Here is a 288,358-nt window from a genome sequence, read left to right as displayed (position 1 = left end):
ATGAAAGTGGCCAAAAAGGTGTCATGGTACTTTTTGATCAGGAAAAAGCTTTTGACAGATTGGAGCAGAACTATATACAAAAAGTGCTAGAGAAATTTGGTTTTGGAAACAATTTCCAGAAATGGACTAAAATCCTGTGTAATAAAATAACCTCAAGAGTACAGGTAAATGGAACAAAGACAGGTAAATGTGACATCAAAAGATCGGTGAGGCAAGGTTGCCCACTATCTATGCTATTATACGTAATATCAATTGAAATTCTAAGTATAAGCATAAAACTTAACAAAGACATAGAAGGTATAAAAGTTCCAAACATAAAAGAAGAGGTAAAAATGCTGCAACATGCTGATGATTGCACCAACTTTATAAGGGATCCCAATTCCTTTAAACACCTGATCAAGGAATTCGAAAAATTTGGAAAAGCGTCAGGTTCCCAAATCAACCATGACAAAACTGAAATCCTAAAAATAGGGAACTGTCGGGAAAATCACTCAGGATTACCCCCACATCTAATCAGAGAAAAGGTCAAAGCATTAGGTATCTATTTTGGAGTAGGGGATAAGAAGGAAAACTATAAAAAAAAATGGAAGAGGAAATTGAAAAAAAGTGAAGATCTTGGCACTAACGCCGTTATGCCTCATGGAACGAGCCCAAGTGGCCAAAACGTATATGTATCCGAATATAAATTATATTTAAAAATCTACAGATATTAGTAATGCTACACTAAATACAATTGATAATAAAATAATAGACTACATTTGGGATTTTAAAACGCGTTACATTATTAAAGAAACTCTATATAAGGCCAGGGAAAAGGGGGGGGGGGCTAGCATTCCCTAGTCCCATACTACTAAAATGTTCTACTATTTTAAACAGATTTTAAAAAATACAAGCAGAACCCAAGTCACCGTGGGAAGGAATTTATATATATTGGTATGGGTTTACGATAAGAAATAGATTAGACATATATAAAAATAACAAACTCACTAAGAAATTAGAAGTACCCCGAAAATTTAGGAATATTAAGGAACTATTGCTAAAATCAGAGATAAAAAAGATTTATGGGACCTAGATGATAAATTAACATATTAATGGGTAAGGGAGGATATTACAAAGAAAATAAAAAGTAAAGTAGAAAAAGAAAATATACATGTAAATTGGAACAGAGCATGGGGGCACTGGGCCAAACTAAGCTCCCTAAAAATTCAAAGCCTCTGCTTCAAATACATGCATGATGCATGGTTGACAGGAGAGGCTGCAGTGAGACGGCATATGGTCAGAGTACCGCCTAAATGTCCACTGTGTAAAAACGGGCCCTTCAGCAAAGTACATACAATGACACAGTGTGATAAATCTAAAGATAATTGAATAAGACTATAGCAGAAATATGCAAAAATGAAAATTATAGGAAAGAGAACATATTATATTTAGATGGTAATTTTAATTAAAAAAACACTGTACGCGATTTCGGGATATATAATTACAACAATGAGGGCCTGTGACCAAATAATAGTTATAGGCAAATAAATGAGGGTACAGTGAGAAAAAGAGGGAGGGGTGGAGGCAATGAGACTACCCTTAGGGGTTAGTTACCCAAAAGGGACATACCCCCCCCCCCCCGGCTAGTTAATTATTTATTTATTTTTACCAATAAATAGGAAATTTAATACAACTACCATTTAAGAAATATAAATTTAATATGTTATGAAATAAAAGTTTCATAATTATACTAGATAAATACGTTTGTAATCTATGTCTGTATGTCTAAACAGGGGGGTCAGGGACCACCTATGGGGAAAAATACAAGACAAGGACGCCATGGGGCTACGTCACACTGCGCCACGCGAAGTGAACAGGCCCATGGAAGAATCTAAGAAAATAACCCCATGGTTGTATTCACTACACACAAAACAAAGAAACAAGGAGTCTCTCTCTCTCTCTCTCTCTATAATACTAACCCCAGTACAGCTCCTGGACTGTACAACATAAGTAGTGAAGGGGGATACTATACGTACAATGGGAATTAGCATTACAGACCCCCTTGGGAACATATACGTACAAGGGAAATTTAACATGGTGAAAAATCGTGGGAACATATACGTACAAGGGGAATTTAACATGGGAATAAATCGTGGGTTAATATACGTACAAGGGGAATTTAACATGGGAATAAATCGTGGGTCAATATACGTACAAGGGGAATTTAACATGGGATTTTTTTTTTTTTAAATTTTAAAAAAAAGGGGTAGGCAATCGAAAGGCTATCTCTTTTCGAGAAATATGGCTGGCCCTGAAAAGGGCCTTTTGGTTTTCTTCTTCTTCTGCTTCTAATTTCTTCTTTTCCTCCACCAACTTCTTATTTTCTCACCTACACTCTTTTTCTTCTTTTTTTCTCCTCCTCTTCTTTCTTCTCTTCCTCCTCCTCTTCTTTCTTCCTCTTCTCATTTTCTTCTTCTTTTTCAATTTTTTCATTCCATGCTCTCATCCTTATCCTTTCCTCTTCATCCTCCTTCTCCTCCTTTATTTCTTTCAACAGATCACTGATGATTACCTTCATTTTTCGTAAATTGTTTATCTCCATCTTCACTCGATGGGGACTATAAGAATAGTGATCCTCGTTTAGGTCAACCAACATTTGCTCAAACATTCCTAAATTGTCCAGGACGTTTTGCAATTTTTCCATTTTGTTAAGGTGGTTCGAAGCCATCTTCTTTTTTATTCTTTGCAGAATGGTTTGAACGACGAATACTGTGGGTTCTTATACGAAAAGCGCGGACGTGATGGAAAACATCCCCTTAAGACATAAAATTGATCTTACCTAGATCATGACCAAACATCGCGCGGACGTGAAGGAAAACATCCCCCACTTTTCTCATTTCATATAATCAAACCCGAACTATACTCTCCACATGCACTAAGAAACTACTATTCACACAAACATACCTGAGCTCTTACAAACACAAACACACAAACACATACCCTCACATTTTTTAATAAAGAGTTAGTGTTTATTTTCACACTACTCTACCTACACACATTGGCAAATCGATCGTTATTTCTTTTCTAGAGCATTGGGTAGCCCTGAAAAGGGCTGGGTTTTTTTTGTTTTTTGAACTCCAGATGCACCTATCTAATGGTTGCACCTTCCTGGCCTGACGCCACACACGCATCTTCTTCCCCAGTCTTCTTTCACCTTTCTTCTTGGGAGTGCAGAGGCAGGATATGTGTCTTCAGAATCCCAATTTTCGGTTTCTGGGATTCTGAAATTTCTTCTTCTCTCCTTTTCATCCTCCTCCTCCTCTTCTTTGTTTCTTCTCTCCTCCTCTTCTTTTCTTCTTCTTTCCTCCTCCTCCTCTTTCATTCTTGCTTCTTCGACAATGGCCTCCGCGGCCAGTTCATTTAGTATGCGCCTGGCATATTCCAGGTGCATCTGGAGTTCTAACAGTTTCACTAATCTGGTGTTCATTCTTCTGGTGTTGATCAATCAACAAGGGTAGCTAGACTGACGAGCGAGTTTCAATTTATACTGAAAGCGCGGACGTGATGGAAAACATCCCCCTAAAAACATAAAATTGATCTTACCTAGATTATAACCCAAAACAACAACGCGCGGACCTAAAAGAAACACTCATTCACTTTTTTATGCTACCCATCACTATTTTAAAATTTTTTATAAATCACTTCAATAGACTATCCACATACGCAAAGCAATCCAATCTAACTCCAAATATACACCTCAAACACCAAAAAAAGACATCATTTTAATCTACTATCCATACCAACTTACTTAACCACTTACAAACACAAACACACAAACACATACCCTCACATTTTTTAATAAAGAGTTAGTGTTTATATTCACACTACTCTACCTACACACATTGGCAAATCGATCGTTATTTCTTTTCTAGAGTATTGGGTAGCCCTGAAAAGGGCTGTTTTTTTGTTTGCTATGGCATTCTTTTTTAGTTTCTAAGAATGCGATGTCCTCTGAGGATAGACTTTCTGGCGATAGGTCTGCTTCTTCGGAAAGAGAAGAAGAACTCTTTGGTGTCGATACGACAATCGACAAAGCCTCTGTCAGGTTCAGGTTGTTGCTGCTGTTGCTGCTGTCTCTGAAGTCTGTACTTCTCTGTCCATTCTTCTTTTTCCCTGTTCATTTCTTCTCTGAAGAGCTCTTCTATCAGGTCTTCAGTGATTTTTAACATTCTCACATTTTCTATTTCTTCTGGCTTTGGTATCAGACTGTGTCTGACCCTATGCAAATTCACGTAGGCTTCGTTGAGCTTAGCTAGTTTGGAGCACATCTTCGTAGGAGGATGAGTCGACAATGGATGGTTAGACTGGAAACAACCCGGTTCTTAAAGTCAAAGCGCGGACGTGAAGGAAAACATCCCCCACACGGTTTTCGAGTCGCAACGTTCAATGAGTGTTATGAGAGAGATAGTAAGAAATGAAAGAGCATCAATCCAACATTCTTATACATAAACAAAAGACGAAGGCATTTTTTCAAAACACAACATTTTTTATTCAAAAATCACTTAACACTAACCAACAACAACTCTAACATATTTTTAACAATAATCCAAAATGATAACATCAAACATTTTTTCTTCAAATACAATCTACTTTAAACAGGGCTGACAACGTTGTGAATGAAATTGTGATTTCCACTGTTTTAAATCATTAGGCCATTGATGGACACTACGTTTCCTAGCTTGAGACAAAAGATAAGCATAATGGTCACAAAACTATTTATCTACTTTCACATCGTTTCTAGTAGAAGAACGAGGATCAAAATGAGTCACTAAATGTTCTAAGGAATAACCTAGGCTGCGATGATGCAGAAAATACACACAGTACTGTCCACACACCAAGGAATCTGTGCCTTGTAATTTCACATTATTGAATCGGGTGGTTTGAGCATTTCTTCTCATAAAGTCAATGATATCGTCTTCCAAAGGGGGCAATCCGTACGAATCGAAATATTCCACACATCCTTCTTGAGGAAAGTAAACGGCTACCCAGTGGGTTCCTGGGAGATGACTGTCGTCCGTGTTGATCACGTAAGCTTGATGGTCTTGAGGTTTGCGATGAGGGAGTTCATCTTTAGCACAGACGACAGGATTCCAAGAAGCCGTATACGAACTGTGGTTCAAAAGGTAATAAAGTTCCCAGGTATCCATTGTTTTGCGTGTGTTGTTTTCTTCTTCACAGGTAATAATAAGTCGTCAATTCTATCCTGACTTTTTGCTTGAAAATGTCTGACGAATAAACGGTTATTCGTTCTGTTTCCTCACTCTGATTCAGGAGAGCTTCGATACGATGGATCTCTTGAGTGGTTAATGGTGGACAAGAATGTTCACGCAAGTCTTTATACCACTGGTGCAACACGTCTTTGTTCGAGATAAGACTCCAAGCTTCGTCCAGATACTCGTCCAATTTTTCTTCTTGACTCAACATCAGGCATTTATCGTGTTGAATTTGACTGGGATGATCGTTTTGACATCCATAGCAATTTTTCTTGATCAATTCCGTCATTTTATCGACCAAAAATGTTTGGCAAAACAGGAGACTAAATGGGCTTCTTGTTCTGGCCATCTCGACTTCATCATGACAACTTCTTCGTCTTTGTCTTGAGATTCTTCTCCTTCCACGGTCTCCTCACATTCCATGTCCAAAGTTTCTCCACTAGGTAAAGAGGGATAACAGTCTTCCATGGCTTCTAGTAATCTAGAATGACTTCTCTCAAACTGTTGATTTCTATGGTATTATCGAATTCTGCATACAGGATGACGTTCACTGTTGCTGGTAGTTCTTTTGCAAACTGAAGTTCCACACGAATCTGGCCGGATTTTATAAGTGGAAATGTCCCTCGTCGCTGCCTTGGTCTGGAGTGAAATCGAAAGCCCACAAAGCATAGCCTCCTGCATAATCGTCGTACTCAATGCCGTGACTGGTGTTGGTTCCTAACTGTCCAGTGGCTTCGTACAGGGACAAGTACGATCTCAAGTAATTCATTTTTTTGGGATCAAAGTCAGGTTCGAAAGGTCGGGTACACAAGGTCTTGCCATCGCGACTGACTTCGATTTTCTTCACGTTGAAATGTTGAAAGTTGAAAGGATTTTCAGCGAAGGCTCCGTTGAAGGCTGAATTCAGGACCATACCAAGGATTAAACGCTTGGGTAACTGTCCTTGAAACAGATGATCTTCGATCATGGAATGCTGTCCAGCAGGAATGGTGAATGTTTTCACTTCCACACGTCGTATGGGATACTTGGCGGTCGTTCTGCTCAACGTTTGACTGATGTCGTTTCCCACTTTGGGTAACACTTCTACGCGTCGTACGTAGAGTTTGGCCTCCTCGATTTTGATTTTAGGATTGCCAGTCTTAGTAGCATCCTCATCAGCCAACAAATGGAAAGCGTCACTACTACGATTCAGTCTCAGGCGGACATTGACACCGTTTAGCAAATATTTCTCTTGCAACCACATGTCCAAATGTAAACGATCCATCAGTTCTAAACTCTTTCCATCTTTGATTCTGCTTCGTCTTTCCCCAAAGCCGTCATTGGCATCTGCGTCACCTATCTTAAACTTGCCCGCTTCGTCAGGTTCCCACAGCACACAAGCATTGACATGAGTGTTCTTGGCATCTATTCCGTACGTCAAGAGATTTTCCAGGTAGGCACGATAAGGGTAAGTATCCATGCTACTGCTGACTAGTTTGTTATTCAAGTACAAGTCCATTAAGCTGAACAAGGAATGCATGAAATTGTTGACGGGAGCTATATTCTCAGTGTCTTCTACTGTTTTATTTTCCTTATCTACAACTTTGACTTTCAGGTACAAGTAACTGCTATTCAGATCGATGTAATCTTCGGGCTGTCCTTTGATTTCAAACTCGATGGGAGCGGAATCGGCCAATGAGGAGACGGGATGAAATTCCACCCATTGGGATTCTTGCATGGTCATCATGGTGGGGGACATGGCAAACAGGTCCAGTTCCGTCTTGGAACAAGCGCAAGATTCTCGGTGCATCATTTTTTTGTTCTGTTCTTTCTCAATAATCGAAAACGTGTAAGTCTCGAACGGTTCTTCTTCTTTTGGCCGTTCTCGCTTGAAGTCTGGTGAAAGGGTATTTTCTTCGTCGTCTCTTTCTGCCTTGTCCTTGCTGAATGCCTGACTCGGTAGCGTGCAGGGCATTTATAGGTGTGTCTCTTCGGCCTAAAATGTCTTTGCCCGTTTGCAGCAAGACATTTTTGCCAGCCCTCATGAAGGCTTCTTTAGGGTTTTGTTTGTCGATGATGACATTTTGGAGAAATTCTTTGCCTTGTGTCAGTGCCGCATCTTTCAAAGCGTGCAATCAGCGTGTCACCATCGGTTTCAACACCGGGGCCACCGAACGAGAGGCCGATTTTAACATATCTCCTAAACCGTGTCCTCGCTGTCGAGCAACCCCTCGGTACACTGGATACATGACTTACGAGTCGTGAGAGAACCGTTTTCGAAAATGGAGTTTCACCGTGACTTTTCCTTTGGTGAATGGAATATTTTGTCCCAAATCTCCTTTTATAGCAATGTTGACCGTGTCCAAATACGACTTGCTGACAGGCAAATAGTGAGGATGGACAAATTCGCGGTGGACGTGGTAAGTGTTTCCACCTTCCTCGTCAGTGGCCATGGCAGAATTTACTTTGAAAGGAATGACACGCAGTAACGGCACAGAGGTGTGTCCCACCACGTTGTACTCCACCACATCGGAGTACACAAACATCAAATTCAGTCCCTGGTTCAGTTCTACCGGGTAACGAAAATACCATGCAAAATGCCCGTTGTTGTCAATCTCTGCGATGTGAATCCTTTTGGTCTGCTTATCCGTGACCAAATTGAGGTCTCCACCCAAAATGTCATACAATTGAGAGCAAAATTTAATACGTATTCTTCTATCCTCACTTTCAAATCTGATGAGTAGACGGTGAGACAGTTTGTGGTACTCGATGGTGACACGTTTTTTTGCATTGGTCAGAACTTTGTCAAAGGTTGCATAGAATTTGTCAGCGATGGCCTCCACCAGATGTTGACCACTAAAATAATGGCCTGAATTAATTTTAAAGTGATAAACGTAAAGAGGAGGAGAAGGGTCACTGCTGTGAGGTATTGGGTCCTTCGCAAGATGTGATCTATGTTGAGAAGTGGCCGTCATGGCTTGCTGCAGTGCTGTGTCCAGAATTTCGACGTCAAAAGTGTTTTGAGTTTCAGTGATGTTTTTGATTTGTGTTGGGTGAATCATTTCTACCAAAGCCACTTCCCAATGGGCTTCGTGATCTAAGGGGATGGCCTGAGGTAATTTGGCCGTGTAACAGCATAACGTGTTGTGGGGAAACACCTCCATGGAACTGTCACTGGGTAAGGTTAAGTAAAATTGGTTTTCGTGACTCATAACTCCAGAGTTCTGTGCCTGTCCGAGGGGTTATTACTGGACGTCAGAGGCGTGTCTCCGCTCAAAATGGGGTTCTGGTTGTGGTAACTGGCACTGGCACTGGACACAAGGTTCCCGTGGTTCCCGTTGGAAGAGAATTTCAGGGAGGGATTAGGAAGCAGGTAACCGATGCAACTGCTCAATAAAATGGTCCACAATTGTTTGTCTCCTTGTTGCAAACTCAAATTGGCAATGGCTGCCCCGATGACACAATACACCACGAAGATTTGGCAGAAAAAGACGATTTGCGTTTTAGGCACACGTTCTCCACACCACACCCACAAGGGTTGTTTTTGTAAATCTTGCACAGAAGAACTAGGTGAAGGAGGAGTGGTCGACGTAGCTGCGTCTGTGTGAAAGGGCATGATGGTCACTTCTTTTTATAGTCGATGACTTGCGAAGCGTCGATCCAAGAATCGAAACTGGGTGGATATCCTTTCCAACGTACTTTGACTTCTTTGACACGTCGTTTGCCCACTTTACGGGTTCTGCGTTCGAGAATGCTTTCGATGTCGTACACGTCGTCTTCTTTTTTGGTGACACGTTGTAACTCGGGCAAATTAAACGTTCCTTTGAGCACTTCTCCGTTCATGTCTTCCAATTTATAGACGGCAGGATGACGGCCATGCACTCGTCCAGTGACGCGAAACAATTCGGTCGTCCAGTTAGGTAAGTAACCTTTGTCGAAAGTGCGTTTGGTTTTGCCAATGCGCACCCAATCTCCTACGGCCAACATTCCACTTTTCTTGGGGACAGCACTCGTCGGGGACGTACCAAACAGGCGCTCAAACACCAACACTTTGTTGTCGGGAGTCACGTCTTGCGGGGCACGTCCGATGCTTCGATGGTAAGATTGGTTGTACGCTTGCACCAGGTGCGGTAAGATGTCGATGTACTTCAGAGTGTGGTGATGCGTAAAATATTTCCACATGCGTTCTTTCAAAGTGCGTTGAAAACGTTCCACGATGCTGGCTTTGGTTTCGGGATTCTCTGTGGTAAAAAAATGAATGTCACGTTTCTTTAATTCTTTTTGGAAAGCTTGGTTCAGAAATTCGGTGCCTTTGTCCGTTTGCCATCGAAGAGGGTGACGACCGCTTTGTTTCAACACCCGTTGCAGGGCTCGCACTAACTCGCTGATGGATTTGGAAGTCAAGGGCACGACCCAGGCAAATTTGGAAAAGACGTCGATGACACAAAACAAATATTTGTAGCCACAATTGTAGCTAGCCAAATGAGAGACATCGGCTAAATCGGCTTGCCATTGATGATCGATGCCAACTACTTTTGTGCGACTTCTGGCAAACTTGCGTCGAATGGGTTTGTGTTAAGTGTAGGTAGCTTGTTCTTGTAACCATCGTTGCACTTGAGGTAAACGGAGACTTTTCAGTCGCGTTTTGGCAGCACGATACAATTTTTGAACTCCTGCGTAACCTGCAGGATGCGAGGGATCGTAGTAAATGCTGGCTAAGACTTTTTCCATTTTTTTGTGTTTGTGTGTTAATAAGGCACCCACTCTTGGAAGACGCTACTCTTTTTCTCTTGGGGTATTTTCTTGGATTGCAAGGCTTTGCGTGTGCGACCGGCAATAGGTGTTGAATAGGAGGAGGATGTCTGAGCGGGGGATATCGGTTCTTGTTTCACTTCTGTCTTCACTTCTGTCTTCACTTTCTTTTTCTCTTGTGATGAAGAAGGGGTGGCCATCATCTTTTTAATCCATTCAATTCTGGAGGTAGGTGGTGTTGTTAACTTGCGTACTTTTTCTGGTGGAGTTTGAAACCCTTCTTCTTCTCCTTCTTTTCCTTTTTCTGTCTTGGTCACTGGTACTGGTGGTACTGGTACTGGTACTGGTGATGGTGCTGGACTTTTCATCAAGGTCTTAAAATCTTTCAAAGTGGGTAGAGCTGTTTCGTCTAAAGCTTTCTGGTGAAAGAGTTGCAGTTGTTGCAAGAGTTGACCGTACTTTTGCGATTTTTCTGTTTCGGACAAATCTTGGCGATCCATCAAGGACTGCAGTTCGTGTTGTAACTGGGACATTTCGCTCAAATTGGGATTGGGAGGTAAATGCGGTGTGCGTTGTTCTTGCCACCGATGGTATTCCATCCATCGTTTGTAAGGCACTAAAGCTAGTTTTCGTCCTTCCATGGGGTTGTCAGGGGTCGATTCTGAGATCTTGGGACTTCCGAAGGCCTTTTTATCTTGCTCCCAACAGTCCTCCTAACATGGTTCCCAAGACCCCTTTCAGTATGGGGCCTAACAAGAGAGGCAAAATGCCTCCACGTTGGACTAACATCTTCTTTTTTTGACATCTTTGAGTCTTCAGCACCAAAAAACACTGATACCCTACTTGGTCACATGCCTTTTTTATACTGGAACGCGTCGCCACTGATTGTCTTTACGTCGTATTAGTTTGAGGACAGGCATGACACGTCGTGCAGGGGTACGTAACGGACTAAATCGAGCCAGTTCTTGCTTGGACAAATCCAGTAAACTTTGTAACATGCCCGATCTTTCATGGACTTTGATTTTGGGAGAAGGTACTTTGTGAGCTGCAGCCACTGCCACTAAATTCGAGGGTCCTGCCACTGGGGAAGTTCTTTTGGGGGTCATCAACGGAGATGTTCTTGGTGTAATCAACGTCTCCAAGTACTCTTCAGTTCTTGGTGTCATCAACGGAGAAGTGGACAAACGTGAGGCTGCCGGAGACACAGTCACCGACGTGGCAGGTCGTGGTTTGCGAGTGTAAGGTTGCGTCCTGGCCGATGTGCCTCTCTTGCGACTAGTTTTCTTCTGTGGACTTTTCTTTTTCTGGGCACTTTTTCTCTGTTTCTTTTTCTGAGGGCTTCTTTTCTTTTTCCGGGGTGGTGTCTGGTAAGAGAAGGGTCCCGCCACTGGAGAAGTTCTCCTTGGGGACTTGGTCTTTTTCTTCTTGGGGCTTCGTTGGACTTTTTTCTTGGGGAGAAGTTTGGGGGCATTAGGATCCCATCTTAAGAGTGAGCGAATGATGACGCCTCCTAGAGTACCGCTCCCTCCAGGTTTCAAAATGATTTGTTTTTTGGTTTGAGTGTCGATGTGGGGATCGGCCAGTTGGACCAAAGCGACTTTGTTTCGATCGAAAAAGCGTTTGGTTTGATGAGGAATCTGAATGATTCCTTGGAGTAATTGACGTGCCGTCACCGTGAACCATCGTAAGACTTCTTTGAGACTAGCTTCTAAGACACGAGCTCGTGTTTGTGGATTTTTTTCTCGACTGATGCCATACAAGGCACGAATCAATTTGACGGGAAGATGCGACTGAAGGGACGTCATGTTCACACTGTGTGAGACAGACGAAAAGGGTCTGAGGTTTTTATAGATTTTTTTATGGGGAGTGAAATGAAGTCGAGGACGGAGACGTGTACAGGACAGGCCCTCCGTCTTGGCACCAGTGGTGAAACAAGTGGGTACGAAATCGCAAATCCTCGGGGGTCGTAGGTTTCAAATCGACGAGTAAATAGGCGTGTGGCGTTTGAGTGGCATCGTCGTACGCCTGCGTCAGCCAAGGCGTTCCTAACTGTTTGGCTAAGACTTGCACTTGCGATTTATCTCGAGGGCTTTTAAACAAGACCACGTAATGCGCATTGAGACTGATGGTGCGATGGGCTTTACTTTGTTGAAACAAATGTTGGGTGATGTAAACGACACTGGCATTACGATGATGCCCTTTGCGCGTGAACCACAGTTTAATTTCTTCTTCGTCTTCTCCTAACATGTCGTCGAAAATGACCAAATGGGTTTGACGGGAGTCAGAGTCGATACCGTCGTCTTCTTTAGGAATGCCTTCCACAAACACGATGGAATCGCCTTGACTTTCTCGCAAGAGGTTGTACGCCGATTGCCACTCTTTGTAACACCACACGATCCGTTGAGGTGGCCGATCGATCAAATGATGTTTATGTTCGATCAAACGTTTGACGAATTCGGTTTTGCCTGAACCGCTAGGTCCAGCAATGAGAATGTTAAAGGGATGGCGAAGATACAAAGCCTCCCAACTGGCACAATCTAAGTGTTCGTCGATGACTTTGACAGTAGAGGAAGAGGCAGCAGAGACAGCAGAGGTAGCCATGGTGTGAGAAATGTCACTTGTGACACGAAAACAAACAAGACAAGAGTTTATATACTTTTTTTCAGAACACGTTTATTGAATGTTTTTTTTTCAAACATGAATACGAAAGACAAAAATAAATAAAAGCCAAAGGCTTAAGTACAAGGATAAAAGGCACATGATAACTATTAACGTGGAATAAACACAAGTGTCTGTACAACAACATGTTTTGGGTAATGTTCTAACCAGTTCTATAGTAGGGGTAAGGTCACACAAGTGTCCTCCCGAAAGGGTCCTTCAGGTCTGTCCACGACAGTCCTGTCCTGAGTGACGGGTTCTTCTGGCACCGTCACTAACACGGGTTGAAAAGTAACTTTTTTCCTTGAACAACTCTCGTGCATACTGGGCCACTTCTTGGGTCCAAGCCTCAAAACCCCATTCTTTCCAGGCACGGACATCTGTCCAATGGGGATGTAAGTCACAAGCTACACACATATCGTCATACACGTCTTGGGTCGCTAAAAGTTGACGAATCTTTTTTTCCTGTTGAGGTCGAGAAGTATCCAGATGAAAACGCAAGGCTTTGAGCAAAAGGAGTTTTTCGTGACCATTTAAGGCCATTGAGGTGGTAAGTACTGATCGTAAAGAGTCCACAAGGAATCGGCTGGTAAACGAAATCCCAGAAAACAAGTCACTAAGACACACACCACTTGTCGTCCAAAATTGAATGGATACAGTTCTTGTAATAATTGATGGTAATGATCCACGGTTTGAATATGGTCATTGAGTACCTTCCACGGAATCTGTTGGATTACATGCGATAAAAGTCGTGGCATGGCAGCCTGTTTTTATAGTCTCTTTGTTTCGGAAACAATGCACGTACTTTCTTGCCAGACATCTTCGTTCTCCAGTAGGGAATTTAAATGTTGGATACTGTAACCGAAACGTCAGACTTCGTTTAGAAGTTTCCTCTTCCGCTAAGTAGATTCCACGTAAACTATGTCTGTAATCCTTTACCTTGTCTTCCTCAATGTGTTGTACTAGGTGAATCTCGAAGTAACCAAAATGATCAACACGTGGATCATCGGGGGCCTGGAAGTATTGAACAAGGTCTGACCACTGAAACAATTTCTGACGAATCAGTTCTCTTATACCATTCAGGTACCAGTGCTTAAAAATCTGGTGACGTAACGGATGCAATTGTTCTTTACGTTTGACTTGTATTTTCACCAGCTCTCGGTAAATCCTTTCTCTCAACTCCACAGGCAAAGCACGAATGTTCTCTTGTAAAGTATTCATGAATAAGTCAGTCCGTACAATTCACAATCTTCTCATAGAGAGCAAAAGTAATCCACATAGTGAGTAATTTCTGACCACTCCCATTCAGGGTAACGTCCAAGAATGTCACTGAACTCTTTTGATGTAAACGGTCTAAAACGATATAATAGGATGAATGCACCCTTGACCCAAAGAAATCTAACACACTGGTTGACTTTTTATCTTTCCTCTTATGAATTTCTCGACACAAAAGTTCTACAGTGACCCATTGAGATTTCACTCTGGCAAACCCCTGCCAAACTTCTTTGTAAATCTTCTCTTGCAGTTCTTTAGGTAATGATTCAATATCATTTTTGAAATGCAGTTTAAATACTGGTCTCGGTGATGTCCAACATTTGACTCCTAACCAATCTGGTTTCTTCGTCAACGACATGGTAAGTTCCTTCAATGTCTCGGTCCCACTAAGGGTAAGTAATAAAAATTCGGTGACCATCGAGCATGTTCTACGTAGGCCGAATCTTGCGGTTCCCAGTGGTGAAGTGACACACCGCAACTGAAGCACTTGACTTTATCTCCTTCGCCCAAGTAGAAAAATCCAGCTCTGGCTAATTCTTCGGGGGTGGGTCCTCCCAGATACTTAGGCCATTTTCCTTTGAACGATTGAAGACGATTTTCAAAGTCGCAGTATTCCGACAAACGCACAGGAAACGAATATTCGTCTTTCACAGGTTCATTTCGTTGAGGGTTGGGTGACATGAACAGGAGTTTGCTCCGGGCTGGATGACATCCGTAGGGGGCTAGACGTGAAGGTGAACATTCCCCTTTAAACCCGGTAAAATGTCTAAGAGCACGAGCGGCATCGCTTTCACATCCCTCAGGTTTGACACGCACAGCATCCCTTTCCATGATAGGGGTAGGGACACTAAAGTTCCCATGATGCTTTACGGCATCGCTCAGGTCACAACGTACAACATCGTACCCATCGCAAGGCTCACAATCGCATTCCACTTCCGAAGCCTCACACTTGAATTGTGCCTTTCTAAACAACTTGTTCTGTGTTTCTCTGAAAGTATTCATCTTGTTCGCTCGGTCTTGGTAGTCACAATGAACTATCGATCTTGACCATAGCCCCTTTTTTATACTAGTCGCAATGCAGTCTCCAGCTTGTACATCTTTCCTTTTTTACGTTTTTTATGTCCTGTTCTGGAAGGTACCGTCTCTAAGGTACCGTCAACATTGTACCGTAGTGTGATGGGTGGAAAGGCCATAGAAAGGTAAGGGCAGTGCGGAGACCATCGAGTATGTTCCAGAATAGCTGAATCTTTATAGATACATAGATCCATTCGTAACTTCAGTCCGCAAGCGAAACACTGTACCTCGTATCCCAGTCCTGACTCAGGCCCCAAGTAGACAAATCCTGTTCTAGCTAAAACATGAGAAGAAGGTAATCCTTCCCTATCCGTAGGCCATTTCTGAAACGTGTCCAATCGACGGGCACAATCACAATAGTCAGGTAAGAAGACTGGAAAATGGTAGGGTTTGAACTTGGAGTTCTCATCGGGTTTCTCACTCGATTCTTGCTGTGGCGAAGTCATCTTTCTGGTGTGGTAACTATCCTCTTACAACCAGTGTTTTATACCAACGTGTCCATACGGTAAGGTGAAATGATTGGGAAGTCTCACTCGCTTCTGGTACACGATTTGATAGACTTTTTCCAAGGGCCGACTGACGATGTGGTGAGTGGGTAAACGTACAATCTTGTTCGGTTGATAGGTGGTCACTTTAAAGTTTCCATTATTTCCCGATTGCAAGGCTTCTTTCAATACCCCAAAGCTGACCACTCGACTGGTACGATAATTCAGAGTCAGTCCTTTCACTTTGCACGTCGTGTGCACTTCTCCTTGTTTGTCCCGGTATTCGTAGCCATAATTTTTGGGACCGCCACTGACGAAACTTAGAATCGTGTCGTCGGGATGCTCGTCTGTCCAGGCTCCTAAACGGTCTCCTTCGATGTCAGGGTGATGTTGACTCGGGTGATGGATGTAAATGCAACTGTCCGTGTCAAAGTACAGGACGCGTTCTTCTAACAGTTCTAAAGCTTCGTACAATTTTAAGCGAGCATGAGCTGTCACGTAAGCCGCAATGATGACATTTCCAAAAGGGTCGTCTTGTACAAAGTCCAGATCTTCTTCGTAATTGACCAAGATCAAATTCTCTCGAACGACGTCCACGTGTTTCATGTATTTGGTTTTGTCGTGAATCATCTGGAAGTAGCGGGAAGGTTCTGTCAAATATTCCGTCTTGGGTAAACACGGTCGTTGTGCCATTTTACCCCACAAGCAATTTAACATCACTTTGGCAAACGATCGCCTGCCTTCGTTTTTTTCGATGTGGTCTAAAGAGATACCTTCTTGTTCGTAGTATTTATCTTTGAATTGTATTTGGTCTTCGGGAGGGTGACACCAGGAAGGATAGCCGTTGGCTTCTTGTTTCAGTTTCAAAAAGGCATCCACATAGTCGGCGAAAATGCCTTTCTGAGTAGGGTCACCCTTGTGGTACTGTTGTGTCTTGGGAAAGTGGCAAATTTCGTACACTTCTAACAGTTGGTATCCCATGTCCAGAGCTTTGAACAATTCTACGCTGACCCAGGTTCCCGTCAAGGCACGTTCTTCCTGGCTGTGCTGACAAGGTTGGTCTTGGTTGCACGTTTCGGCACAAGTACGGCACAATGGAAACATCAGTTTGCCTTGACAATGGTGAGGTAAGACGGGATGGTATAGGTTCGTGGGAGGCAAAACTTTACACTTGATCAAGCCTTCGTATTGTCGAATGTTTTTCAGGTCGATGTGTTCCGTTAACAATTGCGGGTGCCCTACAGGAAAGCGACAATATTTGCACACGTAGGGATACAGCGAACACACGTCCAAGTATTTGATTTCTTCTCCTTTCTCTTCGTCGGCTTGGTACAGCAAACAGGTGGCATTGGTCCTTCCTCCGTACAAACTATCCCTCGGGTTGAGGGGTCCATGAACTGGTAACTTTCCACCAGGCGTTTAAACTCGGGATCGGTTTTCATACGGTGATCGTACTCGTGTTCCCACATTTCCACCACTTGGTATCCTTCCGTTCCAACTTTAGGCGCCGCTGACAAGTGTCCTGGTACAAGTCTTCCATGGTTCGTTGTAAAAACTGATTTTTAGTGCTACGATCAGGGTAACAGACGGGACATCCGTGAAATAAGCAACCGTTAAACTCGTACACGATCTTGGGGTTTTCTAAGTCCCAGCCATCGACCGAATACGTTCCTATGGTCTTTTCGCCCCCTCCGTTGCGGTCATGCTGAATCCATGTGTCTTCCTTGTCGCACAAGTAATGTAACCAACGTAGGGCTTTGACCGAGTATTGACGCTTGACATAGTGGGTCGTTTGAGGACTGATGACAGCTACGGTGTTTTCAGACATGAATCGTTGCCGGTACACTAAGGAACACGCTTTGGCAATGGTGCAAGCTTCTTTCAAAGGATCGACCCCTCCGTGTTCCATGAACAGTTCTCGAAATTTTCCACAGCAACGTCGTATAATGTCCACGTCGGAACGACAATACTTTAACATTTCTTCCTGAAAGTCGAAAGGGTCGGAGGCGTGAGCCTGGTACCAAGCGTAGAAAGCTTCTCGTTGTTCGGTACGCATGTTGTCGGGGTCGTAATAGTGAGCCTCTGGCAAATGGGGTAGAACGGCGTGTTGATTGGCTTCCGTATTGAAAAAGTGTGGAAAGTACCCTTTAGCCATTTCTGTCATTCCAAACGTTTTAGGCATTCGACTCAAAGGCATGGCCAAATAGCTCATCGAATCTTTAAACTGTACTTGTCCCACTTGCATGAAAATGATTTTGGCTCCGTTCAAAGTCACTTTAGGACGTTCGGTGCCATGTTCCGTATAGTACCTCAAAAGAAACTGTCCATCGTATCCGGAGAAATTGTGAGCCATCACCGTGACATGACGATGACAATCTCGGTAAAGTTCGATGTCCTCTTTGCTCCACGTCTTGTTGATGGGGTCTAACACCCATTGGGCAAAATCGGCTAACGTGTTCGGTCCCCGAAAGATTTTTTCACGTCCTCCAGGAATTTTACTGCAGTGAGGGCAATAACTGAAGATAGGTTCTTGAATGCACTTCTCGCACGCTCGATGAGCCACGCAGAAATTAGGAATGTGAATGCCGGTCTCTTGCATGCATTCGAAATCGAAAAAGATGAAATTGCCTTTCTTCTTGTGACCGTCCTCTTTCTCTGGTGGGGGTTGGTATTTTTGCACGTAACATTCGTGTTCCAAGTCCACGATGTGGTGACAAATGTGACATTTTTTCTTTCCTGAACATACGTGTGCCTTGGCCTTATTGGTACGTATGACTTGTTCACACGTAGAGCACAATCTCAGGAGTTGACAAGCGCATTTCTTCTGTGAACCTTGCGTCTTCAAATGTTGTTGGTAACAGGTAGGGCTGACAAACGTGCGCAGACAAGTTGAACAAGGCACTGGTTCTTCGCTCAGACAGGGTGAAGAGGCCAAACATCCTGAGCATTTCAATCCACAATGCTTGTGTTGCTCTCGATTATTATAACCATGGTCACATTTCTCACAGTAATAACCGTATCCCAGGAATCCGGTGATACTGGTAATGGTATCGAAATGGTCATCGTGATGATAAACGTGAATATATTTTCCGTCCTTAAAATCTTGCCCTCGAAACAACAGAGGCCCGCGCATTTCTTGAGGGTGCACTTTCAAGGTGTACCGTGGAGCTAGGGCATCTTGCAATTTTTGCATCTCAGGAATGCCACAGGGTGTGTCCTTGGACAGGCCAGCTTGTTGCAACAGGAGTTCTGCTTCGTTTCGTTGCTTGGCTCGATCTGATCGTTGAATAGTGTTCCAGGTTCTTTTCCACTCTACCGTGTCGTTCTTGTTGGCATAGGTTCGTCCCACCACGATGGCTCGAGCTAAACACATCTGGTCTTGAGGATTGTGAATTTGGACAAGGCTACGCTTAATGCTGCGAAGCTCGTTCACCAATAACATCTTTTTGCGTCCGGTCCCTTGAGGAGGAGAGACGTGGGTCATGTCCAATGTGGCTTTTCCATCGGTGATGTCAAACTGGTCATTAGATTGTTGCACGTGTTGAATCTTGTCCATGACTTTGGAAGCGGTCAATTCTGCAGGGGTGCTAAACTCGATCCAAACAGGCGATTTCAAACCGTCGTGTTGTATGGAAAGTCTCAAGCGATCGTCTTCTTTGGGTTGACATTGTCGCTTGAGTGCGGTGACCAAAGAATCCCACACCCCGGTGATTAACCCTTCTGCTTTCTCTAACGGTACTTCGGACTTGAAATCTTTAAACTTCACCGTGTATTTGTAAGCCGTGGTTCTAAATTTTCTACAGGAGCGCTTTTCCGTCTCTCGAATGGAATAGTATTTTTCAGGGTTGACTAAGGGTGGCGAACTTGGTTTAGAGGGTTTGGATTCTGGTTCACTCATGTCCTCTTCAAAATCACTGGCATGAATTTGTGCCAAGATTTCAGCCCTGGTACGAGGCGATAGATCACGTTTCTGCCTCTTAGTTTCTTCTTCTTCTTCTTTCTTCTCGAATGAATGGGATCGTTTCATCTTGAGTGCAAAACGTCAAATGACTCAAGTTTAAACACCATAGACTAATTTATAGTCATTGCAGACTAGCGTATATAAAAGGGTGTGTGTCTTGTCGTTTCACTATTCATTTCACTCTCAAGCCGAACACAACGATGGAAGAGACTAACCAAATCGGACGTTTCGTCAGAGCTTTGCGAGGGGTCATTAGAAAATTCTCTTCAGACCAGCCCACGGACTACTCTCCTTCCTTTCGAGATAAAAGTCAAGATACTTGCTATATCTGTCAGAAGAAAGGGCATTGGTCTTCAGAGTGTCCAGACCGTCAAAAAAGAACAAAAACAGGGGCTAAAAAAGACAAAAGTCAAGATACCTGTTATTATTGTAAAGAAAAAGGACATTGGTCTCCAGATTGCCCATAAAAGAAACAAGAGGAATCAGAAGAAAAGAGGAATTCTTCAGAAGAAGAGAGGGATTCATCAGAGGAAGAGAGGGATTCTTCTGAGGAAGAAAGAAGACAGGTGAAGAAAAAGAAAGAGGAGAAAAAAAGAAGAAGGGAAGAAAGAGAGGAGGAGGAAGAAGAAGAGGAAAAGAGTGTGACGGTGAAGAAATTTAAAAAACAGAGAGACTAAACAAGGAGACAGAAGAAATCAATGAACTTTAAATTAAAGTGTTGTGTTATGAATTGTGAATTGGATTGTAAAAAAATGGAGAAAAGAATAAATGAATGATACAAGGTAAGTGTCTTTGAGTTATGATTTTAAAATAAGAAGCTACACTCACGCACTCATATACAGACACGTACTATAAGGGTAAAATGGGTGGGGGTTTTTTTTGAGTTATTGGCAAATTGAAATTGTATTTCTTTTCGAGAAATGTTGAGTGGCCCTGAAAAGAGCCTTTTTTCTTTATGGTGTAGGGGTGAGTTTAAGCAATCAACTTTAACTGTCTTAAGCCTTTGCCACGGCCAAGGCCTACCTCTGGACTGCGTAATGTTGATAATGATGATGATTGGGTTGAAATCACTAAGGGTGGTACGGTAGGCTTAGTCACAGGGTTGACGTGTTTAGCTCGGGAAGGTCGTATTCTCTTCGGTCGTAATAAAGAAGTCTGATACATTTGTTTCAGACTTCTTAACTCCGCTAAAATGTCCAACAGTACCGTGACCGTTTGATTTTCACCCTCTTGTTTCTTTGCTGCTACTTCTTCTTCTTGCTGTTGCTGCTGTTGTTTTTTTCTTACCTCTTCTTCTTGCTGCTGTTGCTGTAGGAGAAAAGCTTGTTCCGCTTCCTTTTGTCGTTGTATAAATTTCTCCAATTCTTCTTTCTGTCTCTGTCTAAAATCCTCCACTTGCGGTAATGAAGAAGGTAACGAAGGTTCCGGAACAAATTCTTGCGAGGAGAGAAAATCCACAAAATCCCAATTTACCTCTTCTGAAAGTAAGTCCGGGTTCCCTTGGGTGGTCTCCACTGCTGGTGCACCCCAATGGATCGTTTTCTGAGTTTCTGTCATGTTGAATCACTGTCGCATAGATTGACTGCACACAAACACTAGCGAATCTATACAGACCACGTGACGTCACAGACTGCTCTCTTCGGATTGGATGAGGGCTGACTGAATTTTGTAACGCGTGTTCGGATTGGTGAATGAACTCAATCCGTTTCAATCCTTCCTCTGCCTATAAATAAGCGCAGTTCACTGCATTGATTCACCTGTTCTCTGCGCCTCAACATGTGGACCGATGTGCACTCTTCAACGCTTGTGTCAACGATGATGTTCAGGACGGACATGCTCATGTATGTCCGATCGAAGTGTACCATTGTCCACAGGACAAACACCAGCCTGTGGATACGTAGGATCTACGTTGAAAGACAAGGATGCCTGAAAAGAGTGCTAATTTACGGACCAACAGTGAGACGCAGCCTAAGGACAAGAAAAAGACCAATGCGGTGCCATTTATGTTAATGAATACATTAACATAAACCCAAAGGCCCTTTTCAGGGCCAGCCATATTTCTCGAAAAGAGATAGCCTTTCGATTGCCTACCCCTTTTTTTTAAAATTTAAAAAAAAAAAAAAATCCCATGTTAAATTCCCCTTGTACGTATATTGACCCACGATTTATTCCCATGTTAAATTCCCCTTGTACGTATATTAACCCACGATTTATTCCCATGTCAAATTCCCCTTGTACGTATATGTTCCCACGATTTTTCACCATGTTAAATTTCCCTTGTACGTATATGTTCCCAAGGGGGTCTGTAATGCTAATTCCCATTGTACGTATAGTATCCCCCTTCACTACTAACATATCCCCTTAGTGGGAATCTAAAACAATTTCGGAAAGATTTTTGGCAATTAAATAATAAATAAATAAACGCAGCCAAATTCGAGGTGGGTGAAGTATAATAAATAAAGGAAGTATGGAGCCCACTCGAACACAGCTGACCCTATCTAATAAATATTCGAGCGAAGAACGACACAAATATAGCAGACACCAATACAATAAGATTTTTTTTTTCTATTAAAACCATTATCATACCGTTACTTCGCCAAAATTCAAAAACAACAAAAATTATTTAATCACATTAAATAAAAATCAGATCGGATCCAATAATAAGGATCATAGGACAACTGGGAAAGAATTTGAAATAGAAGGCTATCCCCACATGAAAACATATATAGCATTCACAACATAGCACACACATAAATAGCACACATGGGATATAGGAGACCTCTAGCCAAGATCAAAGAAAAATTAGGAAAGGAATTCCGAGCAAGGTGATAAAAACCTAATCGGATGAACAATCGTATAGATAACATTAGGGACTCTAAATACCCCGTCAAAAATTCAATGAAAATTTTTGAACGAAATTTTGTTTATAAACTTACAAACAAACAACACATCAGGGGGACACAAAAGCACATAAAAACACTTTTTACTGGGGGGGGGCATCTGTCTGGTGCCCCCCAAAAAATAAATAAATAATAAGACATTTAATGACAGGCAAAGTCGGTACTGATAACTGCGCAGTTATTTCCTTACATTAGAGAACATATCACCTCTTGTAACTTGTAAGCTCAATTAAATACATGTAAACAGACTGGAGGCACTGGGCCAACTTCGGCTCACCCATGATTCAAAGTATGATATTCAAATACTTACATAACGCATTGTTAACTGGAGAAGTCGCACAACGAAGAAGAATGATTAGAACAATTGTTAAATGCCCCATGTGCAAAAAAGCAAATTTTACGAAATATCATTTTATAGCACAGTGCGAAGAAAGGAAAAATGAAAGAATTTAATTGATAATGGAAATCTATAAGAAGGAGAAATACCGAAGAAATCAAATCCTATATTTAGACGGCAACTTCGATACAAATTTAATAAGGAAGATTACGGATTATATAACTAAAACAATGATGGCATGTGGCCAAGTCATAACAATTAAAAAATAATAAATTATAATAACTAAATTAATTTTCATTTAAAGATTTTTGGGGCCTATGGACTGGGGGTGAGTAGAAGGGGGGCGGGAGGAGGCGCTTCGGAGGGCACCCCTTATGGATGTCACCTTGAAACGGACCGGAGATCCCAATCTCGCTCCCTGACTCTGAGGCTCTCTGGGCCGTGAGACAACAGGAATCTCTAGATGTGTTTTAAATTATAATAAATGTAACAATTCTAATAATAAATCAAAAATTTAATTTAAACATAGACACTGTGTGTACCTTAAAAACTTTCTTTTTAGATTAGGGAAAGTTTTAAATATAAACAGGGAGGGACAGGGATCTTTAATGGGGAAAGTACGAGATAAGGACGTCATGGGGCTATGTCACATGGCGCCACGCGAAATGAACAGGCCTATGAAAGAGTTTTGGAAAACTACCCCAGGTAGGAAAACTTACATGCATAACATAAAAACAAAGACTCTCGTGCAATTTTCTCTTCTATTTCTTTCCTTCAACTGTACAGCTCCCGTACTGTACAGTTAATCCCCTTTGTGTGGGAAAATTAAATCCTCTTGGAACTTTGGCAATAATCCAATAAATAATTAGAGGCGGCATAACTCGAGTTGAGAGAAATACAAAGGAATAAAGAAAGAATGCGTGGACCCCAACTCGAGCACAGCTGACCTCAATCAATAAATCAGTTATGCGAAGAACAACACAGATTAACACTCACATCAAACAATAGGGAAATTTTTTTCTTTCTTCAATCAAACCAGTATTACACCGTTACTTTGCCAAAATTCAAAATTAAAATGAATTAATACAAAAGTAAAGTTTTGATCCAATTATCATCTGGATCGCAAGACAACTGGGGACGATTTGACAATAACTGGCTATCCCTACACAAAAACTATATATATATATATATATATATATATATATATATATATATATATATATATATATATATATATATATATATATATCACACATACAATACAGCATATACTCATATAGCACACACGGGATATAGGCGACCTTTAGCCAAGGTCTGCTTGGAATCTAGGGAAGGGATTTCGAGTTAGGTGATAGAAACCCACTCGGAAAAACAACCCTATAGATAAAACTATGGATTTTAAAAAAATACCCCGTAAAAAATTTAATCTAAATAAATTTTTGATCTAAATTCTATCTTAAAATAAAACAAACAACATATCTGTGGGGGTAACACTTACACATAAAACACCCTTTATCTTTTGGGGATAAGTAGCGGGGGGGGGATCTGTCTGGTGCCCCCCCCCCCCGCCAAAAAAAAAGTAAACAGACTGGACATGCGGCAAAAGACTGTACTAATCAGTCTGCAGCAACAACCTATGCTTCAAAGGCGGGAAAAAAATATTAAACTTGAATGTAGAAGAAAATGAAGAACTACAAACACAGATAGGAAATCTCCTAACAGCCATACGACAAGAAACACCTCAAACAACCCAAACACCCCAACCACCTCAAACAATTAGCAATGGTACAAAAGATACAGAGACAAACATACAGAAAACGCAGGAAAGTAAGGTACAAGTACAAGAAAACGAAATGACGGAAGATGCCTCATGACAAAATATGAGATGGGAGAACTTCCCCACTCCGAATAAGACTGGGAGGGCGGAACATTCTCAAAATGAAAATCAAGGAAATCTACTAGGAGACAAATCCTTACTACCTCCTTCAACACGAGACAGGAGAAGAAAGAAGCAATTCAGGAGATACAGAAATAACTCCAGTGGATGAGGGACAAATAGACCTAATGGGTCTGAAACCCCTTACTTCCACAATAATTAATCTGAAACCCTTCACCAGAACACCAATCCCAAAAGTGAGGATCAAAAAGAGGAAAAAGGTAGAATCCACCTCTAGTCCTTCCCTTGGGGAGGAAGACTCAGTTTTCGGAGAGGACCAAACCTCCACTACTGAAAATACACCAGAGAAAAAAGAAACACTGATTGTTTAAAAGAAAATAAAGAAAACCGAACAAACTGGACCGCCACCACACCTAGTAAAAAAGAGGGTAAAAGCACTAGGAGTTTACTCTGGAAAAAATGATGGTGAAGAAAACTATAAGAGGAAAATAAAGGAAAATATAAACATCTGGGCAGAAACACCATTAGGCATAATGGAGCGGGCCCAAGTGGCCAAAACATACTTCTACTCGAATATGAACTACATCATGAAATCAGTAGATATAGAAAAAAAAGTATTAAATAAAATAGATAATGAAATAATAAACTTTATATGGGCTTTAAAACACTATATAACAAAGGCAAATCTGTATAGATCAAACAGAAGAGGGGGTTTAGCACTATCAAGCCCACTACTACTAAAATGCGCAAATATACTGAACAGATTCAAAACGATAAATGTAGAACCGAAGATTCCATGGGAAGCCCTATATATATATATATATATATATATATATATATATATATATATATATATATATATATATATATACTGGTTTGGTTTTAGCCTAAACAAACAGACCAGATATATACAAAAATAATCAATTAATGAAAAAACTGGAGGTACCCAGAAATTTAAGAATATTAAAGATCTAATTAAATTTAGAGAATAAAAGGATTTGTGGAATAAAAAGAAAGAGGAAACATATAACTGGATAAGGGAGGAAATCACTAAAAACATTAGATGTAAAATATAACAAAAAACTGGGTGGGGGGTAATTGGCCAAGAGTGTCGGGGCACTGGTCCCAATTCAAATCACTAAAATTACAAAGCCTAATTTTTAAATACCTTCACAATGCATGGCTGGGATGTTGCATTAAGGAGACATATGATAAAATCAATACCAAATTTCCCTTTCTGCAAAAGAACTTATTTTACTAAAAACCATGTAATCACACAATGCGACTAAAGGAAAGACCAAATAATACAATTAATTATAGAGATCTGCAAAAGAGACCGGTACCAGAAGAATAACATACTCTTCCTAGATGGAGGTTTTGACAAAAGCACAATTTTTAAGGTCATTGAATACATAATTGAGATCATGATGGCATGTGGGCAAATAATACAAATAAACAAGAAGGCTTAATAAATATATGTATAACTTATTCGGGGGGGGGGGAATGAAAAACAATGAGGAGTGGGTGGGAGGGGGAGCTTTGGTTTGCTATCCATTAGGGGTGTGCTACTGCCAGTGTGCGGGCCAGAGCCCCCACCTCATCCCTCAACTCAGACATGTGTATTCTCACTCTCTTTTAAACATTCAAATGGTCAAATTAACAGGCAATTTAAATCCCGTCCGTAATATCTCAAATTTTAAAATTACTGAAATAAAGAAAAGGAATGGGAGGGGGATAGGAGGGGAGCTTCGGTTTGCTACCCATTAGGGGTGTACCACCGCCAGTGTGCGGGCTGGAGCCCACACCCCATCCTCTAACCCGGACCTAAATTAAAATGTACTTAAGTTTTATTAGGGTTAAGAAAAAGAAACCAATGGATGGGACAGGGAATCTATGTGGGGGAAAGTACGAAGCAAAGACGTCATGTGGCTACGTCACATGGCACTACGCGAAGTGAACAGGCCCATGAAATAGTCTGGGAAAAACACCCCACGTAGAAAACTAGCAGACCATAGAGAAAAAACAGGGGAATAGGCTAGTTGGCAACTAATAATCTTCTGTAACTTTCCTATCTAACTATACAGCTCCCTTACTGTATAGTTCTTTTCCCTCCTATGGAAATTACTTTAAACCCTCTTGGATCTTTTGGTTAATAGGTTAAATAATACAGAGGCGGCCAAACTCGAGTCGGAAGAAATACAATTAAATAAAGAAAGTGTGGACCCCGACTCGATCACAGCCGGCATCATTCTAGAATTTAACTAATGCGAGGAACGACACATACAAACACGCATATAAAACAATAGGTTTATTTTTTTTAATGACAAACCTGTAGTACACCGTTCACTCGCCGGCATTCAAAAATATTATTTAAAATTTTAAATAAATAAATTTTATCAAAATTATCAAATGGATCTGTGATATCCAAATAAAAATATATATTAAGACAACTGGGATGAATTGAAAACGTCGTGTTGTCCCTACACGAAAATTATATAGCACACACAATATAGCATATATACACATAACACACAGCCAAGGTCAACTAGGAACTCAGGGGAGGGATTTCGAGTAAGGTGATATAAACCAAACTCGGATGAACAACCCTGTAAATAACACTAGGACATAAATACCCCATCAAAAATTTCTGTAAAATGTATTTTTGATCACAATTCTTTTAAAAAATAAATAAACAAACAACATACCTGGTGGAAACAACAACACAAAACACATTTTCTCTTTTTGGATACTTGTGGGGGGGGGGGGGGCATCTGTCTGGTGTCCCCCCTCCAAAAAAAAAAAATTAAATACACGTATCTTGGTATCGTACTACTAGTGCTAATAAATATAATCTGAAATAATAATGGGGCTACAAATAATAATAATAATAATAATAGTGATAATGCTATTCGGTTCATAATACCTAAATGTGTGGCTGCTGTATACAGGTTTCACTATGCATCGAATATAGGTCGGGACCTTAATTCTTCAAATAAAGTGATCCATGACCTGTATCATTTTCGCTAGTTTATTTTGCAGCTTTTTGAATAAACCTTATTTTGATATTGCATGATAAGTCAATAATAAGTGGTTATACAGGCCAACACATATTTGTTATAGAAGATAAGCAGGCTGTTCATTTTTATTTCATTTGTATAATTTGTTGACTTTCCTTAATGATAATATGTTATGCATAATTGTATTTTGTAATTGACCTTAGTCCAAAATCTGATTCAATGTGTATCTGACCAGGGATACTTATTTTGTAAACAATATAATGCATAGCTAATAATTCTTTATGAATATAAATTAAATATTATGATCATTTTCTGTGGTGGTAACCATGATTTTCTTAATCTGACTCCATGAAGTTGAAATTATCTGGTGTGACAATCTGGTGGTTGCCATGTTCTTAATGATAATTCTAGAAATAGGCCTGATCCTGTTGGCAACTTAGAATGTTCTAGAAATAAACATTCGACCATCGTCCTGGTTCTTCTTTTGTGCCTTAGCTTTTTATATAATGCTGTTTACTTGAGAAATTGCTCATTCTTCCCTTAACATCTTGAAGCAGTATCAATGATTCTGCTGTTCTTAGATTTTCTTTTGAGTGTAACTATTAATGAAATTATTCGCTTGAGATACAAAAGTTTCCATCTATAGCATAATTGGACATGAACATTAATTTGGAATTTTAGTGAACAAGGACATTTTTGGATTATATTATTGTGATACACCAAAGATTCTAGTTCATCGCCATTATCAAGGCTATTGGCACATTTCGCGACTATAAGCATATCAACACATTCGACATCGGAAAATATTTGGGATACCACTGGAATTCAGCTGCAATTATGTACATTAGGAAGTGTGATAAAGCCTCGAGGACCTTTTGCGATTTAATTTACAATATTTTAAGTTCTTTTTAAATTTCACTTTGTGTTCTAGGGAAATAAATTATTTGTTGAATTTTACAAAACTTGTTGGTTTTCGCTCCTTCCTGTTACCTGGCTTACCACCGTATATTCGTAGCTAAGCAGGAACCACTCCCACTTAAGTTCCAGTTTTGATGTTACCAGAAATAATAAGTTAGTACCCCCTTTTAGGGAAAGAGAATATTTTCCGCGTTTTGAAAAACAGAACTGACAACGTACAATGCCATATAGAGCACTGGACTTTGTTATTACAAAGTGTAATTATTGGCAAATGAATTTACATAAGTAATTTTTTAAAAAAATACAATAATTCAAAATCTTTAAACACCTTTCGTGAAAGAAAAGCGTTCAGTATAACGGTGCTCTTGTATAGAAAAAATTACTGAAAGTCTTTAAAATATGCCTCTATGCATATAATTCGAAGTTATTCCCAGGTTGAAATCCAAAATTCAAATTGCAGTTTTAAAGACTTTCTATTGATCTATTCGTGCCTACATTATGTGCCTTAGTACGTCCCTTCTCTTCAAACTCGTTTATAATTGCTTCTTTTATTGCATTCTGGGTTCCCCAAGCTATAGCGTGTTACTATATGCGTTTCAGTGTTGTAATATTAGTATCATACAGCCGAATTGTACGCATGTCTAAACGATTAGTAGATTTAATTCAAAATGTTTGTTATGACACATGCGTCCTTTTGGCAACTGTTGCTTTATCAGTTTGATATGTACTTCATTTGTGGCCGAGTACGTGTATTGTAAAGTGCCATGTGTAATATATGAACTGTACATATTGAACATAATAAACAGCTTCAAAGCAGATCAGGTAGTAGTGAATAGGGGCACTAGAGCGACAATGGGAATTAGCATTAAAATCACCCCTGGGCAAATATAGCGAAAATGGAAATTTAACATGGAGAAAAATCGTGGGCAAATATAGCGACAAGGGAAATTAACATGGAGAAAAAAATCGTGGGCCACTCTAGCGACAAGGGGAATTGAACATCGGGGGAATAAAGTGAGGGTCTATCTAGGGACAAGGGGGAATTGAATATGGGATTTTTTTTTATTTTTTTTTTAAATTTTTAAATTTAAAAAAGGGGTAGGCAATGGAAAGTCATTCTCTTTTCGAGAAATATGGGTGGCCCTGAAAAGGGCCTTTGGGTTTATGTTAATGTATCCATTAATATAAAGGGCATCTGCGGCATCTTCTTGTCCTCAAGCTGCGTCTTACTCGAGGGCCATAAATCAGTGTCCTCTTGAGGCAACCTTGTCTTTCTACATACACTCTTCGTATCCACAGACTGGTGTCTGACTTGTCGACAACGGTCCACTTGGACCGGACATACATGAGCATGTCCGTCCTAAACATCATTGAAGACACAAGGGTGGATGATTCGACTGTGGTCCACATCTTGAAGCGACGAGAACAGGTGAATCAATGCAGTGAACTGCGCTTATTTATAGGTAGAGGAAGGATTGAAACGGATTGAGTTTGTTGACCAATCCAAACACGCGTTACAAAATTCAGTCAGCCCGCATCCAATCTGAAGAGAGCAGTCTGTGACGTCACGTAGTCTATATAGATTCGCTAGCGCTTGTGTGCAGTCAATCTATGCGACAGTGATTCAACATGACGGAAACTCAGAAAACGATTCATTGGGGTGAACCAGTAGTGGAGACCACCCAAGGGAACCCGGACTTACTTTCAGAAGAGGTAAATTGGGATTTTGTGGATTTTCTTACCTCGCAAGAATTTGTTCCGGAACCTTCGTTACCTTCTTCATTACCGCAAGTGGAGAATTTTAGACAGAGACAGAAAGAAGAATTGGAGAAATTTATACAACGACAAAAGGAAGCGGAACAAGCTTTTCTCCTACAGCAGCAGCAAGAAGAAGATGTAAGAAAAAAACAACAGCAACAACAGCAAGAAGAAGTAGCAGCAAAGAAACAAGAGGGTGAAAATCAAACGGTCACGGTACTGTTGGACATTTTAGCGGAGTTAAGAAGTCTGAAACAAATGTATCAGACTTCTTTATTACGACCGAAGAGAATACGACCTTCCCGAGCTAAACACGTTAACCCTGTGACTAAGCCTGTCGTACCACCCTTAGTGATTTCAACCCAATCATGATCATCAACATTACGCAGTCCAGAAGTAGACCTTGGCCGTGGCAAAGGCTTAAGGCAGTTAAAGTTAATTGCTTAAACTCACCCCTACACCAAAAAAGGCCCTTTTCAGGGCCACCCACATTTCTCGAGAAGAGATAGCCTTTCAATTTGCCAATAAGTAAAAAAAAACAAAACATTTTACCCCTATAGTACGTGTCTTTTGTATGAGTGTGTGAGTGTACGTTCTTATTTTAAAATCAAAACTCAAAGACACTTACCTTATATCATTTATTTATTCTTTTATCAATTGTTACAATCCAATTCACAATTCACAACATAACACTTTAATTAAAAGTTCATTGACTTCTTCTTTCTCCTTGTTTAGTCTCTCTGTTTTTTGAATTTCTTCACCGTCTTTTCCTCTTCTTTCTCCTCATTTTCTTCCCTTCTTCTTTTCTTCTCCTGTTTCTTTGCCTCTTTTAAATAGAATTGTCTTCTTTCTTCCTCTTCTTCCTCTGAAGAATCCCTCTCTTCCTCTGAAGAATCCCTTTCTTCTTCTGAAGAATTCCTTTTTTCTTCTGACTCCTCTTGTTTCTTTTTTGGGCAATCTGGAGACCAATGTCCTTTTTCATGACAATAATAACAGGTATCTTGACTTCTGTCTTTTTTAGCCCCTGTTTTTCTTTTCTGACGTTCTGGACACTCTGAAGACCAATGCCCTTTCTTCTGACAGATATAGCAAGTATCTTGACTTTTATCTCGAAAGGAAGGAGAGTAGTCCGTGGGCTGGTCTGAAGAGAATTTTCTAATGACCCCTCGCAAAGATCTGACGAAAGGTTCGATTTGGCTAGTCTCTTCCATCGTTGTGCTCGGCTTGAGAGCGAAATGAATAGTGAAAGGACAAGACACACACCCTTTTATATACGCTGGTCTGCCATGACCATAAATTAGTCTATGGTGTTTAAACTTGAGTCATTTGACGTTTTTCACTCAAGATGAAACGATCCTAGTCATTCGAGTAGAAAGAAGAAGAAGAAAGTAAGAGGCAGAAACGTGATCTATCGCCTCGTACCAGGGCTGAAATCTTGGCACAAATTCATGCCAGTGATTTTGAAGAGGACATGAGTGAACCAGAATCCAAACCCTCTAAACCAAGTTCACCACCCTTAGTCAACCCTGAAAAATACTATTCCATTCGAGAGACAGAAAAGCGCTCCTCTAGAAAATTTAGAACCACGGCTTACAAATACACAGTGAAGTTTAAAGACTTCAAGGCTGAAGTTCCGTTAGAGGAAGCAGAAGTGTTCATCACTGGGGTGTGGGATTCTTTGCTCACCGCACTCAAGCGACAATGTCAACCCAAAGAAGACGATCGCTTGAGACTTTCCATACAACACGACGGTTTGAAATCCCCTGTTTGGATCGAGTTTAGCACCCCTGCAGAATTGACCGCTTCCAAAGTCATGGACAAGATTCAACACGTGCAACAATCTAATGACCAGTTTGACATCACCGATGGAAAAGCCACATTGGACATGACCCACGTCTCTCCTCCTCAAGGGACTGGACGCAAAAAGATGTTATTGGTGAACGAGCTTCGCAGCATTAAGCGTAGCCTTGTCCAAATTCACAATCCTCAAGACCAGATGTGTTTAGCTCGAGCCATCGTGGTGGGACGAACCTATGCCAACAAGAACGACACGGCAGAATGGAAAAGAGCCTTGAAAACTATTTAACGATCAGATCGAGCCAAACAGTGAAACGAAGCAGAACTCCTGTTACAACAAGCCGGACTGTCCAAAGACACACCCTGTAGCATTCCTGAGATGCAAAAATTGCATGATGTCCTAGCTCCACGATACACCTTGAAAGTGCACCCTCAAGAAGTGCGCGGACGTCTGTTGTTTCGAGGCCAAGACTTTAAGGACGGAAAATACATTCATGTCTATTATCACGATGAACATTTCGATACCATTACCAGTATCACCGGATTCCTGGGATACAGTTATTACTGTGAGAAATGTGACCATGGTTATGATAATCGAGAGCAACACAAGCATTGTGGATTGAAATGCTCAGGATGTTTGGCCTCTTCACCCTGTCTGAGCGAAGGAACAGTGCCTTGTTCAACTTGTCTGCGCACGTTTTCAGTCCTACCTGTTACCAACAACATCTTAAGACGCAAGGTTCACAGCAGAAATGTGCTTGTCAACTCCTGAGATTGTGCCCTACGTGTGGACAAGGCATATGTACCAATGCTGCCAAGGCACACGTATGTCGAGGAAAGAAAAAATGTCACATTTGTCACCACATCGTGGACTTGGAACACCAATGCTACGTGCAAAAATACCAACCCCCACCAGAGAAAGAGGACGGTCGCAAGAAGAAAGGCAATTTCATCTTTTTTTATTTCGAATGCATGCAAGAGACCGGCATTCACATTCCTAATTTCTGCGTGGCTCATCGAGCGTGCGAGAAGTGCATTCAAGAACCTATCTTCAGTAATTGCCCTCACTGCAGCAAGATTCCTGGAGGGCGTGAAAAAATCTTTCCGGGACCGAACACGTTAGCCGATTTTGCCCAATGGGTTTTAGACCCCGTCGACAAGACGTGGAGCCAAGAGGACATCGAACGTTACGGAGATTGTCATCGTCATGCCACGGTGATGGCTCACAATTTCTCCGGATACGATGGACAGTTTCTTTTGAGATACTATACGGAGCAAGGCACCGAACATCCTAAAGTGACTTTGAACGGAGCCAAAATCATTTTCATGCAAGTGGGACAAGTACAGTTTAAAGATTCGATGAGCTATTTGGCCATGCCTTTGAGTCGAATGCCTAAAACGTTTGGAATGACAGAAATAGCTAAAGGGTACTTTCCACACTTTTTCAATACGGAAGCCAATCAACACGCCGTTCTACCCCATTTACCTGAGGCTCACTATTACGACCCCGACAACATGCGTACCGAACAACGAGAAGCTTTCTACGCTTGGTACCAGGCTCACGCCTCCGACCCTTTCGACTTTCAGGAAGAAATGCTAAAGTATTGTCGTTCCGACGTGGACATTTTACGGCGTTGCTGTGGAAAATTTCGAGAACTGTTCATGGAACACGGAGGGGTCGATCCTTTGAAAGAAGCTTGCACCATTGCCAAAGCGTGTTCCTTAGTGTATCGACAACGATTCATGCTTGAAAACACCGTAGCTGTCATCAGTCCCCAAACGACCCACTATGTCAAACGTCAATACTCGGTCAAAGCCCTACGTTGGTTACATTACTTGTGCGACAAGGAAGACACGTGGATTCAGCATGCCCGCAACGGAGGGGGTGAAAAGACCATCGGAACGTATTCGGTCGAAGGCTGCGACTTAGAAAACCCCAAGATCGTGTACGAGTTTAACGGTTGCTTATTTCACGGATGTCCCGTCTGTTACCCTGATCGTAGAACTAAAAATCAGTTTTTGCAACGAACCATGGAAGACTTGTACCAGGACACTTGACAGCGACGCCTAATGTTAGAACAGGAAGGATACCAAGTGGCAGAAATGTGGGAACACGAGTACGATCACCGTATGAAAACCGATCCCGAGTTTAAACACCTGGTGGAAAGTTACCAGTTCATGGACCCACTGAACCCGAGGGATAGTTTGTACGGAGGAAGGACCAATGCCACCTGTTTGCTGTACCAAGCCGACGAAGAGAAAGGAGAGGAAATCAAATACTTGGACGTGTGTTCGCTGTATCCCTACGTGTGCAAATATTGTCGCTTTCCTGTAGGGCACCCGCAATTGTTAAAGGAACACATCGACCTGAAAAACATTCGACAATACGAAGGCTTGATCAAGTGTAAAGTTTTGCCTCCCACGAACCTATACCATCCCGTCTTACCTCACCATTGTCAAGGCAAACTGATGTTTCCATTGTGCCGTACTTGTGCCGAAACGTGCAACCAAGACCAACCTTGTCAGCACACCCAAGAAGAACGTGCCTTGACGGGAACCTGGGTCAGCGTAGAATTGTTCAAAGCTCTGGACATGGGATACCAACTGTTAGAAGTGTACGAAATTTGCCACTTTCCCAAGACACAACAATAACACAAGGGTGATCCCAGTCAGAAAGGCATTTTCGCCGACTACGTGGATGCCTTTTTGAAACTGAAACAAGAAGCCAGCGGCTATCCGTCCTGGTGTCACACTTCCGAAGACCAAAAGACATTCAAACAGAAATACTATGAACAAGAAGGCATCACTTTAGACCACATCGAGAAAAACGAAGGCAGGCGATCGTTTGCCAAAGTGATGTTAAATTGCTTGTGGGGTAAAATGGCACAACGACCGTGTTTACCCAAGACGGAATATTTGACAGAACCTTCCCGCTACTTCCAGATGATTCACGACAAAACCAAATACATGAAACACGTGGACGTCGTTCGAGAGAATTTGATCTTGGTCAATTACGAAGAAGATCTGGACTTTGTACAAGACGACCCTTTTGGAAATGTCATCATTGCGGCTTACGTGACAGCCCATGCTCGCTTATAATTGTACGAAGCTTTAGAACTGTTAGGGGAACGCGTCATGTACTTTGACACGGACAGTTGCATTTACAGCCATCACCCGAGTAAACAGCACCCTAACATCGAAGGAGACCGTTCAGGAGCCTGGACAGACGAGCATCCCGACGACAAGATTCTAAGTTTCGTCAGTGGCGGTCCTAAAAATTACGGCTACGAATGCCGTGACAAACAAGGAGAAGTGCACACGACGTCCAAAGTGAAAGGACTGACTCTGAATTATCGTACCAGTCGAGTGGTCAACTTTGGGGTATTGAAAGAAGCCTTGCAATCGGGAGAGGATGGAAACTTTAAAGTGACCACTCACCAACCGAACAAGATTGTACGTTTACCCACTCACCACATTGTCAGTCGGCCCTTGGAAAAAGTCTATCAAATCGTGTACCAGAAGCGAGTTCGACTTCCCAATCAGTTCACCTTACCGTATGGACACGTTGGTATAAAACATTGGTTGTAAGAGGATAGTCACACGCTAGAAGGATGACTTCGCCACAGCAAGAATTGAGTGAGAAACCCGATGAGAACTCCAAGTTCAAACCCTACCATTTTCCAGTCTTCTTACCTGACTATTGTGATTGTGCCCGTCGATTGGACACGTTTCAGAAATGGCCTACGGATAGGGAAGGATTACCTTCTTCGCATGTTTTAGCTAGAACAGGATTTGTCTACTTGGGACCTGAGTCAGGATTGGGATACGAGGTACAGTGTTTCGCTTGCGGACTGAAGTTACGAATGGATCTATGTATCTATAAAGATTCAGCTATTCTGGAACATACTCGATGGTCTCCGCACTGCCCTTACCTTTCTATGGCCTTTCCACCCATCACACTACGGTACAATTATGACGGTACCTTAGAGACGGTACCTTCCAAAACAAGACATAAAAAACATAAAAAAGGAAAGATGTACAAGTTGGAGACTGCATTGCGACTAGTATAAAAAGGGGCTATGGTCAAGATCGATAGTTCATTGTGACTACCAAGACCGAGCGAACAAGATGAATACTTTCAAAGAAACACAAAACAAGTTGTTTAGAAAGGCACAATTCAAGTGTGAGGCTTCTGAAGTGGAATGCGATTGTGAGCCTTGCGATGGGTACGATGCTGTACGTTGTGACCTTAGCGATGCCGTAAAGCATCATGGGAACTTTAGTGCCACTACCCCTATCATGGAAAGTGATGCTGTGCGTGTCAAACCTGAGGGATGCGAAAGTGATGCCGCTCGTCCTCTTGGACATTTTACTGGGTTTCGTTTTAAAGGGGAATGTTCACCTTCACGTCTACCCCCTTACGGATGTCATCCAGCCCTGAGCAAACTCCTGTTCATGTCACTCAACCCTCATCGAAACGAACCTGTGAAAGCCGAATATTCGTTCCCTGTGCGTTTGGCGGAATACTGCGACTTTGAAAATCGTCTTCAATCGTTCAAAGGAAAATGGCCTAAGTATCTGAGAGGACCGACCCCCGAAGAATTAGCCAGAGCCGGATTTTTCTACTTGGGCGAAGGAGATAAAGTCAAGTGCTTCAGTTGCGGTGTGTCACTTCACCACTCGGAACCGCAAGATTCGGCCTACGTAGAACATGCTCGATGGTCACCGAATTGTCATTACTTACCCTTAGTGGGACCGAGACATTGAAGTAACTTACCATAATATGTTCATGGATACTTTACAAGAGAACATTCGTGCTTTGCCTGTGGAGTTGAGAGAACACATTTACCGAGAACTGGTCAAAATACAAGTGAAGCGTAAAGAACAATTGCATCCGTTACGTCACCGGTGTTTGAACCATTGGTACCTGAAGGCTATACAAGGACTGATTCAATTGAAAGTGTTCCATTGGACAGACATTGATCAACGATCCCCTAGTTTTAAAAAGGATCGGTTTGTTATGGACGATTCTATCTACTACATCATTGTAAACTTACTGCATCGAATTCCAGAGGAAGAGTTAACGAATTACCAACATCTTGAACACAATGTCAACTTAGTGAAAGAGGAAACTTCTGAACGAATTGTAATGTGTAGATTAGTGACTAAACGATTTAAATTCGACACTGAAGTAAAACTATGTTTGTGCAAAGAGTACATTTCTTGTGTCAGACCAAAGAGGATTTAGTATGATCTATTCATGGATACTTTGCTAAAGAACATTCGTGCCTTGCCTGTGGAGTTGAGAGAACGCATTTACCGAGAACTGATCAAAATACAAGTGAAACGCAAACGCAAAGTTATTGAGCCGTTTTTAAATCATTCTCTGTTCCAAAGTATAAGAAGACTGATTATGAGTGGATATTACATCAGGCACAAAGGTAAACGAGGCTATTGGCCACCACCCAAGGATTCCAAAAACAGTGTATATACTTATGGATACTTTACAAGAGAACATTTTGGGCTTGCCTGAGGAGTTGAGAGAAAGGATTTACCGAGAACTGGTCAAAATACAAGTGAAACGTAAAGAACAATTGCATCCGTTACGTAACCAGATCTTTAACCACTGGTACCTGAATGGTAAAAGAGGACTGATTTGTCAGAAATTTTTTCAGTGGTCAGACCTTGTTGAACATTTTCAGTTTGTGAATGATGATGAACTAGACGTTCGTAATTTTGGTCACTTCGAGATTCACTTACTGCAACGTATTGAGGAAGACGAGTTAAAGGATTACCAACATTTGTTACATGGAATCTGCTTAGAGAAAGACGAAACATCTAGACAAACTCTGACGTTTCAGTTACAGTATGTAACATTTAAATTCCCTACTGCAGAACAAACATGTCTAGTTAGAAATTACCTTTATTGCTTCCGAAACAAAGACACTATAAAATCAAGTTGCCATGCCACGGATTATGTCACATATTATTGAACAGATTCCGTGGAAGGAACTCAATGACCATATTCAAACCGTGGATCATTACCATCGATTATTACAAGAACTGTATCCATTCAATTTGGGACGACAAGTGATGTGTGTCTTAGTGACTTGTTTTCTGGGATTTCGTTTACCAGCCGATTCCTTGTGGACTCTTTACGATCAGTACTTACCACCTCAATGGCCTTAAATGGTCACGAAAAACTCCTTTTGCTCAAAGCCTTGCGGTTTCATCTGGATACTTCTCGACCTCTACGGGAAAAAAAGATTCGTCAACTTTTAGCTACCCAAGACGTGTATGACGATGTGTGTGTAGCTTGAGACTTACACCCCCATTGGACAGATGTCCGTGCCTGGAAAGAATGGGATTTTGAGGCTTGGACCCAAGAAGTGGCCCAGTATGCACGAGAGTTGTTCAAGGAAAAAAGTTACTTTTCAACCTGTGGTAGTGACGGTGCCAGAAGAACCCGTCACCCAGGACGGGACTGTCGTGGACAGGCCTGAAAGACCCTTTCGGGAGGACACTTGTGTGACCTTACCCCCTACTATAGAACTGGTTAGAACATTACCCAAAACATGTTGTTGTACAGACACTTGTGTTTATTCCACGTTAATGGTTATCATGTGCCTTTTATCCTTGTACTTAAGCCTTTGGCTTTTATGTATTTTTGTCTTTCGTATTCATGTTTGAAAACATTCAATAAACGTGTTCTGAAAAAAGTATATAAACTCTTGTCTTGTTTGTTTTCGTGTCACAAGTGACATTTCTCACACAATGGCTACCTCTGCTGTCTCTGCTCCCTCTTCCTCTACTGTCAAAGTCATCGACGAACACTTAGATCGTGCCAGTTGGGAGACTTTGTATCTTCGCCATCCCTTTAACATGCTCATTGCTGGACCTAGCGGTTCAGGCAAAACCGAATTCGTCAAACGTTTGATCGAGTATAAACATCATTTGATCGATCGTCCACCTCAGCGGATCGTGTGGTGTTACAAAGAGTGGCAATCGGCGTACAGCCTCTTGCGAGAAAGTCAAGGCGATTCCATCGTGTTTGTGGAAGGCATTCCAAAAGAAGACGACATCATCGTCTCTGACTCCCGTCAAACCCATTTGGTCATTTTCGACGACATGTTAGGAGAAGACGAGGAAGAAATTAAACTGTGGTTCACGCGCAAAGGGCATCACCGTAATGCCAGTGTCGTTTACATCACCCAAAATTTGTTTCAACAAAGTAAAGCCCATCGCACCATCAGTCTCAATGCGCATTACGTGGTCTTGTTTAAAAGCCCTCGAGATAAATCGCAAGTGCAAGTCTTAGCCAAACAGTTAGGAACGCCTTGGCTGACTCAGGCGTACGACGATGCCACTCAAACTCCACACGCCTATTTACTCGTCGATTTGAAACCTACAGCCCCCGAGGATTTGCGATTTCGTACCCACTTGTTTCACCACTGGTGCCAAGACGGAGGGCCTGTCCTGTACAAGTCTCCGTCCTCGACTTAATTTCACTCCACATAAAAAATCTATAAAAACCTCAGACCCTTTGTCGTCTGTCTCACACAACGTCAACATGACGTCCCTTCAGTCGCATCTTCCCGTCAAATTGATTCGTGCCTTGTATGGCATCAGTCGAGAAAAAAATCCACAAATACGAGCTCGTGTCTTAGAAGCTAGTCTCAAAGAAGTCTTACGATGGTTCACAGTGACGGCACGTCAAATACTCCAAGGAATCATTCAGATTCCTCATCAAACCAAACGCTTTTAAGATCGAAACAAAGTCGCTTTGGTCCAACTGGCCAATCCCCGCATCGACACTCAAACCAAAAAACAAATCATTTTGAAACCTGGAGGGAGCGGTACTCTAGGAGGGGTCATCATTCGCTCTCTCTTAAGATGGGATCCTAACGCCCCCAAAGTTATACACAAGAAAAAAGTCCAACGAAGCCCCAAGAAGAAAAAGAAAAAGACCAGGTCCCCAAGAAGAACTTCTCCAGTGGCAGGAACCTCCTCTTACCAGACACCACCCCGGAAAAAGAAAAGAAGCCCTCAGAAAAAGAAACAGAGAAAAGTCCCCAGAAAAAGAAAAGCCCACAGAAGAAAACTAGTCGCAAGAGAGGCACTTCGGCCAGGACGCAACCTTACACTCGCAAACCAGTGAGTGCGTCTCCGGCATCCTCAGGTTCATCCACTTCTCCGTTGATGACACCAAGAACTGAAGAGTACTTGGAGACGTTGATTACACCAAGAACTTCTCCGTTGATGACCCCAAAAAGAACTTCTAAAGTGGCAGGACCCTCCAATTTAGCGGCAGTGGCTGCTGCTCACAAAGTACCTTCTCGCAAAATCAGAGTCCAAGAAAGATCGGGCATGTTACAAAGTTTACTTGATTTTTCCAAGCAAGAACTGGCTCGATTTAGTCCGTTACGTACCCCTGCACGACGTGTCATGCCTGTCCTCAAACTAATAGGACGTAAAGACAATCAGTGGCGACGCGTTCCAGTATAAAAAAGGCCTGTGACCAAGTCGGGGTATCAGTGTTTTTGGTGCTCCTGAAGACTCAAAGATGTCACCCTCCAGAAAACCCCAAGCAAAGAAAAGGAAAGGACTACCACCACGTTTAGTCAAACATGGGGACATGTTATCTGTCCTGTCCAAAGCTTCTCCACCTCTACGAAAAAAACTCATTCAATCGGCCTCCAAAGAGGGCAGCGATACCGTGTGCGAATGTTGTTTGAACGTCTTGAAAGGCACGATCCCTTTGTCCAAACACCAGAAACAATGCTTAGGCAAACATCGTCACGTTCTGCGCCAAATGGTTCAAAAGAAAATTCCCATTCGTCAAAAAAAGATGTTGGTCCAACGTGGAGGTATTTTACCCCTCTTGTTAGGTCTCATACTAAAAGAAGTCTTGGGAACCATGTTGGGAGGACTGGTGGGAGCAAGATAAAAAGGCCTCGGAAGTCCCAAGATCTCAGATCGACCCCTGACAACCCCATGGAAGGACGAAAACTGGCTTTAGTGCCTTACAAACGATGGATGGAATACCATCGGTGGCAAGAACAACGCACCCCGCATTTACCTCCCAATCCCAATTTGAGCGAGATGTCCCAGTTACAACACGAATTGCAGTCCTTGATGGATCGCCAAGATTTGTCCGAAACAGAAAAATCGCAAAAGTACAGTCAACTCTTGCAACGACTGCAACTCTTTCACCAGAAAGCTTTATACGAAACAGCTCTAGCAACTCTGAAAGATTTTAAGACCTTGATGAAAAGTCCAGCACCATCACCAGTACCAGTACCAGTACCACCACTACCAGTGACCAAGACAGAAAAAGGAGAAGAAGAAGAAGAAGAAGGGTTTCAAACTCCACCAGAAAAAGTACGCAAGTTAACAACACCACCTACCTCCAGAATTGGATGGATTAAAAAGATGATGGCCACCCCTTCTTCATCACAAGAGAAAAAGAAAGTGAAGACAGAAGTGAAGACAGAAGTGAAACAAGAACCGATATCACCCGCTCAGACATTCTCTCTTCAACACTTATTGCCGGTCGCACATGCAAAGCATTGCAATCCAAGAAAATACCCCAAGATAAAAAGAGTAGCATCCTCCAAGAGTGGGTGTCTTATTAACACACCAACCAACACAAAAAAAAATAAAAAATGGAAAAAGTCTTAGCCAGTATTTACTACGATCCCTCGCATCCTGCAGGTTACGCAGGAGTTCAAAAATTGTATCGTGCTGCCAAAACTCGACTGAAAAGTCTCCGTTTACCTCAAGTGCAACGATGGTTACAAGAACAAGCTACCTACACTTTACACAAACCCATTCGACGCAAGTTTGCCAGAAGTCGCACCCGAGTGGAAGGCATCGATCATCAATGGCAAGCCGATTTAGCCGATGTCTCTCATTTGGCCAGCTACAATCGTGGCTACAAATATTTGTTTTGTGTCATCGACGTCTTTTCCAAATTTGCCTGGGTCGTGCCCTTGACTTCCAAATCGAGCAGCGAGTTAGTGCGAGCCCTGCAACGGGTGTTGAAACAAAGTGGTCGTCACCCTCTTCGATGGCAAACGGACAAAGGCACCGAATTTCTGAACCAAGCTTTCCAAAAAGAATTAAAGAAACGTGACATTCATTTTTTTACCACCGAGAATCCCGAAACCAAAGCCAGCATCGTGGAACGTTTTCAACACACTTTGAAAGAACGCATGTGGAAATATTTTACGCATCACCACACTCTGAAGTACATCGACATCTTACCGCACCTGGTGCAAGCGTACAACCAATCTTACCATCGAAGCATCGGACGTGCCCCGCAAGACCTGACTCCCGAGAACGAAGTGTTGGTGTTGGAGCGCATGTTTGGTACGTCCCCGACGAGGGCTGTCCCCAAGAAAAGTGGAATGTTGGCCGTAGGAGATTGGGTGCGCATTGGCAAAACCAAACCCACTTTCGACAAAGGTCACTTACCTAACTGGACGACCTAATTGTTTCGCGTCACTGGATGAGTGCATGGCCGTCATCCTATCGTCTATAAATTGGAAGACATGAACGGAGAAGTGCTCAAAGGAACGTTTTATTTGCCCGAGTTACAACCTGTCACCAAAAAAGAAGACGACGTGTACGACATCGAAAGCATTCTCGAACGCAGAACCCGTAAAGTGGGCAAACGACGTGTCAAAGAAGTCAAAGTACGTTGGAAAGGATATCCACCCAGTTTTGATTCTTGGATCGACGCTTCGCACGTCATCGACTATAAAAAGAAGTGACCATCATGCCCTTTCACACAGGCGCAGCTACGTCGACCACTCCTCCTTCACCTAGTTCTTCTGTGCAAGATTTACAAAAACAACCCTTGTGGGTTTGGTGTGGAGAACGTGTGCCTAAAACGCAAATCGTCCTTTTCTGCCAAATCTTCGTGGTGTATTGTGTCATCGGGGCAGCCATTGCCAATTTGAGTTTGCAACAAAGAGACAAACAATTGTGGACCATTTTATTGAGCAGTTGCATCGGTTACCTGCTTCCCAATCCCTCCCTGAAATTCTTCTCGAACGGGAACCACGGGAACCTTGTGTCCAGTGCCAGTGCCAGTCACCACTCCAACCACAATCACAACCAGAACCCCATTTTGGGCGGAGACACGCCTCTGACGTCCAGTAACCCCTCGGACAGCCACAAAACTCTGGAATTATGAGTCACCAAAACCAATTTTACTTAACCTTACCCAGTGACAGTTCCATGGAGGTGTTTCCCCACAACACGTTGTGCTGTTACACAGCCAAATTACCTCAGGCCATCCCCTTAGATCACGAAGCCCATTGGGAAGTGGCTTTAATGGAAATCATTCACCCGACCCAAGTCCTCAATGTCCTTCCCAATCAAAATAAATTTGATGTGGAAGTTCATGACGACCAAATGCAACAATGGTTGGATGGCAATGTCAAATATGACAAGAAAACCCGTTCACAAAATCAAACGTCGACTATCTATCACTTCTTCATTCCCCCAGGCTATTATTTTAGCGGTCAACATTTGGTCAGCACCATAGCCACCAGGTTTAATGGCGTGTTTCTGAAAGCTTTGGAGTATTTCAAAAAAAGTGTCACCCTGGAATACCACAAAACAGCTCGTCGCTTCCTGATGAAATTTCCTGACGGGGGTAAAATCATGTCTTTCTTATTTTGTCCAGAATTGTTTGACATGTTGGGTGGAGACATAAACATGAGAATGACCATGATGAAGAAAAACGAATTACCCATCGTTTACGACAACGAGTCTTTTAGCAAGTTATTTCGTACCCCAGTAGAACTGAATCAAGGACTGAATTTGATGTTCGTGTATTCCGATGTGGTGGAGTACAACGTGGTGGGACACACCTCCGTACCGTTACTCCGTGTCATTCCTTTCAAAGTGGATTCTGCCACGAACGCTGACGAGGAAGGTGGAAACACTTACCACGTCCACCGCGAATTTGTACATCCTCACTATTTGCCTGTCAGCAAGTCGCATTTGGACACGGTCAACATTACTATAAAAGGAGATTTGGGACAAAATATTCAATTCACCAAAGGAAAAGTCACGGTGAAACTTCATTTTCGAAAACGATTCTCTCACGACTCGTAAGTCATGTATCCAGTGTACCGAGGGGTTGCTTTCGTTCGGTGGCCCCGGTGTTGAAACCGATGGTGACACGCGGATTGCACGCCTTGAAAGATGCGGCACTGACGCAACGCAAAGAATTTCTCCAAAATGTCATCATCGACAAACAAAACCCTAAAGAAGCCTTCATGAGGGCTGGCAAAAATGTCTTGCTGCAAACGGGCAAAGACATTTTGGGTCGCCGAGAAACACCTATAAATGCCCTGCACGCTACCGAGTCAGGCATTCAGCAAGGACAAGGCAGAAAGAGACGATGCAGAAAACACCCTTTCACCAGACTTCACACGTCTAAAGCTAAAAAGGCCAAGAAAAGAAGAACCGTTCGAGACTTAGACGTTTTCGATTCTTGAGACACAGAGAAAAAAATGATGCACCGAGAGTCTTGCGCTTGTTCCAAGTCGGAACTGGATCTGTATTGCCATGCCCCCCACGATGATGACGATGCAAGAATCCCAGTGGGTGGAATTTCACCCCGTCTCCTCATCGACAGCCTCAGCTCCCATCGAGTTTGAAATCAAAGGACAGCCCGAAGATTACATCGATCTGAATAGCAGTTACTTGTACTTGAAAGTCAAAGTTGTCAATGAGGACAATTCGCCCCTAGATGGCGATGAGGTAATAGCTCCCGTCAACAATTTCATGCATTCCTTGTTCAGTGGAGTGGACCTGTACTTGAATAACAAACTAGTCACTAGCAGAATGGATACTTACCCTTATCGCGCCTACCTGGAAAATCTCTTGACGTACGGAATAGATGCCAAGCACACTCATCTCAATGCCTGTGTGCTATGGGAAGCTGACGAAGCTGAAAAGTTTGAAACATTCGAAACTAGTACAACCAAAGACAACAATGATGGATTTGTAGAACGAAGAAACAGAATCATGGGACCCAACAAAAGTTTAGAACTGATGGATCGTTTGCATTTGGACATGTGGTTGCAAGAGAAATATTTGCTAATCGGGGTGAATGTTCGCCTGAGACTGAATCGTAGCAGTGCCACTTTCCATTTGATAGGTACTAATGCTTGCAAAACTGTCATCGAGGAAGCCAGGCTCTACGTACGACGCGTAGAAGTGTTACCTAAAGTGGGAAACGACATCAGTCAGACGTTGAGCAGAACGACCGCCAAGTATCCGATACTACGCGTGGAAGTGAAAACCTTCACCATTCCCAAGGGACAGCAATCCATGATCGAAGATCATCTGTTCCAAGGACAGTTACCCAAACGTTTAATCCTTGGTATGGTCGAGAATGCAGCCTTCAACGGAGTTGCCGATAAAAATCCTTTCAACTTTAAACACTTTGACGTATCCAAGATCGAAGTCAGTCGCGATGGCAAAACCTTGTGTACCCGACCTTTCGAACCTGACTTTCAGAAGAAGAATTACTTGAGATCGTACTTGTCCCTGTACGAAGCCACTGGACAATTAGGGACCAACACCAGTCACGGCATTACGTACGACGATTATGACGGAGGTTATGCTTTGTGGGCTTTCGATTTCTCTCCAGACCAAGGCAGCGACGAGGGACATTTCCACCCTATAAAATCTGGCCAAATTCGTGTGGAACTTCAATTTACTAATGCTCTACCAGAGACGGTGAACGTCATCCTGTATGCAGAATTCGATAATACAATAGAAATCAACAGTTTGAGAGAAGTTTTTTTAGATTACTAGAAGCCATGGAAGACTGTTATCCCTCTTTACCTAGTGGAGAAACTTTGGAGACGGAATGTGAGGAGATCGTGGAAGAAGAATCCCAAGACAAAGACGAAGAAGTTATCATGATGAAGTCAAGATGGCCAGAACAAGAAGCCCATTTAGTCTCCTGTTTTGCCAAACACTTGGTCGAAAAAATGACGGAATTGATCAAGAAAAATTGCTATGGATGTCAAAACGATCATCCCAGTCAAATTCAACACGATAAATGCCTGATGCTGAGTCAAGAAGAAAAATTGGACGAGTATCTGGACGAAGCTTGGAGTCTCATCTCGGACGAAGTCGTGTTGCACCAGTGGTATAAAGACTTGCGTGAACATTCTTGTCCACCATTAACCACTCAAGAGATCGATCGCATCGAAGCTCTCCTGAATCAGAGTGAGGAGACGAAACGAAGAAACCGTTATTTGTCAGACATTTTCAAGCAAAAAGTCAGGATCGAATTGATCACTTATTATTACCTGTGAAGAAGAAAACAACACAAATGGATACCTGGGAACTTTATTACCTTTTGAACCACAGTTCGTATACGGCTTCTTGGAATCCTGTCGTCTGTGCTAAAGATGAACTCCTTCATCGCAAACCTCAAGACCATCAAGCTTACGTGATCAACACGGACGACAGTCATCTCCCAGGAACCCACTGGGTAGCCATTTACTTTCCTCAAGAAGGATGTGTGGAATATTTCGATTCGTACGGATTGCCCCCTTTGGAAGACGATATCATCGACTTTATGAGAAGAAATGCTCAGACCACCCGATTCAATAATGTGAAATTACAAGGCACAGATTCCTTGGTGTGTGAACAATATTGTGTGTATTTTCTGCATCATCGGAGCCTGGGCTATTCCTTAGAACATTTAGTGACTCATTTTGATCCTCGTTCTTCTTCAAGAAACGATGTGAAAGTAGATCGATGGTTTTGTGACCATTATGCTTATCTTTTGTCTCAAGCTAGGAAACGTAGTGTCCATCAATGGCCTAATGACTTCCAACAGTGGAAATCACAATTTCATTCACAACGTTGTCAGCCCTGTTTAAAGTAGATTGTGAATTGAGAAAAAAATATTTGTCATTAGAAAAAATGTTTGATGTTATAATGTTGGATTATTGTTAAAAATGTTAGAGTTGTTGTTGGTTAGTGTTAAGTGATTTTTTGAATAAAAATGTTGTGTTGTGAAAAACAAATGCCTTTGTCTTTTGTTTGGCTATAAGAATGTTTGATTCATGCTCTTTGACTTCTTACTATCCCTCTCATGACACTCATTGAACGTTGCGACTCGAAAACCGTGTGGGGGATGTTTTCCTTCACGTCCGCGCTTTGACTTTAAGAACCGGGGTAGTTTCCAGTCTAACCATCCATTGTCGACTCATCCTCCTACGAAGATGTGCTCCAAACTAGCTAAGCTAAACGAAGCCTACGTAAATTTGCATAGGGTCAGACACAGTCTGATACCGAAGCCAGAAGAGATAGAGAATGTGAGAATGTTAAAAGTCACTGAAGACCTGATAGAAGAGCTCTTCAGAGAAGAAGTAAACAGGGAGAAAGAAGAATGGACAGAGAAGTACAGACTTCAGAGACAGCAACAGCAACAGCAACAACAACAACAACAACAGCAACCTGAACCTGACAGAGGCTTTGTCGATTGTCGTATCGACACCAAAGAGTTCTTCTTCTCTTTCCTAAGAAGCAGACCTATTGCCAGAAAGTCCATCCTCAGAGGACATCGCATTCTTAGAAACTAAAAGATTGCCATAGCAAACAAAAAAACAGCCCTTTTCAGGGCTACCCCCCCCCCAATACTCTAGAAAAGAAATAACCATCAATTTGCCAATGTGTGTAGGTAGAGTAGTGTGAATATAAACACTAACTCTTTTTTTAATAGTGTGAGTGTATGAGTTTGTGTGTTTGTGTGTTTGTGTTTGTAACCGCTCACGTACGTTGGTGTGGATAGTAGATTAATATGATGTTTGTTTGGGTTTTTTTTGGCTGTTTGAAGTGTGGGGAGAGTATATTTGGGGGTTGGATTGGATTGCTTTGCGTATGTGTATAGTCTATTGAAGTGATTAATGAAAACAAATTTTTAGAATAGGAATGGGTAGCATAAAAATGTGAGTGAGTGTTTCTTTTAGGTCCGCGCGTTTTTTTTTTGGTCATGATCTAGGTAAGATCAATTTTATGTTTTTAGGGGATGTTTTCCTTCACGTCCGCGCTTTCACTATAAATTGAAACTCGCTGGACAGTCTAGCTACCCTTGTTGATTGATCAACAGTAAAAAATGAGTAGAATGAGCAGCAGACTGACTAAATTGATGGAACTTCAGATGCATCTGGAGTATGCCAGATACCTACTGAACGAGCTGACTGCGGAGGCCCTTGTGGAAGAAGTGAGAATAGAACAGGAGGAGGAGGAGGGAAAAATGAAAGAAGAGAATGAAAGAAAGAAAGAGATCAGGTGTCACCCTATGATGAACCCTGTGTACAAGGTGACACCTGAGGAAAGGACATCTCGCTAGCCTGTAGCTGAACCACAATCACAACGAAGACAAAGACAAAGAAGACACAGGGAAGAAGAAGTGTTCACTATTCCGCAAACGGAGGAGTGGGATAGTGAAGCCACTCACGCCCCGTCTGCTCTTCAAACGAGTCATGTGAATTGGACTAATGATTGGAGTAGACGTTGTGTCTGTGGTGCCAGACCCGGAAGGTGCCACCATTAACCAGGGGCCTCTGAAGTTAAAAACAAACAGCCCTTTTCAGGGCTACCCCAATACTCTAGAAAAGAAATAACCATCAATTTGCCAATGTGTGTAGGTAGAGTAGTGTGAATATAAACACTGACTCTTTTTTTCATAGTGTGAGGGTATGTGTTTGTGTGTTAGTGTTTGTAAGAGCTCAGGTATGTTTGTGTGAATAGTAGATTATGGGTTTCTTAGCGTATGTGGAGAGTATAGTTTGGGTTTTATTATATGAAATGAGAAAGTAGGGGGATGTTTTCCTTCACGTCCGCGCGTTGTTTGGTCATGATCTAGGTAAGATCAATTTTTATGTCTTAGGGGGATATTTTCCATCACGTCCGCGCTTTTCGTATAAGAACCCACAGTATTCGTCGTTCAAACCATTCTACAGAGAAGATGGCTTCAAACCACCTCGATAAATTGCAAACATTACAAGACGTCCTTGACAATTTGGGCATGATGGAACAAATGCTAGTGAGACTAAATGAAGACCACTATTCTTATAGTCCGCACAGAGTAAAGATGGAGATTAACAACTTAAGAAAAGTAAAGGACATGATAAGTGGTGTGATGAAAGAAATAAAGGAGGAGAAGGAGGATGAAGAGGAAAGGATAAGGATAAGAGCATGGAACGAAAAAATTGAAAAAGAAGAAGAAAATGAGAAGAGGAAGAAAGAAGAGGAGGAGAAGAAAGAAGAGGAGGAGAAAAAAAGAAGAGAAAGAGTGTAGGAGAGAAAATAAGAAGTTGGTGGAGAAAAAGAAGAAATTAGAAGCGGAAGAAGAAGAAAAACCAAAGGCCCTTTTCAGGGCCACCCATATTTCTCGAAAAGAGAATGACTTTCCATTGCCTACCCCTTTTTTAAATTTAAATTCTTTTAAAAAAAAAAAATCCCATATTCAATTCCCCCTTGTCCCTAGATAGACCCACACTTTATTCCCCCCATGTTCAATTCCCCTTGTCGCTAGAGTGGCCCACGATTTTTTTCTCCATGTTAATTTCCCTTGTCGCTATATTTGCCCACGATTTTTCTCCATGTTAAATTTCCATTGTCGCTATATTTGCCCAGGGGTGTTTTTAATGCTAATTCCCATTGTCGCTCTAGTGCCCTTATTCACTACTTCAGGTTCTATATAAGCATTGGAGTAAATAGTTAACATTAAAGAAGATATTATTATTATTATTATTATTATTATTATTATTATTATTATTATTAACTTTATGATTTAGTTTCAGTCAATAAATAACATTTTGTAGGGACACATTAAACACTATACATATGTGAACGAGAAGAAAAGTATATTGTTCTAACTATGAGAGGTAGCAGCACTGATCTGTGTAGAGTAATAACATTTCTTATCGAAATCCTTTGAACGCGAATCATGGAAATAAAGTTGTATTATATCATTTTTTGTTTTAGTTACCATCTAGATGTACTAACAGCTGCCTCGCTAGACGCTCACCATTAATAAGTTAGTGTTAAGACTGGTCGGCCTGGTGTTAGGTTAATGTGACTCGGTGGGACATCATGCTACATGTCTGCGGCATGATGCTCCGGTGCTAGATATCGCTATAAACAGCCACACGGCAGATATCGTAGCAATATGACTGAAACGTTGTTAAAGTTACGTTAAAACTCCATCACACACACACACACACACACACACACACACACCATCTGGATGATTTGCTAAGTCATGACAACCTGAAACATGCGCATTGTTTCATACAAATTACTCGAACTTTAAAGTGACTGGCCAGATCTTTGAATGCTGATTGGTAGGATTTGTATGAATCTGAAAAGCCTTTACGCCACGACGCTTTCTGTTGAAAAAGAAAAAATCTGACAGGTGGTTTCTGAGAAGATTAAAATTTTTATATATCCAAACACTTTCGTTATTTTGTTGCTACGGTTCTAGGTGTTTTAATTGCATTGTGAGATGGCGGATTAACATGATTTCAACAAAACTTAAGAGTCCTTATCCAGATGCATTTGTCAAATCTTGGTGAAATTATCTTTTACTCTTTCTTCTGTGTTTTGTAGATTTTTCTATGCGTAGTAATGGTATCCATATTTAATAGCATTATTGCATCATTTACATATTAAGATGCCCTTTTTGTCAAATTCTCTGTCTAGTGTTTATGAGAAAATGTCATTTAAAAGTTTTTTCTATTTTAGTAAGGGGGGGGGGCGCATCTAAAGCCTCTCTAAATGAGATAATCATCATATGAGCTAATTTGCATGTTGCATTCACCTATATGAATTGTACTTAACTGATGCATACTAATTTTCCAGTAATGAATACTAATTTTCCACTGATGCTTACTAATGTTCCACTGATTCATACTCATTTTCCATTAATACATACTAATTTTCATCTGATGCATACTAATTTTCCACTAAAACATACTAATTTTCCACTGATGCATACTAATTTTCCATGAGACATACGGCATTAGAAAAACTGTTTATATGTAAAATTCGTCGAGAATAATGAGAGTGCAAGTTAAATCAAAGTTATCCCTTTGCTGTTGTTTATCACCCGTAAAGATATATTCTTACAAAGCAGTTAGCTGGGAATATGCATCTTTGTTACTAAAAATTATATACTTTTCTAACATCATCAAGTAAATTAATATTACAATAATTCTTGTCTAACACTAAGCACTGCTTGTGGAACTTCTGGCGTCTGTCTGATAAAACTCGAAACGATTTACCTCACAATTTTTTGTAGTTTATACCATCTCCCTACGCCCAACTCCATTTCTATCTAAAGTTCATACAAAAACCTGTGAAAAGGGATATAAATAAACTCAAGCAGAAATAAACAAACAAGAAAACAATGATCTATATACGCAAATGAAACAATGATCTACCTACGCAAATGATGAGATGGGCTCCTGCTTAAATAATCAGCATTAGTTTCGATGTGCTCGGTCGGAACACCACCGACTTGAATATAAAATATTGCGATATGAAAGTTTTCAATCAAAGAATAACAAATTTATATGTCTTTTTATGCGACTTGATTCAAATACCAATTGCAAATTAATGCCACTTGATGAATGTCCCATGATACTCACAGACCGATATATCTCCATCATGCAATGTTCCAAAATAATCATGGTCACAAACTAACCGGATATAGTTTCAAAACTCATCGTGCTCAGTAAAGTGTAAAATACAAATCTATGCACACAAAACTATGGCTATGATTTATCTGATATTCATTTATGGTTGCTTTTGAGTGAGCTGAAAAACGTATAATTTTACTGAAGCAAATTGAACTGACTAAAAGGCAAAGAAAATGTTAATTTCCTTATTTCGAAAGACTTAAATCATATGCATAGATCTTTTTCTTTGAACACATGATAGATGTATTGTTGTTGTTGCGAGGACTTTTCACACAGAACCCTGAGGCTGAATATTTGTTCTGTTATGCTTCTTCCACTCCGGAACCCGGCCTGTTCTTCAGCGATTATTTCTTCTGCTTGTGGTTTCAGTCTGTTCAAGATGATATTCAGCATCACCTTACTAGCATGGCTGATCAAACTGATAGTTCTGTAATTTTGGCACAGCTGGAGATTGCCTTTTTGTGGAGTGTTATAATCAGTGACTGGGTCCACTGTGTTGGCCATGCATCTGTCTGCCAGATCTTGTTGCAGATTTTTGTTAGTAGCTCTATCACTGATCTCTCCCCCCCCCCCATTCTTGATAAGTTCAGCTGGGATGTTGTCTACTCCAGCTGCCTTCCCATTCTTCAGTGCTCTTATTGCTGACTCCACCTCTTCTTTGAGAATGGGGAAATCATCATCATTTGAGGGGTCTGGAACTTCAAGCACCTCTGGGTCTCCTGTGCGCTGTTATGTTGTAGAGTTCTTTGCAATACTCAGTCCATCTTTCTGCAATGTCACTCGCGTCTGTGAGGCATATTCCATTTTCGTCTTGAATGGTAATGACTCTTGGTTGCTTCTGTCCGGTGAGGTCTTTCACAATTTGGAATGCCTTTTTGCTGTTAAAAAGCTATTTACAGAGTGTGGCATGAAGTATTGTGGGCCACAATGACGAAGTACAACATGGGCCAAACGTTGACCAATACCATCAAGCAGCTGTACGCCAAGGTTACCAGTGCAGTAATTGCCTAAGGTTCTATGGGGGACTGGTTTCAGACAACAGCCGTGGTACGTCAAGGCTGTCTCCTGTCACCCACGCTTTTCAACATCTACCTAGAGCGCATCATGAGCGAAGCCCTCTAAAACCACTGTGGGACAGTCGGCATTGGAGGGCGTAACATCACCAACCTCTGCATTGCAGACGACATTGATGGGCTTGCAGGCAGTGAAGACGAGCTTGCCACATTAGTGAAGAACCTGGATGAAACATCTTTCAGATTTGACATGGAGTTAAGCGCTGAGAAGACAAAGCTGATGACAAATAGTGGCAAACAAATCTCAGCCAAGATTAAAGTCAGAGGACACGAACTGGAAACAGCGAGCCAGTTCAAATATCTTGGTTCCATAATCACCGAAGAGGGATCAAAAGCAGACATTTTGTCAAGAGCAGCACAAACAATGGCAGCTATGTTAAAGCTAAGACCCATCTGGAGAGACAAGAATATCTGTCTGAAAACTAAAATCAGACTATTGCGAGCACTAGTCATCTCAGTCTTTTTGTATTCATGTGGGGCCTGGACCCTGACTGCAAAATTACAATGAAGAATCCAGGCACTTGAAATGAGATGCTACAGAACCATCCTTGGCACCTCTTACATGGACCACATCACAAATGAAGAAGTGCGTAACACCATCAGACACAAAGTAGGTCAATATGAAGACCTCCTCACCACGGTCAAAAAGAAAAAGCTGAAATGGTATGGCCATGTCACTAGAGCCAACAGTCTATCCACAACAGTCCTGCAGGGCAGCGTCCAGGGTGGCAGAATGAGAGGTAGACAGAGAAAAAAGTGTACTGACAACATCACAGAATAGACCAGGAAAAGTTTTGCGGAGACACAGGCATTGGCATATGATGGAGACAAGTATCGGGAACTGGTCAGATGTTCAGCAGCACAGCGCCTCGACGACTACACTAGTGTCAAGAGACTGATGATGATGATGATGATGATGATGATGCATAGATCTGAACAGTAATGACCGAAGCAGTCTTGATATTATCGTGATATCCATTCGATCAGCAATAACAATACTGACCTTCGTGTTCTCTATAAACTTCTTTAGCTCTTTGATCAACCCATATTCTTTGCTAACAATACAACAAATGCAATTTAGATGGCATTTAAATCAGATAACACAAATATTGTTCACTGTCTTTACAACTTGGTAACTTGAAAAACCAAGCGCACAATAATGAAATTCGTTTTACCATCGCTGATCACATGGACAACGCTGATCACATGAACGTGATTTTGATCTTATATAGGATACAAGGAAGTTATTTGAATAGCGCAGAGAGGTAAATATATCATAATAATGACATATTTTACTGATGGATCAATACAAAGATATGGGTGTCAAAGGATTATATTGATTAATTGGAAATTGGAAATTACATAATAAAATTTTAATTTTAAAACAGTAAAACTCCATACAATACATGACTTCAGTCATGATGCAAGAAAAAATTTGGAAAACTGTTTATGAATTATTAGCAAAAGTATGTTCAAAATATCAGTGTGGAGCAAGATAGTGTTTGGTGTCTAAAACTAAAATCTCTACAAAGTTTACTAATGGGATTTGTACATTCTGCTGCTTTTGCATACAATTTAGCCTGAGGGCAACTGCCTGTAAAGAAAATGAGCTGCAATCATTCACCAAGGCTTCATTTTATTCATACCTGTGACCTATTCAACGTAAACAAAAAGACTAAAAGTAGCAATTTTTCTCTTGATTGTCATTAAACACTTTGATATAATAGTCTGTTTCATTTTCATTTTGCTATATGACATTGGGTTTCTAAGACACATACGTGTTGACCATTTTGTGCAAATAATGTTTTATTAATAAAAGAATCCTTTTACATATAGTGCATAGTAATTTAAGCAGATTTTCCCTTTCCGATTTTATTCAGTAAAGACGGATCAATTTGTTACGACTCAATGGTCTTAAATTATGTGACGGAAAGAAATGAACCCAACAATTTAAGAAAAATGAACCAACAATTTATTACCCCAGAATACAAGGTGAAAGTCAAAAGCCACTTACAGTATTGCAAATTAAATCCTAAATAATACTTAAAAATGTCCTATCAAAAGTCAAAGTGTAAATAATGCTCCAAATTAATTACAATAATCTTGAATGTGCTGATGTGGCAATAGTTTTGCTCGTACTGATGTATTAATGACATAATCTAGAACATAATTATTGAGCACGTGTTAGTTGAATGAATAATTTAAATAAATTATTACTCTATAATTACAACTGAAAACAAAACAAATATGATTCCACAGACTTATCTTAAGATTGAAAAGACGACTTTGTGTACAACCCCTATTTATAAGCCGAATGTCATCTGTCCGACGAAGCAACAGAATGACCTCGCTGTGAGTCATTCCTAATTGGAAAAAGATCCAAAATATTGTCAATAAGTTTGCTTCTATGGTCAAAATCAAGGCTAGGTCTTGAAATCAAGTTCAATTAAAATTCTTCAAAAATATGGCAATAGTTAGGTAGGCCAAAAGTCTACCGTCAGTCAACGACAAAGGTCAAGCACACATTAATAAATTAAATATCCATAAAACATTTCATCATAAAGAAAAAGAAATATTAACACAATAAAGCTTTATTTTACATAATAGTCAAAATCAATATACATATGATGCTAAAGTAATTGAAATTACATCAGAATGTTTCTTATTAATGATCAAAAATGCACTTCTGTACGTTGATGATCCATTTTTATTTCGTATTGATATGCCTCGTGTCAATGTTGTACCAAACCTTATCTCAGAAATATCTGATTTTGATTTTCATTTTGTCAATGAACGTGAAGATTTTCCAGGTACCATTGTAATCGATGCAGGCGTAACATATATCTAAACCAGATGTTATACTGTTGACTGGAATCTTTCATACCAAATGGGATCCCTTTATATGGATAAAGTCCGTGCCGATTTATTAGATTTGTCTGCGGACGAACAAAGAATGCTGCTTTATCCATTTGACAGTACAGATAATAAAGTTGAGTATGTGGATCAGATGAATTATTTACAAAAAAACTTTTAACCACGCAAACGACTGAATGTGATATCCGCTTGATGACACACGACGACTGTATGACAAACTTGAGACACGCAATAATAAAAATACCCTACAAAAATACCGTTTTGATAAATTAAAGACTTATTTAGCAGAAATGTTCATAACGATTAACAAATCGAATTGTTCAGACTATGAACCGCACTCTCTAGAGTCTATAAAAGATTAGCACAGAAAGGCAGCTTAAGCTCGTGACCCCCCCCCCCTCTCTCCCATCTACGTCCCATTTTACAAGACTGTCTATACACTAAATTCTAAGCAAAAATGCAACTATCGAATGATTTGGTAGAAACGCAAGAGTATCAGAGTTAATGATTCAAGTTGACGAAGAAGACTTATTTTCTGCTTTCGAAATGGACTCTCTCGCCGAAGCTGCTTTGCAATTTTCCCTGTTTCAACTTTTGTTTTCACAAATGTTCGGATTTACAGTACAATTCATTTTTGCGTAGACCCAAATCAGAGTTCATTTCGAAACGAATGACTGAGCAAATGCTACTCTATCAAGTTCAAAGGTCAATGCTCATGAATAATGTTACTGTGCAGCATAACCTCGATTACATTGCTTTTTGTAGTGCGTTCTACTTATTATTCAGCCTTGGGTAGCATATAGTTAAAAGGTTACTACATGTCTAGATAAAAATATGAACTCGTTTTCTGAACTACAAGTCATTCCTAACGTCGTGCAGTATAGCTCAGAAAAACTTGTTGAGTTTCCCCATGCAATGCAGAAACCTAAAATTGCTTGTGTATTTCTATATTAATTATAGAAAATCCCTGGTTTTGTATCTTCCATGGTTAGATTATGCACTGTTATGTATATTTAATTTGCATTGTTTTTTTAGATATTTTTCTTTATTTATTATTTTTTCATGATATGTTTGGACTATATAAAGTTATATTTTGTACCTGACCTTGTCCAAGATCAAGTTCATTGTGTACCTGACCTAAATCACGGATCTTTTTAATTCTGTAAACAACTAATATATAGATAATATTTTCTCTATCAGTATAGATTTAATGTTAGGATCATTATTGATGGAAGTAAATATATTTATCGCAGTCTGAGTTAGGGACATCAGGTTTTCAATGTTCTTTATTATAATGTTAATAACAAACATTCTAATAATAACTATAATAATCTAATAAACATTTGGAACCTTCCAGAATGAAATTTGCCATTAGGTAATAGTTTGTTTTAGGAAATGCTAATTGAGACTTTATAAAATTGTTACTGGAAAATATTTTTATTCGTGATTTGAGATCTGAGCAGTTTCAGTTGTATTATTGTTGTGTTCATTATTTCATTTGAGCTGGAATTTATTTATTCAAATTATTTAATTCCAGTTGTTTTTCTCTGTGCATAGAAAGTGCTCAAATATAACATTCTTGAAAATATAGACTTGGATTTATAGTAAAATTTCAACTAAGGATATATTCTTGGATTGTATGATTGTAATTCAATAAAAGAATGTTGGCACATCACGACGATCACAAGCACATCAACACTTCAAGCGATGGATTTATTTTTGATCGCCACTAACGTTTGTTCAGAACGTTCATCATTATCACTTGTGTTCTAAGATCTTTTTACATTTTTCACTTTTGTATTCTTGGCACATATATTATTATTGTTGAATTTTACAAAGCTTGTTCTTTCTCACTCTTTGCTATTACTTATTTTAATACCTCAGAATCTTAGCATCACAAACAAATTTAACAGCTTAGCTTCAATTGTTCAAGTCATGGATTCAAACTAAAGATACAGTTCTATGAGAGAAACATATTTATCAATTAAAGTAAATATTTTACATAACAAATACCAGAATACCTTCACAATTTCGACATACACTTTGTAGAATTAAGTGAGTCAAATTGATATATTCCTATTAAAATCGGCATTCTTCAAATCAAAACAGAGTAACATAATTTTTTTCAAAACACGAAGTCAATACTTAAGTTAGTTTTCTGTTTTTTGGCAGTCACATGAGGAAATTAAACAGATGCTTGTTTCCTTAAACTGTATGGGTCATCTGATAACTGATAATTCTACTCAGTGCACATTATATAATGTTTTCCCTTGAATACATTATAGAAAGTTTTCCCTTGAATACATTATAGACTGTTTTCCCTTGAATACATCATGGAATGTTTTCCCTTGAATACATTATAGAATGTTTTCCCTTGAATACATTATAGAATTTTTTCCCTTGAATACATTATAGAATGTTTTCCCTTGAATACATTATGGTTTTTGCGTCCTGTATAAATCATGTCTTCGTCATTCACCTTAATAATAATACAGTCCAAGAATTGTTCAGTAAGTTTTAATTGGCTTATATATCTCAAACATATGGGCATTTAAGATATAAAAAGTTATATAAGCTATGGACAATGGAAATCATACATCGGTATGCTAACCACATTTCAAAAGTATGATGCGACACTGCCGTACATATATCCCAAATGTATTTCAAAATAAAGATCGGAGACTACAGAATACAACAGTTCTACACTATCACTATTCCAATAATTCGGTTACATATTTCAAACATATGGTTATTGTTCGTTCAAGCAGGACCACAAATATATATCACTGTTGTCTGTGCTAATCAGTTTTGGTGTTGTTCATTTCTTTTTTTTAAACAGTTTTTGTATTTGCTTGAATTTGCTTCCAAGTTAATTACATTAATTTGTTTGCTTACAACCTTGTTAGGTTTAAGTTTTCCTGGGATTTTATCCGACAACATTTGGATATCATGCTTCAGGTCCTGCTTCCATTTCAGCTCTCTTTCCTCGTATGCTTCCTTCCATTTCCGATCTTCTTTTAATATTTGCTCCATCTTGGTCATTTTGTCATTCAATGCTGACATTTCCTGTTTCCTTTCTTCCCGAAATTGCCGCAGCATCCGTATCTCAGTTGTTAGCTGAATTTCCTTAAATTTTAATTCCATATTGTCATTGGTAAGTGATGCGTATTCATGTTGTAATTTCTTTAATTGCTCTTGAAGTGTTTGTATTTCTTCATTCACTTTACGCAGTTGTTCTGCTGTCGTGTTGTGCTCTTTCTGTAGTCGTTGGTACTCTATCCTTGATACAAAAGGAGAGGACGTTTTCCCCTCAGCCTCCTCGCCTCCACAGGCTCCTTCCTCAACCTTCAATAAATTTAAATTGATTCAAACGTCTATATGCTTACTGTACTTTTCATCGCATATACATCTAGTAAGAGCAGCATCGTCTCTCCAAATACCCATGCAATGAATTCACTCCAGATATATTGATACGTATATCCATCTATCCGTTTGTTTGTACATTTATTCGCATGTACGCTTAAATGAAAGTCGTTCTGTTTGTTTCTATATATAATGCCTTTTTAATGGGTCTGTCTCTTCCAAGATATTTAAGATACCTTATGACTTTTTAAGGTCTGAGTGCATCTACATATAAGCATAGATAAACATCGAGCAGCTATGTTTTCTGTCACGACTAATTGTAGAGAATACAATCTTAATGTTTTAAGCAATCACATCCGCCATGTATGTGTGTGTGTATCGTTGTTTGCTGCTTGTATAAATATCTTGTGAGATTCATTTTTAAAGTTCATATAGAAGTGTAATACGTAACATTTTTTTAAACAAGTGGGAACAAGTAATAAACTTTTTTCTTTGTCATACGAGTACAATTTCAAGATTAAATGTAAACATGATGGAAAATACTTTGAAAATTAATTTAAAAACAAAGACCATAAAAAATATTGAATATTCTCTCATACTTTTTATGGAATAGTTTCTTTTTCCTTGAAATCTGATGTTTCAGAATTATAATCCGGTCGCGGAAAAGGATATTGACGTGAGAATGCAAGATAAAGGAGAATATATTCCTATATGTCGAAACTGAGTATGTGGCATGACATATGAAATACGTGTTTCTCATATAATGCAGAGTTTAAATTAAATGTCAACTATTTTTCAGATATCTTGCACTGGTTTATATATCAAACATTCTTGCTTCTGCTATATATTAGGTGTTTATTTTAATATTATATTCTTTATATTAAAAAATTCGTGGGTGTATGGTTGGACGATATCTAGCGAATTGGCCGGATCGTTATCAAATTATCGGATTTCACCCACCGTTGGTGACCAATTTTGTTTATATTTGACACAGAAGAACAATTTGTTTTTCCACTGTATTCACTGGGAACGATAGCAATAAAGATGAACGCAAAGTTCATTTTGAACTCGCCTTGATCCACAATAAAAAAAGTCTTTAGTCTCATTTGCTTATACATACAAACACGGCTCAGAAAATTTGTAATTCCAAATATTCGCCTGCTTGATATATGCTAATTGTTATTGTTCAACATATAATATGGTTAGTGATTCGGAAAATTGGCTAGTTCTCAATAGATCTTCGAAGTTTTCTTCCTTGAACGTTCTTACATCAGCAGATCTGGAGCGCCCTCTACCCAAGGGAAAGGTATTAACTAAATTCAATGCAGCGCCATTACAAAAGAAATTTTAAAATGTACCTAACATTTCCTAGATTTTTCGTTTAGTTTTATGTAAGGATAGTGAACATGCAAGAATATGTCTAAGGTCAACGTTCACCCAACCCATCAGATGTGTTAAAAGCACCGCCAATCCTATTCAGGCTTCAACGTACCCCACGTAATTCAGCAAGCGTTGATACAAGAAAAAAGCATATGTGAGATCTCTCTCTCTCTCTCTCCATATATATATATATATATATATATATATATATATATATATATATATATATATATATATATATATATATATATAGATATATATATATATATATATATATATATATATCTTTAAAACTGCACTTCTAGCTTTATTTTACAGCTATTTGGGTGGCAAACACGGACATTTCAGATCCAAATGTAAGAGATTTTGATTATGCAGTCAGAACATAAGTGTCGTTGAGGAGATCTCCTTATCAGGATTTGGTTTGGTGGCTGGCCCTAATAATTACCTTATTTCTTTCCATTCCCATGGGCAGGCACAGCTTGCATATTGTTCAGTAAGATAATTACTTGATACATAATAGTCGTATATAATGTTTTGGCTATATAACAACGTGCAGTGAATGAGTAATGGTTAAACGCTACGTATCTCACGCCGTGTTTGAAATAAATTAAATATATAACTCAATCTACTTGGTCAAAAACAGTTTACGCGTGGCATATGGTGCCAATATTAACTAGTCATACAAGGTGGTTTACAAACTCTGCTATTAAGATCGAAAACTAATTCTAACTTATTAAATCTTTTGTTTCACTGTTGCTTTTTTTACATAATTTATATTAATCTGGAATGTATACCCTACCTTTTAAAAAACGATAATCATGGTGTCCAAATGTGCAGATAACATCAGAAATTCAGGAAATGAAGGTTAGTGAGAGAAGCGGGGAAAAGAGAAATTCATTTCCGGTTTTACGAAATATGGTCCAAAAATTGTCTGGCCATACTAGGTGGTTTACAGGCTCTGCCATTAAAAACGCAAAATAACTCAACTAATCAATTGTTTCACTGTTGCAGCTTTTAAATCTTCTCGCTATAATTGTTCAATCTGAAATGAATAACTAATCTTTTAATGAAAGATAATCATGGCGTCGCAATGTGCGGCTCAGATAAGTAGTTTAGGAAAAGTAGGTCACAGAGAGAAACGGAAAAAGAGAAATATCATTCCTGCTCTTATATTCTATCTCATAAGAGACCATATTATGGTCTTACCGTGGAGCTGCTTACTGGCATTGCTGATTCCTCACCAGAGGCATAACCTGCAAGAAATATAAAGGCATCAGATGTGGCAGCAGACTACAATTATTTCCTTTTTATGTTATATATATAAAGATAGATTATTTTAAATCTCATACCATAACTATCAAAATTTGGTAAATGACTGCAAAGTCTATCTCGCCTTAGTGCTTGAAATCCCGAATGTTTCATCGCGTTTGACTGACATGTATAGTTGTAATAATGCTATAAATATAATGACGGTTTTAACATTCTGCAGAGCTTGTAAACATCGAACTTTGCGTATTTATTATCAACATACGATGTAACGTTAGAAGTGAAGTTAGATGTAAAACACATCACTGAACTTGATACAGTTGTTTTCGTACGATATTCCTGTTATGGGTAACGTAATAAGGAACTAACTTGTAATAGACGGTTCTGTCTAGAATGAGAACCAGTCATTAGTGACTGACAATGATTTGTCAGATCTGCTCAGTTTCCTGGCTTTAGCTTAGAAGTGGTTCAATAAATGTGAGGTGTGTGTGTGTGTGCGTGTGTGTGTGTGTATGTGAGAGAGAGATAGACATACATACAGACAGTGTGTGTGCGTGTGTGTGTGAGAGAGAGAGAGAGAGAATCATTGAAACATATTCCGCAATATTCTACTCAGTATCACTAAGGATGATACGGTAGCTATAACATCCATTGTCGTCAACGCCGTTTGTTCAAGGGAACATATTTTATTTCCGTAATATTATTGAAGACTTCTAATACTTAGTATGATGTTTTTCAGTGATAAATAAAACAGTGTGAGTAACTCTTTTCTTTAAGATTTTCCATTGAATTTAGAGTGCAGAGTACAGAAACGATGACAACAGCCTGCTCTAAATTTCTAGTTCGACTACGTCTAGTAGGAGTTTAGCGATCTATTTTCACAAATACATCATCTGCCTGGAGTCGCTGCTTAAACATTTGTCAAACAGGTATGTAGGTTTCTGTCACTGCTTGAAGATGTCGCTAAAAAGATCTGTAGTTTTCTATGTTGGATAGCAATAAATCACGCAAACGGATAACGTTTCATCATCGTGTGCGTCAGCCTGAGTTATGGAATCAAGAACAATAAGCCAGGTGGTTATTATGAGGTGTTTGTGTTCTTTGAAGGCAAAAGGAAAACAAAAAAGTTCGTTGAACCTAAAGAACAGCATTCAGAAGAGTTAACAAACAAGATGGCACATATTCAAGGTATGGTCTCTACGGGATAGCTAAGCGAAGCTGTTTAGCATTAAACACTGCTGATATTTTTCCTTAACTGATAAATGACGGAAGAAACGATCTGGAAAAACAGACGTAAAAATCTGAAGATGTGGAGTGATTATTCTATTTTCAAAACAATCTACCATATCATTTCCAGTGTTCATTTAGGATTTGTAGAAAAACTATTTAATAGCTTTTATGTACTATTATTAGTTTAGGTAAAAGTTCGGTTTACGATTTAATACGTGAATATATGCCATTTCAATTAATTACATGGAGACGTGTTAATCGCATTGGCTTGCTTGTATGGTACTCTAGCCAATGTTTAATGCAGCCACTGTATTATCCAAAGAACTGTTATAAATACGCATAGTGAAACAATGCGGCAATTGCTATTCTCTCAGTCTCGAATTTCGGTTCAATTGCTTATGAAATGCCTCTCAGAATGAATCATTATTAAAGCTTAGATCAAGATAGATTTTGCCCTGTTAATCGTAGTTAAAAGAATCATATACCCAATTCGACGAAGTATTTTACCTATCAATAACATTATATTGGCGGGGCGTCCGTGTAGCATCGATCGATTGATCAATCGAGAGAGAGAGAGAGACAGAGAGAGAGATAATTATAAATATACAATAAACAGAACGGAAAATGCCATCCCTGGATTCTGTACAAGAATGCCTGATAATAGAATGTATAATTATTTTTTGGTGATGTGTGCTTAGTCGTGAGGGAATAAGGGCACTTGTGTGCAGGCAAGGCGATGGGTTCCGTTTACCCGCAGTTTCTTTCTGTTTTTGTTTTCAGATATATGCATCCTCGCGTTTTAAGCTGACACGATTAAATGACGTGCATTCAGGTACAAGCTGAATTAGTCAAAATTCCTCTCCTCAGATAATTTCGAAAGAATAAATATACCTATATGACCTGTTTGGTGTGTGGACCCCATCCAAAAACTTACGGTCCTTTTCCTACATTCGCACTTGCATTGTACCCACTGTTAAAACTAAGTCATATGGACGACGTACTTTTGTTTAGCAGGGCCCAGCTATGTGGAACTAATTGCCCACAAATCTTAGGCACATTGACTTAACTTCTTCCAGTTTTGTCCGCATGTTTCTGTTTTGTAGTTTCATAGTGTTTGTTTTGTAATCTGGTTGTTGAATATATTTTTTTATGTATTATATAATATTGTCAAGCGCTTAGAACTTCTAAAGACTTTTTGCGTTATTATTATTATTATTATTATTATTATTAATTTTTTTATTATCAACGATTCAAGGGCAATAAATCCAAATAGATGTTTAAACATAATTTTGGAACTTTGATTAATATCTCGATACGTTTAATCTCTTTCACATTCAAAAAGACAAACGATTCATTGTAACGCTTTCGATTGGCTCTTTGAGCAAAAGTTTTGAAGCGCATAAACCAATCTTAAAAAAAGTAACACGCGATGTGGGTCTTAATTGCATCTATATAGTTTTATTATTTTCTTTCTTGTTCAGTCATAAAATGGTCAGACTGCGAAACTTCATACGATAGCATATTTCAGAAAGGTCGTTGGACATGGTTAATGGCATCATGTTTAAATCTGGAAAAATATTGTCAGCATCTTTAATTAACCACTGTCGTACAAGACTGATTTGATGGCCATGCATTTGCAGATGGAGAATAACGTTCAGCTTATGTGGTACGATCTACATCGTTGTAGAGTCTTAACTGCATTTTTCATTAGTGGGTAAAGATGCATCTATAACTGTTTTATATTTATAATTAAATGGCAATAACCTGATATGGCAAAAACTAATTTTATGCTGGTTTTAGTTTGCAAATATTTCTTCCCTTGTCAACGAAGATATAATTCTTTCATTATCATCAATTCCGTAAAATTTCGGGTTATACGGGTGGGTAAGAGATGGAAAGATAACTCACTACATGAAAGATGACACTAAAAATGGGTGAATGAGTATATCCCAATTAGTTTCTTTTGGTGAGCTTCACAGAACATAGGAGTTCAGAATGCTAAAAATAACATCACGCGTGTAAGTCAAATCTTCTACTTCAATTTCTTTCTTTATATTTAGCACAATATCATAATATGTACTCCTCGCCAAGCTTGTGAATGTGTAATATGTTTGCGGTAGCTTATCTAGAATCGTATCAAACAGTTTGTCAGTATTTTCCTTCGTTGTGTAAGAGGAATATCTGTATGTATGAAATCAAGCTAAATATAGAAATATTTTACAAATAAATTAGTATACATAATAGTTCGTGGTGAATCTGGTGAGTTTTCAAGATTGAAATAGTGGGTTTCGGTCTTCTTTTCTTACGCATATGATTGTTTTGGAATAGGGCAAGTTACAAATTCACCTTTAGCTATAAATATAATTTATCCACAAGACATAATGTGCATTTTATAATGCAGATTACAAATAAAAAGTCATTGTTTCGATCAATGATTGTGTGCCATTCCATCAAAAACCTATAAAGGGCAGTTAGACTATAAAGAAATGCATTCATCTTTAGTATAGTGAGCTTTTTGCACGTAATATAGGACGGTAGACTAAATTACTGAAATAAGGACTATACATTTACTTCCATTTCCGCTTATAGGAGATGACATTGTAACCTACCATTCAGTTGTATAACTGAGTTACGTTCTGTTAGGCTGTAAGGTAATTTCTCACTGGTAATATCGTCCTACTCCACCTGTTGCAACTTAGGGACATGTCACAATGTTTATCCGTAGGGTCTGAGACACTGCAAATGTGGGTATGTTGTTAGAAACGAGGTCATTACGATTGGCGTCACATTTATGTGATTCGTAACTAGTTCTATTCTAGCGTCTACTTCAACGGCTTCTTTATTATTTCTTTCGGGTTGAATAGTCACCTCAACTTGCTGTTATCCGTACTTTATTTGACTGTACATTATACCAGTACTCAGCATTATAAATCAATTTAAATATGATGCTGAGTGACGGTCTGTGACGGGTTCACATTGCAGGAGTTTTGGTCATGCTATGAAGTCAGTATCTGTCGGTTGGTATTTTATGTATTTGTGGCTCTTTCTTCTATTTACACCGAACGAATGATTCAATAATACATCTCTCTTTCGTTTTCGTAATTGTTTTACGTAAACGTTATATTCATGAAATCGACTTATCTCCAGCAACGTTTTTGACCAAGGCGTAAGGTGAAATGTATGTTAATTTAGCGTCTCGGTTTGAATGGAGAATATTTTGTGAAAATATTGGAATCAGTGTATGTCTCGGACGAGCGCTCGATGAAAGCGTAGTTCGAATGATTCTAACGTTCTTTGCCTAATAATCAGAACTATTAGCAATATTGCTATGCGCTTTACATATTTTTCATGAGATCCTACTAGTAAATTAATTTTCTTATTCGTCATTTCAAAACCCTCTAAATATTTTATTCCTTTCACAAGATGGAATACCTGCCCAAATCCGTCCAATTACATACTCTTTATCCTAAAATTCATTCCAAGCAACGGTTACAATATATTAGATACATAGATAGATAACGTATAACATACGCTGTTCAAACTTGTACTTACCCTGAGAGATATCCATATCACTTAGATTTTGATCCTAGCAGATTAAAAACAGAGATTCTTGGATCGTCTCTATCTACCTGAATGATCAAAACATAAAGAATACTTCTTATAAATAAACATCTAGGAAGTTTAATTCAGAGGTGGCGACATGTACTGGGTCGTATAGCACCGTAAAATTAAGCGGTTTACATACATACATACATACATACATACGATATTCTAAAACTTTACTTAATTTTTGTTAAACATATGACTAGAAAGATATGGCGTAGAGTTTGCAAACAAAACATAAAACGAAAACACTTTAATAGATTTATATCAACTTGAATGTACTAGAGTGATAACGTCAAGTCAAAATCTACTAAATGATCAGCAAGGAGCTCCTATTCAAATATGATGACACCTATCTTGTCTTTTGGCACAGTACACCTGGGTTATTGCCACAGATGACAACAGACTGACGAAACGGCCTTTTGTATTTGATCTCGACAATATAATCAATTGAAACAATGAACTTAAATAATTGCTAGTCTGGTTCTTATGGAACAATTTCAAAGTTAAAACAGCTATAGTTTTGATTACAAGAGTATGTCGTGCATGATACCCAGTCGCAATGCATATGGGGCAATACATCTAACAAAACTCATGAGAGCAATATGATTTGTTATTAGCTTATCTTTAAAGTAATGAACATAAGATGCAAGCCAGGTTTTTTTTTTTAAAAAAAAATTATGTCTGAATATTTAGAGGTTTACTATGACAACATTTTATATAGTGATGCTTTGCAATGTTGTACCTTATCTTTTATTGAGTTTACGTTTAATAAAAGTAATATTTCAAATTATGTTGATTTCAATATACATGGGATTGTCTAGTTTTAAAGAGATTGAAAAATATTGAACAATTGGGAGGAGGGGATGCATTGACATAAAAGGTAATGACGCTCATTCCCTCATATGGTTTCCAAGGCGATCATTTTGAAAATAGTGTTCAACATAGTATGTCCCAAGCTATCATATGTATCAAAGTACTGCACAAGAGACATTAGGCTTTCTTACTGGCACAGCAGGCGTTTTAAATGGTCATCTAGGCAAATTATACCTATTTTATATTAGAGTTTAAAAAATGGATCTCTACCGGTTTCTTTGTTCCGAAAGTAGCTTTCCTCGATATCTTCCCACTTGTGTAGGCACCTTTGATGGTCTCAGTTGCTTATGCCACTAGAGGATTAGTGGACAACTGCTCTGTGTGTGTGTGTGTGTGTGTGTGTGTGCGTGTGTGTGTGTGTGTGTGTGTTATTTTGATTTTTAAGGTGTCATTAACAATTCCAGTCATATATCTGCGATGTCTACAGAGTAGAAGTTTAAAATGATGACTAGGACTGAGTATCATACCACATATATAATACATTATGACTCACCAAGTAACATTGCCTTGAAACCAAGCCAACCTGTCCTAACACAAACCTCTTAATGCTGAGCGTCAATCAAGGCAGCTGCAATGAACATTGTTGTAAGTCTTTGGTATGACTCAGCCAGGGTTCGTTCCCGTGACCTGCCGCATCAAAGGCGGACGTTCTAACCACTTAGGCCATCGGAGCCGTACAACATGTTTATAAATTACATGCTTCGATCCTGTTGATATCCTACTAACTCCACAGTAAACTGTTTTCTGAGCTAGTTGGACACGTTGCCCGTCTCATTAAGCTCATTTTTCAATAGTGGCAATAAACCCTTCTGACACTACGGAGATTGTCAGCTCCTAGTCACAAAAACTTAACGGATTGGACCACGGACATTTAATGAGGCGTACACTCTTTTGGACATCTTATATTTTTCAATTCCGTATGAATTTTATTATTCCTGGTGTGAAAGTAAAGTTTGGGTCGGAGAAACATGCCACTGAACACTTCACAATTCATCATTAGTGTGAATTATTTTACAGGTAATAATAGTTATCTATAATACACAGTATTGCGTCCTAATTTTAAACCTAATGCAAAATGTGTTATTGGCTGCTTTACAGCGTATAGTGAGAGAGACGGAGACAAATTTAAAATTTTGACCTTTAAAATGTTTTAAGTCACTTAAAGAGAGAAAGACTGAAAGAGCGAAGAGATGAAAATATAAAGAAAACAAAATGAAGTGGCACTCTGAGCAATCTTTTATAATTAAGACGTGTGGAAAATGTTTTTCAATTTGACATTTTACTGCACGGATTCTGACGGTCATTTGACGGATTTTAAAGGGAACGCCAGTGTTCCTACCCGAGTGAAATTCCCAGACTACTGTCAAAAATGTGCATATAAGTCAGGATTATATTAACAGCATGCGTTTTAGTTTATAAGTTCATAGATACAGTGATGGGATCTATATTACAAGCACTAAAGAGACTGGAAGGGTAAAAACGTTTAGAATGTTAGTAAATGTAAATGATATCAAAAATAATCTTGGCGTACTATATAATATCCCCTTGCTTCAACACTTCCTAAATTGTACTGACAATGCCTTCGTTATTTAGTCATCTCCGTATTTTTTCAACACCTTCAAATCGACTCCCTAAATTTGTGCACTGATTCCCAAGATCCAAAATGCGGCCATCATTCCGCTGCGCCACCTTTTCTGCATGAAATATTTTATCTCTTCTTCAATTGATTGTTTAAGTTCATCCATGATAGATAACGTCAGTGTTTTACGTTTCTTTATAATTGGAATCTTGTCTTGGAAGAAGTCTTTTTTTAAAAAAAACAACTTCGGTTGGTAAATTTGCTGTGCTATTTTTCGCCTCTTCTATCTCGTCTATAATTTGCGACATCCTGGGTCTTTGCCTTTACTGACTAATTTTCCCGAAGGGCTCCTTGATTGCTTCTCAGCACTATAGTTTATGATGAATGCAGAGGGTCAGGTGGCCATATCGCAATATTCAACACGTACGTAATTGTATTAATTTATTTGTGTATCTTCTAATTACATATCCATTTTAGAATTTAAATATCTAACTATATCAGAGAACGTTTCTATAACAATGATAAATTAATTGGACGATAATACTTTTCCTTGCCATAAGCATACGCTTCTATACCCTTATTTCTCCAATTTTCCAAACTGCAAAAGAAAATATCTAGGATACCGTTTTTAGAAACACCAAGTGTATCGATTCAAGGGATTTTCTTAATCAATATTAAGCACTATATAAAAAATTACAACACAATGAATCATTTATATGGTAATTTAGAAACAGAAAGCCATGAAGCTTTGCAGCTGACCAGTATATAAAACATACTACGGAGATGGACTCAGAGATATTGATCAGGGTCTATTTAGAAAGATGGCTCCAAAAGCAATACCGATTGCAAAGCAAATGAGAATAAAATGCTATCGATTTTATTCGTGAGAATGGTATTGGTGCTGTTGCTAGTAATTCATTCTCGGCAACCGAGGACAGACTTGCACGATTAATACGACGAACACCACAACCAGTAAAATTACCTAGCACTGAAGTGATGCCTGCAAATGTCAATAAAATAATCAATCAGGCTACAAATCAAACACTAGCAGAGTTGGCTGGTGAAGCAGAAAAATATAACTGCTAGTCTGATAGCAGCATGTGGTTTTCGTGTTAGACGATAATACTTATAATAAAACGTTCAAGTGTATGCCAGATACAGCATTTGACATGGATGCGCCAGTTCTCTGGGATGATTCTGTGCGCGATTATCAGTATTAGTCTTAGTACTCACGGTAACCAAATCAGCGTGGGCGAATTGAGCTGCAAGTTTATGATACAAGTAGATAATTTCTACCCGCTGAAGCATTTACTGAAGTAGAAGGTGAAATTCTGAAAACAGATAATACTGAATATGGAGCTAACGATAGTGGTGGTTTTGTTAATAATGGTATTATGGCGTTGTTCGACATGGGTACATATATCATCATGTTGCACGTGCATGTTATCTTTTGATGTCATACTTGGGACGTGATCAAAATGTTGACACTGGTTTACAGATATCACAACTAGATTTTATAAATTTATATCCGATCTATTACCTTTCGCTGGAACATATAGATTTATTTCGACAATCTATCGTTGATATAAACTTTCAAGCTCATGTGGCAAGAGCAGCTATAGATAATTACAGAGCAATCGCTATTATACAATGTTACTTAAAGGTGTCGCTGGACGAATGAGACTTATTCATGCCCCAGTAGGAAATATGTAATTAAATCGCTGATGATATTTATAATGATATATCATCATGTTAGTGTCAGTCTGACTCCTAGTCAGATTATAAAGCTACAATCAGTATCAAAAAATAATTATGGGACAAAAATAACACTAAAAAGGATCAGATCGCATGTGGTCAAAATAAACTATCACTGACTGAAAGTCAACTCAAGCACTCCAATAACGCCAAACGGTCTAATACTGGTGTTAGATTTGATCTTTCTACTGATGCCATTAAAAACGCAGTTAAAACATGTGGTATATTTCGACTTCTTGCAGCTATACCAACTTTAATATCCGCAACCGCTCCACCTGTTGCAAAAGCTGCTGCTGCTGCTGGTGCTATTGGAACGAATACTGGAATGGCATTGAAGAAAGTCACAAGAAAAGTGATCAGGACTTCCCAAAGAAGCGAAGGGGTCCAAGATTACCAAGAACCCCTCATTGGTACGGAAAAGGTATAAGACTTTCATGAACACTTCGATGATTCTTACTATGTCAAATTTTGATTTAACTGATGCCGCTAAAAATAAATATCATAAAAAATTGAGAGGTGTTTTATGCGTGATCAATTACCAAAACAACCAAACAATATTGAAACAGGCATTATTAATCTTGAGAAAACTTCCATTCCTAGGACAGCAATTACTTCACGTCCGCATATTAGCGGATCGTTTAGTTTTTGTGTTGGTAATGTTTAATACCAGATTGAAGTTTTTATTGTGTTTACGTAATGTAAAAATTCTTCTGGTGGAGCCAACCCATACGAATCAAAAGAAACAATTCCACGTGGATCAATGATGGGACAAAAATCGAAAATCGATACAAAACGTTTTTGGATGTCCTAAATGGCACCAGAGGATGAAAGACCTCCAGAACCTCAAAAAGATTAATTCTCTATTAACGATTTATTTTTAAATAATGAACCACAATATCGACAAGAAGAATCTCAGTTACACCCTGTTCTTAATGTTTTATATCCTGCTTGTTTAGTCATGTGGGGGGGGGGGTGCGAGGCCTGGGCCTGACGTCCCGCTTGCCAAAGGAAAGTGAAGCTCTCTCATAGCCTCTCCTTCCCAGGTGTATTCATCGTCGCAGGACCACTGTCTCGCTCTACTGGGCAGGATGTTACTTGCATATGGCCTCTCCTACACTATTGTGTACACAGCAGCACCTTCACGCGCGACCCCCTGTTTTCACAGAGCCTGCTGTGTGACGCGACCGAGTGCCCGGCGGTATAAGTGGATGGGCATACTGGGCTCGTTAGCCTTGGCAGGCAACCAGTCTAAGAGAAGGTGAACTCTGACTCCAAACACGGGCAGATGAAGCTCGTTAGCCTTGTCAGGCAGTTCGTCTAGGAGAAGGAAACTCTGATTCAAAACCCACCAAGTCCCATCCTTTGGATGATGCCTCCTCTGCCTTGTGGATATCTTCGGGAGAAGGAAAGCTACGGGAGTAAAGCCAGATAGAAAATCCGGAGTGGAGCCCCCAAGGCGGTTGGGTGTCGACTACGACTTCCTTCCGGCAGCTCCTGCATCCGAACTGGTGCCAAATGTCATGCTCAGCATTCCTTTGGACCCCACCAGCAAGGAAGAGAGGGGGATCCTGACGTCTGGGCAGCCCAGGATCTTCATACTCTACGCCCAGGCATGCGCCCTGGAAAAGACATTCCAGTCTCCCTACTGAGTGAGGAAACAACACGGAAGCTGACAGTCTACGTGTTATAAGTCCCACCCGATTGGCGTAGGGAAGGGGCGCCACGGGTCAGCTTTGACGGTGGGAGGGATCATCGTGTTCCACTGGTTGACTATCGCCCGCCTCAAGCCGGGCAGCCCCCGGTCAATAAGGTGTTGATCCGCCATTGTCTGCCTGTTCCAGTGGGTGTCTGGAGCTCAATGTGTTGCTCAGCATGACAAGCAGACGGTAATCCCACACCAGACAGAAGAAACAAGAAATCAATAAAGAAGACTACAGCTCTTCGATTTGCAAGCTGAAATGTGCGCACCATGTGTACAGGCATCTCCGCTGACCTCAATGCCAGAGTAGGTGTTGACCACGAGTCATGGCCTACCTGCCTCGGATATCATGGCACTGGAAAAACCAACGAAAACGGACACGGACTGCTGCAGCTTTGCACCTACCATGGCCTGTGCGTCACAAACACCTTCTTCAAGTGCAAACCACAACACAAAGTGTCATGGAAACACCCCAGATCTCATCACTGGCACCAACTCGACTTGGTCATCACCAGGCGCTCTGCCCTTAACAGCGTCCTCTCCACCAGAACCTACCACAGTGCAGACTGAGAATCCGAACATGCCCTCGTGAACAGCAGAGTGCGACTACAGCCACACAAACTACACTGCTTAAAACCAAAAGGACGCCCTCGCATAAACACTGCGCAGATGTCAGTCCACGCCAAGGTTGAGGGGTATGTGTCCGTCCTGGACAAGGCTCTCCAGGACCTGCTTGAGCACGATGCTAAAGCCAAGTAGAACGCCATGAAGGGTGACATCTACAGTATAGCTATGTCCACGTTTGGCAAGAAGGAACGACCAAGCCATGACTGGTTCAATGCACACCTATCAAGGATGGAACGACAAATCGAGGAGAAACGAAAAGCTTTCATAGCTTACAAAAAGTGCCCTAATGAACGGACGTTTGCTGCTGTCAGAAGTGCCCGAAGTAACACCCAACGCATCGCTAGACAGTGTGCGAACGAGTACTGGCAACAACTGTGTGAAGGGATCCAGCACAGTGCCGAGTCCGGAAATACCCAAGGTATGTACAGTGGTATGAAGAAGGCTCTAGACCCTACAGTGAAATGGGTCGCTCCCCTTAAATCTCTGATGGGAGAGAAGATCACAGACCGTGGGCAACAGATGGTCAGATGAGTGGAGCACTACTCAGAGCTATACTCCCGAGAAACGTCAGTCACCGATGCAGCCCTCAGGAGCATAAAGAATATGCCCACCATGGAAGAGCTCGACAAATTCCCAATCTTAGAGGAGCCCAGCAAAGCAATCGACTCCCTCCCAAACAACAAAGCACCAGGTAGTGACATCATCCCGCCCGAAGCTATCAAACGTGGGAAACCAGCATTGCTTAAACCACTGCATGAGCTACTTTGCCTCTGCTGGGAGGAAGGAGTAGTCCCCAAAGACATGCACGATGCCATAATTGTGACCCTTTATAAAAACAAGAGCGACCGCGGTGACTAATAATTAAAGAGGGATCTCTCTCCTGAGCATCGTTGGTAAAGTGTACGCCCGCATCATACTCAACAGGCTGCAGTTGCTGCCGGATCGTTTGTACCCGGAATTACCCGGCATCAGAGAAGGCAGGTCGACGACAGACATGATCTTCTCCCTACGACAACTCCAAAAGAAGAGTAGAGAGCAAAGTCAACCACATGTTCATCGACCTCACAAGGCCTTTGACTTGGTCAGCAGGAATGGCCTTTGTGAACTCCTCAGCATGATAATCTCTTTCCATTCAGATATGAAGGGAACAGTCCTGTATGATGGATCCTCCTCAACCTCCTTCCCAATTAATAGTGGCGTGAAGCAGGGCTGCGTGCTGACACCAACACTTTTTGGGATCTTTTTCTCCCTGCTTCTGTTCTACGCCTTCCACTCGTCCACGGATGGCATATATCTACACACCAGGTCCGACGAGAGGCTGTTCAACCTGGCACGACTGCGCTCAAAGACCAAAGTGAGAGCTGTGCTGATCAGGGAGATGCTTTTTCAGATGACGCAGCTCTTGTGACCCTTACCGAGAAAGCCCTCCAGAGACTGGGAGACCGTTTTGCTGATGCCTGCATGCAGTTTAGCCTCACCATCAGCTTGGAAAAAACAAATGTCAGCGTGCAAGATACCACCATTGCCCCTTCCATGGAAGCAGTCAACAACTTTACCTACCTGGGGTCAACCATCAGCAACACTCTCTCGCTTGATATGGAGCTGGACAGAAGGCTTGGAAAGGCAAACACCATCATGGCACGACTAACAAAGAGGGTGTGGGAAAACAACGCGCTGACAGAGCACACCAAGGTCCAAGTCTACCAGGCCTATGTTCTCATCACCCTTCCATATGGCAGTGAGACCTGGAGTACCTATATGAAGCAAGAACGCCGGCTCAACTCCTTCCATATACGGTGTCTAAAACGCATCCTGAAAATCAGCTGGCAAGACCGTGTTCCACACAGCGAGATCCTGCAGCGTGCAAGTACCCCCAGCATGTAGTACCTGCTGAGCAAACGCCGCCTTCGATGGCTGAGACACGTCCGACGCATGGAGGATGGAAGGCTGCCAAAGGACATCCTATATAGACAGCTGGCCACTGGCATGAGAAGAGTCGGACGCCACTCACTCCGTTTCAAGGATGTATGCAAGAGGGACATGAAGGCATGCAAGAATTCACCCGATGGCTGGGAAGAGCTGGCCAAGGACCGAGGCACCTGGAGACTGGCGGTAAACAATGGCACATCAGTCGCTGATGCGAGGAGAGGCCAGTTGGCGGCGGAAAAACGTGAGACAAAGAAGAACGCGGCAGCAACCACAGTAACTCTGACTTCCCAGTATGTCTGCACCAACTGCAATAGGGACTGTCACTCACGTATAGGCCTGCACATTCACAGCAGACGATGCCAACAGAGATAGACAACACCCTAAGGGCGCTATTCGCATGGTCTCTCGAGACTGAGTCGCCAATGATGATGATGAAAACGATTTATATTTTGTTCATGAAAGAATAAGTAAATCATTATCTAGTAAAATTAAAGATGATAATGCACTTATATCAGCAGCACTTGAACGGTTATTTAATAGTCATATTCTGGAGTATTCTAATGACAATCTAAAAGAGAAAAGAATACAACATTTAAATCAACTTACATCAGACCTTTAGCATATTAATAAAAAACTGTTGATATTATTAAACGTAATGCCACAATTTTAACATAACTGTTATAAAATATTGGTAACAGCAAGCGAGATAACTACTTAATTAATATTCCGGAGAGAGCTCTAGCTTGACAGAGTTATCTCACTCAAACAATACTGAAATTTAATTTTGTGTTTATACTTCCTTGAATAAGCCGATTTGGTTATATCATTTGTGATGTGTTCTACTGAAGCAAAGTAAATACTAAAATATTTGGCAACTGCATACATAGATGAAATATATAAAAAAAATCGCCAGTCACTACATCTCATGACACAACTAATCTTGCGCTCTGATCATTATAACCAACATTTCCAAATTTACAATTTTGACTTTGTTTAACAACCCGTACAATATTTAAAGAGTTGTCGAGTTTTACACCATTGATATAATCGATCACAAGACCGTCTTCGATTAATCCAGGATAACATTCATATATGAACTTATGACAGAAATACACATTTTTCCCCTGCATTGAATCTGAGATAACCAAATTTATAAACGTTACCGACTGGTTTTTTAAACGACAGAGCCTGACTACACGGGATGCTTCATAATTCTTGATGATGGGATGTTTTAGAAACTCATTGTGTTCCATTTATATAGAATATTATTTGTCTAAATGATTATTTGAAAACCTAGTGAGATAGTCTTCAGCGTTTCATATAACCTTATCAGAGTTATTATTTTATCAAATTATCTTTCAGTTATCAGCATTGTTTACCACCACATTGCAAACACAACTGCGATTTTTCTATACCTCTAACACCAATCTTTCAAACAAGCTTTCGGTCCTAAACTCCCTCTTTGTACACTTTGTAAATGATATCAGCAGAATTCATTTACGCTAGCTTTGTTACAAGGAATTGTAGAGCCTATCACAAACCATCTGTATTTATTCTTTGTTTCAATCATTATATATATATATATATATATATATATATATATATATATATATATATATATATATATATATATATATATATATATATATATATATATATATATATATATATATATATATATATATAATTATTTATAATTTAAATATATAACTATCTTAATTATAATATGGAGTTTAAAAGATTATCTGCAATTCACCCTTCAAAATCTAGATTTGGTCATGATAGAAGAACCCATGACTCACGAATATGAACTTTAGCAAGTCCGGCAAATAATAATTTAATTAAAATTATTCGTGATGCTACGGAAGAATTTTCTATAGATGGCACATCTCATATGTGTTCAACATTTAGAATTATTAACAATAACGAAGTCGTCGATGCTACAATGAACGAATAACGAGCGGCGACAATTATTAATTTTTTCCACAATCAAACATATTTTTTCAGAGTAAAATTTATTAAGAAAGTAGACGATACTTGGATTATCTGTAACAAACGTGGCACTGTTTGATTACACCACGGCGACGGAGATACTGTAAAATTAAATAAAATATTCCAAACCAGGAATGTTAACTGGCATTGATAAACCGTAGACAGCGTATCCTGTGACCGCAGTTGTTTATGCAATATATACGCTGAATGATAAACCCAGCATTCATCATCATTAAATTTTCGAAAATGAATTCTGTAGCCAAACGAGTAATGGAACATTTTACGAACGCGATACTTGGCAATAAACTAACGGATCTAAGACGTAAAAAAATAAATGATTAGATTGAATCAGTCAAGGATAAAGGAGCTACAATAGAAGATGTTCTTGCATTAGGAAAGAAATTAAAATTCCCAAGAACAATAAAAACAAGAACAAGAGAGATTTTGTACGAATCGAGACATAAATCGAAAGGAGCTCTGATAAATAGTATTGATCATAATGAGCATGCGTAGACATCTGCAGTAACAATATTTCCACGAGACAGAACTATTGAATTTTATAATGGTGATATGTTTGATTTTATTAACGAGATAAGCAAAGATGATCCTGTATCAGCAGTGTTATTTCAGAGTTCCGATGATGGAAACTATGATCAGTTTGTGCGACCTAATGGAGATATGTATCGAACATGAATGTCTACAAGAAGAAATGAAAAAAATTTCCGATGAAATATACCCATTATGATATCATGCATGAAAAGTTGCTCAGTAATTGCTTGACGATCCAACCAATCGCGGCTCATTTTGCAAAAGAGATCAATTCATGGAAACTAACTCGGTTTGATTTACTCGATGATATAATTTTGAGTTTTGTCGAATATGGATCCCGAGGATTGTAGAGTAGTAAATGTGATTATAATGATGTAATCGCGGTTGATATGGTTGCATGCTATTCAGAAAGTGCTCTTGAAATGGAAGAGTATAATATTATGAGCGATTTGGACATCCAACACACGAGATGACCAGATTATCAATAAATGGACCATTACCAGATTTTGGTCTGACTTGATTCGATTGTTTCGAGTCATGTAAGTTTGCAGAAAATCTTTTTCAGAAATAATGTGGGCACCAACAGTATTATTACGATATATGCTCGATGTAAACATATTAATAACGTTGGTTTTCAGTGAATCAATTATATCAAGCTTGGTTACCACAACAAAAGAAATATTCTGATGATGAAAACCATGATGTTACGTGTTTAGGCTCGAATAAACAGTAACATAGAAAGAGTGAAAACAACAAGCTCTTTAAAATTTAACAAATAATGTATTTTCCTGCAAAATTCTGTAAAAATGAAAAACGGCGAAGAACTTACGGTTTCAAGAATCAAATCCAAAATAATCTAAGAATAATCCACGAATTAAATTGCAAAATTCCTGGTAAAAATGTTCAAATTCGAATCCTGATGTGAAATCCAAGATGGATGACGTTGACGTTTGCTGTAGTCAGTACTGTGCTTTATCTACAGCTTCTTGTAGAAATACAAATAATGGCACTCCGGTGTTGGAAATCCAAATTAAATTTGTAAGCAATGTCTTTCCAAATTTCTGTGTGAGCACTCCTCAAAATATTTCCATAGAATAAAGAATTAACTCGTCCAAAATCCAACTGATCTGAAGAAAATGACAGCTCAGGATCTGGCTACAACAAATTAACTTGACATCAGTATGACAAAGCCAAAACTGGTAAATCTCTCTCTGTACATAACTATTATAACTAACAAATGCGTAGTTATGGAAAGACCAGAATTGCGAGATGGGGGGGGGGGGAAGCAGGTGATCATGTTTATATCACATACACAGAATATGGTCTTGATTAGACCAATGATTTTATTCCCAGAATAAAAATATAAAAAGTGTTTACTTCTTAATCCACGTATTCCTATCATGACCTTGACAACAACCAATCATTTTAAAATAAAATAGAACTTTGTTTACTAATTCTGAAACCAGGTCAGAATTTAGATCAACACCTGTTGTTTATAAACACAACAGTCAAGGTCAAACAATTTTCTGAAAAAGTATCATCTCTAGTGAATAAATGTACATTACAATAACATGTAAGAAAAAAAAATTAAAACTAACAAACAAATAATTAAATTAAAATACAAATATATTAAATCAGATATACGTAACATCTGATATGACTGATTTTAAGATAAAAATTGTAGAAGATCTTAGCAGAAAAATAATCGATAAATTTACCCAAGGAGTATCATATGATCATAAATGACATTGAACAAAATTAATTATAGATGATGATAAACTCGATTTTATAATTGCTGATACAATGAATAGAAACATATTTATAAGTCGATAAACGGTTGTCTTGTCCAATGGAACTAAATTAGGTACAATTGTGAGTTATATTGATGGTGATTCAGCGCAGTTTACTCATTTAAGATCTTCAGTGCTCGCGTATGTTTCGAGAACTGTATTATGATGCTAAATAGAGTTTCTGAGTTTGCTCTCAGAGTCGCTACAGACTTATTTTAAATCAATAAAAAATACAGGATTGCTAGAACAACTGCCTATCGGCGCTTATGCATCATGGTGTGATTGAAGAATAAAATAATAAAATATACTTAATTGTTCTGAATCCGCCGATGTTGAAATCAAATATATTTAAAACAAAAATAATCAAATATGAAAATCGTCATCAGCGCCATCGGTATATGATCATGTAGCTAGACCTAAGACTGTTTATTTTAATGGGCCTGGTTGTTCTGGTAAAACAACTCGTGTGATTGGATTATTTCGTCAGAGTTCTTCAAACCATGTTAATATGGTTGTATTGACACCTACACACAAAGAAATGAGCGAAAGAAATATTAAGCCATGCACTTATCACAAATTCTTTCGAAGGAAGTGTGATAAATGGACTCATGAACGAATGGGCGAGAAGTATATTCCAAGGAGTATTGTTTGGGATGAAACATGCAGTTTCATTAGGAACGTTAAAAATATTTCTTGATTGGTTATTGACAAATAATACTGCTGTAATAATGTTTGGCGATCATGGTCAACTAATGTAATGTTGTGGCAGTATTCAAATGATAATCCAATACAATTTACTTTAGATAGAATTAATAGTAGTCTTGGTCACACACTCGAAAATGTGATGCTGACCTGTCTTGAGAGTAATCGACGTCGAGGTGCTAGTTGACAAAAGTGAACGCGGTGGCAATTGTATGTTTCAGGAAATACTTGTAATTTTTCACGTACAAATCCACGTTGAGGAGCAGTTGAATATAATCGGTAGATTGAAGTTCTACCATGGATCTTACCACGCTAAAAATGTTATGTGTGGTCACACTCCAAATAGTATCTGTTGCTCTTTTATACCACCTTTAAGTTCACCAGGTTCATATAAATATCTTGTTATGAAACGTAATCATATAGTTGTATTGGTATATGTTTTTGTGATTGCATAAATGGGTTTCATAGAAATTGTACGAGTAATTTCATTATTTAACTCAGCTGTTACACTTGGTAATCTTGCAACCTATTCGCAAGATCTCATAACTTTCTGAATTATTTCCTTCGCATATTGATATACAAACAATCTCTCACCAAGTGTTCGATTAAATCGTTGAACAATTGCCTGATCACGATGAATTGCTTAATGTCCTCGTCTGATTTTGACGTTATGTTTGTTCATCAGGGATGATGTTGCAAAAAGAAATTGCTTGCCTGGATCAACCTATAGTAATTGTGGCTATCGCAAGGGTCCACGTTGATGAATCCGTTCAAAAGCAGATACTTCAGCTGCTGTTTAAGTTGATAGTGTTTCTGTTTCATCATATCTACTTGCAACATCAACGACAGTTAACGCGTATTTGTCTGTACGTGATTGACGTCTGCCAATTTAATAGTATCGTGCGATAAAAACAAAATACCTGCTGATGAACTCCATTGGGAGCGCTGCATTCACAATGTGCATATTGAATTTGTTTAGGTGGTGGTGAATAAATTTGCCATATTGCCTGTCGTGCTAACAATTTATCAACAACAAAATGTCTAACATATGCTGCATCAGCATGTAAACTATTTTTTAACCATGCTAGGCATCATCACTGAGTTCTTATCTCAAGTTCACTGCGAGTCGTTTTTATTTTCCCTTACTTTAAGTTTTGTTTAAATTTGCATTGCGTGACTTGTTTAAATTGAGCCCAGACTCTATATATTGTCTTTCTCCAGAGTTGTCAGATGGCCTGGGACCTTGAGATACGTTTGGTTTATCTGCGAGGATTCGAAAACAATGGCCATTCCTATCAATTTTTCTCGATCGTTTTTCACTTCTTTCTCAGCTTGTTTTTGCCTATCCCTATATTTTCTCCTCTTTTGCTTTAGAGCTTTAGAGCTTGAATATTTCCCTGTATTTTTGTTACTGTTGTGTCCTTTACTGCCCCATTTATTTCCAGATTCTGCACTTTAATATTTAGCTCAGTGACACTACATTGAAATGTAGCATTTTCATAAAGAAGCGAATTATTTTCATCACGAAGCGATTTATTTTCACCACGAAGTGATTTGTTTTCCCCAAGAAATGATTTATTTTCACTCTTCACCTCCTCATATTTGTTCTCAGTGTGAAGAAGCGATTTATTTTTATTCTTCAGAGCCCAGTATTTGTTCTCACTTTCAATTTTTACTTTATTTACTTTATACAGTTTCTCTCTGTGCGCTGCCACTTGATTCCGTGCACCATTGTAAGCATTCTGTAGTAGACTGTATTTGCCCTAAAGTCAGTCGTCTTTGTGCATTGTCTTTGCCTGTAACGACTGAGTTGGCATTTCTTCTCGACTTTTTGGAACCTCTTCTTCTTATCCACTTATGTGGTGTCCCCTCCTTAAATTATTGCAACTTGATTAAAATGTGATTCACTTTACCTATGTACCTTTCGTGACGTATGCATGTACAATGGACAAGATAGTCGTTCTGAAAATGCGTTTAAACAATATATTGTAATTCCAGCTTTCTGTCTAACTTGTTTGTCTGTATGTCTGAATCTAAGCTTACGCTCACATTGTGTGTGTGTGTGTGTGTCTGTGTCTGTGTGTGTGTGTTTGTGTGCGTGTGTGTGTGTTTAATGCCTTATTTAATCGATACTTCGATTCCAAGAAATGCAAATTAGATTACATACTTGATACTAATGCAAACGACTGTCGGATGCAATCAGTGGCTATTTTACGCTATGTTTATGACATTCGCAAATCCACTTGGCTATTTCAACCTCCTAACCTATACGTTATTTCCTTTATCGTACATTTTGTTTTAAATACATTAAAGTTCATCACAAGAACTAATCAGTTTTAATTGATACTAGTGAGACACTTTTGTAGGCCCTCATTGTATGTAGTTACAACTGACATACTGTTTAAGGCAGTATGCAATAGCATTTCTCTTTAGATCTGATTGAATGACTTCTGAAACAGGAATAACCGCCAGATATATGTTTTCTGCCACGTCTAATGGGTGAGAATAAAATATTATTTTTATAGGATACTACATCTTCGTATGTTTTTACGTGTGTGTGTGTGTGTGTGTGTGTGTGTGTGTGCCTTTGCTTTAGACTTTCTGCGTGCGTTACATTCTTTTCGAGATATGAAGCAGAAGTGGACTATTTAACTATGGTTTTTTGATGCACGTGCGAACAAATGACAAGCGTTTTGTTCTTCCATTCCTCTAATACAATAATGCTATGTTTTGCTGTGGTGATTAGAGTACATTCCAGTAAGATTTTCGTATGAATACAATTCGAATATTTAATGTAACAAATGTGAAAATTATATTAATCAAGAAAAAACTAAGACCTGAAAATGATCGAACATCCCCTTATACTCTTCATAAAACAGGTAATTTATTTTTAAAAATAGAAGCTGTATCCCTTTATGTCTGAAATGGGTAGATGACATTGCGTGTAAGCGATACGTTAATCCATCTCATACAGCGCTTGACATGACTTCAAAGAATTTTTCGTATCTTACAGTGTGTTATATATTGGACATCTTTGTTGGTATTTTAGGTGTGAACTTTTATATCACAATATATCATTCATTTCGTACGTGTGGAGCTTCGAACAAGTCAAAAGATGTTTTGATTCTTGATACGTAAATTATCGTTGAAGATAAAATTTCACAATATTTTAGTCATTCCGATGGCAAAACATAAATTTGAAAAGACTGAGACTCCACAAATAAAGGAAACATAAATTGCATTTGCTTCGTCTGAGAGTAGCTGCAAATAAAGAAAGCTTCCCCTTATCGGGATTCTGATTTACTGGATGACCTTGGTAGTTAACCTTATACCTTTCCATGCCCATTTACGTTTATATTATTCTCGAGAATACTTGCATATCGCTTCATCTCCGTCATTAACCTACGTAAAGGTAAGGAGCCATTTTTATATGCTAAGTTCTTGACAAACAGAAAACGTAACTCCATTTACTTGACCAATCACAGCTCCACGGTAACACATATGCTGCCAACACTTTCTAGCCATGCTGGCAGATTCACCACCTCATCATTTAAAGAATAAAATCATTCCATGTTATTAATTCATTAGTTTCATCACTGTAGGTTTCCATCCCCCCCCCCTCTCTCTCTCTCTCTCTCTCTCTCTCTCTCTCCACGTTATTTGAAAGTTCTGGATACTTTGAAGATCAATGTCGATTTTATGACAGTGATAACACGCACCTTTACTTTCGTATAAGTATCGGATTTCTTCTTTCTTACCTTTTTTCTTCCTTTACTTTCATTTTTTAGAATAGTGTTGAGCCTCTCCATAGTTCCAAGTTTCAGGATTTATTACCGGCATAACAGAGACTACATTGGATTAGCTGATACATCAGTGTCCAGTTGAAGATCAAGATTGTCTGCGAATTTCTAAAATTAACTTGGTACGCCTGTTAATATAACAAGTTTCAAACTCTTTAACATAGTTCAACGTGCTCAAACTTCAAAGGACGGTACTACCGGTGGCATAATAATAGCTTTTATTTTACACTGCAGGACAAAGTGTTTCCTTCATTGATGAAGATGGAATTTTATATGTTATATCATTAGTTGGTTTTTTACTTGCATTTATACCTAGTTGTAAATAAAAGAACTAGATAAGTAGGAGGTTCGTAATTTATCTAAACAAAAAAAAAACTTTAACAACAGTAACCATTTGAATACAAATTTAGTGTATGTTGTGTTTCATAATCGATACTGTTTTCTCTCTTTTAGACATTGGCAAGTTTCTTTTGAATGTACGAGTAATGGATTAAGATTATCATAATCCTTATTCTCCACGGGATATTTGTTCACTTTGTCTTTTTGTATAGTTTCTTGGCATACTGCCATAAATTGACTTTCAACAGTTGAAATACGTATCTCTCATTCCTCGGTTTTAATATTAGGGTCTGCCTCAGCTTAAACTATTTACCGGATATCTGTAAATGGTTTTTGTGTCTAACTATACTGCCTTTTCTCATCACCACGTATCTCTGTAAAAAGTGAAGACCCCCCCCAAAAAAACAAAAAAACAGAAAAGAAAAACACCCACTGTCACGACCAGAATTGAACTCCGATTTCACCCTTGAGTCTGTTGATGTACTGTTTAAATTTATGTTTTAATCTGCGTCGTAATCTTGCTGTCCTAAAATTAATTGCTTCGTTGTCTTTTATTTTGGCAGCGTCTAATACAGTATATTGAAATTACTTTACGTGTGAAAATTCAACGAAATATTTTTTCTTCCGTTTACAATATTCACTTTTAATTCTCTTTAATTTTGTTCTTCATTTTCATGTTCTCTTTTGCAATAACAGATTAATAGTTACATTAACCTTTGTAAGCCACTAACAGAAAAGTAAATGTAGAATCTCCATAACCTTGTATGTTATTCTGGTTCATTATATATCAAGCATTTGTTTTCTTGTTTGACGTGTCTTCAGAGATGACGAGTTGGAATCATAATTTATGTTACTAAATATCAGTGCTGTGAGTGTTTTTAATGCGTAGTCATCATATAAAAATATTTTACATTCATGCTACGGTTGTCACTTCTGGAAATAAACACGATTTTTATATTAATTTTACTCACTCTGAATATATTTGTCCGTTAAATACAATAAATCCTTCAATCAAATGTTACCATTCGCTGAGTCGTGTTGAACTGTGTCTTACAAAATGCGATGCAATACTGGGAACTGTATCTTCTCATAAAGCCATCACAGTCAAATTGTATTGTGTAGTTATCAAATTTGTGTTATGGTTCCTATGTAATAACGGAGATTCAATAAAGCAAATTTTGAGTTTTTAAATTCATTGTATATGCTGATATGGTGAGATCGTAGTTAAATGTATTAAACTGAGTAGCATGACATATGTAAGGAGTAGCACGTGTTAGCTTTTCAATCCGAAATCCATTTTTGTACCTTGAAATTTTAGCCTTCCTAACACAAAAAAAGAGAGTCTTGAACAAAGTTCAGTTACAAAGAAATTTGGCTATACTTTTACCAATTAGAACACTTTCTATCTTATTTAGAAGAAAAAAATTCTGGGTACATTATGACAGCCACAAATGTAAATCTGGATAGGTTTATTAATACTATTAGTACTACGCGAAATACATGCTCAGATAAGAGACATAGATTTAAATTGATGATTCGTTTTGAAACAGGTATTATTCGATTCATGTAGTTATTACCTGAGATACGTTAACATGAACAAAAAATGTGCTATATTATAGGATGGATGATGGGGTTACTTGGTACCTATAAAACACCGAAGATCTTAAGAGATTGGTTTAAATATAACTATTAGGCCAGAAATGTTGAGTAAAAGTATTAAGACTGACATTTTCTCTAAATTGTATTAAAAGTATTTTTTCATTAACTTATATTCAAACTAATTTTCCACTAAATTATATTGAGATTAAATTGATCTAATTCTGTACTACAACTAAATACTATTTTAATAAAGATCGTGCTTTACGAGCAAGTGCAAAATCCCATAAAATACATTTCTCTTGTATCCAGAGGTCAGCAATTTAGATTTGGTCGGAAGCTGCTAAACAGACAAATTACTAAGTCCCTAATGGATAAGTAAGCTAGATGATTCACGCGTTTACCGTGGGAAAGGACGAGAGTCTTGTTCTGATTAGAAATGCGCGAACACAAGCACTGTGTATAAATTACGAGCAGGCTTAAACAGATTTAATTCGTTCATCGAGAGTCAGAACATCCCTGTCTTTCCTTACAAGTAGGAATCTGTGTTCGGAAACTTCCTTAAAGAATAGGCACTTTTTAATATTTGAGATTTTAACAGTAAAGTACATATTTTTTTCAACATTTTTTGTGACTTCTTTCTGTTTCGTATTGTAATAGAATGTTTAATTGTTTCAAAGAATTTGTATTCATTTGTATTTATGGTTTGTATTTTTGGAAAAGACGAATTCGATACCAAGTTCATGTTTATATTTAATTTGGAATAAACAAATTCTTGAAGTAATAAATAATAATGTTTAGTAACCTATTCCCAGAAATTATTCTTTTTTAAATTTAGCAAAATACATTTCTTAAAAATGATTTTTGCATTAATTGCAACTATTGAATAAATCATGAAGTTAATCGAGATTTAACTATCCGTATTATATTCTAAAAGGCAGAAATTAAAAAAATGTACGAAGTTGATAAGCTCGAAGGAAAAGTGAAGTCTATGTCTATATATATATATATATATATATATATATATATATATATATATATATATATAATATATATATATATATATATATATATATATAATTTAAAATTCGTTCATCAATAGTCGGAACAGGTCTGTCTTTACTTACAGTGATTCTGTACCCCCGCCTGCCATATTCCTCCGGTATGTAGAAGTATCTACACCGTTATGAGTGGCGCCCTTTGTTAAGAGAGGTTGAACTGTTATGTGTATTTGATTTAATTATATCTCATTTGATATATATTAATTTCAATTTAATTGTTTGTTTGTCAGTTTTATTTATTAATTTCATTGCAAGCTATTGTAATGTAAATTTATTCGCTGGAGAGGATACTTTTTCCAGAAAATAGTTTCAAAGTTAGCAGTAGCCACATAAAAAATAAGTTCTATTTTTATTTTAAAATGATTGGTTGTTGTCGAGGTCATGAAGGGACTGCGTGATTTAAGAGTAAACAATTTTTTTGTATTTCTTACAATAAAATGTTTGATTTTCGTCAGGGTCATGTAAGGCGTACATGATATAACACGATCACGTGGCCACCTTTTATCGATTTTGCAACTTGGGTATTTTCGAAACTGCGTCTTAGAATACGACATAACCTATAGTTTAGAGAAATATTCTCAGTTAGTTGGGTTTTTTCTTTACACTGGAAAGTGTTGTGTCGTTTGCAGTTATTTCAAATTACTGGGATTCAAAAGGATTATTTCTTTTTTTCCCTGAAAAATACGTGTGCTCATATGAAATTCTTGAATAAATACAGCTGTTATAAAACTTTTTTTGGATTTCCAAAACCGGATTGATAATTCTTGTTTCTACAAGGTACTGCAGTCTTCAACACACTACATGTTACATCATATGTTATCGTCTTCCATCTTGGACTTGAACTTGAAATCATTAAATCATTTTATTATTAGAACTTCTAAAATGTTATTCATGGATTTTTCTTGGATTATTGAAACCGTAAGTTCATATATTTTTTTTTCATTTTTACACTATTGTTCCAGAGAAATAAATTATTATATTTTTAAAAGCTTGTTGTTTTCACTCTTTCTTGTGTTACTGTTTATTCGAGTATAAACCCTTAGTATAAGAATTGGGTAGCTCGTCCTAAGGATAATTCTGAATTTTGGCTAGAATATTTAAGAAAACTTTGGTTTTTGAAATTTGGATTCCCCTACCTTTTGAAATCTTTAGTGCAATCGGCAAGCTTTTTCTAAAATGTCATCAAAAGTTGAACTCTTTCTTTCAAATCCTACTCAGGAACAATTAGATCTTCTCAATAACGATGAGTTGATTCAACTTGCCAGAAAAAAAAAAAACCATCTTTCTGAAGTGAAGACTTCCTTAACGAAACAAGAAAAAAGAAATATTTTGCTTCAGTACTTGGTAGAAAAGAATGTTTTGGATAAAAGTGCTTTGGTTTCGATCAGTAAGACTATATTAGACTCTGAGACAAAAGTAAATAAAGTATCATTAAAATACAAGATGGAATTGGAGTTAAGGAAGCTGGAACATCAGAAAGAGGGGGGGGGGAGAGAGAGAGAGGGAGATGCAAATGCAGTTACAAGAAACAGAAATGAAGTTACAATATAAGAAAAGAAGAGAGAGAGACAGGAACAAGGGAGGAAGAAAAACATGCATTTACAAGCGGAAGAAAAAGAGAAAGAAAGAAAAATGCAATTACAAAAAGAACAAATGCAAAAGGAAGAAAAAATAAAAAGAGAGATGCAAATGCAAAGTGAGAAGTAAGAGACGGAATATCATTTTGGAATGAAAGAAATGGAACTGTCAAGTGAACAGTATATTCATACTTCAAATACAAATTTAAGTTTTGATCTTGCAAAGAATATTAGATTAGTACAACCTTTCAGAGAAAAATAAGGAGACAAATATTTTCCGTTTTTTTAAAAGGTTGCTGAAAATTCGAAATGGCCAAGGGAGCATTGGATTCATTTATTACAATGTGTAATCACTGGTAAAGCAAGTGATATTTACCGTTCATTGTTAGTTCAACAAAGTGGTAACTATGACGTGGTTAAAGAATGCATCATAAGGGGTTATGAGTTAGTCCGTGAAGCTTATTGTCAAACATCATAAACTAGAGAAAAGAAGCTGGACAAACTTATTTCGAATTTGCTAGCGAAAATGAGCAGTTATTTGATAGATGGTGCTTAGGCAAGAAAGTTAAACGAGATTATGAAAGTCTCAAACAACTTATATTACTTGAAGAGTTTCTTATAAAAAAAAAAAAAATTCCATAGTGACCTTGTTTTAACTTGACGAGCATCTGATTGAAACCCTGGAAAATGCTGTTCGAACATCTGATGAGTATTTTATAATTCATAAAGTTCCTTTTATAATTAAGACTTCTCAACAGCTGTCTGGCAGAAAAGTATATCAGCGTAATTCAAGCAATTATACAACTCATGCTGACAGAACTTCTAAAAAGCAAAGCTTCTGATAAGCTTTATTCGAAATCATACTCTCGTCCTACGCGTAATATTGCAAGAAAAAAGGACACGCTATTTCGGATTGCTACAAATTGAAAAATATGCATCGGAATCAATACAGACATATTCCAAATGCTTTTATTTCTAAGAGATCAAAGTTACGGTCATGTATTGAAGGCAATACATTTGTTGGATCTAATAAACCCAAGTCGGATTTTATTATATAGAATTACGAACCATTTATATCGAATGGTTCTATATTACTCTTGGGTGATTTGGCCAGTCCTATCCCTATTACAGTTTTAAGGGACACAGGAGCTTCGCAGAGTCGTTTATTTTCAGGTGCTTTGCCTTTTTCTGAGAAGTCTTCTTCTAATGAGTGTGTACTTATTCAGGGAGTAGAGTGCATCTTTGTTAATGTTCCTCTTCATTTTGTAAATTTGTCATCCGACTTAGCCCCAGGACCTGTGACAGTCGGAACAGTCTCTGATTTACCCGTCGAGGGCATTCATTTATTACTAGGCAACGACCTAACTGGACACAAGGTTGTGGTTAATCCACTTGTAACTGACAAGCCTTGCTTGGATCAGAAAGTCGATCCAATTGAAAAAGAATTCCCTGATTTTTCGCAGCTTGTGCAATCACCAGAGTCATGGCAAAGAAAGCTCTTGAGAATATGTTGATAAGGAAAGTATTCCTTTAGCTGACACTTGAATTGGTCAGGTTTTTGATGAGGTCACTTTCACTCCTTGTTTGGATCAATCAAAAGGTATTGATCACAATGTTCTTCTTTTAATGACTCATTCTGATTATTCAAATCAGGGTGATAAACGACAATCACTTACCGTCGAACAAACACAAAAAAGATCCTGAGATCTGTTTGTTTCAAAGGGACGTTAGTGAAACTGAATCTACTATAGTTCCTGTCTGTTATTTCATTAAACATGGAATTCTTATGAGACAATGGAGACCGCCCGAGGTATCTGATGATGACGAATGGTCAGTGAGCTATCGAACTGTAGTTCCAAAACCTTACAGACAGGAAATACTTAGTCTGGCCCATAAAACTCTGTTAGTTGGTCATGTATGGATCAATAAAACTTTTCACAAGAAAATGACTCGCTTCTTCTGGCCAAAAATCAAAAGTGACGTTCGTAAATACTGTAGATCTTGTCTTACCTGTCAAATGGTAGGAAAACCCAATCAGAAAATACCTAAGGCTCATCTACAACCTATTCTAGCCTTTGACGAACCATTTAGTAGAATTATAGTAGATTGTGTTGGTCCCTTACTTAAGACCAAATCAGGTAACCAATACCTGTTGACCAATATGTGTGCGTCAACAAGGTTTCCAGAGGCAATTCCTTTGAGGAATATTAAAACTTTGTTAAAGGTTTTACTCAGTTTGGCATTCCCAAACCTAGCCAAGGGTGTCAAAGTCAAATTAGGTATGACACTTTCCAATCTATTATGCTTGGATCTGGCAATCAGCAATTCAAATCAAAAGTGAAGTTTTGTTTTGATTGAACTTTAATGGAAAGAATTTTTGAGTCCGGTAATAATAGAGTTCTGTCTCTCTTGCTCATTCTTGAAATGTTTCTTCAGTTTAGATATAACGGCCCTCACAAAGTTAAGAAGCAAATGAATTAGTTAAATAATATTAGTGCTCCTGAGATCTAAATAATTTATAGGAGTACCAGTATATTGAAAGTATATTAAACATGCAATTAATTTAATTGTAAATGTCCCACTTAGTGAAGATTTAACCGAATGAATATCATCAGGTTATACTGATATTGGAGTGACAAATCTTACGAATTCAGAAATTATGAAATATCTGGACCAGAAACGTTCACATTTGCAAGAGCAAGAAAGAAATGAATTTAAACAGTTATCATTTGAATGCGAGCACTTATTTCCAGATGTTCCTACAAGAACCAACAAAATTGTCCATGATTCCAAACTGTGAAACAACACCCGTACAGTATGAACCCTCTCGAACAGAAATACTTGAAAATCGAAATTCAATATTTGCTGGAGAATGGTTTTATAGACCCCAGTAAAAGTGACTGGAGTTCACCATGCATATTTGTTCCAAAACCCGATAAAACTTTCCATATGGGTACTGAATATAGGAAGGTGAATAGTGTGACAAAAGCAGATGCATTGCCATTATCAAGAATCGGTGACTGTAATGATAAGATCCGGAATGCCAAGTATGTCACAAAATTTGACTTCTTAAAGGATTTTGGCAAATTCCACTAGCGGAAAGAGCAAAGGAAATTTCCGCATTCTTGACTCCAGATGGACTTTACCAATATAAAGTAATGCCGTTTGGGATGAAAGGGTCGTCAAGTAATTTCTACGTCTCATGAATATGATTACCTCTGGTCTAGACAATTGTGATGCTTACATCCATGATGTCATCATCTACAGCGTCACCTTGAAAGAACATTTAGCAACAATTCGGAAATCCTTTATAGACTCACAGATGCATGTTTGACGATAAATTTATCTAACAGTGAGTTCTGCCGTGCTAGTGTAACTTTTCTATGACATATCGTGGGACATGGACAAGTTAAACCAATAGATGCTAAGATCATGGCTATATCTTAATTTCGCGGTCCTGTAAATAAAAAGCGATCGATGCAATGTTAGGTACGGCCGGATACTATCGAAATTTTGTTCCAATTTTTCTATAATTGATGAACCCCTGATTAATTTATTGAGTAAGAAAAACAAGTTCCTTTGGACTGAAAAATGTCAGGAGGCTTTTGATAAGTTGAAAGCCATATTTAAAGGCGCGCCAGTTCTTACGGCTCCAAATTTCAGCCATTCTTTTAAATTGTCTGTTGATGCAAGTGATGTTGCCGTTGGATCAGTTTTGATTCAAGAAGATGAAAATGCTATTGATTATCCAGTATGCTATTTTTCTAAGAAATTAAATAAGCATCAAAGAAATTACTCAACAATCGAAAAGGAATATGTGGCTTTGATATTAGCATTACAACATTTTGAAGTTTACCTTAGTTCAGCTCCTTCTTCGATTATTGTGTTTAGTGACCACAACCCCCATACTTTCATCGGCAAGATGAAAATAAAAATCAAAGACTACTAAGGTGCAGTTTATTGTTACAGGGTTATAATCTTGACATCATCACATCAAGGAAAAGATAATTTAATAGCAGACGCACTTTCCCGTGTATAACAATGTATTATTTCATGTACACTGTGTATAATTTAGATGAGTTCTTTTTAACCTCATGCATAATTAGTCTGTGGTAAAAAGAAAGCTTTATCATATAAATCTTTCTTTTCTTAAGGGGGAAGTGTTATATATATATATATATATATATATATATATATATATATATATATATATATATATATATATATATATATATTTGATTTAATTATATCTGATTTAATATATAACAAAATTCAATTTAATTGTTTGTTTGTCACTTTCATTTTATTTTTCTTCTTTTCATTACATGCTATTGTAATGTATATTTATTCACTGGAGATACTACTTTGTTCAGAAAATAATTTGACCTTTACTGTTCGTTTTAGTAAATACCAGGTGTTGACCTGGATCCTAACATTGATTCAAAGTTAGTAGTAGCCACGTAAATAAGTTCTGTTTGTATTTTAAAATGATTGGTTGTTGTCGAGGTCACGATGGGACTACGTGCTTTAAGAGTAAACAATTTTTTTAAAAATTTTATTTCTTAGAGTAAAATGATTGGTTTTCTTCATGGTTATGTTAGGCTTACGTGATATAAACACGATCACGTGACCCCCTTAATTCGATTTCGCAACTTGGGGATTTGCGAAACTACGTTTTAGAATACGATATAACCTGTATTTTAGAGATATATTCTCAGTTAGTTGGGTTTTTATCTTTACACTGGAAAGTGTTGTGTCGATTGGAGTTATTTCAAATTGGATTATTTTTGGATTTGATTCTTTATGTTCATATTGTTTCCTTCATTATTAGAGTATTTTTCAAGGGAAATAAATTATTAAATTATTATATTTTTAAATCTCGTTCTTTTCACTCTTTCTTGTATTACTCTCTCTCTCTCTCTCTCTCTCTGTCCATGGGCAAATTTCTTCTCATAGCAAAAAAGGAGAAGAAGTTATGATACTGTCGCTTTCATAACATAACTCATAATGAAACTTAATATTATTTTCCTTTTTTAATTTAGTGAGGCTATGGTTAACTTCAGGATAGACATTACTTGATGTAAAGTAATATTAACAGTTTTGATCTTCTCTTTCATTATAATTTGAAATGTATATTGGTGAAATATATTGGAATCTAAAGTCTGTTAATGACCTATTAGAACTGCTGTTAGAGGTTTGACACTACATTGACAATCCTACATAAGTGTTTTCTTCCGAGTATGCGGAAAGAACTAGTTTGATACGGCTTAAGAATTTCGAGGCCCTAAGGAACAAAATATGTTCACACGCCGTATAAAGCGAGTACTTTTCCCCAACTAGAAACAAACCACTTATCTGGTTTTGTAATTAATGCATATCCCCTTTTTATTGAGATATTCCTGAAAGAAAATGCTAATGTATACTTTAAGCAAATGAATTAGGCATTAAGCATTAGACATTTGACGTTGTATGAAATATGTTGTATAACCTATACGTATGTATGTATCCGGAGCTAGGTCTAAATATCTAGTGTGGAGTTGCGTCACCGGTCTATCTGTATTGTCATTATGGTGATTTGCTTTGAAGATTTACAAATGTTGTATGGGACATATGATTGAATTTAATCTGCAGTCACAGGCAAGTCGATTTTTTTTTAACTTCTCAAATGGAATATAAGTTTTGAATCAGTAAGGGCCCCTGTACTTATACTCTGCTTACTGAATTGGAGATAAAATTTCAAGATAAAATTTCAAGCAAATTCCAGGGCAAATTTTACAAACTAACAGTAATTAAATACATAAAAATTTACACAGAAAGCTGATGTATTTACATTTAAATGCTCTGTTTTTTATGTTTCAGTTATATAGCAGAAATTTGTTTGCGTTGATATAAAAGTGATAATGAAAGCCTATACTTTAAGCATACATAATTATTATAGGGGGCGGGGGGCAAACATGTAGTGGTCTGCTATTTTTATACCGCTCAGGTGTCCTGAAGGTTAGAGTGTCCACGTCGGATGCGGGGGGTGGGTGGGGGGTGTCTCGGGTTCGAACCTTGGCCGAGTGAAACCAAAGACTTATAAAAATGGTACTAACATATGCCTCGCTAGGCGCTCAGTATTAAGAGGTTAGTGTTAGGACTGGTCAGCCTGGTGTCAGAATAATGTGACTGGGTGTGACATCATGCTATATATCTGTAGCATGATGTCCCAGTGCTAGACATCACTATAAACTGCCACACTGCAGACATCGTAGCGATATGACTTAAAAATTGTTAAAACTACGTTTAAAATCCAAATCACACACACACACACACACACACACACACACAAAGTTTTATGGCTGTAGGCCAACACATGTTCAGAGGTGAAATCCGGGGAAGGGAGGCAGGCTGCCCCGCCCCCACTTGTCCCTAAGTACGGGCGCCCCTAAAAGCATATCTTTTAAAGAAATTTAAGATTCGGTCTCTTTCTAAGATGCGGACTATTTTTGTTATTATTTTTTTATTTTTTATTTTTCGTTTGGCTATAATTAACACGTACATGCTAAACAACTTAATCATTGTTGTTTTCTTCTCTTTATTTTCTGCTTCAAACAGTCGCAAAAATATAAAAACGTAAGCATACAGTTCGTTCTGTGACCCAGGAATGAAAAAATCTCAAAGCATTGTTACAAGATGTAATTATTCTAAATTTCGTTACAGTCAAAACAGGCTGCTGCTCTCTGTGATACGCCCAAATTTAAAGGTCAATGGCGACATATATTGTACAAAAGTGTGATATTATGATAGTCACAAGAGAAACGCATTATATATATATATATATATATATATATATATATATATATATATATATATATATATATATATATATATATGACATCATAAAAATGTTTAATTTTACTCAAAAATCGGCTTTTTAAATGAAAAATAATATTCGTCAATCTCCGTAAATAACCAGTAGTTTCCGCGTGCCTAAAACGGACATGACGAAAACTTTGAAAGTAAAATAATTTCTCCGGGTTTCCTCACTGGTGATACTGGCTATTTAAAAAAAGACGTTGTATATTTTAGGTATTGTTCAAAAAATCTTTAATTTCCTTTATTTTTGCGTATGATTAATAGGTTTAATATTGGTTATAGAGTATACTTCTTGGCCTTACTCTAGATGTGCATCTTTCCAAACCTGCTAGCTCCACTTGGTGATTTTTACTTCATGAAATTCAGAGGAATATTGTAAGACAAAAAAAAAGAGTCAATAACTATTTTTATGTTAATATATTTGGTAATTCATTTATTGCACTTCAGAAGTTGGTATTGTCTAGTCTGGCAAAATTCATTTTCCCTATTTTAATAGCTGCTAAAGCAGTGTACTTTATACTAATTCAGGCTGATTTTTTTTTTTAGCACAAGGAGCAGTCATTTTACTTCGTTGTGTGCTTGGATCATGTACAATTTCCACACTTACAATATCCAAAGAAATGTCAGCAATGCAAACAACTTCACCTTACATACGTCACACTTTCTCTAAAGTACATCGTAACTGTTACCCCTTTGATATTTGATAGAAAAGTCTGAGGACTTCCGACTACTAAGTTATATGCGGCCGAAGGCATGACGATACAAGGGATTCCACGATGCGCGATAACTTCCGGTTTAAAAAAATGAAAACAGTACGACTGGTCAACGATGTTTTAACTGTTATTTCCACCACTGTGAAATGTGTTAAAAAGGTTTAAACAAGGTAATTAGTTTTGCATGTAGATGTTTCCATGATCTGCATTGATTGTTGGTCATAGGCAAAATTTCCTGACAGCGATACAACGAAGAACGCTGGGCTCTGCGTTTTGGTAGTTTCAAGTCTGCATTATAATCGATTGATCTCGAGTACACTGCTGAACATATGTGTAAAAAGCAATATAAAATTCTTCGATTGGACATTTTATTTAAAGCGGATCGTGAGGACTATCGTTATAGTCAGTCGAATCGCGTAGACTCCTTGGCCTTGGCCTGAGTTATGCATAGATTGGACCCATGGCCCTTGGGGCAGGTGTGTTGTATGAATGACAAGGACGGTAAGTGCCATTACGGTGTTCAGTACTACTGCTGTTTTTGTGCCCATTCCAGACAACTACATAAAGCTACAATATGCATAACTTATATCGCCAGAGTTTTGTCGACCATTTTTCGTTGCCAGGGAGTAACTTAAGATTATGTTCACAAAGTTGAATTCTTCCTTGCCAGCAGTGAATGTTGAACCGCTGTTCGTAAACTTGTTCCATGAAACATACACATAAGATGCACCAACAGCTAATCATCAGTTTTTCGTAAAATCAAAGAGGAAGGATATAACAACCATCACATTTATCAATGTTGTTCAAACTTAACAACCTTCCTTGGTTTAAAAAAAATTGGCAAAATACTTTTTATAACCAACTAGTCAGATTGGCTGTGGACAGACATCAGGTGTGAGGTCAATGGACATTTTATATTGATGGTCAATTCATCACTAAAAAGCAAGAATTAAACTTTCTAAAATCCTGCATAAATGTTACTTAATAGTTTGATACAAGTGATGCCCAGCAGAGCTTTCTCTATATTTTAGAACATAGTAGAGGCATGGAACACAATCCTAGCAAGATTGGTCCATTGTGATTTCTATAACAATGCCTATATATCCTTCACCTGGGGTCAAGCTAGACTTGAGTATTAGGGAGAAATAAGATCTCATTTTGGACAGTATAGGGTGAAATGAGACCTGTACAGGTGCAAGTGAGAGTATATACATGAGCACATCTGTTTTGAAAAAGAGGGATTTTCTTAATGTAACCATTTACTTTCTAGCTTTGTCACAACAATCCATTGATTGGATTGCAAATTTATGGTTTTATTATTTTTCTGTTTACTTGTTGTAATATCATGCATTAGTTAAATAGTATTTGCTCATCTGCTTTTTTAATATTTTCAAAAAAATGATTGATGTCAGAAAAGAACCTTGATCTTTTCGAATTTCACAACATAGAATTGTCCTATATGTTTCTAACTAGCATAATTACGCTTTAGGTGAAATTTTCTACCACATAATATTTAGACTTTGATTTTTATGAATTTTATACTTTTCTTAATCTGTTTGGCCTGTGGTTCACCAAAACAGACAATCTGATGAAGTGGCACATCAGGACAGAGCGATGCTTGCCACTATTACACCATGACAGGCTCACTTATGGTTTCAAATTGATCTTATAAATAATATGCACACATTGGTATGGTAACTTACGGAAATCTCTGGAGAGGGTCAGTCAGCTATTAAAACAATTGCCTGTGAATATGCACTATTGATATCAACACCAGCTATTTGATGCATGCTCTACATTTCACCTTGGGCAACAACACAACACTTGTACTACCTGGCTAAGGCGAAGGAGCATCTCCAAAGTCTTAAACTACTGTCACTCATTGTACATCAAAAAGATCACATGGCAAAGTCATTTTTGCTTTCCTAACAGAAGAAGGCAAAGTTTCTGTTTTTAGGTGCTTTTAGTTACCCACTTTACTACTAGCTTGAACCCACTTTCACATCACCACCAATCCCTTCCATTATGATTATGGCCTAAGTCCCTGTGAACAGATGTTATACAGTAGGTTATACAAAGGGTGTATTAGTGATTGTGTAGATCAATCCTGTTTCTAAAAAAACACTGTTATGAAACAATTCATTTAATGCATGATCACATATTTTTCAGATTTTACTTTGTCTTTTTTTCTTCATTAAATCCCTCCTGCCTCCTACATTCAAACAATTCTTCCCATTTATGCAAATGGAAGGTGGAATAACCCCCACCCTACATTTACAGTTTTAGAATATGTATCATTAACCATTACAAGATAAAAATGTGTTTAAAACATTTATTTGTTCATATGTACCTTATAGTAGACAGCCAACTTGATAAAAGCTATGCAGCTGTTAGAAAATTTCTATTAACTTCCTTGAATATGTTTTAGAGGCCAAATGGGAATGAAAGCCATAGTTTCAGCTGATCTTATCACTGCATCTTCCCTAGCAATGAGTTAACTACTGGTTCATTTATGTTAGGGTTTGAAAACATGCATGATTGATAGTGCTGAAATGAGCATTAATTTTTGGTAAATATTTGAATTGGAATTGGTATTTAAATATTTATTGAATCATTTAAATACCAATATTAAAGATTTTTTAAGCAGAAATTTGTTTTTTGTATCAGAAATATCATTTCTGACATTGATGTTAATTTGAGGTATTAATTTTGGGGGCTGATGGATATGTACATAGTATGTTGATATTACTATCCAAAAAAGATGGGTTACTTATAAATAAAATATAAACTTATCCTGACAAAGGTCAAAAAGAAAACATTGCTACAATGAGGAATATCAAATGGTGTAATCAAATTGTTCATAATAAAAGGACTGGATAATATCCATGTATCTGCCAATATAATTAACTGTTGCATGTATTCAGGGTTTATTGTAGGATGTATGTTAGTAAAAATTAATTAAGATTTTTTAAAAACTGCAGAAAAATTGACCAGATGTGACAGTTGTATATTATATTTTCAAATCCTACCCTCAGGTCTTCTTTATATCCTTTCTTACTTGAGAAAATTACCCCCTTTTTTTAAATTGAGGTAGGATTTTCTTCTCCTAAATTTTGAGTCCTAAAATAGACCCAGTATATTTAATGTCATACCATGAAAATGGGTATAAAGAGTCAATTATGACTTGAATGCAGATTGATTGAGACTGTAGATGACAATTACACCTTTAAGGTAGGATGATCTTTGTTTGAAAGAAACAGAACATGATGAAAGGAGTAAGTTTACATGAGACAGATTAAAATAGGGAGTTACATTTAGCCTGCATGACTTGAAAATATAACTGTCATCTCTGTAAATGTATTTGAATAGTGAATATTCAAGGGAAAGTTTTGTTTACTTTCTGCATTGATCTTGTATATTACATAACATAGAGGTCTCTGTACAAGGTGGTTTTGGAATTGAATATTGTAAAGATTCCATTTGGGGGGAAGTGGCAGCTATAGTGCATTCCCATCATAGTACATCATAGTTTTTGTTGTTTGCTTTAGATCTGACTTGTAAGGGAATATATGCACTACATGAATTGCATTATATATCATCAGCATAGTAAATAATGATCAGTTCATAATATAATTGCATTTACTATTATTATTATGTTTTTAAAGTATCACATGGTATGAAACATTTTAAAAATTTTCATGTCAAATATTAGGCATCCGCCATTGCATACTTAGCTTCTAAATCTGTGCTAACATGCTCAAAAGCTATTGATGTTCTTCTGGTAAAGAATTGTATATGCACATGTGTACTTCTTTCTTCACAGTTATGAGGACTTCAAGTAAGAGAGACTGATGCATTATTCTTCATATCTATTATGAGAGAGAGGAGATTGGAGGACAATGGATGAGGCTTTGGGAGGGGATGGGATCCATAACTCCCTGGATCTCTCCTTAGAGACAGGCACACTTTGGTGTGAGAACTGCATGGTACTAAAAAAGGTAATGTGTTTCAGAGTGAGTAAGTTTCTCATTAGGTCTTGTCTTACGGAGTAAAAGTGTTGCACCCTGAGGATTGGATCACATATTTCCCAGAAAATGTCCTGTATTTGTGCTTTTTCATCAGGAAAATTATTTTTACAATTTTGCTTTCTGCTTCCCTTAGTGCACATCTGTGTTGGTGCAAGCATTGAAAAGAGAATGCTAGCGAAGTGTTTAACCAGATATTCAACATGTTAATGTTTTCCTGGGTTAAATGAGTATTTGGTAAGGTGTTTATTACAATAATGTAAGTGTCCAATAAAAATATGTTAGTACAGTACAAACAAAGTTAACAATGATGTAAGTGTCCAAGAAAAATATGTTAGTACAGTACAGACAACAAAGTTCAGTTAGTAAACTTTTAAAGCATATATGATTATCTCATATTTGTATCGCTGCAAGTGAATTCAGTACTATCTTTTTTTTTCCTTTGTCATTCTAAAATGTTGGGAGTCCCACACATTTGGAGTAATGGGGACACAGTGATCCCTGCTCTTGGGATCTTAGGTGCAGCACTGCAGTAATTGTTTTTGGTGATATTTAAACATCTCATTCAGAGACACATTTTTCAATGTGCAGAGAATGTACTGAATTATTGGTCTAAATTTTTTGATCCACTGTGTATGAATCTATTATATATCAATTTTTAAATTTCAGGACATTGAAAGACTTGAAAATCAGCATACAAAGAGCTTCCAGACTTTGAAAGAAAAAATTATATCAACTGAGTAAGTTTACCAATTATAATTATCAGCATGCTCCACATTCATCAGAATATGTTACAATATGTAATTGTTACCATTTAGCCAGGTACTTTAATCAGCAACTGCATGGTTACATGGTATAAAGCATAGGTATTACAGTGAATTTCCATATTCTGGATGACATTGATGCCAAAACTTTGAGCCCTTCTTAGGAATGGCCAGTCTTGTACAGGGATCTGAGAATGGTTCTGTCAGGACCATGTAAACTAGTGTGTTGGTGCTTAGGCTTTATCAGGACCAAGTAGGCATGTGTATTGGAGGTGGGGCTCTATCAGGACCATGTAGGCTTGTGTGTTGGAGGGGCTCTATTAGGGCCAAGTATGCTTGTGTATTAGAGAGTAGAGATCTCGGAAACGCTTAATTACATGTATTCGGACGCCAATTTTTGATCTGGGACACAGAAAATCACTGATGTGGGAGTCCTCCGTACGCATGTAATAGGTGTGCTGCAAAATTCAAAGACTTGCCAGTCCTGCTTCAGCCACCTGCTTTGTGGGAAATGTGTTGATGAGTTAGCTGTGCTGATATTTACAATGACAGAATTCAGTGACTGAAAGACCCCTTGATGTACATACATGTTGCCATTATAAGAGTACATAAAAAAGAACATGATGCAATAGCTGGGCAGCCAGTTCAAAGGCTTTGACTAGGGGCCGGGTGGGAAAATGTACTGATATTTACAGTGATTGAATTCAGAGTCAGAAAGACCCAGAGATGTACATGTGGTCATCTATAAAAGTACATCAAATAAACAACTTTAGGTTTCGTTATTGTGTTCATTTCTGAATCTATCAGAATTAGTAGAGCATGAGAATCAAGGCATGTTGAGACTTAGACAAAATGCAATTTGTAAATTTGGATAAGTATTTTGGAGTTAAACTGCAAACGTACGAAGATTGTAACGAGATTCAGAAGAGTGCTAAAGCTGCTAGAATTGATAGTTCGGATAGGACAGTAGCTAAGTGTAAGAAAGTGTGATGCCTAGCTTATTGTTTGGAATAAATCCTTACTTGGACTGACAGCATCGCTCTGATGGACGAACAAGAGCTATTTAAGAGGTACATTGACTGACCATACTTTTTTTTAAATGCCCCTCGCCTTAGCCTGGTTAGTTCTAGTGTTTGTAGCGAAATGTATTCATCAGTAGATCATTAGCTGGGCCAAGTTTTGATATCAATTATGTCGACAAATGAACTCCTGCCCATTCACAAGCATATGTTTTGATAGCTGATTGACCATTAACCCTTTTTCGAGGAAGGTAGCAACTATTAATTTCCTGCATGATATCCTTTGATGATAAAACATACAAACATGTTTTTTTAAGATCAGAATGATCGGTGATCTGGATATATATTAACTGCCTCTTGTACACTATTTCATCATAAAATTAGTTTGAAACTGTAAGTGAACCAGTAGCCCTGACGGAAAATAATGGCGGACTTCACTAAGTCTCAGATATACCAGTTTATTAGATTGTCTGTTTTCGTAAATTATCGGGCAAATATTTTCAGAAAAATATACAAATCATTGAAAGCAAAGCCAAGGTATTATTTTATTATAAAGATTTAACTTTAAACTGCAAATTATGTAGGTCAGAAACGTAGAGGACAATGCTATGTTGTGGAATTCACGAGATGCACTTTAAGGTCTAAGCTGTTTTCTGACTTTACACATATTTGCGAAAATACGGGGAAAAAACAGCAAATCAGGTACTATTTAACCACTGCCTAAAATTACTACAAGGACGTAGACAAATAAATAAACCATAAATTTGCAATCCTGTCGATGGACTGTTGTAACGAAGCTATATTAAAGTGAGTGATTACATTGCAGAAACCTCTCCATCTAAAAATAGATGCACTCACATCTGTGTTGATTCTGTAGGAAAGAAGGGACTGCAACTTTTGAATGTGGGACTCCTATTTTTACCAAACTGGGAGTACTGTACTCCTAGTTTTAAAATTCAAGCAAGATCTCTGGAGAGGCTCTATCAGAACCAAATAGGCTTGATTTTTAAAGGAGCTCTATTAGGACCAAGTAGGCAAGCAGGCGTGTGTATTGATGAGGCTCTATCAGGACCAAGTAGACTTGTGTATTGGAGAGGCTCTATCAAGACCAAGTAGACTTGTGTATTGAAGGGGCTCTATTAGGACCAGGTAGGCTTGTGCATTGTAGGTGGGGCTCTATTAGGACCAAGTATAGGATGGGGTGTGGTGAGTTTAAACATATTTACTAACAAGATTTTGCTATATTTGCCTTGCCTGTGATATAGTAGATTTCAGCATGGAATAGTAGGTATACCCTGCCAGTTTTATGCAAAACTACTTGAACAGATTAAAAGTTCAATTTAAGACCTTGTGTAAATGAGGCCAAGTTTCAGTTAAAATCATAATTTATGGCAGACAGTAGTAGAAAGGGAAACTTCTGCACAAATTGGCCTTTTCAACAAATTATTGGGGTTAATGTTCTATGTGGTATTATATACATGACATAATATATGTGTCTCTTTTTCTTTGCAATAATTTAAATAAACATGTAGCTTTGTAGCCGGTAAAAATAACACTCATGCATAGTTTGCTGTGCGCAAATATTTACTGGAAACACAGGAAGTTTTTGATAATGGTTTGTCCTTGGGTTCAATTCCTTTTATTGAAGGTAACTTTGATCTCTTTAGTAAATATATGCTTAAGCAGGTGAGATGAGCAAGACAGGAACCGTAACATATTTTGGCATACCTTGGACATAGAGAGGGTGATAGTTTCAAAACTACATTAATAATAGTAATAATAATAATAATAATAATAATAATAATCTTTGTTTTAATGAGGATGGCATATTTAGTCATGAAAGTTTAATTATTCTGGAGCAAGTAAAGTTAATCTAAGTTTCAGATTGAAGCATAATTTAAAGTAGACAACAGAATACACTGAAATAAATGTACAAATTGCCATTTCTGCAAGTCATTGTATGTAATGTTATGCACATTATTATTGGTAAAATATTGTTCATTTTTGCAAACTTTTAATTAAAAGGTACAACAGTATACTAGTTTACCCACATTGACTTGCAAAAATGACCCACATTGACTTGGAAAACTGGCTAATTTTGTACATGAATTTCCATTTGCACTGGTATCTGCTATAAATTATGCTTCATACTGGAATAAACATTCATTTACCAGCTCAAAATATTTGAGCTTTTGTGTTTTCGTGGTTTTTACATATTGTTTATTTCTTAAAGTATTTTTTTTTTTTATACAAAAAAAATGAAAGGGTACACCTTTAAGACTGTTGAAATGGATTTTAGAAGCTAAGAAAACCGGTATCAGTTTTATGTTTGCTGCTTGATGTCTTCATTGCTGAGATCCTTCATTGAAATTTTGGAAAGTTATTGAACATATATTAATGAAGATGAGGCCAATTTTATCTGATTTTACATGTGAAATTTATTGTTGTCTGCTGTGCACAAACATTGGAATTGAACATGTTGTTGGAGGACATATTTTTATTTCTTGTTCCAAAATGCTATAATTCTAGACATTTGGCATGTACATTATATAGTTAATAATCATCAGGTGTGCAAATATTTGCTGGAACACTCAGAAAGATTTTGAAGCAGGGTTTGTCCTTGGTATAAAGTTTTATCCATGTACTGCAGAAAACTGTGTGATCTCTTATTTTATTGCATATGTTCACATAGTTTTAATCCAACTGCATGCAAGCAGCATAGTACCAAATCTGCCATCTCATAAATGCACTGCAGATCTGGATCATTGCAGTATGATTGGACTAATCTGTAGAACAGGTAATATAGTTACTGCTGTGCCAGTGCACTAAGTGATTTAAGATCAGTGTCCATGTTGTTTGCAGTTTGACCTGACTTATTTGTGAATTTTTACTGTATATCAGGGAGATGAAGAGAAGTGGGGCACATTTTCTTCAAGACCCGTGTTTCAATCCTCCTTGACTTTCCATTTTTCCAGCTGCACCAGATTACATTGTAAAAGACATTGTAATACACCACTCAAACCTGTTGCGGGAATCCTCAGGGTCCTTCCTTACACATGTGTAATGACATGATTATGCTCATTAGCATTAGGAATATTTCATCCCTCTAATAAACCACTCGTTATGCTCCTGCAAGGTGATTTGGGGAAGCTCAGCATTTCCTCCTCGTATCTATTCTGCTAATGTTAATGTGATTAAGTTATATTGGAAAGGAAACATAAATTTTGGAGTAAATATCTTTCTTTCCTGATCACATTACTATTAAGCCCTCCAACTCTTTCCTGCAATGCAAGCATCCTGCCTTTAGGATCACTCAAGTTTAAATTGGCTACATCATCACCTGCTGTGGTAAGGGGAGGTAACATGTAAGAGTTGGTTCCCTTTGACTATATGAGTTGTAAAATGAAGACTTGCTATCTATGTGTAGTGTAGATTTAATTTTGAAGGTAACAGAAAGTCATTCATAACACTATTGTGATCAGATGCACATTTTTTGAGAAACATAATTTACTACAAAAGTTTCTTTATGTATGTAAGTGTCGGTTGCTTATTCCTATTTTATTTCAATTATATATTTGTGATCTTTTATTATCCTTTTTTTCATTTCAGTCTGCTAATCAAAAAGTACAAGGCAAAATGTGATGATATCCTTTTTTTTGAGCAAAACTGTATATTTTTTTTTATCATTTTAAAATAAGGCACAGAAATCACCAGCAAGAGCTTATTGTTTGATTGTATGACAAAATAACAAGTCTTAGCTAATACTTTGGTTTTTAGATCCAGTCTGCCATTGAATATTGCAACCATTACTAAAAATATTAAACTATCTATTGACTTATTCTCATAATCTGCTGAATGGAATTTGACCAATTTTGACATGGTGGCCTTTCAGATTAATTCATTCGATACAGTAGTCCCCCTCTTGAATGGCCCCTCTGAGCAGCATGGAATATTGCAACCGTTACTAAAAATATAAAACTATCTATTGACTTATTCTCCTGAGCTGCTGAACAGAATTTGACCAATTTCGACATGAAGCCCTTTCAGATTAATTCAACTGTTACAGTAATCCCCCTCTTGAACCGCCCCCTTGACCTGCAGCCACCCACTTCTTACGGCCAGAATCCCTTGGCACTGGTGAGTTTGTGTTCAATATGCATACTTTGAAGCCGTCAGGGTGATATATATTGTTATCTCATATAAGATGAATTCTTTCTCCCAATTCAGAACAAAACATGAATGCAGTCTTTTAATTTTTGCATAATCTTTCATTTATGCTTTTTAAATCTGCTTTTGTGTTACCATGTGAAAAAATTTCAAAACAAATTCAGATTTTAAAAAGATTAAATTCATGAGAAAGTCAGTCACCAGATGTCCATGAAAACACTTAATTCCAATCTGGATTTATAGAATGAGCATCTATAAATAATGCCAGATCAGTTACTGTAACTTAAAATGGTTAATACAATTTTTATTATTTTAGCAAGGTGAAGATACATATTTAAGTAGCAACATTAATGTTTTTAATCATTTCTCTTTTAGTTCTCATGTAGAATAGGTAAGACTCTTACTGATACAGATTCAGTTTTCCTATTCAGGAGAGTTTCAGAATATGCTTATAAACGTACATAATATTTTTAAGTTACATCATTAAATAAGAGAGAAAAAACTGGTGATAGACTTGCAGATATTCTTCTAAAATTAAAGGTGAAAATTGTATATTGCCATTATATTAATTCAATACAGTGAATTTATTTTTGTGGATGTCATTTTTGATGGAGTTGTTAAAGATAACATTTTTGTCAGTACTTAAATTTCAGGATGGATCATTTTTTCATTTGAAGCAACCATAAAGTTAACAAAAATGAGTGCCATATGAATATATATAATTCACAGTATTAATTTCTGTCGTGTCTTGCCATACCTTATTTGTATTCAGGCACATTTACAAAACTATTCATAACAATCTAGGTAACATTACTTCCCAGTGTAATGCATTTATTTCCTTAACATGGGTACATTATGACAATCAGGCCAAGCAGTTAGAAGAGACTCAGAAAAAGCTACAGCATATTCAAAGGTAAGCTAACCTTGGTGGGTTTGTTTTAAATTCCTATGTCATATCCTTTGCAGCGCATAGTAAATCAAAACCTTGTTTATACAGATAATTTTTATGGTGATAATGATGAGTACAAACTTAATAATATCCCTTCCATATTAAGAATGTCATTTTAAGCATGGCTTTCGGTGGATTTTATAACAGCGTAGTCTACATCTGTTCCTTACACAAGCCAGGTAGTAAGGATGCTGAAAATGTCATCATAACTAAATGACAGTTAATCTGATTTTATGAAAATGAATCAAGAAGCAAAAGTTTACCAATGAGATCCCATTTCCATCTGTTGCATACATCTTCATATCCTTGTAGTCTGTATATCAGTAAGTTTATCTCCACTGAAAAATTTATGAGCGACTTAATGGGCTGAAATTAATTTGGTATGAGACTTTGAATTGGGAAGATGTAGGTCATGTTTATCATATTCAGTTGTCATTGTTTTGTCAGAATTTGACCAAGTTATAAACCTAGTTTTTCTTGATGAACTTTTCTATGTTTAGATAATGATGTTGTGCACTTGATGGCATAATTTTCTTTGACTTTGGAAAATTTGTTTCTATTAGGAATTTCATTTATGCTCAGTGACTTCTGAAGAATTTCATGCAGTGAAACCAAATTGGTGTATTCCCAGACAATGTTCAGTTTTCTTTTTTTCTGTCACATTGGTTATGGTCCATGTTGACTTGGATGTTTTTCTTTGCAGCATTTTTTTTCTCACTCTGTAACTTTTGACAGATTGCAGTGAATATGCCTTTATTTTGCACTACCTTATAACACACTTTATCATAATGTGGTTCCAGATATAACATGGTACCGCATTGGACAAATTATTCAATCATTGTGTACTTGTACTGGGTCTCTCAATTGTTTGACAGCATGCTTTTACAGAAAACAACCAGAAGATTAGTATTTTGATTTCTTCTTTAGATATTTCTGAGTTTCAATTAAAGGTAAAAATGCTGTTAGGTACAAAATATATATTTGTAAAAGAAAATTTAACTATTACCATACATTTCACTGGTGTGTTGTTTATTAACTCCACCCAGACATACATCCATTTATTCAAAAAAAAAAAAAATTTTTTGTTGTGACTTGTTACACAATGTGGACAGCAGTTTCGAAACCCAACTACTGTGTTAAAATGAAGAAAAGCTGAATCCAGCAAACATTAAGTTCCATGTTCAGCATTGTTGGTCAAAATTTGACAGAGTTATGGTCCCTGATTGATTGTAGCTCTTTTTTTTTTTTCTCCAGTGCATCTTGAATCAAGGTTTCTTAATTATAACATAATGCATGTGGCATTTGTTTTGATCTGATACATTCCTGGTTTTATTCTCATGCATTATAGTGATTTGGTAAAGTTGTAGAAAGATCAAAAAATATTTTTTTTAAAAATAAATATTCAAATTATCAACACACATGTCTATCTGATGTTAAATAAGGAGAAGTAAAAAGAGAATAAATGGGGAAAAAACAATTTGAAGGATGTTTTTTAAAGCTCAAGAGATTCAAAGGTAAGGGCTTTAGGAGAGGGGCAATAATGGTCTGGATGGCAGAGGGGAGGGAAATGGGAACAGTGGGTTTTACCAGCCCTCTATATATATCTAGCAGAAATACTACATTAAGGAAGAGACAATAAATATGTAGCTTTAGACCCATTATATGTTAAAATATTAGGCTGGCTGGCAGTCATATATGAAGAGTACAGCTTATTTTCAGAAAAATATTTTCTTCCAATTCATCATTATTATTATTGTTATTATTATTCCCTGACTGAAGGTGCAGGAGATATAGCAGTAGGAGTGTCCATCTCTTTGTCTAACTGTCTAGAGACAATCTGTTGTTTCTTTTCTCAAACCTCATATGTAGTTTACCCACTGGTATAAGCAGAAACCAATTAACTTATGGTATGATAGGTCCATGGTCACTGAAACTGAAAATGTGTTTTTCCTTTCTGCATGAGTGTTATTTGTTGTAATTTTCATAAACATTCAAGGACAGCTCTCTGTTGTTTCTTTGGCAAAGGTGGAAGGCCAGTGTTACAGAAAGGTGAAAGGTTAACTTAACTTTAGCCAGCATTTATTATTTTCGTTGTTTTGACTTTGGTTTCCAATCAATCCTGGATCCAATTTTCATCAGACTTCATAAGTATCAACACTTGAGCAGGGGTACCTCCTTATTAATTTTTGAGCACAGAGGTCAAGTTCACAGTAGTTGAAATTGTCATTTTGGGTTCTATATATTTCTGCTTTCCTCAAATTTCCAGTGTCCTGTTTATTTCCAAGTCATATTTGCATTCCATTTGAGAAAGGGAAGCACCATTTTGAGTTTGTGATTGATAAATCCATGGTCAGGGTCCTTGTATTTCAAAATTAAACATTATGTTAACTTTACATTTTGGATAGCTAGTCACTCAGGTTATTAGCCATTAATCAATGGCTATTTATTTAACCATGACTGATCATTGACCAGAAGAGTTTATGCAATGACCTTTCATTTGACATCCATTATCATAAGTTTATTATTGCTACTCCTAAACTATTGTGGGCCCAGGTTGGCTGAGTGGTCTGAAGCACTGACCTTTACCTGTCTCTGCCATCTCACATATGTCTGTGTTGGTTCAGGGCCTGTCCAATGTGGATATGTGAGACCAGTTAAACTGTCCGCCATGTATTGTATAAAGTGTGCTGAAAATGGCATTAAGCCCCATTCCCCAACCTAAACTACTGGGATGATTGCCATCATAAACTGTTACAGATTCAGAATGAGAATCATGTGGGTATGACAACCAGCATATTCATGATACTGTGAAAGAATTTTGGAAGCTTGATCTAATTGACTTTGGGTCATGTTGAAGGTTATTGCATGTATTTTTTTTTTCTGAGCTTATAAACACATTGACTTGTACATATACAAGCACATTTTGGCCAGACTTTGTATTAAGTTGTATTCAAATGAATTAGTCAATAGTTAGCATTCTGATGTAGATTTTACGACCCAATATCATGACTTAGATGTTTTGCTGTACTGGCTTATACTCAAGGTAGCACAAACAAGTAGGGATGGAATTTTATTGTAAAACTGGGCTTTTGGATACATATGAAGAATACCTCAAATGATGCCACATCGATAAATTTAGTCACCCCCACCCCCGAAGTAATACTTATCGAATTAAACAAACTTAGCATTCAGTTATTTTTGTTGTGGGGTTTAATGCCATTTTTTCAGCACACGATAGGCTATATATGGCGGCCAGTATTAATGGTGGAGGAGAACCCGGGAAAACCCCGGAAAGAACCACCGACCCACAAGAAGATACTGGCAAGCTTTCTTACATACCCACATTGGCTGAATCAGAGACTTGAACCCATGCAGACAGAGGTGAGATGGCAGTGATCCATAATGGAGAACGCTTTAGATCACTTGGCCACTTGGGGCCCCCTTTCAGTTATATCATGACTTGTCTGAGACAAGTTAAGTAATCTTTGATCCATTATATCAACTTTCTGGTCAAAAGCCATCATAAAAAGGTTTCTATTGCAATGATACATATTTTATTAACATGTTACCGGATATATACAAAAGTAGTTTTGTTTCCAAATGTTGAGTTTCTCAATAATGATATATTTTCACCACTCTTAAGTTAAACAGAAGAGACATACCTTTTTGGCATTCCTGTGATTTGTTTAGTTAGCAGAGTGGCAGTTCAGTTAGAGGATTGTCATTGATATTATTTCTTTTTGTTGTTCAAGTAGGCACAGGAGTAAACAATTGTGTATTAGTACTGCTCAGCAGAATCTAAATTTCACTTATTCTTGAAGGTGCAGACGATTTATAGCTTGATAATTAAATACATTTTTTCTGTTTCAGCAGAATGAAAGCATTCATTTATCCTTTGCATTGATACTCCACTGATGATTTCTTAACAGTGTGAAAAAAATGAATGTTGTTTATGTATATTTTCTGTATTTGTCTGTGTACATTTTATAGACAAGCGGAGACATTGGAAGCACAACTGAGGACATCTTTACAAGAAACTGAACCCCTAAAACAGGTAATTTGTGTAGAAGACATTGATACATAGATCACTATCTTATTTTCCTTTTATTTTCTTATGAGTACAGTGTCTGTTCATTTGTATGCCTGTCTCTTATCTATCTGTATATGTATATTTCTTTTTCTCTTTTTATTTACTCATCAAATTGTCTGTTTACTGAATAGATTCATAAATCTGTCCACCTGTGTTAAAACCTTCTAACTATCCCTCCTTAACTTAGCATAAAGAGAAGGCTAGTGTCTACATTATTCTTCAGTCAGCTTAATTGAAGGGGAAAATATGTATCATAATGTATATTAAATTGATGATAAAGATCACTATGGAACTACAGCTACAAATTTGAAAGACGTAAAAACAAATAAATACTACAACATGTTCTATACATTTGAGTATTGTCTACAAATTTTGTCATGAAAATTATTGTGGGCTTAAATATAAGCTTCAAAAATAATGCTTATATTTCTTCCACAAAAAAATAAAAATCTGACATGGACTTTTCTTGGATCCTGGAGGGAAAAAATTTTGTCCATAGAGCATCAATCCTTTGAAAGACTTGAGTTCTCCATTAAACTTATAATGATATCTTTATTAACAGCTTAAGCACAGTGCAAGTGGAAATCAATTAGAAGTGAAGTAGCATTTATTAATGATTGGAATAAGGCTTTTACTTGTGCCCAAATGTTCACTGTTAGTATTTATTTCCAGAAAAAGACAGCCCTTGAAGCAGAAAACAGACAGAAGACTTTGGAAATAGAGAGTTTGACAGACAAGATCAAGTCAGTAGAGGTAAGTAAGATGCTGGCTATGTCTTACTGAAAGTGCAATTTAATTTTTAGTATCTGTGAATTCATTTATTTTCATGGATGTAATATTGTGTGGGTTTTTGGAGAAATCGTTTTTTTCTTTGGTACTTTAATTCCTGGAATGGAGAAAGGGTCCTATTGTTTCTACACCAAGATTATTTTTCATCGAATCTTTCAGTTCGTGGTTTGTCACAATCATGAAAAGCATACAGAGTGGTACCTCATGAAAACAATGAATTTACAGTACTTTTATTAAGCACATTATTATATATTATAGATTTAACATTTTTAACACTAGAAACTGCTGATTTTCAAATTCTGAATATTTTCCGTCGCTGTTTGTCAAGAAATATACTTGTTCACTTGCACTCTTGTCACAGAGCAGAAGAGCTTATGCAACTGCATTTCATCCATCACCCATCATCATCCAGTGTGTGTTGTGTTGCATCAGTTTGTACAAGTCTGTTATTCCTCCTTCTCGGCTACTGGAAGAGTTGTCACAATAATTTATGAAGACATTTTTCCCTTGGTCTAGTTTGGACCTAAATGAAAATAGTTCCCCCAAGACATCCAATATAGCCGCAGTTAAAGCCATTTGTAAATATTGCTATCATTAATCCTTCTGCAAAGACGATTCTGTCGACATGTGGTTTTGACTAAAAGACTTCTTATAATGTTTTGTAGGTTTGAAATGGTGCCTCATTGGCATTCAATGTTATTGCAATTCCTACTGAATGGATGGTGATATTAACATGAGTTATTAACAGAAATAAATCTTATGATGTCTGGTTCATCCTAAATGAAAAATGTGCTTCTTCAGAGATTCATTTTAAAAATCTTGTTATTGCTACTTCTTCTGAGTGGATGGTCATATTGGGATGATAGTTACACTACAAGACATCTTTTGGTGTCAGGTTGCTTCAACAATGAAAATATGCTGGATAGTTTCCTCCCTTGTATTATTATATAGTACATGTATGACAAATAAATTGTAAGCGATCATACGTGTGATGATGAATAAATATAACATAAGCCTCATACTGTAATCGTTATTCTGTGTCTCATATTGGTTGATGTGGATAAGATATTGACTTAGGTTTTTTGGTTGTACTGGTTTGTAAATATGATAACATGTAACAGGTATGAATGGATGTTTATCACCTCATTTTGTGCTTTTTTTTAAAACTTAGCTTTAACCATTTTAGTCATATCGCTACGATGTTTGGAGTGTAGTGTTTATAGTGATGTCTAGCACTGGGGAATCATGCCACAGACATGTAGCATGATGTTTCACCTGGCCACATTATCCTGACATCATTCCTACCATTCCTATGGTCTTAATGCCAAGTTACAAACAAGGCAGCTGCTAGTATCACTTTTGAATGTACTGTTCGTGATACTCATGTTGAGATATAATTTCACTAGAGTTGCTGTAATGCCCCAACGTTTTTGTCGTAGAAACAAATACCACTTATAATTCATTTTAGAGTAAAGGCATTAAAAGAACATAGACTGATTCATTCTGATGGATGTACTCAACACATTAGGTGAAAGAAGTAACACTAAATGGTCCATATGTTTATATTATTATTTTGTTTGTTATTTTATTAGATAAAACAGTGGTCATGTTAGGGGGTGGTTTGAGCAAATTAATCACCCAAGTTCATGTCAATTTTGGCCGTATCCACGAGAAGATAAAGTGAAATTGACTTTACCTTTTCTTAAGTTTACATCTGGTTTGGTTTTGCTGTTGAGTACTATAGTATTCTGAATACAATAACCCTATTGTTTCCCACAGATCAGTGTAAAACAGCCACAATATAGCATTTTCATGCTTTGAAAAACTGTTTTGTCAACAACCTGGGTAAAAAATTAATAATCGGGTACCTGTTTTAAAAAAAAAAGTATTCCAAGTTCAGATTGAGACACAGAATAACAATTACAGTTTGAGGCTAGCGTCAAGTACACATTTTTTCATCATCAGTGGGGTTCGTATGGTTGCTTACAATTTACTTGTTTGTGGCCCTGGAGTGAGTATTAGCTGTTCAAATAAAATACGCTTATACCTCTCTTTGGGGTTGGCATATGTGAACTTATAACAAAGCAGTTTTGGTTCACATTTAATACAATTTCCCTTTGATCCGTTACCAGGGTAACAAATCGTTAGGATTGATGGGTGCCCAGAAGAAATTTCTCAAAATGTTGACATCTCTGTTTGTTAGTTTAATGATTATTCATCTCTGCAATTATATTTCAATCTCCTGGTACAGTCTACACAATTCCCACCAGTAATACACATATGAAGCTTAAAGAAATGATTGAAATTCCACTCTTTTGTTTCCTAATCAGGACTAAATTATTCCTCCATTGAGATTTATAGACTAATTGCTTTTAAACTTTAAAAGGATAGAGTCAACTTTTATCTCAGTGTGTCACCCATGTTTGTTAGTAACCTATTTTTGAGGTTACCTTTCTTTTCAAAACCAAAATATAATAAATTTGCTTCATCAAATTAAGGAAAAATGAATGTTTTCAGAAAGCTGGATCATTATTTCTTAATTATTATCCTATTGGGAAAAAGATATAATTAAATGGCCTTTTTATGTGACAGTTTCAACAGTCTGAATTTTGACCATTTTTTTTACTCCCTTCTCCTTTTTCCCCTGACTCTGGGGTAGGGGGATAGGGAGGAAAAGTAACTTTGCCCAAAAGCCTGGGTTCAGCTTGGTTTTTGAAAGAAACATATTTTTGGATTCTTTGGTAGCAAAATATGTTATCCTAATGTAATGTGTTGATATAAGTATTATTGAAAAAACAATTGACTAAAATATATGATTTTCCCATAAAATCCATATACTTTTTATATCAAATGCCCTACAACATTTGCATGATTTGGCAAAAATTATATCTGGGAGGCACATACATGGGCAAATGGTCCATAGCCCCTCTTATCCCCAATTCTTGCCTATCTCAAATCCTGATATCTCCTAACAGATAACGTAGACTGAGTTTCCTACATTTTATTTCAGAAAACCTGCCAGCAGTATCAGCTGCTTTCCCAAAGTAGTTCTGATCAAAATGAAAAGTATGGGGAAGAAAAACAGGTCCATCTCAAGAAAATTCAATCTCTCCAGAGCAGGTAATGTGATCTTATTCATACACAATAAAGTTACAGTTATGTGGATTATTGGCTAATCTGAACTTTAGTCATTATCTTGGATAGTTTTTTTTATTGATAATCTACCTGAATTGTGTTTTTGTTTCATTTCCAGTGGCAGTCAGCAGTGTGTATTGTTTTAAAGTTTCTGAAGGTTTTATAATTTCTACATCATTTGCACCATTGAACAGAAACATTTGTGCAATATAACTATATGCTTCAAGTGTCCTGATATGCTTGGATTTGATATCTTTTCGTCATAAGGAGAAAGTTGCTTCATTATAATGGCAGTCAGAGGTGAAATGGTGTTCCAAAAAAACCTGTCAAATTTGGCACCATGATTTCAACATTAACATAAAAGCAATGATCTCTAAGAAAGATTTCATGTATTTTATTCATGGATGAAAAAATATTTTTTAAAGAACAATAAACAATATATAAAAGTTTATATATCAATTTTATGAATTGATTGTGTACGAAAAAGTGGCCAGACAATGATAAAGATTTAGAAGTTCTACATGATCGTCAATATTAAATTCATGATCACCTGAGTTAAATGCATCATGCATTAGTACTATAATATGTGATTTCAATTTGTATATTGTATGTGTGTTGCATTAGGTAAGTTACAGAAATGGATAACTATGACATGTACACAGGTATCCCATCATCCCAACTTTGTTATACTTCATGATCCAAAAACATTTAAATCAAAATAATGTGATATTTTGAGAAACTTATTTCAAAAATGAAGCTATTATTGAGGAAGTGAAACCATCATAATTACTACACTTTGTTACAACATGAAGTTATCTTCCAGTTTAACACATCTCAGCTGTGAGAAATCTTAAATCTTAAATAATTACATTCTTCATCATTCAATGAAAGTCTGATTCTTATGTTTCTTTTATAGGTGCAGCAAAAGCATAGATCAACATTAATACATATAGAAAACTAATCTGCCAGTAGTTGTGCTAAAAGTGCCATTAAAACAAAGAAGTGTTATGGGCCTAGACAATTCATTGTACATTTTGCTTCAAATATAGGGCCCTGTGTAACTCTATTGCTCTCTCTTATTTAATAATATAATACTGAAGTTTTTAAGTTAATGCCAAAAGCAAAGATAAAAGTAAATGTGCTTGGCCGACATCATGGATACCTCTGCTAATGACTGACTTTAGAGTGAAAAAATAATGACAAATGTTTATTTTAGATCAGCCAGATGTAGATATATAAATGCAGTAATAATTAAAATACCTCCAGCATGCACAATCAACTGTCATAATTTTTGCATCCCTTGATAGCAAAATAATTCAAAAATTTGGGCTAGTTTTATGCTGTCATTTTGTTACATCATCTTCATTTTCCTTGATGCAGCTTTTTGTAATTTTAGCAAAGTTAAGAGCAACGAAATACATCAATAAACACTTATTAAAGACAAAATAGCATATAATCAAAGACTAGAAAAACACCTTTAAATTTTGCAAACTTTTAGATCTATAAATATTAGCCACGCATAAAACTTTTCCTGCCCACCAAACCTTGTACTATTTATTGTCCTGTATAATTACCACAAAGACACCAGGAAAAACAATAATAGCCAGCAGATAATAAAACGTGCTACAACCTTTTTGTTATACAGATACAGCCTGTAATCAAGGTTCATGCTTTAATTGTAATGAATTTAATGTCCACAACGTTATATGCAGAATCCATTGGTTCACATTGGGATGTTTTTTTGTGGTGCTGAAATAATTCTCTAAACAAACACAATATCTGGAGTACATGAAACTACCCTACATTTTTAAAACATGCGCAGATATTGCCATTTGACTACAGGCTCTTACACATTGTTCATGTCCGCAGAATTCCAAAGTTTTTATATGCGGAACCAAATGTGCCTATGATTAGAGGAGTGCCAATTGTGTTCACATAGCAAAAGATTCATCTGAACCAAAGATAAAATAGTTTAATTAGACCATTGGTTGTACTAATTTTAATGTTAAAATTGGTATTCTGAAGAAGAGATGTTCTTTCACTTTACATTTATGTAGGCTTGGTTGAATCTGTAAACATGGCAGATACATGGCCACCACATTTCTTGACCAACATACCGTATTACTGTTTGTACATTATAAGAACTGCATTTAATTTAGAATTTAGTAACAGATTTGGTACTTGTATTTAATGCAGAAAACTTTGTCCATGTGCAGCAATTACTGTGTTTGACTATTTCTTTTGGACTATCATTTTTGGTAATGCTAATAACTAAAACACAAAAATTCATTATCTCTCTGTTATCTAATGTTATTTGCAGATTTGTTTGACATAAATACATATTTCTCTTTCCTCATTTATTTGTTTTGCTTCTTTTTACATTTTATCTGAAGTTATGGATTTTCCAATATCACATGTAATGTTTCATTTTAATTTATTTGAACATCTATAGAGCATTTGCCATCGAAGTTGGGATTTGGTGTCCAAGTTATGTGTTGCATAAGTAGTTTTTAAATAAAATATGGTTAATTAACATATAATGTTTTTTCACATTTATACCTGACCACTGGATACTGGCAAATAGCGCAGATCAGATTTAAGAATAAAATAGTTCAGAACTTTTAAAGTAGGAAAAAGTTAATCTTGTATGTGTTCCACAGATAACAGGGTAAAATTATATATGTTCTTTATACAGTGTTTCCCTTTATGCACATTTGTGCGTCTGGGACGCACGCTGGAGAAAATTGACGCACACATTTTGTTACCGTGCGTTTTTTTGACGCAAAGGATTTTCATAATATGATCAGGATTTATTTAATACCCAATGCATTGGACAATGGATGGCATCGTACATGCTTCGCGTATAGGCATTGACTGGTTCCCTGCTTTGTTTGCTCCCTGCCTTGCGATATTCTCTATTCGTATAGCAAAGTGCAATGCAGGGAACATATAAAACAATGAACCAGACTAGCATAAGCAATGTTATGATGGAGTAGCTTCCCCTAATCTCGCGAGCTTCTCGCGATTTCCATTGAGCTCAGCAAGCTGTTCTAGATATTTAACATCAAACCTCGTTGCACTAGAAAGTGATCGCCAGATTAAAACGTCATGCACTAAAAACATTAGCGAAGAAAGTGAAAGAAGCAGAACACAAAAGAGTAACTGTGGATCTAACTTTAATGAAAAATGGAGAAAATTATTCCCTTGACTGGAATATTCATTATGATTACCGGTGTGACTTTGTGATTGCAAAGACTGCAAAAGTGAATAATCCTTTCGTGACAGGATTTTAGAATTTTTAAAAATAGGCCCTCGTTCGCCATAAGATATCTGGAGAACACATTATAACCTAAGACATTATTACACAACATAGAAATCAGTAAACTTGCAGAGGCAAATGCATTAGTTGGATTACAAAGTCAGCGGGTCATTGCAGATTTTGTTGGTTTTTAACTTTTACTGCAATAAAAGAAAGATCTTAAAGTTCAAATTTAACTTATTAGAAAGAAGATGAATCAGTATCCTCCTTGATATTTGGATAAATGTGTTCTAGGATGAAGTACAATGAAACCTATGATAGCACACATTTGATGAAAGGCAGTAAATTAACTCCCATTTGGTTAAAAAGATTTATTTGGCTTTTTGTATTGGCTTATATGTAATTTGTTGGGCTATAATATTGTTGAGGAGACTGTTAAAAGTACGACTTTAAAAGAAAAATGAACTAATAAAATTATTCTTTGAATGGACAATGCATTTGTTTGTTAATTGTGCATGTTGGTGTATTTGTACGTTTAGAGAAAGAGAGAGAGAGAGAGTATGTTGTGCAAGTTGCACTATCCTATTTCAAGCTGAAAAAATACGAGTCATATGGAAATTTGTCAGTACATTTTTGACCCCCACATTTTTTATTTGATCCCCAGTTTTGACACCTAGGTTTTTTTTGTACCCTCAATTTTACACCCCTGGGGGATACACTGTTTATATGTCAAGCTACTCCCCTCCATCAAGTTTCACAGAAATGGTCTGTTAAAAATGCTGTGAAATGAAATATTCTGTATTATTATGCTTGTTTGTGCCTATATCCACATGTAACTTGTGCAAAAAGAGGACACCAAGTTATATGCGCAACTTTTTCAATGTGTTGTTTTTCTCATCATGTTTAAATCAAAATATGAATCAGTTTTATACATATTTATAAAATGTAAGCTTAAAGACGTGCAAACCAGTGCATATAAATGTTGTTTACATGTATTCAATTTTTGGCATATATGTAACACTGTTGGGACTCTTGATCATGGCCAAGCACAAATGACAGTAACATAAAGAGAATTATAATATTTTATTTGGAGAAAAAAAAGTGTATTTTAAAGAATCAAGTCCTATCTTTAAGATGAAATTATTTTCTCTCAAAAACAATTCTGAAATTTCATCAAACACAGATACATAATTATGTTAGAGCAGAATGTTTAAAATGAACACGTTAAAAAAATATCTATAAAAAATTAACAAGTTTTAGAAACTCGTCTTTTTTAGCAATCAGAAGCAAGAGACTCAGCTTGAAAAATTGAAAGGTAAGTTGCAAATTAAAATTGTTCTCAAAATTTATGTTATTTTTGGTCAATAATTTTTCTTTTTTACAAATTATAAGTAACGTGTGTGGTTAGGGGCATACAAATTTGGATTACCAGATGCCTGTGACTAATCCCGATTCTCAGCCAGGCAAATGCCTTACAGCAAGAACTCAGTCCTAGATAGGCGTATTTATGCTTCTAAGAAGACAGTATAATAAACCAGACAAATTATTAAATATCATGAGATGGCTTTAACCACCCAGATGTGTGATGTTTTCTCAGGTTCTCTTGGTCAGACAACTGTCCTGCAGCCATTAGACAAAACATTGTACTACAGCTAAAGTTTAGTCTGACAGTTGTTATTTAAAATATTAGAATTCTGGCATGCTCTGTGTTTTGTAGCAGATTTATTGCTGTCAACACAATGTGAGATTACCTGTCTATTAAGAAATGTCAGGTTGGAAAAATATCAAAGGAAGAAGACATAGATATGGTCAGAAGTTATCAGATGAAAATTGGTGGAAAATTCATTTGTTAAATACAAACACATGAACAATTTTCAAATTTTGATAATCATTTCTTTTTCATTAAGTATCTGAGAACAAGAACATTCGCATAATAAATGGACTCTAATCAGTCCATATAGCTGTATGTAGTGAGTTATTAATCAGTCTGAATTAAATAGATAAATAATAAAACTTGTTCTAGTTGTTCCTGTTAACTTTCATTACATTAATTTTATTTTGAAATTTATTTACTTAAATGACACTTTTTCATATGGGCCGTTATAACCCCCATCTACGTTTTCTTCATGTGATATATGTTACAAGTATGAGGTGGCTTGATTTCTTTTCACATGCTGGTTGTGATGGAAAATAAATAAATATCATAGAAAATATTATGTGTATTTCTCATATTTCATGTCCCTAAACTGTCATAAATAATTGCTTGTAAGGTGCCCTTTTTTAAAAATAAGTTTGATTAGTGCAGAGTATGTTTTGTCTTATAAGAATGACATACAGTTAATAAATCATGGGGTAATGTTGGATATTCTGTTGTTTGCTATGCATAAAAATAACATCAAATCAAATATTTTATGTTTTAATGCCACTTTTCCCATTCAAAAATACACATGAACTGTCTTTGTCTGTTTCATGATGGTATTAGATGCATGATACTTGTATCTACTGTTACTTGGCTTTTAATTATTAAATTCAATACGATACATCACAAAGTGACGTATCCATCAATGTTGCTTACCATGGGTGTTTATTAACAAGGATATTGCTTCCATTTTCATACAAGTCTGAAAAACCTGAATTTGTATTAATATTTGTGTTTGCCATGTTTTAAACACTGTATTTGATGCAATAGAAGCTTTGATTGAATTTTGTATATTACTTTTCCTTAAGTTAGATTTAAGTCCCAAGTGATATTTCCTAAGTTTTCTGCCAGCACCTGTGGCCTAATAAGCCCTTGGTTTGAAGGCAGCCCTCACATTGTTTTCAAGTTGAAGGTCCTTTTGATCATTTTAATATTTGTTCAGTGCCCAGTAGAATTCTACAACTTCCAGTGCCTCTTTGATCTTAACCCCTTGAGTTGTAAAGGCAGTATCTTCTTTGTTTTCACATTTCACAACCCTTTGATCAAGCCAGAAGTTGGATACACGGATGAATTACACATACACAGATGAATTACACATAGATACATGGATGAATTACACATATATACACGGATGAAATACACATACAAACACAGATGAATTACACATACATACACAGATGAATTACACATACATACACGGATGAATTACACATACATACACAGATGAATTACACATACAAACATGATTTACACATACATACACAGATGAATTACATATACATATACAGATGAATTACACATACATACACGGATGAATTACACATACACAGATGAATTACACATTCATATACAGATGAATTACACACACATGGATGAATTACACATACATACACAGGTGAATTGCACATTCATACACAGATGAATTACACATGCATACACAGATGAATTACACAGATACACGGATGAATTACACATACATACATGGATGAATTACACATACATAGATGAATTACACATACAAACATGATTTACACATACATACACAGATGAATTACATATACATGCACAGATGAATTACACATAGATACACGGATGAATTACACATACATACACGGATGAATTACACATACATACACAGATGAATTATACATACATGGATGAATTTCACATACATAAATGAATTATACATAGATGAATTACACATACATACACGGCTGAATTACACATACATACATTGATGAATTACACATACATACACAGATGAATTACACATACATACACAGATGAATTGCACATTCATACACAGATGAATTACACATTCATACCCAGATGAATTACACATTCATACACATATGAATTACACATACAAACACACATATGAATTACACATACAAACACATATGAATATGCTCAGTGATGTTGCCTGTGACAGTTCTGAAGTCCCATCTGACTAATATACATGTGGCATTCAAAATGTTTACACATAACTCATCGTTTTATTTATTGGTTTGGTGATTCATATTGATTTCAAAGGAATACATGCTCTGGTTGGTGAGACTTCCAGTTAAACAGTTTCAAGATCTTACATATATGCAAATTTACACACAAATGCATATGCAGATTTCCTCTGAGACATTTGTTTTTTGCATTTAGCCATAGATAACACTGTAAGATCCTTGCATGATTAGTCTCATAGATTTCATTAGCTTGCCATAAAACTCTGGAAATAATTTAGTCATCATCTGAAGATGTACATGTCAACAAAATCTCTGTATTCATGCAATTTTATTGGGGTTACTGTCTTTTTTTACTTGGAGCCAGATGTACTGTAATACAGAATCTTGCGAACAGCTGGACTCAACATCTGAAGAAGATGACCATTAACTTTTATACATGACACAGCCATTATTTGAAAGTGCATGTTTATAGTCATTTTGCTCTCATGGTTTTTATCAGAGTTATGGCCCTTGTAGTTGGATTCATTGTAGGATAGAATTTTGTTGTTGTTGTTGTTGTTGTGGGGTTTAACGCCATTTTTCAGCACGATAGGCTATACATGGCGGCCAGTATTAATGGTGGAGGAAGAACCCGGAAAACCCCGGAAAGAACCACCGACCCACGAGAAGCTACTGGCAAGCTTTCTCACATGCCCACATTGGCTGAATCTTAGGCTCGAACCGCCGCAGACAGAGGTGAGATGGCAGTGATCCGTAACGAAGAGCGCTTTAGACCACTCGGCCACTCGGGGCCCCCATAGAATTTTGTAACTGCCATTCGCCTTGCATATTTGTATAGATCACTGTGAATGTTGGTACATATTATGGTATGGTCATTGCATAAAATTCGAAATTTTGAAATATCTTTATGCTCCTGTTAATTTTATCAGAGTTATTGGCTTATAACTGGACATTTAATGAATGTATTTAGTGAATGCTACTACACTTGGAGATTATACTAGATTCCTGTCGTCAGAATATACCATGCAAATCTGTCATTTTACTTGCACCATTTTTAGAGGAGTTATCTGCTGGTCATGTATTGTTTGGTGGATTGCTATTTGACTCGGTCAATATTTTGGTCATAACCTGAAGATGCACATTTGAAAAAATCACTTTGCTCTTTAAATTTTGATAAGAGTTATTGACATTTCATACTTGCATCTTAATGCAGTGTAATGTCGAATTTTGTGAATCACAACTATTTTTACAGATCTCAGTGGATCTCCATGAATCTTATGAATCACAAATAGTCTTACAGATCTCAGTGGCTCTTCATGAATCTTGTGAATCGTAATAGTCTTACAGGACTCATTGGATCTCCATCAACCCTGGAAAATGTTATATTCATCAGAAGATGCATATATCAATAAATCAATGTGCTTCAGCAATTTTTATGTGAATTATTGTCAGTTTTACTTGAAACTAAACACATTACATGACAGAACATGTGAATACATAATAATAAGAATAATAACGAGGACTTTGTATAACACCTAATCTTTAGAAGCTCTAAGCGCTTTACAACATTAGACAACACCTATAAGATAAAAAACATAATGATATGATTACAAAAACAAACACCATGAAATTAGAAAACACATCATGTCTTTCAAAATTTACTTGATCACCATGAAACTTGGGAGATGTTTTGATTATTTGAAGATGTGCATAAGAAAAACATATATGCCAAGACTAAAATAATAAAAAATCTCCCAAGCATAGGTATTTCCTGCTAAAACAACATTCATTAGACTGTTTACAACTATTGCAATCCACCAAGCAAGTTGTTATTGCCCTAACAACTGATCAAATCATGGTTCTTTACACATGCTGATGTATTTATTGTATTCACATAAGTTGTTTTACTCCTCATTATTTCAATATTGAGTATGTCTCGTGTATAAAAAATTGCAGGCAACCTGACAACTATAAAACATTTCTTGAACTATTTGAAAATATAATAATTTTGGTATGAAAAAATATGTTTGCAAGTTCAACAGTACATGGATAGATGAATTTAAATGTGCAAAGCAAATTGAAGAGGGAGAAAGCTTTGTGTACTTCACAGCTTGCAACACACATCAGAACATTTCTAGTGGGAGGATAAATGATCTTACAAGGCACTTGAGAAGTATGCAGAACAGTGCAATAGAGAAATCCTGACATAATGCGTATGAAATGATGCAGACATTTGCTCCAGTATTAGTAGACAGTGTCACTGAAGCAAGGGTTCTGTTTGCTAAGATTGTGGTGGAGCATAATTTCCCATGCTTGGTTGCTGATCATTTTAATAAGCTGTTTAAGGTTATGTTTCCTGATTCACAGAAATATTTGCTGCAAATGAACTAAGGTCACAAACATTATTAACAATGCACTTGGTCCATGTATGATAATGACGTATCTATACTATGCAAAATGTTTTCAGTGATGATGGATGAGTCTAATGCCAGAGGTGATGAAATGTGTGTAGCAGTTCTTGAAAGGGTGTTTAACAGTGACATTCACAGATTGACAACCAAATTCCTGGATATACCCACTTGTAATAAGTTCTCCAAGAATATTTCTCTTAGACTAAGGCCCAGGGCTCGTGACTTAAATAAACTCACAAGCCCTGACTGAAATTCCACAAGCCAACATTTCCCCTTTTTCAAATATTGTCCACACAACATTGCAATAGCTACAATTTGAATATAAATTAAATAGGGATGAAAGGGGTTTTGAAGGTAATGCAGAGTTCATCACTACACTTGCTAGGAACTGGATGGTCCTGGTGCTCAAACTTCTCTGCTGGATTCTCTTAGTGTATCCTGGTCAGAATTGAGTTGATGCAATGCCATGTCAGTGTGTTTGCAGTATGTGCAATTAATTAATAGCCTAACCCCATTGTCTTTCTTTTTTGTGTGGCTGGCATGGCTCACAAAGTAAAACTTTGTCAATAAAGAGTTCTGGAATTTATTTTAGTTTGGCTTTGCTGATAGCTAATTGCTTCCTAAATTGGTTAAAAATATGAATTACACTTGAACACCATTCCAACAATTGAAATGATCATGCTTTGCATTCTATATAATAGTATGCAGTAAAATATGATTTAAAAATAAACATTGTCCCAGTTCACAAACTTGTCAGATATATGATGCATATGATAAATATTCTCATTCAAGAAGACAGTGACATGTAATAACTTTTGTTCTTATACACACAGCTATCATCTCTTTGATTTACCTATAATAGGTCATTCCACTTCCTAGTCCTGCCTATGCAGATTAGCACAATGGGCTCACCCACTGCAGCCTTCAAATACATCTCACTAGCTATTGTCAATCAGTCAAGTAATATGTGAAATGATGGTTATACCTGACCTCTTTGCCTTTAATTGCTGCTATTTAAACTGCCCATCAGTTCCAATAATGACTGTTCACCATTGATACACGCTACATGTAATGGGCATACACTGAAAGTGGTTTTTTTCTTCTATTTTTGAAGATTACTGAAAATTATGTTTTCTCAAAACCTGGCTCTCTGGGTTTCAGAGCACTAAATCCTATTTTTAGCATGACATGCCATACTTCAAATGGATTAAAATCAGATCTCAGTTTCACGTTTGGATTGTCCCCACGTTATGCCAGGTGTGTTAACATTTTGAAAATACATTTAAACATTTCATCAGCATGATCAAAGTTTCTTCAGGCAAATTAGAATTTTTTTTCAGCAAGCCTAATGGTACCTCACTTAGAATACAGGATGGACCCAATCTTAAGGGGACCCAGGCATGGGGCTGTCAGATTTTTGGAGTACTGTTAATTTTGGAACTGGTGAAAACTTTCACTATCACAATTACAGTTCCATGCGTAGAGATTTACATAAGGAGTTCCTGGAGTTTACCAACACTGAGGAGCACAAGCTAGTCAAGCATTATAGCACAAGGTGGTTGTAACTCTGGAATGCATTGCACACTTCCTTCAATATGGTCATCTATTCAGTCATATTTCCAGAACCACAAAGATGCTGAGAAGATGTGGATCAGAGTGAACAGATGATCTGAGAACCTTAAAACCCCATAGATGAAACTGATTTACCACTTTATTCTATACATCATGGACCCACTAAATGATTTTAATGTTCTAGGCTGGTGATCAGATGGTTGGATACCACCATGTGGAGATGGAATGAATTATACGGAAATTCTATTGAAAGTTTGTGAAGATGAGTGCTATTACTGCATCAGCTAGCATTAGGTCAACTTTTATGTCGCCAGAAAACTAGCATGACAATTCTTTCATAGCAGTGGGTATGGAAGCCAGTAATTTTGTTTACAGCATCCCAGATAACATATCTCCATCCCAGCTGAGATGCTTCTTCAGGAGTATGAGGTCTTTCCATGAGGATGTTACAGCATAGATGATAGTTAAGTTTCCATTTCATGTCCAGACCATGAAGGTCATTGGTTACCTGAATCCTTGGAAGAAATATGAGATTTCAGTAGAAACTGTGCTTCAGCTGAGTGACAGACTAAGGTACAGAAAATGACAAACTGTGTGATCTTGAAGATGACTTCAAGCTTTCCCCTACTTCAGACCTGCCCACATTCACATATGGAGAAAGACTATTGTCTCTATTCTGGGTAGACATGAGCAGAGTTTCCACACCCTTGAAGAAATCCATATTCCCAAATCTAGTGATGCTTTCTTTGGCAACACTAAGCTTGCCAAACATTATTGCAGACCCTGATCACTGCTTTAGCATGTTGAGAAAGATTCAGACAGACCATATTGGAAATTTATGTGGAAAATCTGTATCATGATTAATATCATGAAATATAAAGATGCAGAGCATCTGTTTTGAACTCAGATCTTTTAATGATTTGTGTATTTCTACAAAACAAGCTTCTCTACAAGACTGAAAGACAACACATGTTGAAATAGATAACTAAGTTTGCTTGTGTATTTGAGGTACCAATATATTATTAGTTTTTGAAGCACAGTGACTCTTGTGAAAGTTCTCAAATTATTTTTTGTGAGATTACAAAAACAGCATATGAGAAAATTAATGAAGTCGAGCAACTAATATTCATTGTAGTGAATTTACATACTTTTGGTAAAATGTGCATTTTCACACTTAAATTTATGAAAAAATGGCTGCTATGCTAATTTCCCTGATTGTGAAGTCTGATCTCCCTGATTTGGTAACAGAAAACCTGGTATCTGTGAAAAAACATCACTGCGCTTCTGTGATGATTTCAGTGGAGTTTCTACCTGTTGTGACTTTTTGAGCCTTTTGTAATGTGTGACAGAATCTTGTGAACACAACAAGTTTGAATGTTTTCAGTGGATTGCCATTGTTTATCAGGCTTGATTATTCTAATGATAAACAAGTTTGTTAAGATTGGATTTAGTATAGCAAGTCTATGAAGAGTCTTTGTGCTAATTTTAGTGTATCTCTGTAAAACAAAGAAATGTTTATAGACATGACTGTGGTTTTGTCAGACTCTTTGGGTTCATTGCTGCACAAAAGATGGAAAAAGGTTTACAGCTGATTTTAGGAAAATCTTTTTGGTTTTTTCATTCTGCAGATTTATTATTATTATTATTATTATTATTATTATTATTAATTTTATTATTATTACCAACAGAGTAAAATCTACAGAATGGAAAAACCAATAAGATTTTACCAAAATAATAATAACAATGTGGACTTAATACAGTGCCTGATCATTAGAGCTCAAAGTGCTTTACATTATTAGATAACACATAAATACATGTACAAGATTACAAAAATAAACACTGTGAAAAACATGCTGACAGTAATCAAGGAAGTAAAGATTATTAAGCTTTTAGTCTGTTCTTATAGTCAAAATAGGTGAGTTTTAAGAGCACTCTTCAATGAAATCACAGTGTCCTTGTGCTTAAAATCAATGGGCAATATATTCCATGTAACTGGGCCCTGGTACACAAAGGTATCTTGTTCATATGACATTCCTTTAACAGTGGGAACAATGAGAACACATGTGTTGGTAGAGGAGTATAAATATCTAGAACGGGTGTACACATGGGTGGTGTCAGATAGGTGTACTTGAACTGGAGCCTCTCACTGAAATTGTAGCATAGTGAAAAGATTTTGTATTTGATTCTGGATAAAACAGGTAGCCAGTACAGAGCAGGGAAGGTGTGTTCAGTTACTCATGATAAAATGGATTTTCCAAGCAGCTGTATTTAGAAGTTTCTGTAGTAGATACTGAAAATAACCTGATAAAATGATTTTTAATAGTCCCATCTTGAAAGTACTCAAGAACACACAAGTGGTTTTTTTTTACATGTGAAAGAAAATTGTGAAAGGAGCTGATGCATCTCAGTTCCAAGCATGAAGCACTGCGTTCATTAGTACTTTCAAGACTGGACTATTGTAACTCAGTTCTGTCTGGTTCATCTCAATATCTACTCCAGAAACTTCAAAAAGTTCAAAACAAAGCTGCTTGGATCGTACTTATAGTACCACGATCAGAGCACACCTCCCTGCTGCTCTGTACCCTAACTGGCTATCCATTTGATCCAGAATCAAACACAGAATTTGTTCTGTGTGCTACGTTTCACTGTCGGACTTTAGTCCAACATACCTATCCGATCTCACCCATGTGTAAATACCAGCAAGATACTTACGCTCCTCTTCTGACAATTGTATACTTATTAATCCCACTGTGAAAACAAAGTCATATGGACAGCATTCTTTTACATACCAGGTCCCAGTAACGTGGAATGAATTGCCCACTGAACTTAGATACAAGGACACAGTGATCACATTCAAGAGGGCTCTCAAAACTCACTTATTTCGACTGCAAGAACAAACTTAAAGACCTAATAATGTTTCCTACCTGAATAATTCTCAGCATGTTTTTTATTTATTAATGTTTTTCTAATTTCATGGTGTTTGTTTTTGTAATAATATTGTTATATGTTTTTTATCTTATAGGTATTGTCTAATGTTGTAAAGCGCTTAGAGCTTTTAAAGATTAGGCGCTATACAAAGTCCTCATTATTATTATTTATTCATGGCATGTTGGTATGATGAGAGGGTACTGTGAAGACTGACACCTGACACTGACTATGTAAATTTAATATTGGCATTGCTGATGCTTTTTGTTGGAGCTAAAGGATGTGATTAAGAAAGTCTTTGCATGGTATATCTTCAGTCATTTGCTGCTTGTCCTCCATGACTTCACATCCGAAATGCACCTCTCTATGCCTTGGATGGTAGCCTCAAGTTCAGTTGGGCAGCTAGATTTGTATATTTGAGTAACATCAGTGTACAAATGGTGCGGTATCACATGTCAGTCTATGATACTTGAGAGTGGCTGAGTGTATACAATGAAAAGAACAGGCCTGAGAACATAGTTTTCCATTTACAGAAACAATCTGTGTCCTATTGACTAAGTAGAACTTTAACCATGGTAAGACTGTATTGTGAATACCAAATACATGCTGGAGACAGTGAAGTAATATGTCATGCTCTATCATGTAGAATGATACAGAAAAGACTGAGAGGGTGAGGAATTTAATCTTGCCACTATCCGAAGGCTAGAGAAAGATGTAGCTAGTCTCAGAAGGGTAGTTTAAGTACAATGGCAGGAATGATATGCCAGCTGTTTATTGCTAAAAAGACTATTTGAATTCAGATGAGATACAATTTTTGATAGAACAACTTTTTCCAAGATTTTTTACACGAATGGGTGGTCGAAACAGGATGGTAGTTCTTTAAATCTTTGTGGTCAAGTGTTGTTTTATCCAACCAAGTCTTTACAATGGCTGTTTTGAAAATGATGGCAATTCCTTCAATAAAAGAGAAGTATTGATAACAATTTAGTGAAGGCAATAATGAATTTGAGCACCCAAGCAGCAGTGATGTCAAAATCAGATCAAGTTCAGATGACTTTGGGGTTCTCTTCACCACAACTATATGTACTAAATCCATGGAGACATGTTTGAATATTGTTAAAGTTTGCCATTGCTATTTTGTATCACAACTGTATGTTGACGATGAATCAATTGAAATTGTCTTGTCAAATTTATCTCTAATGGATTGTACGCTGTCGTGAAGAAATTTGCAAAACTAGACTGGCAGAACTCACAGGATGGCCTGCTGTCTACTGTCCAATTGCAAAAGTTTATTATCACTACTTCTCCAGAACTGTTGGAAAGTTACCATGAAACTTGACACACACATTCATCCCGAACAATATTTGTTCCAAATTAAAAATAGTGTATTTTGAACATCCAGTATGGTTGCCACATTGTAACATCTTGAATTGCCACTACAGCTGAATGTAAGGTCATATCAACAATGGGTTTTCTTGAAAATGATACCTAGTTTGTCCTGAATAAAAATGAATGATGCCAATTTGACATCTAATATGGCCACCTTGAGAGCCATCTTGTTACAGTTATTCATCCTGAATGAAAAGTCATATTTACTTGGCTTTTTTTTACTGGAAGTATTCTTAGGATGTCTAGTTAATACTGAATGATAATGGTGCCAGTCTGCCCTTCAATATAGTCTCTATCTTAAAAATGTTGTTATTGCTGCTTTTTCTAAATGTAAAGTCATATCAACATCACTAGAGGACTTCTTATGATGTCTAGTTAGTTCTGAATGAAAATATCATAAGGTGTCTTTTAGTGAAAACCTTTTAAGATTTTTGAGATGACCACTGTCTAAGCAGCACCATCTCCATTTAAGACCAACTAGACCTTGGCAAGTTTCTCATAGTCCTTGAAAATTCCTTGAATTTGGGCTTGGGTCTTGGAAAACACTGATATTAGGGCTATTTTTGATTGAAAACTCCTTGAATTTGTTAGAGAACATCTTTGATTTTGTTTTAAAAACACTCAGTATAATCCTAGAATTTGTTATGTTATAAAAAAGAATGTTTTAATTGAAAGCAAATATTAAATAAGGTGGAATATTGTGAGCTTCGCTTTTTTGAAAATAAAAATGACATGCATATATATGGTGTCAGCTAAACAAGGTTATCACAAACCTATAAACTATAAACAAGAAGCAGTATGTACAATTAGAAGTGGGGCATGGAGTAAGCCTTTTTAGGGAGAGAAGTGGAAGGCCTTATGTACTTCCTGTGATTGTGTTATAGCCATTTCATGCATGGGTGAATCTGCCCTAAAGTCACTTTTAAAGGGCAAAAAACATACAATGCATACTCTTAACTCTGAGCTTTAAGGTAAATATTACCATTTATATATATATATATATATATATATATATAATATGTGCTAATATACCATACTTGTTACTGAGAAGTGAGATTTGCCAAAACCCCACCCACCTCAGAACTTACAAAGGTCACTTGAACACTGCTTTTCAAAGTATGATGTGTTGAAAGCAGGCAATACCCCACCCACCCCAGAACTTACAAAGGTCACTTGAACACTGCTTTTCAAAGTATGATGTGTTGAAAGCAGACAATACCCCACCCACCCCAGAACGTACAAAGGCCACTTGAACACTGCTTTTCAAAGTATGAGAAGTTCAAAGCAGACATACGGGTGTTATGGATATTAAAACTCATAACTTTGAATGAAAGAGGAAGAGAAAGAAAACCAAATAGGGAGAAATTATAGAAAGTTTGTGTTAAAAGAAATTGATGAGATAAAAAAGAAAAAAAGATCCAACTTCATTAGCCATTCAATACTTAAACACTACTGCAAGTCAGCTGCATGAAGAAGGCTGAGGCAAAAGGGAAAAAAATGTTTTGTAACATATGCAAACTCTCTAAAGAAAATTGCCAGGGAAAATGCCAAAGAAAAGGAAGCTTTATAGATTTTTTAATAATACAATGGATGGATTAAAGAAAGCGTAAATGTTGGTGTTTGACCCCACAAGTTATTTTAGAGACAAATGTATATAAATTATTGAAAATGAAAAATACTACAAGTGACTGAAGTTGACCATATATACAGATATGAGAAGAGCTTTATTCTTTCTTTTTAAAGTTAGTTATCAATACCATTATGAAAACAAAAACTTACACTAAATTGTGATATGTTTGAAGCGGTTTAATGATCCACACAGAACTAGAGTGTTTTACAGAACAAAAATATGTGCTAAAATCAGTACTAAAATGTTGAGGAATAACCTGCATGAAAATTTTAAAAATCCTTGAATATTTGCACCCAGGGTCGGTATGAACTTTGCGTTGCATGAATATGTCTGTAAAGTTCATGGCAATCCTCCAAGTAGTTCAAGAGAAGGAGTGATAACACATGGATAGATGGAGTAAGGATGTTTGATAATGTGGCCATTCAAGAAACTTTTCTGGTCATTGACCAGTTGAATTAAAAACAAAAAGAGTCAGTTTAATTTACTTTATGGGGAAAAAAAATTCAAGGAAATAGGAGAGTATGATTGTATTTTTTCAACAGACGTTTTTTTTCTAGCTTGACCCATGCTTGCATGGGTCAGTAGTTTGTTCTCACAACTGCATTGGTTCTAAGAATTAGTCATTTGCATTGAAGTACCAGGTTATTGTTACATTCTGTTGTAAACATATTTTAAGACAAGCAAATCATGAAATTTTCTTAAAATAAAATTTTATTTAGTAAATGTATTTTGAAAAGCATTTGTTCAGCTTTTAAGGACGCTGAGTCAAATAGAAAAAAAGGCAACCATTGTCATTTTGCCATTTTTTTTTTAAAAGTTGTGATGCTTATAAAGTTCTGATACTTGCAACCCGATTCTAACTAGTTCAATTTCCATCTTGTTTTTGTTATATAAATGATTAACTGATGATATTTACTAGCTTATGTTATAAGTTATTAGTTATAATATGCTGTACATTGTTGAACACAAGTCTGTTGCATGTTGGTAATGTCTGCCTCCAATTATGACTGGACAAAAACATGTCAGTTACTGCCAGAGCTTATCCATGACTTTATAATATGGGGATAGAACCTGTGTGTTCATTATGTCTCATTATTTCACTCAATGTAATAGTTCAGTCTGGAAAAAAAGGCATTTGACTGAATCCCCCAAAATCTTAGGTTGATCTGCCACTGCACTAATACTTTCAATGTTTTCCATATTCTTTCTTTTGCTTTTGTCGCAGAAATTTTGTCCAGACAACACAGATGAAGGAAATAACAAGAAGACCTGCATTTATACCTATCACAATCATGGCTTCATTGAAGTAGGATGGCATAACATAAATCTTTAAATGTCCTGTCCCAGTGTCATTTGTGTTTGTATTTGTACACACATAATCACCAGCATCACTCTCGGTTATGTTTTCAATAGACAAAATGCCACCATTATCCTTTACTCGACTGTCATTCATGGATGAAATAATAATATTATTTTTACTCCACTCTACATTTACAGTCGTTTCATCCGGGTTTTTACACTTAAATTCTGCACTTTCTCCTGCTTCGCTTGCAATTGATAGTGGTTTGATTGTAAGTATATTTTCGTTTTCTTTGCGAAGTCCATTATTGGTTTGCACTTGAAAGAATATTAGAAGAGTAAGAAAAGTTGTACTTTTGGAATTCATACTGACGGTGTAGTCAAAGCAATGCACATAAGCAGGATTCTAGAATGGTCTGGCTCTGAAAAAGTAGATGATTGGAATTTAAGTCATTTTGTGATTGTATGTGTCTTCTGTGAATTGAAGTATCAGATTATGTGTGCATAATGAAATATACACAAAAGAATATGAAAATATTTTTTCAAAAAAAGATAATATTCATTGATATAAAATCAGGTCTTTGTACCATATACTTGCCTTTAAGTTGAGTCCAACTGCAAACATTGCATTCCCAGATTTACCATTGCATAATGCACCAGCAGATATGGGTCAGTGCTGTTTGGATTAATCGGTAGAATAACATAGACCATAATCAGTTGGCACATTATGTAATAGCAGTTCAGGGCCTATGTTGTTTCCAGCAGAACTGAGAATATACAGTAACTCATGTACACATTTTAAGGCCAGATCAAATAGGGTTGAGGATTGAGGAATAGGTGTTGAAGCAAAACGTAACATATGAATTGTCTAAATATCTGCTCACTGTGTCAAAGGTAGTGTGTTTATTTTAGATTCTTACCTTGGAAACTTCAGGAAAGTAATTAAACTCCACAAGTGCTGGTTAATTTAAATGTAAACCTATCCAGACATGCATGCTGTATGCACACATATTAAATGATTGTGCATTACAGTTTTACAAAGTGTATATGCCTCCTGAATTACTGTTTAGTCCTCATCACTCTAAGTCACTTTTCTAGCATAAAACAGTTTTTTCTTTGGTCTTATTATGGTTTTCATGTGGGTGGTCTTTAGATGCAGAAATTAGTCTCCTTGCTTTATGTATGTTAAAGTTTTTCCATTGTAAACATTGTTTACAGCTTGCTGTTGAGGTATTTTTTTTTACCTGCAATGGGTAGTTGTTTCTTTTAACCAGACGTTCTTGCAGTTAATATTAGATATGATACGTCGACTCTGACTACAATGTTATAACTTATTTTGGACAGATATTTTTGGGTCATGTTCATATATATGTTCTGAAAAACTGTAGATTTTGTCCCACCGGTTTATCTTACCTTTCAGTCCTTTGCTGTTTGAGAAAGTATCAGAAGTGTTCAATCAGTAAAAGTAAACTCCTTCATTGGGTTTGAAACACATAATTATAGCAAATCCATGTACCCACCTGCAAACATGGACTTGGACACTTCTTTTTCTTACCTAGGTTATTTTGTCAATAATACCTGTACATACTGTGACAGTATTTCAGAAGATATATTACCTGAATTGAACTACAAGCCTATTCAAATACCTTCAACAACCAACATATGTTGACTGTAAACCAGAATGAACCAGCACATTCTTCACTTGAATGATTCCATATCAGGTTTTACCAGGCAAGTTATAAGCAGGTGAAACAAACTCTGAGAGCTGGGATATTACCCCTTCTCCTTTGTTATGTATATGAGGTTCTCTGTTGTTGTTGGAGTATTAGGATAAAAGGTATGGCTGGGTTGAATTTGTCCTCAGGCTAGAAACCTAGATGTGACTACTTAATTGACTGGTTTGAAATCTTGATTTCAGCTGTTACAATGATATGTTGGAAAACAATTTATGTTACATACCTTTTCCATTTTATAGAGAGATTCAGTATTTTTCTAATATCTGTGCCAAAAGAAACACTTACTACCCTCCTCCATTCTGATATCTTTTATGATATTTAATGACAAATATGATGTAAATGAAATGACTTGCTGTGTCAGAGCTAACCTTGATTTTCACTTTAAGTATTGAAATAGGAAAATTAAATTATTGATTTAAAATTATTAGAAAAGAATATTTCAATGCACTTAATGTACATACATGTTAATTTTATGTATGTGTGTGCATAAAAATTTTGTAACATGGTTTACAAGAAGCTATGGAGCAGTTTTTTTTATAGAAATCGAAAGTTCATTTGTTACATACCATTTTTCCAAATATATTGGTAAAATAAAGTAACCAATGCATCTTAGCATTTTTTTTCCAATAAAAGATGTTTTTTTTTCCCAATGTAAATGATGAACTATAACAGCAGTTTGGTTTGCAAAATACATATTTACAGTTAATGTCCTTCTCTGCCTCATCAAATTACTGTGCATCATTTGCGTAACACTAGGTAGAAAGTTCCAGTCTCCCACTGTTAGTCTTAGGTTTCACAGTGTTAAAGAACATCACTGACCAAAAGAAAATCTGTTTAAAAAGATGTTTTCCTTTTAAATGATATCATGGCAAACAGGTTGTGTTTCCATGATCCTGAAATAGGGACAGTCAAGTGTTTGGGTTGTCTGTGTGTGGGCTGATCTATGGACAGTTTTGGTTGAAGTTTTTATTTATTTTTTTCTTAGCATTTTTTAAATTTAGTTACCCCCTTCCTGGTTAACTTAATTGTAAAGGTCTCATAGGCTACCTTAGGTTAGGGTGGGGTGCTCCCAGAATTATCTTTAATTATTACAGAAGACCCTGGCTCGTTTTTGTTAGAAATTGAAGTAGTGATAGAGATGCAAAGCTCCAAGCCCCGAGTCAGCGATGCCGACAGTTAAATTACTGAATACACAAAAGGTGAAATTCAAATAAACAACAAATTTAATGCCATTCAATTACAGATAGTCCTTCCTCAAATGAAATTCAATATTTAGAAGCCTATCACTTGACCAAGTGACGGCCTATTTCATCATCTGATTTAGTGTTACCGATTTTCCTCCTGTCCTGTGTTTCTACTCATCTGTAGTATTTCTTGACTGGTACCCAGGATCCCTTTAGTCCAACAACCACTTCCTTCACCCTTCCACTTCCTCCACTTCCGTTCTCTCCTTTTCTTGTCTCCCAGAGACTTGGGACCAACTGTACCAGGGTATTTCCCTTCTCTGTCTGCTACAGCTCCTTCAGTCCCTAAAAGCTTCCTGTCCAAACACACACAAGGACATTAGTATATTCCTCTAGCTATCTAGTCTCACACTAAACAACAATCTATCATCAGATAAGCCATTACCTTCTTTGGTCACGCATTCGTGCACATCAAAATACCCATACATTCTGGTATGGTATACATGGTATCAACTGCTTATCATGCATATATCAATAGATTTCATCACATCGGTATATATAGATTCTCAATCTTATTATGCAGAACAATATCACATAATCAGACGCATTTCTGTACATTACACTTCTACAAATTGTACACAGAAATCCACATATCCATGCGCTGATATATCCTTACACATTATACCCCTACAAAGTATACACAAATAGTCAAATACCCCTATTAACTAATGCTGCACACTGCAACCATTATACAAAGTTATAATATAATATCACATGAATAAATATATGAGGTTTCTATGAATTAACCAAATAGTGAATTACAGTGTTAATTCTTTGCATAAACATTGCTCATATCTCAAAATATGCATGTTGTTGTTGTTGTAGTGTTTAACGCCATTTTTCAGCACACGATAGGCCATACATGGCGGCCAGTATTAATGGTAGAGGAAGAACCCGGGAAAACCCCGGAAAGAACCACCGACCCACGAGAAGCTACTGGCAAGCTTTCTCACATACCTACATTAGCCGAATCCGTGAGTCGAACCCACACAGACAGAGGTGAGATGGCTGTAGTAGGGACTTTTATATGATTTAACTGTTTTCCAATTTTCTAGTCTGGTACATAGTCATGTTGAATAGAATCCACATCTTCCAAAACAATACAAGCAGAATCTTTACAGCACACTCACCCCATGACATTATGGACATTAATCATTTGGTTTAACAGGTCTAGCTCTGTGGTCTATGTAAGTGAGAGCAGGCATTTGTGTTTATGCAAATTAATTAAATGATTATTTACAGGACATAAAATTAGTTTTAGATTTTGAAAATGCTGATGATATTAGAGACAAGATATTAGATTAAGTTTCTCTAATTAGCAAGAGTATCTCATATATAGAAAGAAATAGATATTTTATACTTGAACTCGGACAATCCTTGCCAACCTTTACACTTAAACTACATTTGTTTAACATTTGTATTTTGAGGAAGAGGTTGAAAGTGAGTGTAAGTCTGATCAGATATATTATAATTATTTATATGTTTTTAAATCAACTTCTAGACAACTCATTAGTGAGATATCAAATGTTTAGTTTAATGTAGGAAACACAGATCTGTGTACCAGAAACAATTCAAGCCAGTTACAGAAATACGATACCAGGATGTCTCCTGTGAAGTCTGCTCTAGGCTGATATATATACCAGAGGCAGAACTGGCTAGGGGAGCTTTTGAATTTGAATTAAAGAAATATGTAACATAGATGTTTGTTTGTTGGCTCTACCAGCTAATTCCCCATTGTAGCTGCCACCTACACCCCAGACAGCTACAACATGGCAGTGATCTGTAACGGAGAGCGCTTTAGACCACTAGCCCACTCGGGGCCCAAAATATGCATGTAGATCAAACACTACAAATGAATCCAACCCTACAAATGGTAATTCTATGTACTAACGATTCTAGTAATGAAGTATACATACTGCACATAATTATAGTACAATTATCTTGCCATAATAGATTGCGACAATTGAGCAAATAAGTAACTGACCTTTCCGAAGCGCCTTTGTAATTCCCAGAATAACAATGTTTCCCACGAATTTCAAATGACGTCAGAGTAGCTTATAACTTCCTTATGTAATTCCCGCAAGATGGTTTAGTAACTACTGACATTTAGTTTCAAGACATTTGATTTAAACTTGCGATTCCAATGGTGGCCACGCCTTGCTCAATTCCAAGTGGATGTTGATTCACCCATGGTCTACATAATTAGCAGACATTGCCCCATCCCCGGCAGTCTGTTAAGGGTGCATTTATGACACCCACTTGATGTTCCTTTGAGCCCAACACCGGCAATTCATGCCACTTACCTGTGATTCGCACGCAGCTAAATAAGGTGCCAGTAACAAGTTCCTATAGCCATGTTATATACAACTGGCTTCCCACCCATCCTTTTGATGTCAGCTTACACTATCGTAACATAAGCCAGCGAGTCAGCTGTGTACACATTGCTTTGACACTCATTGTTCGCAAGGCTGACACTCGCAACATTTATGAAGCAAATAATTAGCCACATGGCCTAGCATACATGTTGCAATCTGGCTTTTATTTCTTACTTATAATGTGACATTCATACATTCATATATACAACATAATGCCGTCGCATACATGTATCTGCAAGTAGAAAAAAAACCCGCTTACAACAGATTTCCAATAATGACAGAAGGAAGATATTTGGAAAATTGAATTGTTTTTAATAACTATTACAGATATCATTATAACAAAATAAACCAGAACCATTTATTCAGTATTATGAAAACAAACTCAGTCCAAAAGCACTCATATTTATATAGTTTCTGCTGCATCATCCATCTCTTACTTTTTCAGATTGATCCTTGACCAGTAATAGATGGTGCTGCAATATCTTTACTGGTCATGGATGAAAAGAATTTATGAGACATGCTGTCACTGATGCTCATCCATTCATTAAATGAAGTCTGTTATAGCTACTCCTGTTAAACTGCTTCAGGGATTGCCATAAAATTGACAAATACATTCATCCCATGGTTTGAAAGGTCCTAAATGAAAATGTTGCTGGTCAGATATTCAGCACGGCAGCTAGTACAGTCATATTTAAAACTGCATTGTCTGCTGTCCATCTGTCCATCAGCAAAAATGTCTAAGCACCACTCCTCCTGATCTGATTGGAGTATTACCATGAAACTTGACACATTCATGCCAGGCTGTAGCTAGTCCTAAATAAATAAGGTGTCGCTTCAGCATTCAGTATGGCTGCCACAGAAAGCCATCCTAAAAATGTACATGTTTGGTCATATCAACAATCTGTTTTACAAAAGACTTTTTATGATATCTAATTGGTCTGGAATGAATATGATGCTGCCTGAACATCCAATATGTCCACCATGGGAACCATTTTGACAATATTGATGTAGCTACTCCTTCTGAATGGAATGTCAAATTGACATAGTGTTTTCACTAGAAGACTTTTTATGATGTCTAGTTAGTTGTTGTTATTTTTGTTATAGGGTTTAACGCCATTTATCAGCACACGATAGACTATACATGACAGCCAGTATTAATGGTGGAGGAAGAATCAGGGGAAAAAAGCCCGGAAAGAACCACCGACCCACGAGAAGCTACCAGCAAGCTTTCTCACATATCCACATTGACCGAGCCTGAGACTCAAACCCACGCAGACAGTAGTGAGATGGCAGTGATCTGTGATTGAGAGTGCTTTCAGCCACTCAGGGCCCCTATGTCTAGTTAGTGCTAAACAACTATGGTGCCAGTCTTACTTTCAATATGGCCTGCATCTTGAAAATGCAGTTACCTGTATTGCTAGTCTACCTAAATGTAAAGTCATAGTGACAAGAGCAAACCTGACTTAACACGTCATGCTAAAAACATGATTTTTTAAAATGCCCAAACACCTTTACATGCTTGTGTTTCAAAAATATCAAAAACACAATGTTCAGTCATTTTTAAAAAAAGTACCAAAAAAAAAATACCACTCAAATAGATATTTGGAACATGTAATGTAGCATGTCTAAACAGTGAACATACCTGCTTAGAGCTCATGTAAAACTATACTGCATATTGTCATGGAGGGAATTTAATGACAAAGAGGTCAGGTATAAATGACTAAAATTTCATGTATTACTTAATAGGCTGACAATAGCTAGGGTATTCTGTTAAGTCCATTGAAGAAAGATGCAGTGGCACCATTGTGGTAATTTGCACAGGTAAAGTTCACAAAGTGGAACAACCCAATTTACCAATGTTTGTGGATGACTTGCACATTGGCTAAGAAAGAACCTGGTTGGTGTTGAGATCAAAAGGCCAAAGGTCAGGGTAACTGTGAATGAAAAGATACAAATAGTTTCTGCATCTAACTCGAGTTCTATCTTTAAGACCTGGATGAAACTTTTGTGGATCACTTTGTACTTCCAGTAAAGAAGAATCTTTTTTATTTTTGGTTAAAAGATGTCAAATTCACTGTCAAATTGAAAGAAGAAAAATGATTTTTGCATCACAGTGTGTTCTAGACTGAGAAGCTTGACCAGAGTGTGTGGAGAACTTGCACTGAAGTAATGGAAGAGGTCTGTTGGTTTTAGGGTTGAAATGTCAAAGGCTATGGTCATTGTGGCTGAGTAGCTGAGTGGTTTAAAGCGCTCTCCGTTATGGATCACTGCCATCTCACCTCTGTCTGCGTGGGTTCAAGTCTCGGATTCGGCTGATGTGGGTATGTGAGACAGCTTACTAGTAGCTTCTCGTGGGTCTGTGGTTCTTTCCGGGGTTTTCCCGGGTTCTTCCTCCACCATTAATACTGGCCACCATGTATAGCCTTTCGTGTGCTGAAAAATGGCATTAAACTCTACTACAACAACAACATTGTGGCTGAAAGTAAAATGGGTTTTGCAATATAAGTTTTATTCTTAAGCAAGTTCCTTGCCCAAATTTTGTGGGTGCCATGTACTTTCTCTAGTGAGACAATCTTAAGGTTCATGGGTTTAGAGGTCATGATAAATCTAAACAGAAAATAATGGTTTCTCTACAGTAATTTTAGTTCAGAGACTGCATATATTGAACCAATATCAAGGTTGTTGAGACCCATTAGGTAATAATCTCCTGTCAACCATGTCATAATATTCCCTACATAGAGAACTACCAGACATGGGAGGATATTTATTGTGGCATTCACTGTACTTGAATATAGAGAAAAGGCTTCAGAGGTTAGAAATTTATTATGCTTTTTGTAGAATTTGACGTGAAGATTAAATTATGTTTCATTGGTAAAATTTACTCACTCCAACAAAAATCCCAATATTTGCTGCAGAACGTAATGAAGAGTTAACATGTCTAAAAGTTACAAATAACATTATCTTCCTTGACTAAGCCATGGTTTGATGTGTTCTGTAATATCATTCATGAATGAACCAGCCATGCTAGTGTGTAGAAGTGTATTGATTGCATGGCCAATTTAAGTGAAAATGAGGGAATTAGTGCTGCATGATATGGTCACAGATTGTAATGAAAAGACCTGGAAAGGGACATTGATTTCTTTTCTTATTTTTCTCAGTCAAGAAAGATGCTAAAAATAGGTCTTAATAGAAGGAAAAAAAATCACCTGTCACACTATTGCCTCAAACTTATCCAGGATGGAATTACCCAATCAAAATTATAAAATTCCTTCTTGCAATTAAATGGAAGGTTCCACAAACTCTGACTAGACAGAACACAGATCCAGTCTGTCTCCAATATCACTGGCGAATGTGCTGTAGCTGTCCTCTTTTCATTGAATGCCATTGTTATTTGTTTTATGTTTAAATGTTCTTGGAAGAATTCACATCAACATGAATATACACACTTATTAAGGTTTTATCTATAATGAAACATGGAACATAAAGAAAAGCACAAAAAAGAATGTTTATATCATATGTCAGATTTATTAAATGTTAATGAATTCAGCATAAGATGGTCACTGTTTACTGACCAGGACAATGATGCTTACTGTCCAGCTGATCCAGATCCATACATAACTCACATAGTTGAAGGCTGGGTATCATAATTGAATCATTCACAAGTCTGATCTATTGTCTGAATAACAATCAAGATTGATTCATCATCAGTAACAAAATCAGGTCTAGACCAGTTCTCCAGAGACATGGCTGGTATACAGCATACATATGCTGGTATCACAGTACCAATTGTTTCTCCATGTACCTCAATGCTAATGTTTTGTGAAATAAATATACTTTCTATCCTAGCTCAGCATGCATATCACACACTGTCATATAGAACATTGCTAGATTGTCAATTTGACAAGGACAAAACCAGGTACTCCATTGCATTTAAGAGAGATAACTCTACCTGAACTAGACAGTTGTAAGAATTATCTAGTCAAAGCATACACATTTTCAGCCATGTGTACACATTTTTTTAACATATCATAAAAAAATACAAAATATGATCTAGATATGAATTAACATAATCTCACATGTTGCCAATAGGCTCAACCTTTTTTAAAGCCTAACAGAAAGTACAAGTCTTACATATTGCACCAATCACAGCTAGTGTTGTTGTTTATTTCTAAATACAGTGTTCCTACACCTTAAGCTCCACCCACCTGGGGTTGTTCAGTTGGTACCATTATACCTATAGCCAACCTTAATTGTTTCAATAATCTGTGATATAGCTCGGTACTGTACAAGTAACAAGTGTACTTAGTCTTGCTTGTCTAAAACAATTTTATGAGGGCATCCAAATACCTCCATATATTTATTTGGGGAATTGGAGGTAGCATGTGTCATCAGACATCACATAGATGCAGAAGTCTTTTTTATAGTCACAAACATCTTGTGAGTGCAGATTAAATGCGAGTTCTCATATCAGTTTTATTTATTTTTCACTTGGATTTTAATATTTCTTTTAATATCATAAAAAATATATAACTTATAGATGGTCTGGCTAATATTTCTTTGCACCATACCACTGTGATATTGATTGGCATCAGACCATCAGGCTGACTGCAATTTCACACGCTGCCTGTATCATCTTTTTGGGTGTTTTCTGTATATTTGGGTGAGGATTGTCTTCCCCTTCACATTCTGTAATTTCTGCTGCTCCTATCAACATATTTAAATATTTTGATAATATAATATGATGTTGCTTTGAACAATGTAAGATAATAAATATATAAGATGATCTTCAGAGGTCTCACACCATTCATCAGTTGTATCATTGTTTTGATGCCTCATACATTTCATCAGATTGTTTTTAATATAAATCAGCAACATATAGTTTTTTCTACTTAACCATTTCAGAAGTTTTTCAGCAGCAGGAATGATATAAATTTTGTAGATTGTTGTGAAAGTGGGGGCATAAGATATTTCCATAGAACACACACATATCTACCTCTTGTACACCAATTCTGTATGCACTAACAAATGTCTGTTCTGTTTTGAACCCATGAGTTTTGAAACTTAACAAAAAATTGGTTTATATAAAAGGGGAGGAAGGAACACCCTTCTTCCTCCTTTTCTTATTTTTGTCAGGAGGGTGTGGAATCCTTAAAGTTCTTTGGGTTTCCAATAAAAGAAGACTCAATCCCAGGAGGGTATGGGATCTTTATTTTTGGAGAAAATTTATAATACCCTAGGATCCCTGATGTTTGATCTGATTCAGTCGTGCCCTGGGTAATTTTCAGTCCACAGGTCTTCCCAAGGGAGCAAGTAATGAATGAGAAAAGTGCACCATTTAAGGTATGTGCAGCATTATCTCGAGGCCCTTACCCCAGTGAAGGCAAAAACAAAATGTGCCACCCTAATAGGTAATGTTCAAGTTTCATAAGATCTGAAGGAGAGTTTCTCAATCAGATTGCAAGCTTTCCATTACTAGTCACGATTCAATAGAGTTCCATTAGCAGTACAGGGACAAGGGTTGGACTGATAACTCTGCCCCCTGCCCTCCCCACTCCACTGCATCTGGCTACTGAAGGAGATCAAATTGGCATCCATACCCTTATCTAAGTTTCCTTTCAATCCCATGCATGTTGTCTTGGCCTAACAGCAGTTTAGATGTGGCGAGTTGTAGACCAACATCTTCTGATGGAGCCACACAAAAGGCTGGGGCAGACCCTCACTTTCAATATGTAGCTGAAGTACAAGGATACCCTTATTGGAGGGACAGAAAATGTTCCCAGCCTCCCAAAAATCCTGCTAACTAGGGTAGTCTCACCACTCCCCATGAGGAGTTATGCGAAGTTACCCCTACTTCAACCCCCCTCCATACACACACAAACACACTTAATATATATTAACTCTGAGTTGGAAAGGCCCAATTCCTCTGCCTGGAATGAGATCAGGACATGTGAGTTTATATAGGATGCTTTGAAGAATGTTATTCCAACTACACCCCATGGAACTTGGGCAGCAGAGAAAAAGACATTGCTGTAAAAATAAAAAGGTTTTCTAATTTCATTCTCCTGATTTTGTATCACCAGCCTTAGAGCATGGAGGAGAAGAAAATCCTCCGCAGTTCAGAGACTCTCTGAGGCTGCATCAAAACCAAATATTCTGCTGCTGAGGACCCTCACTTGACTCTGGTAAGGGAGTTTTCCCAGAGCTTTCTAAGAGCCATAAGTACATAAGGGGTATCTTTTTCCCCATTATGCTGTGACTGCTGGTTTATTCATCCTTCTGGCCCCTTAGGCACCCCCACCACCATGCCCTGATGCTTTGGTGTCATTATTTGGGTTTTCTATGGGGACCTCAGCACACCTTCCACTCAAGGCACCAAAGATGCTGGACCTTAAGACTTGTACGCTTATTGCCAAAGTCTCACATTCTGATCTTTTTCAGCCTCCTGCTTAAGTCTTCTGAAGGAGGGATCTATTTATAGTCATAATTCAGTACTTCCTGAAGACAGTTGTTGAAATCTCAAGAATATACATTGCCATTTTCCTTGGTGCTATCAGTGGAGCTGCTTCACCTCTGTAATGGTGCTGCACTGGACATTCTAAGGGTCTTACAAGAGCACAATTAAAATCTACCTTTTGCAACTCCTTTGGAGGTAGAGATTCCCTTCCAAGATCTCATTAGCACTATGGCATCCTAAGACCTGAGAGATTAACAACACTAGTCGATTGCATCTGCCCCTGGCCCATGAAAACAGGCTTGAAAGCATGTTCATCATTATCACACATTGGAGTCCTCTATGAATTTCTTTCAATGGATGAAGCTTCAGTTTAGTAAGCAATCCCAGTTCAATCCCCCCATTGACCTGTATCAAGATAGAAGAAGTGGTTAGACAATTCAAGGGAAGAAGTTAGTGGGCTTATCTCACTTTCTTCAGAAAGGAGGGCAAAATCCTAGAAACCACAATTCTCTCCTATCATGCATTCATCTTCCAGGGATTCCTATGGGTGCTCAGCTAGCCAGCTTTTGAGATGTTCAGTCAAGTGTAACAGAATAATTTTTTAAAGTCCTCTTTGTAATAAAGAATGGATACAAGCCTTGGTTCCAGGAAAATCCTTCTCTGGCCAGGAAGCCAATTCTTTTTCACTAGTCAAATCTGGTTAAGTTAAGGGAAGAGGTGTATACCCATCTGTGAAAGGGCACAGTAGAGAGATGGTGGAAAATAAAAAGTCTCTGGACTTCTATTCTTGGATTTTCCTTGTATAAAAAAAAGCAGAAAGAGTTTTTTTTTATTGACCTATCTGACTTAAACAAGTTTCTTAAGGAGGAAACATTCAACATGGAGACTACAGTCTCAATCAAGATTGTCATAAGGCCCAGTGATTATGCAGTCTCCAGTGATCTTCAGCATGTGATTTGAACAGAAACTGTTGTAATTGACCATTGCCTATGTATGTATGTATGTATGTATGTATGTCTGTATACATGTCTATATACACCGCTCCCTCGATAACTCACGCCCTGATAACTCGCGAACCCGCTTATAACGCGGTGTCCGGCGTGGATCCCGTTTCTTTTAAAGAAAATATTTTTAAAAAATGAAGAAAATCATGATCAGAACTGATGAATGAAACCTTGATATATCACCTGTTTTATCGTCGAAAATGGCGGTTAGTGCCCGAAAAGTTAGAACTAACATCGTGAAATTTTCAGGTTTTAATAAGGAATCACATATCTTTTTAGATTTTATCGGAAAAAATATTTTCTCAGTTCATTGTAAATAATAATACTGTATATGTATACGGCGAAACAGCGATCAATGAATTATAGTAAATGCTAACAGGTGGCAACACTGAATGAAATGAACACTAATTAAATATGCCTTGTCAGGGGAAATTAGTGTTTTAATCTTTTCATTGTGTTGCAGTGTAAGCAGTATAATCATTGCATGTTCTCTTCTATTCAAACATGAAAAGAGTCAATTGACTGTCACATCGATGCCCGCGAGCACATCTGTGAGAACCTAATTAAGTGCCGGCTGCGTTTTGATCGACGACTTGGGGAAGTGTTTGTTGCATTGTAAAAATCAATTAAAATAGACCTGCTTTGTTTTATCACGTTAAGTCGGTCTTTTGTGTCAAATCAGGTAAAAGACGTACAAAAATACAAAAGTTCAAAGGAATGCAAATCCTACATGCATAAACTCTTGTGGTCAATATCGTGCCTCAACATCAATCAGTTTAATTGGACCAATCGAACATGGTTTCAAATAGTACATACTTATTGTCATTAAAGTATATATTAATCAGTAATTTATCTTAATTATTTGTAAATGTGATCATGGAGATCAAGGGAATCAAGCGAAAGGCGTACTCGGTGAATGAAAAGCTTACTGTCATAGAGAGGGTTCATAATGGTGAATCAAGATCAAAAGTTTGTAGTGAACTTAAACTTGCCGAGTGGACACTCAGAGGTTGGCTCAAGGATGAGAAGAAATTTCGGGATTATTTGCATGAAGTTGATTCTCATGATAGATTTAAACGGAAACGGGCACGCACTGCAAACGACACAGAATTAGATGATGCTGTGTACACCTGGTTCACACAGCAACGTGAACAAGGTGTTCCGATTTCGGGAACAATTCTCAAGTCCCAGGCAGAGAAAATGGCCAAAACTATGGATACTGATTCAGATTTCATGGCAAGCCATGAATGGCTTTGTAGATTCCAGCGCCAACATGGAATAAAACAAAATTCGTTGTCGGGAGAGATACGCTCAGCAAATCAGGCTGCCGCATCTAGTTATCCCAACCAACTCCGAGAGATACTGACCCATGATGGATATACAGACGACCAAGTTTATAATTGTGATGAGGCTGGTCTATGCTATCGGATGATGCCAGACAAAACTCTAACTACCAGAGATGATACACACAAAAATGAGGGTTTCAGGCTGAACAAAGAGAGATTAACACTTTTGTTTTGTGTTAACAAAACTGGCACACATAAAATGAAACCATTATGTGTTGGCAAATACAAGTCTCCCCATTGTTTTCATCACATGAATATGGACACCCTTCCATTTGTATATAGAAATAGTGGAAATGCATGGATGACTGCAACAATATTTACGGAGTGGTTTTCTAAGCTGTTTGTCCCCGCCGTCAGAAACCACCTGCGATCCAGGGGCTTAGAGGAGAAAGCTCTACTGCTATTAGACAATTGCCCAGCAAATATTGTCGTATTCTCACTCTCGTATTTGTATTTAAATATTTTTATTTTTATTTTTTTTTTTACTTGTCTGACGTTTAGACCCATTAAATTCATGGTTGGTAATGGATTATCTTTGTGAATTTATTTTTTTACATTTTACTCTATCTATCTATCTATCTATCTATCTATCTATCTATCTATCTATCTATCTATCTTATCTATCTATCTAGTGATAGCAGATTTTTTTTAGAGCAACACAAGTTTCGACGTTGTCATTTTTCGATATGAATTCATTTTGAACAAACAATAAAACTAGAATGTATCCAAATCAACACAAAAAGCAGTGACGTAATACACAATGTGTTTAGCGATACACATGTTAAGAGTACTGATACCTCGTGGAATAAAGTTTGTTTTTACAATCTTTTCAAGATACTTTATCCAGAAATTAAAGGTAATTTATAAAGAAAAACGAACAACACCTTTGTAAAGAAATATTTATTCACAGTTATTTTCAGCACGATTGTAAAACGAGTATTTAACAATTGAACCCCCCCCTTCGCCTCTCTCTGTCGATCTCCATCTCTATTAGTTTTTTTTATAGGTCCCTCGGTAACTTGCGCCCTCGCTTATAGTGCGGTCGATGTTTTTGGACCCCGTTGTGCGCGAGTTATCAAGGGAGCGGTGTATGTATGTGTATATATATATATATATATATATATATATATATATATATTTAGAGAGAGAGAGTAAAAGAATGTAGTGTTTTGTTTTCATACATGTACAATTCTGTTAAATATTTTTAAAAAATTGAAACTTGTGAATATTTATCCATTATTGTCATGCAACAGCACCTAAGTGACCATTTCAAATAAAGCTTATGTTTCATATGACCAAAAAAACTCTACAATATAAATACAGATCTGGAATCAATCAAGATAATTTTGCTGAACAAGGAACTGAATGAATTTTTACAAAACTATATCCCAGCTTTAATGTCTTTTGTGACATTTATATTGCATAAATTATTATTCCAAATACTCATTGACAAAACTAAAAATTCCTGTTTTTAATAATGAAGGCCAACTTTGAAAACAAACCACAAAATGGTGAAGAAATGACATGTATTTTAAGTGCAGTTGTATACTTCACTGAGACATGTAATGGGACATAATTAAGAAAAGTAGTATTGTATTAACACCAATGATTTCCCACATAGTGAGCAGTAAGTTTGTGATGGGGATATTTGTTGAAGATGAGCTGGAGAAGATCATTTTTCATTTGATAATAAAGCAGAACATATTGTTGAGTTGGCTAATTGTTTAACTTTGAGAAAAGTATGTGTAATGCATGCAATTAAAGAGAGTGAACTTAGGTCAGCTCAGGATATTCTCAAATTCTGGTCAAGTCTTTACTTCAGTTCATGAGGATTTTCATTGCTGTAAGTTTTAGCATTCAAATGGTCAGAAACAGCATCTGTTGAAAATTGTGTTTGTTCTATACCATGATATAGACATCTTCTCCTCGCATCAGTCCTATTACAGGGGCCCCCGAGTGGTCTAAAGCGCTCTCCATTATGGATCACTGCCATCTCACCTCTGTCTGCGTGGATTCGAATCTAGGATTTGGCCAATGTGGGTATGTGAGAAAGCTTGTCAGTAGCTTCTCGTGGGTCGGTGGTTCTTCCCGGGTTCTTCCTCCACCATTAATACTGGCCGCCATGCATAGCCTATCATGTGCTTAAAAATGGCGTTAAACCCCACAACAACAACAACAACATCAGTCCTATTACAGTAGCTTGTTGCAGTGTACATTGACCTTGTATGTACATGTAGGACAAGCATATATAGATAGCCTTTCTTGGTAGACTATTGCCTGGCTTACATTTCTGGCAGTCATCATCATTGTTGATCTCAATACTGTCCCTTTGAAGATGATGTGCCATTACTTGATCCAGGTTTCCGTAGTAGACAGGAGGAATTTTCCTTGGAAGAGAAAATGTCATTTTTAGGGACTGTATTGGAATGTGGCAGTGTTAGTACAGTACAGCATGACTGAATCCACCGCGAAGTGGGTTTCCTGCCTGGGCTGATTGCTGCCTGTGCTTTCTTGGGTAAATTTGGAAGGTCCTCTTAAAATCAACTTTACATGAATAGAGGAACACATATTCATGACCCTTTGAAATCGATTCCAACCACTGAAGTTCTTGTGGGGTTTTTTCTTTCTCTTATTGAATTTTGCTTGATAATTTTCAGTTGTTTTAGATTATGGCATTTTTTTGTGTGGAGATGACTGATACTTTGAAATCTTGAAAACCTTTTATACCAAAGCCAGACCTGTATGTTTTTTAGCCACCTGAGCTCTTTAGTAACAAGTAATCCAGTCATTATTCATAAAATTCTTTAATCCTTTCTGAATTACAAAAGATCACACAAAGTATAATATATCTCAATGAACTTGTAATACAAACTAAAGTGACCATGCCAAAATAATCCAAGTAATGTTTTTCATTTTGCTTGAGCACTGTAGTAATACAACCATGATCCATTAATGTGTTTGATCTTTTCAAAATTATTACTGATCACACGTGTATAATCTAATGATTACTCTAAAGTTATTGTCTGTCAAATAAGTAATTAAATTTTCATGCTGTGTAAGCCAGTTAACAGTCACATATCACATAAATTCTTTACCACTAATATACTGCCCCTGTGAAAATATCATGAACATTTCATGAAAATTAATGGCCTATTTTTCCAAAACAATGTTCTTTACTTGTTCTAGAACATTAGTTCTTGAACAGTTCATGAACATTTAAACATGAAACGTTCATGAACTGTTCAAGAACTTATGTTGCGGAACAATTCATGCTCTATAAAGTTCTTGAAGATTTGATTAAAATATATAATTTGAATAAAAATCCAAGAATGGAAATATTGATTCACTTTGTCATTTACTGATAACCAATATAGCTCATTAGCTGTCCGATTCAGGCATCTCCTTGAATTAGATAGTAAAATATGCCATGTCTGATGAAACTGGACTGTAGACTGCTCCAGCAGCAAAACAGATAAATTTCAAAGAACTGTTGAAGAAAATGCAGATGTTTGATTTGAATGAGACGTTCGGCATCAAAACAAAATATCCTACTTCATCTGCATCAACTTCACAATCGAATTATGCATTGGTTTTCCGATATGATGCAGGTGGTAATTTTGTCCATGTCCAATCCATAAAAAAATGAGATCAGTCTAGCATCAACGTGTACAAAATTGTACACAGGTGTAAAACTACAAATAATATAGATCTGTAAATCTATAACCATGGCTGAAATATGAATACGATTAACCCAGGGTGTCCTTCAATTTATATGGTCCAATTTGTTGATAAATGGCACCAGTAATTACCTTTTAACTCCAATCATCAAAACCTCAAAGTTCTGAGGATATGCATTTAAATGTCTTTAGACATTCAATTTTATAATTGTCTAGTTTCATTTTAAATAATAATGAAAACAGTGGTGAGTTTGCAGTTATAATAAAAAGGTATGACATAGTGACTTTCACTGAGTCATGCTACATTCAGAATCAAAGAACATACATTTTATTAGTTTTCAGTTTTTTCAACTCCAGCTTGTGTGTGCTTAAAGTATTCATAATTTTTTTTCCAGCTATTATCATAATTATCTTTTAAAATTTTCATGAATTTTAACTGTTTTTGTTTTAGTTCTTTAACTATTCTAGACATGTTCACAAATTCTTTCAAGAACTATTCATTCATGAGGTTTTTTTTAAAGAGCTGTTTCAATTTGTGTTAGTAGAATAACTGTTTTTGGTATGTTCATAAATTCATTCAAGAACCATTCTTAACTCTTATAATATAGTATTGTACTTGAATGGTACTTCATTTGTTCTTGAAGTTATTCATAAACTGTTCAAGAACTGAAGTTCATGAACAGCTAAAACTACAATTTCAAGAATGATTAATGTCCTGTTCAAAAATAGTTTATAATTTTCATCAGCTGTTCATAATTTCAATAATTCAATTTCATCGCAGCATAATGGACACAGACCGCTCTAGTGGTTAGATTGTCTGCCTCGGATGTGTGAGGTTGTGTGTTCGATCCCCAGCTGAGTCATACCAAAGACTTCTAAGAATTGTACTAACAGCTGCCTCGCTTGGCGCTCAGCATTAAGAGGTTAGTGTTAGGACTGGTCGGCCTGGTGTCAGGATAATGTGACTGGGTGGGACATCATGCTACATGTCTGCAGCATGATTCCCCAGTGCTAGACATCACTATAAACTGTCACACTGCAGACAACATAGCAATATGACTGAAAAACTATTAAAGGTACGTTAAAATTCCAAATCACACACGCATAATGGACACAAGGTGTGAAAAGAAATTTTTTAATAATAATTTTGAGTATAAAGTGGAAACTTCATTGATGATAGGGATGGGAGACACCCCTCATCTTAAGAGAAAAACCCTCCTGGATTCAAGGCTCACTTATAAGTTCAGTTTGTAACCTGGCAATCTATGCCTAAATAGGTTTGATATCTGTTAATAGGACACCTTTTACATTAACATATTAAAGTGATTTCAATTTCAGCCAACATGAAAACTCAGTCATCATCCTTCATGAAGTCTGTGAATTTTTTTATTTTATTTTGTTGTACTTACCATATTATTTACTTACTAATTTTTTTAAAGATGTTGTTAAAAGTTGCTCTGTCAAAAAAATCAATACACTTACTGGTATGTAGTTCATTTATTAAACAACTAGGGTGTATTTTTAGTGGATGAGACCAAATCATGCACATCAAATGAGGTTGTCCCAGTTAGGAAGACAACATATAATTGTTGATTACATCATGAAAAATCTGCATATAGCTGCTACTGAATGTAATGAATTTTATAAAAAGAAGATTAAAATTAAGCCATTTCAGTTTAATCAGATCAGGGTCAATGTTGTTTGCAGTTGGACTCTACTTATAAGCAGGTGTAATGGTAACTCGTAAGGGACAAATGCAGAGAAAATATGAGATTGAAGTTGCACTGCAAAATCACTATTTTGGTCTTCTATGCAACAAAATGTATATTTTTCAAATGATTATTTTTTCTTTTGCAAATTGTGAAATTGGCAATTGATCAATTGACCCATGCTTGGTTTTGTTGATCTTTCTCAGAACTACTACATTGGTTCCAAGAATTTGTAGTGGTCATTTGCATCGAAGAAGTACCAGATAAGTTTTACATGGTATTTAGAACATAATTTAAGAAGATAGTTATACAAATTGTAAAAAAATATGTAATTTTATTTTATTGGCACATAATTTGAAAAGTACATGTATGAATTCATTATATAATGACAGAGGTAAATAGAAAACAAATCAAACGTTTTCTCTTTCCTGGTTTGTTACATTATCGATGCATATAAATGCTTATACTTGTCTGATACCAGTCTGTTAAATTTCTTTTTTTTCCATTACATAAATGATTAACAGATGAAATGTATTTGGTTATTTCGTGTTGGATAAACACCAGTCCCATGCAGTTGGTAATGTTTATCTCCAGTTGTGACATGACAGATATGGGGCAGTTGCTACAAAAGTAGAATCCAGGGTTTTGATTTTGGTATTTTGATTTTTAAAGTTTTAAATTTTTTTTTGAAGAACTGGTGTGTTCATTTTTCTCTTTGTTTCACTAAATGTACTAGTTTAACCTGCCTTTGGCTGAACCACAAGAATGCCTCCTGGATCTACCAGTGTACTAATATGTTTGTCTTTTTCCAAGTCTTTTCTTTTGTCTCTGGTTACGCTTTTGTCTCACAGTTGTCCAAACAGTACAGATGAGGAAAATAACAATAAGAACTACATTTATACCTATCACAATCATGGCCTCTGTGAAGTAGGATGGCATAACATAAATCTTCAAATGTCCAGTCCCAGTGATGTTCGTGTCGGTATTTGTACATATATAATCACCAGCATCACTCTCAATAATGTTTTCTATAGACAAAGTACCATTTTCATCTTTTATTCGGCTGTCATTCATGGATAAAATCGTAGTATCATTTTTACTCCACTGTAGATTTCCCTCGATTCCCTCAGGGTTTGTACACACAAATGTTGCACTTCCATCTCTTTCTCTTGCAATTACTGGTGGCATGATGGTAAGTACATCTTCATCGCTGCTGCAAAGTCCCTCGCTGATTTGTACTATCAAGAATATTAGAAGAGTAAGAAAAGTTGAACTTCTCGAATTCATACTGACAATCTAGTCTAAGCTATGCACATTGCCAGGATTTCCGAAAAGGTGGATCTGAAAAAGGAGATGATTGAATTTAAGTCATTTTGTGAAGGAAAGTCTAATCTGTGATTTTATATATTAGTAAATGTCTGCATAGTAAAATGTACACAAAATGTGATAAGATCATTTTTTTCTAAAAAAAAGGCATGTAGATGTAGAATAATGTCTTCGGTATCGTATATATTTGCTTTTAAGTGAAGTCCATCAGCAGACTGCATAGGCATGAATCTGCTGTCACATATTATGCCAGGAAATACAGGTGTTTGCAAAATGTTTGGAGTATTTAGTAGAACAATCAATGTAGACCCGGATTTGTTGGCATATTATGCAGTAGTAGATGTTTTTTGCACCTGGACGCAATTTATAACCAAATGATTATGGTAACTCATGTTGTGCTCATTTTATAACCAGAGCAAATAGGATTCAGGGTAAGTGTTGGAAGTGAAGCATAAGATAATTTGACACACAAACACACACACACACACACACACACACACACACACATATATATACTGTTCATCATACAGAGGGTATTTAATTCAGATTCTAGCCCTGGAAACAATGTAATAAAACACACTGATGCTGCTTAATTTAAAAATAGCTCTTTCCAGCTATGCACACAACTTATATGATTGTGTTTAACATTTTACCAATTGAATATATCTACCTCCTGCATTGTCATGCAGTCACATTTTAGTGCATAGCTTTTCTTTTTTAATGTTTCTCATGTGCCTTGCACACCTTCGCTGACCTGTTTTATATAACAAATTTTTCCAATGTAAACATTGTTTACAACTTGCTGTTGATGTGATTTTTATATGCAATGAATAATTGTTTGTCTTCTAACTGAAACTTCTTGAGTCAGATCAGGTTCAAAGACAATGTCAATGAAAAAGTATCTTTTCACAGTTCAGAAACTATACTTGAATATCACAGTGGGTAAATTAAATTACTTAATATTTTTAATTAGTTTTAATATATTTTTTCACTATACATTACTGAGAGTGTTTACATATACATTTTATTCATTATATGCATGCAACTTTTGCTAAATTATTTACCAATATCCATTGTGCAAATTGTACACGAAATTCAAAATTCATTATTTACACTCTATTGTTCCTAAATTGTACTTAAATGTCCTGATAAATTAATCAATACACCCTTTCATCTGTTGCCAATAAAACTAACTTTTGTTTCTTATGTTAATGATGATTAAATAGTTATATGGCAGTGTTTGCAAACTATCTACTGAAAAATGAATGACCTTCTCTGAGTTTTTTCAACAAATTAAAATACAGTGCTCTGGGTACCTCATTTGCATAAGCAGGGAGTTTAATCCAGTCCCTCAGTATAATACTAGTATGTTCAAATTGCTGAAAAATAATACCTTTAGTTGCAAGAAGCAAATATATATATATATATATATATATATATATATATATATATATATATATATATATATATATATATATATATATATATATATTAAAACCTGTCAATAAAAGACAATAGGAACTTTAAGATGTTTCTTTGATGGGCAGGTGCCCTCCATAAGGAGTAAAAAAACATAAGGAAAGAGAAGTATAAAAGCTGATATTTATGAGCAGGTTTCTGTATAGAAGTCTCCACTATGGCAGCAGGTTTCAGTATATTCCTCATCATTCTCCTTGCACTCGTAGTGTATAATGAGCCCAATGTACCCTCATGCACATCCTAGGAGGCATATTATTGAAACAGGAGTCACAAGGGTCCAGTGTACAGCATGGCAAACTCATGATGAAATGGTACTTGTTCAGATCTTCAGTTTGATCAACCTAGTCAGCTATACTGTTGTGAACCTTTGAGCAAGGCACTGTACTTTTAATTAAAATGGCTCAGCTTTGAACAACAACAAAATATTGCTGTGCTGTAAAACACAAAACCAAACCAAAGTTTTTGTTTCTTTCTTTCAATTTGGGCTCCTTGTAGGTTCGGGAATATATAATAGGTGCATTTTACCCTTTTGCATGTCATAAGAGGTAACTAATGAAGGCGGCATTTGCTTTGTACCTCTACAGCTTTATGATGGATGCCTGCCTGTGGAACATGTCAGGGCACAGTGATTGACCATCCAAATTAATTTGTTTTCTCCAGGTTTTGGGGTTTCTTTCACTACTATTGAGACCATATTACACTAACATTCAGGCTATCAAACTTGTACAGTCCAAATAAATTTTTTTTTAATAAACCATGCCATGTTAGAAAAGTCACAGATTATTAGAAAAGAAGTCAATTTTAGTTAAATATTAATAGTAAAAGTATTAAAGTTTCTTTACCTGGAAGCTTTAATATACGCAGGTTCCTAGTCACAGGACAATGTAATGAATCCTACATAACTGTATCTGTTATGTAGTTTTGGTGTTGGTAGCATTATTGAAGTTATCAGACATCAAATCATGGTTATACAAACACTGATTATGGTATCTCCAAGGACATTGGGATCACTCACCACTTCTAGGTAAGATGTTCACCAGAAAGTGCTGATAGTGATTAAGGAGTAAGACAGGTAATGAAACATCATACCAGCTTACTTTCCTCAATGTATTGCCATGTCTGTCATTTTTCATACAGTTTTTTATTATTTGTTTCAGGTGTGCCAGTAATTCTAAGTAAAATAAGTAATTATAGTTTCTTTCAAATAAAATGATGACAATATATAAATAATTATATTTTAGGAATTAATTTTATGCAAAAATTTTGAGTGTGAAAATGCACAGATGATGCTATAGCAATGTCATTTTGAACCATACACGTGAAACATTAGCTATATATGGACCGCTGCGGTGACCTAGTGGTTGGAGCGTCCGCCTCAGATGCGGGAGGTCGTGGGTTCGATCCCCGGCCGAGTCATACCAAAGACTTACAAAAACGGTACTAACAGCTGCCTTGCTTGGCGCTCAGCATTAAGAGGTTAGTGTTAGGACTGGTTGGCCCGGTGTCAGGATAATGTGACTGGGTGGGACATCATGCTACATGTCTGCGGCATGATGCCCCAGTGGTAGACATCACTATAAACTGACACATTGCAGACATCGTAGCGATATGACTGAAAAATTGTTAAAGCTACATTAAAAATCAAAATCACATCACATCACATCACACAGCTATATATGCTATACACCGGATTTTCATCTTTGCTCTTTCAACTAAGACAGTCTTTTATTCATCAAGCTGTCGTCAACATTAACACAGCAATACATTATTGAGTGAAACAATTAAATGACAGATCAGTCATTAGTTTCACCTTAAAGTTAATCTTGAAAAGTTTCAGTAAATGTATATCCCAATAATAATTGGTCCATCTTAATTTATTTGTATATCCCCCTTTAATGTCAGGGGCACATATTGTTATTCTTGTCTGTTTGTCTGTCCATTTGTGTGTCTGTCCATTTGTCAATCATACTTCAGTCAAGGTTTCTTATGAGTCATTGAAGGCACTGTTGTAGAGCATCCATGATTTGTGAGCAGATTTTGTTTGGTGTGTTTTTTCTATCACAGCATCTATGCGGGCTTTTTTTAGATCTTTAGTAACATCAAGAATTCAGAGGTTATTTGAAAAGCATGAGCATAGAATTCTAATTCAGATGTCAGAATGCCACTTAAGAGAGGTGTACTTACATTGCTACCATCTTATTCAGGCATGGCATACACTTTCCCTGGGAGTGCTTAATGTTGACTAGTTAGTAAGGCTGAAAATGTGTGCAGTTTATCATTTATCAGTAGAATATATACAAACCCAAGCTGACCTGATACTCTTTTGTAAAGTCCAAGGTTCACAGAAGATTAGGAATTCTACTGCACGTATTGATATGTGTGTGTGTGTATGTGACCTTAATTTGTAAGTCCTGTAATGATTTCAAATACATGTAGCTCAGCTACCCAAGTACAGGTCTATGTGATAAAGATTGCTTGAAAGAATAATTTGATTGATGCTAAGTATCCTTGATATAAAGTTTTGGCCTACCTGGCTTAAGGCTGTGTAAGCTTATGATATTGTCTTGTATCTGTCATGCATCTTGCTTTGTACATTCTAAGTGAATCAATAAATATAAATTTGTTTAAATCCTGCCCAATATGTCTGAGTCAGTTTTAATCAAACATTGTAGGATTGATCTTTATTATATGTCTATTTAATGCTACATGGATGATCTGGCATTTGATACATATGTACATTTCATGTTTCTATATCACACTCCCTAATGTGAACAATGTCTGTGTCTTCTTATATATGCATGCCAATGATTTTTTTACATGCTCTGAATCTAAGTTGTATAAATCCAAATTAAAAACAAAAAATTTCATACTGCAAAGTTAGACATATTTAAAAAGCTCAGAAGGTGGGGGTTGTAATAAGTATAAAACCACATTCATGTTTTTTTCTGAGTTAGTGAAAACAACTTGTTCGATATGGCTTGTGAATACATCTTGGTTAACAGCCTTGACACAACCCTATGCCGTATTAAACTCATTCTTTCTGCCAACCTAGAACAAAACACGCATATAGTTTTGTTCATTTATTTTACTTGGTTCTTTTAAACCATCCTTAGCAATGGTTCATCTCCCATAGTAATTTAAGCTTTGTAAAAGCCTGGTCTGAACAACAATTTTGATCCAGTTTTCCAGAATTCTTCTGTGTGGTATGTTCTACCAAGTTTGTGTTTTGGTGGCCTCTTCAGCAAGTGTCTGGTTTCCACAGCAACCAGGCAGAAATCTAATTATATCTTCTCCTAAACCATAATGCCAGTTTTCATTATTGTCAAAAATTCTGGTAGCTTGCAACTGTATACATCATAGGTTTAACATCTTTTCTTAAAGCACTTTGTTATTTATTCAGTCTTTGTGGAAATGTTCTCATAACAGTGTATCCCCCAGGGGTGTAAAATTGAGGGTAAAAAAAAAACCCTTGGTGTCAGAACTGGGGGTCAAATAAAAAATGTGGGGGTCAAAAATGTACTGACAAATTTTCATCTGACTTTTTCAGCTTGAAATAGAATATTGCAACTTGCATAACGTACTCTCTCTCTCTCTCTCTAAACATACAAATAAACCAACATGCATAATTAATAAACAAATGCATTGTCCATTCAAAGAATAATTTTATTAGTTCATTTTTCTTTTAAAGTCATACTTTTAACAGTCTCTTTATAATCTTTTTGAAGCAGTATTATAGACCAACGTATTACATACAAGCCAATACAAAAAACCTGATAAGTCTTTTTAACCAAATGGCAGTTAATTTACTGCCTGTCATAAAATGTGTACTATCATCGGTTTTATTATACTTTGTGCTAGAACACATTTATCCAAAAATCAAGGAGGCTAATGATTCATCTTCGTTCTAATAAGTTACACTTGAACTTTAAGATCTTTCTTTTATTACAGCAAAGATAAAAACCAACAAAATCTGCAATGACCCCCTGACTTTGTAATCCAAATAACGCATTTGTCTCCACAGGTTTACTGATTTCTTTCTTGTGAAAGAATGTCTTGGGTTATAATGTGTTCTCCAGATATCTTGTGGCGAACGAGGGCAGATTTTTAAAAATTCTTAAATCCTGTCACAAAAGGATTATTCATTTTTGCAGTCTTCGCAATTATGCGATCAGAAGTCACACTGGTAATCCTAATGGATGGATGTGCTGTATTCCAGTCAATGGAATTATTTTCTCCATTTTCATTAAAGTTAGATCCACAGTTACTCTTTTTTGTTCTGTTTCTTTCACTTTCTTCGCTAATGATTCTTAGTGCACAACGTTTTAATCTGGAGATCACTTTTTTGTGCAAAAGCATTGAAATTAAACATCTAGATGAAATCTTGCTGAGCTCGATGGAAATCGCTTGAGAGCTCGCGAGATTAGCAGAAGCTACTCCATCATAACATTGCCTATGCTAGTCTGGTTTCTTGTTTCATATGTTCCCTGCATTGCACTCTGCTATATGAATAGAGGAGCACAACGCATGGAGCAAACAAAGCGGGGGAACCAGTCAATGCCTACGCTCAAAGTATACACGATGCCATCCCTCGTCCAATGCATTGGATATTAAATAAATCCTGATCGCATTATGCGAAACCTTTGCGTCAAAAAAAGGCACGGCAGCAAAATATGTGCGTCAGTTTTCTCCAGCGTGCGTCCCTGACACACAGATGTGCATAAAGAGAAACACTGTCATAATAAATTCTGCTCAGGTCACTCTTTTGATGGGCTTCCCAGCAACCATCTGGTGACCACAGCAACTAGATAGGAATCTCATGTACTCTTCTGAGGCTTACTTGGACTCCTTGTTTTTAAACTGCATTTTTCTAATCATAAACTTACATACAGTTAAACCTGCCATAGCCCAAAAATGATTGGGGTCAGCCCACAAAACAATATCATACTTTGTACCATATGTTATAGCCAAGCAAGCCTGTTAGCTGTAGAAAATTATGCATTGGTGTCCCACACACTGTTTGTTTTTTTTTTGGTGGGGGGTAGAAAAAAGGCAGAAAATTACTTGCTTTATTTGCATAATTACCATGGTAAATCATTGTATATAGGTACATACATTTAATTGTTTACAAAATCGGCAACATAGGTCTTAATAGTTAAGAATATGTATACTCACCAGCCTAATCTGGTTGTATTTGTAATAGTAGTTACATCAAAAATTTGGACAAAGAAGGATAATTTCTTTATTAAAAAATATTTCCAAGATCATTTTCTTGCTAATACATTCACACAAACTTATGAAAGTTTTTTTTCTCCCCTCAACATTTGTATTTGCTGGGCATGTCAAGCGAGTTTGATTTCTGAAATCACAATAAAATGCATAATTCAGACATTAGGAGTTTAGACTTGAAAAGTACATGCACTTGAGCTGAAAATTCATACAGGAGGTCAAAGATATTGACCACATAATGTACTGGCATGAGAATTCTACATGTAAGCTGCCTAAACCCATTTTGGAAGTTAACCATTCCATTGTATGGATACAGAGTGAGTTCCAAGAAAACAGTTGAGTCATTTTATGAATGACATAGGAACAAATAAATAAAAGAAACCCAATAATTGTTGTGTCTTTTCTGTATAGCTATGACTTTGCTCTACTTCATAACAAAAAGCAGGGAGTGGAATGTTTTATTTTAGAAGCCATTCACAGCATCCCCACAACTTAAATTGTTCTGTTCCAATCAGTGTTCATTGTGTGTGTAAATGATCTGAAGCAAGAAAATAAAAAGGTTTCAAATATAGGGGTCAGGGTATTATTAATGTGTGTGGCAGTGACCCAAACTGTTCCAGACAATTTGGGCCATGGACTTGTTTGATTGGATGTGCATGATTGACCAGGCACTGATTGTCTATTGTTTTCCCATTAAAAGTTATGCAAATTATTTGATTTAAATTATGGGGTCAAAATTGTTTTCCCCATCACATTATATGCTTGAATGAACACCTAAATAATCTATAAGCTAACAGCATGTAACTTAGGGCTAATCATTCTCTTGAACAGTAAATTCAGATGATAATCTTTCTTCTTTTGAGTAATACTAAAGACTTAGAAAAATGGCACAAACCACTGCCTCTATGTGCTCAGCTTTACAAGGTTAATGTTAGGACTGGTCAGCCTGGTGTCAGGATAATGTGACTGGGTGGGACATCATGCTACATGTCTGTGGAATGATGTCCCAGTGCTAGACATCACTATAAACTGCCACATTGCAGACAAATTTGTAGCGATATAACTGAAAAATTGTTAAAGCTGTGTTAAATATCCAGATCACAGACACACACACACGCACACAAACACACACATTCTTCTTTTTGAGCAACAATTGTACACAAAATGCATTGAAGAAAGACACAGAGAAGACTTACTGGCTTTATGAATGGTCCAATAATAATAAGATTAGCATGTACACCTTTTCTTTAAAAAAATACAGCACATATTGCCAAATCATTAAATTGAGCTCTTTTTTTTCTTTTGGCACAAAACTTTGCAGTACTTTAAGAATTAGTAAATTTATTGTAAAGTTTGGGATCCATGCCTCAATATTTTATCTGAATTTATTTATACATAATCTTTTTCCCAAAATGATATTTAATATTTTACACATGACTTTTCGTTATTTGAAAAATAGGTTTTTTCTTGTATGAAAGAAATAATATATGAAATTTTGGGAGCCACACCTGTGATCATCTTTAAAGAAACATGATACAGAGGTGTTTTCACTGTATTTGGAAGTATTGCATCTGTAGGCATCCAGACAGTTGGTTATATTTTAGTTATACTGAACTTTATTACAGGTCTTATAAAAATTACAACATATTGGAATGTGAAGCTGATGCTTTGAATGGCTTGAAAGGATGACATGTATAACAAGACAATGATAAAATGTCCATGAAAATTCACAAGTTAATTATGAATAAATATGAAGGGAAATTTGTGAGGACAAGTAAAAGGTGATGTTTGTTTATTGAATAGCAGTTAGCATTTCCACATTGGGTAACACTAGAAGTATCTTTCAACAAAATAAACTACATTATTTGTGTCTGAATGATGAAAATGTGCAAATGTCATCAGTATCATAGCAATACCCTTGGTAATCTTCTATTTATTTATTTTGTTTAAAAATTCTTGGTAGTTGAACAAATTTCCTGTATAGATCAGCCATTTTTTGAAGTTCATGTGGCTAAATCTCAGCAAGTCATTATGAGTGTGTTGGGTATAAGGTGTTTTGTGAAAAACTTTGATGAACTGTTGTTGTTGTTGTTGGCATCCATTAGTCTTGAGAGACGATGGAACTGCGCCCATGAGAGATGTCCCGGTTGGTGGTTGTGCGTCTGCTGTGGCTAAGTAGTCCAATGCGGGAGTGGCAGTCCCTGCTGCACTTGCTGCACTTGAAGGTTGCATCAGGTGTTGGTTGGAGCTGCTTCTTCTTCCTCTGTGATCATCTTTCATAAGCTAGCAAGCGTTGCTTGTCCTCTCCGGCTTTCAGACACAGTGATCAGGACATGTCGCCGGCTTGATCTGTCTAGAGTGAGCTCTTCCCAGGTGTTGACAACGATATCAAGGGCTTTCATGTCGTCCTTACAGACATCCTTGAAGCGGAGATGTGGTCTTCCTATTGGCCTTTTGCCAGAGGCGAGTTCCGAATAAAGAATGTCTTTGGGGATCCGTCCGTCATCCATCTGACGTACATGGCCCAGCCATCTGATGCGACGTTGGCGGAGGAGTGTGATCATGCTGGGAATCTTGGCATGCTCGAGCACCTCGTTGTTTGTTACTTGATCGCTCCAGGTGATCCAGAGTATGCATCCGAGGCATCGCATGTGAAAGGCAATCAGTCTTTTCTCTTGTGAGGCGTACAGAGTCCAGGTGTCACTGGCGTACATGAGAGTGCTTAGCACGCATGCATGGTACACGGTGATCTTAGTGTTCATGGTCAGCATGCTGTTATTCCACACTCTCTGCGACAACCTGGAGAGAGTTGTTGATGCCTTTCTGATCCGCTTGTTGAGCTCAGCATCGAGCGAGAGGTTGTTGGTGATGGTAGAGCCGATGTACATGAACTGGCCCACCACCTCAGGTTCGTAGTTGTTGATGATGATGCTTGGGGGGTCTGTGTCCTGAACCATCACGTTTGTTTTCTTTAGGCTTATGGTTAACCCAAACTCATCGCATGCTTTAGCAAAGCGGGCCATCAGGTGCTGAAGCTCAGCTTCTGTGTGGGTGGCTAGAGCAGCATCGTCTGCGAAGAGCATGTCCCTGATGGTTACTTGATGCACTTTGCTCTTTGCCTTCTGTTGTGCCAGGTTGAACAGTCTGCCGTCTGATCGTGTGTGCAGGTAAATCCCTTCTGTGGACGTCCCAAAGGTGTGCTTGAGCAGGACTGTGAAGAAGATGCCGAAGAGCGTGGGGGCAAGGACACAGCCCTCAGTTTAACTCCACTGCAGATGTCAAAGGGGTTGGATGTTGAGCCATCATACTGCACTGTGCCTTTCATGTCATCGTGGTAGGACTGGATCGTGCTTAGCAGCTTTGGAGGGCAACCAGTTTTCGCTAGGATTGTGAAGAGTCCGTGTCTGCTGACCAGATCGAATGCCGTGGTGAGGTCTATAAAGGCCAGGAAGAGGGGTCTGTGTTGTTCTCTGCATTTTTCCTGCAGTTGCCTGACAGAAGATCATGTCGATTGTGGACCTCTCTGCGTGGAACCCACACTGCGACTCTGGGTAAACTCTGTCAGCAATCATCTGCAGTCTGTTCAGGATGACGTGTGCGAAAACGTGACCCATGATGCTGAGAAGTGATATGCACCTGTAGTTGTTGCAGTCGCTTCTGTCGCCCTTGTTCTTGTACAGGGTTATGATGTTAGCATCTCATGTCCTGAGGCACTGCACCCTCGTCCCAGCACTGGCAGAGGAGGTTGTGCAGGTGTGTGAGCAGCATGCTACATCCGCACTTGATGAGTTCTGCTGTGATGCCATCCTTCCCTGGGGCTTTACCTAGGGACAGTTTCTCTTAGGCCTTCTTTAGTTCGTCTACAGTAGGTTTCTCGTCCAGTTCGGCCATGAGAGGGAGGTTTTCAATGGCATTGAGGGCATCATTGGTCACGTGGTTATCTTTGGAGTACAGTTCGGAGTAGTATTCTACCCAATGCTCCATCTGCTTGCCCTTGTTGTGGATGGTATCGCCTGTGGCAGACTTCAGTGGTGCTGTCACTTTCTTCGTGGGACTCATTGCTTTCTTTATGCCATCGTACATGCCTCTGATGTTTCCAATATCTGCTGCTGACTGGATACTCTGACAGAGCTGAAGCCAGTATTCATTTGCAAACTGCCGTGCTAATCTCTGCACTTTGCTTCTGGTAGACCTGTATGCCTGTAGTGTCTTCTGGCAGGAGGATCGCTTGTATTGCATGTGAGCATGTGTGTCTGAATGATGAAAATGTGCAAATATCATCAGTGTCATAGCAATACCCTTGGCAATCATCTATTTATTTATTTTGTTTAACAATTCTTGATAGTTGAACAAATTTCCTGTATAGATCACCCATATTTTGAAGTTCATGTGGCTAAATCTCAGCAAGATTAACTATAGGTCGTGAATTATTAAAAGCATAACATTGTAACAATTTTACTGATAATGCATTGCAGAAAATTACCCACAATATCTTGAAGTAATGGTTGAGTTATACAACAATTTATGGTCTTATGTTACATGTTTAGGCTCTAATAAACAGTATCAAAAGAAGAGTGAAAACAACAAGCTTTGAAAAATTTTACAAATAATTTATTTCCCAGGAAAAATTATGTAAAAATGAAATAATAAGAACTTAGGTTTTAAAGTCAAATCCAAAAATAATCCCAGAATTTTAGAAGTCCTAGTAATAAAATGTTCTAATGAATTCAAGTTTGAGTTCCGAAAAAAAATCCAAGTTGGAAGGCGATGATGTATAATGTAGTCAGTATAGAGCTGATGTGTACAGTCCTTTGTGAACTACAGCAAACAATATTCTGGTGTTTGAATTCTGAATAAAATTTTAATAAATATCTTTGGCCAAGAATTCTGTATGAGCAATCAAATATTTCCAGAAAAAATAATTATCCTTTAGAATCCAAATAATCTGAATAAAAATTAAATAGAACTCCAAACTGTCACAGCAGATACTTTCCAGTGTCAAGTAAAAGCCCAAACTGAGAAATATCTCTATAGACATTATTATAAAATGTGACTACTGCAATTTTGGTAAACCCAGAATTGCAAAATAGAGGCTGTTTACATATAAGAAAATCACATACTCCTTGCATGACCTTGATAATACCAATCATTTTAATCGAGAATAAAATTAAAATAAAATGTTGTTTACTTGACCCTCAGTCAAGGCTAGGAACTAGGTCAGCAATAGAAACATTGTTTCTTTTATCAGGTATTTATGAAAAGATTCAGGTCAAATTGAATTTTCAGGAAAATATCAAATTCCTAGTAAACAAAATTACATTACATTGACATGTAATGAAATTAAAAAAAAAATATTTTAAAACTTACAAACAATTAAGTTAAATCAAATATAAATTAATAAGATATATGTAATAGTGGGCACTGCTGTCTACCATGACTTCTAACTGAAATTGACATTCATGGGACTTGCTCAGAATGACAGAGCTTTGATATTGTCATGGCTGCTGGTTGGTATTTTGTTAGAAAACTGGAAGAATATTCCTTTAGACCATGTTGAAATGAACTATTAGCCAAATTTAACATTGTCATTTAATATTTAAAATATACATGTACATGTATCATGTTTTTAATTATTCATAGTAGGCAAAAAATATTTTCTGTTTTCAGCTGAAAACAAGAACCTGAAAAGTGAAAACAGCAAGTATGGAGCACAGCAGAGAAAACTGGAAGCCAAACTTAAGCAAACAATGGTAAGACCTGATAGTTTATGCCATGAGTGAATTAAAATCTGTGCCAGTTTTGTTTTACTTCTTTGTGAAATCTTGACTTGAAAATACCTTGTTATTTACCAAATAACTTTCCACTTTATATATAAATTTTATTGTAGAATTGCAGGATTATAAATAGTGTTGTCTTCTAGAAATGGGTGATAAAATATGACATGGTTCCAGAAAAACAAAGATTGTGAGGAAGCATGATATGTGATCACAGTCATCTAGGTGATGATGATGACAAGAATGCCAATAGTAAAAAATGAGGATAACAACAATTTGTAATGTTAATATTAATTATTGTTTTGTTTTAATATCTGGTTAAACTGAAGAAAATTGCATTGCCAATCTGTTTATTAAAACTTTTTGCAATAAGTTGTAACATTTTTTTGTTGCAGGAGAAGATTGATCTGTATTTCAGAATTCTGAAAGAAAATGGTAAGTATCTGCAATATGACAGTACAGTAAAAGTTCTTAGTGGGTCAGCACCAGTTGCCACATGGAACAAGTTAAAAAACGCAACCAGTTACCACATGATGTTCAGCTACTCGTCATTCTTTGCAGTATTTTGCCTTATTTGCAGAGACAAAATATACCTTATAGTATATCGCAGGTTTTTTCTTCATGAAGTACTGAGGAGGTTGGCTGTAAATAATGACTGTGTAGTAACTGGTTCCATCCGTGAACTGCTGCACACCCCATACATGTCCTGATTGTCATTTATTGAATGATGACACTGTGTTTCACAGCAAGAAGAAGCTAATGGAATTAGTTAAAATAAGAGGATTGTTAATTGACATGAACAGTGACTTTATTTTTATACAAATAGGAAACATATGATAGGAACAGATTGTAGGTATTGTATTGACTGCAGAAAGACATGTACATAATAGACTGTTCCAAGTGGCCTAGTGGTTAGAGCATCTGCCTCAGATGCGGGAGGTCTTGGGTTCTATCCCCGGCCGAGTTATACCAAAGACTTATAAAAAGGCTACTAACAGCTGCCTTGCTTGGCGCTCAGTATTAAGAGGTGAGTGTTAGGACTGGTCTGCCTGGAGTCATGATAATGTGCCCCAGTGCTAGACATCACTATAAACTGTCACACTACAGACATCATAATGATATGCTGAAAAATTGTTAAAGCTATGTTAAAAATCCAAATCACACGTACATACACACACACACATGTACATAATAATACAAACCTCAGGCATAGAGAGTAATCAAATTTGTTGTCTTTTAAAAAATTGATTACCAATAAACATGTACTGCATTTGTATGTAACAAGTGTCCAATTTAAAAAAGCAAAGTCACATCTGTGCTTTCATATGATGCAGCAATGGATACAGGTTAAGATGTTTCATTATACTGATTATTTCAGGCAGATGGCATAGATGCTTTTCTGCTGGCACATTATGCATTAACAGATTTGTTTTTTAGTTGTGTTGGTTGTTTAATAGAAGTTTATCCCCACCTTAATTTCATGCAATCTTTAAATTTTGCTGTTTAAGGTAGGTGATCTTGTAAAACAGGTTTCTTTTAGAGTAGGTTTTACTGCAAATATAGTATTGATTTGAGCAGTAAGGTCCAGGCCTAGATTTAACAAAATTTCTAAAAATGTCTTTGACATTCTGTTATCTTTCTTAAGATATTTTGGTCACTATAAATATTTATGTCAGAAGTAGAAAGGATGCAAATCACTTGTAACTTCTACAGTTTAAGTTGTTGTTGTTATTGTTGTAGGGCTTAATGCCATTTTTCAGCACACAATAGGCTATACATGGCGGCCAGTATTAATGGTGGAGGAAGAACCCGGAAAACCCCGGAAAGAACCACCGACCCACGAGAAGCTACTGGCAAGCTTTCTCACATACCCACATTAGCTGAATCCAAGACTCGAACCCATGCAGACAGAGGTGAGATGGCAGTGATCTGTAACGGAGAGCGCTTTAGACCACTCGACCATTCGGGGCCCCTCTACAGTTTAAGACATGATAACATTATATATATATATATATATATATATATATATATATATATATATATATATATATATATAGGTTGAGAAATGTTAAGGCTAGGCTCCATCAAGGAATACACCAATATTTTTGGGCTTTTTTAGTGCCACATGCCTGTTGAATGTTCATTGGAAACATCATCGTTACTAACAAAGCAGTATGAAAAATATTTTTGAAAACTCAAGTTAAGGATGACATTTTGAGATGTTTATTGATACAGAAGCTAAGACTAAAGTATATACAAAAGAAACGACATATAATCCGTCTATAATCCGTGTCTGAATTAGACATGCAACTACTAGCAGTAACCATTGGTTTTAATGGCAGTAATACTTTACTTGTTGTTATTGCATTGCTTAGTGTTTTTCCGGTGCCAGCTCTTTGTCAAAGAACATTATTCCCTACACCAATTATTATTGGAGGTCAAGAATTAAAAGCATCATGATCCAGTGTGTTACCATAGTCTGCTTCCAGCAAAGTTGAATAGCTTCCTTCTTTTCTTGGAATTCGTATATTTATCCACATTTTTTGGGTGCTGAAACTTAATAAATTGAGTCATCTGTATGCATGTATACTATCAATCATACCCTTTTTTATGTTGTATTTGTTAATGTATACCCAGTCATTTACTTTTATGTACTGTATTTACTGTATATATTGGGACATCATATATGTTGGGACACCATAAATAAATAATTTTTAAAGTAATTATTTTGTGCACTGTTTTGGGACTGGTCATTTTTTCAAGTGATAAGTTGTTGTGGGACACTCTTTGAATCATTTGAAAATTGCATGCCAGAAAATGCGCTCAAAATTAAATTTTATTAAAAGAAAATATTAAAGTGTGTACTCAAGAGAAAACACTTTAATCCACTCTAGCATCTTCTCATCAACCCAACCCTTCTCCTGCACACATAAGATCCTTACTTTCGGTGCATGAATATTTTGCAGCTAACTCATGCCATGAAACATTCTCATTGAAGACAACACATCTGAAGCGTAAACTGCAGGGGCTAAAGTAAGATTTTTAAAATCTGTGCCAGTCATGCAAATTCTCACACTTGTAACCCCCTTCTTATTGACAGTCCATCCAGGAATGAGATCAGTGTACACTAGAACTTCATCCATGTTAATGTTCATATTGTTGGCGAAATCATCTTATCTTCTGGCCTTCACTGATTCATCAAATGATTTTATTTTTGTTTTCTCCCACAATCAAAATCTTCTGGAAAGTGCTGGGTCATTGATGTCAGTGCACAAAGACCTAGCCCATGTTGCTTTAAAAACTGTTCCATTGTTTCAGTCTATTTTCAAAATTTCCTATGAATATCAGTAAAAAGGAACCAAAGTTGGCTTCCTTATGTTGGCCTACATGGTATTTTTAAAAAAAAAATCAGCATGCTTAAAAGCATCCAAAGTTATCTTCTGAGGTCAGCTTGCTTTGTAATAAAATAACTTTTGTGTTTGATATCCTATTGGTAAGTTCAAACAATGAGTTTATTGCATCTCTGCCAGTTGTGTTTATTCACCACCCAAGCTTCTGTTTGCTTGCCATCATAATTGATACAAATGGGTATTAATGTTTACAGGGTAAATAGTATCTACAGCAATAACTTGTTTTAATAATACTTTTTATAACCCATGCTAGTGAAAAGATTGTCATTTGCTCTCACAGTGAATGCATTTTCAAATAATGATTTTTTTTTTTATAGATGTCATATTATTAGCCTGGACATAATCCAATCTTGGTTATTTTGCACCTTACACCGCATCATGTGTGAATAGCAGGTGCCTCCCCAGAAGGGAGTTGGGTTGATATAGTCCAGCCTTGCCTCAAGAATGAAGACAGGAGGATGAACTGTCAATTTTGTGGATGCAGATGAGCTTCTGGAAGAACCAAACCTGGTTCTTTTCATCAGCTGGTTTGCCTATTCATCTGACCCTATTGGCCAAGTTATGGGGAGGAAGATATGTGGACTTTTAATAGGGTGGCAAATGTGGTTTACCACCTACTTCCACCCAGTCTGTCAAAATACTTCTGGATATTCAGAGGTAAGATAGTCTCTGTTTGGATAGGCTGTTCCAGGGCACAGCCAAACATGGACCAACTGCGTGATGATAAGGGAGCTCATTTGGAAACTTTCCAAAGACCTAGAATGAGCCCAACAGTGAAGGGGTTGTCTTTCCTTGCTTCTTTGCTTTGACCCCTTGTCTCAGCAGGGTCCATTTAGCCACAAGGTCCATTAAGCCCCTCACCATGGATTTGGGTGCCTTCCAGATGGAGATTTCTGCACGGACATGGGGCCATCTCCCTGTCAAGGCCCTTGAGGCCTTAGAACTGAAAATGCTGATGCTATTCACTGTAGCCTTGCATGCCAGATTTTTTGTGACTGCCTCCTTCAATCTTTTTGAAAGAGCAATCTTATCTTCAGCAGCCTTACAATGACTGTTGGAGGCCATCAACAAGACAATGAAAAACATGCTTTTGATATCTATATCACTCTCTGCAGAGTTCCATGACCTCCAGTGGTATGCACCCTTTGAGATGTCAAAGGTTTTGGTGGATCACATCAAAAGCCTTGCATAGGCTGCCCCTCATGATGTAGGGATACTTATCTTCACATCCCCATCTTCCCAGCCTTCAGGAAATGTCTTAGTGGAGGTGGGGATGCACACAACGTCTTTCAGTTATGGGCTCTTCCTTGTGGTCAAGCTTCTGCTTCCAGAGCCTTCACCAGGATGATGGGTGTAAAAGCAGCTCTATGTGGGCCCTTAGGGGTCCTTAAGTTCTCAGTGGGCTCCACTATTGGGTTAGACCCACATCTTTCCATATTGATCAGGTACTTCAAGCTCCAGAGATCAGTGTCTCATGTTTTAGTGCTGAGCTGGAATCTCTTGTGTCTTCTATGGTTGCTTTCTAAATCTCCTTATGAACATTCAAGTTGAGTTTCATTTGAGAACCTTACCTATAAACAGTCTTAGTCCTCTCCAGAACATCAGGAAGGAGTAGTGAAAATCATGTTTTATTTCTTAAAAAGGGTTTTATGTTTCATTGGTAACTATAATTCTGTTTCTTTTCTTTTCCAACCAGGGCTTTTGGCCAAGAATTAGCTACCTTTGGTATCTCTCAAGCTTACTAATATTCCCAGTCTCAATGTTGAGGTTGATCAGCATATAACATTGTGTTTTGGTAGGTCAGGGTCCGTGTTGTTTGCAGTTGGACCCAACTGATTTCTATGTACAGTATATATTCAATGTACTAGTAGTAGCAATATTGATATTTTTCCCACATACCAGAAACTAACTTTTCCTTAACATAATAACAATAGTTTTATCAACATCAAATGAGGATGTAAGTAAGTAGTTAACTCAAGGTAATAACGATGAAAATATCAGATGACTGTATCTTCTTAAACACATTAGAAACGTATCAGATTCATCTATATCGCTATATATGATTACAAAATTTCTATTGGTCTCTTCAGTTTTTGTCTTTCTAAACAATAAACATGTATCAAACTTCTGGCCCCCAAAAAACCCAAAAGATATTCTGTCAGATGTGTTTTTAAGGTATCAGACTGGGATCATGTTTTTTTTTTTTTTTTCTGGACATCAAATTACAACTGGAGAAGGAATTAATGTCCATGGACTGTGGTTAAACATGAGGAAAATATATAGCAATACAATAATAGCAGCAAGTACTTTTACCACAAAAATATGGAAGGGGTGGGGGGATATCTACTGAAATACAATGATTAGTGATAGAAAATAGTTGAATTTGAATTTTTGGAAGAGAATTGTCTAAAAAAAAGTTTTTCTGATATTTGTTATTTTGGAACTGCTTATCGACTTGAAAATTAATTGTAAGTAAACTTTGTAAAATATTTCAATATAATATATTGATTCAGAACATATTCCATTTCATACAGGGTATAACCAGAGAAGAAATAGTGTTGTATTATAGACTTATGAGATTGTTGAACCAAAGCTCAAACTCAAATTCAGTTTGTTTAAAATATAGATAGTATAATCCTCAGATCAGCTAGATGGTGTCTTAAAGTTGGGAGAAGTTCTAAATAACAAGTTGAATCAACGAGTTTTGGTTGAAGAGATCTAAATTTGAATAAATTTACCCTTTGTGATATACTACTGTAATTTATAGATGTCACGGTTTATGCCACAATAAAACTCTTATAATTGTAATCATTTCTAATTTTATTAATTTGTTATTGTTATTTTGTTTTTTTTAAAGATATTTCCTGCCAGCTTTAAAGTCAGTTTAAGCATATGAATTCTTGTTGAGGCATCAGCTAGGTGGTTACTTATAGAACAGGGAATTCTCCATCTGCAATGTAATAGCTATGTCAGTATCAAACAGAATATTCTACCAATGGAATTTGATCTAAGGTTTTGAACATTCCACAGTATGGTCTTAATCTTTTATCAAAATTGATATGTTTTCTGAGTAGAAGTTCAGTATTCAAAGCAAAGGATGTGTTGTTTTGTTTGACATATGAATGACTTTTGGATTTAATGCTTTCATGAGTTCATTTTGACTTGTGAATCGTTATTGTCATACACGTGAGTAACCAATTTTCATGTCTTTAAATCTATTTTTATGTTGATTAACAGGTTAGGTTACCTACATGGACTACTTACAAATGAAATTAAGACTGTCGTTAATGGTTATAGTAGTGGGGCTCCAATAGTGCAAGACATCAACACTAACAGTTATGATGGGGGTGTAGCGAATCCCCCAAGCACCCCACATCATAACTATCAAGGTCGGCATCTTACATTGTAGGACTGTGAATCCAATTGTTATAATGTTAGTCTCTTTGAACCCCCTCTTCCCAGTCATTATATCCATGTACCTAGAGTTTTAAATTCATTTGTAATGAGTTGCAGTGAAAGTGCTGTAGCCCCAATTTTCTTGGAAGATTGTGAGTTTCTCTGCCAGCCATTTTCAAATCTAGTCAAAAAAGATTTATTTATGTTTTAAAAAAAACAGTAAAGATGTGATATTTGATTCTGTCAAGTTAATTTATTCAGTTTTCTAAACAAAATATACAAGCACCATTTTCATTTCATTTTAAAGGCATACAGTGCGTATTCCTTCCAGTTCATTGTTGACATTAGTTACTTTCCACGTGACTCTATATAAGTTAGTGAAAAGTAGTTTTCCATACAGTTTATACATAACTAACCACAGCTGGTTCTGATCACATGATTATGTTCTGACCAGTTTAAATCTGACATTCATTTATCAACTGATGCAGCTGCAATTATGAATACATAACCAAATAATCCAGTTCTACATGTATGGTTTTGTATGTGTATGTGTGTGTGTGGATAGATGTATTGATGGTGTGTGTGTGTGTGTGTGTGTTTGTGTGTGAATGAATGTGATAAGAAAAATGGTTTATGGTAGCAAATGTGCACAAAGAAATTTATGTAATGTGTAGTATCCTTTGATAGCACATTTCAGCTGTACTTAATTTTTATCTAAATATCAAGTGGAAACTGAAAAGTAGATTTAAAAGGAAAATGTGTATGACTGCTTTAAAAGTAGAAAATGTTGATGTATACTTCAAACTGGTCGAAATAATGTTTTCTGCAGGTGAGAATATACAAGATTTTTGTTTTGCTTGTTGCTTAAGCTGATATACTATATTTTAGTGTGGTTACTGCTGTTAGTTTTTGTAAACATTTGCATGGAAAAGTGTGGATCCAAATTTGCTAGACTGCATTATGCAATGGCAGAAGTGGCATAGCAACTGCTCACACAACTTGGGCAAAGCGAGATGGTAGATGGGGTGGCACATAGTCCTATGTTGGGGCCACAATTCCCTTAAGACAATATCTTTTCATTGAGAGGAGGGGCAGAATTTCTTGCTACTCTCCTGGATTGGAGATCTAGCATCGAGATCATAAAACACTTGAACTTGCAATTTACAATCAGTCATTTCAAAACAATATTACTAAAGAAAAGTCTCCAGTAGATGGATGATTGCAGAACTTGAGTTCAAATTTAAGCCTGAGAGCTTTATGCTCTCCAGGCCTGAAACTTAAAAAGTTCAGAGATTGAGTCTGAGATTGAGTTCTTACTATTAGCCAGTCAGAAATGACCTTTCAAAAGTAACAGCATCTATGATTGTTTGAAACAAAATATCAACTTCAGGCTCAAAATAGCTATGATATCCAAGCCTGCATGTATGCTGCTTGTGACTGTGCATGCATTATCATCGAATGATACATTATGTTACAGCAAGCAGGTCTTGGAATACACTATTTTAGAATTTGGCTGTGACTCAGACAGATAAATATAGTAATACTTTAACTGGTCTTATCTTGCAGGTTTACTTCCTAAGGGTGAGAAAAAATTGAAGCTTGATGCTAAATTAACATCATTCTCAACATCCGAGCCAGATTTGTTTTCCCAAGATGAAGGTAATTCTATTATACTGTAATATATATGAGATTACAAGTCACTGTTGTAGAAATGTTCTTCTCCCATGATCCCATGGTCTTCAGAGATAATATAGGAGTTGTATGATGTGAATTACTTCACTGCATATGTGTTAAATTAGTGTGATTTGTTAAATTTTTTGTGGTATCATGTTTCTTTGTTTTGCCCCGGAAAATGACATTTTCATTGGTACTATAATTCCTGAATTGGAAAAAGGTTCTATTGTTCCAAAAGAGGAATCATTATTGGGTTTTTAAGTTTGGATTTGCTGTCATCAGATTAATTTTTGGCGATTAGGAAGATCATGCAAGATGCACTGGAAGAATTTCACAGAGAGATCAACAGATGAAGAACACTGGATTAATTTCAATATGCAGGAGGACAAGCATGAGCATGGAGTTGGATTTATGGTACATTGTGTATATTGAGGACATTGTGAGTGCAATCATGGGTTGTCGACCGGTGTCAATCAGTGTGGTTACAATCCACTTGAAGGCATTTCCCTTTAACATCACCATCATAGAGGTTTATCCCCTGACACCTAAACATGATGACGAGGGAGCGGTTGAGTTCTGCAACCAGCTGCAAAATCTTTTTGACCAGATACCCCAAAAATATATTGTAGTTATTCAAGGAGACTGGAATGCCAGGGTAAGAGAATATGCAAAGACAAACTGGTGAGAAGACTGTGGTCCATGCTCTAATGAAGAAACCAGTGAGAGAAGACTCAAGCTCCTGAACTTTGCCACCTACAATAACTTAGTGCTAAGGAACACCCTTGGTCCCCACAAACTATCAAGAAGATGGACTTGGCACAGTCCAGATGAGAACACCACAACCAGATTGACTACATCATGGTGAGGAAGTGCTTTGAGTCTAGTGTTAACATGGTGATAGAACATGTTGCTTCCCAGAAGCTGACATAGCAAACGGTTATGACATGCTGATGATGACTGTCAAACTTTGCTGAGGACGACCGAGAAACCAAGACAAGTAAGGATCAGGTTTGAACATAAAGATTCTTGCAATGCACAGGCATTTAAAGCATTAATAGATGCCACAAAATTTACACAATTCACAATTCTAGGTGCTGAAGAAATAAACCCTGACTCATTGATCACCAACTTCAACACAGCAGTATTGCCAGCTAGATCCTTGCCCATCATTGTAGGATAAAAAAGGTCTGGGTCACAGCATATATCATAAAAATAGAGGGAGATTAACAACAGGATTGAGAAGAGCTTAAATAAGGTGAAGGAAATCTGGATAGAGGACCATTTTAAGTCAAGAAAAGCCTGAACCAGAATAAATGTAAAAAGACGTACTAATTGGTGAAAGATCTGACAGTAGAGAAACAGGGAGATCTATCCTGTTCTGGGACAAGGCTGGTAAGAGTTTCACAGAAGATTAAGAGATTCTTAATAAATGGACAGAATATTGTTCAGATCTTTGCAACCAGAAGACTTCTGGACACAAAGTTGTACCGAACTTCCCACTGATCATAACATAGGTTGACCAGCCAATCTTCAGGAAAGAAGTAGAGGCTGCAGTAAAGGCACTAAAGAAAGGGGAGTCAGATGGGATAGACAATATACCAGCAGAACTTGTTCAAGCAGGAGTAACCTTTATGATAGCTGTCCTCTCGACAGTCTGCAGCAAAATCTGGCAAAAATGACCCACCCCATAGACCCACTCTGTGATCATCACTTTTCCTTATAAATGGAATCTGCAGCTGTGCCAGAACTACTGAACAATCAACATCATCAGTCACCCAAACAAGGTTGTGCTTAAGATCATCGTGGAAAGGATCATGTCTGATACCTTGGAAAACCACGAGGGCAGTGTCAGCTCTGGAAGCAGAACAATCACCAACCTTTGCTTTGGCGATGATGTCATTAATTTAGCAGGAGATGAAGAAGAAAAGGAAATCTTAGTAAAATGTCTCAACCAAGCATCACTAAGGTATGTGATGGAGATCAGTGCTAAAAAGACCAAACTAATGACAAATGACTCAAGTGGCAAAAGGAAATAAGCGTGAATGGTCAGAAGCTGTGCAGTGACAAGCTTCAAGTATCTAGGTGCTATAACCTCTGATGAAGGTTCAAAAACTGAGGTTCTTAACAGGATTGTTCAGACAAGTGTTCTGGCTTGACTGAAGCCTATTTGGAAGGACAGCAACATTACACTTGGGTCCAGGATCAAGCTTATGAGCTCCTTATGTCCATATTCCTATATGTATGAGAGACATACACCCTGACAGCAGTACTAGAGAAGAATCCATGCTTGAGAGATGAGATGCTATCAAAAAATCTTTAAAATCACCTATTTAGACCACATCTCAAATTAGGTGGTGCACATTGGAATCCAAATTGCAAGTTAACCATATGAAGATCGGTCCACTACCATAAACAAATGCAAACGAAGATGGTATGGTCACATTTCATGCTGACCTGGCCTGTCAAAGACAGTCCTACAGGGCACAGTGAGAGGGGAGAGAAAACAAGTCGGACAGAAGAAGAGACTGGAAGATAACATCGAAGAGTGGACAGGCATGGACTTTGCAAATTCCCAAAGAGCATGTAGAACAAGGCAAAATGAAGAGAAATTGTTGTAAAGTCATCAGTGGCACTACTGTAACCAGCCAGGTTATGTGAGAAATTCAAAATAAAAGAAAGATCTGATTGTCATTATAAAGTGTCCAAGACTGTTCCATTATGGAGTGTCCAAGACTGTCCCATTATGGGGTGTCCAAGATTGTCCCATTATGGGGTGTCCAAGACGGTCATCTTGTTCATGTTTCAGTCCAAACTGGAGTTTCATTACTACTTATACAGTTGCCATATTTGCGTGGGCAAATTTGTGTCTTCTTCAGACAACAGATGTGACGTATTTTTCTGTCTTCAGTAAGCTCCAAATTATTCTGTAGAAACTCAGTTGATGAATTGAATGATTAAATTTTGTGCACTTTTTATATCATTGTTGTGTTTTTCTTTTAAAATTGATAGGTGGTTACAAACTGACCGGAGTGTAGGTGAATTGTATACTCCTTGTGAATAGATGGTTATATCGTCATGAGCTTTTTGCTAACAGATATTTGTATGATGCCTAGTTTTTCATAAATGAATATGATTGGTATCAAATATGGCCACCACAGCAGCTATCTTTAAAACCTTAGTATCACTACTCCTGAGCAGTAGGCCATATTGTTTTCACTAAACGATTTATTATGATGTCTAGCTGGGCTGAAAGGAACATTTTTGACCCTTGTTTATACAGTATGGCGACCACTTCTTCAGCTTTGCAGATGGTTGTATAGAGGCTGGTGTGTTTTTTAAAGACTTATATTTAGCTAATATTAAGTCAAATTGTTTTAGTAAAAAAAAACATTTATTCTTTTGAAGGTTCTTTATTGGAGGAAATTTCAAAAGAGTTGGCTGAGGGAGTTGACTCTTCCTCTGAGGAAAATAAAGATGATGATAGCATGAGTCTTGGTGGTCTCCCTTGGACCTTCAGTCCCATCTTCAGGTTGTTATCTCCCTTACCTGCCACTCCAGAATGTTTCACTCCGGTAAGCTATACTTCATTATATAGTATCATTGTCAGTTGCGTTTCTTGTACAGTGAAATATGCTTTTGTAAAGGGCACCTGTTTCTGCATCTTGTTTATTATTAGGTGCCAAAAAAATGAAGTATTTTTATGCACATATTTCTAGAGGGACCTTGAGAGACTACCTCATTAAACATCACCTGCCTTTACAAGACAAAATTTCGCAGTTTCATTTCTGTTCCTTATTCTGTAATTATACAGTTTTTTGTATAGTGTTTTCTACTTTATTCCAAGTCTTCAAGTCTTATTATGCCTACCCCAAAAGGTGGGAGGTTTATTGGTTTTGTGCTGTCCATCTGCCATCTCTCAATCCATGTCGTCTTTCCATCCATTTGTCCATCATTTTTGTTGTTGTAAACAAGACAGATCAAAAACTGTTAATGCCATTTCAGTCCAAATTTGATACTTGATACTTTGATTTTCTGAACTGCTTTAGCAAGGTGATGTATGGTATTCACTTTTCTGCCAGCAACATCATCAAAATCATCACAATCATCAACCATATTAATGTTTTGCATTAACAGTTTAAATTTGATATATCTTCTACATTGGTGTCTGAAATCAGTTGAAACTGTATGTTAATATTTCTATATTTCTTATGTTCATATGCAGATAAGCTAGGAGTTTCAGTTTGGGAGGTCACACCTGTTTAAACCTAAAACTTGCTGCATCATGGTGGACGTTATTAATATTTTTGAGTGTCATATCTTTTTTACGTATGATAACATACTATGTATCATATCTTTTTTACATATGATAACATACTATGTATCATATCTTTTTTACATATGATAACATACTATGTATCATATCTTTTTTACATATGATAACATACTATGTATCATATCTTTTTTACATATGATAACATACTATGTATCATATCTTTTTTACTTATGATAACATACTATGTATCATATCTTTTTTACATATGATAACATGCTATGTATCATATCTTGTTTACATATGATAACATACTATGCATCATATCTTTTTTACATATGATAACATACTATGAATCAGAATTTTATATATCGATATACTAGGTGTTCTGTCTTGCCTGTCTCAATTGCTTAAACCAGAAGCTTGTTTGCATTATGATGCACAATGTTTTGTCTGAAAGTTTTTGAAAATCACAAATGGTCTACTTTTGTTGCTGTATTAAATAGAAAATTTGGTATAATATTACAGTCGATCTAAAGTTTATATGCTGATATGCTAGGAATCTCTTTCTTGCTTGTTCAAGAAGAAAGCGAAAACAGTCTGATGTTTCATGTTAAAATATTTGAAAGTAACATATCTTTGGCATCAGTTGTTGTATTCAAACTGAAACTTTGGGGTAACTAGATCTAGTTTATATACTGGTATGCAGATAGTTTCAGTCTTGTATAATTTACTTGACCATTATAGTCACAGTGTTTAAGTTTTCTGTGAAAGATATGAAAGTCAGTCGTGAATGTTCTACTGACAAGCATATCAGTGCAGGTGAAACTCCAGTTTCTGCAGAACATTTGTTTCCATAAGTTTGAGCTATTTGGACTTGGACATCATTTTGAACAGCTTTGTTAGCACATTTAAGCAAAAATCACTTTTTAAGGTAGATAACTTGTATTTGTAATAACAGATGAAGGGCATAAGCTCAATTTCAGTGGAAGAGGGGACAATTTCAGTCATGGCATTGGATTTCTTGTCCACAAGGACATTGTGAACAGCATTATGGGTTGCTGCCCAGTCTCAAGCAGGCTCTTTACCATCCACCTGAGAGCAACTTCCTTCATCATCACAATCATACATGTCTATGCACCCATATCTATGTGATGACGAACTTTAGAATTTTTATGACCAACTGTAAGATGTCATTGACAACTCACCCAAGAAGGACATTCTGTTTGTACAAGGAGACAGGAATGCATAGGTGGGAGTTGATTCACAGACAAACTGTTAAAGCATCTGTGGACCCTTCTGCAATGCAGAAACGAATGAAAGAGGAATTAGGTTCCTGGAGTTTGCCACCTACAACAACATTGTGATAGCCCTCAGAAAGCATGTAGAAGATTGCCCTGGCCCAGTCCAGATGGACAACATCACAACAAAATTTACTACGACTTGGTGAAAATACAATTCTGCACAGGACTGAATATCACCAGAACACAAAGTTTTCCAGGAGCAGATATTGGAAGTGACCATGATTTATTAATGACAGAAAATGATCAAAAAGCCTAACCAGCCAAGAATCAGATTTGACCTTGAAAAATTTAACGATCCAAAAGTCACAGAAGTCTTCCAAGCCTTGATAGGTGGTAAATTGGCAACTTTGATAACCCTGGCAGCCAAGACACTGACCTAGAGTCCTTAACAACCACATTTAACACAGCGGTGACTAGCACATCTAGCAAGATCATTAGCAAATATCATCAAACAAAGAAACTTGGGTCACAACAGATGGCCTTGAAGTATGTGACAGAAGAAGACTATTGAAAAAGGAAAACAGTTATCATAAAGGAGCTAGAAAATACAGAGAGATAAACAACATGATAAGGAAAAACATGAAAAAGCAAAGGAATCCTGGATAGAAAGATAATGCTGCAAAATTGAAGACAGTCTGAGTTGTTGTTGTTGTGGGGTTTAACGTCATTTTTCAGCACGCGATAGGCTATGCATGGCGGCCAGTATTAGTGGTGGAGGAAGAACCTGGGAAAACCCCGGGAAGAACCACCTACCCAGGAGAAGTTACTGGCAAGCTTTCTCACATTGGCCAAATCCTAGACTCGAACCCATGCATACAGAAGTGAGATGGCAGTAATCCATAACGGAGAGCACTTTAGACCACTTGGCCATTTGGTGCCCCTGACAGTCTGAGAAGAAATGAAAGCAAAATGGCCTATTAGCTGGTGAAAGATCTTACAACCCATAAACAAAGAAAAAGTACAACCATCGAATACAATGCAGGATAATGCCTCACAGAAAATCACGATATCATCAAGTGATGGAAAGAGATCCAGCAGTACTAAATTGCCCTCAGGCAGAAGAAATTGATGACAAACCCATTTTTTGTGAGGAAGTAGAAATTGCAGTTAGGTCACTAAAGAAAGGAAAGTCAGCTGGCATTGACAACATACAAGCAGGGCTCATTCAAGCAGGAGGAAAAGAGATAGTCACAGTCCTAACAATAATCTGCAACAAGATATGGCAGACAGGAGAATGGCCCACCACATGGACTCAGTACTTGATCTTCGGGTTCCCCAAGAAAGGAAACCTACAACTATGCCAAAACTACAGAACCATCAGTCTGATCAGTCACCTGAGCAAAGTCATGTTGAAAATAAATCTCAACAGATTAAAGCCTCAAGCAGAGAAAATTATTGCTGAAGAGCAGGCAGGCTTCCAAGCATGAAGGAGCACCACAGAACAAATCTTCATCTCAGACTCCTTTGTGAGAAATACCTTCAGCATCAGCAGGATCTATACCATGTCTTTATAGATTTCGAAAAGGACTCTGATAGGGTATGGCATGCTGTCTTATGGGCAACTACAATGAAGTATAACATCAGCACAAACCTGGTGCAGGTTGTTGAGCACCTCTATGACAAAGCCACCAGTGCTGTCCTCATTAATGGCAGCAGAGGAGATTGGTTTCGAACAACAGTTGGAGTCAGACAGGGATGTATACTGTCACCTACACTTCAACATTTTGCTGGAAAGGATCATGGTATACTGTCACCTACACTCTTAAACATTTTCCCGGAAAGGATCATGGAGGATGCCTTGCATGACCACAAGGGCACTGTCAGCATCGGAGGTAGAACAATCACCAACCTTCGCTTTGCAGATGATATTGATGGTTTAGCAGGGGATGAAAAAGAACTGGCTGACTTGGTTGAGCACCCCAACACAACCTCCACAGCATACAGTATGGAGATTAGTGCTGAAAAAACCAAACTGATGACAAACAACACCAATGGCATCAGTGCAGAAATAAAGATTGGTGGACAGAAGCTGAAAGAGTCACAAGTTTCAAGTACATGGTATCAATTATCACAGATGAGGGCTTTAATCCAGAACAACTTTGCAGGATTGCCTAGACAAGAGCAGCAATAACAAGGTTGAGACCAATATGGAAAGATATCAACATTACTTTTGGTTCCAAAATAAGGCTGATGTGCTTATCCATATCCATCTTTCTGTATGCTTGTAAAACATGAATGCTCACATCAGATCTACAAAGAAGGATTTAAGCCTTCAAAATGAGATGCTACTGCAAGATCTTGGGCATCTCATACACTGACCATGTAACCAACAAAGAAGTCTACAGCAGGAGACAATGAGCCATTGGATCCTAGGAAGACCTCCTGACCACTGTAAAAAAGCACAAACTGAAGTGGTATGGTCATGTCTCAAGATCATCTGGGCTAGCAAAACAATCTTGCAAGGCACAGTGCGAGGGTGCAGAAGAAGAGGCAGACAGAAAAAGAGGTGGGAAGACAACATTAAGGAGTGGACAGGCATGGCATTTGGAGATTCCCAAAGGGCAGTAGAGAACAGGGAAAGATGGAGAGAATTGGTTGTAAAGTCAACTGTGGTGCCTCAATGACCTCTTGGGTTAAGGGATTGATGATGATGATGATGATGGTTATGGTGATGATGAACTTGTATTTGATAGACCTATCTGCATTATTATGTGATGGCAATTTTAGCAGTATTGTCATTTGATGCATATTTCAAAAGTTTGGCATTTAGACCAGAAACCTTATTAGCACAATTGGGCAAAACTACTTGAAGTAGGAAAATAGATTTTTGGTGGACATTTTTGTATTTTCATGTGTATATCTTAATACACATTTTTGAGTGTTTGAGCTTAGACATTTTTCACAAAATTCTTGTTAGCACAGTTGAGCAAGAAACACTTGAGGTATACATTAAGGCTGGTATGGATGTCTGTGGACATAGATGACTTGATTACATTTTCATGTCATATTGACAGTACTTTTTGGGGCATAGATATTTTGGTCATCAGTATTTTACAGAACAAATGTCTTTTTTTTGTCAAAGATTTTATCCTCCATACCTCCTTTCATGACAAACATTAAATTTCTATTCTAAATATGAACCTTTCTGTAAACTCTGGAAATTTGAAATAACTCTTTAAATTTTAAGAGAGGAAGACTTAATGCTGAACCTTAAAAATCAGGGACCTTCTGTACCATTCTTGGTACAAACTCTGTAACATTAATAGACTGATATGTTTGCTGCCAAAACAAAATCTATGTAGCTCTCAAACATTTCACAGATTCTGTATTGACAACTAGTGGTACAGTGGCATCATGGACAAAGTGATTTTATTGTTGGAGGCAAATTGCTCATAGTCTTATCTGCAATAAATAATTTTCATAGCAAGACAAATTAGGTAGTCTGTTCATTGTCTTCCTTTCTGGTCAGAAGCTGTTGTACATAATTTACATAATTTTTTCTTTTTGTGTTTGTTAATGACTTTTGTTTGCTTGCATCCTTGAATTGCCTTCAAACATTACAAAGGTTTGCTAAATATTGTTGAATTAAAGACCCCTTTTGGTCTACAGGGCACATTGCAAGGTCATAAAAGTTTTCTAAATCTCTCTGTTAGGTGTCAGTTAGATTGAATAACCTTCCCTTAATATAGGGATTTGTGCTAAATCCCATGAATACTTTACTTGCTACTTCTGCAATCCCCATACATGTGATCTCGAAGTTTCAACCTTAAAGCAGGTTGGAGGCATGTTCTCAGAAGGAAGGTATACTCCAGTTATAATTTCTAAATTTTCTTTCTTCCTTTGAAGACAAAGTTCTGTCTGTTTAGCACCATCCTTTTGCCATACTTATATACTTAGGCACCCTTGATATGTAACTGCATGGGCTGCTATTACATTCTCTCACATTGCTGTAGCTTTATTTAAATATGTGCAGGTTTGGGGTTTATTATTTAAAAAAACTCACAAAATAAAGCTGTATAATTTGTATACGTAATTACAGGTAAGTTTTCAATACTAATCTAGCCTTCACTGTTACATGCATGATTCTTTACTGATTTACCTGTATAGGGTGTCATTGGTCTTTCCTAAAGGTAACATTGTCATACAAATTGGTATTATAGCATCCACTTTGTAAGATCAATAGTGACACTTGATTGCAGTATTATATGCAGGTATTGTGTGTGTTACAGAATAAAAATTATGTTGCTGTATAGTTCTGCTTTAGTTGAATACAGGTAAGCTTCTGTACTGTTTAGTCTTTGAGTCCATTTGATAGCCACTGTATTGATGTTTCATTGATTTCACTTATATAGGCAGTCAGTTGGCCTTTCCTACAGGTTACTTTATCACAATTGATGTTTTAGCGTCCACTTTGTAGGTATTTATAGCAACAATCCAATATTGTATCTGTTTTGCCTGCAGGTAATTGTCATAGTATATAGCTCCGCACATACACTTTCTGAGTTCATAAAGTAGGATGCATGCTATGCTGCACCTGTATCTATTGTCTACTCTATTTTTGTTTTACACATTTAGACCAGGACAAGACCGAGTGTAAGTCTGGTAACATAGGAAACACAGGACTGACAACGACTATTCATGCGTTGCTTGCTCAGGCTGACGATCTACCAGTACATATCAGGATATCATATTGTGGACCAAAATAAATGGGATGCAGTGCTGGGGGTACTAAAGGGGAATGTGCAAAAGCATACTTTCAGCGATGAAGATATACTCGGTATCCACACTGACGTCATGGTGTAGAATGGTTTGCTTTTTGACATATTGCACTCTATATGGTTATCAACCATGAAGCAATCCAGTTTATCAGTCAACAACAGCCGCAACTTCTCCCTCACTACCACTTCATAATAACCTCTCTTGGCAGAACCAGTAGGCCATTTACTGCTTGGGCTAAACACCCAATTGCCTTTATCACCTACCATTGAGTTAGATCAAAACTAACCACCTCAGTTACTGTCTTGCACTTAAGATGTATGGACCAGCTATGTGAATAAAAAAAAAACATACCCTGCCCCATCTTAATGAACTGGACAACATTATGCAAATTGTAATGGCTGTTATGTCATGACCTGACTGTACCATATGAATCTGATCATAATAGGTCAATATCACAGTCAATCATCCATTGTCAGTTGTCAGATGAACAATCTTAATGAAGTTTGCTGAGCCCATGTTATGCAAGCACTCCTGAATCAGTCTAACCTGCATAATGCCACAGGGCACTCACAGCAAATGATGCCTATCTTAATGCCTCAGTACCCAAGGGAGGTTACTTCACTTTGTTATTGTCCCTTTCTCACTCAGTGGAGACCTTTACTTAGTGACCGTTTAGAAGTTACTCACCATCACACTTAACTATACATTGTAAGACTAGATGGAAGGCCTTTATTGTCTACATAGGAATGAGATTGAGATTAAAGCAAACCTGTTCAGATATTATCTCACATATCAGCTGTATGGTTTTGTGGATAGAAATCCTCCAACCCATCTTGACACAAGTAATAGCATAATTTCATGAAAGATAACATGGCACTGTTCCATCAAAACCAAACTCAGCATTATGTTTCAGATCACAACAGGTTTTTACTATAGTCGTACCGTTTAAACCAAAAGACAGAAAGTTATGTTTGCCTACTCCACCACAAGGCACTTTCATGGATCAGCCACAGGCAACTCAATACACCCAGTGCCCAGTTTAATGTCCCAGCACACACATATATGGTTTCACTGCATTTTCAGACCTTTGGCACTCAAAGGGAACACTTGCTAACTGATCAATTCTCAATCAGGATGATCTGTGAGCATAATGGGCAGTTCCTTTAGACAGTCTTCTAGTTTCATCTCAGGTTGAGCAGGAGGCATCAGTATTGCCCCATTCACCTAGGGTTGATGAGGTATGCTCACAAGCTCAATCATTTTTGTTAGATTTACTGATAAGCTACTGCTCTGGTGGCCTAGTGGTTAGAGCGTCCACCTTGGATGTGGGAAGTCATGGGTTCGATCCCTGGCCAAGTCATACCAAAGCCTTACAAAAATGGTACTAACAGCTTCCTTGCTTGGTACTCAGCATTAAGAGGTTACTGGTAAGATTGGTGTCAGGATAATGTGACTGGGTGGGACATCATGCTACATGTCTGCAACATGATGCCCCAGTACTAGACATCACTATAGACTGCCACGCAGCAAACATCATAGCGATATGACTGAAAAATTATTAAAGCTACATTAAAAATCAAAATCACACACACACTGATAAGCGAAGACTTCCTTCTGAGCATCAATGAAGGAAGTCTTTTGTTTGTTTCCATGAGAGATTTGCTCTTGTCCTCCTTATCTGTCAACAGCCTGGTACAGAGTTCCAGCATCTGTTGACACTGGATATCAACAAAGACCTAGACCTTCAGGTGTTCAACTGTTTTCACTGTTGGGTTGAGTGGCTGACTTGTATTACAGACAGGTGACAGCCATGGAAAGTGGCAAATAGAACTCTCATTTAGTTTTGAATGATCATTAAAAACTACAGGTAGAGTGGATTCAATTCAACACAAAAAGAGATAAAATAATACACAATGTGTTTAGCGATACAGATGTTGACTGTACAGAAACCATGTGGAATAATGTCTTTGATGATCTTTTCAGTATAATTTATCCTGTAATTAAAAGGTAATTTATAAAGGAAAACAAACTACACTATTAGAAAGAGATATTTATTCACAGTTAATTTCAAAATGAGTATTTGGTGATATAACCTGTCACCCTCATATGCTTTCTCCACCCTCCTTTGATTTCCATCCCTTTATTAGATTTGTATAAGTCCTTTGGTAATTCCCACCTCTTTGAAAGTGTAGTTGATGGTTGTGTGTGCATGTTATCGAGGGAACAGTGTATTCAGATTTTGTTGTTATGATTTTTGTTCCATAGTAGGCAATCAAACTATACAGTTCTCTGACAACTTATGTTACCTGTCTTATTGCACACTGAAACGACAAGAGTTTTTGTATTTTTACTACTAATTGCATATTTATAGTGGGTTTTTTTTTACATTTACAGTTTATTGACAGTGATGATGATGATGATTCCTTGTCAGACATTGCAGCTGAATTAGAGAATGAACTCATTGAGACTGAAAGTCCAGTTCATAATAAAGAATCTAAAGATGCTACAGTCCAATCTGAAGAGAAGAAGAAGAAAAGGAAACTGAAAAAGCAGTTAAAGAAGGAAATCAGTGCTGATAAGTTAGGTGATCTTGAAAATACTACTGTTGGTTATGAAAATTTACTTAGGGATGGAAATGATGCAGTGATAAATGCAAATGAGATTCTGCCTGGTCAAGACAAGTTTGATAATACAATTCCAATGGAGAATCTTTCAGACTCAGAGAGCACAGATTTAGCAGAAGATAATGAAGAAGTAGTGAGTGGTTCAGGGAAAGGAAACATTAGAAGAGAAGATACAGAGGGATTTTCGCCAGTATTGGAAAATGTTGAAACAGATAAATCTGTATCAGTGAAATGCTCATTTGATTTTGTAAAAGATGAGTTGGGTGTAAGAAATTTGGAGTCTGGAGGTGAGAGTATGCTTCTGGATAAGGAGATGGAAGTAAAACGTCATTCAGATGAAAAGGAAAACTCAACAAGAAACAATGTTTGTTGGAAAAGAGATACGGCAAATGAAGAAAAAAATACAGATACATGCATGTATGTCCATGATAGATATAAGGAAAGTGAAAGTAGTATTAATAAAGGATTACTACAAAGACAAAGAGCAGTTAGTGGGGATCTTAGTTGTTCACTTTCTGTACCTTTTCAAGTATCTGAAATCTGTGATAAAGACAACAGTTTAAAAAGTGAGGTGGAATACATTCAGTCTAGTCCTGCTCAGAAGGATGGCATCTCCAGTGAAAGTGATGCTGTATCTGCAGATGTTTCAGTCCATGCACTTGCCACTAATTCTATTGAATTTCTTACAGATATAGACTCAAGGAGAAAATCAGATATGAATGAAAACGTATTTGTTCAGGATATTACTACAACAGAGTCAGAAGGAAAAGAGTTCCCACTGTCCCATACAAAAGTTGAATTTCCTGTACTGTTAAAACAGGAAATCAAATGTTTTGTTGATGATGGTGCTTTGAAGCAGGATTCTATTTCATTTTATAATAGTTCCAAACAGTCTGATTGTAGAACTAAAAATGGGCCTGTGCATGAGATGTCAAAGCAAGATATAATCAAAGAAAGGACATTCCTAAATGAATTAGTGTCCAAGGTCCCTACAGAGTCAGCGGGCGATGGAGACTTGACTATCAGTGAAATTTCATCTGCAAACAAAAACCATGACATTTTGGTTCCATCATCAAGGAGTTTGGATAATATTGATAGAATAGACATTAAATCTGAACCATACTTGGACAAAAATATTCAAGATAGTGGTAGAAAAGAGAGTGATAATAGTTTAGAAGATACACAGAAGCAAGAAAAAGTACAAAATTCCATGGTCATAACAAAACACGAGTCTGAAGTGCTTGATAGCTTTTCATCATCAGATATATTAGGTTCAGGAAAGAACGCCTCTATAGATATTAATGACAAAGAACCAAAACAAGAAAATGTAATGTCTAGTCTTGATATTTTAAATACTTCTGATCAAGAGAATGATCATGAAAACAAGGAGAATTTAAAAATTTTATTTGAAAATAGAGATAACAGACTTACAGACTGTCAGGATTTGAAGAATTCAGGTTCTCCTCCCCCAGCTATATTGACAAGAAGTCAGTCTAAAAAACATCCACACACAGAAACAGGAAGGAGAGAGACTGTGATTGGTAATAAAAGAACTTTAAGATCAAACTTTAGCTGTGATATATCTGTACAAGACAGTGATCAGTCTGAAATTGATGTTATTAAAAAAAATAAGAGAAGTAGATTAGGGAAACCTCCCAAATCTATGTCATCTGTTAGCACTTACAATGAGGAAGAGATTGTTTCAAATGATACTAATAGTTGTAATGATGATGCTTGGCAGAATTCGTCACAAAGAATTAAGAAACAGATTAGTGAAGGTTTTGATGTCACACAGTTTGACAGTACTGAATTAAAGGAAAGTACAGAGAATGATGTTGTTTCTCGAAAATTTGTACATTTTCATACAAGCCTAAGCCCAGTACAGGAATTGTCTCGAGAAGTAGATAAATGCACTTCTGATGCAGCCAAAGATACAAAACATGTAGATATTTTTTATAAACTGAATGGAGAAGGAGATACGACTTCTGTTCCTTCAAAGAATTCAAAGGATGGAGACATCAGCATCAGTCTATGTGCCAAAGGTGATAATGAGATTCTTTATGAATATTCAAATGATCGTACATCTTCAGGAACAATCACAAATGAGATTATTTCTGGTGCTGTAGTTGAAAACATTGATAAGATGGGAAAAGAAACTGTGCAAAATGAGCACACTAGTCTCCCAAGACCTGTTCATCTCAAATTATCATATAACAAGGAAAATAATGCACTGTGTTATAATTCCACCAGTCCTAATGCATCAGTATCAAATACAAAGAATTTCAAGTCATCACTAATGGGGTTGCCATCAAGCAGCAAATATTTATCACCAGAAATTGAAAATATTACAGCATCATCAGCTTTAATGTTAAAATCACAGCCAGTCTCTACTCCTGTTAACTTAATTTCTCCTATTGCCTCAGAGAGCGGTACTCCAAGTTTCTCTGAGACTGGGAATAGTTCACCTGTACATTCCATGTCACCAGTTTCACCTTTACCTATATCTCCATTCAAATTCATCACCCCCATTTCACCACTCCCACCATCACCAGTGCATGAAAGAGAGGCACTGTCTCCACTGCCAAATTCACCTTTTGAGTCTATGCAGGTTGACACTGAGACTACTCCAAAAGCTAAATCAAATGTTGTGCAAAAACAATCTTCATTTCAGTTTTCAACACCTGTGTCTGCCATGTCTCAGGGTCATAAAACACCAATAAGCTTTACACCAGTGCCATCTTTTTTGACTCCATTACCACCAACACCAAATTCCAATGCAGTAAAACGTCCATCATCATTTAGAAAAGGAGCGTCATCAAACATCAACCCACTATGTAATTTTCATGCAGAAGTGCCATCTGGTGTTGTTACTGTTAAACCCAAACCAGTTTGCACAAGAACTCTTTTGGCATCATTCAGTGAGGAAAAGGTTGCAGAAAATGAAAATGCAACCTGTACTATAAAGACTGAAGTCGATAAGAGAACACTGTCAGCAAAGTAAGTATTCTGTATTCCTAGGCTCCTTGTATACATGTTTTTACAAGAAGGAATTGTCTTTTCTTTCTATCATTTATACATAATTATTAAGGTTGGAAAGTCCAAAAATCTCAGAATGTTAGTATTATCCCACCATCCACCCCTGTGTCAGGACCGAGATCCAAGGTTTGCTTTCAAAATGTAAATCAGTATCATAGATCTCGGAAACGATTAATTACGCATATTGGGGCACCAATTTTTGATTTGTGATGTAGAAAATCACTGAGGTGGGAGTCCTCCATACGCATGTAATAGGTGTGCGGCAAAATTCAAAGACTTGCCAGTCCTGCTTCAGCCACCTGCTTTGTGGGAAAATATGTTGATCAGTTAGCTGTGCTGATATTTAGCCCAGTTAGTTCTAGTGTTGTAGCCAAATGTATTCATCAAGGCATCAGTAGCTAGGCCTAGTTTTTATATCAGTTACATTGACAAATTCTTGCCCATTCACAAGCATTATGTTTTGATAGCTGATTGACCATTAACCCTTTTCTGAGTAAGGTAGCAACTATCAATTTCCTGCATGCTATCCTTTGATGATAAAATATACAGACTTGTGTTTTAAGATCAGAATCAGTGATCTGGATACATATTAACTGCCTCTTATACACTATTTCGTCATAAAATTAGTTTGAAACTGTAAGTGAACCAGTAGGCCTAACGGGAAATAATGGCGGAATTCACTATGTCTGGGATGTACCAGTTTATTAGATTGTCTATTTTCTTAAATCATCGGGCAAATATATTCAGAAAAAATATACAAATCATTGAAACCAAAGCCTAGTATTATTTTGTTAAAGATTTAACTTAAAAATGCAAATTATGTAGGTCAGAAACATATGAGACAATGCTATGTTGTGGAGTTCGCAAAATGCACTTTAAGGTCCAAGCTGTTTCTGACTTGACACGTATTCGCAAAAATGCGGGGAAATACAGCAAATCAAATAATAGTTTTTTGCCTAAAATTACTGTAAGTATATATAAAAATAAACAAACCATAAGTTTGCAATCCTGTCAGTGGACTGTTGTAATGAAGCTATATTATAGTGAGTGATTACAATACGGAAACATCCATCTAAAAATAGATGCACTCATGTCTGAGTTGATTCTGTAGAAAAGGGACTGCAACTTTTGATGGTGGGACTACTATTTTTACCAAAATGGGTATAGGTATATGGTTGGTGTGATGTCAGGATAATGTGACTGTTTGGGATATGATGCTACATGCCTGCAGCATGATGCCCCAGTGCTAGACATCACTAAAAACTGTCACACTGTGGACATTATAGTGATATGACTGAAAAATCTTTAAAACTAAGTTAAAAATCCAAATTTTACACATTCATTTCACGATCTGTTATGGGTCATGCATGTTCCATGAACACAATTTCTATATTGACATTAAAAATAATGTCTGAAGGATACTTAACATGCAGGACAATGCCAACCTCTTTATGCCGGTGTCCTCTAATAAGCCAATATTCAGAGAAGCTGTTTGTTTTGTTTTATGTTGCTATAAATTATGATTAACTAGTATCAGTGACTGGTAAACAATCATTGACATGAACTTCTTATGAAAATTTACAGCCCCCCACCCCAAGAAAAAACAAAATAAAAAAGTTTCTATGTGAAAATTGATTTTATGATACAATTTCTGTTATTTGGAGAAAAAATAAACATTTTAACCACACAATTGACCTCAATGAAGAAGAGCAGCTTAGTAAAGATTCACGTATGAGAAAGGGAGTGAGAGAGAAATAGTTATATTTTTAAGAGTAAACATATCATTCATTTCATGTGGGCAGGGATGCTGATCTATGCAAATGTTTGTGGTAGAAATGAATGTGTGTATATGTACATGTATATGCAAATATATTTTAGCACCAGAGTATGACAGTTTATGCATACTCGTATTTATTTTTTAGAGTTACAAATATTATCATATGATTTTGTAATGATATGTTTTCTTGAAATTAATAATGCATACTGTTTCATTTTCTATTCATTATTTTATGTCATCCTTCCCTTTTACCTTTCATCTTCGCCTTGCAAGTCTTCAGGTTTAAATAATTTACTAAGACATATGTATTACATGCATGTAGCATTTATCTCGATGCCAATTTAAAAAAAACTTATTAAAGATTCTCATTTAGATTTCTTAAATTTTTATCTGTTGATGGATGGAATGTACAGAGGTACCAATTAAGTCACTGTGTGCTAAAATTACTGCATGATTACCAGATTAATTAATACTTTGAAGATATATGCATACCTGTCAGCTCTCATGCAGGGAGAAAAAAATATCCAAAATTGTGTTGGTCATTTAGTGCCTACCTCCAGATCTCATACTATCTCCTGATTTTGCAGAGAACCCAATTATTCCTTATTTTCGTTATTATTATTCCTTATTTTAGAAAACATTTTATAATTTATGTTTGCTGTATGTTTATAATATTTTCTTATTTGTATAGTTTTCATAAGATGGCTCTATGATCATTGATCATTTTATTATAGGGATAACAAAATGTTATAAAAAGGAGGCCTTGTAATATTGGACACACAATGCAGATGCACTATTATATATATATGAATAAAAGTATAAAAGCTTGAGAAAATTTAAAATGATTGTTTTCAATACTGCAGAAAGCATCCTAACATAAATTTCCTGGTCAGCTAATCATGCATATGGTTGTTGGGCAGATGTCATCCTGATGAGCAGTCTCAGGCTCACTTGGGCTGCTTGTTTTTCATTTTGAAAAAAGACATGTTTATGGTTTTTGTGCTTTGCTACAGGACCAATGAAACTTCTAACAGATCAAGAAGAAAGAGGATTAGCCAAGACCAGACGAACAGCAATGAGAATCCAAGGAAAAGACAGGTAAGTTTAATAATGTTTCACTCATTAATGCTATTGATACATCAAAAACAAGAAAGAGACATAAATATAAAAGTTATTTTGAAGGAATTTTGAATGTTAAAGAAGATTTCTAAAGATGTCAGACCATTATTGAAAGAAAAGAATATATATACATATATATATATATATATATATATATATATATATATATATATATATATATATATATATATGTACACATCAATACATACATACAGTGTGACCTTGCTATAACACGGTAGTTGGGAGCCATAGAATCTGACTGTGTTATATACTGAACCATGTTATAAGCAACCAGGTCAGTTAGCTGAAGAAAATGATGTATGTATCCCAGAATATTTGCAGGGGTGAGGGAGGGGTTTAGGTAAGAAATGTGAGTGAAAAAATAAGTGTTTCATTGGCACAGTTATGATCTTAAATCAATGCATATTAAATGAGCAATACACCTGTAGTGAAAACAGAGAAGGCACTTATAATATTTTACTTTATTCAGAGAACCATACATTGGTACATCAATGTGTATACTGTTTACATATACATGTCTAATTTATAGTATGAATATACATTGTTATATCAAAATCGTGTACTCACCTGCAGATCTCATCACATACACTGAATCCACAATACAAGTAATTCCATCAAAAATATGTACATGCACACATTTAAAATATTCAATAATTTGTTTCACAGGTCATATAGATATAGGTCTGAACAGTAGATTCCTGTGATTCTTTCAAGTACATCAACATGTCTGATTGCATTCAGAGGAAGATTTTAGGAAGTCTGTTATTTATATATATATATATATATATATATATATATATATATATATATATATATATATATATATATATATATATATATATATATATACTTTAAAATTGAGATCTAGATCTGCCATCACATAATGTGCCAGGAGATCTGGGTCAGTGCATTATTTTCAGAGTAATCAGTTGAACAAACAAGACGGACCTTGACTGATCTGCAGGCAATAATTTTGTCACAGGTCATATAGGTCTGAAATCTGTGGAAAAAAATAGAACAATTACATAACGAATGATAACGCACATTTATTCTTCTGTACGTCCCAAGTCGGTAAAAGTTTGTTTGCATTTTAAGCTGTCATTGGTAGTATTTATAAGCAAAAGTTTTTTTCAAGCAAAATGGAAACTGTCATGGCACAGTAAATGTGTTCCAGTCACAATGGAAAATGAAACAATCCATCAGATTCCATTGCTTTTATTTTAGTTGGTTCTGACTTCCTTTGAAGAAGGTTCTTTGTTTTTATTGAAGATTGTAGTTGGTTTTCTTTGATGAAAGGTGCATGTGCTATTGTAGTCACCGCTAAAGGACAGCTTTGAAGAACCAAACAAATGCCCATTTCTTATTGTGTCAGTAGCATCAAATAATTGTATTGCATGATTGAGACTGATTTTTTTTCCATTTGCTTAGTACATTTTCAAAACAATCGGTGCTTCAGAGGTAATCTATTTTCTTTGAAATTTCAGCAAATTATTTTATCTGGGTTGATTTTTGAAAAGGAAATGGCTGTTGTTTGGTCGATTGTAGTAACTGTTTCTTCCTGCCTACTAAACAGACCAACAAGAAACATCTTTCGTTTCTTTCTTTTTTTTTTCTTCTTTTTTTTAATCTTTTTTTTTACATTTGTGGTAATGCTGCCTTCCATGCATGCATCAGAAATTTAGAAATTTAAATGGATAGAGACACAGGTGTTCTGGTCTGATGACAGTGATTACTACCAAAAATGTGAGTGTTCTGAAGGATTTAATTCTGAGTGAAAAGAAGAAGAATTATACTCAACATCCACAAACAAATGTCAGTCTATGTAAATATATTAATTACTAGTGTGCAGCAAAAAATCCAACAAAAGATAGATTATGAGATAATGCCTCATCTGGTTGATCTCTACTATAAGAAATGTCGACAACAAAAAAATGGAAGTAGATATCTCACAACATACAGTACTCATGCTAGATGATTATGAGATAACAATGCACTGTTAAGATGGTTTGTCAATATGGACAAAGAATTTGTTTATGTAACAATAGATAAATTTCAGTGCATTTTATATCAAATTTGCAGCTTTCCTTTCATGGGACCTCTGAATTGCACTGCTCAAAACCAATGGTTGCATATACAAGTTTAAACAGCCAACAATATCAACAATGTCACCAATAAAAAAAATTGACAGATTGTATATTTTGCCATAAATAAAGGAAAATAAAATCGCAATTTGTGACATTGGCAAAGCCCTGTGCGATCCTGGAATAAGCTTTTTACATGTTATTTTCCTTATGTTTAAGAAGAAAATGACTTGTTTTTTGTGTATGAGAAAAATACATATAAAATTTCAGGATCCATGCCATCATCATCATTTATTATTCATACACAATCTCTTCTCCACAATGATAATACACTTTTTGCTTGTTTTTTTGTACTTTTAAGAAAGATATTTTTCATGTACAAAAAAAACACATGTATATGAAATTTTGGGAGTCACACCATGACATGTTATATCTGAATTCATGTTATAACTGAGCATGCTCTAGTGGAGTCACACTGTATATATATTACTTACAACATAATTCCTGTTACTTGTGAAGTATGGTCATAAATCCCATTGCATTAAGTTGTAGTAAAATTATATGTATGATGTACTTGATTATAATATGGTATTATACTCTGGCTTCCATTGGTAGTGTTATAATTAGGGTCTACTGCATGCATAGAGTCTCTGTCAGGAATGATTCTTTTCATGTATTTCATTTCTTTTTTGTTTTCCAGTACAAAGAAGGAAAGTCATCCAAATCAGATGATGGTACACTACCTCCAAGTTCTATAGGTAATCTGGGGGAAAGAAAATGTTCAGATAATCTTTTCCAGTATAGTTCTTTTACAGAGACTAATATAACTTCAGTCTCTGTTTGAAAGCAAGAGAGAATATTTAATTTAAGGGCGGTTTTAATGGAGAAATAAATTTAGAACTTGCACATATTGTGTGCAAATTTTGCACATTCTATTGATTCTATCTGGTGTGTTCTTTTAAAAATTAACACAAGTCCCACAGTTACACATCTCGGGGGGGGGGGGGGGGGCGGGGCCACATGGCAGAGTGGTCGAAGGCACTCACTGTTTTGGATCACTGCCATCTTAGCTCTTTCTGCATGGGTTTGAGTCTTGGGTCTTGGGTTCGGCCAATGTGGGAATGTGAGAAAGTTTGCCAGTAGCTTCTCGTGGATCTGTGGTTCTTTCTGGGGTTTTCCTGGGTTCTTCCTCTACCATTTATACTGGCCGCCATGTATAGCCTATCTTGTGCTGTAAATTGGCATTAAATCTTACAACAACAACAAGAACAACAAAAACATGAACACATCTCAGAACAGTCAGTTCATGTTATTTATATTTTTGATTGTAATTATCAGCAAGGGTAAGCATGGTTTAAGGAAGAAATTTTATTTTTAATGGTTTTTTTTTTACTGGAAAGTCCAATAACTTAGATGTTTGTTGCCTATATGAACTGTGTTTCTTTTGCCCTTTGGAGTCATTTTGGTAGAGACATAAGTAGAATACTGTGAATGTATTATTTTTAATAATGGAGCCATTTTTATGGATTTTGTGATTGCTACAAACCATGCATTTAAAGACCAGGCTAACAGTGATTCCTTCTTCTTCAGAAATAGTATCTCTTTCTCACTTGATCCACAAAGTTAAGTTTCACTGAAAATGAAATTGTTTTAAATACAAAACCTTAGTATTGTGCTCTCCAGAGAATTGATCGCTAAGTGTAGCTTTGAAATACAGATTCATTGCAAAGGAGTGTGGGGGCCCTGAGTGGTCTAAGGCACTCTCCGTTATGGATCACTGCCATCTCACCTCTGTCTGCGTGGGTTTGAGTCTAGGATTCAGCCATTGTGGGTATGTGAGAAAGCTTGCCAGTAGCTTCTCATGGGTTGGTGGTTCTTCCCGGGTTCTTCCTCCACCATTAATACTGGCCGCCATGCATAGCCTATCGTGTGCTGAAAAATGGTGTTAAACCCCACAACAACAACAACAACAAAGGAGTGTAAGATCAGACTTGAGACTTTGTTTAGCATCTGATGCTAAATTTCTAAACCCAAGGTTGGAATTTTTGTAGCCAAAACTGATGTATGATTATGGATTCACTTTTTCCTTTTAGTTTTCATTTTGTTTTACTACATTTTACATTTGCCTGGGAAGGATTATCTTCCTCAAGTTTTTTTTTTATTGCAATTTTTTATCTATTGAATTTTAGAACTTATAATTAGCAGCATGCAACCAGTATGGTACTGACATGCTGTTAAACCATGTACATACATGCATACATACATACATACATACATACATACATACATACATACATACATACATACATACATACGTACATACATGCATGCATACATATATAATTACATTCATACATACATACATACATACATACATACATACATACATACATACATGCATGCATGCATACATACATAATTACATTCATACATACATACATACATGATAAAACTCTGAAAAAAGATAAAAACAGAAGAAGAAAAAATGCATAGTCGCAAGATATAGGTCAGAATTTATTACTCCTGACAAACAGCTACACTGTCTCAATTCTGTCATCACATTATTTAGTGACAAACCTGGGTCTCTGTAGTTTGAAGTGGAACCTGTCTTATAAACAGTTATATATGGTATGTGTTTTGAAATGGGTCTCTGTAGTTTGAAGTGGAACCTGACTTATAAACAGTTATATATGGTATGTGTTTTGAAATGGGTCTCTGTAGTTTGAAGTGGAACCTGACTTATAAACAGTTATATGTGGTATGTGTTTTGAAATGGGTCTCTGTAGTTTGAAGTGGAACCTGACTTATAAACAGTTATATATGGTATGTGTTTTGAAATGGGTCTCTGTAGTTTGAAGTGGAACCTGACTTATAAACAGTTATATATGGTATGTGTTTTGAAATGGGCCTGTTTAGTTTGAAGTGGAACCTGACTTATAAACAGTTATGTATGGTATGTGTTTTGAAATATCTGATTTCAAACGAGGGCTATATGTAACAAAGCTGGAGTTAAATTTTATATAAACTGTGTAATATATTTAAATTTTTTACTCCTGCATATACATATATAGGTACATCATGTAAAGGAAAAGATATGCCCATTATATTCCATTATTAATGTCATTTAATAAATGCATTCTTCACTTCAGATATAGCAGCAAACTTCAAGATTTATCTAAGTTCCCAACAGTCTGCAGAGGAGTTTGTGAGGGTTAACATAGAAAATGTTTCCCTTGACATGTCGATGGACAGTATCATTAAAGAAGCCATTCAGGTATTTATTGATAATAAGTCACATATCATACTTTTATTTCATGTACAGTAATGTTTTCTTGAAAAGGGCTGTGTGTTGTACCTGTTTTGAGGTTGTTGTGTCCCATATTGACCCCATTAATAAAATTTGGTCTCGAGCATATCTTAGATGATGTCCAACAGAAGCCAGCACACTTAGACCCTGTATCTGATTTAAGAAATGACAAATATTATTCACATAAACGATGAAAATTGATACCCATTGAAAATAAATGAATTGATAATATTTATTCCTTTTGTTGTATTGAATAATTTAAACGAAAATTCAAGATTGTTATATCAGACTTGCTTGTGCACATAAAATGGAAGTGTTGTCAGTGTTGATGCAGGCAAAATATGATTACCAATTGGAAATGTTGGAAGTTACCACACTTAAAAGTTGCATCATTTCCAATTAAGATCATTTGTTGACAAAAGCATATTATTGCCTCCATGCGTTGATGTTTCCATTAGTCTCAATCAATTTACACCTTTACCGGCATATATGTCATTGAATATACATGATATAAAGTTTAAAATGTACAATATGCTTATTTCCTATAAATTGCACAGAAAGTTTTGTCATCTTTTATTATTTATCAATTTAATAACCTGACACGGCTGTTTTGGTGTTTTGATATGGCTGTTTAGCCAATATTTCTACATCACACACCTTGACTAGAACTATTTAGATGTTGTTACTGATGGATGTGTAGCAGTATTCATTGACACTCCAAGTGTTTATTTTGGAATACCAATAACAGAGCCTAAATGGAATCCCGGATTGATGCAATTATGATATTACAACACTCCAGGCAACTGACAGTTATTCAGAATCAACAACTTCTAAAAATTCATGATCTACTCCTGATATGTGAAAGGTTACATTGATCTCACATTCCTGTAGATTTAAATGGGTAGAAATGATTCAATGTCATCATTTATTAATATTCATTTTAAACATAAATCAGATGGAGTCCGTATAGAAATTGTCCTTTGGCTGTAGTTATTGTTTGAAATGTACTTTATCTGGCCAATACTTAATGTAGGGGTCTTGATAAAAGCTAGGGTCTTGATTCTTTGACTGTTTTATACATTGCTCATTCATAGTAAATTGTCATCAGTTAGTGTGTGCACTACTGCTGCACTATCCAGGCTGTTCAGGTAGGTGGTAATATCTTTAGCATGTCTATCAATCTGTAACTGCATCTTCTGAATGAGTGGATGGAATTATGTATAACTTTTGGGCCTGTTCCTAATGTCCCATGAAGGAGGTCAAAGGTCAGAGATACCAAAATCACAATTACAGTCCTACCGCTTATACTGACATCTTTTATGTCAACAAGTCACCTACGTCATGGAAAATGCAAAGTTGGGGGCCCACATATACCTCTCCCTCAATAACTCGCGCACAACGTTGTCCACAAACATAAACTGTACTATAAGCGAAGCGTGAGTTACCGAGGGACCTCCAAAGATTGAAAAAAATTGCTTTGACATCAAGAAAACCATACGGGGGGGGAGGCAGCATTAGGAAACAGGGCTGTTTAATGACTGAATCCTCATTTTACAATCACATCGATAATTTTTAATAATGTGCTTTTTCTAATGAAGTTGTTCGTTATTCTGTTAAAATAACATTTTGTTCTCTCAAAATATCCAACATATGAAAGATCATTCCAACTAGTTTGAACAACCATCACGTGTACGCAAAAAATCTGTGTATTACATCACTGCTTTTTGTTTTCTTGACGAGTCTGGTTCCCGTAGTAGTATTTAATAGTATCTTGCCAAATCGGTAGTCCACAATTTGGGAACTAGACTAACTGTTGATACACCACCAAACAAGATTCCTTTTTTTTTTTTTAAAAAACACGCGACATTTATTTCGTGACACGTCTACATCAAAACTCAATTATTTTATTGTTCAGTTAGTACAGTGTTAATGTCGTGATTTCATTGGAAGTAATTATGAAATTTCTTATCATCTCTGAGGATATCTCTAAATGCCAGTTCAAGAATTCTTTGAAACTCGCTTGCCCACAATGGTACATATCTGTGAAATCAAACTCTTTATTTTACGAAGTATTCTTTTCACATTGCTGCCTTGTTATCTTTCATCTCAGTTATAAAAGAGTTGGTTAATTTAAGGTAGTTTCTGTTACATACACAATAACATTTATTATAGTGTTCATTTGATCAAATTAAGTGAGTTCACTGGACATATGACCGAGGCCGCTAGATTTTAAGTTAGTCTGATTTTTGTGCCTTTTAACTTTCCTTTTAATCCACCTCCATTTTTTTTTTTTATTCAAAAGATATAATTAACGTTATAATATAAAGGAGGCCAGCTTTTAATTCAGTGCAACAATACAACAAATACTTCCGCAAGTCAGTTATCAAAATACAGTCGACACTTAATTAGGTTTTCAGAGAAACGCTCGCGGACATAGCTGTTACTGTAGATTGGCGCATTTTACATTTAATTACAAGAGGACACATTGCATTTATGACGATTACACTTGAAAGGAACTAAAAGATGAAACTAGAACCCAGATTTCAATTGATAACAAAATTATTTAATTTGTATTTATTTATTAAAGTACTGCCTCCACTCGGCGTGACATTTTCATTGATCAAAATTTCCTTACATATCGCTAATTGCAGTGTACTAGGAATGTCATTTGGAAAGAAAATGTAAAAAATTGGATGAGTTATTTTTAAATTTGATATTTCATTGTGTTGATTAAAATTTCCAGGTCCTATCTACCGTTTTCAATGATAAAACGAGCAATACATCAAAGTTTCCATTACCAGTTTTGATCGCAATTTTCTTTAAGTTCAACAAATAGGGATAATTTTTGGGGGTGTTTTTGGGTTTATAAAATGGGATTCACACCTGACACAGTGTTATAAGTGGGTTCTCGAGTTATCAGGGCGCGAGTTATCGAGGGAGTGGTGTACTATTAGTTATCGAGGGAGTGGTGTACTATTATTACTCCCAAATTCGTCATGCTTTGGTTGATGTTGAGATAAACTATAATTCATGTCGGCAGAAGCGCTGGGTTCAAACTTGAACAAATCCTTTGTTTTCTAATCCTTTATGTCAATAGTTGTGTGACAATTAGTTGATATTGCCACCAGGCTTTAATATTGCTGTTGTATTAACAAACAGGCATCTGTTTGGTCCACCAAAGTTGTCCTTTTTAGCAGTGACTTCAATATTGTATGCATCTTTGTGTTTTATGCATTGGATATTACAGTAAGGGAGTTACTTCAATTCCTCAGACTGCACAATTTAGTGGCAGACTTGTTCTGTACCTGCTTCCTTTTGCATTTATCCTCTGCAGATGGCCTTCCCAATCTTGAGTCATTTAGATCACTAGTTTATGATCTGGAATGAAATTTGTAAAAAGTTTGTACTTTAGAATAGCAAGACAAGGAGTGGATATCTTTAAACCTGCATTCCTCACCTGTACTACCATTTTATCATGTTGGGGTCACGTTTGGTACCATGCATCTGGACAGTCAGCTTGTATGGGGAGCTGAAGCTTAATGAAACTAAAACCTACTAGCTTATCAGTTTTGCATCAGTCTTATGCAATAAAGAGTTAGGCATTGTTTCTTTGATAAGGCAATGAACTTCAGCCACAGGTTGTATTGAAAAGAGCATGAGTAATAAGTGAAAATTCAAGGACCATTTTTTTTGCAGGTTCTAAGTAAGTTGGAGGCAGATTTGCTCGAGGATGTCTACAGAAGATGTGTTAAAGAGAGTTATCAGAAGATAGACAAATACTTATTTCTTCCTGCAGTGGAACAGAAAATCTTAGCTCTTTTCAGGCAGCTATTTAAAATTCCTTGTCAGGTAAGATATTTTTATCCACAGTATATTTCATAATGAGATGGGAAATATATTAGTGGAAGATAAATATCACACATTTTCAGTACCACTTTTATCATTACAATGACATTATCACTCTAGAAACTACATCAGTTTCCCTTTTAGGAAATATATCTGCCCATACATATGTTATTCAAACCTGTATTTCCATATTTAGGCCTTCATTTTTTGCCTTCTTTTCCTATCTCGCTCTGTTACCATCAGGATGAAAAGATCCTACATTGTGTCAAGACTGTTGACCATACATTTATGTAATCATAGAGGAGGTGCCGTACTGAAATGCCTAAAACATCACATAGTAGGCTTGAGGTATTTACTTTTTTATGATTAGCTTTCCATATAAATCATGCAAATTGACAGTGAAAGATCTTACTTTACCTTTTACTATTTGATATTCTGTGTCAGCTATGCAGTGTTGTATATCCGTTACACTCTATGATAAATGGTACACACTTTAAGTAAAACTTGATTAAATGTTATAATAAAATTGTTCAAGGAACAGTTTGACTTTTGTCATAATCATGTTTAAAAACAAAGGATAAATTGAATATTGATAACAGTTGTTTGCAAGCTTGCTAAAGCCTCAGAAAAATGGTACTAACAGCTGCCTTGCCTGGTGCTTAGCATTAAGAGGTTAGTGTTAGGACTGGTCGGCCTGGTGTCAGGATAATGTGACTGGGTGGGATATCATGCTACATGTTTGTGGCATGATGCCCCAGTGGTAGACATGACTATAAACTGTCACACTGCAGACGTCATAGTGATATGACTGAAAAATTGCTAAAGCTACATTATAAATCCAAATCACATTGCATCACAGACTAAAATCCAATAATGACATATTAAATTAGTATATAAAAATGAAAGAGCCTTTATTTTTGGTATGTATAAGGATAATTAAACTTTGTATATAACTAACCTTTTCACCATTTTGAATATATTCCTGACTTTTTGCATGTTCTTGAGTCTTACAAAATTTCCATTTGATGTTTGAATTTTCATTTTGCAGGAAAGCAAGAAACCTGTATTAATGGAGGCACTTTGGAATCATATCTTCATTCGAGATATACCACAGAATCATGCAGGGAAAGCAGCTCTTTGGTAAGGCATTGAGAATCTTTTATTTAGCCATCATGTCTCAGTAACTAAACTTCAAATATTTTTTTATAAAACTAATCATAGGTCTCCATTTGCTTTAAACCCCAATTCATTGCTCCCAGCAGAAGAAAAAATTGTATGTAGGAAATAAATGCTGACTGCGATCTTTACCCATGAAACTCCAGTTTAAGTTAAAAGTCCCAAATCAGATACTTTGTGATACTAGATCAATAAAATTCAATGATTTAGGAGATGAACCAGACTTCTGTCTATCTTTCAAATTATACTGCAACACTCTCTTTCAAGTGTTTTGGGAATGTGTACATTGGTACTTTATTAGTGTAGAGATAAATGTGTTAAAGAAATCGTGAGGAATTTATGATATTGATACTACCATGATGTTAAACATTAATAAAGATGTATGCAGATATGGATTGAAGAAACAATGTTTGATGGTATAAATTAAGTAAATGTTCAATGTGAGGATGTGAGACATTTTTCACATGAGGTGTGTTCATTTGCACTGTGATAAGAAAAGAGTAATTATAATTGTTCACAGTAGTGTGTATTTTGTGACTTGGGAGTGAGTGCATATATTGGATTTGTCTCTAGGGTTGCTGGCGATATGATCGAAGGGTATTACAACTAAACTATGGTAAATTTTGTAACACACTTAGCAAGCTTTACATAAGTACATATGCTTTCCAGACCTACAGTCTAGATTGTCAGTGATTTGTTAAACAATGTTATAGGATGAGTATTTGTTTGTAAATTTGTTCAGTAATTCTGTATTAAAAATTGTCAAAGTTATTTTTGAGTTGGTAATCTGATTTTGAGTTTTTTTTAAAAAACAATTTTAAAGAGTACAGGAACACTATAGCATATTTTACTGTAAAGAGAGTGAATTTATAGATAGGGTGAGGATAAGCCATTTCTGTATTTATTATTAATAAATAAGTTAGACAAAGACCATTTTTATCTCATGGAATAAATCACCAAAAAGCAAGATAAAACATTTACACAGTTTTTTCCCCCGTAATTTTCTTTGTTAACTGCTCATAAATTTAAAATGGATTTTACTGCGATACACTATTTTTCATTGGGTATGGATATCTTTGAATACATTCCATGATCACATTAACATTTGGAAATGAAAATCCTGTTACTTCCTAAAAGATGACATGACCTCCTGAAATCCTATGAATATCTTTGTGATTTCTACCCATCTATCCGAAAAGTTGGTATATTTGTGTAAAATAGAGTACTGACTACACGTGGTATTCGTTATATTATGCTCTTGATCAATATTTGTGTGAAATTTTTCACAGTTCATTTGTGGACTTCATTTATTCTGACTTTGTGCACCAATATGTTATCAATGGCACATGTTTGTTGATTGTTATTTAGACTCATTTCATGTATATTTCCACTGGAAAATTAGGGACATGTACTTCAAAATAGTTATGATTTCCCCTCACCAAAGAGAAAATCCTGGATCAATGACCTTAATTTGCCAGGAAAATCATATTGATTGACCCCAGTGCTGTTGGAATTAGATTAACACAGATGCTGTATATTATGTTGGTTATAATGCTCAGTTCTTAGTGATCCTAATTTAAAGATGCTTTTGTATTGGGGTTGTCACACCTCTTACGAAGGCAACCCCTATGCAGTGAAATGGTGGTCACATAAGAGAAGCAGTCTCATCTGAGGAGGACAAAATGGCAACAGTGTACCAGCTTGATGCAGGCTAAGATAGTGTTTGATCAGGATTGGCCTGGCTTGAGAGGGGGCATACAAGTAAATGACCACTGTACTTAATTTGAATTTTTTTGGTTTTTTTTTTGTTTTGTTCTAATAATGAACTCAATATAATGATAAATTACATTTTAAAATCATTTGCTTGAAAAAGAATTTTTTATCTTAGACATGTTTAGCATTTTCTGAATCTGATTTTAACACAGCTGCTACGGTAAATATGAACCATTTATGCAATCATTGTTTGGGTATGATTTCTTTTATACTTGCAGTCGGATGTTTACAGCCTTGTGCATGGATACAGGTATGTTTTATGTTTCATACTTATGTTGGCTTGTTGATGGATTGAGTTTTAACCTGTAATTCAGGGTTTTTAGTTTTAAAAAATATCACTATGCAAATTTATTCTAATAGTACATCCCATTTTAAGTCCAAGACTGTCAGTATTATTCATCTTCTAATTATTGTAACTGATAGTCTTTCATGAGTGATCTACTCATGTTAGTTTTTAATGGAAATATTTTTCAAAGCGGATGAAGTTTTAAGCTTGACAACTGATTACACACTGCATGGGTAGACATGTTAAATCCTTTGAAATATCAAGTTTAATTCATGTAATTATAGACAGCTATAAAAATAATAACAAATATCCCGAAGTAAATAACATAACTTTATTTTGGCCATTGTTTATGCATGTTGTCAAAGCACCCTATAAGAGTACATGAATATTAAAGTAGTTCCTCTCTGCTGTTTTAAACTAATGATTTGAAGTTTTTGATATCACATGATTTTATCCTGTATGCTTGTTTCAAAGGTGTACAGATTTGTAGTTAATTAGAATTTAAAGAGCTATAAGTTGTATTCCGTCATTAAAATACAATAAAACATGCTAACTCAAATAAAAGCAGCCATATATAATCAGTAATTAATACAAATTCGGTTTTCTTGGATGTCAGACTTTATGGCTATATGCAAAATATTGAAATATGTGGCAATGTCTTGTCCTACGGTCTTCACTCACAGCTCATTGTTCATTTTAATCTTCAGCAGCAGCCAAAATATCTACAGTAATGAATACTGTAGAATAGATTGCAAATTGAATGTATTCATTCTGTGCATTATGCATGTCTCTTGAGACAATTCCTTTAGCATAAGTAGCAAGTTAATCTCAAGTGAAATACACCTCTCATTTTAAGTTTGTATTAGTCATGACGCAACAGATAAATATATTGTAAGTGATTACAAACCTTTCTTGTACTGTAGTTTGGTTATTAGTGCCCTGCATTGAGATGCAGGAATGCTGTAGGAATAACCTTTCCCATGCCTGCTTTGTCCATCAGTCCCGCAGTCTCTCTGTTCATCTCTCTGCCTAGCCACACTTTTGCAAACAGCATAGCTCTATAACCGCCACAAATAATTCAGTGTCATTTGGTAAGTGAATTACCAATTAATTTTAGATGTGCTTCATAAAGGTCTCATCATTTCAGGTCCAGTCATGATGGATTTATTGCTCTTTTCCCATCAGTGTTACATCTTTTCTTCAGCATATTATAGTAAACAGCATAACTCCAGAAGTAGACAACATATTCTGTTACAGACTTTGTCTCATATGTCTTTTATGGGGTTTGCCTCATCTCATCAGCTCCATTTTGATAGAGTTGTGGCCCTTGACAGTTAACTTCCTGTCTTCACAGAGGATGCTGCAGGTAGCCAGTCAAACTCTACAAGTAAAAGTCTAAAACCCTTATTCGCAACTGGATATGATTTGCTAGATAAATTGTCTGTTACTTTCAGGAGAGTTAATGCCTCCTGATTGCTCATTCTCATCACTTTGGTTTCTTCAAGATAACTTCACAAACGTTTCTTTGATTTCAACCAGATTGGGCATTTAGCTTTAGACTGATGAGACATTCAGCGGGTTTGATTTCCAGAATTCCATGATATCATTTATGAGATTTATAAACCCTGATTGACAGTCACCTGACTTTAGATACTGTAACATAATTTTGCAATTCAGCCAAATTTGACATGCAATTCTATATCGATTAGACCTTAAATATGATTTCCAGCATTCCACATCATCAAATACACAAGTTATGGTCTTTCTTCTTCATTCTCCTGAACTTGGTTTCTGTAGTATAACTTTACTAATCTTTGTTGGATTTCATCCAGTTTACAGTGTTATACTGATGGTACCTTACCTGAGTTAAATTTCAGTTGTTCTACATTATCATTGGAAGAGTTATAGCCCCTGATTTGCCAGTTCTTCTAACCTTTCATTCCATGACATAACTTTACATATGAAAATAACATTTCAGTGAGAGTTATCACAATTCATCATATTGATAAGACCATTAATTAATTAAATTTCCAATATTTTATGTCATCATTTAGAATAGTTATTGCCCTTGAATGTCCATCTTCTCCAGACTTGGCTTTCCAACAAAAATTTACAACCTAGCTGAGCAAATTTTAGAAAGTTTGGTCCTCTGCAATGCATGTTTTATTGTTGGCTGTAGGACTAGTTGTTTATTTCACAGTGATGTTATACATGTTTCAGGTAATGTCGAAGAAGTGCGAGTGATGCTTTATAACGTAATGATAGTTGGATATTTGAGCTGGGGATCTTTAGCAGTTGCCATAGCAATGATCTGGCCACAAGTCTTCCTGAAGAGCAAAGGTAAGCATTATTATAATGGACATCGCATTCACTAATTGTAACATTAAATGTACTGGCATGTCCACATGCAGGTATACAAGGAAATGAGCTGATTTTTTAAAATTAGAACAACAAAACAAGTCTTACATGACCAGTTGTAGAAACTAAGAAAAAATATTGAAGCCATCGCAAATGACCATACTCATGTATGTTTGCCATCACCTCCACTTACTCATCTCATATTGAACCACTCCAGTGGCCTAGTAGTTAGAGCATCGGCCTCAGATGTGGAAGGTCATGGGTTCAATCCCTGGCTGAGTCATACCAAAGACTTACAAAAAATAGTACTAACAGCTGCCTCACTTGGCACTCAGCATTAAGAGGTTAGTGATAGGACTGGTCAGCCTGGTGTCAGGATAATGTGACTGGGTCTGTGGCATGATGCCCCAGTGCTAGACATCACCATAAACTGCCACACTGCAGACATTGATGTGATATGACTGAAAAATTGTTAAAGCTATGTTCAAAAGTCCAAATCACACACACACACATCACATATTGGCTGTATCCAGGTTTCAAAAGCCTTTTTTGTCATCAGTTCATTCTCTTGACACATAACAGATATGACCTACCTCCATCAGTCTTTGCAGATGGAGTTCAGGTTATGATGAAGATCCTTTATTACCCATAAAATTATGATCTTTGAACCCTACCTTCTCCTTTTCTGGAGACTGCATCATGGATCCAAAACCTTCATTACCATGTACTCACCCTCCTAAAACTTCATGCCAAGTTTTATTACTCTTTCTCTCGCAATAAGTGGGGGCCCGGTTTGGTCTAAAGCACTTGCCTTTACCAATCACTGCTATCACACCATTGTCCATTTGCATTTGAGTCTCATGCTCAGCCGATGTAGGTATGTGGTAAAGCTTCCAGTAGCATTCTTTGGGTTGGTGGTTCTTATCAGGATTTTCCCAGTTCTTCCTCCACAAGCTCCACTGGATGAAATGTATAGCCTATTTTGCATTGAGAAATGGCATTAAACCCCAAAACAACAGTCTCTCAATCAGTGTAGATGGAGTAATGAACCAGTATGCTGAGCATAAAACGGTTATATTTACTACTTTTCTGTCAGAATTAGTGAGTAAAAATTGTGAACTGGTCAGTTTCTGTCAACCTTCAGAATCATAATGTGGCAGCTGGAAAATGACAACAACATTTACAAATATATATGCATTTGACACTAAAAACAGTCGGCACATGCAGATTAATTCACAGAATATGTTTCATGTCGTGAGATTGTCAATTCCTATATTAAGTCTCTGTCCGTAATTGTATCTGGTCTGGCTCGCAACCTACATGTTACCAGTCTAACACATGACCCATGCAGTTAATCTTAGTTAATTATGCTGATCATCAAATATTACAGATGTTCAAATGAATTTGAAGAAATGTGGACTATTTAGTCAGCAGTAGAATTACTGTTGTTGAACTACCATAAACTGATATGTCTACGGCTTTATTTTTTATAAACTATCATTTGAAGAAAATGATGATAGCCAGTGACCAAACGGTTCAAAGAATTATTGCTAGTTTCAGTTATTATATTGAAGCCCGTGCAGGTAAATGTCAGCCATTTACCAGGTGTTCTGACAGTATAGTTCGAACATGATATTTGCCTAACACTGTGTAGGTCATGAGAATGATTGTCACCTGCCAGTATTGCTATGTTATTACTACATCAGGCATTGTTTATTGACTGTAATGGCCTTTTATCAGTGAATTTAAGACAGTGTGTAGAGAGGTGGTTTAGAGAAATCCAGACAGCACAATTCTGTGGCTGGAATGAGTTCGAAACAGATGACGACTGTTATTATTTGTCAGACAAAACCTAGTGTACTATTTCTTGTCACTGAAAAAAAGAACCTGTGCATTTTATAATTACTCTTCGATTTGCCTTAATTAAAACTTTCACCTTACATGATAAATTCCCTACTCAATTGATTATTTCTGTCATTATCTGTTGCTACCAGACTATTCGGACATGATGACCTAATATTGGAAATGGCTACCAGAATTGTAATTGTGTCACCCAGTTTCTACTGAAATCTGATAAATATTTAAGCATGCTGAAAGAAATGTGGATGGATGCTTGCTGTTTTAAAAAAATGAACTTTATATTGCAGTAAGATTTGTCTGTTCATCTGTTTATCCATTAATTTGTGTGCCTGAGCATCCATCCATTTAACATTGCTTTGTAACCTGAACCACATTTGAGGGAGGGTCATCATATTTAGTATGATGTTTTAAAATGGTAAGAATAAAGTATGTAAAGCATTAAAACAAGCAAATTCATTGCATAAATTACTACACTGATATTGAAACCCAAGTATCTACTGACAATCATTTATGGTTGACTATCCTTAAATGTATGATTAAAAGTTTTACCTCCTTTGAAGAAGGCCCTATCTTTTGCTATGGCAAGGAATTCAAAATCATGTTAGTGTGCTAATTCCCTGACCAAAGCAGCAAATTGCACACATCAAACCATTTTACTGCCTCTTATTCCGTCTTGGGCAGTTACTGGTCTCATGACATTAATAACTATGTGCAGACAATATCATTTTGCATGCTTGCTCATTCATATGCTTGTTCATTTGTTCATTATGTTTTCATTTTGCCCTCAATATCTTGGCTCCTTTTTCACATGAGGTAATTGGTATATTGACACATCTAATGGAGAGTAACTCAGCCATACCTAATTTAGGTAACTGTCACCTATTTTTCATTTTCTGTTAGTTTCTGTATTATCATTGGGTTTATTCTCAATATCTTAGACCTAGTCTAACGTGCACTTATGGCAATGCTGATGCACATCAATGTGAATAATTGCACTTTAGACCAATGTGACGTAATTTTCTCTCTTAAATGACTTTTTGCAGTTTCAGCTATTTGTTTCTTGCATATTATTATCTTGGACCTCATTTCATATTTAGTCATGAAATTTAACATTTAGATTCATCTCTTGGAGGGTAACTCAGCCATACCCATGGTCACGGTAAAATTTCATGATTGAGTGACGTTTCACCTTTCAATTATCCATTCATTGCTCAGTCAATGTCTTTACCCTCCTTGCCCTTAGACAATTGCTTTCACTTTGGCTCTGGACTGAGTATGGTGAAATTTAGCACTTTTTGGAACAAATTATTCCTTTATTGGCAATTTGCAAACAGCACATTTGATGTGTAGTGTTTACAAAGGAAGTGAGCTTGTCAGTGTTTAATTGGTTTTAGTCTGGTACCCATTCTGATACATTTCATAGGTTATAAGATCAGGCACTAAGGCTATGAAACCATTGTTTTTTTTTCTCTCTCAGTGTGGAATTTAAAAATCATGGGATATTTGCAGGATTTCTTTATATTAAACCACTTACTGGTAAAAGGGATGAATTTGGCAGTTTTTGTATTAATATACCAGTCATGTTAAAGTGAATCTGCCCTAGAAGGATACTATTGAACACAGAATTGATGGTGGGTGGCCACAGGTACTTTCATATTTACTGAACAAAAATTTAATGAAAGGACAGGTTTATGAATTGAGTATTTGCAAAAGAAAAAGCTTCATAAACAGGGTTCCCATGCTATCGGAAAAAAGTCGGGAGAAATAATAATTTTTTTCTCAACCGTGAAAAGTTTTGGAATTTCACAAATGTTTATGAAAGTTGGGGAAAAACCCGAGAATTTTCTGCCACCACTTGAAACCCGAAAAAATCACGTAATTGAGTCGTAGCTAAATTGATCATGAGTTAAATTTATTGAGTTCTAACCAGACTATTCGGAGGGTGCCGTATGGATTATTTGATTGCTTGCCATAAACAGATATGCTGAGTCAATCGAAATGCCCAGTGGATTAGATTCATCTAGTAGACTTTTATTTTCAAAGTCAGCTAGATATCCGTATCTTTCCTTACATGGAGGGTATGAAAACCAAACTAGCATCACAAGAGGGCAGCATGGTGGTGGCAAAGCATAGCCGCTTACCGGACGGCCTAGCAATCTTTAAACGTTGCTAGATCGAATGAGGCATGCATGAGATTGACATGAAAATTACTTATTTTTCAGAAATTGTTAGTGGTAAGATGATATGTCTTTAATCTGCTGAAAGACAAGATAAAACTCTACGTCGTTGATGAAATGTGACCTTGTGCTCGCGATTTGCAAAGCTAGTTGCATGAGTACTGTACACATATCTAACAAACGACCTTTTTAAATGTTGTAGAGAAAAAAAATAAAAAAAATATTAAATGAAAGTTGTATGCTGGTTTTAATAAAAGTACAAATTAGTGAAAGAACACAAAATTCTCCATATTTATATATTCAGAGAACAACTTTTGGAGTATTGTTGTATCACATGACCAGCACATTGATATGATGTGATCTGTGCTTGATAAATCAGACTGGCCAGATTGCTGATTTTTACAAAAATTATCTGACTTTCATTTAATATAATTGAATTTCTGTACAACAACATTATAAAGGAGTTTGTTGTTGATATCACATGAATATTGGACTTCCGATGTCCTCATTTGAGATTTATGAAGTTATGTGACTAGTAATGCAAATGGCGAGTACTGGGTCATGTTTCATCTATGCCGTAGTTTCATCTTGTTTGACTGCAGATTAATGACATAATGATTAAAATACTTGCCATTTCTGAGAAAATAATGGTGAAAATAAAGGTGAATTCGCCAGATTGGATTCATGCGATGGTCGTCCAGGAGTGATGCATTGGTACGTCACTGTCTTTTCATTATATATATGTAGTTTTTCAGTCTTCTTGCGATTCTGAAGCGATTAAAGACGCGTGAGAAAAGTCAAATTGAGCGGAGGGTTGTGGTCATGCTTGCACTCTTTGTGTTCATTTATATTACCAATAAGGTGATTTCATGTTGTCAGAGATATCGCCATACTTTATTGATAAAACGTCAGACTCCTGTGCTTGAACCTGTAAAATCATACAAATAACTACATTTTATAAAAGATGGAAATGTATACCTTAAAAAAATTATGCATCTTAATCAAAGTTTCCAATTTTGCATGAAGTTGTCCCACACATACAAAATCATCTGCTGCCCAACATGTCAGCTTGCCATTAGAACTGGATTCTCACAAAATTTCCTGGTGTATAGTCTGTTTTTAAATTTTTTAGTATTTTTTCCCAATAAACAAGATGTAGTAAACACATTACACCTATTCATTGTTGTTTCTCTTCCACATAATAGCTCATTTTGTTAAATAAAATATCGAATTTTACTAATTTTTTACAAGATCGGTTTAGAAGGCTTAATGTCATTTGCCATTTATTGGTATTGTTGAGTTTTGTAAAACTAGCTATAAACCTGATCAAATTACTCAACTGAACTGCTGACAGAAACAGTCCAAAGTAATGTATTTCATTTCTATAGCCAAATGGATAAACATTATATCTTTTCAAAGCTGTGTGCAGAATTGGCCGACATGTCATCATACAAACACGTTGGTGGTATCCTGTGTGTCCAAAAGTAATATTATTTTTAACATAATATTGTGGTGACAATTGCCTGTTTTCAAATGGTATGCATTACTTATTTTATTTTCGTCAGTCGGTCAAATTCAGTATGCATTTTACCTTAGTATTGGAGACAGAAACCTTAGGTGCACAGAAATGCCCGACAGCATTGTATATATTTAAAAACGATATGAGCTCTTGTATCAATACATGTTTGTGGACTGGTTTAATGAATTACAAGAAGACAGGTGGATTTTACAGAAAATTCAGTCCTTGTTTATACAACAGTGTATAATTTTAAAGGTATTTTGTCAAACTTTAAATCAATCCTTTTGAAAATGTTTTTAAATTATGGATTTTTAACCAGATTGTCTTAAGGAGATCAGGTTGTTTGAAAAATCTATTTGGGGATTGTATTGGCACAGATAAATTCAGGGTTAAACTCTTTTCATTACAAGGCAAGATTCTGATTATTTGCATTTATATATTTTTTTTTAATGTAATAGGAAATGTTACTTTCTATGAAATGCATATATATATATATATATATATATATATATATATATATATATATATATATATATATATTGCTATAGAATTTTTTTAGAATTAAACGTTTGAAAGTAAACAAAACATAATTTATGTTCATTATGTTGTTCTCACTTAGTAACATAATGCAGTAAAATAAAGTTAGAGTTTATTGGAATATATTCAAACTTGTTTCGTGTGATACATTTTGAGGATTTTTACATGATCGTCTTTTCTGACTTTGATGTTTGTGTAGAGTCTTGAAAGAGAATCATCTTTAGATTTAGAAAATGCATGTTTTTTAGTCTAAAATGTTCTTTAGTTCCATTCAGTAATGGTCATATGTGAACCTTGAAAAAAGTAATTTCAACCTGGAAAAACCCTGGAAATGACCAGGAAATTTATCTTTAGAAAAGCATCGGAACCATGCATAAAACAGCAGCAGTAGTACAGGGTTAGTTAAAATGGTGGAAACAAAAAACAGATTGTCTTTCTTTTTACAGATTTTGGAATGGTTCATGTGGTAGAGTTTGTACTGACCCAGTCACTACAGTCCAGTCCCTCTGAAAAGAATACCAAGGTACTGTAATTATTAATGTATAATGCACATCCAGTAATAGAGTGATATACATCAAAGACCCAGAACCTGCATAGTCAAAACTTTCTAATCAAGAAACTTTTGCACAAGTCATTTGACAATATGTAACTGGAGTTAAAGTCAAAATCATAAAACTTTCAGGATCATTTTAGCCAAATTTCCAGGATGTAGATTTACTCAAAATGTCATTTGTAATTTGGAAGTGGATCATGTTCTGGAGTTTTGTGCTTAATAAGTTTGAGAATGCAAGGCCAGGATGTTTTATCAGCCATGGTAGCTAAGTTTGAGAATGCAGGGCCAGGATGTTTTATCAGCCATGGTAGCTCAGTTTGAGAATGCAATGCCAAGATGTTTTATCAGCCATGGTAGCTCAGTTTGAGAATGCAAGGCCAGGATGTTTTAGCCATGGTAGCTCAGCTGAAACAGTATCAGACCCTTAATCCAGTCAGACATATCCTCAGTACCCCTGAAGGCCCACCTGGGTCAACTGCCTTACTGTGTCCTTGTGAAAGGCATATGGCTCCCATTTCCAAGGCATATATATATAGCCAATAATGTGCAGAAAAGGCATTTAAAACTAGCACACCAAACCATAATTGCACTACTACTAATTACACATTACTCAACTACAGATGAGAGGCCTAATCTATCATGATAATGCATAGATGTTGTGTTCCGTTGTGAACACTACATACCTCTCTCTTCCATCCCATAATGTTCAAGAAGATCAGAAATTGTGCTGTTTGCATGAATTTACAAGTATATTGATCAGGGTAAACCCTTATCTACCAGCACTTTAGGCAGTGACATAAGGATGTTTTGCAACTGATGGCATAACTAGGGTATTGTATAGTCTTGAGTCTCTAAAAAACTACACTGACAAATGCTTGTTGAAAAGTCCTAATTTTGACACCCATTTACAGGCATTTACTAGCCTGTATCTTCTGACCATGGATCCATAGAAATAGGGGCCTTGAATATAATGGTTGCTTGATAACTTTAATACCAAACCATTCAGTGATATGACAACTATTTTGTTCTCTGTTCAGTGATAGTTTTCCCATACTATGTTCACCTTCCATTTAATAACAGCTTTGACATTGGAGACATCATTGGTATGGGTAGAAGTTGGTTAACAGACCATATGAGTCAGGTGATGCCCAATAATTACCTGACATAGATAAGCTAATGACCTCTGTAAGTTACTCATTTCCATTCATGACATATATAAGCTAATGACCTCTGTAAGTTACACATTTCCATTCATGACATAAATAAGCTAATGATCTCTGTAAGTTACACATTTCCATTCATGACATAAATAAGCTAATGATCTCTGTAAGTTACACATTTCCATTCATGACATAGATAAGCTAAAGACTTCTGTAAGTTACACATTTCAATTCAAGACATAAATAAGCTAAAAGACTTCTGTAAGTTACACATTTCCATTAATTATTGTTCATGAAATGCTGGTCAGCAGCTTCCACCCTGTGGACTGGTATGAAAGAATAAATAGGCTTTTCAATTCTGACTTTCTCAGTTACTATTCTCTGCAACATTTCAAGCTAACTTGAGGCTTAGGTTTCCTAAATCGAGATTTGAATTACATTGGGTAATTTTACTAGAATGCAAGCATATCATATATAAACAGTTTAAGATTTTCATCACCTACTGAACAGGATATTGATATATTTTATTCATGTTACTTAAAACTTTTCATTAATACTGTGTGATAGTAATAGTTTTAAAAATGACTAGTGTATTACGAAAATTGGTGACTTTCTTTTCATATGATCTTTATTAATTTAACTTGTTTCCTTCCTCAGTTCACGCACAAATTATTTCTGCAATTCTTTCTTGGAAGGTCAATTTTTAGAAACCAGCTATAAATGAGATTTTGTGAATTGAGTTGAATACTTGTGTTATTTGCTAAGCATAATATATGAAATGAAAGTTATTTTCATCAAAAATGGTAAGAAAGGCATACTGTTTAGCTGAAAACTTGAACATAAGCCTTCATGATAGTTGAAACCAGAATTTTTAAGTTGATGAAGAAACAAAATGGAATTACAATGCCATTTAGCTTCTTGATCTTGCTACCATCTTTAGCAGTAATTGTAAGTCTTTTTACATTATACCCAAGCTGTAACCAGCTGAAATCCGTAAATCATGTGGTATTTACAGCCTTTATTTTCATCCAAGCTTACTTTATCCACTCGTCAGTATACATAAAGTTTCTTTGAGTGATAAATCTGTATCATGGAAGCATGGAAGATGCAGTGCTGATTTCTTTTAGGGTTATATGTGTTATCAATTCATGTATGTATGTATGTATGTATATATATATATATATATATATATATATATATATATATATATATATATTAAATCTCTTTATTTATTCTAAGAACAATCTGTTTTATCTTTTTTCAGATTATAGTATGCATGCAGAAGCTATGTGGCTGGTCAGCAAACCCAGAAACAGCACAGAAATTATTGAAAACCCTCCTGGAACAGTTGCAAGCATACACTGCTGTAGACCATCCAAGTCGTGGTTAGTGCAGTGTATATCATAATAATCCAGTGTCATTAAACTAATGTATGTGTCATTAAATTAATGTATATCCTTATTTAAAAGTCAAAATCCTAATGCAGAGAATGTAATAGATCATGATCTGCCATTTCATAACGCCCTGACAGATCAGTGTGTTTTATTTGTTATATTGGTTAATTCTAGCAATCTGCATAGACATAGATCTGCTCATGTATAATGCCCTGGCAGATCAGTGTATTTTATTGTGTATATTGATTAATTCTAGCAATCTACGTAGTCCTAGATCTGCCCATGCATTATGCCCTGGCAGATCAGTGTATTTTATTTGTTATATTGATTAATTCTACCAATCACCTAGATCTGCCCATGCATTATGCAACAGCAGGTCTAGATATTTTCAGTTTGCATTTGGTCTCAAGTTATACGGGAGTATAAGTGGTTGGATGAACTAAGAGAATTCATCAGACTGATTTTCAAATGGAACAAGTAAATACAGGAAAACCGCTCTTGAGAGACCACCCATTCTGCCAACAAAGAGCAATCTCTCAAGTCAGGTGATCTCTAATGACAAGTTTGTGCGAGACAATCTGGTTTCAATATCAGTATTTAACAGGGCTTAAGAAAGAAAAATACCTACTACTACTGTACATGCATTTTATGCGATATTCATAGGTCTTGTTAACATATTGCAGTAATTTCATCTCTGAATAATTTTATACATCAGTGAAGATTTATATGCCATAAAACATTTACATTATTTTTGAAAATGAGGAGTATTTGTATTAGTATAGGAATTGAAAAATTAACTTCACATGTCCATCCCTGTGTATGAATGAGCTTTTTGCTTAGGCTTTGTGTAAATATGGAATATATATATATGTGTCAGTGAATGAAAAAGTAACAAACAGAATGAACCCATCCAGAAACAAAATAAATTTATTGAGAGACAAGAACCAAAGGCTTAAGTCACCAACAGCATAGATTAACTCGATGAACAAAGCGGATAAATGCCACACTATAATGAACAGATGATGACCTATTGTGAGGGTTTTAATAACTTTAACATTAACATGAACTTTTACAATGACAGGAATATCTGGGGAGCATTAATCATTTGTTAAAGAGAGACCTCATTCATCCCAGGCATTATGAATGGAATCCAAATACCAGTAAAATATTCAACAACTAGAATGAAGCCATTTAAGATGGTTTCTAATTATAACATTAATGGGGTTGTGCAGTTTTTACCAGAGATAAATAACCATATAAACTGTTGAATTAACTATGTACATCCTTGACTGTTCACTTTGAAGAAGGAATGGCTAATCATAATGCAGATTTACTTGACTTTGGCAATACAGTGGCAGTTTGTGATGTGTACTTTAGTCTAGTATAAAGCCTACCATGTTACCTGAATGATCTGTAGGTTTTTATTTAAAAAAACTGGTATCCAGACTCTACTTTTGTTTTGTTTAGAACAAACCTTTCTAAGTGGTTGTGCTTTCAAAGGATTAAATAAAAGGTCAATGTGTTTATCTCCATTCTTGCAATGTGGTCATTCTTAGTGGTGGTGTTTAGATTAATCTGCACTTTACTGTCAGACCCTCCAAAGCTATCATGCTTACAAAGGATGAAATAATGGTCAGTGGTGTTAATCTCTCTTTTTGTAATGTGGTCATTCATAACAATTGAATCGATTATTTTGGCTAAAACTCATGGTAGCTTGACACTTTCTATGGGTGTTCACTTGAAAAAATGCATTTATATAATAAAAGTGATTCCTGTATTACAGTTGTAGTCATAAGTGGCAGGTGGTTGCTTCAAGCAGAGGTTGCTCAAGACAAGTTTAACTTTATTTAATAACGTGTACATGTTTAAGTTTTTTTTTTATAATAAAAGGACTAGATATATACATATTGGTAGAAATTAGTAGTTTCTAAATTTAATATTATACAGCAAAACATTGATGGCAAAAACAAAAGAATTGGATCAGTGTATAGAGAGAATCAACTTCAGTATTCTCTCTCCAACAAAAAAGAGGCATCCAAAGTAGACAGTTGGTACAGGTACAGAAAAATATTCCAAACAGATATTAGTTAAAAGATTTATGGTAGATACATTCTTTATTATGTTATTTATCATAATGTGCTTTCTGGCGGAATAGCTTTTAAAACACAAGTTAAAGTTGAACATTTTTCTTTAGTTTGTCCTAACTTATTATTCTTTTATTTCCTGCTTTTTATTTCAGAGAGAGTTTTTGAACTAGAAAAAGGTATTGAGTTACTCTGTAAGACTCAAGGCTGGATGTTCATAAAAGATGAATTTGTGAGAATCGGCCTCCAGACATTGTCCAACAAATGGCAAGCAAAGGGGGGCAAATGTGGTCTGCCAATAGGCTATGTTTGTTGCATCTTGAGGTTAACAGGTAAGAGTGAGAGTCATCAGATACACTATAATCTGATTGTTATGTAATCTATTTATGCATTTACCTTGTATATTCATTACCCTGCTGGTATAAATTCATTGAGGTCATTAAATTGTTTAGCTTATACTATATCTATCATATATATTGGGACATGATAAAATAATAATTTGATTTCCTGTCCCAGAATGTATGGTGAAACTTTTTTTCACCTAGTTAATGTGTCCCAAGACTTAAAACACACAGTAAATTTGTATTGAATTTGCACACACAACTCCCCACTTGGACATTGCAGTAAAATAGATAAACAAAACACTTTTCTGATAATAAAATGAAAGAAACTAACCTTATATTGTAATCATTTATCCCTCTTGTTTTTCATTATGAGCATTTAAGAAATATATCCACAAACTCCATATATGTAGTATAGGCATCCATACTGTAGTGAGTATTGCTAATGTTTGATAAAACACAACATATTGTTTGTGGATGTGAACATAGATAAATAAATTGTGTTTATTTGTATGCAGAGGTTTGAATATGTTATCCAACTGAAAACTGGATCCAACAAAATCGCAAATGAGAGGTAAATAATCAACTGATTGCTTGAAGATGTCTGCCATTCACACATGACATGTTGTACGGTGCAACGTAACCAAGACTGAATTAGATCCAGGTTAACTATACAGTATCTCACAAATAAAATTCATTATTTGAAAATATATTCACTTGAGTGCAAATGACAATCTTTTCGCTTGCTTTGGTTACAGTTATTATTATTAAAGCAAGTTATTGTTGAGTAAACTATTTACCTGTAGACATCAATGCCCGTTTGTATTAATTATAACTACAAATGCCAAACAGAAGCCTGAAAGGTGAATAAACACAACTGGCTGTGAGCAGTAAACTCACTGATTGATCTCGATTGGACATCAAAGATATTACAAAGCAAGCCAACCTCAGAAGCTGAATTTTGGATACTTTTATGCCAATTGTTTTTAATGGATATCAGTACGAAGGTTATTTTATTACAAAGCAAGCCAACCTCGGAAGCTGACTTTGGATTCCTTCAAGTGTGCTGATTTTAATATTTTTTAATAAAAAAAAGTCCGCCAACATTTAGAACCTAACTTTGGTTCCTTTTCATCGGTATTCACAGGAATTTTGAAAATACTTTTAAAGTGGAATACTTTTAAAGCGACACAGGAAAGTGCTTCATGCACAACCCAGCGTAGCCCAGAAGATTTGGAGAAAATAATATCATTTGATGAATTCATGAAGAGAAGATCATTTTGCCAAAAATATGACATGGATGAAATGTTAGTGTACTTCTTCTCATACTTGGACAATAAGATGGGGGTTTAAAGTGTGTGAATTAGCACAACTGGTACCATTTTTTAAAAAAGAACCTGATTTAGTCCTTGCAGTTTCCACTTCAGGAGATGTGTTGTCCCCAATAATAATTTTTCACAGCATGAGAAACCTCAAAAACATATGGATTATACGTGTGCAGGAGAAAGGTGGTGTTGATGAGATGATGCTGCAGTGGATTAAAGAGTCTTATTGTCTTATTTCAAGTACACAGATTTATATATTTTAAAATAAAATTTCAGTTGGAGTGCATTTTCTGACATGTATTTTTTTATTGATTGAAACGGCATCCACACCTTATCACTCAAAAGAAAAACAAGGTGTCCCAAAACATACAGTGCACAAAAAAATTAATTTATTGTGTCCCAACAAAACAAATACAGAATCCCAAGATGTACGGTAAATATGGTCATAACAGTTGCATTGTGTTAGCAAGTCATGGCTGGTTTGTTTTTTCATGTTATAAATAAGTAAAGTGAATTCATGCGACATGTTGACAGTTTTTACATTTTATAATGTCCACTTCTGTAGGTATGAGATAGTGTAATTGTACATTTGGTTTTGCCCATATTACATTGGTTGAAGCCCAACATTGTGATCACTTTAGTGTCCATGTACTCTATACATATCCTAGACTAAGGTCAGTGTTAACGTTTTTTGGATTTAGCTCAGTGTTGAAAGTTTTTACTGGTTAAATAAAATATGGGGTCAAAAGAAGGGGTTCCCCCGCTTCAAATGAAAATTTATTTTATCAATAATCCATTTAGCTGTATATCCTATTGAAAAGATCAACAGCCCCTATGGTCAGCACTTCAAAATCTGTATCTGTTGTATGAAAATGTGCACAATTAAAAGCATGAAATTTTGTATTTTCCTTCAAGGTACGCTTATTGTGAAAACAAACTCTCCAAAGATGAGAGATGTAACACAGATTCTGAGAAATTGGCTGTTACCCATCCTGTCAAAAGAACCTTGTGAGTATAATTTCCTTTTCTTTTTTGTTTTTTGAAAAAAGTTTGTCACTGCTATTTCCAATTAAATAATAGAGAAATATGTAATAGAATGTCAGAGTACACAATATAATTAGAAATTATTTATGAAGCACATAATTTGGTTTAAATCCAAAAACTTTTTCCAAATACATCAAACAACCATGTCAAGTTTACAATGCAAGCAAAACTACAAATATCATAGACCTAGGCCATGTATTCTTAAAATTTCTTGAGCAAGAAACTAAAGCTCAAGCTATGAGACACCACAAATTTAGATGTGATAAATCTGGATTATATTTTTGTGTTTGGAATTAGAATGTAAGTAGAGGAGTGAAAGTTAAGAATATCCTTAAAGTTTTATCATTTTAACTCCATCTAATGATTTTGTACTTTTACTTTATGTTATCGCTTAAGTGCTTACTTAAGCATAGTTTATACACAGCAATAGGCGACCCACTCACTACCATTCTGGCAAATAGTCCGCATTAACATGGGGACAACATCTGCTGCACATATGTTTTCTTTGGGCATTCACTTCATTCCATTGTTTATTCACCCAAGAATCTAATGTCAGCACTATATGGTGTATTCAATCTAACCCATTGAGTGAAGTCCACACAGCTGCCGCTTTCATCCCAACCTTCGTTGGACAGCCCAGTCTTCGCTGGGCTCCTTCGGTCTCCACTGAAGAAACTTTACTCAAGGGTTATCCATAACATTCTGTCAGGGAGTTTCACAGACCAGCTGTGACCTCTGTACAACCACGTTGTGCCATTCAGTAACCGCTGAATCACTCACTGACAGAATGAACAAAACAGTTTCATAAGTAGCAGCAGATAGTCCTCCTTTGGCAAACAGTATAATTATAAATAAAAACTTTAACTGGATCTGTGTTTTGTTGTGTATAAATTACTATTTAATGGCACTTTACACAATTATGACTATGTGGAATCAATTATATAAGAAGATTTAAGATTTGAAAAAATGAAGACTTGTACAAAGATGTTAGGAATCCAAATACTTCCAATTGAACGTAAACTTGAGATACAGGAAGATAAAATATAAATGGTAAAGATGTAAAAATTCTGTAAGCGGTACATATAAAACAATAAAAAGGTAAAAATATGCAAAAGCCATAAAATGTGTGGTCAAAATTGGTTATATAAACCGAATTACCTCTTCGAATCCTAGATTCTCTTGGGTGGTACATCGTCGTATAGTTTCTATAATGAGTTCACATTAAAATATTTCTGTGTAATTGGGTGTTTATACCAAGATTTGAAGCAAACCATACAGACCCTGATCAATGATCACATTCCACTCACAGATCTTGGTCTCTGCATTTGCCTTATGATTTCTAGCAAACAATATAGACCTCAATCTGTCATCACATTCCGGTGGCCTAGTGGTTAGAGCATCCGCCTTGGATATGAGAAGTCATGGGTTCAATCCATGGCCGAGTCATACCAAAGACTTACAGAAATGGTACTAACAGCTGCCTTGCTTGGCATTCAGCATTAAGAGGTTAGTGTGTAGGACTGGTCGGCCTGGTGTCAGGATAATATGACTGGGCAGGACATCATGCTACATGTCTGCGGCATGATGCCCCAGTGGTAGACATCACTATAAATTGCCACATTGCAGAGATCGTAGCAATATGACTGAAAAATTGTTAAAGCTACGTTAAAAATCCAAATCACATCACAACACTGTCATCACATTATATGACTATTTTTGTTTGTTTCAGCTGATGAGATGGTACAGACAAATTGCATCGACACCATATTGGTTATTTCACCCCAGACTCCAAGGATAATCTGTTCACTGCATACTTGGTATTGCAGCCATCCTCAAACACTTCCAGATGCAATCATCACAAAAATGGAAGAGACTCGAAAACTTCTGTGTGCCAAATTTAATATGAACTGTTCTCCATTTCTGCCCAAGAAAACCACATGATTGATGGTCAATCTAAAATTTCATTGTCACATGATAATCGAAGAATAACACGAGATACATGTTTATTGTCCTTGAAGTTTAAGCATCAGAGCTGTCATAATCTTTGCCTGTCCACCCATTCATCCATGCATCTGTTTTAACATCAGTTCCTAAACTGCTCTTCATGAATTCATGAAACTTTGTAGTAATCTTGTGACTTTGTCCATAGGTTAACCATGTGCAGAGGTGTTAATGTATTAATCTTAGTTTTCTCATCCGAGGCCCTTTTGAAAAGGGGGCAGGGGTGAAATCAAGGCTACTTGTAAAAACATGCTCAGTATCAGAGACATTTGTAATTATTATGTTGCCACATTCTGCATGCAGTCATAACAAGAAGACACATTATAATTATATTAGATTTTGGTGTATGATCCCTGGGTCTTGTCTGTGGATTAGTCATGTCTGTAGGCTATGACCACTGGGTTTAATATGCGAATTATTACCCCAGGGTCTTGTCTGTGGATTAATACCCCTTAGTTGTGGATTGGGAGGAATGTAATGCATAATAAATCTGTAATAAAAGCATGGGAATTTGCAAAGCAAGCCATACAAGTTAATTTTTTAGAAATTGCTCACTTCAAGGCTTGCCATTGAATAATTCATTTTGGGTATATAGGAATACATTTTCTTTCATCAAAACATGCAAGTAATTTACATTTTATATCTAAATGAAAACATTGTTTAAAGACTTGAGCTATTAACTGAAAGGTTAGCTGATAGTAGCACATGGATTTTTATTTCTAGATGTACAAATCTTTTAACTTTTTCATCTTTCACCGGTGTTTTTTTTTATTGCAAACAAGTAATTTTTGAGAACCCAATGGTATGGTAAAAATAAACAAAATGACTTCTGTCCATTTAACATGAGGAATAGACCATGATTTGACCAAATGAGTTAATTTATTTTTTATTGTACATTGAGTTATTTTGTTTTCTTGTTTTCTGTAATAATTCTGTTACAAAATGTCTACATGCATGTCAGGGGCCCCGAGTGGCCGAGTGGTCTAAAGCGCTCTTCGTTACGGATCACTGCCATCTCACCTCTGTCTGCGGCGGTTCGAGTCTAGGATTCAGCCAATGTGGGTATGTGAGAAAGCTTGTCAGTAGCTTCTCGTGGGTCGGTGGTTCTTTCCGGTGTTTTCCCGGGTTCTTCCTCCACCATTAATACTGGCCGCCATGTATAGCCTATCATGTGCTGAAAAATGGCGTTAAACCCCACAACAACAACAACAACAACATGCATGTCAAGCCTTGCAAAAATGGTAAGCTTTTAACTTTTAATATATTTGGAGATGCAGATATCACCAGAGCTTTCATATGGTCATAAAATTAGATAGCAGTATCAGAATTACTTTTAGGATTCAGTAATTACTAGATGTATTTGACCCATTTTATTGTTCCATTGTTATTTCTTTGTCCTGAATGATAGGGTTGAAAGTGTAAGATATAGTCTTATGACCACAACTGTCATCTTACATATTTGGGGAATTGCTGTGAAACTTTTCATACTATGGTTGTCACCTAAAGATGGTCATACTGGCAAATCTTTGTAATCCCAACACATTTGTAAGAGTTAATTGCCCTTTTTAACTTATTGATGGATGAAGTATATATGACAGAATCTTTGTTAATATAACCTGTCTCCAAGTTTTCCTTGGATTGCTGTTAGATTTTGTACATAATAAATCTATCATCAGAAGACATGCAAGTTGATTTCACTGTTTTTGGAATAGTTATGCACTGTCTTTTTGCTATAAAACTTGTCCCCATGATGGGGGTAGAACATCAAGATTCCAAAGGAGCATGGGTATATTTGTTAACATGGGCAAATTGCTTACTATTCCTTGAACTTATTCTTAAACGTATTTATCGTTTTCACAAGAATTGGACTTCTGTCATTTGTTTATTCCATTAAGTTCTGATTTTGCCAGAATCATTGCTATTTTTAAGCCCAAATTGTGCCATTATGATTGCTGCTTTCAGGTTCAGATTTTCCATTCAGTCAAACTTTTATATAAGCTAGCCATAATTTAAACATAGATTGATTTATCTAAATCACTGAAATGCTTGTAATGTTTGGTTGTTACTCTTTTTTATGAAAGCATACTAAAGTACATGTATCATAAAAGCAATCATGTCAGCTTGACCCCCCTGATTAACATGAGAAAGTTATTTTTGTTAAAATAAACTACCGCTGATGATTATACCTAAATAAAAACATCAGGATTAACTACTAGCAGGATATGCAAGGCATCAGAATTAACTGCCAGTAGGTTATGCAAGATTTCAGAATTTCTGCTAGCAGGATATGCAAGACATCAGAAATAACTGCCAGCAGGATATGCAAGACATCAGAAATAACTGCCAGCATGATATGCAAGGCATCAGAATTAACTACCAGCCAGATAATATGCAAGACATAACGATTAGATTACAAACTTCTGTATGTCATCTGGCAGAAAAGAGGATTGTATGAAACATGTTTCAAACAATGAATTGGTGACATTTATTGTTTAGATTTGATTGTTTGATAAAAATGTGAAGTATTGCATTACAGCTCTACCAGTGCACTTTGTTAAAACATGACTCATGTATTACTAGGGACCAGAATGGCTGAGTGGTCAAAGACACTCGCCCTTACAAATCACTGACATCTCACCTCTATCCACATCAAACTGAGTCTCAGGCACAGCTATTTGTAGACTAGTTGTATCTTAAAAACTTGAGCCATTAAAATTTGAAGCATGAAGGTTCACATCAGAGCTGTTGGCACTAGTCTAAACAAAATATTTATACCATTTTGCTAAAGCTGTTTAAATACTCTGCATTTAATCTATGCATTCACCCATTCAGTTCAGGTGCATTTAATGTGTTACTTTTTTATATTGACGTTTCAGTGTAATGTATATGACTTGGACACTTTTGTTACAAATGTAAAATTCATGGCCATTTTGATGATGTTGAATTTGTAATTTTTGTATTACTCACTGGTAAGCATGCCATAAAGATACGGTATTACATTTTATTTTATGCTGATCTGTAAATTAGTAGAGTTTTGAAGAGAAATAATTTTCATAATTCACTGGAGTGTATTATCGATTTTACATTTTTCACTCAAGTACTTTTGTTCATTTGACTTCGTAGTATGACCAAAGAATTTCATCAGCAATATTGTCATCTGCTTGATGCAGTGGTACTATGTTGACTTATCAAATAAAACATCATGTACAACTTCCACTGTGATGTTTATTTTTGTTTTGAATTTCTTTTGTTTATCAAGTATCTGCATTTAGATCTTGAATTAGGGAAGAGAATTGTGATACTATTTGCATGTTCTGTGTGAAATACACAAATGCAGCAGAGCATACATGTTACCATAAGAAAATGAGACAACTAGTTAATAGTTAAGCAACACATCTGAGTATAAAATAAAAAGAAAATTGTGTTTGGTCCAAGTAAATAGCAACATGGATAAGAGCTGTTCCGTTCCATTTAAACACACATGGCACACAGGGAAGTCAGTTTAAAAAAATTTATATGCCAGGGTACTTTGATTTTTACAGGTTCATATTAAAATGATAAGAAAATTATAAATTGCATCCGTGGCTGTCTACCCCACTTTAAAAGTGCCTTCCCTGGGCTCTATGTATATTTTAATGGACAGCCCTAACAACAACTATTTTCATCCATTGAATGAAATATTTTTGTTTTACACTCAGTGCATGCAAATATTTTCTGTATCACATTTTTGTGTAGAGATGTGTAATCCCTAGATGTTTAAATCTAGGAGACTAACAAAAAGTGTTTCTGGTTTTTAAAAAGTTGCTTTTACTTGTTTTTATTTAATTTTGATGTAGTAAACTATGTTTTTAGTGTAGAAATAATTTTAAGTATTTGTCATTAACAAAGGGGTAGGTACTGTAAGAATAAGTTTTGGCCTATAATCAGATGAAACTTGGGGCGGGGAGGGGGGGGGGCAAGTGGTCTAAAGTGCTCTCCGTTACGGATCACTGCCATCTCACCTCTGCGTGGTTTCGAGTCTCGGATTCAGTTAATGTGGGTATGTGAGAAAGCTTGCCAGTAGCTTCTCGTGGGTCGGTGGTTCTTTCCCGGGTGCTTCCTCCACCATTAATACTGGCTGCCATGTATAGCCTATCGTGTGCTGAAAAATGGCATTAAACCCTACAACAACATGAAACTTTAGACAAAATAAGCAATTTTCTCTTCCTTAAATATGTATTTGATTTGTAACCCGGACTACTTTTAATAAAGGAAATTGACAATTAAATAGCCTAGGGTTTTCTTCTCCATTGTGGTGCCTATTTTCATGCATTATAAATATGCAGGGTAAATTGCTTCTATCATGCATATTGGTTAAAAAAATATATTCATCATAGATTGTGCATTTGCATGAAGTGTGCATAAGAGTCAGTTATAAGATTTATAAATGTTGACTTTTCTTTTGAAACACTGTATAAATTTGATGTACATATCTCTATTAGATTCATGATTACGTCTGACACCTGTTTTTGTTTTCATTGAAAACTGTTGGATCATGTACATGCTTTGCTCTGATTTTCTGTCATTCTTGCCAGAATTGCCCCAGAAAAGGCAATTGATGTAGTTGTTGATCATTTTCACACAAGTAAATGTGGTGCATACACTTTGTACATTAATAATAGCCAGATAGATGTTCATACTGTATAGAGAAGAATTAAAAATGCTCAAAACGTCAGCAACGAAAGCGGTTTATGCATTTTTCAGGGGGAAAGTTTAGTTTATGTTATCAATAATTCACACAAAAATATTCCTTATGATGATGATTGATCTTAAATATGATACAGTTCCATCAGTTTTATGAGAAAGTACAGTAACTATACTATACAGCATGTGAGGCACTTGTTCAACATATATAGCAGTTGTATTACTTCACCGACCAAGGATATCAGTTTTGATACATAAATTGTCATAGCGATGAGTGAATAGGCACTGTTTTTTTTTTTTTTTTATTATATACCAAATGGGTCTCCAGAATTGATGGTTTGAAAAAACAAAAACTACAGTAAGACAAATTAATACAAATGTACTTGTCCCAGTGCGCAGTGCTCCTCTCTACCTGTGAGCTTATCATGACATCATTACTGTGACACACCATTTAGAATTCAATGTTATCTAATAAATTTTCTCTAGATATATAGTATTTGTCCTTTAAACACCTGTATATTCAGTGGTTCATATAATTGTGAAATGGCTCTAGATTTTATTTTTGTAGAAAATTATGCCATATTATTGCATTAATTTCCTCAGTGTTTTAATTTTTTATATCAAATGACATGTACATTAAATGTGGTCCATTATGAATATCCAGATATATATACCACAGGATTTATTCTTTATGAAGTTTGTAATCCTTAACATTGTACTTAAAATAAACAAGGTCATATGGCATTGAATTTCAAGTTGACATTGGTAACATGTAGGCATGTAAACATAGAATGAAACCTGAAAAGATGTAAACCATTTATGTATTAATGTTAGAACAAACAATTATACAGAAAAATAGGCAAAATCTCTGGTGTGAAAAATGTCTGAAATGTTTTACATGGAGTTTATGCCTAAGAAGAATTTATATACATTCACATGTGCATGTACCAGGCCGAATATGTGCACACACATGTATGCAGACAAAAAGAGTCTGGAGTCAGCAATAATTTTTAAAAAATTGTTTACTCCGGAAAAATGAAACTTTTCTGCCAGTAATCAGAGGTCATTAACCAAACTGTTCACTTATAATTTGATTTAAAAATCTAAGGTAGACCATCTCTCCTGACTTTTAGAATCCACAAGATTGTATACAACACACATATACATTTTAATTTACAATATAAAAGAACACAGGTATATAACATTACAAATCCAGCAACTGAACACTTGCATTGATGTAAAAGACCCCAAAAAGTTACATCCCCTTCAGTTTTCTTTTTCTCTATATGGCCACCTTTATTGCTTTTCTCTCTCACTCTCTTATACAACCACATGATAAACAATAATGAACTAGATAATGACAAATGTAATCGACCAGTGTGAAATAGCAGTATTTAGATATTTAAAAACAAATTGCTTGCTTTCATGGTTATTTTTATATTAACACAAATCTTTGGATAGATGGAAAGAGATAGAATGACAAGATTAAATAAATAGTGCAAGAGGAACAAATTTAAATTACTGTCAGACAGAAAACACACAAGAAAACTTATTTGTATGTCTATAAATCGATAAAGAAAAGAAATCATGCTTCCTAGGAGCCGAGAATTGCTGATTTATAATTTAGTGGTAGTTGGAAGCAATCATATCATGCACTGTACCTCTTACACATTGTAGAGTTTTTAAAATCATGAGAGGCAAATTATTAGATGGCTAATTGATGTGTTTGGTTCTTTTGGGTAAGGTCAGTTATGTCCTAAAAATTCTCTTTTCCCCTAAAAAATATATATATATATGTCTGTGAACTACAAGTAGATTAAAATTCATAACACTGATATATAACCACTTTCTTCACTAAATACTTCATTGGTAACTACTACATTCAGTTTTATTTTTTCCATTTTATTGTCAGCTGGAGACTGAAATCTAATTTTCAGCAAAGGATAGTGTGAAGTGGTTTACTTAAGAATTTCATCAACTGGGACACAATGAATAATAATACTAACACATTGCATTTTAAATTTGTTCATTGCTGATTTCAGTACATTCATAGCTTGCATGTATAGTATCGTTTCACATTCTGAAGAGTTTTGTCAGAGTTCAAGATTGTGGATTCATACAAAGGTAGAATATAGTTGACAGAATGAATTAAAACAATATTATGCTATTTAAAATGATCTTGGCAAGGATAAAGATACACCGTATTATTATTTATATTGTCATTCAATTCTCCTTCAGACCATCTTAGAAAAATTGTGTATGTCAAAATTGTTTTATGTGTTCATTGTAGCAGAAACATTAGTTAGATGTACTTGACTGTTGTAGAGATGCAAGGTACCAATAAATGGAGAGACTTAAACTTTTATCATTTTCACATACAGCAACCAAAACAAGAATCTAGTAAAAGATCATTTTTGCATACCTTTATATTCTGTAAAAATACTAAATTTGTTGCCACGTGTGGACCACTCTATAATTTGTTCTTAAAAAAGCTCAAATTTTAGCACAAAATGACCATTTTATAGCAAAATATGACATCATGAGCATATCCCAATGAAGCCATATCAGATAATTTTTAAAAATCAATTGTAATTTTAAGTTCTTAAAATTATGATACATTTTTTGCTTCGGTGTTTTTGTGTCAATGTTGTTTTTGATGATTTTGAATTTTTGGACCAAACAGAAGCCTTATAGTACTTACTCCTGTAATGATATATTTATTTACTATCATGCCTGCATCAGGAACACAAACACACGTGTGTATGATATATTTATATAACTTGTCATAAAATTGAAGTTTCATAAGTTGTATATTGAACAAAACATCATTGTATTATGTTAGATAATATAAAAATTTATGAATTTTGTCACCACCCATGAGGTGGGAGGGTGTCTTTGCCTTTGTGCTGTCCTTCTATCTGTATGTCTGTCATACTAAGTTCTGAAGCAAGGTATCTTGGCAACTATTGAAATAATCACGACTTAAATGATAATTATTTAGATAGTGAGATGGTCTTAAGACCAGATCAGGTTATTGTGACCTTGACGAAACAGGCCATAGCTTTACATTTTGAGTTTAGAAAAGGAATGTCAGATGACTATTTCCAATGCTCTTTTAACAAATTGGGATAAATTTAATATTTGATATGCAAATGCACTACAAGTTTGAATAGATTCTGGTTACCATGACCCAGTTTTCAAAACTTAGAGGGTGACATGAGATGGGATGGGGAGAAATATGTTTTTGCTGTCAGAACCATCCAGCTGTAAATTTGTATTTGTTGCAATTGAAATTAATTACACTCAAATCATTTCAATATTTTGCTGCAAAGGCTCAAAAAAACAGTTTTTAAACTGCACAAAAGAAGTTTTTAAATGTACTTAAGGAAAATTCATTGGCTTTCTGAGCCAGCAGATATTAAACCTGAGACTTCCAAAATTGTATCCAACCCTAATCTATTGTTATAGAAGCCAAATTTATAGCCTGTTGATGTGGAAATCATATTTAAACTGTTACAGAAACCATATTTGTTATTAGCAGTAGAATTTTACAAATTTATAGATCAAACTGTCAATTTACAAAGTTCTGCTTTTATTTTCCTGAAAAAAAATTGTTATTTTGAAATCAGTTGCATGTCTTAATTTGCAAAAGAGCAAGCTATAGATATGACCAACTTATGGCAATATGTCTCACTACACTTAGAGTCTCTGTAAAAAGGTGTTGTGCTTTAAGCAGTATTTCATTTGCCAAGAGATGTGTTCAGATTATTTGAGTATATCATTTTTATGGTTTTTACAGTGCTTATTGTTGAACACACTCTAAGACGGCATTGACAAAATATGCTTTATCCCATTACCTCAAGTTAGGACATTTCAGAATTTGACTGTTTCTCCTATAATAAACTTATTGGGGGTGGAGCTATAAAGCATAGGCTTATCATCAGATAAATGAGGGTCATATAATGTAGAGGGTTGGGTGAGGTCATTTTTGACCTTGAATTACTCTACCTCTGCCACCCCTTCAGACCTAATTGAATACTTACAATTTCCCCACCATATATATTTAATTATTGCAAGTGCCTTCTAACCCAAAATACCCAACGTTTAATTCTAACAGAGCCAGAACTTTAAAACAAAAACAAAGTTCTTTTCACAGCATAACATTATGAATCAATGATGGGGAATTCATTATTTTTATGACAGTTACAGCAGACATTTAATTCAGTTTATATTTACATAATCATATGCAGAACAGCTTGAAAGATGCATATTTGTTATAGTTTTTTTTGTAGAATTTTCATTAATTGTACCATTGTTAAATTTCTGCACATTTTTAATTGACTTGTTCATTCGATAGTTATGAAATGCTGATTAAAAACTGTTTTACTGATTATTCTTCAAACTTATTGAGATTTTCATCAATGGTCATACTCATAAGATTATTGCAGTACTGTAGACTAGAGTTGGTCTCTTTTTCCTGTCCTTTTCAGGGAGTAGACAAGAGTATCTCTCAAACATCACAGTTTAACAAGCCTTAAAGATCAATCATTTCAAGGTAGTTTAAAACAAAACCTTTATTCATGAACCACATTGGGATCAAATGATGTTTTAACAAGGTATGTTGCTGCGGTAGATATTAATATAATTAAAGTGAAATTTATATACAGTGCTGTATTAATTTTGAAACCAAAGGCTAATCAGTTTGGCAAAAATAAGACACTGCATCATGAATGCTGCATTGACTATAGGATGTCATTGACTTTGGGTGTTTTTTCAGCTTCCAAAACAGATGAATTGAAGCATGAAAAATTCTAAATCACATCTCAAAGTCAGTCATTGTCAAGCCCATTATGATTTGTTTTGGTTAAAGTGAAGAAACCACTTTTATATAGTCTTTACATGTCTTCCTTAGCTGGTAATAAGAATGGCCAAAACTATAATTACATTTTTGCGTCTTGAATTTCATTTTCTTAGTTCTGCAAATCTGAATTTATATGAGCTATGTCATGAATTCTAAAACTTGATTACTCGCTGTGAAATTGTAATGTAATTTCGACTACATTTCCACTGCAGTCACATTCTCCTTACTGTACTCAAAAAACATAATATTCCATAGCTGCATCTTTTTGATAATATCAGTTAAAAGAGTTCTTATTTTTGCCACATGATGATTCCAAACAATGACAGTACAGAAATAATCAAGGCAGGTCCCTCCCTGCTCAAATCACATGTACTTCATATGGAATTGACACAGCTAATAAATCCAACCACAAGCAGAAAAGCAGAATTTAGTAGTATCGACAGAAAACAAAATAATCTATCCATTCCAGACCAACTGCAATGCACATTCATTCGCAATATAACTCTATATTTTATGTAGACCAAAACATTTCTTTTTAAAACTAATGTCAAGTGCGTGATAAAGTACAAAGGCCACTGGAGGGTGCTATGGGAAATTATATAGCTACTGTGTATTGATGAATGTTCGGTTGTGTATTTATTTTGGAATATAACTTAAAATTCAGTTACATTGTGTCTTATTGCTCTGTTTTTTTAAATATTATTAATCCATAGGTAGAATAACAACATGAGATATAAAAAGGGTACTGCATTTGTTTGAGAAAATATGAACTCATTTTTTTAATTAATACTGCACTGCCAAGTTTGTACAGTACTACTCAAAAACTTGTTCATATTTTCCCATACAAATGCAGAAATCTATAATTACATATGCAAGGATTCTCAGACACATAATAAATGCACTGAATTCATTTGATATAAAGACATAAACAAAACAATATACTTTGTTGAGAAGTGGCAGAAAAAAAATGATTTTGGTATGGCACAGGTTTATATTGAGGCAAACAGCCAGAGATATATTTGTACACAAATTAATGAGTTCTTTCGCCTTTTATTGTGCTTTTTAAGTATCTTGAGCTACACAGTGTGAACAGGAGAAAGAATGTCCAAAGTAAACTGGAATTTATAAAAAGTTAAATTTTGTAATGAAAATGTTGACATGCGGATATCCTTGAAAATAGGTCCATTTTGGGGGGTGCAATTCAGATTTATGGATGAAATGCCATACTGAATGTTAAATCAAGCATGTAATACAATTTTGAGAAGCATGTGTCAAATGATCATTAATTCTGAATTCATTCATGAACAGATCCAAGACACATGTTAAGATAAATAAGTTGCTGAGTGAAGGCAATTTACAGATGTCGAGTGCTATAACAATCACTTGGAACCTGATATATGGCACCAGGTTCAACATACGACTGCATTATAAGCAAATGGTAATTGGTCATTCATTTCTCCTGTACTCTTAAACCCAACACCATTAACTGAACACTATAGTACTATAATGTAAATTGAGAAATTATACAATCAACATGAATTTCAGACTATTTAAAGCCATCAAATTAAAATTCAAATGTTTGGGGTTTGAAAAAGAAATTTTCCCATATGATGTCATGTTAATGCAAACATGCCCGACAGTATGCAAACAGTTGGGTAGACTAATTCACATGATACTCAACATACAGCCCTTATTTCCCTCAAGAGAACATGGAGATGAGCAAAATTAATCAATCTTACTGGAATAAATGAAATGAGAATTATTCAGCAAATTGTCCATGCTAACGACTAGAGTCAGGACACCATCAGCTACTTAACGTGAAAGAGAAACCAGTGATCATTAAGACTTGCCAGTGACAAGACCCTCTTTTTTGTATGTTCAAGCTTAAACTTCCACACAGAAACATAAAAAAAAGACCTTTGATGAGACTGATGCTCTTTTCAAAACAAATTTTGAGGGTTCAGAATAAAACCATTTCTTCCTTGTAACTGCTGAGTATTGAAAACATCACAGATAATGATACTCTTCATCAATAAAAAAATTTTGAAATTGGTGGCTGTGGTGGACATATTGGATGAAAGATTGGCATGATTTTCATTTAGAACCAACAAGCCGATATGATAATTCTTCTAGGTGGAACATCATGTTGATGACTTCCCATTTTGAGGAGTAACAAGAACAATATTTTCAATATGGCTGCCATATTGGATATCAGATTGGTATCAGCTAGACATCATTAGAAGTCTTTGTGGGGAAGTGTAATATTGATATAATCAGCCATAATGGAGATGTAGTGATAACATGATTTTCATGATGGCCATATTGGAAATCAGATCACATCATTTTCATTTACAACCATACGACACCAAATGATGTCTTTCAGTGAAAACCTCATGTTGATTTGACCATCATTAAAGAGTAGTAATAACAAGATTTTCAAGATGGCCACTGGTGGCCATAATGGATACGCAAGTGGCACCATTTTCATTCAGGACCAACCACACATCATATGAATTCTTTTAAGTGAAAATCCTATCTTGATGTGAGCATCCATTCAGGAGTAGCAATAGCTGAATTTTCAAGATGGCTGCTTTGGTTGACAAACTGGATCAGATCAGCACCATTTTCATTTAAGACCAACTATAGATCTGGTGAATACCTCATGTTAACATAACCTGACGTTCATCAGTAGCAATTACAAGATTTTCAAAATGGATGCTATTGTGGCCATATTGAATGTAAGATTGGCACCATGTTCATAAAGGACCAACTAGACATTGTGGCAATTCTTTTATGAAAATATTATGCTGATAGGATTTTTATGAAAATATTATGCTGATAGGATATGTTCAGGAGGAGCAGTGATAACAAGATTTCAAGATGACTACTATGGAAGCTATACTGGATGTACAACTGGTAGCATTGTTGTCTGGAACCAACTTGACCATGGGTTGAACATGTTTGTAAGGTTTCATAACAATCCTCTGAATAGTTAGGAGTAATGATAAAAATAACCTTGTGCTAATGGAAAGATGGGCAACAGAAAGTCCAGTGAGCTCATCTACTCTATTACTAGTAGAGCTTAAAAAAAAGGCAAAAAGTAGTATTACACTCCTTTTTATTCAGAGTTCTTTGATTTACACATGCATGTAATAACAAACATTAGATCAGTCATAAACTGAAATACCTTTCACACCAGATATGCACTTGCAATAAAAATGATATTTCATAGACTATAAAGTACTTGTTCTAGATGCATTACCATTCTCTCAGTTCTACTTAGAAATGAAAATAAATCATGCAGCTCAATTAATTTTTCTGTTCCATGAGATGAATACTGCAAATTCATTATTACTACATAATTATTACCACATTTTAACAAGGGTTAATACATCCTGCCAGTGATTTCCCATAATTGCCAACATAAAAAAGAAACATATTTTACAAACGATCCCAGTATAAGGCAACCATGCTTTTATCACAGTACACTATTTACAGCTACCCCAAATTCTGATTAAAATCGTGATCTACATATCAAAAAGTAGTATTGACCAGCAGAGATGCAAGGTTACATTTTGCTGAACTTTCTATCTACCAGTCATATTAAAGCTTTTATAATGCTTCAGGTTTAAATGAAATTCAGAACATATCATTACCAATAATAACTCTACTCAGCACAAAATGCAAAGCTATATCTGATAGGATACTAAGTATAACAGGATGAGGAGTTCGCATTTGATTTCACTAGTCATGAACCTTTAAAAAAAGATGCTCATGTCGGGTAGATCTCAATTTTAATCCGATTGAGATCCCAAAAAAGTGTTATAATGAGGAACACTGTATACACCATAGTGCTGACCCAAATCTGCCATTACTTAATGTGCCTGTTGATCATAGTCTAGCCTATTCTCATGATAATTACAAGTACAATGAACAATACTGAACCTAATCAGCTGGTATATTGTATGACGGTAGATCCGAGTCCATGCCTCTTATAGCTGGGCCCATGTTTTACACAGATGTGAACAGAATGAAGTCATTCATTTTCTCCAAGTTCTCTGATTTCCTCCACATTACACCAGCAGGAACTACTGAGAACTGTTCTGTACACATATTGGATGAATTTTGTGTGCAAATGACTTGAAATGAATAAAGTTTACAAAAACAGACAAAATATAGTAAAACAATTAAATCTGCTAACAACCATCTCTAGTAAGGAGCCCAGTGGCTACCTTAGTTATAACAATATAAAACATGTACTGGTAATTGCTTTAAAAAGGTAACCACCAAGAGAAATCTGACAGTACTCCATACTGAATATGGACTGCTATTGACGATTGCATTCAACAATACTCAAAATGTGAAGCATTTTACCATATATATACTCGTTTGTAAGTCGAGTCCAACTGCTAGTAACATCAAACCTGATCCGTCATTAAATAATGCACTGGCAGATTATGGTCTATGTTTGTTCTACTGATTACTCCCAACAAACTGGTGACCCAGATCTGATTCTGTGCAGTCAGAGTTTTGGAGCTGGGCTCCAAGCATTTATGTAGCAGGTATAGAGTATTTTTATTTTGCGAAATATTTGCCCTTATGCTGGCAACGCTGGCAAGCAAAATGTACAGATTATGGATGTAAAACATGGAATATACAAAATGTGTATTGTGACATCTTTAAAATGTTGTTCATGTAATTCTCAGCAATGAGGCTGAATATCTTTATATTATGTAAATTTACCCTGGTCTTGGTGAAAAATATATAATACATTTTGTCCTTTCGTACTGAGCACATCTACAAAATTCATCAGTATAGAAGAATATACATCACATGTCTATGAAAGCAGCCAGGTAGCCAAGTATGCTGTATTAAAAGAAAATTGCCTGATGTTTATTTATCACATATCTCTCTGACCCTGTATTCAGAAAATGTAATAAATATTGCTAATTTTTGCAGTAAACAGTGTATAGTGAAACACAGTGTCTACCTCAACCAATAATATGATATTCTCATATTCTCACAGTAAATGATAAAATCACTACCCTGGGGACCACACAGAAAGCTTGTAATCAAGAATTTTAAAAGTCTTAGACACTTAAAATGTCAAGAGTATATCTTATCAAGTTGCATACCCATTTAGAGCCATTCCATTTAAACATACATGGTACCCAGGGGAGGTAGTTTTTAAAAAATATATGTCAGGGTAATTTTATTTCACCGAGTTATTATTAAAATGATACAAAACCTCTAAATTGCATCTGTGGGTGAGTACCTTACTTTAAAAGTGCCTCCCTGTGTCCCATGTATGTTTTAATGGACAGCCCTTATTCTTTTAGATAGGTAATGTGGGTACCTGAAAATATCTCAATACTAGAATTTCTAAACAGCATACAAAAGCAAAAGCAAATAAAGTTGGATAAGGGTGCCCTGGGTGGAAGAGTGGTGATAGGTAATCATTGTTGCAGATCACTCACATGTCCCATCTGTCTGTTTAAGTCCCAACTCAACCAATGTGGGTATGTGAGAAAGCTTGCCAGTAGCTACATGTAGGTTGGTGGTTGATCTTGGGTTCTTCCTCCACCAGATGTACTGGCCACCATGTATAGCCTAATATCAAGTGCTGAAAAATGGCAGTAAACCCCACAAAACCAATATCAGTGGGATCAGATATGACATTTATTTTCCACTGCAAAGAAAAGATGCTGATAATTTAAAAAGACCATCTAGATTAACAACCTTAGACGCCTCCAGACTTCTGTTCTCTTAGACAATGATATTGCATTTCTTTGCCATTGTCATAGGCTATAAACCATAATTCTATTCAATTATAGAAAAGTTTTTCTTCGCAGAATTTCATCTTCTTCAGCTTTTTATATAGTTGTTGGTGCTCCATGCAAATATATGAACATGCTTTAAAGAGACAGATTCCATACTGTCTAAATGCAGCTTTAATGATTTCTGGATATCGCTCTACCATTTATTTCACTCCTTCTTTAACCAATTTTCTGTCTTCAATAAGAATTAGATTTATCTGCCTATTTATTCATTACAGCTTGTTGTGTATTAATGTATAATTTCATTGATTTATTTTGGCATATCATTAAGTATATGAATAGAAAGAGTTGTCAATTGTTGCAACATTATGGGACAATATAAAGGTTTCAGTTGAATGACCCATATTGTCTACCATATTTAGTCAATGAGGAAATTCATAAGGAAGGATAGTCATGCCACTTGTGTTTCGTCACTGGAAATCATCTCAACTTGACAATTTCATTCAATCAAGTGGGACAAGATTCAGCTTTGGATGTAGAGGGCTTTATATTTAGATGATGGCAAAAGGAACTTCATTCTTTGGATATAATTTACAGAAGAGTAAACATTGTTGAGAGTCTTTGTTATTACATGTACTAAGAGAAAAACTCCCTAACAACAGAACTTTCAATTTAAATAACCATAAGATTGCAAAAAAATGAGTATCTTACTTTGTGTAAGCATTATGCACAGTTGCATGGTCTAAATTTGAAAATATATTGTATGATAATAACTGGCCTTTGTGGTGAGCTGCAGTGACTCAATGGTTAACATTGCTGGACTCCCGAGCTAGTTGTAGGTTCAAATTCTGCCCAGACCAGCCTAGGTTAATTGGCTTCCATGCTGTGTCTCTAGGCAAAATACATTATAGTAGTCCATCTTGTGCTGAAATGTTCTTAAATACAAATCAATAATTGGAAGCTATACGTTACATTTAAGCCTTATCCTAAATGTTCATCTTCTGTATCCAATATCTTCTGTAAAAGTATTACATATGTTTTACATCAGGAACTTAATTTGATGGGACATGGTTGTCTCACTACCCTAAAGTAACTTACTACTGGCACAAACTCTCAAACTTGTTATGGTGATAATGATTTTAATATACTGTACACTTAAATGGTTTTCTGAGCAGAGCAATGCCCTAATTTTCTCTCAGACTCTGATATAGTACAAACTCAATTGTCAACAAAGAAATCGGGCACATGAGAATGATTTGGATAACTGGGAGTTTTGATGGTGAAGTCCCATGTTGTACCCTGTTCTCTCTCTCTGGTGTTCGTTGACCTATCATAAATCTCGTTAAGTTTAATACACAGTATATTGTAACATTCATGTCAATTTTGGGAATAAACCTTATAACATTTACCCCTATATTTCACTTGAGGTACTTGATCATTATGATATTGTAAAAATAAGTGTTCCATGTAACACAGTGTTCCGCTTTTGTATGTGTGATGATGTATCCCTACTTTATCTGATTTCCAAAAACTTTAATGCAAAACTTCAACATTGTCAAGGATGATGTCACCACAAAAATTGCCACCATAATGGTAACTATGTCTGACCACAAGACAAATTGTTTTTCATTTTCTGGATTATAAATGAGGAGAAAGAATAACAGTCAGTTAATCAATGTTTTAAATAACAAGCACATAATTTCTTAAATTCAAGGCTGTAACATACAAAATATTTTCTTTCAATTCAATGGCTTGTAACTGTGTATGTGTGTGTGTGTGAGAGAAAGAGATTTGGATTTTTAACATAGTTTTAACAATTTTTTAGTCACACTGCTATGATGTCCACAGTATGGCAGTTCATAGTAATGTCTAGCTCTGGAGCATCATGCTGCAGACAAGTAGCATGATGTCCCATGAAGTCACATTTTCCTGACACTAGGCTGACCAGTCCTAACAATAACCTCTTAATGCTGAGTGTCTAGTGAGGCAGCTGCTAGTGCCATTTTTATAAGACTCTGGTATGATTTGGCCAGGGTTTGAACCCATTACTTCCCATATCCGAGGCATATGCTCTAACCACCAGGCCACAGGAGCGGCCACCTTGTAAGTGATTATTATTATCATCATACAACACAATCAAACACATGGATATAGGACAATTTGTATGGGGTAAATTTTATGCCTTTTGCCTTTATCTTTGTTAAATGGCATGCATACATATGCTTCTCTTCATAAAAACAATATGCCAAAAGCCCCGCGTTTTGACAGATCAGTAATTTCTTTCTCACACTGTTCAAATGATGGGCAACTGACCAAGTTATTCACTATCCTCTGAAATTGGGAACTGCTGTGCTTAGTGGTTAAACATTTGATTTGTTACCAAATTAAATTCCCACCATAAGATCAGCCTGGACAGGCTACCATGGTGTGTTTATGAGTAAGGCAAATTACTCCATACCTATGGCATATAACATTCAAAATGTTGCTATGGCAAAAATTGCACCAAACAAATGCCCTCATCACTGCTGTTGCAGTTGAGCAAGGCATTCAATCATGCATGCTCAACTCCAACGTTGATGGGTAACAGCATCTACTTACGAGCTCAACATAAAATGGACAACTCTCATCAATGCAAGATTGCACTCGTTATATTCATGGATGTGCCAGCTCATTATTGCCCTCAGACCAAAGGAACATGAGAACATGGCATATCACTAGGCCATGATATGCCATTTTAGTTCTTGTTCATGCTCATTTCATATGTGGTTTGAGTTGCCAGAATGTTATCAGGCAAATTTTTGTTCTTCCCATAAGGGCAAGAAAAACCACATGAACATTGTTCTCATGTTAAAATGTCTTGCTTAAAGATACCCTATAAGTTGGACAAATTATATAATCAGATGGCAATCTGACAGGAACATGGTAGTGCAACTCTGGTGCTATGAGATGTTAATAGGTAACTTCCAGCCTTGAGACTCCCTTCTTTCTAGCTACAAGTCAATAGTGTGTATATTCTCTTCTGTAAAATAATTTTTATTGAGATGTACTGAACAAGTGATTATATTATGCTGAAATCCATTGGGCTACTGGAGTTTAATACATGGTAATCCAGACCAACCACTCTGGTAATGTCTAGATTCTAAGCAAAGATCTGTTGGACCCTGTTTTGCTATGGAATTTGGGATTCGTTGTTGCCATGTGAGCCATGTGGCTTGAGGTGACTTCAACCGAGTTGTAGTGGCACGGTGGTTAGCATGCTGGACTCCCAACCAAAAGGATGTGGGTTTGAATCCTACCATCTGATTCACTAAGCAGGCTTATGTAGCACTGTAAGAACAAACATCAGCTATCTCAAACTTTAAATCATGCTGATCTGACATACTGTATTATATCCTGATAAAAATTCTTTCTAAAGATAAAGATTACTATACAAATCTCTTGCTCACAACTGAAGTTATCTACAATCTTAATGATAATAAATTGGATCATAAAGTCTCTAGATCTAGAGAAAAAAAAGAGAGCCAGACAGATGAAATGTGTCTCATTAATATGTACTTATCTCGGAGCCATTCAGATGAAATGTGTCTCATTAATATGTACTTATCTCAGATCCAGTCAGATGAAATGTGTCTCATTAATATGTACTTATCTCAGATCCAGTCAGATAAAATGTGTCTCATCAATATGTACTTATCTCGGAGCCAGTCAGATGAAATGTGTCTCATTAATATGTACTTATCTCGGAGCCAGTCAGATGAAATGTGTCTCATTAATATGTACTTATCTCAGATCCAGTCAGATAAAATGTGTCTCATCAATATGTACTTATCTCGGAGCCAGTCAGATGAAATGTGTCTCATTAATATGTACTTATCTCGGAGCCAGTCAGATGAAATGTGTCTCATTAATATGTACTTATCTCAGATCCAGACAGATGAAATGTGTCTCATCAATATGCACTTATCTCGGAGCCAGTCAGATGAAATATGTCTCATTAATATGTACTTATCTCGGAGCCAGTCAGATGAAATGTGTCTCATTAATATGTACTTATCTCAGATCCAGTCAGATGAAATGTGTCTCATTAATATGCACTTATCTCAGAGCCAGTCAGATTAAATATGTCTCATTAATATGCACTTATCTCACTTAATTCAGAATTTGTCCATGACACATAATATAATCTTATGAGCAAAATCTGATCAGCATACTACTGAATGGTAGCTTGTTCAGCCAATCATACAGTTACGTTTCACAAGCTTTGACCTTCAGATGCAAGGTCACATCATTATTATGCATGAATTTCATTGATAATCATATTCGACCAAGATAATGCTGACACAGGCCTTGTTTACAAAGTATGATCAAAATCATATATATATAAATAAAATACATTCTCCTAAGTGATCAAATATATGTACATAAGATGCAAGATCACCTTATGAATATTCAACGGTTTCATCTGTAATCTAAAATTATCATCAGTTTGCTAATATGATTAAAATTGGGGTCAGATAGCTTGTATCAAGTTGTAAGAAGTTCAGCCAATTATATGCAAGATCACCTCAACAGACCTGTCAACCCCGATGTCCTCGAGGGAGATTTTGAAACTTTTTCAGGGAGATTTCAATTATTGCAGGGACGATTTTATCAACTGTTGTTTATTCAACTGTACCCGATTTAACCGATCTATCAGTGTTTCCTAATTTAGCTAAAGATAATCATAATTTTAATGCTGGCACTCAAATTACAATTTGCATCATGCAATGAAGGCTAAAAAAAAAACAGTAAGATTAAAAAGTTACTTTTGTGACTGGAGATATCAACAACAATCTTTGCACCTGCCACTGGCAAAACTGAAACATGAATTGCACATTTTGCAAAATGCTGTATGTTTATCACTTCCACAAGTCAGACATGGAAATTCCAGGCTATAAGAAGATCAGAAAGAAGTTTTACATTTTTTTACCTTCTAGCTTCATCTGAATCTCCCATTCTTGTAGACATTGTAGAGGAGATCACCAAACATATGGATTCAAGTTTGTGCACTTTTCAAAGAACTTCTGCACACTTCCAGTCTTACACGCTGGGGAATTTTCAAAAAAGTTTTCATTAAACGAAACAAATTTTCCCTAGATTTCTATTTTACGAAACAAATTTTTTCCTAGAGAAAAATTGAGGGAGGTGCTGTTGAATTCAGGGAGTCTCCCAGGAGGACTGCCTCACTAATGTGTAAATCTGCTTGCAAAAAAATATATCTTGATTATATAAGCCACTACTATTTCTCAGAAAAAGCGGTGACATGTACTGATTGACACAAAATCACGTAATTAATACAAATTTAATCTTGCTCATAAAAATGTATTCTTACAACAGTCCAGGATCATAATGATTTAAGGCTGCTGACCAAGTCGGATCTAAACTGGGTCATGAATACAACCTCAACAGTAGTAACAAGCAGACCCAATCTGGAGCTCACTATATCACAGGTTCACCAATTTGTCTGCCTAAATTTCACTGATCCTGATAAAATCAAACAAAAGCCAGTTCAGTTTCTAATTCTTCATTTATTATCCATTAGCATCAACTCAAAACAATAACTATTTCACCAACAAGGTTTATGAATGATGTACCATTCACACTTTTGTATTTCTCCAAATACTCAGTTCAGAAAGCTTACAACTTCATAACCTCTCTCGAGTCGTACTTAAGTCATTTGTGTTCATTTTCCCAGTATTTCTGGTACTTTCTTCTCTTGATCGAATCTGTGATTATAATCCCAATGTCATCATAAAATGTCTGACATTTCAAGGCATCTGCACACCTTGCGAGTACTTCAAAGTTTACAACTGTCACTGCATAACACAATGAATGTTTATCTAAAATATAAATATTAAAATACATTGCTTGGTACAATTCTGGATTATATATTTAGTCCACAAATACAACATTTTCTGATTAGTACATACTAGCCTGAGATCCTGCACCTTTTGTTATCACCAGTTATGAAATTAATAACTGGAGATGTGCATCAGGCCATGTTCACAACAACACAATAGACACACTAATTTAGGCAGCAAATGGATGCATGGTTTAACACCTGTCCATTTGTGCCACAATCATTTATTGTACCTCATCAAATGCAGGATGTTGGTCGGTACTCAATTAACAACAGTGGTAGGTACTCAATACAATAAACATATCAATTACCCAACAAGGGAACAATGACTCATGACCAGTTTTAACTGTTAAGATAGTAACTGCTGGTAATTTTTCACTACTCCAACAGATTAGTGACTGATGGGTTTTAGTGAAACATCTGCAAAATCACTAACCGTTAGAAAGTGGATAACGTTAATTTTGAGCCCTGCAATCTTGTGCAAGATCACCTCATTAATATGCATGGATCCCACACTTTATCAATGCGTACGAGAACTTGATCATACAAGAATGGTAACAAGCCCAGCCATTCAGATAAAAGATCACTTCATTAATATCTGTTGATGCCCCTTACTTTTTGAAATTGTCCAAGATCTTGAGGATATAAGCTGATATTCCAATTTTGATCAAAATCAGATCAGAATTATGGCTTCCAGATTGGAAATAAGCTCCATCAATCAGACAAAAGATCTGCTCATTAATAGGTGTGCATCTTGCTCATCATCGACCCTGTACAAGATCTTGATGACACAGCAAAAATTTCAAGTTTTATCCAAAATCAGATAAGAAATATAACCAATAAAGTGATAATGAGCTCAACCAATCCATTATCTCTTTAATATTTGTGGATCTCTCATTGTCAAACTTGTCCAACATCCAAATCAGAGAAACATATTTTCCTAGTTATATCTAATTAAATCTGAAATATGACTTCCAGAGCAGATGCAATGATAGCCAATTGGGTGCAACATCACCTCATTAGTATGCATGACTCTCACATATCATCAAACTCAACTGAGATTCTGATGATATAAACCCATATTCCAAGTCTTATCGAAACTGGATCTGAAATGTGGACTCCTGAGTACATGCAACTGTGACAGATGAATGACGGACAACAAACAATAGACAACACTCACCGGATACAGGGCCATACCATACACTCTCTTGTCCTTATACTTGAGTGAGCTACAAACACTAACATGGTGAAATCATGATGTTCAAGAAGATGGATCCACAGACTAATGATTACAATTTTCCAAAAGCTGTATCAATAAAAGAAAAATGGTGAACAAGTACATATTTGCATTTGCAAGACTGTATACTGTAATCATGCAACAAACAGTCTCAGTTTGTCAATACAATGTCAGCTGTGTCCTCTAAACTCTCTAACCATGGTCGTCCACCACCCACCCCCCAAAAAAACATTAATCTCATATTTGACCAAATGCACATCAACAGGTCCTAAAATGTTGAACCAGACAAGCTTATAAACAATGGGTTATGTGACTCAGTAAACAACATTCAGAGGCGAAAACAATCACTAAATTTGAAAAATCTACTAACCCAGTCGGGAAATGCTAAATGGCTTTACTTCTCTCACCCCCAAACTATTATTCACTTTGCTAACTATAAAATTACACGTTAAAACTGTTAATGACACAAAATTATGTCCTCTGAAAGGCTGTTTTCTGGAATTTCTTCTGTGACCATTTTAATGATACCAGTTGCAAGTAATTATAAACTGAGACCAGCCTGCTATATATTTTTTAAGTACAAGTATTTATTTGTGTTCAAGAGAGAGGAGAAGTGCATTTGGCAAAAATAATGGAAAAAAACTTGCAGTAGAAGGTATGGACTTTCAATGATTAAAGTGTGCTTTATTCATGAGAACACATCCTTCCCATAAACAACAACACTGGTCAGCCCTGAGGTAGTACTCGCCTAATTGATCAAGTGATTGGAAAATTTGCTTTACCTGCAGAAATGCTTGCCTCCTATTTCCAGCTGGATGAGTTTTCAGCCCATAATACATTATAATGACATTACAAAATTATTTTGTTTCCTTGAAAAGATAACTTGCCTTTTTGCATGCAAATGATCAGATGGCATCTACATGTTTTTCTTTAACCATTTCAACCAAGTTCCAGACTCAAAACTGTACAAAAATCTGCTTGGTTCTCCTATATTTATGGGCAGTTTTAAATGTGTGTAGATAAAACAAGGACTCTTGAATAGACTCTCAGTGCTAAAGTCCTAAGAAAATTTTGCAATTCCTACACAAACCAGGCTCATGTATAATTATGCACATGCTTTCAGAGCCATTTCAAGACCTCTAGCAAATGTTCATTCTTTTAGGAATGTTGTTACTCAGTAGCTACCATATTACAACACCTTGTGCATTCAGCAGCATCCATGTGTCTCATGTGGTTTTCAGACTTTCGAAGGCCTTTGCTTCTAAAACAAGGAATAGCCAGGTGATTTGGTGGACCTCACTGTTCAGATTTTCAATGAATGTGGGGACCTCTCTGTCCAGCTTTTCAATGATTGTAGGAACCTCTGTCCAGCTTTTCAGTGATTGTGGAGACCTCTCTGTCCAGCTTTCAGTGATAGTGAGGAATTTCCTGTCCAGCTTTTCTGAGATTGTAGGGACCTTTATATGACAACACACTTTTGAGGATTAAGATAATACATTCTCAGATTAAACGAAATCCTTAAAAAAAGAAAACAGTTTATGTATCTGTCAGAGGTTTTGTTCTTACTTAAGCATAATATCCCTACATTGTTTTTACTATGACAACTGCAGGATCATCTACTGCATGCTGAGAAAAAAACATCCCTGTATGCATGTCATTTTGTACGGACATGATAGTGAATTCAATAAATTTACACACATGATAAAAAAGAAATTGCATGTGCCTTTTGGACATTAATAAAAAGTCAAGATGAGACACAATGGCAGTAATATCTACCAAATTTCAAACAAGACAGGTCCTTGACTAGGTACACCAAATGGATGTGAACATTTTCTTCTTCTGCCAGCTTTATTTCATCATCATCCTCTCTGAAACAGGACATTTCAATTTCTCCTTCAATCTCTAAAATGAAATCAGGAATTTATGGAAGTTCTCATTCTTTCATTTACTGTTTATATATTGTGTACAGAACAAAACTAATTTCCAAAATGACTTGTTCCTGAGGGGTTTTTCACTTTTCAGTCACACATTATGTAGTAATTTGCTTACAATCCTCATGTGATGATAACAGAAAATGTCTGCTATAAATCTGTATTTAAACTACTGCTCTACATAAAGCCTGTGTTATCCATCTAGTGGAGATCCAAGATACACCATAGATACTTCTGTGTTACCATACACTGCAGATACTGCCGGATACAAATGTTTTTCTGGGAGACCTCGAAATGCAACACCTGTGAACAAACCAGAAAGTGATTAAAATATGATATCATAATTAAATCCTGTATTTTAAATTTATGTAATTTTAGGTCATTAGTTATGCAAATCCGTTTTGGTGAAAATTATATAAGTTAAATGTGTCAAAGACCCCCTCAACCAGTGCTGCACATAGGACCCCAAGGGCAGGGAACACTGTGCCCCCCTTCATCCAAACCTGGGGGTCACACACTGTTTAAGAGGTACTGTACCAACAAACAAAAACCTAAGGCATTAATCATGCTATAAAAATGAGATAATCTTGGTTGCTTCAACAGTTTTCCTATTTTATCTTTGCGGTTTGCACATTTCTTTGAACACGTGATACATTATTGCTATAAAGGTTTTATCATGTGCTCGCATAACTCATCAAAACATTATCTGGTTAACCTGAAATAAGCTGCACCATGGCACTTTCAATTCCTGAATTTGTTCTCAATTAACTTTAGTTTACACTAATTATCTACCAGTATTTGCAATAACAAATAAGTTTTCTAAATTATTTTTCTTATTCAAATGAACAAAAATCATTAATTACACGAGAAATTGTACATTTGCAATAATGTATTCACTTTGTCAACCTAAAAATAAATTAAATTATCCTTGCCATAGGGGTGAATAAAACCTCGAAAATAATGATACAATACCAGCCATTAAACACTTTACACTGCAACTCAGACAACTACCACAAAGTTTTCTTAGAATGTTTTTCATCATCAGACACATTGTTTTTAAACAAATAAATATTGGCATCTTACAACTTTTACGTCCTTTTGCAACCTTGTACATTGTTTGCACCTCGGACATGTAGACATATACTAATGAAAATATATGAACATATTTTTCGACTTTTTTCTCACAAAAGAGTGCACGAAAACTCAAGATTTCTGGAGCATGGGATAAAAAGAATCAACTCCATGCTGGTATGTGCAGCACTGACATCAAATGGTCCTAACAACAAATCTTCACAAAGAAAACTTTTTCATGGTGATGATCATTAAATAATAAATCTTTTTGATTTGCACTATTTATCTTGTTCAATGATTTGTGAATCCATCTAATATTATTTACACTAATCAATGAATGAAACTACCTGAAGAAAGCAGTGAATTCATAAAAAATTTAAAATCAATTTTGGTTAATTTTGTGATTTCTACACATACCAAAATTTTAACGATTGCATGAACAATGAACCCACTGTTTAATATTTTTGTTGTTGGTTTTAATGGCATTTTTAACACTTTGTTGGCTATATAATGCCATGGAAATGGAAGCAAAGTGCTTTTCAGAAGAATACACCAAAGGAGCCCAACTCAAACAGGTTTTTGAAGGTACTGAACTCGTGACTTTTGGACGTTCATGATGATCTGCCAACTGAGCTACCACAGCATTTCCTACTGTGGAAAGGATATCGTATCATACACACACACACACTTTCCCATTCCATTAACACATTAACCCCTAGCGACGACTTTATGGGGCAGGAGGTAGCAGCCTACTGCTGAGCTCTGTAGTGTCATAGTCATGCATGATAAACTAACGTGGATGGTATTATAGAAAGGTAGACAGATGTAGCTCTACAATGATACCAAATAATCTGGAATATCTAGTTGCACTACAAAATACTGATAGAAAATCCTCATTTTTTGGACCCGACTTTTTTTTATGCAAAATTCGCCTGTGGTCGGAATCCCATTTTGTGTCCGGATTTTAGACTTTTTGGTCTCATATCTAAGGCAAAGCGGTATGAACTGCAAACAGACAGATGAGCCTTTGCAAAAAGTAGGATAAGATGGGCATTTGGAATAAAGAGTGGTCTCCATGCAAAAATAATTGCTCCGTCTAGCAAATAAAAAAAAAATTAAAAAAAAAATCCAACTTTTACCCTTCTGCTCATGCACGAGTCAAACAGCCAACAAAAAATGATGTTTCTAACACAACTAGGCAGTATGTTATTGAAAGATGACCAGGGATTTGGGGTTTTCGAGTCTATTCAGAAATAGCTTTCAAAATGTGTTTCCTACTCGATTTTCAGGCAAAAATGCCAAAAACATCCAGAGGTTAATGTGTTAAAGTATAAATGAAAATGGTGGGTGTTTTCTTTTAAAATCACAAAATTATAACCCACAAAAATGTATGTATGTATAATGTCTGACAGCACATGAAGACAGTCCTGGCTACATAATACTGATTACAATATAAGAAAAGAAATTGAAAAATTCAAAAACCTCACCAAAATCCACAGGAATACAATGTCCTTCTCTACAGTGAAAATATATATGTACCAAGATAAATAAATGGTAAATGCTCAAACAGAGTAAAATCCATAAAACACAAGAGCTGCACCTTTTCAACTGAAACAAACACAGGTGTCATCTTATGGCAAACAGGCTGCCTCCCTCAGACACATACAGGAAGATGAGTCAGGACTGTACTACATTCTAAAGCATGCAAGGTGATGATACTCACAAAAATAACGAATACACAGTACAGTTTAACTTCAGCAAGAAGGATATCAGTCACATAAAACTGACAAGGATTCCTTCCTAGAACAATATGACCATGCCAAGGAACCAAATCCATTAAACTAGATGACCTTCTATGACTTTACATAACTTTAGCACTAATCTTCACATTACTCACAGTAACACCAACAGTGCCAACATAAATCACCCCAAGAAAGTGACACTATCATCTGCCTATCTGCTGACAATCGAAAGATGAAAAGCCATTTAATGTTACCCAAAAGGATCTCCCTACCATCTTCAGAGTAGGGACTGATGCCCTTGGAATTTGGACTAGGGGTTTGTGTATAAACAAGCTAAATTTTGAATTTTTTGGAATAAAAGAAAAATGATTTTTTTGTTGTTGTTGTTAAGGGGTTTAACGCCATTTTTCAGCACAATATATGCTACACATGGTGGCCAGTACTAACGGTGGAGGAAGAATCCGGGAAATCCACGGAAAGAACCACCGACCCACGAGAAGCTACAGGCAAGCTTTCTCACATATCCACATTAGCCGAGCCCGAGACTCTAACCCACACAGACAGAGGTGAGATGGCAGTGATCTGTGACGGAGAGCGCTTTAGACCACTCTGCCACTCGGGGCCCCCAAAGAAAAATGAGACTGCATGCTTGTTAATGAGGCACACTACATTTTACTGCCTCAAAGTAGTGTTGTAATACAGGCTGAATATTAATGATATAAAGGAATTAACAAGCAATATCATTCAATCCAGTGCTGCAGCACTGTTCTGCTAAAAAAAAAACTGTTATGACTAATGATTTTTCATTTTTATCAGTTTTCATTGTTTGCTTGGAAATGCAAAAAGGGGAAAAAGGGTTAGGTTATTTGTTATCTGAATTTCCAACCAAGGCCACAGTGGAAAGTTTCCAGGTAAAATTGGGGGAAAATATAAACATTATTGGGGGACTGGATTTATATAGAAATTTTGCATCCAACCACTGCAAATAACAATACAAAATCTCTGACCATGATCACAAAACAGGTTTATGAAATTCGCTTTTATGAAATGTATTTTTTAAACATGGTCATAACCCAAGGATTGTATGTTTTAATTGTAAACATTCAAAGCAAGCTGAAATGCCTAATGAATATTTTAATTCAAGGTTCTCTGTAGTGAGAACTAATGAAACACTGGTGGAAAATTTGACACATCATTTTCTTTATATCCTGGCTAATGACTTACTGCAGACCTGCAGCAATGAATTTTCATTGTCAAACCTCTACAAGCAGTTCTTAGATATTTCCAGCCGACCACCTGCTCCTAAAAACCCGACCACTTGCTCCTAAACACAAAATGATTTTTTTACCATGTATTTATACACATAACAAAAAGTGTACAACTGTCCTACTTGGTAAGGAAAAGGTTTTCTTGCAACTTAGAAAAAATTGTTCTTATCACTTTCAACTTGTATCAATAGACGAATGGTAATGATTGTCAACCAGTATACATACCTAAAAATTCATAATTTTTCTCAAATGCTAATGTATTGTCCTCACAGTCTAGAATAACTCGTATTCTCTCTCCAACCTGGAACAGAGGCAAATACTTTAAGCTAGATTAATTCATAGATGCAATTGAAAAAGTGTTGTATTAGGATCCCAAAAGACTGGGGATATTGTATCCCCATGTCCCCAAAATTTGTGGAACACATACAATTTCAATTGGATAAAGAAAACAAACTAAAGATAGTACTTAAACCGCAAGTAGCAACAATTAAATTAGAGACAAGGCCAAATAAAACAGTATGTGTGGTTCTCATTACCTGAAGAAACCTACTTTATCTTGTTGCCCTTATATTTTTTACAAGGGGGTTGATGAGTTGGAGATGAAAAAAAATTCAGGAGGAAAAAAGTTAACAAAAGGATTCAACTATGATTAAAGTTAAATTGATAATGCCAATGAAACTTATCTTCTAGTATGTTTCATTTTTTTAAATCCCTCAAGACCCAAAATGGAAAAAGTTTGTGCTGACCTACATAAAAACTTCATATTTTTTCAATCTAACAAGAACCACACATTATTTTTCTGAATTTTATTTGAGTTGACAGTTTTGCCACCATAACTTTGCTATCTATACTCACAATTAAATTATCCTTGAACACAAATATTATTACTCAAGCAACTAGTGAAAACATGTTTGCCATGCTATTTGTCATTTGCACTATAATATCTTCCTGTTTTTGAATATTAATAGTCTTGATATAAAATTTTTTATCAAAAGCTTAAGAAACTTTGTGTATATACTCACTTATAGGAAAAGTCCAACCGCAAACTGCACAGACCCATATTGCATAATGAGCCAGAAGATGCAGGTCCGAGCAGTTTGTTATGAGTAATCAGTAGAACAAACAACTATGATCTGCTGGCACATTATGCTATGGCAGATCAGGATATTTTCTGCTTTCAGTTTGACTCAACTGATAAGCAAATATATAAGGTATTATAATATTTTCATGTTAAATACTTGGTTGACATGAACAGGACTTTACAATGGAATCTGGTGCTGACTCTGGCTCTCTTTTAACTTTAATACTGACTAGCATGTTATGTGTTCCAAATTATTTCTCTTTTTAAAGTAACAATTCCTTGATTAAAAACAGACTAGATATTTCTACAAGATTTCAAGAGCACAAATTTTGTCCCTTTTGTCATTAGTTCAATGTTATAAATATTTACACAAGTAGCCATCAGTGCACATACACTGCAACTATGAAAATACACCCTGAATGTTTTACTGCCAAAATGTCATCTTAGACTTGAAATAATAGCCATCTTACAAGTTATAATGCCTATGGCAAGTTCTGGCCAGTGCAAGGGCCACAAAAAGAGATATGGGCATCTGTGCATTAAATAAAAACAGTTGATAGCATTTATTCTATTTTCCAAGATTAAAAAGTGTGCACAGCAGGAACACAGGAGTCTAGCTATAGGAGAAAAGGAAGAGGACAAACTAGCAATTCTGTGCTCATGGTACAACACTGTTGAAACAGTCTATGTTCACATTCATCTGCAAAAGAAAAACTGCTAGTGTAGAAAGCTTGATGTGCCTTCTTTTTTCATATCTGAAAAATAGCTTTAAATTTTTTTGAAAATAACTTTTTAAAAAACTCCAATATTATACGGAAACATTTTGTTATCAAAATTTATGAGTGATTTCGACATTATAACATACCTTTAAAAAAATTTCAGTCATACTGCAACATTGTCTGCAGTGTGGCAGTTTACAACGACATCAAGCACTAGGACATCATGTCCCACCCAGTTACTTTATCCAGAAATCAGGATGACCAGTCGTAACAATTACCTCATAATGCTGAGTGCCTAACGAGGCAGCTGTAAGTATCATTTTTAAAAGACTTTGGTATGACTCAGCCCGGGTTCGAACCTATGACCTCCAACATCCGAAGTGGATGCTCTATCCACTTAGGCTACATAAACGGTTTAACAACATTTATAAAAAGTGATGGAAGTACAATGCTGCCTGGCATTTCTGCACATCTAAGGTTTCTGACACCAATACTGAAGCAAAATGCATATTGCATTCGTCCGATTGACGAAAATAAAATACCGAAATGCTTACCATTTGAAAAGATACAACTGTCACCAGAATATTCTGTTCAAAATAATATTCATTTTCGACACACTGGATACCAACCCTGTGTTTTTGGGACTCACAATATGTTTGCCTATTTAGTGAATAGCTTTGAAAAGATGTCATGTTTATTAATTGAACTATTTAAATGAAATATATTACTTTTGACTGTTTCTGTCAGCATTTCAGTAGAGTAATTAGGTCATATTTATAGCTGGCTTTACAAAATTAAATGTGATGTGATGTGATTTTGATTTTTAACATAGCTTTAACAATTTTTCAGTCATATCGCTATGATGTCTGCAATGTGACAGTTTATAGTGATGTTTAGCACTGGGGTATCATGCCACAGACATATAGCATGATATCCCACCCAGTCACATTATCCTGACACCAGGCCGACCAGTCCTAACACTAACCTCTTAATGCTGAATGCCAAGCGAGACAGCTGTTAGTACCATTTTTAAGTCTTTGGTATGACTCGGTCGGGGATCGAACCCACGACCTCCCGCATTCGAGACGGACGCTCTAACCACTAGGCCACCGGAGCGGTACAAAATTTAATGTAACAATGCCAATAAATGGTAAGAGGTATTAAGCAAACTAAACTGATCATGTAAAAAAATTATTAAAGTTCAGCATTAGATAAAAAAATAAGCTATTATGTTGAAGAGAACCAACAAAGAATAGGATGTAATGTGTTTACAACGTCTCGTTTATGGAAAAAAATTTACTAAAGAGTTCCGAAACAGACTATATGCCAGGGAATTTCTTGAGAATCCTGTTCTAACAGTAAGTTGACTTGTTGTATTTCAGGCAATAAAACTTTGTGTCGGACAACTTCTTGCAAATTGGAAACTTGGAATATATTGCTGTATGTTTTTTAAGGTATACATTTCCATCTTTAATATAATGTATTTATTTTATGATTCTAAAAAATACAAAGTAAACAAGATTTGCTGGGTTACAAGTTGAAGACGGTCATGGAGTGGGTTATCGCGCTGACATTCAAAAATCACATTTTCATATGCAATTAGGGTAGAAATGTGGGATATTTTTGTACACTTCATCAATATCACTTCCTTAATAAAAGGACAATCGTTCCTTGTTAATACAAATTAGATATTCAACCAAAAACAAACATGTGATCCAATGTTTACAGGAATGCCATATTGTTGCGCAGAATTAACCGACACTCAGAATTGGCCGACATGGCGGTATATAAATTTCTGAGAACAAGAAAAGAAAGTATTTGGAAATAAAGAAAATAATAAACAAATAAAAAGTAAAATCAATCTTGTTAACCACAAATGTGGTGTCACTAAATCTTGATGAATCAATAACATACACTACTGCTTGCAAAAAAGATTTTATTGAAATTATGCATTTAAAATATCTGCTGCATCACAAATGTAACACTTTTTTAGTGTTTCCTAAATTAAAATTTTATTTCAAAAGAAGTTACATAAAAATTGTTTATCTTCTCAAACTTCAGATTTATGCATTGCATGTGGTGTAAGTTTTACACACTGGTGAAACTTATTTTAATATTTTTGTTATTCTTATAAGTAAGTTCAACATTTATGAATGAAACAGAAAGTAGGTCAAGTTTCCGCATAGTTGAAATACTTTCCACGTAATGCCAAAATTAGCCTATCACGTGGTTCCATTCATAGCACTACTACCGTAAAGCGTGACCTCGCAGGGTCATAAAGGATCACATAGGTACGGTACCTGATATTTCGGTGCATTATTCAGAAGTGGATAGTTGTTTTGAGTATCTCCATTATGCAATAAATGATTGTCCACTAAATTCCAACCCCATGAATTCTCATCGTTCCCTAGTAATCCCATATAACCATTGTATTGCACGGGGGCCTCTTTGGTTGCTATTCCTACAACTGCGATCGTTCCGAGTGGGCCTTCCCATATCACTTCCCAACAGTGTCTTCCTGATTTGAAGCCAATTTTACCCCGAGCACCATCTGTACTTTGCGCTACTGGATTCCTATGTAAAGAAAATCCATTCTGTTTTATATAAATATTTCTTGAGCAGTCATTTGGATTCCATGCGTGGTAAAAAGCACGTAATTTTGCCTTGTACGTAGGGCAATTGATAAGTAGATCCGATTTTAAAGCCTCTTCCGCAAGCTTCCTGACACAATGTAGTCTCCACACATCATTGTTTTCGTCATTTAGATATTTGTACCAATTTTTACACACCAGCGAACAGTTTCTAAGGTCATTAATATCCAGATAAGAGAATATAATTTCTAGTATCTGAGGCAACAATTGATCATACGCCATGTTAATGTTCTACTTCCGTAGGCTGGTTTCTACAACCATTTTCTGAAAGGAAATTTTGTATCTAAGGCTCTATTACCAGACTATTAGCTCATCGCAGAATCACAAATTTGTCAGACAACTACTGTCACATGTAGTAAGCGAAAATGGTCGAAAGAATAGAATTAATGAATTATTCGACAAAATAATGTATAAATGATTGCCGTGAATGAAAACAAATTGCAAGTTCTTCTTTTTCTGTATTCTGACCAGTCTATTAATTACACAAAAGAAACATTAACTTACGATGTTCTAAAGTGTAGATTTTTTCGTTCTTTCAAACATGATTGGTTTGGGGTTTTTAATTTTTCTTTTATTAGCGATACTTGTGATCCATTATTTTTCTAGCTATCTCACAACATAATCATCTGAAATAACAATGGAAGTTATAACTCAGGTAAATCACAACACTGTTACGCATAATTTAACAATGAGCGATCATGGCGTCGTTCATTGTAAATAGTGAACACTTCACATATCAGACGGATCACACGGTTGAAAACACAAAAGTTACTAAATTTTATATGTGGAGACGGCAAGTGGTACTTCTGCGTGTATGTTAAAACGGCAAAAAGCGTGAAATCTGTGCGAGAGGAATGTCTTCATTCTATAAGTTTACAAATCTCTCTCTCTCTCTCTCTCTCTCTCTCTCTCTCTCTCAACTCTTAAATAAAAAAATATACACCTCTATAACGTTCTTGATTGCTGTAACGTTAACATTTGAGGTGACCGGAAGACTACTGTATAATGAAACATATGTTGATGTCTGAATATACCAATGTTTTGATTATATACATCGTTATTTGGGAGTCACAATACCTAAGTTGACAGAGCGTCCGGTCCGTACTCTGAGATCGTTGGTTCGATGCCCGCCAAAGCCAGCGTAGAACAGCTGTCTCGACGTGCCCTTGGTAAATGCACTTAGCTCCTATTTCCATGATATAGTTAATAATGTGCTAAATGTACCATTACTCAACCCACCTACCCACCCAAAAACTATCTTACATTTTGTAATCCTACTTAGTCATTTAATTTTATTTATTTATTACTTTATTTACTAGTGCTCTGCCCCACATGGAAATAGTCTCGATATATATGTGCGTAGGAAAAGATATATGCAACATAATAAAAAATTGTTATTATTGAAAATAAAAATGTAAAGAATGACTAAATAAAATGAAGAATTGCTTTTGAAACAGCAACTAAAGCAAGTACTGTCGACGGACTGAATATAAGTAGTAATGGAGGTCAGCGTCAGTACCCCAAAAACGTTACCATTGGTACAGGAGGAATTTAACATTAGTTGGTCATCATTTATTGGATTGGTATGGACACAAGGGGAATTTAATGTTAAAAACGTATTTAGGTTTAATATTGGAGTTATTGTGTGTACAGGGGAAAATATTATGCCAAATACGTTAATGGATTGGGCATGGGATGGTGCTATTAGCACAAGGAGATGTGTGGTGCGAGAAACACCGATAGTATTAGCATGGAATATTGTTATGGAGTCAAAGAAGAATGAAGTGGTAAACATCTATACCTACTGACCAGTACCTACTTCAACTCAGCAACACCCACTCGTACTGACCGGTACCCATACTTACTGACCAACATCTACACCTACTTATTAATATTCACCTCCTTTCCAACACACGGTGTGACTGACAAGAACCTAAATCTACTCGCCAACATCCATACCTACAGACCAACACCTGCAAACATTACAGAAAAGAAATCTATCCTTCGATTTATAAGATGATCTTGAAATCACTAACTAGTTTGGTTTGTGTAAGTGCATAATTGATAAGGCCAATTTGTGTTCTGAAGTATCTGTGATACAATGGACATGGGATGCTGCGTTGAGTTGCTTTATCAACACAGAGGACATTCTGCAGTTATGGGAGTTCTTCTACTTGCGCTTCTGCACTGCCTCTGCAATTCTCCTTAGTTTATGCATATTCTGTATCTCCAGTATGGTGACAATGCACCAGGTGGAGACCTTACCAAGACTTAGGTTCAGTGTTGAAGTTTATAAGGAATAACTTGAGGGAATCTATAAGGAATAACTTGAGGGAATCTTTAAATCGTTCCTTCAGACCTCCCTGAAATAATTTGCTCTCCTTCAGTTCGTCTTGGAAGATCTTATTTGGGAGTCACTCTTCTGACATCCTAGTGATGTGGCCTGTCCATCTCGACTGTGATTTTATCAGCAGAATATGATTGCTTGGAATGCCTGCCCATTGTGATGACCTCAGTGTCTGAGTCCTTATCCTCCCATCTTATCCCCATCAGTTTCCTCAAGCAGCCCATGTGAAAATGATTTTTTTAGTAGCATCTGTACACTTTTCATATTTGAGATGCATACAAAAGGGTTGACAACACATTGTCCTTGTATAAATTGAGTTTTGTTTGCAGATTGATGCTTCTCCGCTCTCACACATTTTGCGCGTAGCCTGCGGAAGGCCACGCTTAATTTGGCAGTTATGGTGTTGTGTTCGTAATCGATGTGGACTGTACGTAAAAGAGTACTACCGAGGTCGGTTTACTTGTCCATTGTCGGGAGGCCTTTGTCATTTCACTGTGACAGCAGGTTCTAGGTTAGGCTTTCCTGGTGCAGGTTTGAGCATTCTCGCCGAATCATTGATACTGACTGTGGGACTTAAATTATCAAAAGCTATGATTATGGGACCTATATTGTTCTTGTTGTTGTTGTCCTGTTAAGCGCCATTTTTAAGCACACGATTGGCTATACATGGCGGCCAGTATTATGGGGGCGCTCACCAGATAAGATGTACTTTTGAGAGAGTGACGTATGTAAGGTGAAGTAGTTCGCATTTAAAACATGCACAATGGAGAGAATGTTGGCATACCTCTATGCTACATTAATGTAATGTGGATGATATTTCTTTTGAATATTGTACTTTGGGAAATTTTACATGATTTAAGGGGGCCCCGAGTGGCCGAGTGGTCTAAAGCGCTCTCCGTTACGGATCACTGCCATCTCACCTCTGTCTGCGTGGGTTCGAGTCCAAGGCTCGGCTAGCGTGGGTACGTGGGAAAGCCTGCCAGTAGCTTCTCGTGAGTCGGTGGTTCTTCCCTGGGTTTTTCAGGGTTCTTCCTCCACCATTAATACTGGCCGCCATGTATAGCCTATCGTGTGCTGAAAAATGGCGTTAAACCCTACAACAACAACAACAACAACATGATTTAAGCACACTGCTAACTAAAATGACTGCTCCCTTGTGTTAAAATATCAGCCTGAATTAGTCTAAAGTACACTATACATAGCAGCTATTAAAATAGGGAAAATGAATTTTGCCAGACTAGACAATACCAGCTTCTGAAAGTGCAATGAATGAATTACCAAATATATAAAATGTATAAAACGTTATCGGCTCTTTTTTTATACAATTTACCTCTGAAGTTCAGAAAGTGAAAATGACCAAGTAGAGCTAGCACTTTTTTGAAAGATGAACATCTGAAGTAAGGCCAAGCTGTATACTCTATAACCCATAGTACACCCATCAATCATACACCAACATAAAGGGAATTAAAGATTCTTTGAATTATACCTAAGATATACAAGGTCTTTTTTAAATAGCCAGTATAACCAGTGAGGAAAGCCGGGGAAATTCTTTTTCTTTAAAATCCTAACATATGCAAAATACGAAACTTTAGAGCGCCACCTATTGGTGGAGGAAGAACCCGGGCAAATACCGGAGAGAACCAACGACCCACGAGAAGCTACTGGAAAGCGTTCTCACATACCCACATTGGCCGAATCCAAGACTCGAACCCACGCAGATAGAGGTGAGATGGCAGTGATCCGTAACGGAGAGTGCTTTAGACCACTCGGCCACTCGGGGCCCCTTCTTCAGATTGAAGAGCTTGCCATCAGTCCGGTATATGATATTGATGTTAATACCATAGTAACATAAGTCACGTGTGAACATGGCCGAGTACATCATACTGAGAGAGGCTTCGGTCCAACACGCAGACTTGTTTGACGGCATTGATGACTGTAAATGACTCTGATGGGTTACCGCCGTGCAGGATGCTAGCAAGTATACCATCGTGGAATTATCCGACCATTATTTTAAAAAAAAGGTTTAAAGGTAGGACGTAAAGTCAAAAGGATAAATACAAAGTCGAATCCCTATAATCTAAACTAAAACTGTACTACCTTATAATACTATAAACATGAAAAACCTAGAAGAATAAAACCAAAATAGCACGTATATCCAAAGTAGAGTACAGACCAAAGGGTATAAAAGTTCACACTTACATGCTATCATACTTACACTCTCGCGCGCTACAAGACATACGAGTATGGAAGGATATTTAGGTTTGGTAGATACACAGAGGCTACGATAAACAGACAAGCACATGCAACGCATCAAACATAGAGATGGCTATGATTAAATATAAACTCTGTTTCTGAGAGATCTGAATGTTCCTGAAAAGGGCCGTTTGGGGTAACAAGATTCTTAACAGAGGTCACACCAACCTTAGTGAATACGCCTATCCGATCGTCGCCAGGACCATACACGTCATCTAGACTGTCTCTGTGGGTCTACATGAACGATCAGGTAAACTGAGGATGATTAGCTTTCTTCCCAGTCCCAATTCCTCAGAATGAGGGCCTCTACCTCTTTATGTTATTTCTACATTTGTTCTTCCTACCGATCCTGAGTGTTAGCCTTTCCATCCCCCACGCTTTCTTTGCCGCTATTATTTAATTCACCATTACTGTTGTCACGAGCTGTTTAGCCATGTTAAAATTAGCGGTCCATTACTCCATGACTCTCCAGCCTTCTGCTCTGTCGTCTGCTCGTAGTTCTCTAAGGGCAGACGTGAATGAAAACATCCCTAAAAATTTGGTACGCGGACGTGAATAAAAGCACCCACTTAGAATAAATCACAGAGACAGGGAAAGAGAGAGAGAGATTCTTTAACAAATATATTTTTTTAAAATCATCAACGAACCGGTGCAATTTTTAAAATGAACATTTTTCTTTTAAGCTAGCCTTGCTAAATTTACACTAAACATAGAAATAACGAGTAAGGATTAGGACAGACCCTTCTCTTCATATATAATAGTTTAAATTAAAAATTAATTGGATTAGTTTTAACTGGCTCTAGCGTAGTAACCGTTTTTGTTCGTACTGTGTGTTTCAACGAGGGATTAGGAAGACGATAGCCAATAAAATTGCTGAGTAGCATAGTCCACAGTTCCAAATGCTACACAAATGATTCAGAGTCAACAATTATGTCGCTAACGCTGTAACACACACACACACACACACACACACACACACGAGCGCGCGCGCGGCACATCGTCCTACTTTCGAAAAAGTTATATCGTCTTGAAGAAGTAGTTCGCCTAAAAGCACATGGTAATTCTTTAAATCTTGAATCGCTTTAGTGACCATTTTTCCATGGAATTCGGAACAACATTGCAACATAAGTCGTGCCATGGAGAGTTGCATAATATGGTAAAGGATGTTTTATGTCTGACCATCTGAACACCTTTAACGCAATGAGACCTCATTCACCATTCATTTACCAACATTCAAAATGCACATGCGTTTGAGGATGCATTCATCCTTTTGCTTTCACATGAATTTCTACACACGAATCTGTACAAAAATCTTGCAGCTTCAAAAGTAAATTCTGAATATGCGTTTTTAAAACATCCACGCGGAATCATATTCTTGACCTACAAAGGGAATATAACGACAACACGTAGACCTTCTGGAGTGCTGAATTAAGCTTCATCGTAATACTCCCATCTGTGGAGTTTCACACCGTAAATGAAACACAGTACATGGTCTTCTTGACCCAGGAATACAAATCCTGATTCAGCTTAAGATTTAGACTGGATTTGTATATATGTATATTTTTTCCATCTCCCTTCGAACCATGCACTCGAATCAAACGACAAAAGCCACACAAATGCTGGGTCATAACATGCAATTAGCGGGTGACTATAGGTTTCATAGTGAGTGTTACCGTACGAAAAGCTGATTTTAATATTTGTCCTAAACCAAGTATTCGCTGTTGAGCTATTCCTTGGTACACGAGATACATCATTATAATTCCAAGATATAATTTTATACTGATTTTGACACTATGAAAATAAGAGAAGATATCGATAATGTTGAAATTCTATGAGAACGTGATATCGTAAGCAGCTATGGCAGAATTCATATTGAAAGTAACGACTCTCAGAAACGGGGTAGCAGTATGTCACATGATATTATACTCGACGACATGAGAATACAAGCTAGTAAGTTTAGTCCTGCATTCAACTCAATAGGGAAGCGAAACTGCTTGTAGAATCGATAGTTATTCTTTTTAATCCGGTGCTATGACAATGTTTCCATCCAAAATAACAAACAAACTGGGAAAAATCTGAAGTTTTATACCACAGGAAAAATACATTTGAACGTGGTAATAAATTTTATCATAATCGATAAATACATTTTGGACGAGTTTTCTTTAGTGCTTTGTCAACTGGTCGTTGAAAATAACGGAAGATATGTTGAGCAATAAATTAAATCCTACAGGAATACTCCTGAAATAGATATTCGATTGCGGATTCGTTTGAGATCATATTTTGGATTCGTAAATTAGAGGATCGTTTTTGTCCCAGTGCTCTTGAACTTGTTAACTATAAATAGTTCGACGAGGACACTGGTGTGATCTTGAACTACATTAGCAGCAGGGAGGGCGAATCCTACAAGTTTTCAGGCAAAGGGAGGACGAATCCTAAAGGTTCCAAATGCCGAAATGACGCTTTATGTAAACGCAATTGTCGCCGTCGTTGCTGCCCTTTTTTGTCGTTGCCCTCCCTGCTGCTTCCTGCTTCCTTTTTCGAAAATTAAGGTCTTTATCGAGGTATGAAAAAAAAAAAACATTTGCGTGTCTGTTATCATAAATTAAAAATTTAAGTTAACAATAATGGCCAACATTGGAGAATCACATTCCGCTAGATTAGCTCGAGAGCGACTAGAAGCAATAAAAAGTTTTCTTCCCGTGAGAGATTCTGTCAAACAAAGACTACAAGCGCAGCAACAAGCACAAGTTTAATATGCAACAGACGTATAACAATTATTTAAACCCGTTAGAACAGCTACTGAAAAAGCTGCGGCGATCACAGAAAGAGCTTTACTGGGAGATACCAAGGATGAGAAAGGTATTCTTCCAATATTAAAACAGACCACTGAGCAGACTGGAAAAATAGCAGCGAGAACTAAAAAAACAAAAAACCTTTTACGAGACCTTCCAACTGACATAGCTGCAGCTCAACCTCCGTCCGTCGGCGAAGAAATACTTGAGGGTATTGGACAAATTCATACTGAACTCGCGCCTAAACCAATAAAGGCAAATATTGGACTGATTGCAAAATTTAAGGAGGATTTTATCGAAGATATTAGAAATACTAAAATAGAAAAATTGCCTGAAAAAATATTAATTAGTATATTTAATAAATCTTGTATCTTAAAACCCGGTTCTGAAAAAGTAACTGATGATAATCTTATTAAATGGATATATCGAATATATAAAAACAAAAAACAAGCCAGAGATGATGATTTAGAATACAGAAGTCTTGATGAAGAAGTAAATATACTTTATAGAAAAACACTGAAACAACTAAAACAACAACAACCCCAGCAGGAACCTTCATATCAACTTCCTCCACCTTTGCAACAGATAGAACAACAACAGTCTTCTTCACCGCTGTCGGAACTTAAAAGGTCTGAAAAAGCAAGAGAACAAAGATCGCCCTTAAGACTATTTAAGAAAACAACAGAAGAAGGAGCAACTGGCAGTGGTTTGGGAACTACTTGTCCTGATAATATCATCAGTGACGTGTCACGGTTAGAAGTTCTCATAGGAGGAAAGCGAGCTGGAAATAACTCGCCAGAAATAATTAATGAAGCGGCTGATATCTGTCAGCGATTATTTCAAGGTGGTATCATGGATACTAGCATCTACCGAGAACTTATTGATGAACTTGTTGACAGCGATTAAATAAATAACAATTAAATAAGATGATTATACATGACTCTCATCATATGTCTCAACGAGTCAGAGTGGTAAATTCGCGATATCCTGTTTACAGTGCATATTATGGAGATGGACTTGGAAATGTTATTGAAGGATTATTTACAAGAATAGCTCCAAAGGCGGGGCTAATTGCAAAACAATTATCGTCGAAAGCTATTGATGTTATTCGTAATAAAGCTCCTGGTGTAATTAGTAACGTTGCCGGTAAAGCGTTCTTGGCAATCAAAGATAGACTAGCACGATTAATACGTAGAAAACCTCCACCGGTAAAATTACCAAGCACCGCAGACATGCCTGCAGATGTTAGCAAAGTAATAAATGAAACTGCAAATCGAAAACTAGCGTCGCTGATTAATGTACCTTCCAAAGAAATAGAAAAAAAATATAACTTCAAGTTTAATAGCGGGAAGTGGTCTTCGTTTTAGACAATAATACATTACAATAAGATGTTTCAATATATATCCAACGTAGCATTTGATATGGATAAACCAGTTAGAAAAGATGAATCCTTGCGCGATTATCAATATTATTTCTATGATGCAAAAGCACCTAACGCGCAGGGGAGAACTGAATTTCAAATTCATGATACGAGTAGATATTTTCTACCTTATGAAGCGTATATTGAAATTGTAGGTAGAATCGAAAAAGCGGATGATACTGGATATGGAATAGGCGACCATGTTGGTTTTGTTAATAATGGTGTGATGGCGTTATTTAACAAAGCCACATATTCGATTGATGGAAAAGATATTGAGTCGTGTTTGGACAATGTCGATGTTGCCACGACGATACTTGGTCTTGCAAGATATTCTGATGATTACACAAGATCAGCTGGTCCAACAATGATGTCTGTGAAGGACACATCTGATCATCCGGAAAACAGAAATGTAACGATGAACTCGGCTGGGGATGCAGTTGCATCCATGAACGAAAATTTCAACTTGGGTTTTGCCGCGCGTCGAACAATGCTGAATGGCAACAAAGAGTTTTCCTGTGCTATTCCACTATCTCATATTTTTGGATTTTGTAGAAATGTCCGAAAGGTTATATTTGGTGCCAAGCATACAGTAGTGCTTGTCAGAAAAAACTCTGATAATGATGCAATATGGCGAGCTGATGCAGTTGATCCTGGTAAAGTAGTGTTAACAAAACTATCTCTGTGGATGCCAACAATGACTCCATCAATCACTGAAGAACAAAGGTTACTTTCTTTTATGAATCAAGGTGGAAAATCATTGCTATCATGGTTAGCAATGAAAACAGATAGCACTTCTATTAACGCTGCTGGATTGTTTACGTGTCAATTAGGATCACAACAGGGAGTGTCAGCAGCAAGACATATATTTATCGCGTTTCAGGCAAATTCCAGAATAAATAACCAAGAAGCAAGTCCAATGATATTTGACACATTTGGAGTTTCTGAAGTTTCACTAAGAATAAACGGACATCAAGAACCTGCTGAAGACATTAATCTGGATTTTGAACACAATGATGTTGTACGTGCATATTATCGATTGATGTCTTATGAAGGGCGTGATCAAAACGTTGACACTGGGTTGAAAATATCTCAGCGTGATTTTACAACGTTGTATCCGATCTATTACTTTTCGTTGGAACATTTGTATTTGTTCAGAAAATCTGTCGTTGATATAGTTATTCGGGCTCGCCTGGCCCGAGTACCAGCAGCAGTAGTTGGTCCACCAGCAGTTCCTGGAGGTGCTAGAGCAATTGCTGTTATACTCAGCGATAAAGCAGCGTTAATAGAAGGTGTTGGTGGCCGAATGAGAATCGTTGATGCACCAGTGGAAAACATGTCGTTTTCCGAAAACATGTAGACAATTAGATCAATCTCATATTAAATAAAATGTCATACAGTCACGTTAATGTCACTCTGACTCCTGGTCAGGCGAAAAAATTACAATTAAAAAACGCGAGCGCATGTGGAGCAACGATAACTTTGAAACAAGATCAAATTACTGGCGGTCCAAACAAGTTATCGCTGACTAAAACACAACTTAATCATTTCAATAAAGCAAAACAAGCAAAAATTGGGGTTCAACTTAGTTTTGCTCCAAAAGTTATCAAAGATGTGATTAAAACCGGTGGTATATTTCCTCTTCTCGCCGCGATACCAACACTGATAGCTGCTGCTGCTCCCGCAGTCGCTAAGGCCGCCGCGCTAGGAGCTGTTGGAACAGCTGCTGGAATGGCATTAAAGAAAGCAACTGGAAAAGGATACACAAAAAGAACGCGGGTTAAGACTTCCAGGAACTCCGTCCTCATGGTACCCAAGACGGTTCTAGACATCACACCGATGTCAAATTTTGATTTACTCGATGATGTTAAACAATTAAATATAAAAAATTTCAGAGGCGTCTTTATTAGAGATAAGTTACCACAACAACCGAATAATCCAGAAACCGGAATTATTAATCTCGATAATAGCGATGGTCCAGGAACTCACTGGGTTGCTTACGCGATACATCCACGTGGAATTATCTATTTCGATTCGTATGGGTTAGCACCGCCAGTTGAATTTCTAAAATATACAAAAGACATCCCATCGAAAGTTTGGTACTCAACGCTACCAACACAAACACTAACCGATCCGCCGATATGTGGTCGTGAAGTATTAAATGTTCTCGATGCGATATCAGCGTCAACCAAACCACCTCACAAAGTCGTGCATGAGTATACATTTAAACAATCGTTAAAGAATAATGGTTGATATTTACGGAAGATCTCTTCTCAACAGAAAAGTGAAGCGCACCGATATAGATTTAGCAAAATATGCGACCAAAGATGAAATCGATAATCTTTTAAGCCTGACCGGGATAGACCCAGATGAGGTTGTTATTTTTCAGGACCGACACGGAAAACTAAAAACCAGCGATATCAAATGGCATGAAATAATTCGTAGGGTTATTGGAGCTACCCCGGGTAACATCCCTGTGTTCACTGATAGCGGAAAAATCATAGATTCACTGATATCAATTGCGGTGTTAAGAGATGATACGCAAAAAGCTACAGGGGAACGCGTAAAAAAGACCGGTGATACAATGACAGGTGAACTCAGCATGAACGGTAACAAAATAGTGGTTTTAAGAGATCCAACATCCCCGGAAGATGCCGCGACAAAAAAATTTGTTGACACCGTTGACGGTAAATTATCCACGTTGCGGGCCGAGTATGACGTTCACGTAAATGCGTTTGCAAATCTCCGTAGAAACTTTAGAAAAATTAATGAAACCGCAGAGGAATTCTTTGGTACTCCGCACACCGTTGACATAAAACTTTCTGATATCAAGACCAACATTGACACGATCAAACAAATACAGCAAGATATCGTAAGTAGGATTCCTGAGATCGTTAATAAAACCAGTTTGATTAAAATACCCACTGGAGTAACTGCCGGGCATATTACCAACATAGTATACACGGTATCATCTGGATTTGCAACATGGTCTAAACAAAATAATACTATCAAATATACAGCAACAGTCACTGGAGTGTACAGGCTGTCTGTGTTCAGTGCCGCTAAATTTGAGATATTTACAACGTATCCCTGGAGACATTCCACCGACAAGTTTTCCGGGGTTGTGACTATCATATTAAGGGAACGGAAGAAACATTTATACTGTAATCCGCCGACAAGAAATTAACCGCAACATCTTACTGGTGGTGTTTGGAATTTGTAGCTGAAACACCTCAATTGGTTACTGCGTAAAATAATAAATGATGTCAGAGTCAACAGATGCTCAGCAATATAGATATGATTAAGCACGCGAATGGCAGAGTTAAAAAATACCATTAACGAATGCACAATAAAAGTAAAAAAAAAATACAAGCGACGTGTAATCATCCTAGATACAATAGTGTATTCAGTATCTGCGATAGTCGCATCTACTGGAGTATTATTATCAGCGCTAACACCAGTTACAACTGCAATCGCGGTCACAATTAGTTTCAACATCAACGACAATTGCAGGCGTTGCTAATAGTATCGCAAAAAAAATGTCATCATGCGCGCTAACAAAATTGCATGAATATGAAAAGTTACACAATGCGGTCACGAGCGCCTACTCGAAATTATCGTCGCTGATATCATCAAGTCTCGACAATACACTAATATCAGATTCCGAATTCACGCTAATGGCGAAGATATATGAAGACTACACCAGTCATTTGAAGCGACAAAAGATAAATAATAATGCTGCAATTACTTCATCAAGCTCTGCTCGATATAGTCGAAAATACAAATCCGGTGAAGACTTCAGTGATCACAGTAACATCAACTAAACCATAATTCAGTATTAATTATCCAACTGCATTCCAGTAAACAAGATCGCGTTAGCACAATTACGAGTAGATCACAGTTGGCCCAATATCAGATCAAAATCGTTTGGTGGGTTGCCAGCGAATAATTCGTTTGTGTTTGCACATAAAAATAAACCCGATGGCACTCCCGACTGGAATGTCATTTGGTTACCAACCGGGTCTTATCAAATCGAAGAAATCAATGAAGAATTACAACGTCGAATAAAAAATATCACAGGAAAAGAATCTAAGATAACAATAACTGTTCATGAGCCAACGCTATCTTCTGCCATCGAAATAAACTCTCCAGACTACGCCATGGATATATATAATAGTTCGATCAGAACAGTGTTAGGATGGCCTGAAATTCCACCACCGGCGCCACCAATACCACCAGAACCTAAAAAGTCTGATTATATCACTGACAAACAATCATACCACGAAATCACCCCGTCATACAAACAACGTCTGGATAATATAAAAGGATCAAAGTTGGGTAGTAATTTTGGCTTCTACAGTAAGGACCATATTCGGTGGTTTTTTATTCATGAACGACTTCCGGGAGGAGAAACTAGCTCTTTTATTCTTGATCTAAGAGATATTATTGAATATTTTAAAATAATTAATCAAGAACATAAAACACAACTAGAGCGACTACGACAAAGTTTCCAAGAACGTCTTTTTGATATAACAAGTTCACGCAGCGAAATCATCACGCGGATTGAAATATTAAATCAGCTTGTATCCGACATGGAATATATTAACCAGCGAGTAATTCAGGCAACAATTGATTACACTGATGACATAAATCGCTTTAAAGAACAATTCTTAAATGAATATAAAATAACAAAGGCCACGCTGCCGAATTTTAAATTTCCGGGATATAATGCAACCTAGCTACGAAAATCCGTTACTGACATCATCAATGAGTTCTTTGATGACATACTCGCACAGTACTGAAAAACACTATCAGAGCCAACTATCCTCAGACACAACAATAGTCAAATCGGAGACGGGTGACATGTATCTCCGGGCATCGTAAATGTAACCGAAGTGGTCGCGGTCAATCTTGTGTGTGATGTCATCGATGGCAGTTACAGCACGGACACGACAGTATCAAATCAAGTCCAGCAAGAATTTGTTCTTTATTCATTCACCCCGAAAGATGTACCACCTGGATTTCTAACCGTACAAGAGCCGATCAATCCAGTCTATCTACGATGTCATAATCCGTGGCTGACCAGAATAAATTTCAAAGTAACAGACGAGTCTGGCCACCTTCTTGATTTTCGAGGTGAAACACTACATATTAATTTACTTGTGAAATCCTAGAGGTCAAAGACTTCCAAATCTTACGATTTTTGTGATTTTTCAGTCTTAGAAGGATTTTTGCGCACGAATATTTTATTTATATATATTTTGTGCACACTGTCCGATTTGCTAATTTTGATAGGGTATTTACTAGTCAAATTCAACGTTTTACAGTAAAAAGTAAAAAAAATATTGAAATCTGCAGGAAAATTTACTGACAATTAATCAAGTTAGTATTATATAATGTATCACCGCGTAAAATGTTTGATACATAACAAAGAACTTCTTGATGAAGCTGTCAAAACCGAAAAAGTTACCCCGGAAAAAATAATTGTTGACGAATATGGCACTGACGATTTTATATTGACTGATACGCAACTGGAAAGACTAAAAAAAGATCATATTGTGATCGCGCATTGCAGTATACCTCAAATTTTAGAATATGTACGTATATTTAGATCTTTAAATATGTACCACCACATAAATGTTTTCGTGTATGACAAACAAGCGCTCGAGCAAGCAGTTAAGGCGACATTTGCCCAAGAAGAAATTAACGTTAAATTCATTATTGACGAATACGGAAACGAAGATTTCTTACTAACACAGGAACAGTTAGATAGTCTCAGACGCGAGCATATTATTTCAATTGTATGTGACAGAGATCAAATTCTCAATTATGCGCACTCTTGCATTAAATCCGATCGACTAAGGAAAATATTTTCTAACTCGGACTGATGCAAGTCGCCTTGACAAAGTCAAGGAAGTAAAAAAGTGATATATTTTTTTTTTACTTTCAATTTAATTTCCAAGTACTTGACTTCATTCTAGGTATTTACCTCCTCCTCAAGGGACATACAATGTTTCAGCTGTCTTACACGAGTATTTATCACCTTCCTTGTTTCAAATTCTTGGGCTAATTCTAACCTAATTTTTTCAATTGTACGAGACAACGAAACAAATTCATTTATTTGTGCTTCTTCTACTGTAGCCAGCGATTTATACAAATTCGTCTGGATCCTCTTTATAAATCTGTACTGAGCAGAAAAAAAATAACGCCCTGCGCATTTAGCTTCATGTAGTGTTTCAAAATCAGACATGATTGTTTCAGGATTTAGTTCATCGGATATATCAAGTCCGCGCTCTTCTAATTTTTTAATAGCAACAATCACATCATTAATATTTTCGTAATTCATATATATATAAATATTATATATTTAAAAGAAAAAAATTTGTACACCAACGACGACACATCTCCTTGACTCTCTAGGGTGTCTTATGACATCCTACCAAACTCAGGAGCGGAAACACAACCCCCATGTGAGCCTCTAACCTGTCAAATAACAGTCTAGAAAGCCCAGAGGGTGTGTATGCCAAAGACGAAACATTCCCCATGTTGAACCTCTAGCTTACCAAATGATATGCTAGCGGGTTCATATAAGGACAGATATATACATAACACTATTTACATTTGTAAACTCCTAAGGTGCCACCGCATTTTAGCAAGTTTACAGGGACAGCACAACACATAGTATTTACAGTAGGATATCACAGACAGATACGGGGATATATTCTACGCTCAACAAAGTTGCACACCTCCCCAAAATCAATCCCGCGAGGTGTACCGCGTCGAGACGATAACGCGGAAGTTGTGCAACTTTGTTGGGTTTCGAAACCCCGTACATAATTCGGACGCTATAGTATATAAACTGACTGATACTTGGAAATTCAAAAATAGCTCACTCGGTTTTTCGTACTTCTTTTCTTAAATATAATCGCAGAAAAAATACAGATGAACCAGAAAACCAAACGAATTTAATAAAACAAAGATTTTATCTGTGAAAAAAAATATTATTTATTGTACACCCGCCCGTGTGATAGTCTTTGATAAAATCCTTGATAAAATCAAGGGGGAGTAATTGAAGATGTTTTACTTCCCTGTTGTGATCGTATAGGTAACACGGAGAACCGTTTACCCGTTTGTAGTGTATATCGTTACAGTTAACTGTATAACGTATCATTTGACTTAAGTTGTTGCAAAATAATACTTAAAGTTAGTCCTACTTTTCAGGATAATATATTACCCGCAAAAGGTAATGACATCTTCTGAAAGTCAAAATTCACCTTGACAAAGTCAAGGGGAGGGAACTAATTGCATGATATGGCTTAACGGAGTTATCTCCCTTAAGTAATGCTATTTACATTAAAAAAACTTCAGGATTTTAGTGAAGTACCTAACAATAATGAAAAACAATCCTTTGTTTATTATATTTTTTGAGATGGCAGATTTGTATATATTTTCTGCGACTTTTCGTACTGAAGGCTCACAAATATCAAAATCCTTGCCAGCTGAGTTCATCGATTGAAATATTATTTCTTCATTCGTATCATAATTTATGGATAAAATTGCTTAACGAATTATCAAGTTTGTTGTTATTAATATAATCGATCACAATACCGTCTTGGATCACTCCGTTAAATACCTAGAACACGAAACGATGACAGAGATACCTCTTTTTCCCAGCAACCGTAAATTGGAGATAACCAGCATTAGTAACAACACCATCTGGTTTTTTCAACCTGCAACTTCTGACTATTCCATTACGATTCGCTTCGTAATTCTTAATGATAGGATGTGGGACAAATTCTTGAATCATTTTATATATATAACGTATTTGTCTAATTTATAATTTTCTGAAAACTTAGTTATATAATCGAGCTCACATTTTAGCGCATCATCGTTATTTTTTGTTATAATATCTTTTAAGTTCACGGTATCTCTTTCCCCCGCAACTTGCACGTAACTGTGTTTTTCTCCTGACCCCAACACCACATCGCAGGCAGGGTATTGGCCCTAAATTCCCCCTTCGGATGCTTTGGGAATGTTCCCCGCAGAATTCTTTCCTGCAGGATTTGTTACAAACAGTTACAGATCCAACTTTAAGCCACTTGCACTGATTCATTATATATATATATATATATATATATATATATATATATATATATATATATATATATATATATATATATATATATATATATATATATATATATATATAATATTTCTTATTTAAATGTTTGTCTTAAAATAATATGGAGGAGTTTGAAAGATTATCTGCAATCAAGCCCTGGAAAGCTTCTAGATTCGATCTTGACAGACTAACTCCTGACTCGCGGAGACAAGCCCTGACTGATCTGTTTGATATTATCAGGAATGTCAAAAAAGAATTTCGTAATGATCGAGCATCTCACGTATGGTCTACATTGAAAGTTATACGCAACACTAACTCTATCAATGTTGACTCTGTCAAGGACGCTACAATGAATGATGCACGAGCGAAGACAATTATCGATTGCCTCTTTGATAAACAGAAATATTTTTTCAGAATAAAATTTATTGTGCAAGCAGATTCCGATACGTGGATTATCCGTGATAAAAATGACCCTGTCCTTGCTAATGGAAAAACCGTTCTGTTAAGTAAAGATTCCAAATCAGGAATGTTGACTGGGATTGATAAACCATATTACGCTCGAGCGTATCCTGTGACCGCGGTCATTTATGGAATCTGTCCGATAAAAACATCAAAAATCAATAAACTTGCCCCAATGAGATTTTCATCCGTGACTAAGTCAAGGCTGAATTGTGTAGCCGAGTGAGTAATGGAACATTTCAAAAATGCGATGCGCGGAAACGGTCTAACTGATCTAAGACGTTCCAAGATAGCAGCATGGGCTGAAAAAGTCAAGGATACAGGAGCATCAACAAACGATGTTGCCGAGATAGAAAAAGCACTAAGATTTCCCATAACCGTAACAACGATAACAGAGGAATTATTATACAAATCGAAATATAATCGGAACGGAGCTCCAATAAATATCATTGATCATAACGCTCACGCTTGGACTAACGCAGTTACGATATTTCCGCGGGATCGTATTGTGAAATATTACCCCCCGGGGTTTTCAGGGGAGAACTCTGGTAAAAATATAGCTGATTTTATTAAACAGATAAGCAAAAACGACCCTGTGTCGGTGTGGTTGTTTAAAAGTTCCGAAGATGGAGAGTATGATCAATTTGTAAGATCTATCGGTGAATTATACCGGACGGAATTTCTGCAACAGGAAATGAAAAACCTCGCAGAGAGATATTCAGAAAACACTGAGCAGTTATTAACTAATTGTTTTACAGTTCCGAGTGTTGCCGCTCACGCAGCCAGAGAAAGAAATTTATGGAAGCCAACCCGAAGTGAGTTTCTCGAAGATATACAATTGGGTTGTGTCGATTATGGACATGGCGGTTTGTGGAATACCAAGTATGACCACAAGGATATCATTTCCGTAGACATGGTTGCGTGTTATCCGGGAAGCTTTCTTGGGATGGGCGAGTGTAGTGGATATTTTAAAAGATTTGGACATCCCACGAACACGATGACTCGAGTTGCTATAAATATTCCTTTACCCGATTTTGACTTGACAGGATTTGCTCATGTAACGTCGTTTGAATTCGCTGAAGAGCTTCATCCAATTTGTTATATTTGTTTTTTTTCAGACATTTCTCTGAGAAACGTTGGACACCAATAGTGTTGTTGCGATATATGCTTGACAGCCGAATACTGGTATCGTTGTCGGTCAGTGAAGCAATCATATCATATCGACCGCAGACTTTGGTTTGGTTACCAACACCGGAGCGTATCAGTCTCGATGAAGTCATTGAAGAATATGCACGAGAGTGTCCAAATACTCCTGTTGATGTCATTAGCAATAAAGCTCCTTATATTCTTAAGATTAAACTCAGCAATAGTGAAAAAACAGCAAAAGATCTCGATAGAAGAATAATTGGTAAATTTACTCAAGGTGGTGCATATGATCATAAACGACATCACTCACGATTGATTATGGATGATGCTGAATTAAATTTTATAATTGCTGATGCCGCTGTGAGAAGTATATTTTGTAATCGGGAGGACACTTTCTTGTCTGACGGAACACGGTTGGGCACAATTGTTAGTTACATTAATGGAGAATCACCTCAGTACACACATCTAAGATCCTCTATGTTGGCTTATGTTTCTATAAATTTGCTATCGCAAATAAATAGATTTCCTGACACTGCAGTTAGAGTTGCAACGGATTCATTTTATATCGATAAAAGATATTCAGAATTATTGGCTCGTTTTACAAGCAATGATGAATCATGGAGTTCATGGAGAATAAAAAAGGAATTGTTACATGGATATTGTGAATCCGCTGATGTTGCTATCAAAGAAAGTTATTGCAAATCAGAATTATCAGAAATGTCGTTGGCGCCGTCTGTGAATGATCCAATCACCAGACACAAAACCGTTTATTTGAACGGATCGGGTGGTTCTAGTAAGACAACTCGAGCGATTCAATTATTTCGAAATTCAGATATGATTGTGCTAACACCTACACACAGACTTGCCAGGGAGATGAAACAACGAGGAGTCAATTCTTGTACTTATCACAGCTTTTTCAAATACAGCGGTGGTGTGTGGACTCCAGATCGAATGGGAGAGAAATATATTCCGAGGATTATAATTTGGGATGAAATATGTACGGTACCGTTAGAAACATTAAAAATATTTCTTGATTGGCTGCTAAAAAAAATACTGCAGTGATAATGTGCGGCGATCACGGTCAGCCACCACCTTTTGTTGGTCCATCCCCACATTTGTGGTTAAAAGATTTTGTTGATTATTATGAAGTGTCTGATGATTATAGATCTCTTGATGCAACGTTGAAGGAATTTAAAACATTAATGAGACTACAACCGAATAAAATTCAATGTGAAATTATGCATAAAATAATTTCAGAGACTTCAATGAGCGACTTTTGGAAAACGTGGAAACCAAACGATTTAATAGTGGCAAGCAGAAAGATAGTCAGAGACACACTTCAACAGCAGTTATTTCAATTACAACGGGAGAAGTTTCCAATGTTGCCAATGCTGTTGTGTTATAGACCAGCTGATACGCGGTTACAAAATATTGATGTTAATATACCAGGACCCTTGACAGCGTCAAGAAAACAGAATTTAGTATTAAATGATATTGTCACAGTTGATGTCAATGCTGTTGAAGATGCACTAGAAATGAACAAATCCCCGTGGACGGTAGGATACGCAATGACAATTCATTCATCTCAAGGACTGACTATTTCTGAGACAGTTGTTTGAATCGTTGATGATCGCATCGAATGGTCAAACTTAGTTTACTTAGCTGTGTCCAGAGTCAGAAGAATATCTCAGTTGCGAAGAATTGTCTTGGAAGAGTCAGTGGTTGATGAAATTAATAATGAAAACAACAGTGATATAATAAGAAAAAAACTCACCGGTTACAAACAGAGTGACAAAAGAAAATAATCGAAAATTTGACCTCGATGTTGAATTTATCATGACACTGAAACAACAACAGAATAATCACTGTGCGAGCTGTAATTGTATAATGTTGTGGCAGTATTCGAGTAATAATCCAAAACAATTTACCGTAGACAGAAAAGACAATAGTCGCGGTCATACACGACAAAATGTGATGCTGACATGTCTTGAATGTAATCGAAGTCGTGGTGCCGGTGCTAGTTAAGTGATCTGGGCGGTAATTGTGTGTCCTCGGGAATTACTTGTAATTGTTCACGTGTGAATCCACGTTGAGGAGCAGTCGAATCCAGCCTGTATATTGCTGGTCTACCAGTGGATCAAGATATGTTAGATATCTTGTGTGTGGTAATACTCCAGATAGGATCAGTCGCTCTTTTTTTACCACCGTCAAGTTCACCTGGTTCATATAAATATCTCACAGTTACATTGCCCAGTATTAGTTGTGCTGAAAAATCACGTCGTTGTACGGGTATATTTTTTATGTTAATTGCATTAATAGTTTCATGTTGGTTGTTCGAGTAATTTCATTATTTAATGCAGCTGTCACACCTGGTAATCTTGCAACCCATTCGCGTGATCTCTTGTCTTGAATGAATTCCTTCGCGTACTGATATCCAAATAACCGCTCAGCAAGTGTTCGATTAAATCGTTCAACAATTGCCTGATCACGATCAATCTCAGTATGTCCTCGTCTTATGGGGACATTATGTTGCTTCATCAGCGATGATACTGCACCCTGAAATTCTCTGCCAGGATCAACTTGTAATAGATTTGGCCATCGCAGACCACCTCGTTGATAAATTCGTTCAAAAGCAGAAGCAACCTCAGATGCTGTTTTAGTCGTTAACGGTTCTGCATCTTTGTATTTACTTGCAACATCAACTACAGTTAGCGCGTATTTATATGTTCGACGACGAACGGTATCATGTGGTAGAAATAATATATCAGTCTGATGAACTTCATTTGGAACAATAACATTAAAATGTGCAAAATTAATTTTTCTAGGACGCGGTAGATAAATTTGCCATATTGTCTGTTTGGATAACCAATCTGCTGCAGTATCACGTGTGACTTTTGCTGCACTGGCAAGTTTACTAATTGCTGCGCTACCCCTCCAGTATCCTCTTGGGGAATAATAAATCGACTCCATTATAATTAATTATCAGCGCCTAATACATGCTTAGATTTCATCGCGGACTTTATTAACCAACTAGCTAACCTTTCTTTGAGAGATTTATCAGTGATGGAATTTAGCGCGTGAATTAATTTCATATCCGCGAGATGCCTATCTTGTAGATTTTTACTTTTATAAGCTACATCATGGACATGACATGCTTGATCGATAGCATTTATTGGTTCTTCTCCGGGTTTTGGCCGATCCTGGTCATCAAGTCTGATATCAAGTCGGGTTCCAGGACCACAGTAATTATATCCTGGGAGATGTTTTTCTCCTGGGTATTTAGCCCACGGAGCTCCTGGTAATTTTCCTAACTTGGCGGCAATATCACCTCCTCGTTTTTTTTTTACTTGGCGCTGACTTTGGTTTTGGCGCTGACTTACCACCTGACGGAGTCAGGGAGATAAATTTGAACTTTTTTGTACCGCATAGTTCACACTTGCCCGAAACCGCAGATCTATTATTTTTTTTGTTGTAACAGTTGTTAGATCACTTGTTGGGGTACGTGCTCTACATTTCACACAATATAAATCCATATTTATATTATATTATTCTAATGGAAATCACTGACTTTTCTGCGACAAGGAAACGAGAACCAGTTAAGCATCACGCAGCGGTACCAGATTCTGTTCGTATGATTATAATTGACCCATCTGGGAGTGGTAAGACACAGTTGTTACTTAATTTAATAATGAAGTGGATGAAGTGGGACAAGTTGTATTTGGTAGCACCAAGTGTAGACGATCAACGATGCTACGAAGTGTTAAAAGATTTTAATGAAAGTGCAAAATCATTAAACGACGGTGATGATGTTGTTGAATTTATAACTGACATTAATGAAGCGCCAAGTATTAATGACATTGATGGATTTATTAATAATGTAGTTGTTTACGATGATGTCATGTTAGATAAACAATCAAATCCTGCCAAGATATTTTCCAGAGATAGACACAAAAACACTGATGTGATTTATGTAACCCAGCGATATACACAAATTCCTAAAGTGATCAGGGATAACTGTAATATTCTTGCTGTGTTTAACGGAGTTGATACACACACGTTACGAAATATTCATCAGACTTGGTGTAGTGGTGATATGGATATCAATAAATTTAGAAATTTATTTAGTCATGCCCAGTCAACCCCACATGGATTTATAACAATAAATTTACATGATCCTCGAACACGGTATCGAGTCGGGTTAGATAGGATCTTTGGATAATTTTTCGTACATCGATAAAGACCTTAATTTTCGAAAAGGACGCAGGAAGCAGCAGGGAGGGCAACGACAAGAAAGGGCAGCAACGACGGCGACACTTGCGTTTACATAAAGCGTCATTTCGGCATTTGGAAACTTTAGGATTCGCCCTCCCTTTGCATGAAAACTTGTAGGATTCGCCCTCCCTGATGCTACATTCTTGACTTGAGTGATGATTTATACGCTTGCTACTTTCAGTGATATTTGTTATCCAATTGTATGGCGAGGTACATCGGCTGTGAAGTAACATAATGTGGAGTCAATAAGGTTAAATACAATTGGTTATTGGTAGTTTGATGGTTCGACTCTCCGACGAGTCACTCAAAAGGGATTTAATTGATAAAACAAAACAAAAACTTGGTTGCTATGAACAGGAAAGTGTTAAAATGGCCATTTTACGTACCTGGATTACAATGAGTGACTAAGAATGAAGACAATCTGTACGATATCGAAAGCACTCTCAATCGAAAAACACAAAGTGGGAACCGATAGACTCCGAAAATTGAAAGTACGTTGGAAAGGATATCCACTCAGTTGCGATTTTTGGATTGTTGCTTCACAAGTCAATGACTAGAAAATGACGTAGAAGTCATCTTCATGCTGTTAATCACAGCTAAATCTCCTCAGAATTCATGCTTTCAAAAACTCCAAAATCAGCAACCAAGTAAGCCATTGTGTGTGTGTGTGTGCTGCGTAGATAACGTGTCCCTAAATTATTTTTCTGTCAGATCTGTGTGTTGCATTGTGTCATCGGAACAACCAATGGATATTTGCGTTTGTAACAAACCGACTTACATAAAGTAGCAATCGATATCGGGCAAACTCTGAGCAAAACGACAAAACGACAGCCAGATAAATTATGCAACTAGTGGAAGTGAAATCCTTCACCGTTGCCTCTGGACTCCGTTCCAAGATCGAATATCATGTTTTATTAAGACAATTATCAAAACATACATTCATTGGTATCTTCAGCAATACGGCCCATAACGGAACCTTCGATCAAAATCCTTTCGAGTTCCAACACTTTAACGTATACAAAAAGAAGTCGCCCGAGATGACCAAATTTTGTGTGCAACATCATTTGATCTAACGTTGCCCATAAACATTATTTCGTGTCTTAGTTGACACAGCTTTGAGTCACGGGACAGTTAGGTTAAAAAAAGTAGCCATTTTTGTTTCGTACAATTATGCAGGAGGTTATGCCATGTGGGGATTTGATATAAACCCAGACCAAGTCAGCGACAAGGGACTTTTCCACCTTGGCCAACTTAGTGTTTAACTTCAGTTTGCAGTAGCTCTGACAAACACAGTGAACGTCATCTTGTAGAAAGAATTTGAGAAATGTGATCTAGCGTATTAGAAGAATAAAGAAGGGTCGGAATACGAATCTAAAAGAGATAGATGATAATCACAGACATGCAGTGGATGTCAGATCAATCATAATATTCCGAAATAACACGACAAACGTATGGTTATGAGTCCAAAAGAAAAGTTGGACGAGTATCTTGAAGAAACATGAGTCTCATCTAAGAAGATTTTGAGAAAGTGATGTAAAGACTTGTATGACCACTCCATATTTAGATTGATTTCTCTGGAGAAAATACTCATCGCAACACTCTTGCAACAGAGTGCGGAGACTTCTTGTTATTCATCGACGTATTCGACATACTTTCCATGGAAAATATCAGGTGTGAACTGAGGATTTATCATTAACTGTGAGGAGGACAGCAAAAATTGATACATGGAAACTTATTTATCATCTGACTCCCAGTTCGTACACAGCTTCTTGGAATCCTCTGGTGTGCACAAAAATAAAGTTTGAAAGCCTATGTCACCAATACTGACGACAATCATGGACTAGACTAGACATACATTGAGTAACTGTCCAATCTCAGTGCAGAATATTTTATTCTTATAGATTACCTCCTCTAGAAGACATCACTGACTTTACTAGAAGAAATGATGTGTCTACTGAATTGACTGAGGTGCAATTGCAAATATCAGGTTCCATGGTTTGATGACAATATCGCGTATCTTTTCTTCATCAACGCAGTCTTAGATTTCCCTGAGATTATTTATTAGCTTGCTTTTACCGTAACTGCTCGAGAAACTATTATCAATAAGGTGTTTTTGTGAACATTGTGGCTATCTATTTTCCATACCACATTATCTATGGTAAAATGACACTGTAGTAGATCACAAAAAGTCGTCTTACTCCACCACGTACTTAACCTTTTAAATACGTTTATTTTCAATGATTTTTGGTATTGTAAATAAAGAGGAAGGACGTCCCCAATATTCTGTCTTCATAGTTAATGTTTCTGTTAGTGGGATGATTACAAAATATTATTTGAGGAAAAAAATGCATTGCCTCGTTTTTATAAAAAAACAAACATTATCATTTGGACATGCTATTTTACATTCTTTCTGTAAGTCTTAAACTTTTTCTAAGATGTATGTTTACTTTCACCTCTACGCCTCTGTTGGATAGTAGATAATTGTTTACTCGTCACTACACACACAGTATTAGATAGTATAGTGATGGGTGTGAGTAGACGACGAGGAATTTGTAATAACACACGGCGTGTTGATAGAATAATGCGGGGTGATGGATAGTGGATGACCGGATATTGGTCACTACACGTGGCGTGTTATGGTATAGTGTTGGGTGTTGAATGGTGGATGACAGGGTATTGGTCACTACACACGGCGTGTTTGATGGCATCCACAGCGGACGATCTAACCACTTAGGCCCCCATAATGATCCATTAAGTTTTAATGAGAGAAAAAAACAGTCAAAGATGAAGAGTCGCTTGGTTAAACATCAGCATGTAGCCAAGGTGTCTAAAACAGGAGCTTAAGCAACGAGGGGGTAGGTGAAATACGAAGATAAAGAAAGGAATAAGTTACAATGAGAAATTGTCAATTAAAATATGAAATATATTGTATATAAAGTTGAGAAAATACGTGTAAAAGAAAGCGGAAGGAAAAAATAAATAAAAACAAGCTTATAAGTGAACTTTGCTTACTTTCGGAGCGAATCAGTTGAAAAATAAGGGAAATTGCCGTTTGTAATCATGATCGTGGAAGTGCATGCGATATAGTAACATTTGCGCTAATGTAAATCTTTGACGTTTCAATAAATTTATGAATGTACGAATGTTTACTTCATACGGAAGTGTTGTATCACCACACAAGAGGGCATTTAAAATTAAGTTATCATATGGAGTGAGGGATTGAAACAGTTCAATGCGTTCTTGGTGATCAGCAAAAGATATGAAGTGGTGTTGTGTACTTTTTCGATAGATTCAAGTGATTCGATTACATCCTTTGTAAATAAATGTTGATTAAGTGAACTGTAATTTGTTCTAAGTCGAGCAGGAAGAATTTTGAATTTCCTTCTACCCAAATAAAAGTGTCTGGGAACATAATTATCGCCAGCATTTTATGTGGTTTTGAAGTTGGTAATGGAGTCTCTCTGACGAGTCTCAGTAGATAATGTATTAGATTCTCGAATAGTCGAATGAAAAAAAACTAGTTGTAATACAGACTTTTTCTACCCTATACAATTTGGAAATTGTTTACATTACGTATAAGTCTTTGTGAATGTTATCACTAACGGCTGGTGGAATCAGAGATGAAGATACAGAGCCTGAACTAGTTTTCATTTTATACAAGAGCGTAAGTTTGTGTTTTTGTCGTCTGGATTCAAGATTGTCCTATCCTATTTCTACGTGCAAGGCTCCAGTAGATACTGTGTTGCACCAGTTACCATTCTGGCTGCCTCATTTTGTATTTTTTTTTTCGTTCTTTTTTCTGGAGTTAAGTGCAACTGTTTGAACCACATTACCATAGTCCAGAATGGGTCGTATAAGAGACGTAAATACATTTTCTAAAGATTTTCTGTCAAGTTGGAATTTGAGTGTACGCATTACTTTAATTCATGACCATGCCATTTCCTTGACACACCAACACACACACACACACACACACACACACACACACACATACATACACACACACACATATATATATATATATATATATATATATATATATATATATATATATATATATATATATATATATATATAATAGCGTTTCCTTTGCAAAATGAACGAATGGCAGTGTACGAGGTATTAAATAAAACTATAAAAAAACGTGTTAATTTAGATCTTCTGGACCTTTATTATTTGATTTTTATTAGTATATGATAAAGTTTTTCACACATATATAAGGTATATACTTTTATTTGAATTTTTGCGGATTTTTAATCATTAGCACATTGAATTTTCCCATTATTCATTTGTTCATATTACCGTATATTCTTTCATTTTTGCAAGCTTACATTTTCACTGTGTGTGGCCAGGTCGAGATATTCAAATTTGTCATTGTACATTTTTTACTATGCAAGGTCTAGATATTGGCAGACATTAAACCACGTAGAAATTTGTCACTGTATAGATTTTTATTATGCAAGGTCGAAATATTGTCAACATTAAACCACGTAGAAATCTGCCATTGTACATTTTTTACTATGCAAAACTGAACACAACCACAACTATAATAATAGATGCAGGAAGGACATGGGAGATATGATTTTAATTAGATTGGGTTGACCGGATTAAATTTTGTGGAAAGTTCATTCGTATAAGAAATTGTATCAGTACTGTTGATACAAAACATATGCGTATTGCGTTGTTTGTTTTTTTTTTTAAAATTATGTAAGACTGCGACAAATTATGTAAATTATGACAACATAAATGTTGGATAAGTTTGTTAGTAGTATAGTGGGGCACTCTAGGGACAATGGGACTTGCCATTAAAACCTGTTTCCCGGCACTCTGGGGACAATGGCAAATATATCATTGGGGGCCAGTCTAGGGACAATGGGAATTTAACAGAGGGAATTTTAACATGGGTGAGTGTATAGGGGCACAACATGTATTTGGCCTGTCTAGGGACAATGAGAAAATACATTACAGGTAAGGTGATGTCACATGACTAAAGATGGGTAACAATGTAGCAAGGGGCTGACCTAAATCGGGACCAAAGGGCGGAAAGCCAAAAAACCTAGAACATTTTTGGCAGGACAGAGACAGAGATAACACATACAACCGACAACATACAAACAACTATACAACCATTAAAAAACATTTTTAGCCAAGAAAGCAAATCTTTTTGAGGCATATGAGTGGCCCTGAAAAGGGCCTTTAGTTTTGTGATAACATCATTCCGTTAACATAGAGGACAACGCATAGGTCTTCTTCTCTTCCTCAAACTTCTTCTGACTGCTGGACCGTAGATGAGAACTCTCTTCAACCAGCCTTGTCTCTCTACATACATTCTTCGTTTCTAAACGCTCGTATCGGTGATAGTGATAATTGTCCATGATGATCTAACATACATGGATAAGTCCGTACGAATTAGCTTTGACGAGACGAGAGTAGATGATTCTACGTTTGTCCACATCTTGTGACGAGAACAGGTGAAGGGAATGCAGTGAACTTTGGTTATTTATAGTGGAAGTGTGGATCGAAACGGATTGAGTCCATTCACAATCCAAACACGCGTTACAAAATTCAGTCACAACACGGGGTCGTTCTTCCAATCCGAAGAGAGCGGACTGTGACGTCACAATCTCTATATAGATGCGCTACCGTCTGTGCGCAGTCAGTCCATGCGATAAAGTTTTCAAACATGACGAAAACTAAGAAGACAATGAATTGGGGTGCACCGGCAAGACTAGAAGCGACGGTATAGCAGCGGCTACAAAAATCAACACAGGCCTACTACCAGAAGAGGTTGATTTTAATTGGGATTTCGTCGATTTTCTTTCTTTTTCTCAAGAATTTGTTCCGGTACCAGTACCTTTGCCACAATCACACACGTCGAGGATTTTAAACAGAGACAGAAAGAAGAATTGGAGAACTTTTCACAACAGCAGAAACAAGCAGAACAAGCTTTTATCCTTCAACAGCAACAGCTAGAAGAAGAAGAGGCAAAAAGAAAACGACAAGAAGACGAAGTAGCAGATAAGTAATAAAGTATAGGAGAGTAGGGTAATATTGAAAGCCTAAAGGTAACGTTACTGGTCTGTTACATTTTAGCAGAGTTGAGGAGCCTGAAACAAATTTATCAGAATTCAGGAGTAATCAAACAACACAGACATGCTGGCATAAATCGTAATGCATGCATAATAGTGCGAAAATCACGTTAATTTAACAAATCATCCATTGTTCTCTCATCCTCCTATGAAGATGTATTCAGGACCAGCCATGCTGAACGGAGCTTACGTGAATTTACATCGTGTCAGACTAAGCCTGATACCCAAACCTGAAGAGATAGAGAATGTGAAAGTGACTGAAGACCTGATAGAAGAGCTCTACAGAAAGAAAATCAAGAAAGAAAAAGGAAGAATGCATGGAGAAGTACAGACTTAAAAAGCAGAGAGAGCAGAGAGAACAACAGCAACAGGAACAGCAGTAACCACACAGAGGTTTTGTCGACTGCTGTGTAGACACAAAATAATTTTCCTCTTTCCGAAGAAGCAGACCTTATCCTGTGGGAATGCCTGTCGCCAGACGGGGACGCAATCTTAGACAATAAAAGATTGCCATGACTCCTCGTCCACAAAACAGCCTTTTTCAGGGCTACCCAATACTCTAGAAAAGAGATACTAATTCAGTTGCCAATGGCATGTTAGTAAGTTAAAAAATAGAAGTGTGTCTATAAGCACTTTGTTTCCGTAGCTTGTCAAACTATAATATGTATGTGTTTGTGTTTGTGTTTGTAATTAGTGTTTGTAAGCATAAAGTGAGTGAGTGTTTTTTTTAAGTCCGCTTGTTTCATGGTTTGGGGTAATGATATGGACCTTGTACGTGGTGGTGACAGAGGACGTGTTCCTTCACGTCCGTGCTTGACAAATATAAAGGGAAACGCTCGTCATTCTGGCTACCTGTCGTTGATTCATCAACATTGAAGATGAGTAACAGAACAGCAAAGTTACTGGAGCACCAAATGTACCTGGGGTATGCCAGACGTGTATTAGATCAGCTGGCCATGATGTAGATACATGATGAAGCCAGGATAGAAAAGGGGGAAAAGGAAAAGAAGAAGAGGAAACAAAAAGAACAATTGTGCCTCGCCTTATCATGAGCCAGACCTGTGAGGTCAAACCTACAGGGACGACACTTTCACTACCACGTCAACCACATCCACAGCCACAACAACATTAGCCACAAACAATACCTTCTCCGACAGTCGCTGTCTCCCAGACTGAGAACTGGGAGGAGTTTGAGAGACAACGACAAGAATGGGAACCTCAGGGCCGGCGACAGCATCTGCAGGCACACCACAGAATCGTGAGAGGAAGGGTATTTAGGGTCCATCAAACAGAAGATTGGAATGATGAGGCCAGTCAACCACCCTTCGCACTCCCATTAACAACTGGGACAATGACTGGGGTAGGCGACGTGTGTGTTAGTCACTGACTGGGAGATCTAATCACTGACAGGTGCATCTGGAATTCGCATACGTTTGTGTGGATAGTATATGTTGTAGTTAGTTTTTCTCCTACCCGTATGTGGTTAGTATATTTGTGGTTTGTTGATAGTATAGTAAGGGTTCATTTTTTTTTTCTCCTTCGCTTGTGTGGATAGTAAATTTGTGGTTTGTTGATAGTATATAGTAAGGGTTCTTTATGTGTCTCCTTCCCGTGTGTGGATAATACATTTGTGGTTTGTTTTTTTTATCCTTCCCGTGTGTATAGTATAAAG

The 288,358-nt window shown here is 36.5% G+C and overlaps 3 protein-coding genes across 4 annotated transcripts; 1 reads left to right on the top strand and 2 right to left on the bottom strand.

The window, feature by feature from the left end:
* Positions 1–54,842: 54,842 nt before the first annotated feature.
* On the bottom strand, positions 54,843–66,682 carry LOC149800011 (uncharacterized). Its single transcript, XM_089959541.1, has 3 exons — positions 66,556–66,682; positions 61,714–61,760; positions 54,843–59,106 (listed from the first exon to the last, which is right to left on the bottom strand). Exons 1-3 carry the CDS (start codon positions 66,569–66,571, stop codon positions 58,564–58,566), a joined length of 606 nt encoding a protein of 201 aa, XP_089815667.1. The 5' UTR covers positions 66,572–66,682; the 3' UTR covers positions 54,843–58,563.
* A 29,422-nt stretch (positions 66,683–96,104) lies between these two features.
* Positions 96,105–233,942, top strand: LOC149800010 (uncharacterized). Of its 2 annotated transcripts, none has more exons than XM_089959537.1 (26): positions 96,105–96,218; positions 99,872–100,046; positions 100,743–100,813; positions 105,466–105,502; positions 106,878–106,936; positions 110,963–111,026; positions 111,735–111,815; positions 114,862–114,971; positions 119,523–119,560; positions 166,591–166,673; positions 167,093–167,132; positions 175,070–175,162; positions 178,583–178,749; positions 187,865–191,091; positions 193,921–194,005; positions 196,829–196,886; positions 199,278–199,402; positions 203,132–203,284; positions 204,330–204,421; positions 206,449–206,480; positions 208,737–208,856; positions 215,414–215,490; positions 217,945–218,065; positions 220,314–220,490; positions 222,740–222,832; positions 224,598–233,942. In XM_089959537.1, exons 2-26 carry the CDS (start codon positions 99,948–99,950, stop codon positions 224,807–224,809), a joined length of 5,514 nt encoding a protein of 1,837 aa, XP_089815663.1. In that variant the 5' UTR covers positions 96,105–96,218; positions 99,872–99,947; the 3' UTR covers positions 224,810–233,942. The 2 variants fall into 2 exon arrangements, with proteins under 2 accessions (XP_089815663.1, XP_089815664.1); XM_089959538.1 differs by lacking the exon at positions 96,105–96,218 and adding an exon at positions 96,433–96,549.
* Positions 233,943–237,514: 3,572 nt separating this feature from the next.
* Positions 237,515–258,034, bottom strand: LOC149800009 (F-box/SPRY domain-containing protein 1-like). The gene is made up of 3 exons (XM_089959539.1): positions 257,439–258,034; positions 253,564–253,639; positions 237,515–249,560 (listed from the first exon to the last, which is right to left on the bottom strand). Exons 1-3 carry the CDS (start codon positions 258,009–258,011, stop codon positions 249,451–249,453), a joined length of 759 nt encoding a protein of 252 aa, XP_089815665.1. The 5' UTR covers positions 258,012–258,034; the 3' UTR covers positions 237,515–249,450.
* Between the last annotated feature and the right edge of the window lie 30,324 nt (positions 258,035–288,358).

This window comes from Sinohyriopsis cumingii, chromosome 5 (assembly GCF_028554795.1).
Source record: "Sinohyriopsis cumingii isolate HCF-2022 chromosome 5, ASM2855479v2, whole genome shotgun sequence".
Taxonomy (NCBI): domain Eukaryota; kingdom Metazoa; phylum Mollusca; class Bivalvia; order Unionida; family Unionidae; genus Sinohyriopsis; species Sinohyriopsis cumingii.
This window is presented reverse-complemented; position numbering and strand designations above follow the sequence as displayed.

Excerpts from the sequence above, each read along its gene's own strand:
- LOC149800011 (XM_089959541.1), bottom strand. Across the intron at positions 59,107-61,713 it reads TGCCAGTAAGCAGCTCCACG|GTTGAGGAAGGAGCCTGTGG; the intron begins GTAAGACCATAA and ends AATTTATTGAAG.
- LOC149800010 (XM_089959537.1), top strand. The coding sequence starts at position 99,948 with ATGGATGAGGCTTTGGGAGGGGATGGGATCCATAACTCCCTGGATCTC. Across the intron at positions 167,133-175,069 it reads CAGAATTCTGAAAGAAAATG|GTTTACTTCCTAAGGGTGAG; the intron begins GTAAGTATCTGC and ends CTTATCTTGCAG. Across the intron at positions 204,422-206,448 it reads GCAGGGAAAGCAGCTCTTTG|TCGGATGTTTACAGCCTTGT; the intron begins GTAAGGCATTGA and ends TTATACTTGCAG.
- LOC149800009 (XM_089959539.1), bottom strand. The coding sequence starts at position 258,011 with ATGGCGTATGATCAATTGTTGCCTCAGATACTAGAAATTATATTCTCT. Across the intron at positions 253,640-257,438 it reads ATAATGCACCGAAATATCAG|GTTGGAGAGAGAATACGAGT; the intron begins GTACCGTACCTA and ends CCTCTGTTCCAG. Across the intron at positions 249,561-253,563 it reads GAAAAATTATGAATTTTTAG|GTGTTGCATTTCGAGGTCTC; the intron begins GTATGTATACTG and ends GTTTGTTCACAG.